The 252,904-nt window shown below is 51.7% G+C and overlaps 10 protein-coding genes across 16 annotated transcripts; 4 read left to right on the top strand and 6 right to left on the bottom strand.

Moving 5' to 3' along the window:
• The first annotated feature begins 14,464 nt into the window (after positions 1 to 14,464).
• Positions 14,465 to 22,370, top strand: TCTE1 (t-complex-associated-testis-expressed 1). The gene is made up of 4 exons (XM_058835523.1): positions 14,465 to 14,716; positions 17,887 to 18,455; positions 19,861 to 20,310; positions 22,185 to 22,370. Exons 1-4 carry the CDS (start codon positions 14,533 to 14,535, stop codon positions 22,335 to 22,337), a joined length of 1,356 nt encoding a protein of 451 aa, XP_058691506.1. The 5' UTR covers positions 14,465 to 14,532; the 3' UTR covers positions 22,338 to 22,370.
• A 999-nt stretch (positions 22,371 to 23,369) lies between these two features.
• Positions 23,370 to 43,773, bottom strand: TMEM151B (transmembrane protein 151B). The gene is made up of 2 exons (XM_058836681.1): positions 43,469 to 43,773; positions 23,370 to 36,208 (listed from the first exon to the last, which is right to left on the bottom strand). The coding sequence occupies exons 1-2, from the start codon at positions 43,559 to 43,561 to the stop codon at positions 34,772 to 34,774; spliced, it is 1,530 nt and encodes a 509-aa protein (XP_058692664.1). The 5' UTR covers positions 43,562 to 43,773; the 3' UTR covers positions 23,370 to 34,771.
• Positions 43,774 to 53,530: 9,757 nt separating this feature from the next.
• On the top strand, positions 53,531 to 66,390 carry NFKBIE (NFKB inhibitor epsilon). Its single transcript, XM_058836687.1, has 6 exons — positions 53,531 to 54,042; positions 64,047 to 64,149; positions 64,606 to 64,837; positions 65,010 to 65,098; positions 65,375 to 65,623; positions 65,923 to 66,390. Exons 1-6 carry the CDS (start codon positions 53,702 to 53,704, stop codon positions 65,986 to 65,988), a joined length of 1,080 nt encoding a protein of 359 aa, XP_058692670.1. The 5' UTR covers positions 53,531 to 53,701; the 3' UTR covers positions 65,989 to 66,390.
• A 1,940-nt stretch (positions 66,391 to 68,330) lies between these two features.
• SLC35B2 (solute carrier family 35 member B2) lies at positions 68,331 to 75,151 on the top strand. 3 transcript variants are annotated; one of them, XM_058836683.1, is made up of 4 exons: positions 68,331 to 68,456; positions 71,156 to 71,349; positions 71,638 to 71,798; positions 73,029 to 75,151. In XM_058836683.1, exons 2-4 carry the CDS (start codon positions 71,193 to 71,195, stop codon positions 73,965 to 73,967), a joined length of 1,257 nt encoding a protein of 418 aa, XP_058692666.1. In that variant the 5' UTR covers positions 68,331 to 68,456; positions 71,156 to 71,192; the 3' UTR covers positions 73,968 to 75,151. The 3 variants fall into 3 exon arrangements, with proteins under 3 accessions (XP_058692666.1, XP_058692668.1, XP_058692667.1); XM_058836685.1 differs by lacking the exons at positions 68,331 to 68,456; positions 71,638 to 71,798 and having other exon boundaries at positions 71,269 to 71,349; XM_058836684.1 differs by lacking the exons at positions 68,331 to 68,456; positions 71,156 to 71,349 and having other exon boundaries at positions 71,788 to 71,910.
• A 1,894-nt stretch (positions 75,152 to 77,045) lies between these two features.
• HSP90AB1 (heat shock protein 90 alpha family class B member 1) lies at positions 77,046 to 85,492 on the bottom strand. Its single transcript, XM_058836689.1, is given in 15 exon segments — positions 77,046 to 77,628; positions 78,961 to 79,294; positions 79,711 to 79,979; positions 80,232 to 80,246; positions 80,249 to 80,315; positions 80,317 to 80,379; positions 80,644 to 80,683; positions 80,685 to 80,832; positions 81,027 to 81,189; positions 81,627 to 81,938; positions 82,419 to 82,552; positions 82,744 to 82,903; positions 83,202 to 83,302; positions 83,305 to 83,407; positions 83,574 to 85,492. Coding segments are annotated over 15 exon segments (2,169 nt in total). The 5' UTR covers positions 83,724 to 85,492; the 3' UTR covers positions 77,046 to 77,518.
• Positions 85,493 to 86,176: 684 nt separating this feature from the next.
• SLC29A1 (solute carrier family 29 member 1 (Augustine blood group)) lies at positions 86,177 to 119,607 on the bottom strand. The gene is made up of 14 exons (XM_058836682.1): positions 119,405 to 119,607; positions 113,378 to 113,542; positions 93,589 to 93,671; positions 93,049 to 93,130; positions 92,639 to 92,811; positions 92,275 to 92,414; positions 91,933 to 92,067; positions 91,685 to 91,782; positions 91,375 to 91,465; positions 91,164 to 91,252; positions 90,914 to 91,022; positions 89,543 to 89,628; positions 87,714 to 87,913; positions 86,177 to 87,142 (listed from the first exon to the last, which is right to left on the bottom strand). The coding sequence occupies exons 3-14, from the start codon at positions 93,615 to 93,617 to the stop codon at positions 87,031 to 87,033; spliced, it is 1,344 nt and encodes a 447-aa protein (XP_058692665.1). The 5' UTR covers positions 93,618 to 93,671; positions 113,378 to 113,542; positions 119,405 to 119,607; the 3' UTR covers positions 86,177 to 87,030.
• Positions 119,608 to 121,143: 1,536 nt separating this feature from the next.
• Positions 121,144 to 144,523, bottom strand: LOC131577681 (uncharacterized). Its single transcript, XM_058835722.1, has 34 exons — positions 144,465 to 144,523; positions 140,168 to 141,407; positions 136,946 to 137,053; positions 135,333 to 135,488; positions 134,545 to 134,676; positions 134,234 to 134,425; positions 134,079 to 134,162; positions 133,844 to 133,962; positions 133,575 to 133,689; positions 133,226 to 133,312; positions 132,798 to 132,913; positions 132,476 to 132,620; positions 132,155 to 132,261; positions 131,955 to 132,033; positions 131,659 to 131,784; positions 131,431 to 131,583; positions 130,936 to 131,192; positions 130,695 to 130,818; positions 130,336 to 130,530; positions 129,887 to 130,042; positions 129,200 to 129,420; positions 128,702 to 128,879; positions 128,233 to 128,379; positions 127,608 to 128,006; positions 127,163 to 127,282; positions 124,544 to 126,049; positions 124,066 to 124,146; positions 123,762 to 123,848; positions 123,543 to 123,634; positions 123,250 to 123,335; positions 122,611 to 122,677; positions 122,324 to 122,487; positions 121,906 to 122,040; positions 121,144 to 121,700 (listed from the first exon to the last, which is right to left on the bottom strand). Exons 1-34 carry the CDS (start codon positions 144,521 to 144,523, stop codon positions 121,465 to 121,467), a joined length of 7,269 nt encoding a protein of 2,422 aa, XP_058691705.1. The 3' UTR covers positions 121,144 to 121,464.
• Positions 144,524 to 147,114: 2,591 nt separating this feature from the next.
• CAPN11 (calpain 11) lies at positions 147,115 to 160,078 on the bottom strand. Of its 3 annotated transcripts, none has more exons than XM_058836678.1 (22): positions 159,928 to 160,078; positions 156,767 to 157,049; positions 156,118 to 156,187; positions 154,718 to 154,836; positions 154,443 to 154,576; positions 154,103 to 154,271; positions 153,471 to 153,554; positions 153,303 to 153,388; positions 153,029 to 153,103; positions 152,452 to 152,612; positions 152,203 to 152,372; positions 151,986 to 151,997; positions 151,503 to 151,714; positions 151,345 to 151,384; positions 151,022 to 151,087; positions 150,616 to 150,673; positions 150,463 to 150,527; positions 149,542 to 149,610; positions 149,337 to 149,415; positions 148,763 to 148,879; positions 148,631 to 148,689; positions 147,115 to 148,407 (listed from the first exon to the last, which is right to left on the bottom strand). In XM_058836678.1, exons 2-22 carry the CDS (start codon positions 157,010 to 157,012, stop codon positions 148,381 to 148,383), a joined length of 2,118 nt encoding a protein of 705 aa, XP_058692661.1. In that variant the 5' UTR covers positions 157,013 to 157,049; positions 159,928 to 160,078; the 3' UTR covers positions 147,115 to 148,380. The 3 variants fall into 3 exon arrangements, with proteins under 3 accessions (XP_058692661.1, XP_058692662.1, XP_058692663.1); XM_058836679.1 differs by lacking the exon at positions 159,928 to 160,078 and adding an exon at positions 158,910 to 159,031; XM_058836680.1 differs by lacking the exon at positions 159,928 to 160,078 and adding an exon at positions 157,481 to 157,664.
• Positions 160,079 to 162,632: 2,554 nt separating this feature from the next.
• On the bottom strand, positions 162,633 to 216,302 carry TMEM63B (transmembrane protein 63B). 3 transcript variants are annotated; one of them, XM_058836674.1, is made up of 24 exons: positions 216,153 to 216,302; positions 181,479 to 181,683; positions 180,479 to 180,558; positions 178,933 to 178,971; positions 175,355 to 175,445; positions 174,552 to 174,589; positions 173,657 to 173,799; positions 173,333 to 173,384; positions 172,941 to 173,049; positions 172,345 to 172,415; positions 171,447 to 171,527; positions 171,190 to 171,313; positions 170,962 to 171,095; positions 170,679 to 170,816; positions 170,256 to 170,409; positions 169,885 to 169,991; positions 169,037 to 169,123; positions 167,538 to 167,603; positions 167,235 to 167,397; positions 166,984 to 167,089; positions 166,682 to 166,849; positions 166,426 to 166,541; positions 166,127 to 166,207; positions 162,633 to 165,102 (listed from the first exon to the last, which is right to left on the bottom strand). In XM_058836674.1, exons 2-24 carry the CDS (start codon positions 181,659 to 181,661, stop codon positions 164,938 to 164,940), a joined length of 2,496 nt encoding a protein of 831 aa, XP_058692657.1. In that variant the 5' UTR covers positions 181,662 to 181,683; positions 216,153 to 216,302; the 3' UTR covers positions 162,633 to 164,937. The 3 variants fall into 3 exon arrangements, with proteins under 3 accessions (XP_058692657.1, XP_058692659.1, XP_058692658.1); XM_058836676.1 differs by lacking the exon at positions 169,037 to 169,123; XM_058836675.1 differs by lacking the exon at positions 178,933 to 178,971.
• Positions 216,303 to 216,325: 23 nt separating this feature from the next.
• MRPL14 (mitochondrial ribosomal protein L14) lies at positions 216,326 to 226,818 on the top strand. Its single transcript, XM_058836688.1, has 3 exons — positions 216,326 to 216,437; positions 223,712 to 223,798; positions 226,157 to 226,818. The coding sequence occupies exons 2-3, from the start codon at positions 223,725 to 223,727 to the stop codon at positions 226,521 to 226,523; spliced, it is 441 nt and encodes a 146-aa protein (XP_058692671.1). The 5' UTR covers positions 216,326 to 216,437; positions 223,712 to 223,724; the 3' UTR covers positions 226,524 to 226,818.
• Positions 226,819 to 252,904: the final 26,086 nt, after the last annotated feature.

Here is a 252,904-nt window from a genome sequence, read left to right as displayed (position 1 = left end):
AAAGCATGCTGAGACATAGGCTCAAAAGCTGTGGGGCTTGGTCCATCAGATCTGATGCTGAGCTATCTCCCAGAGACACTGAACATAATATAGCATGTCCAAGCTGAGCCCCACAGGGAGGGAGAGCACCTCAGGGGCAGGGAACCAGAGGTGACCTTTAAAGGTTCTTCCCAACCCAAACTGTTACAATTCTGTGATTCTACATGCATAGTGACAGTGTGCACTGAACTGGTCACATCACACATGTACCCATGTAATCCAGGAATCCAAGCATCCACATGTCTGGGATTCTGGGTTACAGTTACAGACTCCCACCCTCAGTTTGCCTTTACCACAGGCTCCCTGTTTCTGCAGTAGCTGACACCCATTTGTGGGCAGCTGCTGCACAGCACACACAAGGCTGTGGAGGGGAACCATGGGCTCAGCAGCCATGGTGAGGTGAGACTTCCCATCCCTCAGGAGCAGCTCAGGGCTGTGTCAAGCTGGTGCTGCTGCTCACCTACATCCCAGATGCTTGGGAAAGGAGAGAAATGGTTCTGTGCTGGAGGTTCTGTGCTGGTTCAGCTGTGGGACAGGCAGCATGGGCTGGGTAGGAACCATAGCTGGATCAGCCCTCCAGCTCTGGGTCTTTTTGGGGAACAGAAGTTTCCACTGCAGGAGAATGCTATCCACAGCAGCATGCCAAGCGCCCAAGGAAGCAGGAGAGGCATTTGCTAGGGAATCTCAGCAGTCCACCTTTGCCGAGTGCACTTCACAGCCAGCTGGTTCCTTGTGTGAGAGCACTTGCACTTTTCATTCAGCTCCTCAGCCTGAATTGCAGCTGGCATTTCCACACCGCTTGCAGAGGCGTGACTTCCTCAGCTGCAACCCAAAGCTCCTTTGTCCTCCAGAAAGCATCTGGTGAACCCACAGGGCTGGAAGAATGCTTCTGCTTCCCCTTATATCTCCTCCCCATCACCATCCCAACTGTCTTCAGGAGCACCCTGCTACTGAGCCCACCCTCCTGACTGGGAGCAGCAGTCCATTGAGAGCTGAATTTTGATTGATTGATTGATTGATTGATTGATTGATGTCATTCTGGGTTACTGGAGGGTGGCTGTGGGGTCCAGGGTGTCAGCACAGAGGGAATGCAGTGAGGCTGTCCTGGTGTTACCTAGTCTGCTTCCAGAGAGCCATGTATTACTGCATCCCCCATGCACTGCAAGAGCTGCTCATCCTGCAGGTGTGTAGCCATGGCTTCAGTGGAAAGATGAGCAAAGCTGTGACCAAAGCTATACCCATGACCAGCCCCAGGCACTGGTGTGCTGCTCCCCACCACATGTAGTGGCTCCCTTGAGACTGGGAGGGGATGGAAGATTGACCCTGTAGAGTCTGCTGTAGTGTAGACTAGAAGGAGCTCCATTGTGCCCGAGTCTGTATTGCACCCAGTGCCTTTGTGTTCACTTTTTGTAAGCAAGAGGGCTTCAGACCAAATTGTGAAGCCCTACCATGCACAATCACTTAAGACTCCTGTGGGCTGTCAGTCTCAAAGTAATGGTGTAATTCCAGTCCAAAATCCTAACCCAAAACCTTTCCTATGTTTTCAGCTGGCTGTGGGATCCCTATCCCAGAATAATTGCCATCAGATAATCTGGTTTTTCTGGAACACGCCACCCTGAGCCTGCTACAAAAGTCCCTGAGGCTAAGCAGACACTGGCTTACTATTGCAGTCCCCAACCAAGATCCTTGCATCTCCTAATCCTTGCCCAGCCTCATGTCACGCACTTTGCTCTTGCTTTGCATCAGAGGTTGCCTGGGCTTGAGCTCCAGGAACAGGAAGATGAATCTGAGCCTACGTAGACCTTCTTTTCACATGGTGAAAAATTATTTACACTCGGGTTGGGATTTGCTGCTCTACTAATTTCGTTGTCTCCTCGTTTGCCTGTTTGTCCCACATTCCACACAGTGTTTCCTCCCTCTTCCTCCCTCCCTCCCTCCCTCCCTCCCTCTTCATTCTTTCACTGCCCTCATGTGTGTCTTTCCTCTCTCCTCCTCCTGGCTGGCCAGGTAGGCAGGTGCAAGAAGACGCACAGGGAAGATAATCCACCAACTCAAATATCACCAAGTTTTACAGAAAAAAGGGGAAACAGGCAAAACTAAATGACCTTTAAAACAAACAAGTTCTCAGGTTCCCTCTCCCACACAGAAGTGGCTCCTCTGCTCTCTTATAACTGTCTCCCTGCCCTAGCATTTATTTATAAGCATCATCAATAATTAAGAAGCTGCCTGCCTGCTTGCTTCAGCTGCAGTGTTGACAGAGGCATTTCTGATGTTTCCTGGCTCAGCCTGGCTCCTTTACTCATTTAGGCTTTTAATTTTCTTTCCCTGCCTCATTAGAAACACAGGAATGACCCACCTGGAACAAACCAGATGTCCAGAGAGCCAGGAGAGCTTCCTGCTGGAGCTGGTTGCCCCAAGGGTGACCGAAGAATTGCTGGCTTCACAGCACTGCAGCAGCAGGATGAGCTGGGGTGTCTGGGGTGTCCACGCCACAGGCACCACTCCTCCCTAACAGAGGCAGTATCTGGGAGAAGAGACCTCCCTGTCCACATCTGAGGGCCATGGAGCTCGCACATAGGGATTTCTTCGTAGAAAAGACAGCAAGTGAGGGCTCTGCAGCTGGGGTTCCCTGCCCTGGGGGAGCAGCATCACCCTGGGCACCCAGCCAGGGAGATGGAAGAAGGAGAGACCCACCAAGCACTGCAGCCAAAAATTGCAGCTGAGCAGGATGAACTGGCCCTAAGCAGGCAGAGCCAGAGGCCTTACAGTAGAGGGGGACAGCTGGACTTAGAATCAGGGATGGAAAGCTTTACATGGGTCCAGAGGAAGCACCACAGGGCATAACCCAGGGACAGACCAGGCACAGAGGCAGCAGCTGGGCTTGGCAAATTGCTGGCACTGTAGCAGTCCTTGGCAACACTCCAGGTTGCTACTTGCTGGTTCGAAAGCACCCTGCAGGCATCAGGCAATCTCTGACCCTTGAACAAATCCTCAAGTGTAGGGTTTCCGGACAGCTTGGCTCAGCATCTGCAGGCAGAGCCTGCAGCATGCCAGCCCAGCTCCCCTTGCCAGTGTAATATGGATGCAGCAGTGGGGCATAAGAGGGAAGCCCAGTGTTCTCCTTGAGCTGACCTGTGATGCTGCTGGACACAGAAGAGACTTTCAGGGGGGCAGTGGCACAGAGCTGCAGAGGGGGGCATCTGCCAGCCTGCACCCAGCTCCCCCCAGCACACAGCATGATGCTTTCACCAGCTGAGCTCTGAGAGGGAGCACTAAGGGGACTCTGCCATAGCCCCCATCCCCTGCAGTGAGGCCAGGGAGTGCCCGGGAGCTGGGAGCAGCAGCAGGAAGCAGATCTGTCACAGAGCATGGCACAATAGGGACAGTGATGGCAGCTGGCAGCTCCACAGCTCCACGGTGCTGGGCTCCACTGGGTTGGGAAGAGGGCACCAAAGGACAGTGTCAACTCAGCAGCCCTTGGCACACAAGCTCACAGGCTGTCCTATCCCATCAGTGTCCAACTCCCACCACAGCGACTGCCCCGACATTGTTCTTGCTGTGATGGGGTGAACACGGCTCCCTTCTGCTCCTGCAAGTTGCCCTACACCAGGCCCTGCAGCTCTTGACACAGATATATGGAGCTGCTCCTGGGAAACACCAAGGGTCTGAGAGATTGAAAATGTGCCTCCTTACCCATGTGCCCCTACATCCCCAGCCCAGCTGACCCCCCTCCCACTCCTCTCTATCTGTGGGTCAGGCTCCAGGGAGTGGCATAACAAGGAACATGAACCTCTGAGCTGCTATCTGGTGGCCACATAAGGGAAGCATGAATCCCAGCCTCCTCTGGGATTTTCAAAATCTCACAGTGCACTGCCTATGTTGTAGGACCTGATCCTGCTTCACATCCCTCTAGAGCACCTGCACTGCTGCAAGCACTTGGATTTATGTAAATACAGCACAACAAGGAGAGGTGGAAATAGGGGCAGGGAAGGGAATGACACAGAGTCACAAGCTAAAATGAAAATCATGGACCATCCTGTGGAAAAAAAAGATGCAAAACCAATGGATCATCTCCATGGGAGTGCTGGAAAACAGCCTCCCACTAACTCTCATCCCCAGCCTGGTAAGGGAAAAGCTTCACACCTGCTCTGAATGTCATGAAGTCTGCAACAAGCGCAGACAGGAATAGAAGTCACTAACTAGAAGCTTTCCTTCCTCCAACCAAATATGCAGCCAGCTCTCTTCTCCCACATGGCACCCCAACTTGGCTCACATGCCTACTGCCAGGTTGGTCAAGTGGTGATGCCATATCTCCCTGTCACAGAGCCCTGCAGCCAGGTGGACAGGGCAAGGCAGGGCAGAATGTTACCAGCATGGCCAAGGGAAGCTGGCCACATCTGGCATCCTTGGCAAGGACACAACAGCACTCCATTCACCAAGAATTTAGGAGGAGGGCTAGCAAAATCTTGGTGATCAGCGTTTCTATATGAACTACCTCCCTCATGACCTGGCCTCTTGCAGCAGGATGCATCTCTTATCTTTTGTGCATGTCTCCTCCCAGACTCTACTAAGGGTCATGTCTTCCTCATCTCCTCCAAGGATGAGTGGCAGCAACCTGGCAGTGAGGAGACTATATGCTCCAGGGACAAGACCTGTGGGGATTGCTGTGACACAGTAGTGACAGCAGAGACCTTGGAGCTGAGGCAGTACTAATGGAGATGCCCATCCCTGAGCATCAAGAAGAGCCAGCAAAAAAGTGCCAAGAGTCCCTCCAGGAAAGGAGGCATTACTCAAGGGCACAGCCAGTTCTGAGCCAAAAGCAGCAGGCACTGTGCTAATGCACCTATCTGAAGCAGAAAAGCTGGGAAAATCTGATCACATCCTCCCCAAGTTCCTTTTGCTGTCCAAACACAACCCCATGCTCCCAGCAGGACTGACAAAGAGGATGTTTTTGCTGCCCACAACCTCTGTGACCCACTTTCTGGTAGGGCAATTGCTCTGCTTTTCCCCTCCTCCTCCTCATTTCAATATAGGGTGCCTGGGCACTTGTTCTGCCCAAGAGGAGCTTGCTTCCTTCAGACCTGCAGACCTGTAACTACCTTTGCAGGCAGTTACCCAGTGCTGGTGAGCAACCCTGGACAAGCAAGAAATTTTCCAAAAAGAGAAAAAGGAAGCAGGGCCAGGGGAGCATGGAGGAAGCAGTGGCTGTGTCCTCGGCATTGGTTGTTAATTACAACACAAAGCTGATCACAGAGAGGAACTTCGGAGTAGGTCCTCTCTTCCCTGGCACCCCTTGCTCCAGGGTTGTGCCAATACCTCCCATGTGAATCCCACAGCAACTGGGGCTGAAGACCACAGAAGCTGGTACAAACACGGCAGCCTGAAATCTGGCAGTGCTGGTTCTCTGTCTCTTTTCTGTAGATTGAAGGGTGGAGAGAAAGGGAGGGGAGCCTGGCACAGCTCCTTCTCGAGCCTTGAGTGCCATCTGGCACTTGGAATGCAGCACAAGGAGCTGAGTGGGAGTCAGCAGAGGGACTTGAAACTTCTGGTCTGACGTTGGAGGGATCTTGAAAAGAGGGAAAAAGAGGGCTCCAAAAGCAAGGAGGCAGGGATTTGCAAATGGGAACCAGTAGGTCCGCAGGCATGGATCCTTCCTGCAGGAAGATTTTTTTTTTATTCAATCAAGAAAACTTATGATCTGGAAAAAAATAATTAAAAATTAAGAGGCAAATAAACGGTTTTGCCTGGGAAGTTTCAGCTTGGCAAGATGGGGCAGCCTTTTTCCTCTTGCCCTGCTGCAAGCAGCAAGGGTCAGTGAAGGGAAGGGGTTCCCATGGTGAAAAGAGTTACTAACTGCTAAGCTGAACCAAGAAAGGAAAAATCTAAGTTTTCAGGGAGCAGTAAAGATTCATTGAGGCACTGTGGCTATTCAGGTGGACAGGACAGCACAGAGTTGTGAAATGCAGCCTTAGCAAACATCTTGGGCAAACACTAATGCAGAGGATATCCTGCCCCAGAGTCAGAGTCTGGGATGTACAAGAAAGATTTAACAGCCATCTACATTTGCTTCCATCTACTTGGAGGTGATTCCTAGGAGGCACAGCCTCCTGGTGGATGAAGAAAACCTCCTGTACTACTTATGCAGTATTTTTGAAGTAACCTGAATGAAGGAAACCTTCCTGCTTCAGAGTTCAGGCCAGAGGTGCAGTGGTGTGACAAGAACAAAACCATCCCCCTTGTGCAGGTCATATCCTGATTAACCCTATGACAGCTAGACTGTGCCCTGCGGAAGATATTGGGGAAGTCTAGGAATATTCTGGGACTGGTTTTGCACCAGCAAGAAAGGAAGGGTACCCCGTTTCACAAACCTTGGTATGATGCATGATGATGGGGACACCAATCACAGCAACAGGTCAGATTCCCTGATTATTTGTTCCCCTGTTTTGTTTCTTTAATTAATCTCAAGGAGAGGGCATCCAAGCCACCTGCACCCTCATACTGTGGTGGGATCATTTATCTCATCCCCCATGGGGCTCCTGTGTGCCACTGGAAAGGCCAGGCTGAGGGGAGCTGCAGCCTGTCAGCTGGCAGGCTCTGCCTCCTGCCTTGTGCCCAGCATCCATGAGCAAGGCCTGTGGGATGTCCTGAGGAGATGAGCCTCCACTCCTGCTGTCAAGCTCTGATCCCCACAAAGCCAGTGCAGGAAGCTGGTCTCTCCCTGCCAGCACAGGCAAGGGGGCTGGAAGGTAGGAGGTAGAACCAAATCCAGTCTCATTAAGGGTAATTACCATTCATCCCAGGAAGCAGTAGGAAAAAGAGCCCACGTTCTCCCATCTATTAATAGCTGTCAGCAGCTGCATGGTTCTTGCTGGCACCCAGAGAGAGCAGAAAGCTTTGGGAGAGCAGCAGCACAGAGAGCATCCTGCTCCCCCATCTTTCAGCACTGGCTGTACAGGGGCAGTTTTCCTCCTTCCAGGATGTCATTTGTTTTGCTGCTTCCCTCAGGACCCCAGGAACTGCTGGCTGCTTGTAAGCAATGTTTTCCAGCAAGAGCTGCAGGGAGGCTAGCCAGAGGAGGGTCTGTAAATAGAGCTTTGGAGCCAGTCCCTGCTCCTCAGCATCCTCAATTTTCTGAGTCCAGCCCAGTTTTGGCAACTTTTTGTGCTCCTCATTGAAAGGGTAGAAGCCATTAATGAAAGAGGACTCCACCAGTGCTGAAGACAAACCTTGCTGGCTCCTACCTAATGAATCCTTTTGGTGTGAGGCAGACATCAAACACCAATGTGGTGTTGGCTCCTCTCAAACCTGACCTTCAGCTGTGCCCATGGTTCTTTCCCATGGACAGATGAACCACATCCGACAGAGATTGCCTTGCTGCAGGTGTCAGCTAGAGAGGCTGCCCCACATGGAGTACAGGACTTAAATGATATCCTGGACTGGTGTGGTGACTTCTGGCCATCATGGTGTGATGTGAGGACATGGGGGCTGCACGAGATGCACTAACAAAGCTGACCAGGAGGACACATGCACAGAGAGGGGTTTTCTTTGCTCTTTCTACCTCCAGCTGCCACTGCAAACAGCCTGCTACTTTCTGTGGACAGAAAACTCACCAGATGTATTCATGCAGTGCCTGAAAAGACAGCTGGTGCTGGTGTAACTGGAGAGAAGAAGAGAGGGAGAGGAAGATGAAGAAGCAGAGGGAGAGGAGAAATGCTTGGCTGCAGGATGTGTTGGTGGCTGGGCAAAACCAGGGAGGATAATGTTTCAAGTCCATCATGCTGTGACACTAAAAAAGGTTGTCACCCTACAGCTATAGCTGTTTCCAGAATATCACCTGAATCTTCACATTAGCAGCAGCAGATGGCCCATGGGATGTGTTTCTCCCACACAAGACACTGAAGGCCCTGGCTCCTGTCCAATTTATTTGTTGTGATATGAGGTTTGACTGTTACACTGTCCTCCAACTCCAGGCAAAGCTGGCAGAGCTGATAATGCACAACACCGTCACAGGTGATGTCTGGGGGAAATCTGAGACCTGGTAGCTGGAGGGATACAGAGGGCATATGGGGTCTGCTGGTAGGACAGTGCTTTAGTCACTAGGACCAGGAAGCAGCACCTTCCCTCATCCTCACTTTCAGATGTCAACAGTGGGGATGGGAATGGGAATGGATGCAATGCTTTACCCTGCATCCCTACTCCACAGCATTTAAGGAGCACCTGCCACTGCACACCCCACTGGGAAGAACACTAATGTCTACACTTGTGGAAATAAATGATAAGGTAGAGAAAGAGTTAACATAGCTATTTTTTGACTACCACTATTTCTTTTCAGCATATGATTCAACACGTGATTGCATCCATTTTGACAACTGACCTCAATATTAGGCACTGTTGTCTCTGGGAATCAATGACTGGGTAGACACAGCTGGACTCCGTTGGACTGTGAAGTCTCCAAAACATGACATTTGCATTATATTGGTCATGAAGTGGGCTAAAAACCTCAGTGTTGATGGCTTGCTGAAGACTCAGCTCAGAAATTGATCACTATTATGCAGAGAACTCAGGGGTGCTATTCCTGTGGATCTGGTTTGGCTATCTCCTTTGCAATTCAGGAGTCTGAGTGTGTGCATAGAAATCAGTGCAAGAGAAAATATCTTGTTTTATGTTGCTCTAATTTCTGCTTTTCAAGGTCTCAAAAGCCCTGGAGATGTGTTCCCAGGAGTAACATGGTCAGTGTGAGGCCAGCATTTGTGAAGGGCTTTGCAAGGCTTCTGACTACCCCACTGTGTTAAACACAGGCAGTGTCACTGTCTTCTGGGGAGCTGAGTGACTGAATCAGGCCACACCTAAAAAAGAAGCACATTGCTGCCAAGGACTAACTTTCCATCTTTGAAATTCACAAAGGAAGCCTGAGAGTCTTGATCTTTTTTTTTTTTTTAAATCTATGCATTTTTGCATTTATTGTTTTGTTGCTGAGCCTTTAGGGTGATCTAGCATCATGCTTTTAACATCTTCATGACCAGGAGGTAAATTTTATATGAAAGTCAGCACAGCTTCCTAAAACTGCCAACTATTATCAGACTTGCAGGACTATCATGAGAGCTAGCACCAGTGTTATGTATCTTCCCACAGGGCAGAGGCTGGCTCCTCTTGTGCCTGCTACATCAGCATTCCAAAGGAGTGAAAGAAAAACCTGTTTCAGGCTGGAAATGCCCTGGCAAATACTGCAATGCCTAGGTCTGAGAAATGGGAAAAAGGAGATGCATGTTTTCATCCCCTTGTTTACTCTTTATATTCCACAGCATGATATGCAGCTTGATGAGGATTATGGTCTTTCCCCACCTCTGTAGAGGATGCTTAACAGCAGAATGAAAAACAAACAGGTCAAGAAGAAGAAATGAACATGCAGCAGATGGACCAAGATCTTGCCATCAGTGGAGCTCTCAGATTTGCTCTCCTCCCCCTCAGACCTGTCTGTGATGTCGTTCTGCCCCAAAATATGAGGCCTTGAAACAAGCCCATTTCGGGCACAGACAGTATACCTTTAGCCATATAAACATGCAACAAAACGGGTATCTTGAGGACAGCAACGTATTCACCTTTTGAATACTGGCTGGTACCGAACCATTCGCATTGCACACCTCTCTCCATTCTCTCCATGATGCCACAGCAGCTGCCGCTGCTGCAGGAGTGTCCGGGACTTCGGCAAATGCCCGTCCTCCCTCCCCCGCTACCCAGCACTCGTGGAGCACGATGGCGAGCTCGCACATCTCTGTGCTGGAAGAGGAGGCTCCTACTCACCACGGCACTAACTCTCAGCAGCTGCAGCCAGGCGGGGTGGCGGGGGAGAGCCGTCCCAAATCCCGTCCCTCTGCCTTTCTGCTGCTTCTTGCCGCTCTGCACGCCGTGGCAGTCGGCAGGCCCTGTGACAGCGGCCGCGGAACACCATCGTTCTGCGTGGGCTTGGCTCGGAGCCGGCCGCGAACCCGCAGCGCGACGGGGACCGGCTCTCCACGAGCCCCACGCGTGGCGGGCCGGGGGTCGCAGCCCGCGGCAGCCCCGCCCCGCAACGGCCGCGTCCGTGGAGACAGCGGCGGTGGCGAGGGCGGGGGCAGGGCTGCTCCTGGTTCCGTTCCCTGCCCCGCAGCAGCAGGACACAGCCGGCAGCCTAATCGTACGGTGCCGGGAGGGACCTCGTGCGTTTCACGGCCCGGTGCTCCCGCGGCGTTGTCGGGGCTGGGGACACCCAGCGCCCGTAACCGGGCTCTTCCCCCGGCGGCTCGCAGGTCTGACTCGTAACTCGTAACGAAGCGGCCGCGCTGATTTCCTTCCCTCTCGGGGTCTCTGGAGAGGAGTTTGGCCGGCAGGGGGGAGCGCAGGGCCAGCAGCCCATGGAGCTGGGCTGGTGGAGCTGGCGGGGGCCGCCGCGTTCAGCAGCATCCAGGCGTTCTCCTTGCCCCACTGGGGAAGGGACCCTTCTCCGAGCCTCCGGGGGCTGGAACGGCAGACCCAGCTGCACGCAGTGGCCAGGACTGCGGTGGCCAGTGCTCCAGTCCGAAAGGGCTTTTGTTTTTCTGACATCCCATTGGGGCGGTGGCCCTTCCCAGGTCATGCTGACAGAGATCCAGGACCACAATTTTGGCCCTTCACACTGCCAGGATTACAGCGGTGACATTAACCGTATTCCCAAACGGACAGCTAGCCTCACTCTGCCCAATCTCACATTACAGACAAATTTCGTTATACCTGAAGCTAAATAGATTCCTCATTTGGAAGTTTTGGGGCTTTTTTGTTTGTTTGTTTTGTTTGTTTGTCTTGGTTTTTTGGGTTTTGTTTTGTTTTAACTCACTTAAAGCCCACTGCAGTGTCTCAAACCCTGGATTAGCCTACAACACAGTGTCCTAATGCACACTTAGCATTAGCCTTTGGGAGTGCCACAGAGCATGGCAAGTCCCCACAGATGTCAGTGGGACCAGTGGTGTTAAGCTAGACTCAGGATCACTTGCCTGGACTACAGGTAACAGCATTAAGGTCAGTGTACCTGTAGAAGAACAGCTGCAGTGGCTAAGAGCTTCCTCAATTAATGGGCAACAGAGCTTCAGTGCAAATGCAATCTTGGCTGGGGCATAACCGCCTAAGAAATAATTTATCCTGCTCTTACAAACACTCTAGTAAGCACAGTGATTACAGTTGTTCCATTTCTTGGATTTCTGTAATGCTGGTAGGTGCCTCAGCGAAAGGTCACCAGTTTCCATGCAGTTCTTCTTTTTTTGGTCTCTCTGGGATTTGGTGTGAATGAAAAGAGCAAGATCTTTTATTGCCAGATCAAAACAGGTTCAGCTGAAGAAGGTTTGCTAGGCATGTTATGCTAGCAGCATAATTTGGTTGTGAGAGTAGATTTCTGTCAGTTCCTCCTGGGGAAGTGTGATTTCCTTTAAGAAGTTCTAGCATTATTAACTTTCCAGTCTGATCTGGGTGTTAAATGACAAAAACTGGGAATTCACTACATGGCTCTGTTCATTGTATATTGTCTAATAAAGCCTTTTTAGGATAGGTGACTGATGTATATGTAGAGTGGGTGGGAAGGAGCATGCATTAACAGTGTTGACTTGGTCTATTGATAGTGAATTACAGCACTACCCCTGTGTTTAAATAGGTGCTTAGCAAACCCAGCTCTGGAAAGTGGATTAGAGTCTTAGCTCTGGCTGGGTGAGACTCCCACAGCGGAGGCAGAGAGGGTGAGCAGTGAAAGAGGCCCCTCCCCTGATGTAAGGGCACCTGGCAGGCATGTTCACCATACTGGCATGGTGGGAATGGATGTATTTGGAGCAGTGGCTCAGCGTCAGACTTGGCACCACAGGCATGGGGTTGATTTGGATGCTTTGCAGCCTTGCTCCTATTGGCTTTGTAGTGAATGACAAGTGGGCATGGTGGAAACAGCTGAGCTGACTTGCTCTGGGTCTCAGATCAAGGAAAAGCTGCTCAGCAGCCTGGGCAGCTCTGCCTCAAGGCAGCTGTGTCTCCTGTCTCAACTCTTGGAGCCCACTCAGCAGCCCTGCATGTGCCATGGGTTACCTACCCTCTGAAAATCAATCTGCCATTGGTAAACAGGCAATCAGATCATCTGCTGGAACAGACAGGAAATAATCCAGGCCACCAACGCTGCACTGTCTCTCCCCAACAGCTGGCCTTCAGTGACTGTTCCCAAAAGGTTGGGAAAGCCATCAGAAGCTCCAATCAGCTGTAATTGGCCTGGGGGACAAAATGATATGCATGCTTTTTGAATAGGAGAAAGGACTGAGCAAAGATAAAACAATTTTCCCAGTCACTTCTATTAATGACACCTCACTGCCTTCTAGCTGTGTTTTGCCCTTCAACTGAAGTCCACTGAGCACCAGGAGTTTGGTCTCAGCTGGGTTAGTGTACTGTGGAGAATCATGTCTCTTCTCTTCCCCCTGAAAGGTGGTCCATCATCATAGCACCTTCTTTAGGGCACAAGGACCTTTGCAGGGAAAAGACTCCCTGTACATCCTCACAGCTGCCCACCACTCATTCCTTCTTCTTACACATCCACCCTTCATCAGATCAGACTCCCTTTTTCTACAGCCTTTATCTTTGTCATCTGTACACTACTGCCTCCCAGGAAATACAGCTTCCCTGTCTTTGGCACCCTTCATCCTCCTGCTTTGGGCCAGAGAATGCCTTTCCACTGCCATCTCCACCCTTTCCTGACTGTCACTCTCAGGCCTGCCTCAAATGCATTTGAAGAAGCCTTTGCTGACATATTTGCAGCATGAATCATTTGCTCCTCTGTTCTAGACCTCAGCATTTCACGGATCTCCTCCCTTTCCCTCTTTTGCAACCCTTCCTAGTTGCCTTTTGGAGGGGGAAGAAGTGGAGGGGGAAGGAGCAGAGTGGTTAACACTGGCAAAGCCAGCTCCAAAGCTTTTAGGGAGAGGGCAGTGCTGACAGAAGCAGCACCAGCTGGGAAGGCAGAGGTGAATGGAGCAACCTTGTGCAGGGGAAAGAAGGACTAAGATGGTTTATCTAGGGACCACTGTCTGGGTCATAGCCCTCACAAAGGAGGAGCTGATTGGGACGAAACCACCCTTCAGGTGAGGGATATGGTGGCCAAAGATACAGATGCTTTTTGAATATGGAAGTTATCCTTCCACAGGATCCTTTGACCCTATGGTGATGCAAGGCCACCACTGGCCTGAGATAACCTCTTGGTCTTGCAGGAAGGTGTTCTCACCTCTGACATTGCTATCCACCTCTGCCTCATGCTTCTTTCAGGTGTCCTGCAGCCTGTAACTTCCCAGCCTTGTGCTGCAGCCCTGTTAAATCCAGTTAGCCCTAGTAAGGATCAACATGGGTCTGTATGCCCTGGGGGATGCTCACCAGACCTAGATGCTCTTGTGAAACCTAGAACTCAAGTGGATGATTCCTCCCTGGTGTCTTTTCTGCCTCTTTCAGACTGGCTGGTTAGAGAACCATTAGGACTTCCAGGCAATAACCATACATGTGGAATTCTGAGAGCGCTGGCCTTGAGGTTGGAATAGAAAACAGCAAATGGAAAACTTTGGTCGGGAAAGCTCTGCAATGTTAATAGGACCAGGCATCCTTCCTTCTGCTCTGGGCTGGTTATTTTATCTCTTATCTTCTTAGGCTCAGTGAGGTCTGAACAGGTCTGACTCAGTTAATGGATATTTGGAAGGAGTTCAGTGGGAAAATAATGGAGAAAAGCAGGAAAAGAATACACATATAATGTATTCATCTGTAAAGCATCTGTCTTTATAGAGTCATAAGAACAGGCATACTGGATCAAACCAGGGGATAGCTGGCCAAGAAACCCATCTCTGACAGTGGCTAGAAGCAGACACCTGGAGAAGAGTAGAAAAACCATGCAAGTGCATGTTCTTTCCTCCAGCACTCTCCCCACCTCCAGCTGTGTTCAGCTGCTCACACTGAGCCACATGCCTTCTGTGCATTTCATCATTTTTAAAGGGTTTCTCTTCATGGACTTTTCTTAGAGTCTGCACAGACTCCTAGCATACACAGCATCCTGTGGCAAAGAATTCCCCAGTTCACCTGCAGTCTGTATGAAGAACCCTTTGCTTTAAGCCTAGCTCCTGCCAGCTTTCCCTATTACTTTGATTGGAAAAGATAATAAACAATTCCTGTCTCTCCTCTTCACAAGCACTCTGAATTAACACCACCTTATTATCTCCTTATTGGATGTGGTACCTAGAGATCTCTTTGCACAGGGCAGGATACAAAGATGAGGCTGAGTTATAGTTGTTTGGCTACAATGCTTCCAGTCCAAAGCAGAGGAGGCAGGCAAAGAGCAAGTGCATTACAGGAGAGCTGACCATTAATATTGCTGGCTTCCTTCTAAAGCTGCTGTTCTCTTTTGCAGGTAACCACGTAGTGGTGACTCTCAAGGAGTTTTCCTCTTGCTTCTCCTGAAGGAGAAGTAGGTCTTGAGCAAGGATGCAGCAGCCAGCACCTGGTGACAAGAGCAGAGCCATTCCCTCACCATGTCCACCTCAGGCCAACCTTGCTGATGGCTCATTCTACACACCCCGCTGCATCACTGAGGATCCCAGTTGGTCCCTGGTCACTGTCCCCCACCTCACTGAGCTCTGCCTCCAGCACATCGTTCAGAATTTCGAAAGTAAGTGGGAGCGCATTTACTCTAGGACACATGTAGAGAGGGTCAGTCCCAGAAAGCAGAGGGTCAACAAGGCAGGCAGATGCATCTGAAAGACAGTGTGGCACCCAGCCCTGCCAAAGGAACAGATGGGGAGAAATATCCCCTTGGGCAGCCAGTTAAACAAACTGTTTAGTTACTAAGTGTGTATTATATATACACTCCAGGGATGGCTGCAGTCTTCTGGGCTGCAGTCCAGGATGTGACTCTGTACTGACCTTGTTCTGTCATACCTTCTTCCATCCATGCTCTTCTGGACTCACCTCAACCATGATCGGGGCTGTGCAGTTGCTGTTTCCTGCTCTTGATTCATACAGACATTAGGGTATGGAGGATTGGCTTGAGGATGAAGTCCTGTTGTACTGAGTGCTGTACAAAGAGATTGAGAATTTCTCCCTGCCCAGAGGAACTATCATCTCAGTATTGTACTCACAGGCTCAGCCCTTCTCCATGGCTTCTGGTGGTGATGTGACAAGTTACATCCTCAGGCAGGGAATGTGCTTTTGAAGCAGGTGGACTGATGAAACAAAGCAAAACAGAAGAAGGGTTTCTCATCTGACAGCTGACTGGGAGGAGGAAAAGAAGGGTCTGCCTGTCTTTTTGGCTGACTCAATGAAGTGGTAGCAAAGACCAATGATAGTTTTAAGGCTATGTCTACACTGGGACTGTAAGACAGTACAGAGGTGCTGCCTTATGCCAGGAGCTGATGGTACTTGAGGGTCTGAGCTGGGATAACTTTGCAGTCCTAGCAGCCTGATCTGTCAGTTTGATGACAAATGCTTTGGACCTGCATTGTGCATGCATAAAGGCAGTGTGCTCATTTTCATGGGGAGCCTGTGCTGCTATCTGAGCTGTAAGGCTGTACCTTGCCCACAGCGGGGCCTTGAGTGAGTGTCACATTTTAAAGCAGTAACTAAAAAATTACTTATTTCTTGCTGTGAGATATGGATTAGAACAAGAGCAAAACAGGCTTAAAACTTAAAAGGAATAAATAAAGTTTATTAACAAAACTACAAGAATAAAAACACCAGAATAAACTTCCAGAATACTCTTTTATCCCCCACTACTTGACCATTCTTTTCTACACGTGACAACATAGAGACAGAAAAACTTTAGAACTTTGGTGGTTAAAACAGTCCCAATTCCTGCTAGAGTCTTTTCATCAGCCTTTGTAGAGAAACAGAAGTCTTCTTCTGCTAATCCATGGAGTTTTTCACAAGAAAACTATTTCTGTTATAGTTTTCTATTTTTCTGATGCCAGCTGCCCAGAAATCCTGTCATCAGAGCTCACTCCTCCCATTTCACATCACTCTGAGGTGTGTATGGGCCATGAGTCTAGGGATGTCATTTTAAGGATGAGTTATTCAAAGGCAAAAGTTTTCTTCATCTGTCTCTGTGAGCTTCCCTGGAAACAGTTTTCACATTGCCCTCAAGGCCTCAAATCTTCACTTCACTCTGTTCCAGCACCTCACTGTATCACAATTACTCTCTCTTTGCTCAAAAATCCACACTTTGAACACTCCATTCCTCCCAATATACTTTGTCATGAATTAAAGGAGTTTTTTCAAACTACTATTGTCCATCTCCATAGCTTTAACAGAAAGATATTTCAGCTTATAACGCATCTCCTTATTCTCTCCCCATCTAAAACTTAACTCTTTTCCTCACTGTCATTGGTGGTTTTATGATGTCTTCTTCATGTTGATTGTCTCTCTCTGTGTCTCTCTGGGAAAAAGGAGTAATCTGTACGTTTTATCCAGGTGGTAAAAGAATTAAAGCCTTAGAAAAGCTGCAAGAGTTCATGGTGTCAGGTTTCAGTCCAGCAGCAGAAACTGGAAACTAAGCCCAGCTGGCCAGCTCTGCTTCCCTCTCCCTCCCCTTCTGCAGCCTTGTCTGGGCCTGGAGGCGGGGGGAGGAGGCCAAGACAGAGCCTTGTTACCTTTCCAGAAGCCAGAAACACAAAGAGCACAAGAGGCCTTTGACTTTACATCTTAAGGGGGTGTTCACAAATTGACTTCACTTTTTAATGGTCAAAACTGCTGTCAATTCTTAGAAATGACTGATAATTGGTTAGGAGAAAAGACTCCCATCAGCCACCAACAGCTTCAACTTCCTTAGCTCCCAAAACCACCTTAAAGGTAAAGCCACCCTGTGACAGTGAGCCTGAGTGAAGCTAGCCCAGCCCTGCCCATATGTGTCCCACCTCTCCTTGTGTCATGGGACTTTGCAGAGAAGATCATTGCAGTGTCAGCTGTGGGACACTGACAGGAAGGGGCTGTGCTAAAACTGTCAATGTCCTTAGGAAGCGAATGCCCCAGAAATAGGGGAAATATAAGCTAACCCCACTTAGTATTTGATAATCTGGTTTCCCATGCATAGATAGGTTTCTCCACTGATGATTTATGTTACTCAATACAACTGTGTAAACGTAACTAAATATTTATGATGCGAGTATACGTGGCTTTCCTCTGGCATTTCTTGCCACAAAGAACTTCCACCAGAGAAGACAGCTGAGACTTAGGGCAAGCATTGGGAAAGAGACTCAGGGAAGAGTACCTGGGAAAACAGAACTTTTATTTAAACAAGGTGGACCTAAAAGCTACGAGTGTGCTTCAGCAAAAAGGAAGAGAAATCAATTTGAGGTAAGACCGATTTTGGATTAAGATAAATAGGCATGAGGACCTGCATGAAAAGCACACATGTTCTCAAATACTGTTCTTCAATATGCTTAGAAACCAAAAGGGAGAAAGTTCAGCAAATGGCAAGCCAAACTCTCCCATCACTGTAAGACTGAATTAGTTGTCTTGGGAGCAGAATTCCTTCTCTGAATATAAACTGCATTCAAACTAATGGGGAGCTCAGTTTCTGGTGCAGTTCCCAACTATTATGAGGGCAAACCCAATTACGCTGATGTTTCATTGTAAAAGTTAGAAATTGTATATGGAAATGTATAAATGAATCCTACATGTCTTCTGCCAGCTTAGCTCTCTGCTCCAGCTTCTGGCAGCTGAGGAGAGAGCCAGTATCAGCAGATGGGAGGGCATGGACACACAGCTAGGGGCCCAGGCAGAACCACAGTGCCAGCAATTGTTCCTATGCCCAGACCAACCTCTCATTCTTTTTATCTCTTCCAGAGAACCCTATTTTGAACTATCTTCTGCCTGAGCACCAAAAGAAGGTGGTGGACAGGCTCTCGACCAGCCTTCCACTCACTGTGACTGCCAACATAGTAAGCCATGAGGACTACTGGAAGAGGTGCTGTATGGAGCGCTGGCAAGTGTATGACATCTCCAACTATGGAGACAGCTGGAAACGGATGTTCTTTGAACGTCACCTGGAGAATATTCTGAAGATTTTCATCCCTAACACCACAGACCCCAAACAGGTCCTAGAGCTCATCCCACTCTGCAAAGGCTACGTGCGGAAACTGGAGATTGATCAGTTCCTGCCACCTTTGCTGGTGGATCAAAAGGAGGAGAGCAATGACCTCTCTGACACAGAGGATGATGCCGAACTTGGTGAGGTCTACACACATCACTATGACCTGAAAGATCTCATTACTGCTCTCCCTTACCTTGAAGAGCTTCATCTCACTTACGGTGTGAAGAGCTGTGGTATGAACTTTGAGTGGAGCCTCTTTAACTTCACTGAGCTGGACTGCTCCAATTTGGCTGCTGCCGTGAAGATGTGCCGTAACTTGAAAGTAATATACCCAAACTGAACCTTACTCCCTCAGCTAGATCTTAAAATTGTCTGTGGATAGAAATACAGGGACTGGTTTTTCTTGCTGGTAGCACCCTTCCTTTTGCAAGTTACAGACTGTCAGAATGCAGAGATGTTAACCTGCTGGCCTAGTGCTGAGTATCTTGCTCTGCCACGTCCTTGTTAGAATGGGTTGTCAAAGGATCAGTGAGAAAAATACTTGCTCCCACAAAACTTGTTACCTGTAGTGTAAGGGGCAGAAGCACTCCACTGTTTTAACTCCTCATATGTCGCACTATATTAAAAACGGCGAAGCAGTACGACATGACTCTCTTAGCTGCATTGTCCAAGAGAGCAAAGTTTATTATTCTTGATCTTCATTTATAGATATGTTCGAGAAGGTCCGAGAGGTAAAACTCTCATTGGTCATTAAAGTAACACATCACCAGCATTGGTTAAGTGGAACACCACTCCTTGACTAAACAACACCTGCAAAGATTGTTGTCCTTTACCAAGGACTGTTTGGATTCTTTCTCATGGTTTCCCAGGCCAGAGTGAGAAGCCTGTGTGACTTAGTTTCACACAGGCTCTGTTCCCTGCTTGCATTTTGCATTTAGTATCCACACTCATATAGTTCTGGGAGGGAGGAGAGGAAAAGTCCAGAGGGAGCTTTTCATAAGGAATTTTTGGTAGTTTTGCTCAGTAAATGCATGCCAACCTCTCCCAGAGGAGCAAAGACCCCCAAGAACAGTGTGGGGAAACACTCACACTTGCCTTAGAGCAATGAGGGATTTTCCTCCCAAGCACTAACAGTATCTTCAGCTCTGTGGCAACTGCAATGCAGATACTCAGCCCCTCCAAAACATCAGTGGGCATTGCTATCCAAAGTGGTGCCAGAGTAAGCTGGATGAACTCCTCAGATTGGCATACTTTGGGAAATATGGCTTCCAGAAGAGAAATTACCTCTCTTGTGGCTATTAAGATGCTCTTGCCACACAAGACATTGTGCTGTGGTTACCACTGGTGCGTGTCTTCATTAAGACAGGTTCGACTGTGATCTGGGGCGGATTCCACTGCTTGTTGCTGCAAACATTTGGACAGCTTTATTTTGCTTTAATTTAGCCCCCAGTTAGAGACCTTGTGCAGTCAGAGGAAAGGAACAGGCATTTCCAGGACACAAACCCTTTTTCCCTAGAGTAGGCATGGGACATCAGTGGCATGCCCTGCTTGCTGGAAGTATCAGCCCACTAGGAAAGCAACTACTTGAGCCTGCTAGCTAAAGATGTCTGAAGTGAAGGGAGATAAATCCTGTCTGGTGGACCACAGGTTTAGCTCCATGATGATCTTGTACAAAGTTCAGTCCAAAGCATTGGCTGTTTTAGTGACCCTGATTTCTATGCCCACAGGTTTTCAAGCTGACACGAAGCAAAGTGGATGATGACAAAATCAAGCTCCTGGCCCGTAACTTGCAGGATCACCCTCACTTGTTGGAGCTGGACTTGTCCCACAATCTTATCCGGGACAATGGGGCACAAGCTCTCGGAAAGCTGATCAGCCACAGCCGATTAGAAACCCTCAATCTGTGTAACAACCAGATCTGTCACCTGGGGGCTCAGGCTCTTGCTCAAGGCCTAGCTGAGAGCTCCACCCTGACCTCCCTGAATCTGCGCCTCAACTTCGTAGAGGACAAAGGTGGGGAGGCGATTGGCCGTGCCCTGCTGACCAACACCAGCCTGAAGTCCCTCCATCTGGGAAGTAATAACCTGTCAGAGCCAACTGCGGCAGTGTTCTCCCAGGTCCTGGCTCAGAACACGACTCTGACGAGCATCAACTTCTCATGCAACCACCTGGGGCTGGTAAGAGAAGCCTCTTCTCCCTGCAGTCTGTGAGCCTGTGTGGTGGCCTTGCACAGCAGATGCATCCCTCACTTTGCATTCTTGCTATGATAAAAATCAGTTGTGAGCAGGGAAGAGACTGTAGCAGATGTCAGGAAAGAGAAGGACACCTTCTCTGCATGAACACACATTTACCTCACTTGTTACATTTAGCTCTGTTCATAGGGCTGAATCTGTCTTTGAGGCTTTGGGTTTTTGGGCAGAGAGGGATTTCCCCCAGGAAACTGAAAACAAGGAAGCATGTCTGGGAAGAATCACAGACATTTCGCACACGTGAGTGTAGTTAATGATAGGAAGCATGAGATGAGGGTCTCATGCATATCCTCCGTGCTTCGGATCTGCTGTGCCATCTGTCACTCAGCAGCACACAGAGAGTGTCACCCTTCCCAGAATTTCTCCTGTCCATCATACGCTCAGAGGAGACTATTAGAAAATTGGCTTAGTTGTGGAGCTTTAACTCACCTGCAGCCCTGGAGCAGTGTGGTGGGTCAGGAATGTCATGTCTGTGTGCTTGTAACTGGCTCCTAAAACATAGGCTTACATTTTCTAGACAGAAGAACATCCACAGATCTTACTACCATCCCTAAGAGCTGCAGTATGCAACATGCCCATAAACCAGACTGCTTCTCTTCTGCTGATTAAAAAGAGCTTTAGAAATCTGAAACTAGACAGCTAAAAGCAATCATGCTGGATTTTTAAACTTTCTGCACTGCCTCAATTATTCTCACTGTCAAATAAAGAGGCAGCAAGACCAGTTGTCCCTGCTGGCAGGAATATAGGCATCAATGTATTTGACAAGGGTTTTAAAAGGATTTGACGGCAGAAAACCTTTTCTGAGTTCTGAGTTTTATGGTCCTTGATGTGCAAAACCATTTGAGTTTAATGATAGAAGGGAGCAAAGGCTGGAAAGGATAGAAGGATTTTTGTTTAGTAAATAACAATCTCTGTGCTTAGCATCTTCCTTCTGATGAGGTCTCCTGTCACCCATTTGTGAAGTTCCATGGCAGCCCAAAAGGTGTCTGGTAGCATTATCATTGGGAAAGTTTGGTATTTTGCTAGAGATGCATCCAACTCTGACCTCTGTACCCCATTAAAAAGAGACCTCTTCCCAGTCCTTTTTGCTCTGCCCTTTTAGGCGAAAGAGCTAAGAGGCAGAGTGTTGGGACAAGGGGACCATCTGGATGGAGAAGGGGCAGAAGGCATATTTGGTACCTGAAAGGGAATAGCAACAGCAGAAAAAAAATTCAAATTGTCACATCCCTAAATACAGTGCTTCATGTATGGAGGGAAATTCCTCAGAGTGGGTTGTCTCCCTAAGGCTACATCACATTTTCTGTCTCATGCAGGCTGGTCTTCAGTTTCATGAGATATTCCCCTCAGGAAAGCCAACCCAGCCTGGGAAATGGCATCCAGACAGAAAACCGCCAGTTCAGGGGCTCTCATCACTGCCAAGATGAGGAACAGCCCTCTAATCCATTTGTCCCCAGCCAGCAGTGAGCTGGGAACCAGGGGACAGGAGGGAGCAGACTCCTCTCAGGTTATCATTGCCAGATGTGCTATTAACCAGCATGAGCTTGAGGACTCCTGACATGGTACCCGGAGGGAGTCATTAGCATGTGTCGTATCACAGAAAGCTGCATAAGGTTACACTCTTCCTCTGCACTTCTCCTGTAAGCAACATTTTAGACCTGGGTGGAGGCTTTTATCCCTTTTGGAACCATCTCATGGACCTCCCACTGACAGCAGCAGAAGTTGTCCTGGGGAGGAGGGAAAAGGAGCAATACACTTCTGTTTTGGATGTCCTCCTTTAACCATCCCCTCTCATGCTTTTGCAGGATGGTGGGAAGCAGCTGCTTGAAGGGCTGGCAAACAACAAGACTTTGACTGAGCTTGATCTCCGCCATGCAGAGGTGGAACAGGAGACTGATTTCCTCATTCATGAAATTGTGTGGGCCAATCGGGAAGTGGTGAGGTTGGGATCTTTGTAGCACCCCACTACTGAACCCCTCTGAATAAAGGGCTCCAGGGAGCAATGAACTTTGAGTGTGCAGTCCTGGAAACACTTTACTTCAGGGTCTTGGTTTTATTTGCTCTTCTGAAAAAAACACTTAGCTTGTGGCTGCCACCACAGCCTTTCCCAGACCCCCATCATCCAACCTGTGACTTAACTGGAGACAGACATCACATCTCAAGGCACCGTAGAGGCACCACAGAGAAATCTGCCTCTTAAGCCCTCTCTCTCACTGCTCGCCTCCTGTGATGCTTTTATGTGCTTAACCAGCAAGCTTAGTTCAGGCAACTGAATATCATTTCACCTGTAAAGCAGCTAAGATGAAGTCTCTGCCACCTAAATGATCTAGTCCAGACCTAACTAAGGTTTTGCTGAGGAGGATGTGAGAGGCATGAAGGATTGAGGGAATGTTGTTTCTAGTTCCTTAGCAGCTTTTTCTGGCTATTGCTCTGCTCAATAATCTATTTGTATTTATACTAAAATCTGCCTGCAGTCAGATATGGGTGGTGAAAAGTAAATAGAAATAAATCCAATAAATCAAGACATCTCACCACCATGGTTTCCTGCTTTGGGTTGCTCTGCTTTTGATCAGTGCTAGCCTGCTTTGCAACAGGTGAATTCTTTACAACCAGATGCTTACCTTACCTAGTAGTGCTCTTCCATGCAAATCTGTCCAAAGCAACCTGTGTTTTGCATAACTTCAAGCTAGAGGAGTCCCTTCAGGACTGCTGGCCCACATAGCTCATAAGTTTGAAAACAGTGCAGCTTCCTTGGGCTTGGAGCAAAATGGAGCAGCTTCTTTTTGCTCTACAGGCTGTAGTCACCTGAGGATGGGATAAGGCGCATACTTGAATTAGTTGGTCTGTTGATCACCTTGCTCAGGAGGTGTCAGGTAATTAAGCAAGTGGGTTGAGTTTCATCCCCTCCCACCCTCAGCAATGCAGGAGCCTCCAACACCTCCCAGCCCTGCCCAACACCAGTGATCACAGACCCACTGCTGGCAGCCACCTCAGTGAATCATCTGAAACTTTTATTACACTGATTTGGTTTACAATCTTTGATATTTCCAACAAAAAAGGCAACATTGTGATATACTGTTTGTACATATATAGAGAGACAGACAGAGCTAGATCATATTGACAGATTTGAAAAGTAAAAACCGTTTCCCAGTGTTCACAAAAGAATGTATTCACCATGTACCCGCTTCTGCCTCGCCCTGTCTGACGGATACAGACACTAATGGTGCCACTGGCCCCTGGATGACAGGACCTTTACCTGCACCATGTCATGCCCATATAGATCAGAAAGGATGGAGTGTGAGGCTGCCCTGACAGCAGGGGCCACACAAGGGATGCTGACAGGGTACAGCCCTCACAGGTTTGTGTAGCTCCCTTCCCAAATATTGATGGATGCTACAGGGGCTACGTCCAGAACAATTCCTAACCAGCAGTAGCAGCTGTGAAACCTCCCTACCAGGGCATCTCCCACTACTTGTTTCCCATCCTCGAGACCGAGGTATTGAATATACTTATTTATTTTTATTTGCATTTACAAAATATTTTCACTGGATGACACACCTCAACGAGATGAGAACTCATGTTCAGAAACAGCAGAAAAGTCCCAGATCAGCATCAGGCTGATGAAGCAACAGCTCCAGCAGCGAGGGTGGGGGCTTAATGGGGATGGCCTGGTCCTAGGCAAGCCTGCCTGTAGCTCCAAGGACAGGGCTGCAGCTGGTCAGCCACTTGTGCAATGAAAGCTCATGCTTGGTGGGCAGTGATGAGATCCTGCAGACATGCTAGCAGACACATGAGGAATTGGCCACCAGAGCCAGTGAGGACAAGGGATGGAAAGAAAAGGGCTTGGGAAAATGTCATCACCAGAAAAACTTCTGACTTGCTTTCGAGGATATTCACTACTCATTTTCCTGCTAACTGTTGAGATTGTTAACATCACTCAAGCACCCTTCGAACCCATTCCTGGGCTGCCATGCGCAGCAATACCTGGACATGTGTAATAGCGGCCTCAGGGGAGACAAAGAGTTAACATTGTCCCACCCCAACCCCCTTGTGAAGGGCAGCCCAGGTGTTCTGATTGGGTTTGAGTCCCTGGGGGGGTTCTCCCTTGGTGTGTTTCCACTGGTCCCTGACCCTGAACTCCACCCTCAAAGATGGAAACCCTCAAGAGTTCTGTCCCTCAAAAACCCCTGCTGTGCCTCTGTTCGGGGCTCTCTGTTCTGGACCTGAGTTTGTTCCCATGCTGAATAAATGGTTTCATGAACCAGGAACCTGTATCGTTGGTGTTCCATGCTGGTCCCCAGAATCCTGCGGCTTCCTGGATGAGATCCTGGAGGTTGCGGACTGCAACAGACATGTAGCTGTTGCCTGGAGAACTCTTTGCCCTCTCTCCTATCAGTCTCTTGGCCAAAAGGCAAAGTCCAAACCAAGAAGCCTGCACCACTTGCCAACACCCAAAACCAACAGTCAACTCTCTGCCAGTCTGCAAGGGTTGAAACCATTTCAAATGCCATGCACTCTGGCCAGACAGCAACAGCAGACTGTTGGAGTGTGAACATTCCTGCTGTTGGTGGGTTACTTGTCAGCTCCAGGTCCGGCTACCACAGTGTAGGTAACTAGCTCATCACTCTGTACTGAGTGCAGGGCCAGCATAGATACCTTAACTCTCACATGAGATCTATCTCCAAGATAATGGCAGGCTTTAGTGGGGCGGGATCATTTGTGGGCCTCTCTCTGGAGGAGGGAATGAGCTTGGGCACTGCCACCACCCACCAACACAGCATCAGCAGCATTCAGCAGAATCAAGCCAGGAGCATCCCCTCACCCATGGGTCTGTGCCAGAGATGGTGAGAGAAAAGGGGTGGCTGGCAGGTAAACAAGGGGGAATGACACGAGGGGGAATGCATTTGGGCTGTGCTGGCAGGTATCCCATCAGGCTGGAGCAGGGGCACCCAGCTGGCTCCCTCCCACAGCAGATGGCAAGCCCAGCTTCCACTGCTCTGAGCAGAGCACACATGGCAGCAGGAGACAGTGGCCAGCTTCCCAAGCCTGGCGGTTTCTGTTCACAGAGACCCAGGCATCGATTTGCAAGGTGTCACCCTGGCATATGCCACGAACAGGATGGCAGGTTAATTTTGAGCAGCAAATTAGGGAGGAGGAACAGGCTGCCACAAGGATGAGCAGAGGCTGTGCACAGAAATGGTTGCTGTGTTCTGCCTCCCTTTGCTCCCATGGAGCTGGATTTGTCTAGGCTGAGCTGTCCCTGCCCATTTGGTGTCTGCTGGCCCTCTGCACAGTCAGCCGAGGTGCTGGTGGCTGGGGTTCAACAGCATGGGGGGTCCTGAAAATGGGCGTCCTGTGCACTACCTCTGGGATAGCACAGTGGGCTGAGGAGGAAACAGCACACTTCTAAAACATAGTGCCAAGCACTCCTGGCCTGAAACACACCCCAACAACTAACACAAGCTCTCCCAATCACTGGGCACCCACCACTGCATTCCATCACCCCTACACACCTGTGCCATGTGTCCATCAGCTTCCCTCCAAACTCAATCAGCAGCTAGCCCCATGTACCACCCCGCTGACAGGGCACTTTTGGCTAATCTAGATCCTTCTGTGCTTCTTCAGTTGCAGTGAAGAGGGATGAAGCCTGAGCTCATGTGGTTGGGAAGATGGGAAGTGGCATAGAGCTAAGCCCTGCATCAGCTTCCCTAGGTGGAGGGGATGGCTCAGAAATGAAGCATTCCTCCTCCCTACAGGGTATGCCTGAAATAGCCAGGCTTGTCAGATCCCTGTCTCTGGCTGTGATGGATTAGCCTCTCCAAGGCACAAGGCAATTTATTCATTAGTGACATTTACACCTTGTGGCTGCATTAGCCATTGTGGTTGATGACACGTGCTCAAGCTGTCAGTGCTGGGCTCAGAGGCGACATTGCTGCTCCAAAAATGCAGTGAGACATGGCCTGGGCACCTCAGCTTAGGAATATCTCTTGCCTTTCTCCTCAGCCAGAGCATGCACAGGTTGCTTTGAAAGCCCACTCTACTCCCAAGCCTCTCTATCAAATGCCCTGCTCCATTTCTCCCCCACTCTCCCTGCCTTGCAGCACCGTTGCTCCAGCACCGCATCCTCCTGCCCCATTTTGCCTTGTCTCCTGTAAAAACCACCACCTTTGCAAAGCCTTTTACAGCTGTTCTCAACCAGCTCTCTTCCTCCCATGTCCTGCTTGAGCATTCACATCCTATTCTGTCCTCTGTCAGCTGCCCTCAGCCTCAGCTGAGAAGCAGAGCCCGTATTTGGAGACTTCTCCAGCAAGATATGCTGCTTTCACCATGATGCTGTCCCCTGGTCCTGCACTGCCACAACAGCTGACCTCTTCTCTCCTCCCTAGTCTGGACACCAGGACCAGCAAAACACCAAGGCCTTCTGTTTTCTAACTTAGGACAAGTGCTGTGAAATTCTCTGGGAAAGCACAAAGTGATGCCAAAGTGATGCCAGGATGTGCTGTGGTTGCTCTGCAGCAAGCAAGCAAGCAAGCAGTGGGCATGCCAGGGCAGGGAGCACTGCTGGAAGGCTGTGCACAGGCAGGGTATGGTGAGGTCTGGCGACCAGCATGCCTGTGGTCATCATGCATCTGCTGGTTATTTCATGGCTGGCCCATGGCGCCCAGCAGGGAAGGGACCAAAATGATGTAAATGTACGGCCTCTGCCAAGTTCAAGGGGAATGCTTTGGCTAACTCAGAGGAATGACAGTTTGCACATTGGGTTTGGGAAGAGTGAGAAGAGCTGGAAAGCGTTGTCCAGGGAGCAGATCTGGCAGCTCTCCAGTTTATAGATTAGCTTGTTCTCAAACACAGCTTGCTCCATGCTTTTATCCCTGCTGCCTTCCACTCACTGCAGTAAATGTGACACTTCACACCATCTCCTCACAGAAACCAGGTCAGGAGTTTCCTCTCATGAGGAATAAGCAATGCTCTGTCACCCTGAAAAGCCCTTGCTGCAAGGGTGGATGAGTGTCACCACATCAAAATCCACAAACACATCAACATTCCACAAGGCCACATATTCCAGCTGTGCATGAGCATGCAGAACCCCATCCTGCCACATCTGGGTGGACGGCCATGTCACACCTGCAGGGGCAAAGAAAGATTTTAAAACTCTGGCCTCTACTCCTGATCAACCTACCCCACACCTCCAAGACACAGGGCCACCATCCTGATCTGCCTTGGGCATTCCTTCTCCACCAGCATGGCACATTAATAACAGAGATGGAAGAAGTGGAGTTTAAACCCACATATTTGTCAATTTTTTTTTTTTTAAAGCAAGGCAGAGCAATGTGAAATACTTTTCACAGCTGTTAAGGCCTTCTAGTTGCATTTCAGTTTGAAAAAGCCATTGGCATTTCCAAAGTGAAATCTGGTTTTTTGGGGTCTAGTTGTCACCGCTGTTTCCCCAGTCAGCTGAGCAGTGCTGCTCCATCAGACACAGTGCTACTCTCGCTCCCCTCTGCTCAGCCCCTGGGGACAGGCTCTTCCTGGGGGGCAGGTGCAGCACAGAGCCCACTGGCTTCTGCCAGGGCCAAGCAGGAGGTGATGCCTGCTTTCAGCTGATCCTCCCTCTGCATCCGCTTCTGGAAATGTGCATAGACTCAGGCTTGGGATTTTTCAAACTTTCACCCTGGCTGGTTCATGGGCTGCCATCCAAAGTCTGAATTCATGTCACAGCAGCTGACAGCGCTGCTAATGGACATTGGGACCATGGGACTGATACAAAGTACTACGTCATCTCACCACATTCTAGCTAGGCTTTTTCTTTCACTAATGTGAGTAGCTCGGATTGCAGAAGCAGCTTGTGCTGATGGAGAGTGAAAGAACCTCATGCATCTGTAGGTGAAGTTATTTTGTTCTACAAAATCCACTAAATTATAATCACAGTAGGTGATCCATCCATTCACAGAGTTCCAAGGACTGGGGAAGATGGTTCAGGATGGGCACCAATTTCTCACAAGCTTCATTTCCCCCAAACAAAGTTTACAAAAACCAAACAAACGAACAAACAAAATGGCCCAACAAAAAGAGTCTTCTTGGGGAATGGGGGAGGAATAAAACCCACTTAGCTTTCCAGCAGCCACTGTGCTTATTCTCAGTGCTGGATGGCCATGCTGCACATTGTAATGGGCTCCTGAAAATCTGGCAGCTTTTGGAAGAGTTGCATAGGTGGATGATATACCTGTTTACGAGCTGCAGAAGAGGAGCTTGTTGAACTCCACAGGGAAACTGTCCCGCCCCCAAGACAGACATGAGGTAAGGAGGGAAGGAGGAAGGGCAGGCCACGAGGGCATGGGTCTTGCAGGTTAAGTTCTGTACTTGAGACCTCTTTTATCTTAGAGGCAGAAAGGCTATTGTCCTGTGGGAGAAGGCTCCACTCCCAGTGCTGTGGAGGTGCTGTGGAGGTCAATTTGCTTGTTAGCTTGCTTTTAAGGGAGTTGACAAGATCACATCCATGGCCATAATGGTCCCCTTGGCAGAGCAGCTGTGATAGAGGCAGTAGAGCAGAACAATTCAACCCACTGCTTGTAGAAACTACAGATATTCAACATTCATTCATGTTGGCCAAGTCCCAACACAAAATCTATGCACGAAAGCAACACTGTGACAGATCAGTTTTTCTGGACTCAAGGACAGACCCCTCTGAGGAGCTGCTAAGTCAACCTCACATTAGTATAGTACCAGTGGCTTCAAAGTAAAATCACACTAGAAATGAACATAGCCCATTAATTTCTACCTGAAGTGTGACTATGACCCCTTCCCACTTTTTCCAGAATGCCCACAGGGAAAACAGCCCGAGGCAGGCCCAGCCCCAAGTCCCCACTAGGGTCCCAGGTCCATTGAACCAACCTTTGGTCCCCATGCATACCTGGCTCAGTGGAGAGTGTAGGCCCAAGTGCATCACAGGGGGCAGCAGCACCAGATAGAGCTATCACTGTGTTTCATTTCTGACATTACCTGGATCCAGATCATATTCCTATAGACTTTATTCTAAACACTCAATATGAATGAAACATGGTCAGAAGGACATATCCCAGCTTGAGACTTACAGCTCTTTGGTAACACACCGTCTTGGTGGTGGTGTAGCATTTCAAACCCAGCCCCTACAGGGACTGCAGCAGAGTAGGAGCGCACTGCAGCCAAGTCTGCACCCCGATAATGGCAGCACCCTGGTGACATGAGATAGCAGTGCCGAAGCTGTAGCTGGAAAGGCTGGAAGGAGAGCTTAAAAGGTGTTATTCATCCCACCTGCTAATCAGCAGGTGCTGTTTTACTGGCATCAGATGCTATCTAACTTTCTTAAACTTCCATTTAATAAATCTTTTCCTGCATGGGCATCCATCAGTTGTTAAACAACTCTGCAGCCTCTTGAGTCAAGAGACAACAAAAAGGGACCAGCTGGATCTCTAATGTGCAATTTATGGGAGAAAGGAAGAGGGTGCATTTGTTCGACAATAGATGAACAGATACTTCCCCAGCCTTAATAATGCATATTTGCCTGGAAGGCCTGGCCTTGGCCATAGGCTCAGATTCCCTCTCCCCATCCTAATGAACGCCCCTACAGCTGTTTACCCTGACAGCCCTCTTTGAAACCTCTCTCCTTGGTGTGGAGTGAGACAGAGGGCTCAAAGAAGACACCACTTGGCTCATTGGTGTCATCGACTGGTTCTGCACAAGCGAGGTGCTAGACATTATGTGGGAAGCTTACACTGTGCTGAAAGATAGATAAATGTCTGGTGATGCGTCTTGATGATCAGCTAATCCAGAGCTTCTCACACACTTCTCTCTTTTTCTCCAGTTCAGAAAAGCTGGAGAGCTTTTAAGTACCTGACAAGTACATTGACAGCAATGGGAAACACCAAATAGCCCAAACTAATTCTCCAGCCTTGCAGCAAAAACGACTAGCCCTCTTCTGGGTTGCATTAGCACCATGAAGGGCCACAAAGAGGAGCTGGTAGCATTCCTGCCTCCTTCCTTCTGGTGTATGAGGAAAGTCTGCTGCGAAGTGCAATGCTGAGACTGACTCTCAGCCCATGGAAAACTGCAATGTTTGAATCATGTATGATTAAAACCAAAGCCATCCGACTGCAGAGATCCTCCTAGTTATTGCCCCCATCACACTGACAAGAAGCCAGCTTTGATCTTCCCAGAGGGTGATGTGTACTGTACTGCTTTCCTTGTGTAAGCGGCCAGCTGTATGCTCCGCTCACTTTGAAGAGATCTGCACCAGAAACAAGGACACAGCCACCCTGACAGACCAAGGCACTGTTTGCACCTTTGGCCCTCTTTCCCAGGCTAGGCTTAGAGAGAGAGTGACATACTTGCTACACAGTGAAAACTTCTGCACCACCACTCAAACCAGGGTCTAGCAAGTGAGGTCAAGACTTTGGGATTGGTGGAAGAGAAGGCTACAGAAAACAGGCCTACTTGTGTCAGGAAGGCTATGAGAAAAAAGAACAGAAACAATTAGACTCACCAGTCAACAGAGGAGAAGTAATGGGATTAAGATACAGCAGGGAGACCTCAGGTATAAGGGAGAAGGTTATCCTGAGAGGAGCAGATTGGGCCATCAAATGACCTGCCAAAGGAATCGTCATCACCAACATGAATACGACAGAGAGCAGACACAAGTCTCAGGAAGAGCAGACACCTGACTGCTGCACAGCCCAGAGCTGTGGTGGGTGATGTGTATGTGCCAGGAGATGGGACCACGCCACCATGTTCTGGCCATGTGCCAGAACAGGGACAGGCCATCTCTGGGTATCTGTGCTTGTAATATGAGACATAAGGAGAGTTATAGCAGTTGTCCTTGGCTCAGGGCACTGCGGTCTCTCACCAACACTCAGGAGGAAACCCTCTTTGCTGACAGTGTCCCATGCCAGGAGATGGAAGGAAGAGCCCAGTTTTCTGCGCTTTCCTGCCTGACTAGACATGCCAGGATGAACCCCAGTTCCAGTTTCTCATCTTCAGCTCCACATACTTCTCTGTCAAGCCACCAGGCAGTTCCTGTCCCTGTTGTCCAGTCCTGCTCCCCTACCATGTACAAGTGCACCATCCCCCTTTCCTGAACCTTAGGCATGTCTCCACCCTTGGGAGAATGGAATCGGATGAATGAGGGGGGCAGTTCTACCAGGTGCATTTGGGTAGCAGGGCCAAGAATATGAGGGATGGGATCTGTGAGAAATCCTGGCATGCAGTGGGGAACACTGACTAGAGAGGTCCCACTTCTCAGGGTGCTGTGGGTCTAGACCAGCCACAGACAGTAGCACTGGGACTACAGCTGGGACCTGGCTGCAGCTGGCACCATGTACATGGGGAAGGTGTTCAGCAACAGGAAGACTGTATGGATCCTGTGGGTCAGAAGAGCAGCCATGCCTTGAAGATCACCTGGATAGAAGATCCCCTGTCCACCTGGATAGACCACCTCCAGAATAAGATTTCATAGGTGAAAATGGGGCTAGAGGAAGAATGCAAGGCATTCTCAAGCAAAGGTCCAGAAAGAGCTGAGGACAGGTGCCTGAAACTCTGCTGCAGGTGCTAAAAGCTGGGGGGCACAGAGACTCTACTAATCTGTCCCTGTTGTGAAGACTGTGCCCCAGGAAGCTAAAAGGCCTGCCAAAACTTAGATAAATCCATCTGTCCAAGGCACCTTGGAGGCTGGAGATAGAAATATGAGCCATTACAGCCTAATTTAAGCAATGTGCAGGAGATTTCAAAGAGAACATGTCAGGAAGGACAAGCAGGGATCTCATTCCTCACTAATGACCCATTGCAGCTCCACTGTCTCAATTCACTGCGACATACAAGCACACACCATTATCTCCCTGGAGTCAGGAGGACACTCCACATTGGCCTTGGCTTACATTAGGCCCTTGAAGAGAGAAGCACTAGTGCACAGCAAGCCAAATGTCATTACTAAGCAAGGAAATCCCAAGGCTGCTTTTGCCCAGTCTGAATCTATGCCAAAAATAATGAGAACAAAATGCAGAGGGATGTGCCTATACCAGAGATCTTATGCTTCTCTGTCCTCCAAGGTACTCTCTTCCTTAAGCCAGCATCTAGCTCTGGTAGTCAAAGTAAGGGCAGATGCTAAGACAGAATCATAAACAGAGTGAGATTTAAAGAGATTTCCTGTTCAAAGCACTGTTGTTTGTAGTTTAGCACCCAAGATCCAGGATGACAAGCTGACTCGAAGGGCAAGAGACACTAAACAAGATATGCAGGGCATAAAGAGCAGAACAGATTGCTCTGGGGGAAATGAAATGTCAACAGGTGCTGACCACTCCAGGCTTGCCAGCAGAAGATGACTTTCAAAAGAGGATCAATGTGGTACATGGGTGCATTTGCAGCCTCCTCACGACCTGGGAGGCAAAGCAGTACAGCAGCACAATGAGAGAGACAGACAGACCCCTCATTAATACCTGGCAGGAGGAAGATGGCTGGACTAAATACAATACCTCACTGTTTGACCTTCTGCAGCAGATGGGGAGGCAGACACCAAGCACAAATGCCTAGGTGCCAGTGGATTTGCCCTTGTCACCCAAGATATGCTGTTCTTAGCTTTTTTTCACCACAGCTGATGAGGGAAGGAGGGTGAAACTGAGAAGTAGTGCTGTCTGGACTCAAGTGGACTCATGGAGCCAGAAATCACTGGCTGATTTGGCATGTACTCCCCGAAGGGCTGACTGAAAAGGAGACAGCTTTTTTGAGAACAGACACAAGAGATCTGGGGATGTGTTGCTGGAAGTGGAAAAGGTGGGTGTCTGCATGCTGCAAACACTGTTGCAGCTTCAGTGACATGAAGGATCTTTACCCAGTATCACTGAGATCCTTTCCAGCAGGGTAGAAGGGGTAGCACAAAGCTCAGAGCGACCTGCCTTGACAAGAGCAAGGCAGAAGAGCCCAGTAGCTAATGAGCTACACACAAGTCACCTCACTTCTCACAGCCTGATACCTCCCTCCAAACACCTCTGCCATGCAAAACATTTAGTTTTAATCAGGTTCTCCTCTACGGTATCCCTGGCCTCTGTTCTGCAGAGCATCCCTCCTGGCAGATGTCTCCTGCACTGGTCCAGCATCAATAATGGGGCCCCACAGAAACAGAATCCTTTTGATCTTCCTTTCCCCAGCCGAAGTTCCCAATGCTCCAGCATGCTTTTGGATTTGTCCCTCCTATCCCCTCAGAGCTCTGTGCCTAAATGAGGCTTCCAGGAGCCTGCAGCTCAGAGTCCACAGCCAGAGCCCAGCTGAATCTTATGCAAAATTCACTCGTGCAGACATGCACCAACCTGCTGCTCCATTATCAATAGGTGAACTGCAGCTGAAGCTACCAGAGATTTCCTTGATACTTGGCTGAACCAATCAGGACTCACTTCAAAGCCAGGAAGGGTCCCCAACCACTTGACGTGCCACCTGATACCAAGATGTCTGTCCCAGTGCCATCCTCTTCTCTTTCCCCAGCTCACCAGGGGCCTCCCATTTTCTCTTTCCAGCTGAGCCCTCCTCCAGCAAACACATCAGTAGCGCTGCAGATCTCTGCTCCATCTGGATTTGCACATTCATCCCTTCCTTGGTGCTGCATGCCCAAACAGAAAACTCTTTACCAAGCAGATGCTGACTCACAGCTGGCACACCGAAGCTTCCTAAGGAGCTGAGCCTGGGATCCTCTGGAGGAAATGCCATTCCCAGCAGTGAGAACAAAGTAACAGTCGGAGCATGGTCTAAAAAAAAAGTGGGGAGGGTGGGGAATGGTCAAGGGGGAAGGGGAAGAGGTGGACTCGCGGCTTTCAGCCTTTGCTCTAACCTGCCACTCAGCACTAGAGTACTAGTGTACCCATAACCTTCTGTCACAGGCAGCAACACCCCGCTCCCAGGGGCTTGTTCTCCTCCACCCTGTGAGCGGTCTCACTCCAGTGTCAGAAGCAGGTTGGGCAGAGGTGCAGCAGGGTGCTTTTTGGCTGCTGCTGGTCCCTTGGAGCACATGCCAGCCTGGAGCCAGGCTGGGAGCCAAAGCCACCCCCTGCCTGCATCAGGCCTGTCGTTTTATTCCCCTCTTTGGGTCTCAATACCATGAATTATGGTTTTGCGGTTGGTTTGGTTGAATTTTTTTTTTTTTTTTGCATGTGGTGATTGGTCTAGAGTTCTGTGCCATGTCAGGGGGAGCATCAGTATTCACCCCTCTGGGAGGTCAGAACCACAGCGGGGGAAGATTTTGCTGGCTGCCAGACAAGGATGCCATGCCCACTCCATCCTGATGTCCTCCTAGGCTTTCCCCCTTGTGCTCCTCTCCCCAAATCCTGTGCTGGCTTGGGCCAGGCAACAGACAATGAGATCTCACCGCCTTCTGCTTTCACAGTGAGGTCTCCACGCAGGACCCATTGCGATGGAGGTGACGGTGGTCGTGGTTCAGGCAGCCTTCATTGCGGTGTACAATGAGGACAGGAAAGTAGAGGGCATCCTGATAAGGAGGGGGGTCTTCCTCCTCCACAGTCACCTGGCTGGAGAGGCGTGTCTGCTCAGTAGGGCAGCTCTGCTCGTTCAGGCTGCCACTCCGGCTCTGCCAGAGGCAGCTGCGTCGTGAGCCGTACAAGCGGCCCAAGGAGAAGCGGCTGCTGCTGAAGGGAATCCTGGGACTGCCATTGCAGATGCTCAGAGCACTACGGGAGAAGATGGAGGAGCTGCTTATAGTCCTGTGGCACCGTTCGCAGTTCTGCCGGTAGCCACTGTAGCGGCAAGCAGAGTAGTTGGTGCAGCCGGAGAGCCCCACCAAGTCCATCAGGACTGCTTCCGAGTAGCTGGGCACCAGCTGCTGGTTGGATCGTATGTGCCACTCCAGCTCGGTGCTGTCCACTGTGTTGACACGGGGCATTCTCCGGCAGAAGGAGCGCTCCTCGGCCGGTGTCACTGCCACGTAGTCGAACCCAAAGAGTTTTTCCACATGGTAATGGACATAGGAGGTGCGGTACTCATTTAGTACCCGCAGAGGCCAGGATAGGGTCAGCAAAGCTGCCACCCAGAAGACATAGTGAGATACATACCAAGGCAGGTTGTCTGGGTCGGAAAAGGCCACCATGTATTCCTTGAAGTCCACATTTTTGAGATGCATCCCCTCCCTGGCCTCCATGTAGTCGTCTAGGCCCTCGTTCTCTGTGAAGAAGCGAGCCCGCTGGGTCAGATAGGAGTTCTCAGACTCCACATTGGCAAAGCTGAAACACTTGGTGAAGCGGAGCCGTGTGGCTGGGTAGCTCTCCAGGTCAATGAGGTCCTTGGAGATGTCCTTAACTCCACAGTTGGAATAATCAAACTCAGCCTCTGCCACGTGGGTGTTGACCCGTTCATGGTACACTTGGGTGGTGGTGTAGGCGTCCCCGTTGCGGTAGCGGGTAACTTGCCGGGTCCTGCGGACGTAGTGGTAGCTGATGGCCTTCCACCAGATGCACGGGGTCGCCTGCTGCATCCGCTGCACACGTTCATGCACACTCTCCACATCTACTTTGTACTGCAGCTCGTTGCGTGTGTAGCAGTGCCAGCACTCCACCAGGTACACCACATAGAGCATCACTAGGAAAGCCAAGGGGATGTAGACATAGCCATTGGAACAGGGGCTGTCATGGTACATCATGGACTTGCCCTTGTAAGCGCTGTCGAAGGTCAGCCGGGTCACCTTGGTGACGTGGCACCAGGTCATGGCTCCCATGCAGCCATACATGAGGAGGGACAGCAGCAGGCATTTCCAGTGGGACTCTCGGCACAGGGACTTGCTGAGAGACTGCTTCACTGGCCGCTGCTGCTCCGGGGGACCAGGGAGAAGGAGAGAGAAAACAAGAGAGGAATCAGTAGGCTGCAGTGGCAGGGGAACAGGTACCTATAGCTCTGCGAACAGAGACAAAACAGCAGATGCCATGGGGCTCCTGGCCTCATCAGGCAGAGCAGAGGCTGGGATCTCTTATAGGATGGCAGTCATGCAGCGCAGGCAACTGTCACCCTCACCTCCCTTTGTTACACTCTGCCCCTCCCTGGGAGACAGACAGAGCCCGGCTGAACATGGGGTAGAGTGGGAAAGGACAATTGTCAGCCAAGCATTCCCCTTTTTCAACAGGGAGCAACCCCTACCATTGCCACTTCCCAGGAAGTGCTATTGGAGCATGAAGTAAGAGTCTGGGTGACTTTCTCCACATTCCTCAGCTTTTGCACCCACCCCATCAGCACAGGCAGCTCTGATATCATCCCACCTGAACCCCTCACCACCGCTCATCTCACTGCACACGAGTCTCTCCCCTCTTCCCAGTAACAACCAACAGCAACATTCCAATTTTTCCACCAGGGTGGCACAAGCTGCCTGGTGTGCCTGTAAGATGGAGAAAGAGACCTTCTGCAGCTGGGAAGATCTGTGTTGGGTAATGACAATTCCCACTACAACACCTGGCAGCCTAAGGAGCTCTGAAGTGCTTCTCAAGTGCTTTATAAACCACACCAATGAGAAAGTACTTTTCCACGATTGAAATGTGGCCACCTCTGGTAGGAGAGAAATATGGAGTAACATCCTAAAAAGTGTTCAGGCTGGAAGGGAGGAGCATCCTAGCAACCTGCAGCAGTAAGGAGGGCAAGAGGCCACTCACAGCTGCTGGCAAACATGCCTGCTTGCACTCAGATTCAGCTGTGACAGCCCATATTTCTGAAAAAACTGCTCTTAGGTCTTTCATGGTGAGGAGAAGGCAGAACTTCAGCAACAGAACTTTTTAAAAGGATTGCACTGGGGCCTTTACCATAGAACAGTGCAGGGTTTCACACAAACCCATGAAAAATTTCGGTTAAGGAAACCTCTGTCACTCTGCAGCATTCTGAAGTCTCAAGTATTGATCAAGCTTTGTCATCTGACATCATTCCACCCAAAGAACAGGCAAAGTAACTATTTGCTTTTTTATACAGAAGATTTCAACCAACAATCTCCAAAGGTGCAACCTGATAGAGGGGGCCAAGAACCCCAGCCTTGTGCAGATGCACAAAACTCACTCAGGCTTCAAGCTTTGCTCTCCCTCTGCACCTGCAGGCAGCAGCGAGCTCCTGAGCTCACCTCTACCATGGTAGGGGACAACGCCAGCTGTAATGAAACTGCTCACAGCACTGCAGTCCAAGCCTGGCTTAATTTTTCTCTGCTTCTGAGCATGCTGGGCTGGAGAGATCTCTCATCCAGGAATCCCAAAAACCTGAATGGGTTCACACTTTTGGAAAGCAAGAAGGGCACTTTCACTCTGGCATGAAAAGGAAAATTAAAGCAAGAACCAGAGGTCACAAGGCCACTAGGGTCTAGGGACAGCTCTGGGCTTCTTCTTTCATTTAAGAAATTAATCTTGCTCTACTGAAGAACCCCTTATTCCTGGCTTGGTGCTCTAGAGTCCCACAGGCCAATCTTTCCTACCCGCCCTTGTCACAATCGCCAGGGGGACTTCTGTCACTGCACTCAGCAGGGCTGGATCCTGCCCAAATCTCCAACTGAGGTTTTTCTCCTAGAGGCACGGAGCTCCCCTGCCTGCCCACCCTAACAGCCAGCCCATGATGACCAGAGCAGGTGGCACATTCAAAGAAACCACTGTTGGCAAGGGGAATGGTGGTATATCCCACTGGCAGTCCCAGGTATCAGTAATGCTGAGCTCCCCTCTTTGAAGCCACTAGCTGAGAGACAGGCAGAACCCAGGGATGTCAGGTGGGGTGGTGCTGGTCTGCAGGCAACTCAGAGAGGTGCAGGGTGGCTCTGCTGACAGTGGACATGTGGACAGTGCATGGACACATGTGCAGCCCAGTCTTCCCAGTGCAACTGACCACTGCAGCAGCCTCACAGTCATGAGGCAAGAAGGCAACCCCAGGTAAGAGAAAAAGGAGTGAGAAGAAGGAGGGGCATTTCAGAAGGCAGAGCCACCTGAACTGTGCTCTGCCTCCTGAGGTCAATGCTGCAGCTACAAAAGCCTGCTCAGACCCCTCTGTCTTTGCTTGGTTGCAACACAGCTCTCCCCTGCTGGAATACTCTATCACTACCCAGGCAGCTAAAGGCTTCCTCTCTCACTGCTGCCTTCTGTGTTGCAGGCTTTCCCTGGCAGTGGCAGCTCTGACTGTGAGCATCTAAAGGAGCTGCTAAGCCAAAGGAGGAGCATGGGGAGGGTCTGAAAAGGGCCTTTGGAGTGGTACATGCCAGACCTGGGGTGTCTGTGGGGTGTGAATGCTGAGAAACAGCACCTTGTTTAGGAGGGAGATCTGCAAACAGAACACAAGGAATAAAGCAAAGCATCCAGCTCATTCATTTGCCAGCTGGGGAAGGGGCACCAGAATGACAGGTTTTTGGACACATCTGTCTCAGAAAAGCAAATTCCACCTCATAGTCACTCCCCAGCCCTTCACATTCTGCACTGCCTGTGTCACAGGAGAAGGGAGATGCTGGCTGTCGTCCTGCAGAGATGTAGGCAAGCCCCACTGCAGTTACCCACCCAGGCCAGGGAGCTCGATGCAGCCCGGGCTTGGTTCCAGAAACTGTGTTAGCAGGGCTCTAGTCCATGCATTAGTCTCCTCCTAGGACTACGCAGTATTTAGATACTGCAGCGCTTTTACAGGGTCACACTAACCCCTGCTGTAAACTGTTTACAACCCAGCTTTGTCCTAGGCTTTTGAGGTAAAACACATACACCTCAGCTGCACTGGCGGGGTTTCTGAAAGCTGATCAAGTGCCAGTGACAGGATACAACCACAGCAGAGGAGGAGCCAGATGCAGTCTAATCCCAGTAGGAACTGCAGCATCCCTGCTCCTCTCCCAGGCTGCAAAGGGCTCACAGGAGCAAACAACCAGCTCCACAGATTCCCCTACAGAAGCAGCTGAATAAGGTTGTCTCCTTGAGCTCGTAACCAGCCTTGGATAAGTCCAGCATAGCAAACAAGCAGATGAAAAAGTTGGGGAAAGAGAAATCTGTCTCAGAACAGTGTCATTAGGAGGAGAGCAGACACTGATATAAATGCCATTGTCATCTGCCTGCTGCAGTCTGATGGAACGAGGCAAAAGACTTGCCCTACTTCAGTGCAAACAGGGTTTCCCTCCACCATCGGGAACCTCCCTCAGTGCTCAGGCTCCAGCACTGGACAGTGGTAAGCAAATCTGCTATTGCAGGTGCACTGAAACATCTCTGCAGTGCTAGGGGGCAAGGCTGGCCATAGCTCAGCCGAACCTGCTGTGGGATCCCAACCAGCTCCCTTTTCTGTACTTCAGTTCACCTTGTAGAACGCATGGAGCAACCCTCGGCAGGCGCTAACTGAGACACATCTCGGGAAAGGCAAGGGGTAGGCTGCTGCTTGGGCCTCCCCACCCTCCTGCATGGCTCTGGCCTCTGACATAGCCCCTGAAGTAGGCCCACACTTGCAGTTGCTACTCGGGATGCATGGGGAGGGAGGTGATGACTCACAAGCAGCCGTGAAGGGAAAGGGGATTCCTGTCGCCCTGAGAATCAGACCTTTTGATATTTTTTTCATAATTTCTAGCCACTTTCCCAGGAAAGTAACTATAAACATAGGTGTTTATACATTCTATTAAAGATATGCCTTTTGAAGGACGTCTCTCACGGCCAGTGTGGTTTGGAACGTGGTAACCTGACTATCCAATCCCTGGTCGTGGTCGAAAATCCATAAATATTGAAAGGACAGAATAAACGTGCTTCTTCTGTCATCACACTTCGAGCTGAGTCTGTGTGAATCATTTCGTGGCCGACAGTGACAGACGCCCACAATGCACAGGGCAGAGGCAGTAGAAGAGGGGACCCCCATCACTGATTGCGCTAAACTCCTTTGAGATCTGGGGGAATCCTCTTCTAAAAAAACAGCCTCAATGGGACAAACATGCCCAGCACCTCAGTGGCCAAGCACATGGGTCAAAATCCCTTAATCACCCCTACAACCTTGACCCTGCAGCTTTGAATACTAAAACTCTTCAAGTCCTTCAAGCTACACCCTGTAACAGCCTGGCCCTGGTCCCATCCACTGTCTCCTTCTTTAGTGATTGTTTCCATGCCATTACCTCCCATGCCTCTCACCCGCCTCTTCCTGCAGAGACCTCTGTGAAATCTCCACTTTACCTCCAGAACACTAAACCCTTATTTTCCAAGACGGCCTGGGGTTCAGAGGGTTAGGTGTCCTAGAGACAGCCCTCTAGAGGGCTGAAAAAAACAATCAAAAAAAGGTCCCAGAGAAGCAGCCTGAAGGCCCAGGTAGCTCCTGAGTGTCAGGTGGTGGCAGCAGCTTGCAGGGGATTCCAGAGGGACTCCTGAGCATCAGTTTCCATGGCTCTGCCCCAGGATTCACTTACATCATGCAAGAAATTAATAAACCCTGATCCCTTTAACCTCAAATCCCCAGAAAAAAGGGAGGTAGGAAGGATCCAGTCATTTCTAGGAATTACCACTGTCTTCCAAGGCTCTGGACAAACATTGGCAACTTCTGGCCAGGATGGTCCCAGCAAATACCCACACCACACACCCCATGCCTACAGCCCAGGAACTACCTGCCTACAAGAAAGAGGTGGCTCAGTCCCAGGCTGGCAGTGTTGCCAACTGCAGAGAACAGAAGAAGGCTGAGCATTGACAAGCCAGAGAATCCTGCCAGCAGTCAGCTCCTGCAGTGGTACCATTTTACACAACCTCTTGGAAGAGGACTGGTTCCTTCCATCAGATCCCACCTGAGCATCAGGACAAGGACATGTTTTTGCATGTTCCCAGGCTAAAGAGATTGTCCCTTGGAGTCTCCCATCCTCCAAGCATGCATTGAGTGAAATTCAATTCACCACCACTGAATGTGGGTGTAGGCATGTGATGCCAAGATGGAACAAGGGCTCAGTCAGCTCTGGTTAGTAGCTCTTGCTACTTGCCTTGCTGGGACAAGCTGAGAAGCACATGAAGCCCTCCCTGGCTCCCAGATACAGCAACCTGAGATATCAAGATGAGGCACCTTCAAACAGAACAGGGCATATTTGCCACTTTCCAGACATCTCCTCTGGCTTCCCACTCACCCTGGCCAATGGACCCTGACATGTGGGATTCAGCCACACTGCAGGGGCACTCAGCAATGCTGGCATCAGCAGTTGGTTCTGACGGAAATGAGGACATTGCACAACCTGTATGGTGTTATATAGGCACTAGAGGGGAGGAGGAACATTCTTCCCTGCTGATAGTTCTGAAGACAAGAGGATTGCACTAGGTAGGTTCCATGAATCCAAGCTCGCCACTAAAGTCTCTCCTCATTGCATCAGATGAGACACAAGCAAGTATGGCACCATCACAAGAGGATGCAGCTTTTCTCTCCTCCACCAGTTGTTTCATTCAAGTCTGATAGCTTCTGGCCACAAGGAGGATGCCCTTAGTCTAAACAGAGCAGGTCATGAACTACAGCCTTTCTGCTTGCTCCCATGGAGTATTATATTGACACCCTAATTGCTAGCTACTACTGAAAATCTTATCCACCCAGGCAATCTTACAATTTTATAATCCCTGCAAGCCAGGGGGCACTGTAGGTGACGGAAACTCGTCCGGGCGCTGCCCCTGCTACACTTCTTCCACCCAAACTGGTTCTGAAAATTCTGTGCTGTTTTGAAAGTACAACCAGCACTGCCAGAGCACAGGCAGTAAGAGACCACATCACAGCATGGCACAAGCATATCCTCATGTTAAAAAAGTGCCTCACAGTTTAGCTACCCTCGTCAGGATCTGCTTGAAGAGCTGGGATCAGGTCATCAGGAGCTGTCAAATGCAGGCAGTAGGAGAGGAACAGACAAAGGGCAGAATATACAGTATTTGTACAGCTTCCCAGTCCTTGAACTTCAGCATTCCTCTCCTGCAATTATTTATATCTAAATATAAGTCTGTATATATAGAATAACTGTGCATGGGCACTCATGTTCTGCCCAAGCCAAGGAGACAGAGAATACCAGGATTATACAGCACTCACAAACTACAGCGCCACAACAGCAGAAGGGGAAGTGATGCACCAGCTTCTGAGTACCCCTCCAAGCGGCCCTTTGAGCTGTGGTCTCACCAGACAGGACAGCCCATCACAGCAGGAGAACGCTGCCCTTCCTACACTGCCTGGTTGCTCTCCATGGGTCAGCAGCCCCATGGCATAAAGCGAGTCTCACCAGTCGGTGCAGTTGTCTTCGCTCTTCTTAGGAAGCCCAAAGCTTCAAGCAGGATCTGTGGAGGCAGACAATGGCACACTTGCCTCCCAGTAGTGCTCCCGAGGCACAGGGCACTCCGCTCTTGACCCTTTCTGGCATCTGCTGCCTGGACTCCAGAAAAGTCATCTGCTGAGGGAGACTGCAGCACACCTGGAGGCAAGGCTGTGCTGGTACCTGGCCTGCCCCAGTCTGCACCTTCCACTTTCCCCAGCCAATCTCTAGCTGGGAGCAGCCACCAGCAACAGACCCTGGCTTTGCCATGTCCCCAAGCCCTCTACACTGCTGCCCACCGCGTCTTCCCTCACAGTGACCCAGGCAGCTGTGCCACATCCTGGATGCCCCCAGAAGCCAGCGCACAGCAAGGAAGGGGTCTCCACGTCCACTTCTCCCAGGCATAACAAGCTCAGCCCGTGGCAGTAAGCCCAAACGGTGCCCCGCGCTTCACGTTCGTGATTTTTTTCCCTTCCTCCTCCATCCCGGCCACTCCAGCCCCGGCCCCCGCTCCGGACGGCGCTGGCTGCTGCTTCCCTGCCAGCCCCGGAGGCTCCGCGGCGATCCGCAGGTGACGGACGAGCGCTGGAGAAGAGGTGCGCTGGGGCAGCCCATCGGTGGCGGGGACCGACCAGGGTGGGCATCCTCGCCTTCCCCCTCCCCCCCCCGCCCCGCATCGCATCCCCGGGGCCGGAGGGGGGCGAGAGGGGCTCCCAGCGAGCGGGTCCGTGCCTGCGCGGGCAAAGCCCAGCCCGGCCCGGCCCGCGGCGAGGCGGTCAGTGAACGCGCCATGCAAAGCGGGCGGGGAGGGAGGGGGGTAGGGGGCCGCCCCGGGCGGGGGGCGGCCGCTCTCCTCACCTCCTCTCTGGCCCCCTCCGCCTCCTCCTCCGGAGGCACCGGCGTGCTGCTGCCTCCCTCGCTGGCGGCGGCCGCCGAGGCCGGGGGGGACATGGCGGCGGGGGCGCCCCGCTGGCGGTGCCTGCGGGCCGGGCAGCTGCATTATCCCGCCCGCCGCCGGGCGCTGCCTCGCCGGTCGCCGGGCGGGCGGCGGGGCGGCGCGGCGGGCGGGCGGCGCGGAGGCATCGCCCCCAGCCGCGGCTCGGCGGCAGCGCTGGCCGCCCGCCGGCCCCGGCCCCGGCCCCGCCGCAGCGCAGCGCCGCTACACGCGGCGGAGGGCGGGCAGAGCCACTGTGGGAGGGCCGCGGCGGAGGCGGGGGGAACGGCACGGTGATGGGATGGGGATGGGGGCACGGCAGGATCCGCGGCCGCCCGAGCGGAGCGGTGGGTGACCTTGAGGCGCCGGCCGGCAGTAGAGAGGGAGAGAAGGAGCCCGGTGCAGCCGCCTCTCCCGAGCCCCACTGGGAGCGGAGCGGCCGCCCGGGGCTGTCGGGGAAAGCTCCAGCTCTCAGCCTCGCCGAGGGGTCGTCAGGCTGGCTTCGGTCCCAGCTGGACAGCTGATGGAGAGGTGAGGGATTCCGTGGGTTTTCCTTCCCTCGGGATGAAGCGGAAGAACCAGGAGCACTTTGCATGTGCCCTGTCTGTTTTTTCTAGTCTGTGGGCACCCCGGCTGGTCCGGAGAAGTGGGGTAGTAGTAGACAAGCAGTGCTAATGCTGGCACTCAGGGAATAGCTTAGGTTGGCCAGGATCTTCCCTGCTGTGATCTGCCCCGAGCCCAAAGGTTCTCAGCTAGCTGTTGCAGGGCAAACTGCAGTTTATTTCTCCACAGAGCTAACCTGCTTAGTTACAGGGATGAGTGGAAAAGTCACTTCAGACCCTCGATCTAAACTGGGGACACACACAGAGTTTGGGAAGGGTCCATACTTTTCAGGGTCTGGATATTGCAGGTACAGCCCAGCTTCCTTGATAGTCAGGAAATCAGGTATTTCTGCAGGTGGTTCCCCAGACCCAAAGTGGGGAGAAGCATAAGCTGGAGAATTTGCTGGAAACTTCTCTTTTCCTGAGCTCTGAGGCTCAGCCTTGCAATGGTTGGCATGCTGTTGTCCACTATTGCCTGGGATGAGGAAGGAGCAGTGTATAGGCCTGATGGTCTCACACAAGGAGATGCATCCGAGGGGAATTGCCAACCCCTGCTTCTTATGGGGATAGATGTGATGGCTGGAGGTGCTGCTGAAGAAGCTCATCTTCAAAAGAGGCTGGGGATGTGTTTCCTCTCGCCTTTCCCCTGTTTCCATGGAAACAGCAGCAAGCAGGAGCAGCCTGCTTGGAATTTCACTGCCTACCTCTCAGACACCCCCTGTCCAATCATCCCGGCAGACTTTGGCTCTTGAGGGTTTCAGATCCACCCTCACGTGATTGATCCCATGACTCCAAGGAGGGCTCACCCATGCATGTGTGTCATGGCAGAGCAAGGCAGACAGGCACAAGCCCAGAGCTGCCACAATTCCTGTAGCAGCACTGAATGTTATGCCATGCATACTAATAGACAGTTGTAAATAATTTGCATTCCTATATGGATTTCTGCTTTTTATAGGATGTAAAAAGCTAGACCAAAAAGTGCCTGAGGGATGATTGCCCTCCAGAAACAGCACTGGTTTTATCTCAAATATGTGAATATCACACAAAAAGAGCAAAGCAGAAGAGTGAAGAGGGGTGAAAGGTAGTACAAGTTTATGTCTTTGCATTTAATAGCCAATGGTGTCTTTTTCTCCAAGGAATTTGTCCATTCACTTCTGAATTTGTTTTGGTTTTGGACTTGTAGGTGCTTCATGCATTCTGTGACAAGGAGTTTCACAGCACACCCACAGACTCAAGGAGCTTCTTTTGATATGCCCATTCTGGGCTTTTTATCCACCAGGAGTAACCCTTGAGAACCAGGCTGCTACCACCCTTATGGAGCTACCCACAATGTCATTTATCCTCCACTGGTGAACTTGGTGGCTACTGGTGAGCCAGAGGTAGAGTTTTTTGTGTCAAGCATCCTCGATATTGGTCCTGGCAGCATATCTTGGAGACAACACTGTCAAGCACATCACCAGCTGTGCTATTTTTGAGATGAGGTGGCGCAAAAGAGGTTGTGTGCCCTGCTTTGTCTGAACCGAAGCTGTATAAGTTCTCAGCCGCTTTCTGAGGAAAACGGTCATGTGTTTTTGACCCTTGGGCAGGAACCCAAAGGCATGGCTGATAATGTGTAACAAAGGGCACAGGACTCCCAGGAATGGGAGAAATAAGACTGTGTGATGCTTAGGCCTTTTGGAAACTCAAGCAAGATGGACAGCATCCAAGATTGTGTTCTGTGTCATCAGCAGAGGGAGAGCCCAGAAGTTGTAATTAAAACACACTACCTGATCCACTCAACCCTCCTTCTCTTGGGGGTGAGAGGAAAAAAAATATGTGAGATTTCCCTCCAGTTATTCCTGTAAGTTTCAGGATGCTCTACTGGAAAATCATGTTGGAGAGCAGGACATTTCTGTGATGGAGGCCTTTCTGATGTGACAAAATGGTTGAAAGAAGCAGGGAGACTTTTAAGAAGACACAGCAAATGAAGTAGAGGTGGTGCCCTTACCAATAGGTTTGTTCTCCAGAAACCCTGTATCTGCCACCCTGCAGAGACATTTGTATCTGTTCCAAGCAAGCATAAAGCATGACATCATATTAGGAGGATTTGTTCACTTTCCATAATGCATCAAACTGCAAAAGGTCTCACTCTTCTGTCTCTGGTAGTTACAGAAAATAGCCTTTTAGATCCTTATGTTATTAGCTCTTATTCATGCAGCAAATTTGCATTCAATTTCTAGAAAAAAATTTTGACAGAGGCTGCATTTTAAACCAGATGGCCATAGATAACCTATTCTTGTACTGGTATTTGTAGCCTAAATATAAAAATGGATTTTACAGGATCATATATAAATATATCATTGTGTTTAGCTTTTTTTTTTCCCAATGGACCAAGTGTGATCAAAACTCAGTCTTTTGTTCCAAAGCAATCAGTGATTCCTAGCGTGTGCTGCTTTTTGTCTCTTAAGAACTTGTGTGGCAGAGAATACCCTCGTGTTAGGATGCAGGATTTTCTGTGCTCAGAAATTAATGCCTGCTCAATTTAGAAATTTCAAGGATACTTTGTGCTGGCTGCCTGAGACTTCCAGAATGTGTCACTCCAATTAAATTACTCCTTATTAATGCAACAAGGGGAGTGTGGATGAAGGAACGTGCCTCTTGCTCCAGTTAAACAACATCACTTTGCCCCTGCTGGTCAGTGGTGTTGACTGTCTGGGTGCCATCTATCTCTGCAAGCTTTGTCCTCAAGGAAATGTGTGCCATTAGTTATGTTTTTGTCTGCTACACTCAGACTTCATGTCTGCTGGGAAGAAATCCAGGTGTGCCTTTTTTTATTGTGGGAAGGAAACCCCCAAGGGTCATTAATTGGTGACTGGGGAGCTCATTTCTGTTTAGCATCCCTAACAGGGGTACACATCGCAACTGCAGTCCCCAAACATTCAAAATCTTAAACCTCATGAAGTAGCTGGGTTTGTAGCTGCCGCTCTGGGGCACATTTCACTGAATAGAATTGCTGTCATTGAAAAGTCTTTGACCCCCACTCTGATCTTTTTCCAACAGGCTGCCTGTATACAGTTTGTTTATTTTCCATCCAGCCTCATGAGAGTTTGTCATCATCACAGCTTTTGTGAGGCTCCACAGAGGTTTCTGGGTCAGGTTAAATCACTTTCCTCTCTGCAGTAGCCCAGCAGGATACCCAGGGCCCTCCCCTGTTAGAAATGAAAAGTGCCCAGATGCTGTTTGACAGTCCTCAGGACATTTTGTCTGATATAACTCCAGAGCAGCAGCAACCACCCCTTGTGTCTGGAAACCGAGCCAAATCCTCCCCTGCTAAATGCTTTGTTCTCACTTAAATTTTTGGCCCATCACACCCAGAAAGGAATAAACTACGGAAACTAATGTCTCAGAGAATTTAGTCTATCTCTAGTTATGGTCCTAGGAGTCACCTTCCTAAAAGCAGAAAATAGGTTTCTGTTGCAGTTTGCCTTCCCCATACTGAAGGGTTGGAGTTGACATACCCTGATCTGGAGAGGCATTCCTGCCCCACCAAGCTCTCCTCATGGACCTGGCAGGCAGAAAAGTCACTCTTCTAGGGAAGGGGCTAAAACCCATTGCATGCTTAGGGGTCATTGTATAGGCCAGGGCTGTCAGTCTGGCCAAGGTCCTGGGCAATGGCTGCAACCCTACTTTCTGTGTGCCCCATCACCTGGGCAACACAGACTTGGTCATCACTTTTTCACGGTGTCAGAACTGCTCTGTCCAGTGGGATGGCCACCTGCTCCTGCTCAGCACCTAAATATTTCAAACAGCTCACTCACCCCCACCTCTCCACCCTGCCACCCTGCTCACCCTTCTCTCCCAGCCCCTGCCTGGGGTCCTCACTTGTTTTCAGCAGTGTGACTCTACCAGGCCTGTTCCCAACTCACTCTGATGCAAGTGTGGAGAGACAGAAGCCCCAATTCAGTCTGGGAGGCAGCTGGGAGGTTTAACTGTCCCAGAGTAGAGAGAAGAGCCAAGGTTGCATGAGCAATACCTTGCCACTCAGAGCACTGCTAGGAGACAAGGACTGGGCAAGTGGGTGTGCAAGGCTGCAGCAAGGTGCTGAGGTGACACAGAAAGCAACTCAAGCAGAATAAACTGAAAAATGAAAGTTAACCCATTCTCCCTTCTACCAGCCATCAGGCCCAGTGCAGCAATGCTGAAGCTCAGAACCAGCACTGGCAGCATCTGTCTTGCACTCTCTGGCAAGGTGAGCTGAGGGATGATTAGGTAGGTTGAGGATTTTGTTTTGTCTTGGGTAGTCTCTGCCAGATGAGCTGTACTTAGAGAGTCATGAATAAATGATAGCCCAGCAATGGAGCACTGTCTTCCACAGCTAGTCCTTGGGGAGGGAGGAGTATTCTTCATTATAGTGATGTGACCTGACAAAGGTTATCAGAGCCACCCTTTGAAGTGAGTCTGTCTCGTCACTAGCTATAAAGAGAGCCCCAGGTGACAAGATTTCTCACCTAGGGCACAATTTCACCATCTATTTAAGCATGGTTTTATTATCAGTTCTCCAAGACCATCTGCCACTCCCTCCCCATTCATAACCACATCTGCTATCTCCTTTGGGAGACCTCTGAGCGCACACACACATAAATACATACCAAGGACTACCAGCCATTCATTTGCCTAGACTCAAGCAGAGAGCATTGCTGCTGCAGCCACCAGGCTGACAGGAATTACACAAGAGGGATATTATTTAGAATAAAGTTTTGTTAAAATATCTAGGGGTTTTGTTCATTCACTTTGTAAGGCAAAGGATTTTTATTGCATCTTTATACCAGTCACGTTCTGTTTGTGGAAGTGAATGCCGTGGCTGAGAGTGGAGTGAGTTTGGTGTGATCCCCATTCAAGGAATTAACTAATCCCCTTGTCCAACTTCCTACACATCACACACACACATACACACAGTGAACAACAGAAGGAGGTAGAAACTTCCCTGTTCACTGTGAGACTCTGAGCAACAGTGGGAATCTTCTCAGGAAGGGCGTTAACTGGGCAACTTGCCGACCACCTACCACATGTAAACAAACCTGATCTGCTCTGGGTTGTGTCACCAAATGACACAATGGCTCCCACATATTACAGGAGTGTACAGTGGAAGTATGAGGGGCATCCAACACAAACTGCAAGGAGAAAAATTCTGGCTGGAAATAATCCCTTACTGAAAAAGCTAGCAGATGCCCAAAGCAAGCAGATGCCCAGAGCAGCATCCCTGGAGAGATTCAAAGTGACCCCGCAACTTCAGCCAGACTTACCAGGAGAGGGCAGCCAGTGCTTTCTGGGCTGACTACCCCAGAAAATGGGTACCCAAGGAGGACCTGCTTTGCATTGCTCTGTTGGAAAGCTTGGCCTTGCTTCTGGGCATAGAATCTTGAAAAGTCATGTTCCTCCTTTCCTTTATTGGGGCAGAAAGTGAAGTGACCCAGTTTGGTGTACTACAGAACCAGATTTGCTGTCAGATATATAGAACCAGTCAGAGCAGAGAGTCTGTTGTCTTTCCTGCAACTTTCATCACTCTTCCAAGGCTTCTGCTTCCCTTGAACACCCAGCTCGCAGGCTGAAGCTGGAGCTCCAGACAGAGGTCTAGATTGTTGCTTGGGGTGCCCAGCAACATCTCTGGTGGGGAGAATGCAGAAGGAACTTCCTCAAATGGCAATCTAGCACCTTTCCTATGGACTCAACACTTATGATTCTGGAGATGAGGGAAAAGGGCTGCATCCCCAGGGGATGGGGCAGCTCAGTGCTAATGCGAGATGAAAGCTGTGCAGTGGGCAGTCTGCATGGGGAGAAGGTAGAACCAGCCACATTGCCTGGTGTGAATTATTGTGATAACTGCTTATCCCAATTTCAGGTAACCCATGTTGCTTACAAATTACAGGACAACAGCTGGTAATTAAAGAACCATTATTTTTTCCCAGACCAGACACAGACTGGGTATGATTTCCCTTTCTTCATCTCTCTCAGCTGCATTTCACCTTTTTTACCCAGTTAACAGCTCAAAGAACTGAGAAGATGCTGGTGCCAGGCCAGGCCTTCGTTTCAGTTAGTCAGTCAGAGGGCTGTGCTTGGGGATAGGACATTATCAGGGACAATACCCGGAGTCTGGGTAGCCTAGGGATTCCTTCCCATGTCCACGCTCTGACTTGTTGCTCCTCGCAGCGCAGTGTGGTGGCAGAGCCCTTGTGCCTTGGACTGTGTGTGCTGACACTGACCTCTAGTGGGAACAGATCCCTTCTTCTCTTGATTTTCCCTGCAGTTCTAACCATTTTAAGTGACACGTATTAAAGGGGACTGGAGAGAGCCAAGAATCAGAGCTTCATTTTTAAAACCTTCAAAATTAAATCAGAACATCAAGATTTGCCTCATATTATATTTAATAATTTTTAACCCCCCTACCATTGCCTTCAATACATTACATAAAGATATTTATGCATATGTATAGCTCTCTGTGTTTAAAGCCTCTGAAAAAAATGGAAGTCAAAAACTTGCACAGCCAGGCAGAAAAGTTCTCTTTTAGGAAGACAGCATGAGAAGGAGCCCAAGCCTTGCAGAATAATTAACAGAAGGCAAATAATGGGGCAAAGTGGCCAAATTCCTCTTTCAGACTTTCCATAAAATTGTCCGAAAGGTTAATAGAAGCACACCAAGTCAGAAGAGGGTTGGCAGGAGATGGTACCTGAGCTGGGTGTTAGTTGAAAGGTCAGAGCAGAGAGTGGCTGACCATGGATGCCTGGGGGGCATCATAGCTGATGTTAATGGGGTGTGCCTGGTCTCTCCACTCAGCTGCAGCAGACCATGGCACATCACTAGCCAGCTCAAAAGAGTTCAAGACTCACTTTAACGAAGCTACAAGGTCACAAACTCCAGCTAAAGTCACATCAGCAGCAGAGGAAGGCTACTTCCAGGGGCTACTTGATAGCCAGAGGTGTAGACAACTTGCAATGGACTGGACTGTAGAGTCCCCAGTGGTGGTTCTTGAATTGCCTCTTTGCTAGAGCTGGTCCAGGGCTTACTGCTCCAGGTTCTGTGCTTTGGCTGAACTGTTCCTGGACATGTGCTAGTCCTGTGTGAAAAAAAAGACTCACTTAATAAATTATAAAAAAGTTTAATATAAACAAAAAGACAATTAGGAGACAAAAGAAATAAAGCAAAGGGTTAAAACGGCCGGGTGCCCTGGAGCATTGCCAGGAACACACCTGGTATCTTGGGAACACTCTTTTTATCCCCTCCTGCTGTGAGGGTTTAATGCATATTCAAACTTTTTCAAGAAGTATTTAGCATGTCCCCTCCCTGGTTCCACCTATTTAGAACATGCTCTATATGGTTTTTATTTTTGCTGATCATCATTATTTTTGAGTTTGGTTTCCTTTATTCTGTAAATGGTCAGTGTTGATAACAGTCTGGGCCCCTCGTCCTGCCCTGGTGACAGCTGGCCTTCACATCCGTCCTTCCACTGCTGCCACGGGCCTGGTCCTGGCTGCTGATAACAGCTTGGCCTCTATTGTTCTTCCGCTGATAACAGCTTGGGCCCCACTGTCTTTGCCCTCTGGGGTTTCCTTGCTTTGTACTACGAGATTCCTTTAAGCTTAAAACTGGTTAGCAAGAAAAAAAGTACATACATAGCCAAAAAGTATTTAACATATAATATTCATCCTAATACTTGCGAAAGCCAATATCACAATACAGATTTATAACACCTGGAATCAAGATGCACACCTATTTCCCAACTGGAACAGCACATTGCAATATAATCACGGTGTGACTGATGCTTGATGCAAAGATCAGCTGCAACTGGTTCACAAAAAAAATTCAGTCCTTGTGTATGACCACACAAGTTTGTGTTGATTTGACCCTTTTTTCCATAGGAAGGTGTACAAAGAACCATTCCACAATGGAGCTGCATCTAGCATGTTACTAGAGAAAACAGCAAAAGCATTTAGGAAGGCAATTGATGGATAACCTAGTAGTAGTTGGGTATGGAAAGCTGAAAGAATAGAAATTCTGTGTGAGAAGCAGGAACAGCTACATGTGAAGCTGGGATGGAGCCACCAGCAGGGTGTGAGGGGGACTGACATGGATATGTGGCCCAGATCCCCACACTTCACTGGACAGAGTTGACAGACGTGGGAGAAGCTCCTTTCCCTTAATAATTGTAATCTTGCAGTGACACAGTGCCAGAGATGCAGCTGGAGAGACTGAACCAGGTCCTGAGCATGGGAGGAAAACTTGTGACTGGAAGTCATTGATGCCGAAAGAGACTTATCTGTCTTCTGGCTGCTGCCGTCACACCCCAAAACCTTTCTTCCTACAAACCCAAAGCAACAGCTGCAGTGTGGGATAGGGAAATATTTGTCACTCTGCATGTGGTTCCTGTGAGTCCATCACCACTATCCATCACCAAGCTCTTCCCAAGTAAGCTATCTTGCAGGAGAATGCTCCCCTCCTGCTCAGATGAACTGGAAGAATGGGCATCCTGCAGACAGAAAGTCATCTCAAGCAACAAAAGCAAAAAGTGAAACTGATTTTAAATTGTCAGCTGTGTTCAGAGCTATCTAGTTTGTCTTTTGAAGAAAGCCCACTGCTTGGGACACTGGAAAGTAATTACATGATGTCTATGCAGATCCATAAATGTTTTGGCACTGGAAGGAGAGCACTGAAATACAGTCTTGTCAATCATTCACAGGCAGTGATCTGGGCCTTCAATCGACCTTCTATTTTCAGCTTTGATCTCTACGACTTGGCTGCTCTTGTGTGAGCCCTGGTAGCCACTCTGGGCTTTGAAAGGATTTCTGTTTGCAACACAGAAGGGTGGTGGGAAGCAGATGAACCAAGAGGCTTGTGCAGCCAGCTACAGTGACCTCCTAGCATTTTCTGTAAAGGCAGAACGGATGAGAAGGTGTTTTAGTGGGTGGAACAGTTTAATGTATGCACATGGGAAAAGCAAGCGCCTTGTTTGCACCTCTACTACAAGTGACATCCACCATATTGTTTCCCACAGAGCCTGTATCTTCCTTTAGCACCTGCACACGCAACAGCATCCTCACCCACACACCGCCTGCTTGGACAGAGTCCCTCTCCCTCCCCTGGCAGACCTGCCTGCTATTTAAAGAACCCAAACCAACCGGGTAGGAGAGAAGGCAAGCCCAGGACAGACCGGCATGTCTTGCTCGGCCGAGGGAAGTAGTGTGTAGCCACCTCCCTCCCCTGAGCACCCCGGGTGCCGGCCCTCGCCTACGCTGCCGTGGCCACCGTAATTTTCCTCCCTCTCGGTGCTTCCGTGCTTCCCCCAGACAGAGGGCGGGGAGAGACAGCCCGTCGTAGTGCCGGGGCGGGGCGGCGGCTGGGGAATCCCGAGCAGGCGGGCCGGGCGCGGCTGAGTCAGGGCCGGCGGGGGCAGCAGGAGGAGGTGGCGGAGGCGGAGCCGTGGCGCCTTAGACTCTGCGCTGGCTGCCGCTCTGTGGCTTTCCGGCTATGAGCCCTCCGGGAGCGGGACCCGGGCCGGGGCCGGCGGACGGCAGGCGCTGAGCCATGTCGCGGGCGGCGGGCGGCGACTGCCGCAAGGAAGCGGCGGGCTGGGAGGGCGAGGACGGGCAGTGCGACTCGGGCATCGAGTCGCTGCGCTCGCTGCCGGGCGGCAGGGAGACCCCCGCCGCTCCCGAGGGCCCCCCTGCCGCACTCGAGGGGCTCGCCGAGGCTGCCGCCGCCGAGGAGCGGCTGGATTCCAGCTACGTCTCCGGCGCCCTGCCCGAGGCTCTGGCCGAGCTGCCGGAGGCTCCGGTGGGCCGCCCCGAGGAGCCGCCGCCCCGGCCCGAGGGGCTCAGCCGGCAGCAGCTGGAGGCCCTCACCTACCTTTCGGAGGACGGAGACACGTGAGTGATCCCCGGGGAGTTGCGAGCGATTGCTCCCCCAGCCCCGGGCTGCTCCCCTTGCAGCCGGCCGGCGGTGGGGAGCCGGTGCCTAGAGATAAGCCAGGCTGTGTTTGTCGTGGTCCCCAGCCCTCTCCCGAGGAGCATCCGTTCAGCTGTGTTGTTAAGGACTCCCCGGGCCCCTGTCCTAAGAGCCTCCCGCCTTGCTTTGGTGCGCGTGGATGCTTGGCATCCAGGTTTGGGTGGATGACCCCCTCACCCTGCCTGAGAGGTACCTGAGCCAGGTCCAGTGGAGTGAGAGGGAGGAGATGCACCGCAGGCTACATGGCACAGAATGAACCCACCATAGGAAGCCAGCTTCCGCTTGCCATAGGACTGCTAACAACTAGAAGAAAGGGGGGAGCAAATCAAGCCCCCCTTCCTCCCCACTGTCTCTTTCCCAGAGAACACGTTTCCTCCACAATGGGGAAGGCTTGGCTTCTTGAAATGGCACATAACAAGTCCTGAAACAAGATTGGCCATGCATGGCAAGACCTTATGATGGCTGTGTTAGACGCTGCTCAACCAAGCAGCCCAAGAACTATTTGTTCTCAGGTGGGAATCGCCTTACTTTGCCTGCAGAGCCCTGGCTTTTGGCAGAGTTGTGACGCACACCCCAATATAGGGCTACCCTCCTGAGCTTCTGTGACAGAGACAAGTTTTTCTCTTAATCAGGAGGGCTTCCCACATCTGTAATGCCCTCTTGAGGGCAGAGGCATCATGCCAGAGTTATCTGGTTTGACTTCTGGTAATTACCTTCAGCTAATCACAGCATTTTTTCCTGTTGTACATTCCCTCAATGGAAGGTTTTCATCATGAGTGTACACACAGAGCATGAGCGAAGCATTCTCACAGCTGAGTGCAAAGCTTTGCCCCAAAACCAGGCTAGAGTTTAATTCTGAGTAATGGTGCAAGAGGAAGAGAAACTTAGAGGCACTGACATGATCAAGCAAATGTCTTCAGTAGCAAGAGCTGCATGAAAGCTCTGTCCTTGCCTGGCAGAGCACATTTGGATTGAAGCTGAAGATGAGCTGGGAGACGGCCTGAATGTTTACTTCCCTGTTAGGAAGGAGTCTGTGCATCTGCTAATTAGTTCATTAAGGCTGACTTTGGGATCTCTTCTGAGGATTGGCTGGAAGTCTCATGGCAAGCAAAGTTAGACTAAACCCAGCCTCCCACACTCCCAATACAGGCTTTCTAGTCCTATCCTATCTACAGGTTGATTCTGCGACTCCTCAGAAAGGAGGAGCTTTGCCAGTTTTCCCAGCTGTAACACTAGAGTCAAAGTGTCCATGGAGAAATAGCCAGGCATCTTTTAATCAGAGCTGTGGAAATAATGCTTCCCCCCAGGTTTGTCTGTCATGGCGTGCCCAGGGCTCCTGGCTTATTGTTTTATTACGGAGCCCCATAGATGCAGCTGTTTGGAGATGCTTTTAGTGCTTGAGGCTGTCTTGTTTGGTGGTTGAAGCCCTTTGCCTGTCAGACTTGCTTGGAGAGACCCAACACAAACATCTTATTAACTAGGAAAACATCAGTGGCGCCTTGGTTACTGTAGGCAGAAGAGGCTCTCAGAGAGCTCTCCTAACGGTTGCCTTTGCTCTTCTGTTTTCTCTCACAGTGCATTTCAGAACAGGAAATTGGTAAAGAGTGAGAGAGGGAGCGATAGGTCTCCTGCTTGTACAGCTCTGGGCTCACCATGATCACATAGGTGACAGGCTGGGATCTACTCCCATTGCTGGAAAAAAACCCTATTCTTGTGGTTAGAGTGGTGAGGCTGTGGATTGTTGCCTTTGCTATTCTTGTCTCTCCTCCTGACCCTGTGGCAGAGGTAGGTGGCATTTATATTTAGAAGTGCTGAACATCCACCACTCAGGTCGATGCAAATGTGGACTGTGACCATTAAGCAACTCATTGAATTGCCACCGGTTTTGTATGTGAAAACAAGTCAGGGCTGATAGTAATGCTAAAGTCTATGGTGCAATTTCTCATCCAGTAGCAGAAGGTCCCCAGAGAGAAGGGATCAGATGGCCACAGGCTACATGCCTTTCATCTGGCCAGACAAACCCATCTTCTTTTCATCTCTGTCAGCAGCACATTTCCTCACGTGCCTTTTTTAAATGTCCACCACAAAACAGCTCCAGGCAGAGAATTAAAATCATAGTATCATTATATTTCAGAAGACATGGGCAACTACACTTTTCTGTAATTGCAGTTTTGAAAATACAGAAAGTTCAGGGGTTTTGGCCAAGTAGTTCCTGCTTCCCCAGGTGCCCTGGCTGGTACTGAGCTGAGAGGAGCAAGCTGGGCTTGCACAAAAGGAACTGGAAAAAGTCTTAGCTCTACATCTGAAAAAAATCTTCACTGTCCATAGCTCCCTCAGGCTCACCCACCTGTGCCATCTCAAGGTGTGCCTGTGTTTGTCAGCCTGGCACTTGTGAGGTAAGAACAGGAGGTGGAGGCAGAGATGAAGAGCACATGCTTGGGCGGTTGGAGCATTAGGAGGATCCTCCTTGGATACCTCCCTGCCTGACTCCACAGGAGTGGAGCGTCAGAGCAGGCAGAATGAAGCAATGGGGCTAAAACTGTCTCTCCCTGTGCCCAAAGTTAGGAGTCTCACTTTGGTAGGAAGGAAATTGGCTAACAGGAAGGATGGGGGTATGATGGCCAGTGAAATGCATGGGTGATGTCTTCCAGGAACTATTTGCCCAAATGTCATCCTCTCCCATGGCTCCCTAGTGCCACTGGCAGCCCCTCTGCCTCAGAAAAGTCAGAGCCACAGTAATCAGGCACATTAGTCCCAAAGAGAGTGTGGCTCAGCTGTGAGGGCAGAAGTCATGCATGAGGAGTGGGGTGGCAAGCGGAACATGGTGGGTGCTCTTTGGGCACCGATCTGTGTCCTGCTTATTGTGTAGGCAGGTAGAGAACAAACCCTGTGCAATCAAGCTCAAATAGTCTCCTCCAAGCATCTGTTCTTTCCTTGTGACCCAAAACTCCAAATATCTGTCTCTTCCATGTAAACAAGCTCCTTTTCTGCTGAGTTGGGTCCTGATGGGACTGCTGTGTGTGGAAGTGAAGAGAGGGGCTTTCCAGTTGTAGGCCTGGCTGCCTCTGAGCAGACTGCAGGCAGATTTATTGTTGTGTCCCAGCCTCTAGACCACCTCAGCCTTTGTGAAGATTCATCTAGGAAACCCCATCCTTCTCAGCCACACCTGGCAGATGCACAATGCCAGCATATTCTGCATGTGGGACCAGCTCCTTTGAGGTGAAATGGGGTGTGAAAGGATCACCTGTTTTTGTTCCAGCACCATAGAAAACCTTCCCATTTCCTTTGGCTGATGTTAGACTGCCATCTCCAGAGAGGCAGAGTTGATTCATCAGTGTGTGAAGTGATGCAGAGTTTCCTCTTTCTAGGACTGTATAGTCTATCTTAAACTTGAAAACGTGTTTTCCTTTCTGCCCGTGCTGGTCCTTGGGCCACATAACACTTTCTGCCATTGCACCTAATGCCGTGGTGATGGAAAGGCTGGGGGCTCTGCCTCTGCAGGAGAGTGACTGTCTTCTGCATGGGGCTCCATATGCAAAGCAGTGCAGCACCTCTGCAGGGGTGAAGGCTAAGGGACCCCAGATCAATCACAGAAGGAAGACCTAGACCTCCTTCAGATGGAAAATGGGACTGTGTGGTTTTGGTTGGGTGTGTGTTTCAGGGAGGGAGGGGAGCAGAGGAAGCCTGACTTCCTCCTTCGACCAGAGACAAGTGGTGCCCCATCTGCTGATAAGAAATCACGTGCCAGTGACTTGTGGGCTGAAATGTCTTAACAAGGGCTTGGGGGACAGTTAATCTAGTAGAATCAGGGCCCCATGGGAGCTGATGTTCAGAACTCTTCACATGATGGTAGTGAGGGGGCCTCCCTTGCCAGCATGGGTTGTCGCTAAGCATGAAGGCTCATCTTGAAGGGGCCAAGAGCCACTTCTAACCATTCATTGGCATGGGCCAATTGTAACCCTCTTGAGTCATGTAGTCCTGGGCTGGAGATCTTCCCTGAGCAGGGGAATAGAGGTTGTCCCCATTCAGGCTGTCTGCTCCAGTGAGGCTGCATTCTCACTGCTTGTCCTGCTGTACAAGGGTATTGCTGAACCTCTGTGCCCTGTGTACCTGGGGAAGTGCTCAGAGTGTGACAGCAAAGATAAAAGAAAGCAGAGGACTGGAGAGACTCAGTTTTAGAAGGATTAATGAAGTCTAATGCAGAGAGCACACCTTCTTGCTTTTCAGGCTGGGAGTCCCCCTGCTTTGCTGGGCTGGGCTGTTGCCAGCTGCTCAGCAGTGGGATGGCCACAGTTAAATGGGAGATGCTCTTGGTTTTATCAGAGGGTCTTCAGAAACTTTGCTTGATTGCCAGGATTCAAGTTCATCCCAAGTTACTCCCTAGCATGCTGCCAATTGTGGGGCATTAGAGAAAGTGAGTCCTAACATGGGTCTGTCAGGAGGGAGATTTTCCTGTGTCTAGCTCCCTGTCCCTGAGCTCTCAGCTGTGCCTCTATGTGTGCTCAGGAGTTTGGTAAACAGGAGCTTGGTGTCCCTCTAAGCAAGGCCAGTCACTTTGCACAAGTTGCTTTGGAATGCCCCAGAAGTTGCTGGCTGCTGCAGGGTCACACACACACAGCCTTGGCGTAAAGCGGGTAAATCCTGGCAGCCTTCTGAGATTGCGCATGCAAGAGGTTTTTTTCCATTTGGATGACTTCAGCCTGGCCTGGAGGAAGTTTCTTCAGACTTTCCACCTGCCTAGGTTTGCTTTGGAGCTGGGGACAAACACAGGGAACTTCAGCACAGAGGAAGGGAAAGAATGGCTGGAAATTTCCATTTCCTGGGATGCAGAAGCTTGGCTGTGACAGATCAGCCAAGGTGCGTAGGGCTTCAGGTCCTTGCACTCTGCAGGCAGGCTCGACTGCTGCTGGGAATAGGTTGAGCTCAGATAATTTAACACAAAAAGTCTTATTTATTGGCTTGGGTTTGGGTTTTTTTAGTATAATGTGAAAAAATGAGGAGTCAGACATGACTGTGTAGGAAGAGATGGTGGGGTCTGAGCTGTGAGTGGTTACTGTGTGCCTCCCAATGAGCTATGTGGGATGCTCTCTGTGTCACACAGTTGGGAAGCCCCTCTGACTGGGGCAGATCCAGAGCTGAAGAGGGGCCCCGAGGTATCTTAGACTCACGGCTTGGGCCTCATTAAAAGAAAATCCTGAGACAGTGAGGATACCTCACTGGTATGCAGGAACACAGAACATGGAATAAGGCAGCTGAGATCCACTGCTCCCTTGGAGCTGCCAGAGGGCAGCTGGAACAGCTTTAAGGACCAGGACAGCACTGCATTGCTATGTGGGGAGGAAGGAAGGGAGCCAGGCTGGCCTGGTTCAGGGGTGCAGGGCAGGATTGAGCTGTGCTTGCTAAGCCTGCTGGCAGAGGTTTGTGCTGTCGGCTGAGGAAGCGGTTAGCAGTGCAGGTTACAGGGCTGGAACAGGAGAGTAGGGTAAGTATGGAATTCCCCTGCTGTTTTCCTCCACCCTTGCTCTCCTTTTTATTGCTGCTGGAGCCATTTCCTCCCCTGAACAAGTTTCTCTTGTGTGAATCGTTTGTGTGATTTTGTACTCCTCCACTCAGCCAAAACAAGGAGCTGGGAATGAGATGTTCCTGCTGCAGATAGGCACCTTATCTAGAGAGGGAGAAAAATTTGTCAAAGCAAATTCAATTGAATGCTGGATCACCTGATTAAGCTTCTGGGGTAAGATGGTGAAGGGAGAGGCTGCTTCATGGACAACGTGTCTTGCTGTACAGATGGGGAGACCTGCATGTTCAGCTCCTTTTCTAGAGAGCTGGAACAGGATAGCCAGAGAACTGGTGGGACTTCATCAGTTCTGCTTGTGTGTGAGAGCTGGGTGTCATCCCTTACCCTGTTCTCCTGCCTCCAGTCCTCATGTGTGGAAGCTTTTCCTACTAGACACTTGAAGTCACTCAGAAGTTGGAGATGGGCAGCACTGTGGAAATTGATGCACTCCTGTGCCTAAGCTGGGACCACTTTGGGCATGGCATGTTCATTCCCAGGGATAGCCCCAGACTCCCTACTCTGGGGTTGTTATCTCTCTGATGATGGGGATGATGGGTAGATCACTTTGTGCAGGGGATGTCCTGTGCCTTTGTGATTCAGAGTGCCGAGTCCCCTTTTATGCTGGGGCAGAGCTGGTGAGCAAGTGGAAAAGCTGAGATTGAACCCAGTAGTCCCTACTCCTGCTGTGTTTCCTTTTGTTATAAATGCATATTATATTACTGGCTTTTCACAAATATTATAATGAATGTTATATGTATAAGGTTAGAAAACCTTGTTGTACTAATATAGTTTCTTTTATTTCTGTTATTGATGAAATTTAGAAATAGTGGTATAATACATATATATGTTAGACTATAACATGATATTATAAACAAAAAGTAGTTTGTGCTTTACAGCCCAGAGACTGAAAAGATAGTCAGAGACCCTCCTCTACATATAAGATAATCTTATCCTCCAAGACCTCCAAGAGAAGGATTTATTGCATCCTTATCAGAGGATAGAAAACCCAGTGGCGCCAAGAAGATTGATCTATTGGGAAGGGAGCAAGGTAAAAACTAAACAAAGGAACATCAAGAAACTTAAGAAGAATGTATGAATATGTATGAGAATTTATGGATATGTAGTAGGATTCTGTTTTTAAGGGACAGTCCTTTGTTAGTAAGGTGTGTTCTCTTGGCTGAATGCAGACACCTGGCCATATCTGTATACTTTATTTTTATCTCCTAATTGTCTTTCTATTAAACTTTTAAATTCTATAAAAAATATGTGAACCTCGTTTTTCAGACCTTGCTCACAGCTCCTTCATCCCTTGCCCTTTCCAAAACTCACTGTTGCACTTTCTGACAGTTCCTGCTGGACACCCACCCTGTGTCTGCAGGCAAGATCATAGGGAGGGAGGCAGCCCGGGATGGGCAAGGATCTGGGCATAGCAGGGTGGAGGGCTTGTTCTGGCAAGGGCACACTGCTGTGGCTGGGCAAGGAGAGGTTCTGGCAGAGATCGGGTGTCTCTCCGTTGCCATGCCCTGGCTGCGGCACACGATGTGCCAGCACATAGCAGCCTATCAGCAGCTGGACCGCGTGGCTGCTGTGACACAGAGAGAGGTGTGCTTGTAGCCTTGGTGGAAAAAAGTGGAGACTGGCACGATGCCTGCACCTCAGGTCTCCTTGGTATAAGAGATTTCCTGAGTTAAGAGATAATCCCAGTTCCTGGTTGGCAGCACTGCCGGTAGCACAGAATGCCTCAGTGCACATGTGCTCGTGTAGGGCTCCTCCCAGCCCATTGGCCTTGTGATGGTTCCAAGCAGCTCAGGTTCTTGCAGCCATTTCAGGAAGTTGAGGGCTGGTAATGAGGAAAGGCGAGAATGAATGCAGAAATGAAAGCCCAGGAGGGGGCTGCACCCGGTTGGAGAAGGAAGGGGGAGGAGGGGGGAAGCAATCCTTCAAAGCAGGCACATCTCAGCTGCAAGGTGAAAACCTGAGCTCTGGCCAGGGCAGTGGTCACCCCCATTGCCTCTGCAGCATGGATGCCCAAACTAGCTTAGTGTCAGCCCAGCCCAAAGCGGCTCCACTGTCTTGTTGAGCTGCAAAGGCAGCCAAGCCAGGAAAAGTGAGGTGCTGGTAGTGGCAGAGGGCTGCTTGGGGGTTTCCATCTCCCCTGGGTGACTGGCACGCTCGTTCCCACATGATAGTGTAGTGTAGTGTGGGTAGTGACAAAGGGGCCTGGGGGATTCCTGGGGCACAAGGGCTGTCTGCTATGGGACACAACCCTGAGCAGTGCTCTCTCCCCTGGGAGCCCAGTGTGGCTCTGGAAAGTGAAAGCACCAGCAGTTTAAAGTTCAAGCTGAATTGCCGTGGAAAGTCCCTTATTTGAGCAGTCTTAACTCTGCTGTACCTGAAGAAGGCAGATCTTGGAGCCTCTTCCTGCAAGTGGTTCCTGGGAGCAAGTTTGGAGAAACAGGGGCTGTCCCTGCAAGTGTGCGAGAGACCTCAGTAGAGGTGCTACCACAGGGACTAGGGACCTGATGCAAAACCTAGCAGGGAATCTCCCTGCTCAGATCATACCTAGGCTAGGGTTAGCAAAAGCCTGATGAGAGGAGGGCTATTCTTACAGCTGGTTGCCTTGTTCCTGGGCTGGGCCCCTTGGCTGTGCCTCTGCCCCATGGTACACTGAGGTGGCCAGACCCTGCCCATGGGGCTGCATGGCTCCTGCTTGCAACCCCCTGCCCTGGGAGTGCTGGCAGTGAGGGGGCACCCCATGGCTGTGCAGAGGCAAGCAAATGTGGGTGGCTTCCCCTTCCAGTGGGGAATTCTCTGCTGCAACATAACCTGGGGCTTCCCTGCAGACAAAGTCTCTCCTGTTGGGCACAGCCTCTCCCCTGGCAGCAGGGTGGAGAGGAACTGGCCTTGTTTTGCCTTCAAAATCAGGTTTCAGCTGAAGATGCCTGGAGTCCCAGATGCTGCCTTTGATCTTCAAGCAGAACTTGGGAGGTGGTCAATAACGGACATTCTTGGGAACTGGCCTCTGAGCTTCTCAGCACATTCATGTCCCAGTGCATTGGCAAAAAGGCAGCCCCAGCTCCACTTCTTGTCTGCAATGCTTTAGGGACAGGTGCTGTTCTTCTGCTTGTGGAGAGATGCTCTCTATCCCCCACATTGCAGGTGGCATCCCAAAGCTGGGCTGTCTGGAGAGTGGGGTGTCTTGCCAGGGCTGGCACAACTCTCACCCTCCATCTCTTGGCCCTGTCAGTCTCCATCAAAGCAGCATGGGTGGCAGAGCCCAGCCTTTAGTTTGGAGCTGGTTCCTTCCAGAGATAGAGGCCACCCAGGGCCTCTAGTGCAGTGTTGAGGGACCAGGAAGCTGAGCTTATGCCTGCCTTGCTGTGCAGAGTGGGAGCTGCTGCCTGCTGCTTGCTGCTGACCATGGTGGCCAGGTTTGGCCTGAGGGGGCTTCCCTGTGGTGGGAGGGTGAGGTTTTCAGTGCAGGGGGCCTGGGAGACAGGAGGTTGGCAGGGGGGACTGGAAATTCCCTCTCAGCTCTGCCTCTGTTGTGCTCTCACTTCTCTTCTGACTGTACAGGGGCCATCTGGAAATTAAGCCTGTCCTTGGGCTGGGGCACTCTGGGGTGCCTGGCCACCCCATAGGTGTGGGGACCACAGTCCTGAGGACTAGAGCTCCCTGCTTGCCACCAAACTCTGACAGCTGCATCTCTGGTATCCCTCTGTGCTAGCGGGCTGTGTGCCAACCCTGCCATGACAGTGCTAAAATGGAAGGGTGTGGGGGAGAGAAGAGATAATCAGTGTGGACTGGCAGATCGGCTGGCATAGGGACTGTGTCACCCAGGTGATCTTGGACCAGCCCTGGGCTCCTACCCAGCTTTGACTGTTTGCCTTCATGGAGGGGAAAGCAAAACTAGAGCGTGCTGTTGGAAGTAGGGAACCAGAATTTCCCGGGCAGCTGTCAGAGCTCAGAACTCTCTCCACAGCCATCAAACTCAGGACTCTGGGAAAGACATACCAGGCTCTTTGGACTTGGACCAGTTGGAGGACTGACTTTGGGCAGTGCCAGATTGAAACACTACACATGCTCTGAGGTCTGAGGGAGGACCCTGTGTTCCTTAGCAGGAACAGGAGGGTCTGCTCCCCCTGGGGATCAGAGTAAAGGACTGCCCTGTGAAGCCTCAGACCATATTCCTGCCTTGGCCTTCTGCTGAACTTCCCCAGGGAGAGGGCAAGATGGAGAACCTCTAAGCTGGAGGGAAGGAGACTGGAGGAGGCAGGGAGATTATTCCTTCATGCAGCAGGGAAGGATCTCTGCTCCTGAGCATGGCACTTGGGACTTATTTTTCTTTTTTTTTCTCCCCTGTCACAGGTTGGTTCATCTGGCCATTATCCACTGTGTCCCAGCTGTAGCACTCTGCTGCATCGCTCAGCTACCCAGGGAGGTGCTGGAGATCCAAAATGATCTTTTCCAGGTATGCTGTTGTGATTAGGCAGGAGATGGGAGGAAGAGGAATGCCACCAGCTGTTCCCTGGATAGCTGCTCAATCTGTCTGCCCTTTGCCCAAGACCCCACACCTGTTTCCCCCAGAGAGTGGTGAAGGTCCCATGTGTGCAGCCTCTTTGCAAGGAGGGGAAGAATGGAGGTGGAGATACCCTGAGAGAGAAGTGTGGCAGCTTCCAGCACTGGGGGGTGAAGAGTTTCTTTGCAAGGCCCCAGGACATTGCAGACAGCCGTGGAAGAGGCATGGCTTGAATGAACTTGGGAGAGTGTCTCCATGGTGATCAGTAAGCTGAGGTGTAGGGGAACAGCATGGCAGTGTCCTGCATGGCAGTCAGACTGTGCTGCCAGGCTAGCTTCTGGAAACTGGTGGGGCTCATCACACCTGGTGTCCTGTGGGGCAACTTCCCCTTTCCTAATTTCTCTCCAGACCCCGCTCCACCTTGCTGTGTACCTGGAGCAGCTCAGTGTCATCCAGGCACTGATCCACAAAGGAGTGAACCCTGGGCTGCAGGACCGCAATGGCAACACCCCGCTGCACTTGGCCTGTGAGCAGCAGCACCTGCAATGTGCCCAGCAGCTGCTGGGGGGCCCAGCCACACCGGATGGCATGACTCAGCCCCATGGGCACCACCAGGACCTGCAGCTCCAGAACTGGCAAGGTGAGACATGGGGGCAGTGCAGTGGCAGAGCTAGTGGCCAGATTAGGGCAGAGACCATGATATGTGTATGCAGGGATTCAGAAGCACATCAGAATGGGAATGCAGCTGGGATTGGTGTGCCTCAGAGTAGACTGGACTGACTGTGGCTCTCTCTTCTGCCTCCCCATCACAGGCTTGGCCTGTCTGCACATCAGTACTTTGAAAGGAAACATCCCAATGATGTCTCTGCTGTTGGAGAGTGGCGCCAACATTGATGTTCGGGTAAGACTGGCATGGTGTGATGTTTTGTAAAGGCTGGAATGGTGGGTTTTTCTTTTGGGCACTCCCTTCAGCCCTGGGGCAGGTGCTTCTGTGAGGCTTGGGAGCACTGAGTTTTGAGGGAGCAGAGAGTAAAGGTCCTTGAGAGATTGTTGAATGCTGTGACAGCAGTCAGGATGGGGACTGCCCTCTGTACCCAGTCAACGGGGTGTGGGTGGGTGCTGCAGGACCCAGCTGAGGGGACCCCCTACCCACACCCTTATGATCTGTGGGTTGCAGGAAGGCACGAGTGGGAAGACCCCATTGCACCTGGCTGTGGAGTGCCACAACCATAGGGCTGTCCAGTTTCTGCTGCGCAATGGGGCACATGTGGATGCCCAGATGTACAATGGGTGCACTCCGCTGCACCTGGCCGTGGGTCGCAAGGATGCTGCCATCGCTGCCATCCTCTCACACTCTGGGGCTGACACTCTGCTGAGGAACATGGAGAATGAGACGGCTCAGGACCTGGCTGATGGCAGCGATGATGTGAGTCTCTGTGTGGGGAAGCCTGTGGCTCTGCAAGTGTGTCAGGGGGTGCAGGAACTGGATGATAGAGGGACCCTCCTAGGAGAAGTTTCTAGGTGTTCCTATCCTTGGCTCTGTGGTGTGTGGGATAACTGCTTTTTGCCTCGAGCCCTAGGAAAAACCCAGACAGGGTTTCTTGGCACTTCCCAGGGGATGTGGGAGGCTGGAGGACTGGGTGGAGGGAGGATTTGGGCCCCTAACCCAGCTTGCTGAAGACACAACTCTGGATGCTTACATGTCCATACTCTTGATAATTGCAGCTCCTTGCCTTGCTGCCCTTCGATGACCTGAAGATCTCAGGGAAGCCTGTTGTGTGCTCTGAATGAGTGGATGGACTCCTTTGGCCCATTAGGCTGCCTCCTTCCTCTGTGCTGCTGTCTTGCTGCCCACTAGCATCTTGCCTGCCAGCAGTTCAGTGGGAGCAGAGACATTTTGGGAGACTTATCCCACTGCCCCTCCCCTCTTTGGAAAAGTTTTGTTTGCCTCAGGCTGCCTTCCCAGATGGAAGAAGGTGGCATTATGAGCACTACACAGAGGAGGTTTTTCTTTTAGAATCTGTGCGCTGCAGCAGGACTGAATTTCCCCTCCCTGACATGGGTCTTGTGGGGATCTCCAGCATACACAGAGAAGGAGCAGGAGGGGACTCATTTTCACACTGTAGGCACCCCATCAGAATAAGTGTAGGGTGAGGTGAGTCAACACTCACTCTAATAAATGTTTGTTGTTGCTGTGTGCACCAGAGGTCTCATGATCTAACCCACCCCACACTCCACAGTGTCAGGAGGCTGCGTATCAGCACGGGGGCTTGGGGACATGAGGGCTACAGGGGTTTCCCCAGTCTGCCTGCTCCCTTGGGTCCTTCACAACGCAGAAGGTGAGTGGGAGCACAGGGCCTTCCACACTTGCAGAGCCCTTCTACTGTTCAGGGCTGAGGCTGGGGGATCCCAGCAAGGTGCCCTATTTCCATGCTGTCTTGCCAAGCATCTGGCTGCAGGGCTGGAGAAAGAGCACAGGAGATACTGAAGACCAGGTTGTGGATTCCTGCTTCTGCCATTGTGCCTGATGTCTTGCTGCTTTACTGCGCTGTGGTTTCCTCTCTCAGAGGACAGGAAGATCCTGCCCCCTCTCCTGACTTGGAAGAGGGTTAAAAAACTTTGGGTATGGGTCTTTCCTGGGTTTTAGATTTTCCCAGGCTGGAAGTGGAAGAGGTGGCAGCATTATCTTCCCATCCCTTCTGTTGTTCAGCTCACCACCCTTCCATGCCGCTTACTTCTCCAGCCAGAGGTGCACATGCAATGCATTAGGAAATCAGCCAAAGGTGCTGTGGGAATGGAGGCACAGAGCTGACTTACCCCATCTCAGCCAAGAAAATTTTGCTCTTGTTGCCTGGGAGTAGCTGCTATTGTTTGGGACAAATACTTGATAGTGCAATCGACCAGGATGCTCTGGAGTGAGCTCTTGTCTTCTTCCTCTCTTCTTGTAAGGGAATGCTGCCAGGAAAGCAGTATAAGGACCCAACAGCCTCTGGACTTTGCTGGTTTTGTCAGCAACCCTGGGCTGGATTGCTCTGTTTCTTTTGAATATTTGCCTCTCACCTTCTGGCAGGGCCTGAGCCCTGCTGGAAACCCACGGGGCTGTTTCAAGGATACCTTTCACAAGGGACATCAGGCACTTCCAGGCTGCACAAAGAAGCAATGATAGATGCTGCAGGGCAGTGTGGGATGGTGTGGCCAGCGCTGTAGCTGGGAGAAAAGGGAAAAGGTCAAAACAAGTGATCTAATTTTTTTTTTTGTTTTGCTATTTTAAAATAAAACTATTTGTTTTAAAAAGATGTCTTGTAAAACATTACTGGGTGGCTATATGCTGGTTCCAGCCAGCCCTGAGACCTGGGGCTGGGTTAGGGGATTCAGGACTGGGGCTGGAATAGGTGCCATACTGACCTGCAGCCCCCAGGCAACACGTGCCCCGGGGATCAGCTGTGGCTGTGCCCAGTGCTCACAGGGGGCTACCCTGAGACAGGGGGTCAGGGAGGGGGGGATATCAGGGGTCAGCTTTGAGGGCTTTTAGTCTGAATGAAGAATAGCGTGGCCATCAGGACTAGGGAAGTCATCATTCCTCTGCACTTGTGAGGCTTCCCATCATGTCCTGTGTCCAGTTCTGGGCCCCTCACTTCAAGAGGCTGCTGAAGCATGCCTAGAGAAGGGCAACAGAGCTGGCGAAGGGTTTGGAGCAAAAGCCCTAGGATGAGCTGCTGAGGGAGCTGGGGGTGTTTAGCCTGAGGAAAAGGAGGCTCATGTGAGACCTTGTCACTCTACAACTTCCTGAAAGGTGAGTGTAACCAGGTGAGTATCGGCCTCTTTTCCCAGGCAACCAGCAACATGACAAGAGGACGTAACCTCAAGCTATGCCAGGGGAGATTTAGGTTGGATGGTAGGAGGATTTACTCTACAGAAAGGGTGATTAGACACTGTAATAGACAGGCCAAGGAAGGTGGTGGAGTCACCTTCGCTGGGAGTGTTTAAGGAAAGATTGGTTGTAGCACTCAGTGCCATGGTCTAGTTGACCTGGTGGTGTTCGGTGATAGGTTGGTCTCGATGATCTCGGGTCTCTTCCAGCCTGGTTGACCTTGTGATCCTGTGATCGCGGGCCCGCCCGCCGCGGTCCCTCCGGAGCGGCAGGGGCGCTGTGGGGCGCGGGGCGCGCCCGCCGGGCGGGAGTTCCGCCCGCGCCGCCGCCGCCGCCGGGAGCGGAGCCGAGGGGAGCCGGCCGACATCGGGCCGGGGTCGGGCCGCAGGTGGGTAACGAGGACAGGGCGGCAGCAGAGGGCGGGCCGGACCGCGGGCGGCAGCTGCCCTGCTTGCCGAGGGCGGGCGAAGGCTGCCGCCGCTCTGCCGGCCTGCTCGCTGCAAACGTGGCCGCCGGGCAGGGAGGCGGCGCCGGTGCCACGCTCGCCCTGCACCTGGCCGGGCGCTGTCTGTCCCTCGGGGACACTGGAGCCTCGGGCGTAGAAGCCCTGGAGCTGCAAGCTCTCCTCTCCTGGGAGCCCCGCGCCGTCCCGTTGCGGAGGGCGCCCCACGGGCGCAGGAAGCGGCAGCCGGGTGCCTCTGCTCGTGGCCTCTAGGCAGAGGCGGCGGTCGGCGCTGGGGGGACAATGGCAGGCACCCCCTGTGACCCGTCTGCGTGCAGGGACGGGGACAGGGTCCAGAGATCCGGAGATGTTAGTATGGACTTGTCAGCTCCAAGCTTGCATTTGACCTCAGCCCTTCCAGGTGCTGGAGGCGCGCTCAAGAATATCAGGGATTTTTTTCAGGCGCGGGACGCAAATGGTGCAACCCAGGCAGAGGGCTGGGTGCCAGCCCGGCTCTGAAGCGGTGCGTTTGAGAGCTGCCCTTGCAGTGCCCAGGGGAGCACCGGCTGACTCTGTTGTCTCGGCTCCTGGGCTGCTCCGCAGACTAAGGCTCCTTTCATGCCTCAGCATGTTGCCTGCTCAGCTCCCCCGCTTTCTACCTGTAACACTGGCGTCCCTGTTCCTTCCCAGTCTCGGCAGAGGGCAGGGCCTGCCGCACTGAGTCAGCTGTCGGGGCCTGGGAATTTCTAGCTCAGGCATAGAGAACCATTGTCCCTCCATAGACTCCTCTTCACGGTCGCTGTGGGAGAGCGGAGCTGATTCTCCTCCCATGGCAGCGCTGCAGGAGCTGGCGGGGTAACAGCAGGCGCAGTCGTGCTGAATGGAGCTTGCAGTCCCTGTCAAGTTGCAAATGTGGCAACAGACCCTGTCATTTATATCTGACTTCTGCAAAAGTGAACGGCGTTTCTGTACCCCACCATTAGCCAGGGTTACTTAATACAAACAAACCCAGGAGCACATGGGCAGCTTCAGCCCCAGGTGCCAGCACCCATCCCTGTTTTTGGATCCCACAGCACCGGTACAGCCTGCGATGATGCCCCTGCAGCAAAAGAGATTGAATGGAGGTGTCCAACTGTCTTTTCTAGGGGAGGGAGGAGACAGAGGAGCAGGAAGCAGACAAAGAAATCCCCCCCAGATATTTTCACCTCTCCCTGGGCTGGGAATTTCTATGTCCTTTAAGTCACAGGAGGGAGATTTTTGGGTGAAACACAGCCTCAGCTTTGGTCGGGTTATTGAACTCCAAAGGCCTGGCCACAGTAGCTGCAGATCAGAAAAGTCCCTGAGATCTTTCCCAAGGGGATAAGAGGTTGGTGGGAGTGCTTGCTCATGAAATGACAGGGTACTCTTTTACCTTCAAAGCCCTTAACTTTGTAAATGTCTGAGTTTTGTGTGGGAGCTACTAGAGGTCACAGCTATACAATGTTGCTATACAATGTTGGGGCCAGGTGCACCCTTAAATAGGGCCTAAATTCCTTTGATTAATTTGTTTCTGGGGGAGGAGGAATTAACATCTCTATCCCTTTCAATCACAGTAGCTTTTCTGGTGTGTGTTATGTAGCCAGCCCACAGCACTCTGACCAGGCTCCCCAAGGCAACTGAGGGGCTTTTTCCATTGAGGAAACTGGAGCAGGGATGTAGCATGGACCAGGGAAACCTTCTACCCTGATGCCGGAAGCTGCAGCTTGCTTTGTGAGGGAAGGATGCCAGTGGCCTTGGGTGTAGGAAGTTCTTGCCTGGTTGCTCATTGTGTTGAGTACCTGGTGCCCCTGAATATTGCAGGTTTGCCTCTGTGAGAGAGGACAGTGAAGGGAAGAATGCCTTCAAGGACTATTACAGCTTTTTTCAAGCTTGCTAGATCACTTCCTATAGCTATAGCTGAAGAATATCAGCTATACCTCATTGCATAGTCCTGGTAAAATCCCAACCAGACAGCTTGTAGGAGAGTTCCTTTCCAGTCTTGCTTTCTGGCCGTTTTGCTGAGCAGGTGAGCCCTAGTAATTTCCTCTGAGCTGTGAGGAATGCCTTGATACACTTCCAGGGCTACATGGGGAGGTGGGGGAGGCTGGCAGCCCCAAACCCTGCCTCTCCTCCACTCACCTGTTGTAGTTGGAGGGGAAAGCTGTGAACTGTTTGCTTCCAGAGGAAAGTTGCTCATTGCCACAGGCTTGAAACATGAGCTTCTAGATAGGAGTCAATTTTTCTGTTCAGTGACCTTTTCTGTGTTGAAGTTTAACTTAAAAAGATGAGGTGTGAGGACTGAGGTGCTCCTTGCATTTGGAATAAGAGTGTAGTCAAAACCAGATGGTTAAAACAGTGTTCTCTCTCATCCTTGGAATCCAAGGTTCTAAGTCCACATGTTCTAGAGCAACCACTTTTAACAGAAGCAAACAGGTGTCTGGCCTGTGCTTTTCAGCTCTAGAGGATTTTTTGTACTCTGTGTGCTGCCAGCATCACATGTTGCTGCAGTGAGGTCTGGGTGGCCATATTACAGGTGATGAGGATCAGGCTGGATGGTGGGTATTATAGGCATGTGGAGTGGAGCTGCCCATGTACCAGCAGCCCACCACCTGTCTCTTTCTCCACAGATTTTGCCTTCCCCTCGTGCTGGCTTCCCTCCCTACGATGGCTACAGGTGAAGAGATAGCCCCTGCCCTGCAGGACTCATGGGGGGACTTCTGGCTCTTCCGTTTCTTTGTTAATGCTGCTGGCTATGCGAGTATTGTGGTACCAGGCTTCCTCCTTATCCAGTACTTCAAGAGAAGGAACTACTTGGAGACAGGTAGGAGTGGGAACTTCCCTTCCACATCCTGCATCCCTTGGAGCTCTCTGCCGTGCCTCTCTCTGCTCACTCATATTGTTTCCCCAACCTGCATTGTCAGGCTTGAGCCACTCACAGAGCTGTGTCCCAGTGGTGTCCAGCTGCTATCCTGAAACAAATTTCTCTGAGGCCCCTGTGCCAGGAGATCTGGGGACTAGTGAGGAGGGAGACTTCACCTCTCAAGCTAGTGCAGCATGTGGTGCCCAGGCTTTGGTTACTTGTGTCTCCATCTTCTCTTACCCTGTTCAGGCCGAGGCATTTGCTTCCCTGTCATCAAATCATGTGTGTTTGGCTCTGAGGTGAAGTCTGTACATCAGGACGATGGCTCCCTGCCACCCCGAGCAGAGCCCACAGAGTCCTCCACAGCCCGACAGGTCTTCAAGCTGTTCTGCTGTGCTGCTGGTCTACAGGTAGGGGTCCTGTGCATGTGTGGCTGTCCCATTCTGGAAGGAGAAAGTGGCCAGTGGGCTAGTGGCTGTCAGTTCCTTGAAGACCAAGGATGCAGTGCTGTCCTTGATCAAGGTAGGGTTGGAGGCTGGGACAGGATAGTCTGTGGAGGTCCATTTAGCTCTTGTCATTTGGGTTGGAGTATCCTGTCTGTCTGATCAAATTCCTCCAGAGCCTCTGAAAATTCTGTGATTCAGTAGATTGTTAAGGCTGCTTTTGTTCTGGCCTTGATGTCAGATCAGCAGGTAGTTTGAGCCGTCTTTTTTTCCAGGCTCTCTCATGGGCCACTGTCTGGGGCTGATGCATTCTGCCTTGATGGATTGAATTTGAGTACTGGAGAGAAAATACTTAAATTCAGCTACAGATAAACAGGAATTTAAAATCTTAGATTCTCCAAGTCTCAGCTACATCCTGAGTATCATTAGGAAGGGCAACTTTTTTTGTCTCTGAGGGTAAAAAATAGCAATGTGGGCACTGAGATAGAAAAATCCAGATGTTCTGCAGCCAGGAAACAACACTCTCTGGCCTACTCCCCCAGCCTTTCAGACTTGTGGTGGGCCACCGAATTCTTCCATCTCTCTGTGTCTTAGTTTCCTGGGAGATGTGTGATGAGAGGAAGTCTGTGTTACTTCTGTGAGGGGCTTGGTGTTGTTGCACCAAAATGAGTGGAGATGACAACCAGGACAGTGATCATCCCTTGTGAACAATTTTATCTGCTGGGTTTGAAACTAGAATTGATTTGGATGTAAAAACCAGGCCTAGGGAGCTGGAAGTGAAAACTAATGCAGAGGCCGCTGGGAAAACTGCCAGGACTTGCCGCAGGGAGCTGGCACCAAAACCACAGCTGTGTATCAGTAATGTTCCCTGATTTGGTCAGTCTGGTTTCACAGGCTTAAAGTAGTTCAAAGCCTAACTGCTTGCTCTCACCAGGATGTTTGCATTGTGGGCTTTTCTCCCCTGCACACTGAACAGGTGTGGTTTGGGACAGGATGTTCCTGGGTGTAACCACATGGGACAGCGGGTTCCCTCAGATGTGTGGAGTGGGGGTGTTCCTGTCTCCCAGTGTCTCAGGGAAGCATTGTCATGCAGAGGATGAGGCAACAGTGGGGAAAGCAAGGATCTCCTGGGGTCTGTTCTTCCTGGCAACTGCTGTTGTGGGTCTTGACTCTCCCTGTGCTCCTGCTGCTTTGCAGGCTTCCTACCTCACATGGGGTGTCCTCCAGGAGCGTGTAATGACGAGAACGTATGGTGCCACTGAAACAGACCCTGGTGAGAAGTTCAAGGACTCCCAGTTCCTCGTCTTCATGAACCGCATCCTGGCCTTCACAGTGGCTGGTCTGTACTGTGCCCTGACCAAGCAGCCACGCCATGGGGCTCCTATGTACAAATACTCCTTTGCCTCCCTCTCCAACATCCTCAGCAGCTGGTGTCAGTATGAGGCACTCAAATACATCAGCTTCCCCACCCAAGTGCTGGCCAAGGCCTCCAAAGTGATCCCAGTGATGATGATGGGCAAGTTGGTGTCGCGCAAGAGTTACGAGTACTGGGAGTACCTGACTGCTGCCCTTATCTCCGTGGGGGTCAGCATGTTCCTGCTCTCCAGTGCTCCTAACAGGACGGTGTCCACTGTCACCACTTTCTCTGGCATAGTGCTCCTAGCTGGCTACATAATCTTCGACAGCTTCACCTCCAACTGGCAGGATGCTCTCTTCACCTACAAGATGTCTCCTGTGCAGATGATGTTTGGCGTTAATGTCTTCTCCTGCCTTTTCACCGTGGGCTCGCTCTTGGAGCAGGGTGCCTTGCTGGAGTCGATGCGCTTCATGGCCCGCCACTCGGAATTCACCGCCCATGCTGTGCTGCTCTCTGTGTGCTCTGCCTGCGGCCAGCTCTTCATTTTCTACACCATCAACCAGTTTGGGGCAGCTGTCTTCACCATCATCATGACACTCCGACAGGCCTTTGCCATCCTCCTCTCCTGCCTCATCTATGGGCACACTGTCACTGTTGTGGGTGGGCTGGGCATAGCTGTTGTCTTCATGGCCCTCTTTCTCCGTGTCTATGCCCGCAGCCGCATGAAGAAGCGCAGTAAGAAGCTCCCGCTGGGTGAGACCCCTGTACAAAAGGTCTAAGGAAGCTGAGGCCATGGCATTTAAGCCATGCCCACTGTCTTGCCTCCACTCGAGGGTATTTGCTTGATTTCTCAGAACTCACTGAGAAGAGTGGGGTATGGATAGGCAGGACCAGTGACTCAGTTTTCCTGGGAAAGGGGCTGGAACAAGCCCAGGAAATGCTCTGGGCTGACACAGCTCCAAACCTTTCCATTTGCCTTAATAAGTCAAAGACTTAGAGCCAAGGCACAGGCCTGGGGGCACACCAGCATGGGGCTGCTGGTATTCCAGCCCCACCTCTGTCCTGTGGCTTCTCCCACAAAGTCACTGATGAACAAGGGAATTCTTCCCTGTCACTGTATTAGCCTCTGGCTAATGCTCCTCCATTTCTGTTAGTACTACAGAGCTTGGCAGAAGGAAAGGGCAAGCAAAACACTAGGTTTCTTTTTGAAACACCCCTGAGTGAGGCATGCCAAGCTGGGCCCATCAAAGGGTGGAGAGTGCTCTTCCTGCATTCCAGGAGAGGCTCTGGGTGGTACAGGTACAGCCAAGGGAAGGACTCCCAGCCTGTCCTACCCCAGGCCTGGGATCTGCTCTGGGAGGACACTGCAATGAAAGCCAGTGTCTCCCAGTTTGGTTTTATCAATTCTTTGCCCCTGCTCCAAGACACTTTTCTTTGCTCCCCTCAGCCCAGGCTGATTTCTATGCAGCACCTGAGCTGGACAGTTCCAAGGCTTGCCAAGTCCTTTGAGGTTGCTTTGTGGCTACATCTGCTGCTGTTACAGGCCAAAAGCTGCACTGCCCAGAAGCCCCAGCACCACCTTGGGGTGGACCTTGGGGTCCCTCAGTGCCATGGTTTCTGGGCTTTGTAGTTGTGATTCAGACAAGCACAAACAACCCCTTCTTTTCCCTGTCACCTGGAGACACCAGCCCTGGTTTTCCTAGGGACTGGCCAGAGTCTGTGCCTGGAGGGTCGGGACATGGGGCAGAGCCTGCTTGCAGTGCCTTGTTCCTGCTCCACAGACAGCAGGGGATGGAGCAGTGAAAGCTGGTCTTCCCCAGAAGCCTGGGTTTTATTGGTCAATCCTTTTCTCATCAACACAACCTGACTGACAAACCCCAGCAAGTTTTCGTACTTTTGCAAGGCAACTTTTTTCTCTTTTTATTTTATTAAATTAAAAATATGCTGCATATAGTGCCATGGGCGTAAATGTGGGGTTTTTTCAGTTGGTTGGGGATTTTTTTTCATGTTCCTGGAAGGAGGGAAGAGATTTTCAATTCCTCCTGTGTCCCTAGTCTCTCTCTGGGACAGCAAAGTTGTCTTTCCAAATACAGGTGCCTCTTTCTGTCTTTGTCAAGGCTGGTATCAACCAGGCTTGCACTCAAAGCTGCAAGGCCTGATAGGAGATCCTTGCACACACAACTGGGGAGCACAGCCAGGTTTGGAAGACTGCTTATGCTGGTGGGCAGGTGAAGAAACCATTAGCCTGAGCCTAGTTTGGCTCCTAGGTTCCCTGTATGGTGCAACTTAAGGAATTCCCAGTGGGTGTAGCTACCAAGAGGTGATAACAGAGGCCTACTGTGCACCTGCCAGCCAGGGCCTCTGGTGCTGTAGCACTTTGTAGGATGTACTGCAGCAGCTGGAGCCAGGAAAGGCTTGAGGTGTGCATGGTCTATCCTGGTACATGTGGGAAGCCTGGTGAAAAGCCGTGTAGGCAAGGGTGGGTCTGGCGTCAGACACAGGACTAGGGCATAACACAGCTAGGGAAAGAAAGGGGATACTTGGGTGAGGGTTACAAGAGAAACAGAGGAGAAGATGGACAGTGGTGAGTTATCTGAGCCTGGAGGGATACCAGAGCTGGTGCTGAGCACATCCCAGCCTTCAGAGCACTTTGCACTCCAGCAGTTTTACCTGTGCTCCTTTTCTAGCTCTGAGCTTTTGGAGGTGCCTGTGCAACCTCACAGCTTTTCATCCTGCCCTACAAATTCGCCCAAATGTCTGCACCCACCATCTGCTGACAAACTGAAAATAGAATGTGATTTCCTTTGATTAAAAACAAACAACAAAAACCCACATTGCCAGGTTAGGAATAGGATACAGTGGGATAACCTAATTTAAATGTAGATTTAAACAAAACATTAGTGAAAAAAAAAAACCAGGACATTAACTTGAAAAGTTAATTTTTATTGATTCCATATTTGGCAACACCTTCCTATCCAGAGAGAAATCATACTATTTGCTAGCTCAGCTCCACCACTGCCCTAGCTGCACCCACATAGCTGCCATACTGGCAGCACAGTCAGTGTCTTGGTGTGCAGCAAGGGATTCCAGCAGGCTCTGCCTCCCTGTTAAGATGGATACTGGCTAAAGCCCGTTCTATTTTGTGCCTGTGACAGCTGGCATGTGGGCAGCAAGAGAACTTAATGCTGGTTTCACTTTTCTCTGACAAACCCCAAGGGCCATTGTGGCCAGGGGTGACAAACCTCACAGAGTGTGAGCTCAGTGCAAGGGGCAGCTCAGTGAGAAGTGATGTCCCAGGCTTGTCATCTAGGACACAGATGGAAAGAAGCTAGATACTGCCCAACACCCAATGGCTGCAGAAGAAAAGGCAGGCTGGAGGTGGGAGGAAAGGAGTCTTTGGCCCAACAGCTGAAGAGAGGCAGCTTGACTACAGTCCTGACCTGTCACTCCACACCCTGCTCCACACTGCAGTGGAACAGGCAAATGGCTCCTGCCACTGTCCTGCTCCAGAGCTGCTCAGATCAAACCAGCCAGCAGCAGCCCAGACTCAGACCCTGGCACAGTTCACGCAGCTGACCCACACAGATTGGAAGTTTGCTCCCAGGCTGGGGGGCATGCAGTGCTCCAGGTGGAGAACTACTGCTCATTGGAGATGACCGCACCTGTACAGCAGGTCATGTGTTCCTTCCACCCACTTCATCTTGCCAGGGCATGGAAGAGATAAAGATCACCTAAACCAGGGCTCAGAAAAGCAGTCAGGGCACAGGGGAGAGCAACACAGGAGAGTGCAATACCCTCAAGGCACAGCCTGAGACATTTTCCTCAGCAGAGCAGGCATGAAACACAAGGGACCCTGCCATGTAAATCATCAGTTCTTTAATGCCAGTAGAACAAAAAAAAAACCAAAAATAATCAAACAAAACTCATCCAAAATACATTGTGCTATTCTGGGGCTTCAGGGAGGCAGCAGTTCAGAGGAAGGACTCTCCCACCCCAATGGCATAAGGACAGTATTTGATGCCTACTGGTAACATGGGACACTCCATGAGGGGGTGAGAGGAAGCCTAATGCTTCCTCACTCCTCCATTCCCCATCAGCTGTTCCTACACAAGCGGAAAGACACAGAACAGACAGACCTCAGGCTACCTGAATCACTACTAACAAAAAGGGAATCATGCCCTCCTGCACCCTGCCAAAAACAACCCCAACCAAACACAGCCAAAAGAACAGACACCACCAAGAAGTCAGTAGCAGCTGGTGGGAGCAGACCGTCTTCTAAGCAGACATGACAGAGCAGAGGTCTGGCAGGTGAAGGAAGAACCTTCCTCCTTCAGTCTACCTCTTCCATGTGGGATATATCTTCATCTCCCTCCAGAGGGGGGATTTCCTCAGGGACAGCTGTACTGGGCTCCTCTGCAGTCATCTCATCTTCATCAATGCCTGGGAGAGGGGAGAAAAGGAAGAGATAAGGCCTCCAAATGACACCTGATCTCAGATATACAGCCTCTCCCAGAGTAAACCTGGCTCCTGCCCCCAGCCTGAGGAATGGGGCTATTAGCATCCAGTAGTTCACAGAATCATAAAATAATCTGATTTGGAAGGGAGCCACAAGGATCACTGAAGTCCAGCTGCTGGCTCTACACAGGACAGCCCCAAGAATCACACCATGTGCCTCAGAATGTTGTCCAAACGCTTCTTGAATGCTGGCAGGCTCAGTGCTGTGACCACTTCCCTGGTGAGTCTGTTCCTTGGCCAACCAGTCTCTGAATGAAGAACCTTTTCCTAATATCCAACCTAAACCTCTCCTGACAAAGCTTCATGATGTTCCCTCAGGTCCTGTCACTTGTCACCAGAGAAAAGATATCAAGGCAGGCCTCTCTGCTTCCCCTGGCAAGGAAGCTGTACACTGCAATGAGGTCACCCCTCAGTCTCTTTTCCTCCAGGCTGAAAACTAATAAATGCAAGTCAACATTATTACAAGTTATTGTCAACTCCAGCACTAATCCTGAATCAGTAGCATCCTCCCAGTAGCATCTACACTAGTATATGGATACACCCTATGGCATTAGAGTGCACTCCTTAGCCAGCAGAGATTAACTACAGAAGATTGTCACCCAGCACCACTAAACCTGTAGTTTAAGCCAGGAGAATGTGGTTTAAGACATGAACATTTCTCTAGAGAAAAATGCAGTAAATCCAGTCAAGTCACAACTAAAGCAATTGCAGGATTCTAGAGCTCATCAGTTTCTAACACTGCAGGTTGCTGTTTCAATAGACTCTGAACAGAAAATTGTACTACCATACAGTCCCTTTACCTGCAACTTGACTAACAGAACACCCTAGTCCTACTGAGACTAGGCAGCACAGAGTTACTAACTTAGTTGTGCTAAGCCACAACACCTTCTGATTTACATTTTTAGCTAAATAGTGAATTTGGAGGAAAAGGCTGTGTGCAAGCTGTTTCACCAGATGGGTCACATCACCCATGACAGACTTTTCACGTTTACTCTGAAGGAATAAAAAGCCTCAGTTTGTCATCTGAACATCCTGGTGGTGGCTCCTGGTGTTGTGGAGGACAGGGCAGTCCACCCAGAGTCCTGAGCCCTCCTGAAGTACCTTGTTCCAGGTTTATACTTTCTTCTGGTCATCTTATGTACAGAGCCACTTCAGCACATCATAGCAGCATGGCTCCCTTACTGGCCACCCCTTGCCCCAGGACACTAGCCTGCTTTCAGGCCTGCTGCAGGTTTGAGAAGTTGCATGGATACTCACCAAGCCCAAGTTCGATCATCCTGTAGATGCGGTTGGAGTGGGTCTGGGGATCTTCCAGGGAGAAACCAGAGGACAGAAGAGCAGTCTCAAAGAGTAGCACCATCAGATCTTTAACAGCTTTGTCGTTCTTGTCAGCATCAGTCTTCTGGCGAAGGGTTTCCACAATTGGGTGATCAGGGTTGATCTCCAGGTGCTTCTTGGCCATCATATAGCCCATGGTAGAGTTGTCCCGCAGTGCCTGAGCCTTCATGATGCGTTCCATGTTGGCTGTCCAGCCGTAAGTGCTGGTGACAATGCAGCAGGGAGATGACACCAACCGGTTTGAGACAGTGACCTGCCAACATAGCCAAGAGTTAGCTAAGCAAGGCCCCCATAAGCCCTGGACTGGGCCCAGCCAGAGCACACTACAGCCCAAGTCTTTGCCCCTCGTTCATCTGGGGGCACCCCCCAAAGCAAGCAGAAATGCTCCAAACAGCTCTAGGACTGCTGCATAGACTAATGTGGCCAGCTGCACTGCACATTTCCCACACCTATCCTCTTCCATCAATACACATATTTGGGTCAGTGCCCCTTGCCTGCAGCCTGTCTGCTTAGAGCAAGATAGTGCATGCTGGGACCTCCAGACTCCTTTAGGGGCTCCTCTAAAGGAGATGAGAGGCATGCATTGAGCTGGGACCCTCGCCTGCAGCATGGAGGACCCAGCCCTCCTCCCTCCAGCCCATGGCTAAACTCCCTGCCCGCCCATCTCACCTTCTCCACCTTCTTGTCCAAGATTTCCTTCATAAGTTTGCAGAGGTTCTCAAACTTGGCCTTCCTCTCCTCCATCTTTGTTTTCTCTTCCTCATCTTCAGGCAGCTCCAGCCCCTCTTTGGTGACTGTTACCAGAGTCTTGCCATCAAACTCCTTGAGCTGCTGCACGCAATACTCATCGATGGGCTCTGTCATGTATACCACCTCAAAGCCATGCTTCCGCACACGCTCCACAAAGGCTGAGTTAGCAACCTGCTCCTTACTCTCCCCTGTGTTTGTGGAGGGTAGAAATGAAACATCACCAAGAGGTAATGGATAAACAGTACCAGTCACTTGGGACCCCTAACAAAAAACTGATAGCAGCCAGGGTTCTAGGCCTGGTGGCCTTTCCCAAGCCCCCAGGAATGGGGTGAAATTCAGCAGGGATCATCTGCTGAAGGCAGCAGGAGGTGTTTTAAATTAGGGTTTGTATGCAGGCTACCTGCCTCTACCTTGCTAGGCTCAGAGGACCTCTGGCTCACCTGTGATGTAGTACTACTCTTCTGGTTCTCCTTCATACGGGACATGTACTCAGAAAGTGAAGTCACCTCATTGCCTGAGTGGGATCATCTGGTACCGCAGAAGCTCTGAAAGGCGCTTTCGGTTGGTGGAGTCCTCATGGATGCCCACCTGGGGGCAGAAGAAATGCATGAAGTCTCCAGGATAGGACTTGGATGCTCTTGGCCATCCCTGAGGCACAGGCATCTGCCCAGCTCCTGATCATTTGAGTGTTTGGCCTAGGGCAGCCAGATGCCCACAAAGGCACTCTAAGACATTTGCAAGACCCACTCCTTTTATCCTAACATCCATGCAGAGAAGACACGACATAGGAACAAGATTGCTCCTCAGGCAGATGGGCCCTTCCCTCCTCCAGGTACAGGGTGTCCAACTCACCTTTAGATTCTTGGAAAAAGCCTTGTAAAATTTCTTGTAGCTCTCTGTCTTCTGCCAGCTCTGAAAAGAGCTCCAAGCATTTCTTCACAATGTTTTTGCGAATCACTTTGAGGATCTTGCTCTGCTGGAGCATCTCACGAGAAATATTCAGAGGAAGGTCCTCTGAGTCCACAACACCCCTGATGAAGTCTGCGTAGGAGGAATGAAAACAGGTGTCAGGTTAAGGATTCTGAGCTTCAACACAGAAAGAAAAGAGCTAAAACACTGACTGCTATGCACCCACACCAGCTAGCACCTCATCCAGTCCCTTTGTACTAGAAGCAGTACCACAGGCTGTGGGGATCCCAGCTCTACACTAGGATACTGAGGCAGGGGGCTCTTACTTAGGTATTCAGGAATGAGCTCGTCACAGCTGTCCATGATGAAGACCCGCCTCACATAAAGCTTAATGTTCTTCTTCTTCTTGTTCTCAAAGAGGTCAAAAGGGGCATGGCGTGGAATGAAAAGCAGGGCCCTGAACTCCAGCTGCCCGTCCACAGAGAAATGCTGTGGAACCAGGAAAAAACAGCTGCTGGGGTGCTTCACTTCTCCTTTCCCCAGCTCCCAGTAGCAGTAGCAAGGCTGAACTGCCACTCCTCAGCATTAGGACTGACAAGGGGGCACAGCATCATCTCTAGCATCCAAGCAGCCTGTATTTCCTCCTGCTCAGGCCCACTATCCCCTATGTGTCAAGGTTTTCTGGCATACAGCAGGCTTGGACAGGGAAGTCAGTCTTCTCCAAGACCCTACATCCTCCTGTCTTCCTTATGAACTGGCACTGCCAATCCTTCCATCTGCATAGGAGTCACAGTGCAGGTTGCTCCATCACCAAGTGGTCTAAGAGTGCTCAGTCTCACAGAGGCATAACCATGTGGTGACTCTGGATAATGGCTGGAAAGGGGCCCTCAACCTCACCCTGCAAGGCAGGGTAGCCCAGCACTCACCTTGACAGCCAAGTGGTCCTCCCAGTGGTTGGTGAGGCTCTTGTAGAACTCGCCATATTCTTCCTGGGTGATGTCATCAGGGTTGCGGGTCCAAATTGGTTTGGTCTTGTTCAGCTCCTCCTGGTGAATATATTTCTCCTTGATTTTCTTGGTCTTTTTCTTCTTGCCTTTGTCTCCCTCCTCCTCCTCATCAGAGCCCACATCCTCGATTTTGGGTTTCTCTTCATCTTTGGACACTGACTCTTCTTCCTTCTTATCTTTCTCCTTCTCTACTTCATCATCACTGATCTCTTTCTCACGTTCTTTCTCCAGCTGTGGAGAAACAAACACACAGTAGTCAGGTTTAGCCCCAAGTTACCAAGAATGCTTCTGCTCCAGATGAGAAAAATGGTGTCCTCCAAGGCCAAACAAATGCTTCATCTGGAATCAAAGGTCTTGGAACCAGTCCTCAAAAGCCCCTCATCATGCAACCAAAAACTGTGTCTGAGAAGAGACAAGTGGCAGGAAACCCCTCTTTTTCTACGGCTGATTTAAGATGATCTTAAGCTGCAGAGATCAAAGGCCTTTAGTATGGCTGGATAACCACCTCCTTCACCTCCAGTAAGCTCCCAGCCTTAAATCACCTTTGGCCACAGAAGCTGAGAGCACCACTGATCAGTACCCAGCAGCCAGGAACTACAGAAGGGACCAGAAGAGATTGTACACTGAGCCTTTTCTGTACTCCTGTTTCTAACACCAGCCACCCCTGCCTCCAGCTTTCCAGTTGGTTCCCAGAGTCCTCTCCTTACGTTCATAGAGTGTGATGGGGTAGCCAATGAACTGGGAGTGCTTCTTCACCACCTCTTTCACACGACGCTCCTCCAAGTAGTCAGTCTGGTCCTCCTTCAAGTACAGGATCACTTTGGTGCCACGTCCAATGGGCTCATCTGCAGCATAGGGAAATAAACATTAGTATTTCAGGGCAGAGAGCAAGCGAGACCAGCTCCTCGAGCATAAACCATTATGTGATACCCAGTATTAACCAGTGTGAGTAACAGTGCAGCACAGCTCTAGGGAGCACTAGCAAAAGGAATGCTTTTGCCACGAAAATATGCTTGCTTTTTTGTACAATACGCACCACGGTCAGTTCGGACAGTGAATGAGCCCCCAGCTGATGACTCCCAAGCATACTGCTCATCATCATTGTGCTTGGTAATGACAATCACCTTCTCAGCCACCAGATAGGCAGAATAGAAACCCACACCAAACTGCCCGATCATGGAGATGTCTGCACCAGCCTGTGAAAGCAGAGAGCAACTGCTAAGACCAGTGTGGAGATAGAAAATGTCTGTGACTGATTCACAGCAGCAAAGAACTGGGTCAAGCACACAGAGAAAAACATGCAAGTGCCAACAGGCTACCAGCTACCCTCAGCTCCTCCCTGGCGTCAGAAAGGTGGGGGAAGCATACTTGGGTAGGCCAACAATTCCCATGCCAAACAAGGCATTATTTATTATATATTTATTATAATTTGTACATTCAGTGCCAGCCTGTGACCCAGGTCCCAGGGAACCCATGCAGCCAAAGCCAACCCACCTGCAGGGCTTCCATGAAGGCTTTAGTTCCAGATTTGGCAATGGTGCCCAGGTTGTTGATGAGGTCTGCTTTTGTCATCCCAATGCCAGTGTCCACCAGATCAGTGTGCGGTCCCGGGGGTTGGGGATGATGTCAATTTTCAGGTCTTTCCCACTGTCCAGCTTTGAGGGGTCGGTCAGGCTCTCATACCGGATCTTATCCAAGGCCTAGGGAGAGAGGGATGCTCGACACAGCCTCCCTACTCGACAACCTCTTTCATCCCTCCCCTGCACAAGCCTTACCGGAGAGCCAGGAATCGGCACCCCCCGAAGGACACCAGCCCAACCCTGAGCCCCCTGGCAGAGGAAGGAGCCCACTCCCGCCCCCGCTCAAGTCGGAGGCGTTGGAGATGAGCTCCCGCAGGAAAATCTCCTTACTGGAATAGAAGGTGTTGATAATGAGCGACATGAGCTGGGCGATCTCCGCCTGGAAGGCGAAGGTCTCTGCATCCTCCTCCTCCTTGTGCTGCACCTTCTCGGGCATCTACAAAGCAAGCCTGTTTTCAGAGTATTTTCAGGACATGAGAGCTAGGGAGGAGGCGGTGAGGGCATCAGGCCCAGCCCCATCTCCCAAGCTGTCCCTACCGTCTCCGATGTGAGAGACCGGCGAAAATGCTGCACTCTCCCCCCGGCCGGTTTTTAGAGGCACGGAACGGGAAGGGAGCCTCACGGCATATTGTATCCTTCCGCCTTAAAGCGGTCTTGGTCAGCGAACCACAGCTGGACGGTGTATGGGAGGCATCGGACTCGCCGTTTAGTGGCGGCCATGACAGGGGCTGGCGTGCAATGGGTTCTCGGCTTTGTACAGCTGCTGTGCGGTCGCCAGCCACAGCTCTCCGCCGCCCTTCGACGCGACGCTCGGAGGGCCGCAGGACCGAGACCTCCAAGCGCCGCGACGAGGGGCGGCGGGGAGCCCCGGCGAGGAACTCTTTTCCGCGCCTCGTCGCGGAGGAATACAGACACAGGTTGAACCACATTGCAGAGTGTTCCACAGTGGTTACGGCGGCTTCTTCGACTCCATGGCTGGGGCAGGGAATCGGGAATCCGCGCAGTCCCACCTACATCCTACAGCGCTCCCGGAGGCCGGGAGCTGCGTAGCTGTGCCGGCCTGAGGCTGCATGTGCCGCAGCTTAGCGGTGAGGTGCGGAGACAGAAGGTGTCAGGGCCAGAGTGTATGGCAGGTCCCTGTCGCCGTTGCAAAACAGTGTTTGGAGACGTTGTCTTTTCAGTGTCCAAGGGAATAATAATATAAATTGATATTAAGCCTTACTATTCCCAGTGTCTGCAGTACGTTTTCCAATTCTGAGCTCCCCAGTACAAGAGAGAAATGGAGCCTGGAGCCGGTCCAGCAGAGGGTAAAAAAGATGATTAAGGGACAGGAGCATCTCTCCTAAGAAGAAAGGATGGGGGAGCTGGGCCTATTCAGCCTCGAGATAACTGAGAAGGGAGTTCATCAATGTCTAGAAATATCTCAGGGGAGGGTATTGAGGATACAGCCAGGCTCTGCTTGGTGCTGCCAAGCAGGACAGGAGGCAGAGGCCAGAAAGTGATGCACAGGAAATTCCACCTGAATATGAGGAAGAACTTTACTTCCAGCACTGTAACCGATTGCCCACAGAGATTGTGGAGACTCTATCACTGGAGATGCTCAAGAATTGTCTGGTCACAGTCCTGTGACATGTGCTCTAGGATGACCTTACTTAAGCAGAGAAGTTGGACCAGGTGATCCACTCTGGTCCCTTCCAACCTGACCCATTCTGTGATTCTGTGTTGAAGCTCTGGCTACAAAAGCCCTGATCAACAAAGGCAGCTGGAAGTGGGATGAGGGGACCTGAGTTCCCACATGGGTTTTGGTGCCTGATGGTGCAAGGAGATGATGGCTGTGAATGATGTGGGACAGAGGGAGGGGGATTCCCGCTGGCAGGCTGGTGTACTTCATACCAGGAGCAGGAGGTGGCACTCCGGCTGTTCCCAGGCACAAAGTTAGTTCCCGGGTGCTGTGCTGCAGGTCAGTGCTGCTCAAAATGTGAAGGTGCATCTGCTCTTTATCAGAGGTGTGGGTGGTCCCTTGGTGTACCTCGAGGGCAGCATCCCTGGGGTGCTGGTGGATGAGAGGCTGGCCATGTGCACTCACAGCTTGGAAAGACAGTGGTGTCCTGGGTTGCATCCAAAGCAGAACAGCCATCAGGGTAAGGGACAGTTTTCTGCCCCCGTGCTCTGCCCTGGTGAGAGCCCAGCTGCAGTGATGCATCCAGCACTGGGGTCCTCAGCACAGGAAGGACATGCACCCAGTGGAGATAGTCCATAGGAGGAGCACCAACATGATCAGAGGGATGGAGCACCTCTCCCACAAGGGCAGTCTGAGAGAACTGGGATTGTTTAGCCTGGAGAATGCTTTGGTGTGACCTAATTGTGGCCTTCCAGTACCAGAAAGGGACCTACAATAAAGATGGACAGGGACAAAGAGTATGTAGTTACAGGACAAGGAATAATGGTTTCAGACAGGGAAGGTTTAGATATGGGGCAAGGAATTTATTACTCTGAGGGTGGTGAGGCACTGGAAAAGTTTCCCAGAGAAGCTGTGGATGCCCCATCCCTCAAAGTCCTCAAGGCCAAGCTGAATGGAGCTGCAAGTAACCTGATGTAGTGGAAGTTGTCACGGCCCATGGCAGGGGGTTTGGAACTGGATGGTCTTCAAGGTCCCTTGCAACCTGAACCATTCTGATTTTATGGTTCTACGATCCCCTTCCCACACTGGCTGTGTCCTCATAGCTGGGCCTGACTGTGCAGGGGATGTACACGCATTTCCACATCTGACACTGGTTGCAGGGGACCACAGGATACCAAAGAAATGGCAGTGTCTTCTCACTTCAACCTCTGACCCTCCACAGCCCCTCTCCCCTGTGGTGACAGAGACAAAAACACATACCCAAAGGAGCATTTTGTTCTTTTTATAGAAAATGGCAACTGTATAGACACATTTACACGACAAGGGATAGGAAAGCCAAGGGAGAGGTAAGGCCTTCCCTTGTAGGTGGGTAGGGAAGGCAGCTTTGTTGGGAAGGGAGTTGCTGCCTCTCATCTTGTAGCCCACAGTGGAACCTCCTGTCACACAACCAGGAGACTGAAAAAACACAATATCAGAATCACCAAAAAAAGAAAGGGAACAGAAGCAAGAGGGGGAGAAGGTGGGGTGTGGAGACCTCCTCCTTCCTCAGCCTAGCCATGGTGACTGTCTACACTCTCGGGATACCACTGGGCAGGGGGATGTGCGTCTAGCAGAGAGCAGGGATGGCAAGGCTGGCTGGGGCTCTCCTCCCCATTCACAAGTCTTACCAGCAGGAGGAGGGGTGTGGGATATTTCCAGGCCTCCTAGGAGAGGAGAGAATCTCCTAGGTACTTTGGAGACAAGGGCAAGAGAAGGAGTAACACTGGTTACCAGCCTTTCACTCTGTCAAAGAGGCTGAAAATGGCTTTTGGCCTTGAGCCAGGGAAGTTATGCTGCATCGAAGGCAGCTGGACCTCTTGGAGATCCCAGGGGTCTTACAACACACACAACATGGGGAAGGAGAAGGCACATAGGCCTGAAGGCATCACACAGCCAAGCGTGGCAGGAACCAGGCCAACCCTACAGGAGTGGAACCGTCCCTGGGTGTAATGTCTACTGTGGCAGTGTGATTTGGCAGGGACAGGTGTGAGCTGTTATTTCCCCACAGTGCTGAGGTGTCCAGGGCCTCAGTGGAAGATGCAGAGCCATCTCTTGGTGTCCCTGCACCCTCTGTGTGCCTCTGCTAGATGAGAATTCGGACCAGAAAGGAGACAGCAGCTCCTAAGGCCAAACCCAGTGACAGGAAAAATGCCATGACGGCTCCAGCTGTCTCCGCTTCGTGCGCAAGCACTTTCCTAGGGCAGAAACAGGTGTCAGATGCATCTTTGGGATGTGTGTTCAGTGCCCTGCTGTTCAGCGAGCTGGAAGGTTTGTCTGCAGTAGACGAACAGCAAGAAGAAATCCCCGTTGGCTCCCAGAGCCACAAGAACTCCAAGTCTCCCCAATGTGGGCTCATAAAGTACATCAGGCAGTCCACCCTGAAGCTCCCAGCACCAGGGACATCCCCCTCTGACACCTGTGGGGCTCCTCGTACTGCCTGTGCTGGGCAAGGCTGCTCACCCTGCTGTGGGTGCTGTGCCATGCTTTGCTCCCCTCCAGATCCCTCCTGCATCCAGCCCCATCCCCTGTGTGGCAGGTGGGAAAAATGGAGAGCCCAAATAGCTTCCTTATCCTGAGGATATGGAGGCACAAACCTGGGAGACAGGACACTGTGGGTAGTGACAATTCCCTTGTGTGCCTGCGGCCTCTTCTCCAGATGCCAGAGCTGGGCAGGGCCAGACTCCAGAAGTTATACCAAGCATAACATATGCCACCAGGCATCTCGGGGCATAACCAATCCTTCCCTTGTCCCCAGCTCACACTCACTTTGGCCCGAAGCACATGCAAAGGCTGGCCAGGTAGCCATTGGAGATGGAGAAGAAGATCATGAAGACGATGTACCAGGCATCATGAGAGAAAACAACAGGCAGGTAGTAACGGGGTTTCACATTGCACAGCATGAAGAGAGGGACAAAGATGACACGGAGGACCACCATCACTGGCAGGAGGCAGCTGTCCTTCCCGGGCTGGGAGAAAAAACACACAATGCTGAGCAGCTGAGAACTGGACATTCCCCATCCCATGGCATGCTGGTAGGGGCTCTACAGAGGCTGTCCCTACTGTGCTATGTCTGTGGAGGAGCCACAGAGATGGCAAAGCTGCTGAGAGGCTTTCTTGGCTGCCTTATGACCACCTGCACTCATAAGTAGGTTCTAGCTTTGAAAGCCTTGTCACAGGTGACTTGAAGCAGCACTAGAGCCAAAATACTGAGCTGGGCTTGTGGGCAACTGTTAAGCCCTTGCTGGCAACAGCGGGCAGGCAAGAGAGCTTTGTGCACGCTCATACAGTGAGCCAGTGTGCAGAACAAGGGTGGCTGAGGTAAATTCCCTCTGGCACCTCAGTGCCTGCAAACCAGGCTTAATCCAGCTCTTCAGCGTGCTACGCCATCCTGCAGCCAAGCAGGGCAAGAACCAGCAATCTGGGAAAGGGATTATGCTGGGGCTGTTTTGGAATGTGCTGGGAAAGGCATGGACTGAGTTACAGTCTCCTTGGATCCTACCAGAACTCCTGAGCAACTAAGGCTGGGACAAAGAAGGAGGCACCATCCTCGTGTTGTCCCTGCATCTAGGACAAAGGCAGCCCCTGGAAAGAGACAGGCCTTGTCCCCTCAGCAAGGTGCCAGGTTCACAGATGACAGGGCTTGCTGGTCTGAGGTGAGGAGAGACCCACAGCTACCTTGGCAGCTGCTGGGCTGGCATGGCCACAGGAAACTCCATGAACACAAGAGGAAACTGAGGTTAGGCCATGTCTATGGGGCAAACTGAAGACAGCAGCTGCCTCTCCTTGAGAAGAAAAAGAGTGAGTGAGGCCCCAACCAGGGAAATGTGGCCCAAACCACATGCAGATTTTCCACACAGCTTTGTTTTGGAAACACCTCCTGCTGGGTCATCCCACTATGGAGGCTGTGGCCTGGACACCAAGCAAGGCGGCTCATGGCCAAGACTGAAGGCAACAAGCAGTGATGGCCAGGGGAGAGGCAGCTCCAGGCCATGGGGAAGGCAGGCCCATACAGACCCCTGTGGCATGTGGTCCTGAGGAGCTTCTCTAAAGAGCCTGAACAATACAGGGGGAAACCGTGTTTGTGGGGTGGGTGAAGGGACAGGAAGAGACCCAGACAGGACAACCCCTTTCCTTGCCCATCCTAGGGAGACAAGAGCAAGGGGATGTGGTAGGGGACAGTTCTGTGACCCATATGGCATGGCCCTGCCCAGCTTTCAGGACAAGGGTTTTTGAAGCAGCTGTGTCCTGTGCCGAGGCCAAAGGTTTTATTTTGGGCTGCCCTGTCTTTCACCCTCTTTCCCTGTCGCCATCCTGTCTCATCGTTTGCATAGCTGGAGTGAAGGTTTGTTTACAGAGAGGCTGAAACGGAGGAGGTAGCTTCATCCAAGCCACGTTGAAAGAGAGGTAGGAGGACAGAATAATACTGTGGTTCTCAGCTCTGACCCATAAATCTCTGCTTAGAATTTAAAGCAGGAGTTAGCTCTGCATCTCCTCCCTGCTCCAAGCCATGGATGGCAGCCTCAGTGAGAGCTGTGGCTGAGGACATGGATGAGGGATGGACACTGCCTGGCATTTTCTCCCTGCTTCATACTTACCCATGTGAAGAGGGCAGTGAGACTCCGTCCTGTCCAGTCAAAGACGTTAAAGAGCAGGAAGCAGGAGACAGGAATGAAGTAGAGACCTGAAGAAGGGGATGGTCAGTGACAAGCCCAGTGTGCCCCAGCCCCTCATACCCATTGCACAGAGACTGTCTTTCAGGTCTAGGTCCTACCAGTTTCCAACTAAGGCCTGGAATGGTCTCCCAGCCAGGCTGGTGTCCACATACAAACCATCGTGCACAGTGGTTCCCCCTTCCCTTCCAGCATTCTGGATTGCTTTTGTATGGCAAGGTTTTGATAGTGTGGTGGGCTACAGGGGTGGCCTCTGAGAGAAGCTGCTAGAAGCACCCCCAAGTCTGACAGAGCCAATGTCAGATGGCTCAAAGAAGGACCCACCACTGGCCAAGACCATCAATGACATTGGTAAGGCCTATGGAATGACATATTAAAAAGGGGAAAAAAACCTCAACATGAGCAATTGCACCGGAGAGAGAAGTGAGAACATGTGACAGAAACAACTCTGCAGACACCAAGGCCAGTGGAAACGGAGGGAGAGAAGGCACTCCAGATGTCAGAGCAAAAATCCCCCTGAAGCCTGCAGTGAAGACCATGGTGAGGCAGGCTGTCCCCCTGCAGCCCAAGGAGGTCCACAGTGACTCAATATTAACCTGCTGCCTGTGGAAGACCACCCTACTTTGAAGCAGGTTTTCTGGCAGGACTTGTGACCCTGCAGGGGACCCACACTGGAACAGTCTGTTCCTGAAGGACTGTCCCATGGAAGGGACCCAGGCTGAAGCAGAAGAACTGCCGCCCATGGGAAGCACTCACATTGGACTTCAAGGAGAACTGCCTCCCATGGGAGGGTCCCCATGCTGGAGGAGGGGAAGAGTGGGAGGTGTCCTCTCCCTGAGAAGGAAGCAGTGTCAGAGGAAATGCGTGATGAACTGACTGCAACCATCAATCCCTGTCCCCCTGCACTGCTGCAGAAGGAGGAGATAAAAGAAATTGTAAATAAACTTAAGCCTGGGAAGAAAGGAGGGGTGGGTGGAAGGTGTTTCAAGATTTAGTTTTTATTTCTCATTATACTACTCTGATTTGATTGGTAAATAAATTAAATTAATTTTCCCCAAGTTGAATCTGTTTTGCCTGTGACAGTAATTGGTGAGTAATCTCTCACTGTCCTTATCTCTACCCAAAAGCCTTTTGTCATATTTTCTCTCCCTTGTCCAGCTGGAATAGCTTTGGTATACACCTGGCATCCAGACAGGGTTAGCCCACCACACATACCTTCAAGCCCCACCTTGTTTTCTCCCATTTACCTTGTTCTTATTTTTTTTCCCACCTCACCCCCATCCGTGGCACACTTACCCCATTTGTTTCCTTCTCCGAGGACAGTGGACACTTTAGCTGTGATGGCAGGAAAGACGCCGATGGTGACAGTGAAGACGAAGCAGACAGACAGAGCCAAGACCCAGAGCTAGGCAGATGAAAGAAAAATGCTGGTACCAAACAGAGGGCATGAGACCAGTGCAGGGCTGGTCTCCTCTCCTATGCTCTCCTATAAATGTGCCCGTACTGAAAGGAAGGGCAGGACAAGGCTTGCTGGCAACTCACAGACCTTCTTAAAAATAGCAATGACAGAGGGCTGCTCATCAGGGTTGTGGATAGGGATGATCTTTGAGTTATTCTGCTCCATCCCATTCTCATCTGTAGAGAGAGACACAAGTAGGGCATAGAAGATCCCAGAAAGCTGAGATCTAATTCAGTCCTTCTATCACGTTCTTTCTTTAAGCTCTTTCCCTTTTCTCTTCCTTCTCTCAGCCCCTCACCTTTCTTAATTAAGTCTCTCTTGGTCTCCAGCTCCGCATTGTACACACGGTACTCTGTCTTGTCCTTCATGGAGTAGTATCGGAAGAAATCCTGCAGAGAGACAGCAGGGAGGACTCATTCATGTGTGCAAAAAGAAGACTGCCAGGAGCTGTGTGACAACAGCAGATATGGCCAGTATGGCTGAAGTAGTCCTTCCAATTATGTCCTGTTTACCCAGGGACTCAGATACCCCAAGTATACTGGTGAAGGCTGGTAGGAGCCAAGGCTTCCATGTCCCCAGGCCCTTCCCTACCAGGACAACAGTCTCACCATGTGAGGCAGAACTACGTAGGAGACAATTGCCAGCACGATCGTCACACAGGCCGTGGTGAAGTAACCGATGAAGCTCTCGGGTTGCCGGGCACCAACTGAGAGCACAGGAAGGGAAGAGGAAAGGAAGATGATGACAACTGAGAGGAGCAGGGACCTGCTGCCATCTCCCACACAGCATGACCTCGGCAGATGCTGTGACAGTGGTCTGGGAAGGCCCTGTCACCTGCAAGGCAGGGATTACTCACTGGCAATACTGAAGATCATCGCCAAAGCAGCAAAGGTGCCTGCCAAACCCTGCCCGCTCATGATGGGGGCTGTGTAGCTGGCAGGCAGGAGCCCTGCCAGCCCAAAAAGGCTGCTCTGGAGAATGGCGCCAAAGGCTGCAAAGGGGAAAGATGAGCAGAAATGAGAAACCAAAGGCAAGGATGGACTGCACCTCTGCAGGGAGCCAAGGCCCCTGCCCTGCAAGGGAAGTCAAGTTCCCCTCCCACTTAGCTCTCCCACAGTGAGGTTCATGCTTTTCTCCAAGAGGGATCAGCCCTAGCCATGGGGCTGTGTCCCTCTCCTTCCTCCACTGCTTCACTCACAGTTGATGAAGATAATGCTGATCATGGTAAAGATGAAGAATGGAAGAGGCTCCATATGGATTTTCACCATGACTGCAGTGACTAAAAACACCAGTCCAATGGCCACCAGGCTGCCTGAGATGCGGATCTGCTGGGGAATCCTACAAAAGAGGGTCTCAGTGAGGAAAACCCAACCCCCTAAAATCCTGGGGCTGGGACCGAGCTCTAACTGTGGGAATCCCAGCAAAACCCTGAGACAGGAGACTGGTGATTTGCCTTTGACTTGACCAAACAGCCTGTAGCTTGGCTCAGTGCTGGGACAGAATAGGCCAGGGCTGGGTGGCCCTACGGGGGCTGATAGGGGCATGGACAAAGCAAGGCTCACCGCTGGTGGATGAAGGAGTTGAGGCAGGTGAAGATAAGGAGGGGCACCATGGCACAGAGAGTCATGAAGTTGTCAAACACAGACTGCAGGTAGGAGGGTGTCGAGGTGGCCTCACCAGTCTGGTTCCTGACGCGGCTCTTCTCCTCCGGGTCATCAAGACGATTGATGAAATACTGCAAAGGAAGGAGCCTGGTGGGGCTGAGATTCTGAGTTTCTTTCAATGCCACCCTTATTCTTTGTCCAGATCCATGCCCATCCCTCCTCCTGCCTCAGTGCCACTTGTCACACCCAGATCCCATATGCCTGTGGTCCTATGCATGCTGTGCCATGCTGCCACATCTACACCATGGTCCCTGGACATGACAGGGGACAATTACTGTCATGGACAACAGCAGGAGGGAAGCCCTCACCTCCCTGGCAGTCATGAAGAAATTCCATGGCAGCAGTGTTCCCAGGCCAAGGATGAAGAAGATCAGCCAGACAGCCTTGTACCTGTGAAGGGGACAGAGTGGTTTGGAGGGGAAGCTGGGTATTGCTTCTGACTGTCCTTGACCCTGCAGTGGGAGGCATCAGACAATATTTATTGCCTGCTCCACAGCCCTTGCTAGCCTAGGCTGCCAGAGACGTGGCACTGCAGAGCGGCTGTGGAAGGCCCTCCCCAGGAGGCTATGAAGGCAGGGAGAGGCTGGTTGCTCCTCAGCATGTGGCACCCAGATACACAGCATCCATCACCAGATTTGGGAGGGAGTTAGGCTCCCTAGGAGTGTTTACAGGGGACTGTTTACAGTTTACAGCTCATTTGCTATGGAAAAGCTGAGAAAGAAGGGATAGTTTGCTAGCCCAGTTATCATGCAAGAGAGGGTGTCCCCCAGATGCTGGGTCCCCCTGTCCTCCCTCACCTCCTGGTATCCTGGATGTGCCCCCACAGCTACATCAGAACTCGTCATTACCTATCTTGGGGCCCATCTCTTGCTGTCATCTTGTGTGGCAACAGTCAGCACAGGTCCCAGCAAGTCTTATGGCTGCTCTCCGTCTGGAAAGCAAACAGAGGATTTTATGGGAGAGTGAGAGACACAAGCCAAGCAGGGTGAGCACTGGTTTTAACCCCAACCTATGCTGCCAGTGTTCCAGTGTACTGAGAGTCAAACACCAACCCAGAAAATGACAAGACAGTGCAGAAGCTTTGGAAACCTGCAGCTCAGAGTCCTTAAGCCAAGGGGGTGTGACACACAGGCTTTCTGCTAGCCAGGCACAGAAAGCCCTCCCTCAGAAAGGAAACTGCTTTCCCAGATACCCAGGCTGCTTGTGCTGGCTGCCCAGCTGCTCGCAGCAGGCTCTGAAGGGATTTGAGAGCCTGCAGCTCTCTGTCCCCAATCCTGGGGCTGCTATGAAGCATGTGCGCAGTGGGCTGTGTCTGCCTCCCCTGCCCGCCCCAGCTCCCTCCAACGCCCGGGGCTCGGTGGCATAAAAGACATATTTAATTCAGCAGCCTCTCTGGCCGGAACCAGCAAATTCGCAGTTTTCAATTCCACTTCCCTGGGGCTCTCACAGCCCTTTCCTGGGTCACCCTGAAAAGCCAAGGGCGTCCCTGGCTCTGCTGTCCCCTCCCGGGCATGCACCGCTCCTTTCTTCCCGTCACCACCTGCCCAGGCGCTGCACCGCTCAGGCATCGCCCTGAGAGCCCCAGAGACATGACCCTCAGAGCTCCGAGAAGGGACTTTCCCTCCCCGGTCACCCCCTCTTCCCGGGGCAGAGTGGGATCAGCCACCAGGAGGAACCGCAGGCCTGCCTTATCCTTTTCCAGTCCGGGCGGCGCAGCATGGGGTGCTCCGGCACTTCTCCCAGGGCTTCACCTGCAGCGGAGCTGCCGGCGCCGTGTCCCTGGCCCCGCTGGGACATGCCCCATGGACGCCGGCTCCAATGCCTCCCGCAGCATCCCTGCCTGCGCCCTGCCAGGTAGGGCGGAGGAGGAGGAGGAGGAACAGGCAGGCAGCGGCATGCTGGGATCTGTAGTCCCTTGTCAGTCCCGGCACGCACTGAAGGCGGTGCAGCCCGTCCCTGGCGCAGGTGCCCGTGGGGTTCTGGGCACAGCTCGCCTCCTCCTCCGATGGGATCCTGCAGGCTGGGGAGCCTGAACTACAGTGGAGCTGAAACATAGCCGGTAGGATGTGGAGAGGGGTTTTGGAAACCCCTTGGGCCGCTTGGGAAAGACAGAGCAGGACAACAGGATGTCTGCAAAAGATCGAGGGCTCTGCCAACCCTGCAGGTGCCACCCTGTTGATGTCAGACCATCTGCAGCACCGCTCCCCTGCCTTCCCACACAGAGAGCTGGGGGAATGAAAGCTCCTGCTTTGCCTTTGTGAGCTATCCGGGCTTTCAGAGAAAACATCCCAAAATCCCCTCCTGGCAGCCTGCCGGTATCTCTGTAGTTAGCAGAGGGATCTGCAAACACAACTGCTATTCCCTCGCACACAGCAACCCCACCGGGGCCACTGCTTGTCTCCAACCAAACAGATCTCAACCTAAAATAGGCAAGAGAACCTCATCTTCCCCCATGGGTCCCCAGCAAGCCCTCAACATGCTTCCCCTTGCCAGACAAGGTGCTGGTCCCCCTTGCAGGCCCCACCAGGTCAAATTGCTGTCCATGGAAACAGAGGCAGGGACTGACCCCATAGACATACCTGGGAGAGAGGACTGAGCTGGGGTGAGCCCTGTGTTCAGAGTAACTGAAGGCAGTGTCCCCCTGCTTCCACACCCCCTGCCCTTGGGGGTGAGTAGCAGGCCCTGGCTCAAGTCACTGGGGCTGGAGCCCTGTGGGTCTAGCGGCACCCGCAGAAGAGAAGAGGTATCGGATACCAGAACTGGCACACAGCCCAGGTCCTGCTGCCCAACCATCCAGGGAAGGGAGGAACAGAAAGGTGCTGAGAAGGAGATGGCAGGAGCCAGGGATGTTGGGGAGAAGGTGGGGGATCAGGAGTAGGACTCTGGGGGTGCTGGGGCAGGGCGCTCCACCATGCTGCTTTCCCACCGCCTCCTGCTTCCATCTGGAGAATGCCCGCATCCCTGTGTCAGGAGCACAGCCTCCTTGGCAGGCACTGCCCGGCCGCAGTCTCCTGCCTGCTCTGTTTGTTTTCTGTCTCACTTCACTAAATGCCTCCTAATTTTTTCCAAAGAGACAGTGCCTGCCAAGGGCAGCAGTCATTACAGCAGGAAACACTTCCAGCTGCTGGCTGTTACAGAGAACCCTACAACAAACAGAAAAGGTTACATGAACCAACACCAGCAACAGGTGGCAACCCTGCTCCCACCTGGGGAGAGCTGCCCTATCCGATGGGACATGGGAACAGACGCCACTCTTCAGCAGGCACAGCACAGGTCCAACCACCTCCCCACCCCCCCCCAGCAGTCTGCTGGTGTTTAGCCCAGCCACCAGGTTGGTGGCTGCACATCCTGACGGACACAGAAAAGGAGGAGCAATGTGGGATCCTGGCCCAAGGATATCCGTTTTGTTCCTGGGCACAGAGCAGTCTGTCTTAACCCCATGGAAATGATGTGTAAGCAGAAGAAGCAAGATCACAAAGAGTGGGCTTAACAAACCATAAGCTAGAACATTTGAGCAGGTACAAACAAGAGATGGCAAAATTTTAATTTTCCATTCATGACACACAAAGGCTGTGGCAGATGCTGTGACACCCTTGGTTATGTGCAGCCCCATTGCCAGCCAACCCCTGGGAAGTGACAGCAGGGCCAGCTGTCACCAACTGCCTAACCTCTGTGGAAAAACCCGCACTGCAGGACAGCCACACCTGCAGGCAGCTGTTTGTCACCTGGCTTTGGACACTTCCTTATTCCCTTTCCCCACACCACCTTTTCCTCTGCTCCTGTTGCCTTCGCCAAGGGTGAGCACAGCGAATGCTTAGTTTCTCATTTGAGCTGTTCCCTGGTGCTATGTAGGCATGCTATGGCACCATGGAATTACACCCAGAAACACCAGCTTTTTAAAGAAAAGCCGTTTACACCACACCAAGTGTAGAAGTGTCCTGGCAGTCCATAGACAAGGGATTGACAGCAGATTCACTGGCAAGCACCTCATGTCCTCTTGACACCATTTGTCAGGGGATCTCTTTGCAGGGATGTCAGTACTTCCTCCAAGCATGGCCAAGATGGGACAGGACCAGTTGCCTCACCAGCCTTTCACCCCATTCCCTATGTCCTCTTGCCCACTGGGTGACACCAGAGTTACCCAGTCAGGAAGGCTGATCCAGGGGCCCCTCAAGGTTTATCTGCAGGTATGGAACAAGCCTAGCACAGGTATGCAAGTCACATGAAATCTTGGTGGCCATGACTCAGCTGGAAGATAGGAAACACTTAAAGAGACTGCCTGTTTCATGATATTTCATATGCGTGCCTGAACTCTGACCATGCTGCTTGCGGATCATCCTACCTTGTGCCGGGGTGCAGGGAATTCCATCTCCACCTTCAGTCACCAGCTTGAGGACACACGCTTGTATTTCACAAGACAGATGAGAATGCACAGTTGTGCACCACTGCTGTGGTGCTGGGACAAAAACAAGTCCTCCCAAAACAAAGGTAGGCAGGTGCCTTGAGTCAAAGCAGAGGCTGGTCCAGCTCAAAGGCTGGTCTCCATCAGAGGACAAAAGCAGATGCTAGGAAAGAGTAAATGTGGCACAGCAAATGGGCACTAACTGCCCAACTGTTCCCCCAGCCTCCGAGCTGGAAGGGACATGATGTTTGTGTTTTGTAGCCATGGTGGGTTTCACTTCTGTGAAATCCTGCTTCCCCCTTCAACTCAGAAGCTCCTGAAAGGGGGCAGCAGCTCTCCCCACATGCAGGGCCTCACCAGGGTTCCTTTGCCTTCAACATCAAAGGGTAGATGAACATTGGAGTGGCTGCTTTACAGCCCTAGATTGTATCCACCCAACAGCACATTTTCCAAACAGAAATTCTAGCTCACTTAGTCATTCAGGCATGGCTCCATGCCTTCAGTCCTCCTTGTTGCTTTTCTCCAAATCTTCCCTGGCTTCTCTTGATCCTTCCAGAGATGCTGGTGCTGGGGGCACACAGGGACTGTGTCGGGGTGAGACAATAATTTGAAGAGTGGCACAAGGCTTTCCTGCTTTGTTTCTGCTTTGTAACTGGGAAAGATTACAGTGTGTGTTTTCATATCTGAAATAGCCCCAGGCCTTGCTGTGAGTGGCCGGCTCATGGCTGTCTCAGTGCATAATCTTGTTTGTGGATCTGGGGCTTCTTCCCTTCCCCCATTGTCTGTGACTTGATATTTATCTAAACTGAATTTCAGTTGCCTGGTGTTGTAATGATTGTCAGCACTCCTCCTAGCTGGCACTTGTCCCCATGAACCTGAGTAATCCAATCACCTCAGCAAAGCCCTGTCATCTCATTCTCTTTTCCAGGTCACTCATGAATGTGTTGAAAAAACATGTGACAGATGCAAAGATCTCTTTTCATGGCAAAAACTGACTGCTGACTCCTACACCCTCTTTCCTGTTTTCATACTAATTATGGAGCCAAGTAAGGACTTTCCCTCTTGACCAGCAAGTTCCTTTAAAAACTGGTCTGAAAGCTGACTGGAATTTTTTAGGGGAAGCAGTGTGGGCACTCTGAGCCCAGACTCCCTAGGAAGTGCTGCTTCAGTGGTGGGGGCCCCTCCACAGGAGCCTCCCCGCATGCCCACAGGCCCTGTCCCTGCACAGACAGCAGCAGATTCAGCAGTCGGCTTTTCCCTGAAGTTCCTTCAGCCCTTAGAAAAGGTGGTATCTTTCCCTCCTCCCAGTCCCTGGGGGCTGGAGCAGCTTCGAACGAACGAATGACTATAGAGGCCAAACGTCACAACCAGCTGCTTCACCCTCCCTTTCCTTCTGGGGAACCCAAGACATTTGTTGCTGTTTACCTTTGCTTTCTAGCAGATGCTTTGAGGAGCTCCCCAAAGGAAGGGTGAAGAAACTGCTCAGGCTTTGGTAGAGCTAACAGAGAGGTTAGAGTTAACAGAAAGTTTCATCTATCTTTTCTGCTATGGCATCTCTTCCTCTGATCCTTCATCCCTTCAACATCCTGCAGCAGGTTTCCTAGTCTGGGGTGCTTTGTGAGTAGTTTCCGTCAGCAAGCTGATAGGACTTCCTATTCTTCTTCTTCTCCTCTCTGCCTCTCAGTAAACAGCCTTATGATGCCATCTGCTCTTCCAGCCCTGCTCCATGCCTGCATCCTGAGGAGAGCTTAGCAGGGGAGCAGGAGGGAGCAGGTATTTCTGCCTTCTCCCTTGACTTGCTGTCTGCAGACAAAGTTCTCTGCTTTGCCAGGGCTCGGCCAGCAGAAAAAAAAAACGATCACAAGGTGCTCAGTGAAGCATCCTCACCCCCCAGAATGAGGGTCCCTGGGCAATGTTTCTGATCTGTTTTACCTCACTCCCTCCACTCCTCCATAGACAAAAGGAAAGGCACCTCTAAAGCCCTAGCTTTAAAGCACTACCAGCCAGCACAAATTCCTCACAAAGCAGCAGCTGTGAATATTGACCCTGCTCCCAGCACTTGAGTTATCGCTGATGCCAGGTGGTGCAGGAGGAGCATTCAGCCCTGGGATGTTTTGAACTGCGTAGACCAACTGGCTACGAAGTCCCTTATCTGGAGAGTTCAAGGAGCCCTGAGAGGCGCCCAGGGGGCCCTTGCTTAGGCAGGTGAAGCAATCCAGCTGGGCACCAAATTCCCCAGGGCCTGGTGGGACTTCAGCACTGTACCTGAAGGGCTTCCCACCAGGTAGAGGGCAGAGGACAGCAACAGGGCAGAGCCAGCCTTAAAACTACCCCAGATGGCAAAGCTGGGACTATCCCACCCATTACTGAGTCCCAGGAAGCCCTGGACATCCACCTCTTCAGTGGGGCAGCTAAGTGGGTTCCCAGCCCTGACTATTACTGGTCAAATGCCATCAATGGCACCCCCACAATGAACCCTCACACCTCTCTCCTCAGCACATAGCAAGTGCCTAAGCCCAGGTACAATCTGGTCCCTGGCCAGAGAAAAACCCCCAGGAGCAGAGATGGGTGCTCCTGCCCAGCATCCTATTAAACACTGCAGAGGGACATTGCAGTGTCACAGCAACAAGCTTACCAGAAAAGCAGGGTGGTCCCAGTTCCCTTGCTCCTTGTCACTTCAGGCCACAGGACGATGCAGCGACAATGCAGCCTTGGGAGAGGTAGGAAAAGCCCCACAAATATTTGAGCTGTTGTCTGCTCCAGGGCTGGTGGTTTGGGGATGCAGGAGGAGATACAAGTGCCTGGTGGAGGGCAGGAGCAGGGGGGGAACGGGGAACGTCATTTATGAGCAGGCGTCAGAGGAGGAGAGATAAGCTGATCTCAGGAGACTGCAGAAACAGGATTCTTCCAAGAATCTGGTTTCTCTGAGGGCACCTGCTTAAGCTGCTCTCCCCAGGGAAAAGACTGTCCCCTCCAAGCCACAACCCCAACCTGCTTCTTGGGAGGCTGTGGAAGTAGACTTGTTTTTCCAGGGCTAGCTTCAGTCTCCATTTGTTGGAAATTTAGAAAAATAAAAACCCTTTCTCCCAAGGGCAGAGGGAGGGATTTGCTCAGGGCTTCACTCAGTGCAGCTGCAGAAGCCTCCAAGCTAAGGCAGAAACCATCTCCAGGACCTGGATGGTGCTTCCAGACAGCTTTTGGCACCTCCAGGAGCTGCAAGGAGGTGGGGAGGCGCATGGGCACATGGGCATGTGCAGCTCACGACACCTGACCATGGCTTCTTGAGGGCCCACCATGGGTTTGGGGAGAGCCTGGGTTTGCCTTGCCCCAGACCTTCATCCTCATCCAGCAGTCCTCTGCAGCCAGCAGACCCTTACAGCCCATGTCTGCAGGGCTGGTCCAAGTCCCCAGGGGTGCCAGGATGGCCAATGGAGGTGCTGCCCGGGGGTAACGGGGAGGGGAAATGCTGCAGGAAGGGGTACTTCCCTGGAATCGTTCTGGGGGCTGCAGCAGGAAGAAGCACAATGGCAGGAAACCATGTTTCTGCTTCCAAATGGAGAAAACCTTACAGGACACCTGGGGAGAACAACCAGAAATCATTAATGTAAAATTCAGCTGGGAGCACAAGGAGCAGCCAGAGGCAGCCCCGAGCTGGAAGCAGGTCCTCCTTGCATGGAGGAGCCTGGGTCTTGATGCAGTAGTGGCACAGGCCACCACATGCCACGGCAGCCATGCACAGAGGACAAAGGCAATCCCAACCATGCACAACACAAGGCATAGTTATGGCTCTTGCCTGCCTACTATCTGGCTATCCCACAGGCAGGTCCTTATTTCCACCCAATCACGTGGGAGGAGGGATGCTTCCTGGTGGACTGGGACAGGACTTAGATAAGACCCCTTGGGATGTGGCTCTTTTGCATTAGTAAAATGTGCTCTTTTGCATTAGCAGCATTCCCCGTCCCTGCATTCATGTTTGCTCAAGGGGAATCCCTGTCTTTGTCTGCACCATGGTATCTTGTTTGGCCACACCTTGGGCAGCAGCTAAAGCAGGGCAGAGGGATGGGCTGAGCCTATAGGACCATGTCCCACTTTCCCCTCCTGTCTGCAGCTGAGGGGAGCAAAGGTGAGAGCCCACAGCAAAACAAGATGAGAGCAAAACAGTTCTTAGCCAGACAAGTCTGAAGATAAGGACTCACTGAATGTGTGGGAGGAAACCCAGGGGACAGGATCCCACAGCTGAGGAATGAAAGAGGGCTAAAATTAATTTTTCCATAGCCTTCCATCTCCTGGGCTTGGTAGGGCTATATCTACCAACAACACATGGCTACCCCAAGGTCACTGCTTTGGGAGCAGTACCAGAGGGGAAAAGCAGGACTGCAGGAGGCCATCTGCCACTGGCACCCCCAGGGTGCTGGGATGTAGAGTAGAGATGATTCCTCCTTCATTACTTCATGTTCCTGGCTCCAGGACTGAGCTCAGAGCTGGCAGACCCAGGAAGAAGTCAGGCCAGGAACAACATAAGGGATCTAAGCATGGAGAAACCTGCAGTGAAGGTCTGGAGGAGAAGGATGGGGACAGCTTACATTCCATTTGAGAGGTCCTCAAAACAGTCCTGATGTGAAGGGCAAGGTAAAAGGGGCTTGGAGGGCTCAGCTCAACCACTCTCCTACCCCAAATGCCACCCTGCACTTATACAGTACAGGAACTCCTTTCCCCAAGGAGAGTCTGAGCCCTCACTCACTTGTCCCGAAAACAGGGATGCTTCTAGAAGAGCGGGAAAAGCTGGCAGCCAAACAACAGTCCTGCAGCAATCCCCTGCCCACTGCCACCTCCTGCATCCCATGGCACCCCCACCTCCCAGGAGAGAGGCTGTCCTTCCAGCTTTGGCTCCTTCCTCTGTGGAGCCAGATTCAAAGGTGCAGAGCTGGCAGGACCCTCAGGAGGCAAGAGCTGTACAAACCCAGTGGGAGCTGCTGAACTACTGTCCCCCGAGAAGGTGGAAGAGCATCCCCAGGGATGGACAAAGTGAGCCTTGCCATTGCACCTGGATAGCCCAGCAGAAGGCTGCAAGTCCTGTTTGGGGTACTGGCCCAGGAGCAGAGATCATTTAGCTCCCCCTCAGCAGTTTTTTGGAGGCTGATCTGGGCTGCACAGCTGTTTCCAATTTAGTGGAGGACAGAGAAATGAAACCAGAGCCACTATAACACAATCTTCCCTTGGTGTCACCATCTCCTTAGCTTCCAAAATTTGGACAGGAAATTCCTCCCCACTGAGCAGCAGCCCCCTTGGCAGAGGATGGGACAGACATGCAGGAGCCAGCCACCACTGGCCTGTGGTGAGTCAAGGTTGGCTCTGTTCTCTGCATGTCCCAGTGGCCAGGACAGAAATACATGGGCTATTTTGGGTCCATACAGACCAAAGAGGCCTTTTGCTTGTAGACCAGCTCAGAATAGAGGCCCTGGCTGACTGCTGCTTTTGGCATTAAATGTTTCAGCCCTACTGAGAAAGGGGATGGTGAGCACAGAAGCAGTTTTTGGGACCTCTCAGGATCCTGTGCAGTCTGTCTGTCAGACACCTGTCCTGCCAATATCCTGCTCACTGCCTGGACAGCCATAGCATTTTGCAAATCCCAGACTGGCTTCAGATGCTAAATGCAGTTATTTCACAGTAGGTCTGCTACAAGAGACAGGGAGTGTCTATCACCCCTTCACCTCAAAAACCCATTTTGTCCCAGCTAAGAGGCACCCCCAATCCCAAGAAACAAAAAGGAGAAGGGATGGATGCCCTGTCTGTGTCTGCTTGTGCCAAATCTGCTCACTTCCAAAGCTGCAGCCATTTCCAAAGAGTGGGATAAAGCCATCCCCAGAAGTCCCAGGAGTTGAAGAGACTCGAGGGGCCACCTACGCCTCCACATTTCCCAGCAGGGACGATCTGCCTGCCGAGAGGTGGGTTTGCCATATCCCTGCTCTGTGGCAGACAGAGAAGAGTTGTGTGGGCAACACATGATCTGTGGGCCGAGAGGAAAGCCGAGGAGGCAGCGTGCCATTAGCGATGTGGTGCAAGCAAAGGAGCTGGAGCAAATACACAGGGCACCATCTCTGGCATCCTCTACTCCGAATCACTCAGCTTCCCCAAACAGCCTGGCAGGACTGAGGTCTTGCAGGAGGGGCCAAAGGAAGACTTGAGGCAGACACCTCCTTCGGAGCAAATAAGTCACAGCCCAAACCTCCCACTCTTGGCACTGGCCTTGGCTAAACAGTGGCAAACAGGAAAATCTTTATGCAAGTAGGATCAGGCAGCGAGAGCAAACAGGAGGTGGGGACCACTGTATCTGCCCAAATGCCATCAAAACAGAATCTCACACAGCCAACAATAATAAGCCCAGCCACAAGTTGGGAAAGAGCAATCCTCTCCACATCCCCTCCAAATCCCAGCGTGTGCTGCTACATCCATGCAAACAGCCATGATATTGCAGCCTCTCTGGCACTCTGAGCATCCTCTGGATGTCTCAGGGAAGCACAGAAAACTCTGGATGAGAGCCACCAAATGCTCCACTCTTGTGGAAATGGCACTTTGCAGCCATTGGCTGGCAGGCTCCAGCAGCCCTTCAGACTCCCAGATTAATGTGGGGAGCAGAGGAGATGAAGGCATCTCTAGACCCCCTACTGGGAGACCCAAGGTTACAGCAGCCTCCTCCTGAGGCGAGCTGGCCATCTGGCAAGGTGTCCTGTCAGGGCTTGCCTAGGTAGATGCTGATGTACTTCAACAGTGATGCCAGGTGATAGGGAGCCCAGGGCCTGAGCCTTGCTGAAGCAGTCCCTTCTGACACACTGCATCCACACAGCCACAGGGAAGGAAGGGAGGGACATCAGATTTGTGTGTTGAGTATTGATTGCCAGGCTATTTGCTGATGCTAGGTTTTGTTTCTGATCAAAGGCTCCACTTTTGGAGCAAGCCCAGCTGCAGAGCCCAGGCAGGGGAGTGCAATGTTCTTCAGCACCTTCCTCATCCCCCTGCAAGGCATGGATTCTGACCCATATTACGTGGGCACCCCATAGCCACTGCCTATTCAGGGACATGCTGGCAGATCAATGTCCTGATGTGGTTCACCACACAGACACGACAACCTTGTGTTGCCACAAGGAGTGGGTGTAAAGACGGGAAGGAGAAGCTGCAGGGTAGGGCGGATCACTCCATAATAGCTTGGCTGTGTTGCTGTTGGTCTGTCTCCTCCTGTGGTTAATGGATAACACTCCTGCTCTTGCTGGGAAGCCATGAAGACCCACCCAACCCTACCATCCTCAGCCACAGCCCAGCACCTACAAACCCTGATGGGAAGAAAATACCATGCACCACCTGAAGCAGTGGGCTCCCTGTGGGGGCTAAAGTCCAGTCCAGAGCAAATACCATCAGGGAGCTGAGAGTATAGCACTGAGGGAAGATAAAAAAATGGAATTGCCTCCAACTTGGTCCTAAGGCCAGGAAATTACAATGCCTGTCACGGGCAGAGCAGGCAAGGCAGATGAGGCTGGCACCTCCTTCAACCCTGAGCCTTGGGCAGGACTGAGAAGACACATTTGTCACCAGTCCCTCCTGCTTTCCCTGGGTATTCTCCAAGGGTTATCCCCAAGCTTAAAACAGGGGAGTTTCTCTCATGAGGGTTTAACATGATGGTGAACAAAAAGTCTAGCAAAACTCCAAAGCCCTCACAGGTTTGAGCCAGGTGAACAAGCCCTCAGCCACAGGTGTAAACTGTCTGTGGTTGGACGTGCTAGGCAAAATGAACCAGACAGGGATGAGGACCTTGTTTGGAGCCACAGCTTGGGCAGCAAAAGACACACCAAGCAGGGCAACCCAGGCAGGACACCCTTCTCCCCAGCAGCTTTTCAGGTGGCTGGAGCCACTTCAGTGTCAGTCTGGGGACACAGATACACTTTCAGGTTGATGGCTTGGCCTTGGCACAGCACGGCTGATGACACAACCCTCTAGTCACATCCCTCCCAGCCCTGCTCTTCACCTCCAGCCCCTGCCTATCTCCTCCCTCTGCAGCTTCCTGGTCTGCTCACTCATGAATTTCCAGCTGGAAATTTCACAGCAAGGTGCCTTCCTACCAGTCTAGTCCTAAGGAAATTAAATAAAGCAAGTCTCACTGGCAGTCATGTGGTGGGAAGAAGCAAGAAGGCTCTGCGGAATTCTGCCTGACTTCCTGCTGACAGCTTCTGCACGAGCCACCAGGCAGGCAATAGGTCTCTGCTCCCTTTTGGCCCCAAGAAAAGTTGGTCTCCTGGAGATGAAGCCTGACTGTGCTCACCTATGGCTTTACCAAGAGGTTGGAAGAGAACCTTGAGCACTGCACCCAAAATGCCAGGCTCACCAATTTGTGCCGCAGTTAGTGCATGACAACCACACACAGAGAGCTTTGAGCTTCCCCTTCCTTGGAGACTGGTGAAACCAGGAAGAAGCCTGCTCCAAGCCAGAGCAGGACCAAAAGGTTACAACAGTGATGTTTCTCACACCACTGCCATCAGCAATGAAATTACAAAGGACTTATTAGCGTTATTCCTACACAACAGCTTCCCTTGTCTCATGGGAACAACAATCCTCAGACGCATTCCTCATGCAGCATCACAGCTCCTCTCCCACATGGGGACCCCAGAGCCGATGTGCAACCCCCCCAGCTAGGTCCACAGAATCTGGAGTGGGAGATGGGGTGCAGTACTGTGCTGCAGCCTCAGCTGGGGCACTGAGACCCTCCAGACCACACATCCCGATGTAACCAAACCTACCCAGCCTCTGCCCCTAATCTGCACACTTCTTTCCCCATCCCACATCTTGCACACTCTTAACCTAAGAATTAATTAGTCTTTATAGGACTGCCTAGTCAAATAAAAATAGCTGTGTGGCTAGTAAAACCCTGACTCCTTCCCAGTTGCAAATGTTTGTAGCTCATTTTGTGTAGTGCTTTGGGCCTCATCTTGTTAGCAGCTGTATGAGTTAGCATGGAAATGAGACTGAGAGCTGACAGTCCTGCAGCCCCAAGCAGTGCGGTGCTGGGCTGGCAGGGGTCTCAGGACAGAGCTCTCGATGTTGGGAAGGCTCATGAAGGCACAGGGAGGTAAGCAAGGTTTACACTGTGGGGTCAGTACGCTGCTGGCAAACAAACAGAATTCGGTGGATAACAGAGGGCGTTGCAGCTTCTGTAACACTTGTCAAGGTCCTAGATGTTACACTGAACAAAACCAACCAAGATTTACATGTATCCCATGGAAACCACCAGAAGCTGTTTGCTGGCTTCCTAAAGTCAGTGGCTGGTGCCTTCCCATTTGGACAGGGCACAGGTGATCCTGGGCTCCCTCTATCCCAATGGGCTGGACCCTAAGCCCTGCCTCTGCCAGGAGAACGGGGAATGAAGCTGGGCAGTGAAGAAGGTGCAGCACGGGAGTGGCTGAATGGGTGCCTTGTCCTCTGCAACCTGGCTTACATCCATACCACAACAAGGAATACCACAGGTCAGGCCAGGGCGACAACAAAGCCCATGGCTCATCTTCAAAGAGGAAGAGGCTCATTAACACCTCCCAGCCCAAGATAATGAGAGCAGGGATGCCATGCTGGGGAATTGATGCCAGTAGTTAATTATGCAGCTTGGGGAGGAATGGAGCAGAGGGACAGCTACAGGATGGAGGTGCCATACTGCCCTGTGTGCTGGTGACACATCTGCTGATTTAAGCTGAAGTGAATTTCTTCAGCCTTCTCACTCCAGGTATCTGGTACAGCCTCCACTTCTTGTCTGCACTAATTGTGGAGGGACAAGTCATCCTGCAAAGCATCTTCTGGGGCTGATGTTACAGCCCTTGGTCCCAGAAAGAAAGTGCCTTTGCTCTGTGAAAATCTTTTTGGTGAGCCAAAGAGCGAGCCTACCTGTCTTTTCCAGGAGCAAAAAACAGTGGCAGGAGCAGGAGTGTTTTGGAGGGCATATGTGTGGTGCCAGCACTGGACTGACACTATCAATGGCCCATGAGCTGCATGAAGACAACCAGTGTACCCAAGGAAAAACATCCCTGCACAGTCACATCCTGAGATAGCTTTGTAGAGAAGGTAGGCTCCAGCAGCTTGCAGGTGCTGGTGAGTGGAAACAATGCCACCAAGGTGGGATTCAGTGCAGAAGGAGAGTGGGATTTCTCATGTCAGCACTTACAGAAGTCATTCAACTCTGTCTGCTCACAACAGGCAACTGAGGGGCCATTGGACTGTTTTCTGTTTCAGAGCAGCCGGGAAGTGCATCCAGCTGTGGCAAACAGCTGCACAAATTCCTCCTGCAGCCCCTAGCCCTGGGATCAAGGACACAGGCTTTACTTGTGTGTGATCCCACAGCTCAAGAGCTTAGCCGGCATTGCCTTCCCACACAGTCTGCAATTCCACAGCCCATTCCTGAGAGGCGGATGGGAGTGCTGGAGAGTACAGGCAAGGACTGTGTTGGTCTGGCAGTATTAGCATCTAGCAGGGGTGCGAGGCTCAGATTTAACTACAGGGATAAGGAGGACAGCACAAAAGGGAGCTCTTGACACTTCTGCCTGGACCAGGCTGTCCATTAACGCTGACGGTTTCCTCAGGAATGGAAAGAAACACTCACAGAAATCATCAACATCCCACACCCAGCTGGGAGCATTTTCTTGAGCAGGACCTGGAGCAACCCCGACCCAGCTGTTTTTCTGCCAGCCAAGGGGGCTCTGCCCCATTTCTCGCACAGCAGCACATGGCACCCTGCCCACGCACCTGCCAGCGGGTCCCCACCACACCCGCCAGCTGAGGCATGCCGGCAGACACTGCCGTGCACACGCGCCGCTGCTCGGCAGGGATGTGCACCTCTGCACCGGAGGACCACGGCACAAACTCCTCGGTGAAATCCTGCATCCCAGGTAGCAGAGCATCACTGAGCTTTGCATCCCCAGAGCCACGTGCTGGCCGCTCCGCTTCGCATCCCCAAAACCACACGCTCTGCCCCCGGCAGTAACTACGAAAGTGGAATTATAGCTGCCGTGCAAGGTAGTAAGGAAGACCACTCCCCACCCCCCGCGAAAAGCAGCATCTATGCATCACACCCCCGCCGCCCGGTCCCCCAAGCCGCGACTCGCGCGCCGCCCCTCCCCGCGCTGTGGCGCCGAATTCTGAGCTTGGGGTATCCCACGGCTCCCTCTGGGGGCTCCCCACGCTCCCGGCAGCTTTGAAACGCCGCGCGGAGCTTCGGAAGGAGCCGGGGTGGCCAAAAGCTTGGAGACTTTGAGCCAGTACCTCGAACGCGAGCGCCCACCGCTGCCTGCCGGCTCGGGTTCCTTCTCTCCCCGGTGCGGATGGGAACCCGCCGCCTCCGTCCCGCTCTCTAAACTCCGCCTCTTGCCGCCTTCAGTGCCACGCGGTTCCCGCGTGGGAGAGGCGGCGGGTTTTCCCGCTTCCCGCCCGTTTCCCGTCCCCCCGGGAGAAAAGGGGTAAGAGGAGCTGCCACCCCTCCGCGGGCAGCCGTGCGCACCTCGGGGCAACTCCACCTGCGCCGCGCTCTCCGCGTCGCCCCGCGTCCTGCCGCCGTCCCTTCCCCGGGTGCGCCTGCCCCTGGCTCCCCCCATTTCCGCGCCTACCGCATCTCCACGCCCCGCATCTGGCGGGAAACCCCCCCGGCCCGCGGGCCGCCTACTTCTTGGGGGAAGGAAAGCAAAACAAGCCCTAAAGCCGGAGCCGCACCCAGCGCCGGGTTTCCGTTTATGTCCATGCATTAGTAGATATTATAGCTCTAAAGGGAGCTATGCATTAAATTATGGCTCTAAATGGAGTGTGAACTGGCCCCTAGTTTGATAGGTTCTTCACTTGTCCCCCATGCTGCATTCTAATTCAGACAAAAACACTGCTGGCAGTCACCACATAAGGGTGTAATATATATACATGGATGTACACACAAATATACATATGCATGTGTATACACACATACACACACACACACACATATATAAATATATATATAAAACTTTCTTGAGTTAGTGGACTAGTGGCTGTCATCCCTGCCTATGTCATCCCTTAATGATCCTTAAGGTCCCTTTCAACCCAAACCATTATGATTCTGTAAGTCACAGAGAGGATTAAAGACAGCTTTTTACACTGTGTATTCGTGGTGGTGCTACACAGGATGGCAGGCAATATGCAGAGCCCTGTGAAGCTTAGCAATTCCCCTGTATTCGGAGGATATAAGAACGGTCTGTATTCAGTATCCAAAGGGCAGGCACAAACTCTAAGACTAGCTTTTTCCAGCTGTCACCTCCAGGTTCCTATCTCTCCAGAATTGATATCTGCTCCGCTGTGATAAAAGCCTGTTGCTCAGCTGAAGTGCAAACGTGGAGGAATCCTCAGGTACTTTGTCCCCCAGCAAGGGGGAGTGCACCTGAATTTAACCTTATATCCCTGTGGTTAAACAGTCACAGAAATATTTTTTTATGTAGCTAGGTGTTTAAAGGAAAACAGGGCCCTCCTGGCTTTGTCCATACACTATACTCTGCAGGCACAGGCAGTGGCACCAGAAACTCCCTGCAGCAGCTTTGACCATTAAAACATTTGTTCCATTAATAAACAACCTCAGAAAATTCTCTGCAGATGGTGATCAGTTTGGGTTAGAAATTAAAACCAGAAGTTAAAACACCCCCAAAAGCTCTGGCAGATTCTCATTCTCATGCTCTCTCAGCAAGATGATCTCTAACACACATCTTCCTGCAGAAGCCAACAACCAAGCTTGTGTTTTAAGAGAGACCTACAAAACATTGCCACATAAGCAAAAGTCCTCAAAGCCCAAGAAAAAGGCAGTGGTAACAGGGCTGGGACAGCCACAGGTGCTTTCTAATCTGCAACAATGACACTGCGGAGTGTCACCCTGAGGAAAAGACCTCTTCACTGATCTCCTCACTAGCAGCCTCCGCATCTAGATCTCTCCCTCTGCACTGGCCCTAGATATTCGTCATGGTTATGGGCTTCTGGGGTCAGATAGTAGGGTACACTAACAACATGAGGAGAGCAGCAGACAGTGTTGCCAGATAGTAAGACAGGAGGCTCTTTTCTTAAATTTAAGATCTATATCAGATCAAATTAAATTTAAAAGCTCTCATCTCCAATTAAAGCTCTCAGGCTGCATCTTCCAGGCAATGACAGATCCAAGCCTTTGGCCTGCCTTTCCTCAGCCCCCTTTCTGTAAGCCATTCTAATCTAGAAGGTCTTCTGGGTAAACTGCAACACAGATAATACCTTCCCTCTCCCACTCCCTCTTTGAGATGTGCCATTTTGTCACCCACAGAGCCCCACAAGCCCCTTTAGTAGTCCCTGGAACACGGATGCCACAGCAGCTTGGATGCCATGTTTCTCCTTGTGATACCCACACTTGCTGCTCAGCAGCATGAGCTAAAATTTGAGCATCTCTACAATTTTATTTTTCTAAAAAAAGCTCCAACTTTAGCACAGACTAAAAGCTGTGAGAACCAATTCCCCCAGGAACTTGAGCACAGGGTCCAGACTGGTGCTGCCCACTCAAACTGACACTTTTAGAAGCCAAGACAAGGCTCTCAGCCACAACTATTATAACCTCAGACCCCATCAGGAGGAGAAACACCACAGAATTTACCTTTGAGTGGATATTCCAGGAAGTTTCTCCTTCAGGACAGGGCAGGTGTAGCCCCTGCCTCACCCCAGGCTTTCAGCAGCAGGGTGCATAGCACTTACCATCACAAAAGTACAGGATTAAATGTTCTCTAATTTGCAGCTCTGGTCCTGTCTGCACAGCCACACCACCAATCACTGGAATCAAACATCTCTCAGAGATGAGATGAGAAGCCTGTCACTGGAGATGGGGGGTTTGAAATCCATTAGCGCTGAACAGCGTCCCAGCCACTGGTGACCACAGGCAGACAGGAGGCCAGCAGATAGACCCAAGGGGAGACACAGGGAAAGGCAGCTTCCAGCTCCTCAGCACAGCAATGGCTGCTGGCTGCCTCCTTGCACAGACCTGTGCACCCACCCATCACCAGCTTGCAGGACAGCACACAACAATGTCTTCTCTTGTGCAGGCGGAAGACCTGGAGCAAGCAAGACACCATGGGGTGAAGAAAGCTAAGTCTGGGACAGAGTGAGTGTCCTTTAAAATCCAGCCCTGGCTGCTGCAGGACAGGAGACATTTAGCTCAAAGTTCTGTTCTCTGTAGAGGCACTTCAGCCCCTCAGGGAACATGGCTGCTCCCAAGAGCAATGCAATTCCTTGGGTTGTGTAATGTCAATGGCAGCATGCAGTTTCAGTGGGGTGGCACCTCCTCTATGGTGCATGGGAAGGTAACAAATTGCACAGCCAATAACAACTCATTTATTGCCCCAAACATTAACTTGTATTATTCACAAACACGAACCCTTGCTGCAGGACCAAGTGGCCTTGCTTCATCTTGGCAAAGGTGTTGTGTTCAAAGAACTCTCTCCTCCCAAGTGACTCTCATGTTATCATCTTCACCTCTGCATGTACAATAACAAACCCTCTAGAAAAAGCAAACAGCTATGAAAACAGTCTCTGCCTGAAATGGAAACAGCTGTGCTTTGCCCAGCACTGGTACTGGGCCCACCACTGTATGACCCACAGAGCTAGATGTTTCCCCCCTATGTAACTTGGGCAAAGAGAAAACGCAGCCTTGAGTGGGGCCCAGGGGCTTGCTGCGTTCCCACCCTCTCCATCCCCAAAGCAGCAGCACAGTGCCAAAACACGCTGCTGCTGTTGGCAGATTGCTGCACTCCCCAGAGCAAAAGGGAGAAGGCAAGGGAGGAAGCCAGCAAAGCCTCTGCCTTACATAAGGCTGGGAGTTCCATGGACATGCTTCCCAGAAGATGCTGGTGGAGCTGAAGCTGCCCATCACTTTGAGTTTTCTTTCTGAAAACTCGAACATGCACTGCAGGCATGCCGTCACCTGGAGCCCAATTTGTACGCTCTGCTCATAGCTAGTTTGTAACAGGCAGAACAAACAGGCAAAGTGCTCTCCGTTCAGTTACACTTGCTGCCAAACCTTTCACAAAAGCAGCTTTTTTTCTCCCCCTCCTCTCTTGTAGCAATTCCCTGCTTTAACTAAAGCTGTGAAATCCAAAAGGGGAAAACAAACAAACAGCTGGTTTGGAAAGCAAGAGGAAAATGGGAGATTTATTCCAGGCAGTGGGTAATGCAGCATAGGAGCTAAAGGAATATTTTTGGTGCCTCTTGGGCAATATCTGAGTTTTAGGGCCTGAGGAGCTAGGCAGCATTTGCAGGCAGTTAAGTTAATGCTTCCAGAATCCTTTACGCTTGGCACCCACGTCGATTGTTTTCCTTGGAGATTTGCAAGCACTTTGCATCCATACATTAATTAACCCACCAGCCCTCCTCTGCAATGAGATTTCCCTTTCCCTGTAATGTGCCTGTCCTAGGGACAGGGTAAACTGAGGCATGGCAAGACCATCAGCCTGCAGCAGAGCTGAGGCCAGGGGTCTGCATGCCATCCAGTTCTCCTTTTCATTGCAAAACGACTCTTCCCTTTACAAGCATGACCCACACTGACTGTGTTTCTCTCCATTGGCTGCTGCCTGCCCCATTCCAGAGGAAAGCATGGGCAGGTCAGCTCATAAAGCCTCTGTGCTGGTCCTTTGGTTCTCTACAGAGCAGAGAAACAGAGAGCCAGTATGTCCAAAAGGCAGAGCAGGCAGGCAGGAATAGAATGGCAAGCAGATTAGCAGCTGTATCCAACTGCCTGCATGTGTGACAAGGCAGCTGTATGGGGAAAGCGGGAAAAGGCGACTTTTAATCAGTCGCATGGAGGGAAACACAGAAGATGCTGAACCTCTGTCAAGTGCCAGCAGGTTATTAATCTATTAGTCAGTAGGGGCAAAAAAATCTACTACAGGCTCCTGGGAATCCAGTTATTACAAGACTACAGTGATTGTGGATGCTTTGATAGTCAACAAAGCATCTCAGCCTGTTGCTGAGGTCAGCAAATGGCTGGGGGACCGATGATTTTAGTTTTGCTATTCCCTTGCTGGTCCTGACTCACTCTGGAGTGGGGTCCTGGCTGAAGAGCTGCTGGCAGACTCTTTTTGGGGTGGCAGATCTCCAGTCATTGCTTGCAGGACTCCTGATGGTGATCCCTGGGCTCTTGATGCCCTGCCCTGTATTTTGGGATGAGATGGTAGGGCAGAGATCTTGCTCACCTGATGGCCTGAGCCTTGCTGGGACGAAGTGGGGAAGGAGTGGGCTGCAATATCCTCCTGAACGCCGCCTGTAGCACAGAGATCCAGCTGGCACATCACCACTTGCAGGGAGCTACACAGATCGCCAGCATCCTGCTGTCCCTCTGCTTCCTTGCACAACTCGACCTGCAGGGATAAAGTCAGGCAGCTGCCTGTGACTTCTTCGCTAGTGGGCTGAGCAGCAGCCCTGGGTGAAACCCTGCAAGGAAAGGCAGGGTGAGGGATGCCCTTGCTGCCAATCAGCCCCACCACTTCCCCATGCTAAGCATCCCCCTTTGCTGGTAGCACTGAGATGCAATGTGGTGATACCACTACCCCTGAAGCACTCAAAGCCCTGGTGAGCAAATAGCCTAGAGACATGACAGGGAAGGGCCTCCACACGCCTCCAGCCCAGTGGCAGTGGCAGGCTGTTTTCCAGCTGGGCAAGCAGAAACAAATCCCATTGTCCACTGATTGGTCACAGCTCAGCAAGGGGCCTATGGTGCCCACAGGGCTCATGGGACCTGGGATGGACAGCGGAGTCCAGTCAAGCTCCAGCCCCCTTTCAGGCTGCTGGAGGTGGGTACAGCCTGCCCCAGTGGAACAGCAGCATCTTTGGGACACAGGGCATCTCCTTGCTGTCAGGCTGGGGGACACAAGCCCCTCTGCCCAAACCACTTCTGAGGGTCTCCCATCCTCCCCATCTCCTGGGTACAATCCTTCCATGAGCAATCCCTCCCTCATCCATCCCATCCCTCTGCGTCCCTCCCTGCACTGCTGCTGCCCTCTCCTGAGCTCCAGCTGCCCATTTGCTTTCTCCTACAAGCATTAAGGGAGTAAATATTGACTAATGGCACAAATTAGCAGCTGAGCTGCTGGGTGCTGGTTACTGAGTGACAGCTGTGCTGCCACCAGCCAAGGGTGAAATGTCACTTCACTCTAGGCAGTCAGGTACCTGCCAGGGCCCAAGCTGAGGCTTGGATAAACTCAAGACACACAGTTCAGGCCCCACTTGTACCAGAGGAGACAGGGTTAACCCCTGGCTCAACGGCAGGCAGGAACACCCTGTGGCATTCAGAAAAGTGCCCTGGGGCACAGACCACTCCAAGCACCCAAATGGTGTCACTCCAGGTCTCCTTGGCGGAAGCTGGAGCTGGTGCTGGCAGAGGGAGCCACACTATAGCCAAGGTCATTTGGCCCGTTGAAGCAGTGCCCGAGGCACATCCTCCTCCTTAGCTGGCATCACCAGTCTCCCAGGATGGAGCACAGCCATTAAGGAATAAGTTGGCTGGCACTCAGCCACACTTGTAAAACACCACAGGGGAGCTGTGAGCTGCTGGGAACCAGGGAACCTGGCAAGAGAAAGAGGGTGGCAGCTGCTATGAGGTCCTGTTCCCCCCTCGACAAAGTCCATCCACACCCCAGTGGAGCAAGGTGCCCAGCAACTCCCAGGGTCTCCAAGAACCATCCAAAAGACAGAAGGTGGCTTTCTGTAGGATGGGTGAATGCCAGCTCTGGAGAATAGCCTGAAGCAATGGCTCCCCATCAGCCTTCCCAAGGCACCTTGGTGGCTGCAGACAGGGCCATGCTCCAGCTCTCCAGCTCTCTGGGAGTCTGCTGCAGCCAGTCTGCCCTTCTTGCAGGGCAGGGCCAAGATGCCTACCAGCATGCCAACCCAACCTGCTCCCTGGGCAGTCCCTGTGATCACTGGCACCATGGGGACCATGGCATGAGACCATGCAGAAACACGGGCTCCAAACACGGGTCCAGGAGCTCTCACAGCCACGCCAGTCCTGGTCTGTGCCTGGCCCAACAGTTTCTGGCTGGTGTGGAGGAATTCCACTCTGTGCAAATATCTGGCAAGGCTGACTAAATCCTGTCTGGAAACTAAGTCCATCCAGTCATGCTTTCCCCTTTGGGAAAATCAGCAGCGGAGCTGTGGCTGAATGCTCCTAAACATCCCCCAGGAAGGTCTCCAGGAGAGCCCTTTCCCACAACTTCCAACAGTACAAGCCGTTCATAATTTCTTCTACTTGCCAGTCATGCTTCTGCAGGTTCCGAAGCTGAAACGAGGCCCCCCAGGCCACCCAGTGGAGCACAACCATGGGACATCAAAAGAAGGGGAGGCCAAACCCATGACCATGTCAGCTGCCAGGGCATCACTAGGACTGCCTTCCACCCCTTCCTCAGCCCCCCCGCAAAGCCGAGTCTCCACCGGTGGGCAGAGGATGCTCTAACACGCACCAGGGAGAAGGGAACTCTCGAGGGGTCCTATACCCCTCACACGAGGGGCGCTGGGAGCCTACAGTGCCCCGCGGCCACGCTGCCGGGGGTGCGCGGCGGAGTTCGCCAGTGCCCGGCGGGCAGGCAGTGGCCTGTGGTCGCCTGCCACCCCCTCTGCAGAGCTGCCCGGCCCCGAGGGGCTCCGGGCACGGCCCGGCCCGGCGCACCCAGCTCCTGGGCGGGGCGCGGGCCGGCGCTGCCCCCTGGCGGCCGCGAGGGGCGCAGCGGCAGCCGCGGACCCGGCCCGGCGTCACCGCGAGCACGGGGAGCGCACGGGGAAGGAATTAGCCGGGCGCGGGCTTAAGCGGCTCCGCGGAATGCGGGAGCCAGGGTGGGGAAGCAGCGTGGCGAGCTGGTGGCTGGTGGGAGAGGGTCTGGAATTCCAGGGTGGGGAGTCATCCCCTCGGTAAGGGGGTTTAGGGAAGGGTAGGCAAGGCCCCGGGCACTGGGGTCACCGTGAGGATGAGGAGGCAGTGAGCGGCAGCAGGGAGATGGGGGAATAAACGGCACCGGGAGCCAAGTGCACAAAGTGGGACAGGGCACCCCGAAGCGTGGGCTTGTTGTGCTTGTTGTGTGTTAACCCATTGGAGGACTGGGGATGAGTGGGAGCCAGGAAATCTGGGAGTAAGCAGGGAAGTCTGATGGCAGAAGCAGGAGCTTTTTGTTTGAAGGTGGTTTAAAGAAACAAAATTTGCCTGTAGGTAACACTGCATAAAAGGGCAGGGATAGTGTTAGGAAGAGGATTTCAGGGTCAGGATGGATCACATGAGGACAGAAGACTGGGACAGTCACCCTGAACACGGTAACTGTCTTGTAGGGCTGTGCTTGGTGCTCAGCTGCAGGCCACAGAGGAAGGAGTCTGAGAACCCCAAGGTATACTGGGATGGGATGGGATGGGATGGGATGGGATGGGATGGGATGGGATGGGATGGGATGGGATGGGATGGGAAAAGGCTTGAAGTGCACCTCCTCAGCATAGGTTACTTCTCAAAAGGCAGCTTGCCTGCTTCTCTCCTTAGTCCTGGGCTGTGAGGCCTCCAGAAGCACCCTTGTGCCACACACGCAGTGCCTCAGGGACAAGAGGGGCTCCTGGCATCACCCTCCCAGGGACTCAGACTTATTCTGTACATCCATATATACTCAGCTGATAGGGACTCAATCTCTGGCGAAGCATCCTGCTCTTCTAATACTGCTGCCCAGTGTAGTGGTTTAGGTTTACCAGCACACCTAGACACAGTAAAACTCTTTTCTGGCAAGCCAGATGACAAAAGCAGCCCAGACAACAGTGGTAGCTAGCTTCCCACGATGGGAAGATCACAAAACAAAAATCCCTCTTCTGGGGAGGAGCTGCAGACATCAAAAACCTCATCTTCTCCACTCTCCACACAGGATCTGCCATCTCCAGAGGATGCAAGCAGGTGGGAAAGTGTCACCTGACTTTTGCTAGTGCTGTGTCCTAGGATAGTAGAGCTGGGAAGCCTCACAGCAGAGCTGAGCTGCTATGCAGTGCCCAGCAGTGCTGGTGCTGGCCCTGCTTTGCATCTGCAGTCATGAAGGTGCTGGGTTCCCAGCAAAAAAGCAGGCTTCTCAAGAAGGAAAAGAGCTCCACAAAAATCTAGCTTTCTGGAGAGACCTGGAGGGTCTTGTTGCTGGTAGTAGCTCAGGAGAGGACTGCCTGCTCTGATGGAGCCATTGCTGCTCAGTATCTCCCATCCTGCTGGTCTCAGTGACCTCCAGCTTGCCTTCAGGGATGCTCTGGACATTCCTGGTAGGGCATGGCAGGACCTCTTGCAGAAAACAGGGCAGCACAGCTGGTGCTCCTCCACCACATCCTCCATCACCTTCCCTGCACGAGCCTGAGGACCATGACAGATACATTTCACTATTTCTTACCACCCAGCTGTGCCAGCTTCCCTCACTCCCTACATTTTCTGATCCATTTCAGCCCCTATAGCACCCGCTCCCTTCTCAGGACAGCACCAGGACACTGGAGGGATAAGGACAAAGAGCAGCATTGGGGACCCTGTTTTCTCACCTCTTGTACTAAGACCTTTACTGGAGCAGCAGAGCAGTGCCCTGACCTTGAGAGGCACCACTGACTTGGACTGATTTGGGTCAAGGGCCATGCTACAAACCCTGCTCTGCCTGTACCTTCACCTCTCTTCCGCCTGCACGCGAGGTCAGGCTGGTGCAAACAAGCCTCGGGCCATGCTTTAGACTCAGAATGCAGCCAGGACCTCTGCGCTGGGCCAAATCACACCGAGGGCAGCCAGGGAATGGCGCCTGGGAAAAAAGGACCTGCATGGGGAATGGTGCAAGTGGGAAGGGCAAGCTCCCAGTGGTCAGTCTACAAATAGAAAGGGTCATGGGAGAGTGCCCAGCTACTGGGACAAAGGGCCTGCGAGAGGCGAATGGGGTTGTAGAAGAATTTCTGGCAGGGAAGTGAGTGGTGGCACAGCCCCAGGAACCCCCAGAACTTGGAGGGCTCGCTGGAGGTGTTCCCTGTGGTGCAGGCATCGCCGGGGCCATACAGGAACATGTGACTGGCGGGGTAGGGAGAGAGCCAGCACTCAGAGAAGGCTGGGACTAACACAGGAAGGTGACGGAGCCAGTAAGCGGCGGCCGTGCCAGTGCTCGGGTGACATTCCCGTGGGCAGGGTAACCAAACACCGTTCGCAGCTGGCTGTTCCGGGGGATGGCGAAAGGGGAAGCGTTTCTTGCCCCGTGGTCCCGTGTACCGGGGACAGGCTCCCTGCCCGACCCCGCGGCGGCTGCGTAGAGGGAGGGGAAGGAAAGGCAGCAGCACCCAGCAGGCAGGAGCGGGGCCGAGCGTGCCGGGCTCGGAGCTCCGGTCGGACAGCCGGCAGTCTCCACAGCCCCCGCCGCTCCGCTCGGCCGCAGGACGGCTGCCGGGCTTCCCCGAGCGCTGCCGCCTCCGCTGCCGGGGGCCCCGCTCCGCCCCAGAACCCACCCGCATCCGAGGCAGCCGGGGCACCGCCGCGTCGCTTACACGTTTTCCCGGGGGCTGCCTGCTCCTTCCCGCGGCGCCGCCGCCTGCAGGGCACGGTCCCGTCCCGGAGCGCCCGGTGCCAGCACTGCCGGGCGCGGCAGGCCGGGTCCTAGCGCTTCCCGCCGCGCCAAGGGCAGCGAGCGGGCGGGCTGGGACAGCCCTCGGCTCCGGGGCCGCCGGACTGCAGCCCGGTGCCCCCCCCCTCGCACCCCGCTTTGACCCGGCCCCCCCCGCAGCTGCATCAGCCGCACCTGATGAGCGGGAGGCTGCTGGGGTCGCCCCGCTACCGTAGCTCTGGCACAGGACTGTCCAGTGCTCTGGCTTTTCCCCAGTGTCTCCCCTCTTCCTGGAACAGACGGCTAGCCCTACTGTCCTGGGAGGGGGGCATAGCCGTGCTGTCCTGTTGCCTAGGCAAGGAGGACAGGGTGCCGGCAGCCAGCCCCTCCACTGCTGCTCCTCGCTTTCACTCCCCCCTGCGCCAGGGTCAGGCTCCGAACTCTCCTTGCAGCTCTGGACCCTGGTTGGGGTCCCTCATTGTGTGACGTCCCCAGAGCTCAGCACAGGCTCCCGGCTGCAGGGTGACCTTGCAGCAGGACTGCCGAGCCGCCAAAATGGGGGAGGCTAGAACTAGACCCTCTCCTTGGTGCCCGGCAGAACAAGGCACAGCAGGGACAGTGCTTGCTCTGGTCACCTCCCTGCCAGCACCCTACCCTTACCTTGATAGCTCAGCTCTCCTGGTGCCAGATGACGCTGCCTGGAGACTCCTCGCTGCCTGGTGCCAAGCAGGGTTGGGATTTCCCCACTGCAGCAGGACCCAAGGTGCAAAGGCTTTGCCACCCTACAGGCTCTGCAGGCAGAGTGGGTTTCAGAACCCCGGCGCTGGCTGGGGCTGGCTGAGCACGGCTTCCGCTGGCTCAGCAGGTGGAGGCTGCATGCACGGGCAGATTAGTGGCGGGGGGGGGGGGGAAGGAATTGGCTTCTGCCATAGGAGCTACAGGCGGGATTTGTCAGCGGGTTGCAGCAGGGCCAAGTGCCAGCACAGGGGAGGAGAGAGGGGAGGCTGTGGGTGGGCAGCCGACTCGAGGGGACAGTGAAGACTATACAAGGGGGATACTGAAAGCAGGTGCCAGCATCATCCCTGGGATGGTGTTATCTCTCTAGTGGCACATGTCACCCTGTGCTCCTGTGCTGGACTTGGGCCATGCTGGGACTCTTGTTGAACTCCCACCCTACCATGGGTCAGCATCGAGCCCTGGGGCCAGCAGCGAGGACCTTAGTAAAGCACCCTGCACCCACTGCCCCTCTGCCAGGCCCCACAGCTGCTCAGGAATGAACTGGCACCAGCTCACCAGCTGCTCTCCTGGTATGTGCAGCCGGAGCTGGAATGCTGTGCCTTGGCCTCTTCGCTGGCCTGGACAGGCCTGGCCCCTGCCCAGGGCATCTCCCCTCCCAGTCTTACCATCCTGCTCCTCTTTTCCCATTAAGGAAATGCAGGCAGCTGAGCTTTGGTGCTGGAGGAAAACAGGTGACAGCCAAGAGTGATGAAGCCAAGTGGAGGGTGGTAAGACACAGGGAAAGCTCAGAAAGCACACCCCACCCACACAGCAGCACCTTGCACTGGCATTCCCTCCACCCCTTGCTGGGAATGTGGAGAAAGTCCCTCTGCTGGTGACCCTCGTGTGTCCACCTCCACCTCCCTGGTTGTCTCCAGCCCCAGAAACACTGCAGGAGGGAGACGGGGTGGTGGGAGCATTTCTGCTCTCCCAGCCCTTACTGCAGAGCTGGGCTGCAGCCAGCACTTCTATTTTAAGCCTCACAATGTGTTTGAGGAGGCGAGTGGTGTGCACAGCTGAGCCTCACAGCCCGACAAGGAGAGGCCCTTCTACCCATATCCCTGGAAACTTTCCCTTCTCCCTCTACTGCTGGTACAGGCTCAGGGCAAGTTGGTCCAGCTGCCTTTTCCCCTTGCCAGTACAGGCAGCAATTGGGGCAGTTGAAACTGGCATGGTCTGGTGAAGTTACTGCAAAAATATCTGGGCTGAAGGAATGGGGGTCTAGCCACACACCCCTGCCCCCATCTGTGTCGTGCAGCACTCACCCGCTGTGACCTAGGCTGGCAGCAACCATGTGAAAGAGCAAGGCTGGGCAGAGCTATGCATGCAGGACTATTTACTCTGTAGGTAGTGACTTCCCTGCTAAGCTCCCAGGGCAGGGAAAAGGGGCCCAGATAGCCTGTGGGATTAGCCGGGCTGAGTGCAGACAGAGAGGAAGCGCAGGACAAAGCATCCTTGTAAAAAGGCACCAAATGGCTCAGGCTTCCCCCCAAGCAGGACTGAACCTCACTGCAGGGCCCTCCTCATCTGAAGCTCCCCTTACTCCTCAGCCAGGACCACCTTGCAAAGAGCTCCTTTCCACCTGTGCCAACAGGTGCTGCAGGACAAAAAAGCTCCCACACTAAGTGTCTATTCGTGTTTTAATAAAAACCATCATCCACCACCCTCTGCTTGTGCTGTGTGTCATTAGGATGCCTGGGGAACCAGCAGCACCCAGGGATAGCACTGGGCAGGGGAGGTGCTCAGCGCCAGGCTGAGGCTGGGGACTGCAGTGGCTAGAGCACAGGGCAGCCCCAGGGCTGGCTGAAGCAGAGCCAGGCACATCCTCTTGCCCCTGGGGAGGCAGTGAGCCATGAACTGGTGCTGTGAGTAGAGACCATGCCAGAATGGCCGAAGAGGAGGATAAGAGGCTGGTTAGGGCATTTTATCCCTTTGTCTGGGGTTCACTCTTTCTTCCCAAAGAACTTCTTGAAGACAGATTTGTTCTTGGTGCGAGGGGGGCTGGTGGTCTTCTCCCTTTGTGTGTCCCGAAGGCTCCCTGTTTGGGCCACAAAGGAGTGACAGCGTGCTCGGGGCATGGCTGACACCTGCTCCCCTATGTACAGTGTGACAGAATAACTGCTCCCGGCCTCCGCTGGCTCCTTGTGCACCATCAGTGGGGTGATCTTCTGGTAGGTGGCTGCAAGAAGGAGCAGTCAGTGCAAGGGGAAGGGTGCCAGCAGGTCCTGGCAGCCCTCTAGAACCCTCCCCAAATGGGGGCTGCAGCCAAGGGCACAGGTATGTAGGACCGGGTGCATGCTGGAGCAGCATCCTATCTCGGCTGTGTGTGGGAACAGAGGCAGTGGTGCCACCTCCTGGCGGTGACAGCAAAATCAGGACTATACCTGAGGTGAAGGAGTAGGACCTCCTCTTGCTGGCCACCAGCCCACAGTTTTCTTCTGGGCGGATGTTGTCCCACAGGCCGGGGGACGCCCTGGGTGACCACTGCTGCTCCTTGTGCCCAGTCCCCTGAGCATTCTCTGAAGCAGAATGGAGACATGTCATAAGACAAGACCGTCACAGGACACCCCTGTGTCAGCCCCAAAGAGAAGAGGGAAATATATGACTATCTCAGTATCCTAGGAAGTGAAGTAAATGTTCTTTTCCCCAAGTCCCAACACCTGGGACTCCTAGCCTGGATACCACCAAGTTCAAGGCTGACCGAGAGCCATCAGCCACCCACAGCTGTCTCACATGTACCTCTCTCTGGGCTGGGGAGAGAAGCTGGGGGACAGTGGCAACCCAGCCAGACAGGAAAGTCACCTGCTGCTGCCACAATCCCATCAACTGGGCCATCCTGGCTGCCCAGAGGCCGCTGCAGTACTGTGCTTGCACAGGGTAACACCACAACCTCCTGGCTCTTGGTGGTCATGACCTGATGATGTTCCTGGAGGTGGGAGATCCCAGGGCTGGAGACCTTGCTGAAACTGAAAATAGCAGAGATTTAGCAAACCAGACTGGCCCACCAATGTCCTGCTGGAGCAGCACTCACTGGCAAATGTGGGAGAGAGTCATAACAGGGTTCAGCTGGCCAGCTCCTGGCTACTTACCTGCCAGTACCACTGATGCCCTCGACATGCTGTGCTGCTGCCTGGAAGTAATCCACTTTGGGGAAACCTGGGGGCACAGAAAACATCCTGCTGGATGCTGGCAGAGCACAGGACTGTGACATGACTGCACAGGACTTGTCCCTGTTCCAAGTGCCCATGCTGTATGGCTGGCTCCTCTAACCTCCTCTAGTGCCTGCTCTTGGTCCTGGCAACCAGCCTAGGATTTCATAGCAGGGCTTGAACCCATCAGGTATGGGTACAGCAACAGGAAAACCTCAGTATTACAGGTCTCCTTGCCTCAAGGGCAAGCAAGGCATTTCCAGGCCCAGAGGATATGGAGGAATACCAAGGCACCATTATAATTTTCCTGACACAGGCTTTTTGCTGCCGAGGCACCTCTGACGTCAGTTGTGCTATTCCTGATTTATAGCTGTGTATGTGGTGTGAAAACAAAGCTTCCAAATCCTGCCTGGCAGAGAACTGTTGCTCCCAAGGCAGGCTAGGAGAATGCATAAATCAGAGTAAAATGTTGTGCTGCTTCTCTTCTGACCCCCATGTATCAAAGGGCTCAGCAGTGGCTGAGCAAATATGGTAACCACATAGAGCTGGGCCCCTGCTCTGTCTGCAAGGACTGCTCACCTGAGTTTTGCTGCAGCTTTGAGACCCATTCATTCATGAGGGGCTGGGTGGGGGCCCTCAGGAGGTATTCAGAGCCATCCTGCAGCCTGCAGGGAGAGGGGAAGAACAATGATGTAGGGTGCAGATACGACAACGCCCACCAGACCAGAAAAGAAGAGAAGCAGGTAAGAAAGAAGAAAGGAAATCTTCATCTAAACACTGAGCTGGTCCTGCCTGGTGGTGTTTGTATGTTTCTGCCCCAGCAGGCACACACTGGGGAGGGCTGTGGTTACTGCCCTGGATTGGGGACTCACTGAAGCCTGAAGCAGTTGGTCTTCTTGGTGTACTCAGCATCTGGGGTGCAGACTGCCCCGGAGAGGTTCAAGGGAAGGGCCACCACAGAGCTCTGCAGCACAAAGGAAAGCAAGAGCAACAGTGGGGTTGGATGGCTCTGTCTTCCCTGGCTGTGGGGCCCAGAGCCATCACCCTGCTGCCAGCCCTCTCCCATGCCACCCCAATCTCCCTCACTGCACCTTGAGGCTGTCCCTATGGTCCTGGTAGAAACACAGTGTCTGCCTCATCAACACGGCATGGAAGAGGCCCCAGGCCCGGCAGCTGGCCTGTGAGACACAAACAGGGGACAGCTGTGATACCAACAGCTTTGGAAGAAAACAGCTGGTCTCATGCCATTCAAAATGAAGCCCAGCCCCTCTGAGGCCCTTCCAGAATGGCCAGCAGCACTGCCATGGTAGTTCCAGGAACATCCCTGGCTTCTCTCCGTCCCCTGCTGTGTCCCAGCACCCCTGTCCCAAAGGATCCCCACAGCCATGTCTGTACCTTTCTCCCTCCTGTTTGCAATACGTGCTTTCTTTCCAGTGTCCCCTCCATCATCTGAAACTCCATTTTACCAGGAAGGACCTGCAAAGGCACAGAGGGTGAGCAAAAACTTCTCTGGGGCTGGTGCTGCCAGCTTAGCCTCCATGCACATGAGGTCTATATGACCTGTCCCTGGTGAGCAATGCCAAAGTGGGAGTGGGATGACAATGAGGAACAACTTTCTCACCTGGGCAGGGGCTGGGGCTGTGTGTCAACTTTAGGGGTGAAGTGCCACCTTGCTGAGGCTATGGATTGGTGGGGGGGTGTGTGCTGCAGGGACCCCAAATACCACACCTGGCCCTTCTCCACCAGCTGAAGGGGCCACTGGATTCAGGAAGTCCCCAAATATTTGCTGGAGTGGGTAACCTAGCTGCTGCCTTGGGTGTTCTGTAGCCCCTTATCTGACCCTGAGGGAGAGGCCCTGGCCTGTGGATCTCACCTTGCTGCTCTCTCTCTCTTCTTGCCCGTGCCACCGCTGATCCCAGGTGCTGGAGTTATCCAAGGGGGCTGCAGACACCAGTTCCTCCACGTGGGGGGAATTCCTGAGCCTATTGGGGCTGCCACTGCCACTGTGCATCACCCCGGGGCTCTTCTCTCCCGATGGGCTGTAGAGCAGCTGGGCAGTGGTGGGGAGGGTGAATTTGGCCACTAGCACATTGTTGGCTGATGAGAGGATGAGGGGCCCGCCAGCAGTAGTGCTGGGGCTGGGCAAGCTGCCTTCCCTGCTGCCTATCCGGTGGCTGGCACAGCTGCCTCTAGGTGGGCTCTGTGCCCGTCGCTCGTGTGCACCATCCCAGATGGCCTGCAGCTCCTCCTCTTCTTCCTCAAACTGCCTGTGGGCAGGGTGGCAAACTTCCTTAGTGCCCAGTGCAGGGCTCTGGGGCTGTGGAGACCCCAGTGCCCACTCAAAGATAGAGAGCTGGGTGGGGGCAGCAGGGGAAGCTGGGGGCCCTCTGGGCTGGCTGTTGCTGGCTGGCTGGTGTTTGTAGGCAGGGCTGGAGATGGCTCCAGTCCTGCCTGGAATGCTGGCAGGAGATGATCCAAGCTCTAGCCAAGCAGCTCTGTGAAGCCTGGCCCTGCCAGTGGCAGTGGAGCTGTTGTCATGGCCAAAGTGGGTGGCCAGCTCATCCCCCATACTGACACAGGATGGCTGGCTCGGCCCCAAGTCCAGAAGGTCTTTACTGGTGCTGCTGGGGTGCTGCAGGTTCCAGTGCTCCTTCTCAGCACAGTGTGCCCTTTGCTGGCTGTAGCTGGGGTTGAAGCTCACCTCCTTGAACAACGTTCCTCCCTCACACTTGGGGGACATCCCCAGCCTCTTGCTGGGCCCCTGGGGACTGTGCCCATCTTCCTGCCACCCAACTCCGTATGTGCCTATGGGTTTCCAAGGCCTTAACCCTTGATCCTGCCTCTGCTCCTGCCTCTCTGCCTCCTGCTGCTGTGCTGCAGCCCCTCGGTGGCACCCCAGGACCACTGCATCCCGTGGCAGCTCCAGGCTGAGCACAGAGCCCAGGGAAACACGAGGGCATGTGATTTTTGGGTTAGGGAGGCAAGGGTTCTGAGGGGCTGCCTCGCACTCAGCATCAATATCCTGCACCAGTGGGTTCCTGACATAGAGGAGCAGCTCCCCAAGCTCAGGTCCAGCAGCAGCTGTCCCTGGCCTCCCCTTCCTCCAACCACACTTCTGAGGCCATGTGTTGCTGGGGCCATGGCATTCCTCAGGTGTGGGCTGCAGGGAGCTGTTGCCCATGATGCCCTGGAGAGTAAGCAGCCGGGCCTGCTCTGCCCTGGCCTGCTCCCACCGCTGCAGGCTGTTGAAGAGACAACCAGCCCCGGCCTTAGGCAGGGTGTGGGACACAGCCGGCATCCCACCGCTGGATGCTGGAGGGCGGCGGACAACAACAGGTGTCCACTTTGTGGCACAGGTTTTCCTGGCCTCCACCTGCACCTGAGGAAAGAGAGAAGGAGAGAGGTGTGATCCCCATTGCTGGAGCTTCCACCATCCTCTGACAACTACCCCCTTTCCATGCTGCATCTGGGAAAGCAGGGAGCTGCAAGGGCCGGCAGACAAAAATGCTCGCCAGCAGCACATGCAGTGCTGGGAGTGACAGAGCTTCACCTCAGTCCCCTGAGGGCTGCTCCCACACTGGTGCAGGCAGGGTAGAGACAGACAAGGGAATCTGCCCATGATGGAGTCCCTCAGGTGTGGTACAGCTGGGGCTGACTCTGCCATACAGCTTTTCCCTGGCATTGCTGACCTCCAAGCCATCACTTTTGGGTGGCTACTGAGTCACTGTTGTCCCTGCCTGCCAGCCCTGTATGCTCCAAGCAGTAAAGCAATGAATGCAAGGGTAGGGATTGAGTGCAGACCCTTCCCCTCCTGTTCCTTGCAGACCCTCTCCTGGGTTTCCACAGCTGCAAGAGTCTGCAGGAGCTGGAGCAGCGTCCCCCTGTATCCATTAGGCTGGATGGTGCCTATGACCAAAACCCTCTTGGCAGCCAAGCAGCCCCTCACCCTGCCTCATTGCCCTCCAGCCTCACTGCCCTCCTGCACTTTCCCTTGGGCTACTGAGCCAGGCTGCCCTTGGGGCTCCTCACACACAGACCTTTTTGCATGGGCTTTGGAGCAATGAACAGATCTGAGTCCCAACAAATTCCCAGACTCCCAGCCCCAGGGTTACAAGCCAAGCAGTCTGCAGTGAGACCCCCATCCCTGCAAAATGTGCACCTCAAACAGCCCCAACCACCCCTGTCCCCCTTCAGCTGGTTACACAAGGAACTGCTGCCACCCCCCAGCAATAGACTCTTTGCTAGCCATACCTCCTCTCATGGTCACTGAAACTACTTGAATGGGGAGCCAAACTGCAGCAAGCCCTGCCTGAGCCCCCTCCTCACATATCCCAGAACCCGCACTCTGGACCCCACAGCACCAGAAGGGTTTTCCCTCTCTCAATGGACCACTGCCAAGAGGGCACAATGGCATGGCAAGGAGGGTTGGTGGCAGGCAGGTTCACACCATGCAGCCACTATGCCCAGCATGCAGCCTTCCCCAGGATGTTACCTCTTCCACCAGTTGGCGAGGTGGCTTTCTTTTTCGCTTTAAGCTACCCCAAGTGTTTCCTAAAAGCCCCTGGCAACGCTTCCAAAAGGTTTTACAGCCTGAGTGTTTAGTGGTGAGGAGCTGAGCAAGGGGAGAGAAAGAGACACACAGAGAGGACAGAGTGGGCAAGGAGCTGCAGCAGGAGAGCACAGGCAAAGTGGGTGACGCAAGCCAGCCTTCGTCCTAAGGCATCATGTGGCATCAGCACGGCCAAAGGCCCCTCTCCTGAGATTGACACAGTCCCGGCAGCCCACTTAGAAATGGCCTAGAGGGGTCTCAGCTCTGGGGTTACCCTGCAGCCCTTGCAGCCTCCCAGTTTGCATGGGGCACAGCTCCAGAGAGTTGCCCTGGCTGTGTGGCCGCCTGCCCATGGTTCTGCCAAAGCCGCCCACAATCCGCCCCATACCGTTGGCAGTGCCTCCTCCCCTGGCTGCTCACTGCTGGCCAGCGGCTGTGCCGCCTTCTTCTCGCCCTTCTTGCCAATGCTGAGGATGAGGTTGACTGTCCCCCCAAGACCACAGGGGACCCGTGGTGGCAGCAGCAGCGTGGAGGTCTCAGCAGGATCCCAGGTGGCAGCCTCCTTGGGGGGTTCCACATCATGGGGTGTTTCGCTACTGGACGCCCCAGGGCTCTGCTCCACTCCTGATGGGGCATCTGAGAGGGGTGATGAGGGTGGGGAGATGACTGTTTTCTCTGGAAACTTTGGCTCTAATCTTTGCACAGGCTTGAGGAGGGAGCAGAGCATGAACTTCCCTGGGCTGTGGATGCTTTCCAGGTGGGGTGGAGCATGTGAGGCATGCTGCTCCTGGGGAGCAAGGCAAGAGAGGGAACATGAAGGAAGGGCTGCTGGAGCCAGGCATTTTCTCGGGACAGCCTTCCCTTTGCCCTGCCTGAACCCCAGAGACTCCCAGAGGTATGGGCACACATCCCTCCCCTACTTCTGCACCACCCATTCCATCCAGCACCTCTGCTACCCTCAGCCTCAAGGCTGATCACACTCCCTGACCATCTCAGCATGGCTGAGTACTCACTTGACCAGTGGGGGATGTGCTTGAGAGGCTCTCCAGGTCCCTCCTGTCCTCCTGTCTGCTCCCCAGATCCTGCTGATGCTTCTGTGCTCGCCAGCGCACCAGCACCCAGCCCAGCATGCCCTGCAGCTCTTCTAAGCGCTCCTTTATCTGAGAGGAGGAGAGATGCTGGGCAGCTTGCAAGGACTCCTGGCCCAGGGACACTGGCCCTACCAGGATATCTCACAACAGAGCAGTTGGGAGGTTTATGGGAGTGGGATACAGTCACAGTCACAGTCACATCAGCTCAGATCTCAGGATCCAGTGGATTAAACTTCCTCCTGCCCTGAGCAGCCCCAGGGTTGCCTATCTGTCCCCATCCCACTTACTGGGGCTCTGCACCCACACCTTGCTCTTTCTTTCATGGTCTGTCCCCAGAGGACTTCAGGGAGTGCTAAGAATTTCCCCCCGACCCTGTTTCCCCTGTCCTTACTGTTGCACTCAGGTAGTGCTCCTCAGACACCAGCTGCTGCCCTGCTGCTGCTAGTGCCTCAAACTCCTTGAGTTTCTCTTCGATTCTCCTCTCCAGTTCCTCACATGGAGTCTCTGGGAGACTGGAGCTGCTTGGGCTTTCAGAGAAGATCTGAGCCCGTGTGTCCTCTGTCCAGGAGCTGTGAGCACGTGAAAGACAGGCTGAGGAACGACCCAACCCTTTCTTCAGCCCTACAGGCCCCAGGGAAGCTATTCCCATGCTCAGGGATAGCTGGAAGCAGCTCAGTGGGGTTGTGGCAAGGCTGTTGCGGCAGGACAAGATGTTGCAGGGCTGCCTCACAGCAGACAGCTGTGGTGCAACCCTGCATTCCAGGCTCACCATGGTCACGCCTAGCTGCAGCTTCAGTACTGCCCACATACCTGCCAATGCCATGCTCTCACCAGACCAGTTCCCCCTCAACCACCACAGAAGCAACCCCATAAGCTCACTACCACTTACATCATGGCTAGATAATCCTTGAAGAAGTGCCGGAGCTGGCTGGCCTGCTGCACGCGGAGCCGAGTCTCCCGCAGCAGCTCTCGAAGCCCTGCCCAGACCCACAGAGTCTCCTGCAGCTCCTGGCTGATGGGGCACTGCTGAGCAGGGAACAGCTCTTGCAAGCGGGCAGCCGCTCTCTCCAGCTCCTCCAGCTGCCCTTGCAGGGTCTGTGACACTGCATGCTAAAGATCACAAGGCAGGAAATGTTCGAGATGCATCCAACCCTTCTGAACCCAGGCTGGACTCCCCTATATTCTGGGATGCAGAGGCAGAGGAGAGGATGCTGGTACATGGGCTGCAAAGAGTGGGCAGAGATAACCTCTGTGGGGACGACAGGAAGAGCACAGAACTGCCTGGCTTCCCTGCCCTGTGTGCATGAGTCACTTCCCCGCCAGCAGGAAGATTAGTGAGGTGCTGGCAGGTGGGTGCTGGCACATGGGAGCTGACGCAAGCTCTGTCCCCTTGCCTGGCCCATGCTATCAGAGGGGAGCAGAGCAGGTAGATCTCAGCTCCACTGGAAAATTCCAGCCCGCCCTGCCACAGTGTGCCAAGGCTAACAACACCTGGGCCCCTGGAGGGGGGCCAGTGCCTCACTGGAACAGCCCCAGCCAGCCGGATCACCTCCCTGGCAGTGCTCTTCTGACTCACCTCCATCTCCTGCTGGCAGCTTAGCAAGCCCTGCAGCTCTTGCAGGTCCTTCTCACTCTTCACCATGGTGAAGCCATTCTCTGCTAGGGCAATGTCTTGAGATAGTGCTTTGGCTCTGCACTGAAGTGCCTCCAGCTGTGGGGATACCTTTGCCACCTGGATGGACAGGAGGGGACACAGTGGAAGATTAATCCTGGGGTGGAGGCTCCTGCGCTACCACCTGCCACACAGCCTCAACCCACCCCAGCCACACAGCTGCAAAAGGGCAGGTGCCAGCCATGGGAGAGACAAGGATACCAGCCTCACACAGAGTGGTGCCCATGAATCCAAATGCCCTTGTTTCCCACTGAGGACGGCTGAAGTGCATGCCCTGTCGCAATTAGCTAGCATGTCCAGCTGCAGATGAGCCACCCAGTTGCATCCTCAGGCCCCCTGCCTCCATTCCCTACCAGATGCTCCAGGTTCTCTGTCTCTGCTGCCACCTCCATGACCCGCTCCCGCTCTTTCGCCACATCATTCAGCATCTCCACTGCCTCCTGCAGCTCTCCCAAGGGGCGACTCATGTCTTCACTGCTCGGAGATGTCTCAGCCTGGGCTGAGAGCAGGGGAAAACACCCCTTCGAGCTGCAGTGCCCACTTCCTGGCTGAAGCCAGCAGAAACACCAGACATGAGAGATGGGGAGTGACACCTCAGGCAGCTGGGCTGGAGGGGAGCACCCCATAGGGTCCCCTTGCCAACCACAGATCAGCCCTTGGTTCAGTCCCAGGTGCTGTATGATCCCAGGGGATGCCTGGCCACACTGCTTACCACTGCAGATCCCTGCTGGCTCTGTGCTTCCTCCTCTTGCAGGTCCTGCAGGAACTCAGACAGCACGAGGGAGTCCCGCAGATCTGCTGCCCGGTGCCGCAGGGTTGCCTGCACTTGTGCCAACCTGTGGGGAGAGGTGCTCATCAGAGGTGCTGGCAGCTTCTGCACCTCCTCAGGGACAGCATCCTCCTCCCCACACAACCTGGGGACAAGAGAAGAGGCACCTTCCTCCAGGACTCACTTCTCCTCCACCATCTCCACTTTCCTCTGCATTTTCCTTGCTCCCTCATGCTCAGAGGGCGACTCGCCTGCTGCTTCTTCCCGCAGTGCCTGCAGTTTGAGGCCACACAGCAGGAGCTGCTTCTCCAGCTGGCTCATTTCTTCCAGGTCCTGGCGCAGCTCTGCCGGGCTTCTCATGGTGGCTGGTTCCAAGAGCGACCCAGCCACAGCTTGCAGCCACTGCTCAGCCTGGTCCAGCTCCCCCACCAGCCTCAGTGCCTTCAGGGAGAGCAGGGAACCTATCAGCCTGGCTCTGAGCCACTCAGAGGAGGCAGGAGCCATGCTGGCATCCCACTAGGGGTACATGGGGCGCAGACAGCACAGTGAGAGAAGTGTGCCGTCTGCAAAGCCAACCAGAGATATGGGTGCCAGTGTTGCAGCTCCAGGCCCCACAGGTGCCAGCGTCACTTGGTGATCCCCAGAAAGCTGCTGCAATTGGAGCACACCCTGTGCCCACCCTAGCCCTGACTCCACGTGCCTTATCGATTTCTTGCAGCTCTACACCATTTTCGTGGTGCTTCTTCTGCAGGTCCTCCCACAATTCCCCCAGTTCCTGCAGCATGGCCTCCACCTGAGGGCTCCTGGGAGGCCTCCCTTGTGCTGGCCCCTTCTGGGAGGCAGAGAGGGCAGGTAGAATGGGCTCCACCTGGTGTCCTCCCCCCACCTCACATCCAAGCAGGCTCACCAGGAGCACAGCCCTGGCACTGGAGCTGGGAGCCAGGGGCTCCTGCTGCATCCGTGCTGCCTCCAGGCTCACCACTGGGCATGGGGGCACTCCCACACGTACACGCTCCTTGTATGGGGACAGAGTCTGCTGAGGAGCAGGAGACATGCTGAGTTAGACACACACCAGAGCAGGTGTGTGTACACAAACATGCAAGCTCACAAGCAGCAGGAGGGGGTCAGGGAAGTGAGTCTTTCCCCAACACCGACTCCTCTTGGATGGGCAGGGAGAAAAGGGGACTCTTGGGGAGACATTACCACATTCACCACCTGGCAGACGTCCTGCACTTGGGTTTCCAGCTGCCGCATGCCCCAATCAGCCTCTGCCTCTCTCCTCCTCCAGCAGAGAGAAAAGAGGGACAGTCAGGACTACAAGGTTCCCCCTTGCACAGGGGAACCCCATCCCTGTCCCCTCTGACTCTGTCCCGCTCCCACAGCCACCTCCCCAAAGCTGGTACCTATTGTTGTCCCCTCCGTGAGGGGGCTGTCCCACTGCTGGGGAGCCAGGGTTGCTCTCCTCTCCTTTCTTGTGCTCTGCTATCTTCTCCAGCACATCTTTTGGTACCTGTGGCACAAAGGTTCCCATTCCTCCTTGGCCAGCACAAAGCATACACCTGCTTTGCCCAGGGCCTGGCACTTATCACCTCCCCTAACTGGTGGGACCAAATCCAGAAGTGTTCATCTTGGATTCTGCTCAACACCTGAACCCTTTTCCCATAGGTTCCCTTGTCTTCTTGAAGTAGAGAAGCTGAAGACACCTGGAGGAAGACAGTGCTTACCGTGCTACTGAGTCCTCTTGTCCATTTGGCTGCTGCTTCCTTACCCACAGCCCCATGATTGATATCATCTCCTCGAGGCTCAACATTTGGAGCTGCAGCTTTGCCCCCTGGGGAACTGCTTGCCCGTGCTGGAGCCTTCCCTGTCCTGGGAAAGGAAGGCAAGGAAAGCCCAGGGGAGCAGAGGGTGAAAAGAGACCTTGAGTGGAGCTGGTGCCCTAGAGACAGCCTGCTATGGGCTAACCCAGGTCTTTCCCAAGTCTCTGGCTCCAGTGTTGGGAGGTCAGGGTTGGGACCCTGGTACTCCTGCCCAGCTATGCTCTACCTTAGTGCTTGCTGGAGCTGCGCCCAGCTCTCCTTTACATTTCGATGCTTTGAGGTGACTTGGGCTGCCAGGCTGGGCTGCAAGTTTAGGAGCTGGGACACTGTCACATCCAGCATCTGGAGAAGAGAGAGCGGCTGGGAAGTGATGGAGACAGGGTTCATGAGGGATGAACCACCATGGCCACGGGGAGGGTGTGTGATGATAAGCAGCCCTCTGGGGGCAGAAGAGGCATTGAGTGCCTATCGAATCCTTGGCTGCCCTCAGGGAGACTCCCCCATCCATCACACAGCTTCAGCCACCCACACAGCTGTGGGGTGCCCACAGAACCCACAGCACTGCTCGTGGCAGAGCTGACCTGGGAAGGCTCACGAACCCCCTCTGTCAGGATGCTCCCCAGGCCTCAGAGGACGAGGCAGTCTTGCACTCACCATCACCTGGCTGGCTATGTCCCTGACATCCCGATCCTGGCATGGCTCGCCCTCCCCTGGCTTCCCTGTACTGCAGATGCTGCTCTGCTGTAAGAAGAGGCCACAGTCAGCAGTGGGAGGAGGACAGGGCTCTGCTCCCAGCTCCAGCAGAAAGAAACAGTGCAAAGCTGCACTTGCCAACCTGGCTCCCTTTCTCCATCCCCTGGTTCTCTCCCCAGACCCCAGACTGAGGGTGCTGGGACCACAGGAGCCTCCACACAGGGGACAAGGGCAAGGTGCTGCCCACTGTTTCATTCAGGCCATGCAACAGCCCTGCATACCAGGGTGAACCTGGCTTCAGTGCAGATACCTTTGCATGGATGGCCCCGAGCAGGATATCTGCTTGCTGGAGGAAGGAGGCCACCTCCAGGGCCAGTTGCAGAGCCTCGTGGTGCTCCTTCAGGGTCCCCTGCAGCCGCAGCCACCTGAGCAGGTGGAAGGGTAAAGGTGAATGGCAGTCTGTGCCTGTCTGGAGAGCTGCACAGAGCTAGGCCAGGAAGTCTGGGGGGTCCTGCTTGCCAGTCAATCAGCTTCTGGTGCCTGGCTGAGCCCGGCTCAGCCCGTGTGTCCTCCACTCACATTTTGTTGAGGTGCTTGCGCCGGGCTGAGATGTTTCTGCTCTCACTTTTGCTTTGTTTCTCCAGCTTCTGGGCCAGGCTGTTCAGCTCCTTATGCAGACTCTGGAACTGCTGCTCCTCCTGGCTCAAGCAGAGAGGAAAGACATCACCATCCATCCTCAGAGACCTGTACCAAGCCCCAGCCTCAAGGTACTTGGGGTCCCTGACAGGCCGTCAGCTCCCTGGCAGCCTCTCACCTGCTTCAAGTCAAGGATGCGGCGGGTGAGCTGGATCTTGTCTGGGCTTTCCTGCAGGAGGGCTGCCAGAGAGGGCTTCTCCTCCTGGACCAGGCAAGGGTGTGAGAAGGTGGGGGAATAGCCCTTCCCCAAACCATGCTTCCCATCCTCCAAACCTTGTGCTTGATCCACGCCTCCAGCCATTCAGCTTTCCTGTTAAAGTCCTGCAGACTCCACAGGTCCCCCAGGGCTTTGCTCTGGCTGGCAGCTGTCTGCTTCAGGAGCTGCCACTGGTCCTGTAGGGCCAGCAGCTGCCTCCGTACGGCCTCAGCACTGGGGCTTGCCCTCCACATCAGCTGCTCGCCCATCTGTGGGGCCAAGGGACCCACTCAGCATCAGGGCTTCCTGGGGACCCTCTGCTGCAGAGAACCCAGGAGCACCAGGGCTGTGGGTAACAGGAACCACACCATGCCCTCCCTGGCCTCACCTGATTGAGCTTTATCAGTGTGTTCTCAAAATCCTTCATGTCCCGCTGTAAGGTCTGAGCAACCTCCTCCCAGTCCTGGAGGTCACAGCCATCCTTCAGGTCCCACAGCTTACCTCGCACCCAGCTCTCTGCCTGCAACATACCATGTGGCTGGGGGCCTCCACCAGAGCATCAAGGACATGGTTTTTTGGACCCAAGCCCAAACCTTTCTGAAGCTGTGACGGGGACTGGAGTGCACCCTTTCAGTTGACAGCCCATTTGCTCTGGGAATCAACAGGCCAGCACAGGCACTCAGGACAGCATCTGTGGCAACTGGGCTCACTTCTTTCCAGCATCTGCCTCAGCCCAGCAGGAGAAGCTGGGCTTGCCCAAGCAGGCCAGTCTGCACAGAACATCCCTGCACTCTCCTCGCTGCACCCTGCTCCCCAGCTCAAACATCCATGCATTCTTCCCATCATGGCATGGAAGCAGCCCTCCCACCATCTCGGTTCCCACACTGCTGGGGAGAGACAGGGTCTGGGAGGAGGAGGAGAACGGGGGACGGGAGGAACATGCGCACAGGGAGAGGAAGCAGGGCCCTGGTGTGGGCTGACCCCCTCTCCCTGGGGCTGACAGCCAGGGAGAGGCAGCCAAACATGATCTCATGCCACAACCATGGCTTTGCTCAGGCTGGGAGTTCAGCCCTCCCTACTGCACACCCCACCCCACAGCCCACATGTAAGGCTACCGCTGGCCCTCCATCCTGCTTTCTGTGCAGCCCCTTGGGTGAGTGCCCCAGCTGGCCTTACCTGCAGCATCTCCCGGTTGAAGTGGGCTATCAGAGGACTCAGGTCAAGGAGAGGGGCTGCTCCCACACTACTTTGCCCACTGCATCTTGGTGCTGCAGCAGACTCCTTGCCCTTAGGGCTCTCTTTCTGGGGTGATGACACCGGGGATCCTGCCAGCTAGGGGGAGCAGAGGCAGGGTGTCATTGTGCTGCCCCAGGAAGCTCTCCTCATCACCTCCCAGGAGCGTTTCAGAAACCCAAATGAAGTAGGTCAGCATGCCTTATTCTTCACTGAAGAATACTGCCACTCCTTCACTGACATATTTGGGGTTATCCTTCACGGCACTGAGGTACCACCTTCCCTCTACCAAGGCCACTCTGGTGGCTTTTGCAATGTCAGCAAGGGGTTGCTGGGCTGTCCCTCAGGTGAGTCACTCCCTGGGTCATTCCAGGCTGTTGGGATGGCACCCAGCACCTGGACTGGTCCCAGCACCCACACTGGAGATGGAGTGCTTGCTGCCTCTTCAGCCTGAGGCAGCGCATCCCTGGGAGGAGCATTCATGTCTGTAACATCTGTTTGGTATCACACAGGGGGATGCTACCAGGGCATGGGATGGGATGGCCATGGGGTACGTTCCTGGTAAGCCCCACCACTCTTTTGGTGGCACCGAAGACCCCCCATCCCTGGTGAGTGGTTGGAGGGGGCAGAGAACACAGCATCTCCCTTGGGATTTGGCCTTGTGGGCAGCCGATGATGACAAAACCCTCTGTCAGGGTTCCAGCTCTGCCAGGGGTGACAACAAAGGTCAGCCAATGAAAGTGCTGGCCCTTCTCCAAACTCAGCCCTGGGCCCTGCTGCACGGAGCCCAGGGGACAGCACCATCACTCAGGCACCTCCCACCCCTCTGCCCAGGGATGGGGATCTGACTGCATACTAGCTGGCGGCAAACAGGAAACTGAGCATTTTCAGGAGGAACCCAAAGGTGTAGGGCTTGCTGCCTCCTGTCAGTAGGCAGAAATTGCTCCTGGGGACAGCCCAGGACAGCCCTTCCTCCTTGAGAGGGCAGGGTGCGAGCTGCCCCACGGGGTCTTAGCTACCCCCAAGCCCATCAGGGAGAAGCCTGAAGCCTGTGGAGCAGTGGGGTTCAGGCAACTGTTTCAGGCTCTGTAAGCACTCTGGCATGTGCTGCCATGCTGACAGCATGGGACTCACTTTCCAATGCCTGTTCTACTTAACCACAAGAACTACAGAAATTCTCTGGGTTTTTTTTTTAATTTTGTTTTTGTTTTGGTTTTTTTTGGGGGGTTGTTTTTGGTTTTGTTATTTTTTTTGGGTTGTTTTATTTTCTTTCTAGCAATACAGATTCTCAGGCCCTCCTGCGACTCTGTGACCTTCAGTCACTTGACTCAGCCAGGACTGGAGGAGCCCATAATCTGGCTCCCTTGGAAGCAATAAAACTTCTGGGTGCTGCCTGGGGAGCTGATTCCTTGCCCCATCATGCCCAGCTTGTTCCTGCACTCACTGAAAGAGGCAAGGCTCCATCCACACCTGGGCACACCACCACCTACCAGCCGCATTGCTCAGCTCCAAGCTGCACGTCATGCTCCCCTAATGTTGAGGGCAGGGGGACATACCACATAGAAGGGAGAACATCTGTCCATCGGAGAGCAGAAAACACTGGCCTGAACACTCCCAGGCTTCTGCTGTTTGTCCTCTGTATCCACATCCTTCCTGAGGAAGACCTAGAGGCAGGAAGGCACAGCTGTCAGCCTGGTAGTACTTAACTGTCCGGGAAGCCAAGGGGACAGAGGAGCATTTACCCATCTCCCCCTGCCCTAAGCCAGAGGCTCTGCTGGCAGTACTCAAACGCTGCTTGGCTGTGCTCCTGCCCATTCCTCCTTATGTATCTAGGCCAGGCTCCTCCCAAACAGCATCCACAGCTCCCATCATGTGTTTAGCAAGCAGCAAGAACTCCTAAGCCTGCTTTGCTCAGTGCCTTTTCCATTTTAGCTCCAAGTAACCCAAACATCCTTTTCTCTCCTTGAATTGAATCCAAAGCCAGCAGAAACCCATTTAGTGATCACCACTGGTCCCTGGTCATCTAAGGATGTTCAGAGTGAGACTCCCCTGCCCTATTCCAGGACAGTAAGGCAGAGGCATGAGGACACAGGATGACACTAACTCCAACACCATGAACTTGAATCCTCTCAGCTGCTGATCCCTGATCTCAGCCTAGCTGGGAGACAAGTTAAGGGGGCAGCTGGCTTGCAGGTAGCTCACAGGCAGCAGCTTCCAAAGGACAGGGGTGAGGGTGGAAGCAGGAGAGGCAGAAGGAAGGAAGCCAAGGAACTGCAGCCAGGCACAGAGAGAATGTCCAGGATGAACTCCACATTACCTTATCCTCGATGCAGCACAGCCCTAGGAGGAGAGGTGCGTGGGTTTGTTTGGATCATGCCCAAGGGCATTAAGCCTCATCCTCTACAGATGGATCTTTTCTTGGGATGTTGGATATAACAGCTAATTTAGGGACCTCCTTCCACTTCCTTCCCAGGGCCACCTTGTTGTCTCTGTAACAGCCATCCAAGCAGGCACAGGGCAACAGAAACAGGGTGGTGGACAATGTGTGCTGCCCTGACAATCCCTCCTCTGAGACTGCCACAAATGAGATGCTGGATCAGCCAGAGCCAGTATACTGCTGCTCGGGCCGCTCCAAACTGAGGACACTGTCCAAGGGAAACAAACCTAGGCAAATCAGAACACCCTCCCTGCACAGAACATGGCTTCCCACCATCTGTCCAGGACTGCAGAAGAGTCCTGACATGAATGGCAGCCCCCACCATAGAGCTGCTGCCACCGAAAAGGCTCAGAGCCCTACAAACAGCCCAACAGCTCTATAACCCCATGGAGAACAGCACCACTGGACCTTTCCAAGGGCCTGAAAAGCTTGGCCTTTTGCTGCAGAGAACAGACCACTGCCACATGCCACAGCATCCCATCCCAAGCAGGAGGAACAGTCAGGGTACAAGGCTGAATCACAGCCCAGCAGGCACAGTGAGAACTCATTAGGATGGTATCAGAAGGGGAAGGCACCCCCTTGCCTGACCAGGGGGCTGAGAGATTTGGATGCATATTTAGGGAATGATAGGGAGATAAATGTGAAGTGCTTGTGAGGCATAAGACCCTAGAAAGTTCTTGCAGTAATGTCTCACGCTGGCCCCCAGAGCTCAGCCGTGGGAGACAACCCGGCAGGTGACACGGGAGCTTTATTTAAAGTCCCTGTCTCACGATCTGTCAGCCGCAGGAAAACAGGGCTGCCAGCACAACGATGACTTCATCCTTCCCGCAGAGCTGCTCCACCGGGACTACCCCCCCTCCTCGGTCCCTCTGGCTGGAGCTGGGTCCTTGATCCGGGAAAACAACAAACTCTCAGCAACCGAAGTCTGTGAGAACGAGCTGTGCCTGCCTCAGCATCCATGAGGTGCTTGCTAAATGCTCCCCAGCAGGACCCCAGGCTTTGTGACATGAGCAAAGCCACACGTGAAATGAGTGCAGCAGCCTCAGCTGCCGCTTCTGCTAACACTTCTTTCCCCTTCTAAAAGCAAAATTAATATGGCACATATGCTTGCCGCCTTCCCATAGAAGAGGCACCAGTGACTCCCCACGAACAAGACGAGTGGGGCCAGACCCTCCTAGGCAGCATTGTGCTCATCCCGGAAGAGCCTCTCATTCCTAAGGGACAGGAGTGAAGGGCAAATCTCAGGGCTGTGGGGCACGTTTGGGAAAGCACTACCGTGCTCTTTGTGGGAGATAGTGTCCCTCCTCTCCTCCAGCTGCCATCCCACATGTTTTCCCCTGCCTCTCAACTCCCTCTTCCTCTCCCAAAGCTCCATCTTGCAGCCTGCCCACCTCTTTCAGCTCCACACGCTCATGCTGGACAGGGAGGAGGAGCCGATCTTGGCAGCCTCCCGGGAGTCCCACACCACCGTGCCCAGCCCGTGTCCCTACCTTATATGAAAGAGGGGAGCCCTCATGCCGATGTCCTTTCGGCTGCGCAGACTCCGGCCGCCCAGCGAGGAGCTGCTTGCGTGCCGGAGGAAGCGGCACCTCTTGCGAGGCTGTGCCTGGCCTTTATTGGCAATGAAGATGAGGGTTTTGGCAGTAGGCTGCGCGGCTCTCCCTAGCACTGTCTTGCCGGGAAACCAGCTGTTGCAGGTCAGGGTTAAATCCCGAGGAGCTCCTGCCTGCCCTTGACAGAAACTGTGACGTCTCCGAGATGCCTTCCGCCCCATCCCACCCACAGAGGGGGTCTCCCTGGCTCTGGCACTGTTGAATTCATACCTCTGCGCCTGCTAGCGCTCAGACTTGGAGAGCAGGGTGCCGAGAGTTCTGGGTCCTGATCCTAGCCTTGTCCCAGCTTTGCCTGGCTGTGTGGCCCATCATGAGTCACTTCCCTTCTCCCAGCCTCCGTTTCCCCTCTGGTAAACGAGAGAGTAAGTTCCCAGCTCCCCGCACTCAACTGCATCATCACAGGCAGCTCGAAAGCTGAGACCCCCATAGCCAGGCTCTGGGACAGGGCTTTTCCGGCTCATCTCAGCCCCGGGGGAGCTCATCTCCGCTCACCCGCAAAGGCTTCCTGCCCTCCAGCCTGATGAGACAGAGAAGTGCGTGGGGAGCACATAGGAGGAAAAACAACTACCCCAGGAGCCCTGCAACGACTCCTACCTGGACCGCATGGGGATAAGGCAACAGGGATGGGCGCAGCCTCCCCAGGACCTATCCATCCCTTGATAGCGAGGAATGGGAAACTGCAGGAAGGACGGGGCGAGAGGAGGACACAGAGTAGCGGGATCGCATACCTTGAACTGAGCTTTCCCTGTCCTGCTGTTGTTGTTGTTGTGGTTTCCCTCGTCGCCGGCGCGGACAGGGTCCCCGGGTCGCCCTGCCTCTCCCGTGCCAGCGTCCCCGTACCAATTGGACAGCGTGATCTTCTTAATGGAACGGGCTAGCGAGCTGCGGTTCAGCCGGTCCTCGTCGGTGGCCCCGTCCTCACCGGGGCTGGGGTTGCGGGGCTGCCCCGCGGGGGCGGCGGGGCCGGCCCGGGCGTGGGCCAGGTAGAGGGAGATGCGCTCGTTGATGCTGCGACGGAGGCCGCGGTGGCTGTCCAGCGCGGAGGCGAGGGCGATGCCGGGGCAGGCGTCTCCGGGGAAGTCCGCGGCACACTTAGGCAGTGAGAGCCTGGTGCTGATGGTGAAGGGCTGCATCTTCCTCGCCGTGCTGCCCGACATCCTCGCCCTCCCCGCTGCCCGCTGCGGGAAGCGGGGGTTCCGGTCCGGGCACGGTGGGGAGAAGCAGCAGTGTGGGGCCCCCACCGCTTGGGAGAGCGGGTGATGAAGATCGCCCGTGCAGCGCCGGCTCCTTCCCCGGGGCGGGCGGGGGCGCTCAGCCGCGGGGCGGCCCCGCGCCGGGGGGCAGCGGGGCGGCGGGCGGCCCAGCAACCATGACCGGAGCGGAGAGACGCGGGCAGCCGTCCGGCCTCGGCTGCCTGGGCGGGCCCTCCGCCCCCGCCGGGCGCGTCCCCTCCCCTGCCCGGTCCCTCCTCCCGCGGCGGGCCGGGCAGGCGGGAGGAGGCGTCGCGCTCTGCCGGGTCCGTCCCGTGTCGTCCCTGCCCGTGGCCGGTCGGCTTCAGTCGTCCGCCTTCTTGCGCAGGTTGAGGAGGCAGAGCAGGCAGGTGAGCAGGGCCTGGCGGCTCTCCCGGGAGCACAGCCGGCGCACCAGGCGGCGGAGCGGCGGCAGCAGGCGCCGGCGGGCCAGTGGCAGCAGGCGAACGAGCAGGGCGCGCAGCAGCGGGGCGGCCAGCGGCGGGGCGGGCATGCTGCCCCCGAGCCTGCAGGCACAGCCTCACACCCCCGGCTGACCTGCAGTAGCGGGGGTGCTCGGCAGCTCCTCACGTTTTGGAACGTCTGAGCTAAGCGGGATGTCGGGGTGTCCGCACCCTCCTGAGAGCGGGGAGCTGCTTGGGGCAGGCTCGAGGAAGCACTGGAAGGGGCTCCTTCCCGCCTCTTTCCCGTCTCACTCTTACCCTCTTTGGGATCCTTCCTGCTCCGGGACACCACTCAGCTCTTTCCCTTTCACTCTTTCTCTTTCCCGAAGCGGCCTGGACTGCTCAGCTTCCCCAGTGTGAACCTGCCACCAGCGCAAATGGCAGGAACAGCTCCAGAGCAAGGGACAACAAAAAAAAAACCCCAGCTGTTCATTTAAATGCCCCCTCCTCCCAGACCCGACACACACTCCCTGAAAGTGATACTGCTTCGCAGCCGAGGCCCAATTTGTCGGGGTGGAAGTGTAGAGGAGAGAAGGAGGGCGAGGGAGGATCAACATCTCTCCACCACAGAAATGTGGGCTGGCAGGGTGGGGTTCTGTTCCAGCACAAGGCTTTGCCATAGCTCTTGAGCAGGCAGCTGAGTCCAAACTTGCCTGTTATTCCCTGGCAGTGCCAGCAATTGTCAGCCTGCTCCCATAAGGGCCACGAATGCAGACCAGGTGAGCCAACAAGGAGAGTGGGCAAGGGATGGCCCAAGGTGTAATACACTGAGGAACAGTTGGGTACTCCCCTGAGAAAGAGCTTTGATTTGGCTCCATGAATGGCTCAAGAGCAGGATGGTAAGGAGCGTCCTGCAATTTTCAGCTGTGCTCCAATGTTCCCAAGCTGAGTTAGCTTGGGGCAAGCAGCCAGGGGAGCACAAGCTAGCTAGAGTGAAGGTGCAGGCAGGAAGATCCATGGTCATGTCTGTGTCCTTCCGCTTCCCTCCTGTGCCGAACCTTTGTTTTGTTCTTGGTGGCTGTCTGTCTTTATTTCTTGCCCTTGTTCCCTTCCGAAACCCTGCCAAGGCCCTACTTTTGGCTCTTGCTCAAACAGAATTTAGGAGAATGAACAGACCCAAGGGACCAAAAGCTACTGCTCCGTTTCCCTGCCTGCCTGCTGTAAGCTGTCCCTTGCCCATTAAGTCCCATCCAAAGGTGGTTAGTCCAGCCAGGGTGACCTTTTCCAGCCTCATGGATTCTTCCCAGGGAGCCAGCCATGGATGAGAAAAGCAGGCTGGCCATGCCTCAGCACAAGGACACCATGTGCTGAAAGCAGAAACAGCTCCCTGATGGCCCTGGAGCTTCAAGGATCAAGGATGGTGCTTGACGTCAGCCCCTTGGGACTGGCCTCCTGGAGGCTCCCGAGCTCGGGTCTGCTGTGGTCAGAAGCTGCGGTGCAGGCGTAGGGCTCTGCTGTGCACTGCCGCCAGCTCCGTGCTGGCAGCCTTGCTGGGAGCAGGAAGAGCTCAGATGAAGGAAGACGGAGCAAAGCTTTGCTGCAGCTATCTCAGGGTTTATGTTTTCCCCAGGAGGAAGCATCTCCCCTTCAATCAGGGAGGTCCAGTGCTTTGCCTGTTCTTGAGACTCCTGGGTTCACTGTGCTGCAGCTAATCCCACATAAGCCTTGCTTAGAGCCTCAATTTCCCCAGCAGTACAGCTCCACTGGGAATATCCTCTCCTTGTGCAGAGGGCACTTTACAGCATTCTACCTCTGAGAAGGCTGGGCACTGCTAGGATGAAAATGCAGCATCCCAGGTCAGTGTCAGTGATGACAGTAATGGAGAAGAGTGAACATCTTATTCCTCAGGGAGCCTTTTCCTAGGAAAAACCCTGCCTGAGCTGGGGGAACTGATCATCTTGCCATCCCTACTGGGGGAATCCTGTCCTCCAGTCCCACAGGGAAAGGGAGGTGTAGAGACGCTGCAGCACATTCCAGGGACCATTGCTTCTGAGTGTTACATTGTATCTGAGTGTAATGTTGCCGAGATACACAAAGGAGTGGATGGAAAATGCTTTGGGAACAAAGGGGCTGTAGTGTGTGACCTCTGCAGAAACCTGTTCCTTCCCAGGGAGGGACTGCAGGAGGCTCTCATCCTGCTTTGAGAGCCAGATGCTTGCAACATCCCAGCACTGGGAAGAAGGTGTGGCAGGGCTTAATTGCCAAGCTCTTGGGACTCACAGAAAAGCAGATTTTTGTCTCTTGCCAAAAATGCAGAGATCTTGCCGAGTTGCTTTCCCCATCTGGAAGGTCAGGGTCTTTAGCCTCCAACTGGGCAAAAGTAAAGCCCAGGGAGATGAATGGAGGTAAACTTGCTCCTCTGTTGAGTAATGCCCAGAGCTGGGAAGAGAAGGCAATCTTGAAAGAAAACAAAATCACACCAATATCTACTTCAAAATGCAAGTTTTAGGGCAGTAGAATCCTGCCCATATGTTTCCTAGGCCAAGGCTCATAGATCATTGCTGTAACTTCTCTGATCCATGGAGAACTTTCTGGTCCTGAAATCACTGCTTTGTCTCGATACTTTTTACTTGTCTATGTTTCATCCCTCTCTACCAGGAGGCTTAAAATTCTTCACCACATGGTTGGCTTATGTTTTGCTGGGTATGTATCAAGACCTCTTCCTTTCAGGCATCCATTTTCTGTATTGTATCAACTGCACAACCATGTATCACCTATTAATTGATGGGAATGGCTGAGATCCACTTCTTGAGCCTAAACAGGGACTGTATACCCCTCCACAGTACTTATTTCTCTCAGATGATCACTTAACAGCTGAACATCAGCAAACAAGGAGCAGCAGATGCCCTCAGGCAGCACAAGGATGATGTGGGCCTCTGGTAAGCCAGTGAGTGGAGCATTGATGGTGAGATAGCAGGGCTGGAAGCAACCCCCACAGGGGTCTATCCTCAGGGTGGTGGCAGGACTGTGCAGAACTGTCCTCTTTTCTTCTCCATCCTGCCATCCCAAAGCCCTGAGAATTCAGCTTGTCCAAAGCCCAGTCCCTTCCTTCTTGCTGCTGAGCATGGGTGAGCTCACAGCCCCACATATCCTCTGGGCAGATCCTGGGGTTGGAACCAGCCAGAACCTCCAACTCCCCTGGGAGAGGCCACCTCAGAGGAGGCAGAGCTGGACGGTCATGGGTGTGTGACATGCCAGCCTCTGGGCAGGAGATGGCTGTGCTACCTCCTGATACAGCTCCTCTTGGTTGCTGCCACCCTTCTGTGGAGGGAATGTCTTCTGAGCAGACCCGTGCCCCATCACAGAATAGGCAAATCTGGCACTGGCCTTACCAGCACTCAGCCTGCTCCCGGAACAGCATCTCTGCTCCATGGGAGGGCAAGACCCTCATGCCATCTCAGAGGCAGGCACAGGGGACAGAGCAACCATCGGCACCTGCCAATGCCTAAATAGGCTGTTGTATGATAAAATCTCCATACGATCCAGCAGGGATCCTGGGAAGAAGAGCATTTTCAAAGAGATATGAGGTTTGCTGAAAATTTTGTTCTGGGCAGCACTGGGAGCTCTCAGAAATGGCAGGGGAGGAAGATGAGAGTCAGGAAGGCCATGAGTGTTTTGTTTTAAGAAACCTCACCCTTCTGGCAGGGATCCTAGAGGGTGCTGGTGGTGGGGACAGTAGTGGCACCCAAGCACTGAGCCCCGTGCAGGAGGAGCACAGGCCATTCCTACTGAGGAGGGATACAAGTGCTATAAATAGGTTGTTTAATGCACTGTGGCCAGGCCTTGGAAAGCCCCAGCCCATGCACATTCCCTGCTGCTGGCGCTGAGACAGCAGCTGTTGAAGAAGGCTGAATCCAGCAGCTGCTGGCTGGTGCTCCTGGCCCCTGTCCCAAGTCCCAGCCCTCCTGCTCCCCTTGTGGGGGGGGCCAAGACCTTAGCATCCTTTGGCACAGGTGGTGAAGCTTACTAGTGTGGTGATGCCAGCTCTGTACTGGTGTTGGTGCTGCTTCCTGAGCCAGCAGTGACTGCAGGATGTTGCTGGTGATAGAGGGACAAGAATGAGGAAAGGGCCTTCCTCCCTGATATCCCTTGCAGTACTGGGGAGATGGCTGTGTCTGGGTGGGAGCTGTGGGGCCATGCTGGAGTCAGCTGCTGCCCACCCACGAGCCCTCAGCTATGGCTCTCCCCAGCCACAGCTTAAGATGCTGGGCTGGCCCCCACACCCTGGCTCTGCTCACACAAAGGCCCCTTGTGCCCACGGGAATGACATTTGTGCAGCCGTGGGCCCCAGGCAGAGTGAAGCATAGCCAAGGGGGAGATGCCAGAGCCCAGCTGCTGGGGCAGCTGCTGGGGCCAGGTGGGGATGGGCTGCAGTCCTGCTCCCCTTCCTGTGCCTGGGGGATGGACATGAGCAGCTGGTGGGAGAGGGGGAACCCCCAGGAAGAGCAGGCAGCTCTGGGCTGCAGGAGGCAGGGCCATATGAGGTGCAGGAAATTCGGGGATGTTGTGAAGCAGGAGCAGTGTTGCTGTGCATCCATGGGCACTGCTGGCCGACCCAACACAGACCTTTGGGATAGGTGTGGGAAGTGGGCTGGGCTGGATTTTGCTGGCTAGTGCCTGTCCCAAGACAAACCCAAAGCTAAGAGCAGCTTTGGTCACATCTGGCCCCCTTGCTACTCACCTCACCTCAGCATTTAAGGCCTCTGCTAGGCATCTTCCTTGTCCCCTTTGCAATGAAGGGGATAAGCCAGGCTACTTTTAGTGGCATTGTCTGGCAGCTGGGAAAGCTGACCTGCTGACCCCCTGCTGATACTGGCCTGCCAGCTGCCAGGGCTAGCGAGGGAAGGGATCTGCCAGCTGGCACCCAGAGGGAGGGAGGGGGCTTCTGGTAAGGCTATGGCAGGGGCACCTGTCATCCCAAAGCCAGGGTGTCACGATGGCCCATAATTGGGCCTCTGTGTGTGTGCGATGAGGCCCTGCAGCTGGGACAGCTCTGCCTGCCTGCACCCCTGTTCTGTTGCACCTGAGCCTTGTTTTGCAGGGGATTTGGGATTGCATGGAGAAGCAATCCCAAGTACCCTAGGACTGGTAAGCCCTAAGGTACTCCCACCCCACAGGCAGTCAAGAGACAAGCACAAGTAGTCCACCTCCATCCAGCCCTGGGGAGCCTCTGTAGGAGAGGGCAGCCTTGTGAGGCAGCTGGGGAGCTGCTTCCTCCTGGCAGCACACCTCAGCTCCTGTCTGTGCTCTGAGCTAGGTTGGCTTGCCCCAGAACTGGGTGCTGCCCCACTGTGGGGACGCTGGCCCCAGAGAGCTAAGCTGGTCCAAAGGGCACCCATATAAGGGATATTGAGATTCTGGGATTCATAAAGTATGCAAGGTCTTACAAATGCTGAGCACCTCTGGGCCATCCAGGCTGCAAGGTCCTGGAGTGTAAGCAGGGAGCAGCATGCAAGTCTCTGAGCCATGCTATGAAAAGCCCCACCATCCAGCAGTCCACTGTAATTTTTGTGGAAGGATTCTGCTCCTAGCTGTAAGTGGCATGACCAGGAAGCAGGGGAAAACATTCACTTTCCACAGGCTGTACCCAGGGAAGAAATAAACCTCTTTTAGTCCCCTTCCAGGGTCCAGAGTTCCAGGCTGCCTTCCACTTCCACCAGCTCTATAGTTAACTCCATCCTATCCTCTTTCCCCTCCCCAGCCTCCACAAGACACCTTTCTTTAAGAACAGTGCTCCCTTCCCTCTCTTACATGGTGTCGCCCCATGTGTCAGCATTGAGACACCCATGCAAAGGAAGAGGCGTGTTTTTTAAAGTCCGAGGGAATGTGGACATCTCCAGCCCCACAACAAGACCTGCCTTGATGGTGCTGCTCTGCCTGTGTCCCAGGCTGGGCAAGCAGCATAACCTGGGCTTGGCTCTACACCAGACCACAGTGAGCAGAGGGAGGACACAGACCCCACAACACTTCCCAGACCACACATCTAACAGATCTGTTTATTCCTGGAGAGCACAGTGAGCAGGGTAAGGAAGCAGAGCTGTGGGGCAGGCAGCAGTGGTTATTGCTGCAGGTGCATCCTCCAGTGACAACAGGGGTCTGGGGGAAGCAAACTGCCTGCCTGCCTCTGCAGGGCAGGGGACAGGCCCTCGCCCACTTCCAGGCTGGAGCCACCCCGTTACCCCAGAAGAAGGTGAGGGGAATGGAGTAGCAGAGAAGTGCAAATATATTGGCACTGGAGTCCATCTGCACTGGGCAAAGGAGCCAAATATAAGAGGACAGTGTTACAGTGTGGGAGGATGAGGGACTGGTAGAAAAACCCCAACTTCGTGCCGAAGACCCCCCCTAAACCACCACCCCCTGCTCTCTGGAGGAAGGCACTGCCCCTTGGGTGCTGTACCCCCTAGCCCTGCTGTGGGTCATGGCCAAGGGCAGCAGATGTCACAGGAGCTCCCAGGGATGGGAGGGGAGGCCAGGCTGCTGTGACAGTGATGGCATAGCTGTGCCTATGTGGACAAGAGGAGTTTTAGCTGCTGCACTACAGGGTTGTATGTGTTCATATAATGGAGGAACCCTGAAACATTCACTGCTTGAGTTGTAGGGCTTGACCCAGTGGTGGGCAAAGGCAGGGGCATGGAGGTGGAAGGGATGTGTTGAAGGCCACGCAGAAAAGAGCCAGCAGGCTCCGTGCTTTGGTTGCGCTTAGTGGTGGTAAGTACAGTGCAAGGGCTTCATGATATTGAGTATGGCCATTCCTCCTCCCAGAAGGCCACTCTGGCTCCCTCAGGAACCTGTTGCCTGAGCAAGGCAATACATGCTGATGCTTCCAGGTGCAGAGATAGGCAATGTGTGCTGGAGAGGATAGGTCAGCACTAGAGCAAGTGATACGAATGTCCTCCCCCTCATGCCCCAGCAGCTGCCCCTCCCTGCTTTGCAGCTGTCCCCCAGCCTGCCACCATGCAGGGATTCAAATGTACCCCATGCTGCTTGCCCTCCTCTTGTTCTGGGGTGAAAGAGAGCAAGGGGGAGTGGAAAGAAGCCCCGCCCAGAAAGGGAGAATCCCCTGCCTGCCTTGACCCCTGGTCCACTGGAGAAGATGGTGTGTGGCTTGCTGGGAGGCAGGGCTGGTGGCTCAGCGTGATATGGAGCAAGGGGGGGAAGAGTATCCTGTATCCATGGATCCAAGGGGAGGCACTTGGAGTGGGCCTGGCCCATTGGGGTGTCCCAGCTGCAGCAGATCTGGTGTAACTCCTAGCCACACATCGTCAGCAGCAGCCACTGGGAAGGAGAGGGAGAAGGGATGAGCAGGGTGCATTTCTGGGATGCCTTCCAAGAAACACAGAGCCTGCAGCAGTCCTGTTTACTCATCTTGATCTTTTATGGGTTCTTTTCGTACCCAGGGGGCTGGAGGGCTTTCTACCACCCAGCCCAGGTGCCCCATTCACTCTAATGCTGTGTTCCCTTGTTTCCCACCCCAACTTTCACTGGGCTGAACTCTCACCTCAGAAAGGTTCATGACAGCAGTGCCAGTGCCTTCAGGGTCCATGCTATGGAAGAACCCTGCAGGGACACAAGCAAAGTGAGCAACATATCTCTCTGTTCCTGCCCTCCCTGCCCCAGGGCCATCACTCACTGAACATGGTCTCCAGCTTCAGGAGGCAACAGACAAAGTTGTCAAAGTCCACGCCCATGTCATTGTCTGCATAGCGGGCCACCACCACCTGATGCAGCTTGTTGTTCAGCTTGAAACCTGCAAGGCAGAGTCAAGACAGTCAGCCCCCCAGGGAGGCAGGAGAGCAGGGTGTAGTTGTGAAAGTCCATGCACCCACACAAAAGGTCCACCAACCCACCCAAGGAAGGGCACTGTGTCCAGCCTCAATAGGAAGAGGGGATGCTCTCTCTGCAGCCATATATGACTAGTTAGCTCACTGATCCAGCCCAGGCCTCTGCTTTGCCAGGATGGGATTCTGCACGTCAGAGGAGGACAAGAGGCTGGGACCATCTTGCTTGCATTTCTAACTCTCAGGCTCCAACACTTGGCACAGCTGTGATGCAGAAAGCCTGGTGCATAGATGGGCCACATCTCACTGCAACAGGTTGACTTCAAACATGCACTCTTCTGCTATTTGGGGCAGGACTCTGACAGCAGGAGCCCCCTCCCCAGCCTCCCCAGCCTCCAGCCCAGTCCCATCCTTCTCCAGACCTACCGGCTGACTCTAAAGCCATGCGCATCTCATAGGAGCTCATGGTGCCTGACTTATCCAAGTCGTACTGGCGAAAGATCGTCTGCAAAAACAAAGGACATGAAGGGAAGGCTCCCCTGTGGCCTCCAGGCTGGCTGTTCCCCCTCCTTGCTGCCCCAGGAGGGGTGCTACCCTTGTGCAGTGCACCATGCCCCCTTCTCCTCCTCACCAGCCAGCTCCGGATCTTGTTCCACAGGATCTGGAACTCCACCAGCCCAAGGCGGGCACTGCCATCTTTCTGGGAAGCAGAGAGTCAAGGAGGTCAAAGCAGTGAGGAAAGGGCAGTGGGGGTACAAAGGCAAAGCTACCAGATTCCAGCCACAGGAGGTGAGAAAAGCCTGGATACACTTGGTCTGCCCAATTTTTCCCCCAGCCTTTCCCTCTATCCTGCAGCATCAGCAAAGTAAGAGCCTGCAACCCAGCAAGGAAAGGATAACACTTGAACTAAGAGCCATGCCACTCCCTGGGAGCAGCTGTGCTGCTGCTGTAGGAAGCACATTGCTCTGCTGTCTTTGGACCAAAGCTGGGCTGGCCTGCAGCAAAAAGGAATGCTGTAGGGCCAGGCTGGAGAAGGGCTCAGAGGTGCTCCTTGCATGACCCCCCCAGCTGTGTGTCATTGTACAAGCAGGACATTGGCTATGGCTCCTGTTACTTGACTCATCCACAACAGCTGGACAGGATGGTTTGGAGGAAAGAAGCCCTGTAGTTTGTGTTCCCTTTGAGTAAACCCTCAAAGGCTGGGTGGCACAACAGCACATCAGGCTAGGGAGCCTGTGGGAAATGAAACACCAGAACTTCCTCCTGGAGGTGAAAGTAGAAGGCATGGGGTGGGACCGTGCTGGGCTTTTGGTGGCAGAGCCAGGGCCCAAGCAAGCAGGGGAAATGATGGCCCTTGCAAAAAAACTTCTGCTAAAGTCAAAGAGTGTAGGGCAGGTGGCCCTGAAGCCATAAGGACCCCTTCCTTTCTTCCCCCTGTTAAACAGCTTCAGCACTGCTGGAGAGTCAAGCCCCAGCTCCAAGAGACAAATCTTGTTTCTTGCAGACTGAGCACTACGAAAACTGGCCCCGGCCCACTGCACCAAGAGGATACATCCATCAGGTTCACCATGTTGCGGCAGGAGTCCAGGCTGAACCCATCTGTTTTCAGATCTTTGTCTGAGGAGAAAGGAGGAGGTTGAGCACATGCATCAAAACCCAACCTCCTGGGCTGCAGGGAGCAAGGGGTAGGAAGAGTAGGGCTTACGTCTAGAGATGACTCTGTTCAGAATAGTCCGAAGCTCAAAGATGCTGATTTCCATGTCCTGCAGCAGAAGCAGAGTTTGCATCACCCCTTGCCTCCTCTCCATCCCACTTGTGGTCATTGTCCCCCTCCTGTCTAAACATCTCTGCCTTAGTCACAAAACATGAGGATGCCATTACATTTCTTATACACCCAGAAGAGTTTTGGTCACAGCTGGATGCTCTTCCCCAAATCTGCCCCTGTCACACCATCCCTGTGGCAGCTGGGCTGAGCCACAGCAAAGATGGACTTGTCTGAAGGATGGAACTGAGCGAGCATGAGGTGGGATGGAACTCCCACAGCCAGGGGTTCGGTCCTGTCCCCTCCCTGCCCCAGAGGGCCTTCCAGAGCTTGGCACAGCCATACCCACCTCCCCTGCCAGCTGCTGGAACATGCTCTTGAAGCTGTCCTCTATGTCATCCTCAGTTATTTCTTCCTGGGGTGATGCAAACCAGAAAAAAGAGGTTAGGTCAAAGTACGGCTCTGAACTTCCTTCCAGGCTCAGTAAACACCAACTGGAAAAAAAGCTCTTCTTTGTTCTTCTCATCTTTGTTAATGCCCACATCCCCACACCCCACCTTGCCAGCCCCTCTCCAGCCACAGCGACATCCCAGACTCAGAGAGCGACCTTCTGCCTGTAGCTCCCCCTCCCAAGTGCCAGAACCTCAGCCAATCCGAAGTGGCAGCTCCTACCTCATCTGCCAGATCTGCTGAGATCTCCTCATCCAGCTCCCTGGGGCAGAAAGAGAAAAACAAAGTGATGAGCAGGGTCCCCAGCCAGCAGGCTGCCTGCAGTGGAGAACATTCCATTGGTCACACACACGGGGTGTCCCTCCCAGGTCAGGACTCACTCTGTGTCTGACTGCTTCTCAGTGAAGACCCGCAGGACGAAGTCGGCCTCCTTGTGTGGTTCGAAGGTGGAGGGCACAATGATGTACTCGCCAGGGGGCAGCCGGATCTGGTTGCTCACCTCCCGCAGGTTGATGAAGGTCTCAGACCGTGCCCGGGACTGGTTTCGCAGGAAGAAGTCCTTCTTCAAGTGCACATTCTGCATGCCCTGGGCCTGGGGGAAGGAATGTGCATGTGGACCACAATGGGAAGCGACCACAGAGAGTGACGGGACCAGCACCAGCCCCATCAGGTAGGACAGCCCTGCCCTGCCCATCCAGTAGGAGCCATCCCTCCCTCCCACATGGAGGTGCCCAGCACCCACTAGCACCCTAGCCATGGCCAGGGCTGTGGGAGCTCCCATGCCACTGGATGCATCAACCCATTTTTGCCCAGTCTTGTGCTTCCCTCCAAGGTAGGGTAGGCTCTGACAGCTCCGGACGTACCTCCTCAGGAACCTGCAGATAGGAGGGAAAAGGCGGAAAAAAATCAGAATCCCAGTACCTGCCCCATCCCTTACAGCTGCAGGGAGCACAGGATGGGGGACAGTAGCCCACAGCTGGCCAAAGCTGGTGGAAAATTTTCCTGAGGACTGGGGTTGGAGTGGGACTGGTAGAGCTGAGCCTGTCCCAAGGATGAAGCTTTAGGGTGGGCAGGGGTTACCTCATAGACAGCAAAGCCGATGGTGTGCATGTCACCTCCCACCCGCCGCTCCCGCCGCCGGTGCTTCTGCATCAGAGCCACCAGGAAGCTGCAGGCCACCTCATCATCCCCAGGGTCATCATCTTCTTCCAGCAACTTGATCTTAAACTGGGGGTTGATCCAGAATGTGGCTGGGAGGAAGAGGATATGTGGATGAGACACCTGGCTTCATCAAGCTGCCAAGAGCATAGATGTGGAGGCCAGAGGTACCTGGGTGATTCCTGCAGCCCCCAGCAGTGCTCCCCCGGCGCCACGTGCCCTCAAACACCTGTGTGTGCCATCTGCTGAGCTCATCCTTGGTGAGGGCATCAGGGGTCAGGTTGCAGATCTCGAGCCTGGAGAACTCTCTCATGAAGTCCCGGAAAGACATCCTGTGAGAGGCAAGTAGGGGCTGAAGCCAGGGCACTAGCTGTTGTGGAGAGGGAGGAGAGTGCAAGAAGCTCTGAACCCAGACAACATTTTAGGAGAATTAAGTGACAGTAAAATCTTTTATCCTAAACAGTTATCGCTTATTTAAAGCCTTGTGCTGGGTTTGGGTAAGAAGGGATGTTTACTCTTCCTAGATGTTTATTTTGCATTTAGTTGGCCTGAATTTCCTTCAAGGGAGGAAAATTATTAACTAGATCAGATGAGAAACTGCTGGCAAGCTCTCCAGTTCTGGAAAGCCAGCTCATAAAGGTAGGTCATCCGCTTCAGGTGAATCATGACTGAAGGATCTCTTCCCAGCTCCTCTGCTCCTTCCTGGAATGACTGCTGAAACAGAGCAGCACTTTGCTTCAGCACTCACCAGAACTCTCCATCCTCCATCTTCAGCTGCAGCTCTTCCCTCTCATCAGGGTCAACGTTGTTCCACTCAGAGGAACTGGAATAGCAGGAGCGAGACAATTAGATAGGGACTCTTGAGAGCAATTCAGAGCTGGCTCTCAACTCCTGTCTTTCTGATGCAAAGGGCTCTGCACACTGTGAGCTTCCCCTCAGCACTGCCCCGTGCTTGACTGCTGTGTGGTGCAGCACTTGCTGGCCTGACAGAGCGAGACTGCCATCCCTTCTGTCCTGCTTACCCATCACTCCAGGCTCCAGTCCATTCCACCTGACCCCAGGGGTTCCTGATGCGGATGAGTTGTTCCTGCTGACCCCGGTAGTTCACCTGCCAGAAAGCAGACAGGAGATAGAGCCCATGCCACTGGCCAGGCTGCTATTGCTATTAAAGTGTAATCTAGGTGACTCACATCTCTGAAGGCTGTGACAGAATAGGCATGGCCCTTCACCAGCTTCTTGAAGGTCACTGCTTCCATATCAAAGGCGCTTGTGATCTGAGGAGAACATGTCATGGTCAAGTCAATAGGACTGAATTCATGTAGTCTTATCCCTACCCTCTCCCTCTACAGTGTGGAGAATTCTCCTTGCTTTACACTGCTCCAAGCCAAGAGAAATAGCAGGTAGCAGCCCCCTGTGCTCAAAGGCTGCTGGTTGTGCACAATTCAAAGACAGTTTCCTTAGCAGAAGACCCTGAAGATCCATCAAGGAACCACTCACACTTCAGAATTTAAAAACCCTGCTCCAGGTAATTTCCTGATGCAAAACATGGCCAGAGTTATAGGCAGTCCCTTGACCTGCATTTGAGATGAACAATCCCACTCCATCCAAAGGAGCCCATTCACAGCAACTGGGCTGCAGCACCACGTGTTGTGCTGCAGGGCTGCCACACTGGCTCTGGAAAGGGTGCTGTGGTACAAGAGTGAAGAAGTAACCTCCCACCTGGTGCCCCCGTGAGGGGATACAGCCTTGGGCTGTGAGGCCCCACTTTGGCCAGCACTATGGCATCACTTACATCGATGGCTCATCCCGGCACATCACTTACATCGATGGAGCAGCCCAGCAGGGACCCCCTCTCCAGCGCCTTGCGGATGATGTGGCCCATGTTACGTGGTGGCCGCTTCAGGTCGTACATCTCTGCCACGCCACCCGTGAAGTCCTCGAAGCCCTCGGTGGTGCTGCCCCCCGACAGCGACTCGTAGCAGCCATTCAGCCTGAGGGCCACGTGAGGAGACAAGGAGGTAACATACTGCAACTGCCCAGCTACCCAGCACAAGCAGGGCCAGCAACAGAAGAGACTCCCTTCCCTCCAACCCACACAGTGAGGTGCCCTACCCCATACATGTCCGCCCACCTACCCACATGCCCACCACAGGGATACCCACTTGGCATAGGCCTTCTCTAGCAGAGCACTCCAGAACTCTGTGCACTCCGCCGAGTGGACAAACAGAAGTTCCCCATCCTTGGTGGGCAGCTGGTCATCCACCACCACATCCACCCACTCACCGAACTGCCAGATCTGGGGGGTGAGGAGAGAGTGGAGTGAGCTCAGAGCATCACATGGCTTGCTCATCCTTACCCCAGAGGGATGGCCTCAACCCACCACCCTCGCCTCCACCACAGCCCACCAGCTGTGGAGGGCCAAAAGCTCCCAGCCCACCTGGAAGTGAAAGATGCCAGCATAGTCCTCCTGGAAGCTCTGTCCATGAGGCACCACGCGGTGCAGGAGCTCCTCGTTGAGCGTGAGGGAGCCAATGGCAGCCAGCAGCCAGCAGTCACCTGGGGAAGGAGAGGAAGCTGGTATGAGAACCCATCACCTCCCTAGCTGGGAGGGTAGCTGATGGATGTTTAGAAGCCCATGGTGTGCTCTCCTTGCAAATGTTTGGGGCTACTCAGCTCAAAAAGTCCATGGGACAAACAGAGAAGGTCCAGCAAGCAGAACTCAGGGATTCAGGCTTGCTCAGCCTGCCCACAGAGAGAAGTATTAAGCTCAAGGTAACAGGGAATGTTGCTCCCTACCTGGAGCCTGTATCCAGACCACCACACACAGTCAGCACCAAAAGCTCCCTCCTGCAGCCATATATCTGGACCCTCCTGGAACTCATTCATATGACTGCCGTCCATATTTCAGACAGCAAGTTCTGCAGCATAATTACACTTTACATGTAAAAAGCCATTTTAGCAACAAGCGGTTTCATGCTGTTGCCCCAGCATCTCAAATTGCAAGCAATGCTACCACACTTTTCCTTCCGAGTGATCTTAACCACAAATGCTACCCTAGGCCAGAATTGTGCTTTAAATTCTTTGCCTTGATTGTCTTTTTCTCTTTTGCCTTTTAAAGCCTTTCACACCTCAGCCTTGAGCCTGGATTACCTGTAACTGGGCTGTGGCTTGACAAAAATGCCATTTCTGAGTTTTTAATGACCAAGTGAACACTACCACAGTGCTTTGGGCTGTTATGCACTCCAGTTGCCATCTCAAGTTGTCCTAATTACTAATTACAGTACTCCCAACCAAGTGCCCTATTTGCTCCCAATCAGGACAACACTGTCTGTGGTACCAAGATCTGCTTCTGATGACCACAAAATCCCAGTTGTGGTTCAACTCTGCTAGCCTACCCATTAACACTTCTCTCCTTGCCTCAGTGCCTTCACCTTGGGAGACACCCCTGGCGAAAAGACAAATCATCACCTGTACACCTCTCCATTCCCTTCTGCCACACCACCCACATTGCTTCACAAGCATTTTGTCACCACCACCACCTCAGTTTGTTACTGTCATGCAGCTGCCATCCCTCACCATTTACCAAAGCAGGGAGCTCTTTGGAGCAGCTCCTGGCATTGTTGTCAGCATGTGTCAGGCATGGATGCACCCAGAATCTCCACTGATCTCAGCATGGTCAAGCTGTGCATGCATCAACTTGTTTCTGTGGAGCTTTAACCTAGAGCTAGGATGCCCCCTGACTTGCAGTTTCCACCTCACCAAATGGAAAGGGCCACCCAATCCACCTCAGTCACTACTGTCTGGACCAAGGTCCAGGGACAAAGCTTCAACACTCACCTAGAGCCCCCTGGCAGATGTCTGTCCGGGTTGCACCACCAATGATGAACTGAGGGTCATCCACTAATTCCTGCAGAAGGACAGAATCAGATGCTGGTGCTGGAACTTGGCAGGGCCTGGGCTTTAGCAGGGCTGACACCCACTGCAGCTCTGACTCGAGAGAAATGGTATATGGTCCCTGTGAGAGGTACCCCACTTGCCCTCTGCTAGGGAAGGCTGCTTGACTGCAACCCCAAGGCCACCGTGGTAAGACAAGGCAAGATCTGCTGTGTCCATGGGAGGACAAGGCTGGAGGACATTCCCCTTGCCCTCATGGCACCAGGGGATATGCACTCTCAGAAGCCCCACCTACTGAGGGTAACACATTCATGCCATAACACCTAGAGACAACAATACAACCCATCTGTTTTGGAGCCCACAGTCTGCTGCCCAGAGGAAGCAGGACCTGCTAGACACAATGCTTTTTTGAGCAGACACTCACGAGAAAAGGCCCTGGGCCCTTGGAAAAGTGGCTCTGCAGCACTCCAGGGACTTTGAGCACTGCGAGGTGCCAGCAAGGGCCAATCTGCAGCTCAGCACACCACATCAGTGCAGAAGTGCAGGGTAAGGACACCAGCCCAGCCTGAGAAAAAGCAAGCCCAGCACTTACCGACGGACGCTTCCACTCCACTCCCCGCGTCTTGCTGGAGTGTGGTCCTAGCTCCTTGAATCCAAGGGCAGATGGGCCAGCTGGGAATTGGGGATCCCTGAAGAGGGTGCCACTCTCAATGCACTGCTGCTTGAGGGTCTCATAATCCTGGTTGAGGTACTTGATGGCATTGTTGTGCTGGCCAAGCCCCTCGGCTCTCAGGCGGTCTCTCTGCACACGAGCAGCCATCCCGCCAAAGGGCATCATAGCTTGGCACCAGCACCGCTACCTTCCACTCCACTCCCTGCAACAGAACAGGCAGGGCCACGCTCAGGCAGGGCCCACTACCTTCCTCTCCCCTGGGGATATCAGCCATCACACAGAGCCAAGCTTGGAGGCTGAATCCCCAACTCCCCACTACTCCCACAGCAGGGACCTTCTCCATCAGCACTGGCCTGGTGCAGTGAGCCCAGTGACACGCAGAGCACCCCAGAGTGGGCACACACACCTGGAGAACCTCCCAGACCCCATCCCCAGCAGCAGCCCCGTTCTGATCCCTGTCCTCCAGCCTGGCCGTTGCAGCCCTGCTGTCTTTAGGGGACACCAGGGGGGAAAAGCAGCATTGAGGACTGGCTGGGAGGAGGCAGCCCCCCAGCAGCTACGTCCTGTCCTGTCCTGTCCTGTCCCTGCTACGCCAAAAGGCTGAGCCCGGAGGAATTTCAAACGCTTTCCAACCTCGTTAGCCTCTCCTCCCGGCGCTCCGGGTTCTTCCTTCGTCCCGGCTCCTTCTCGGCCGGGAGGGCGTCAGCCGCCGCCCGCAGCTTCTCCCACCCCCAGGGGCCTCTCTCTCTCCTTTTCCCTCTTCTCCGAAAGCCGGCCCGGCTGCCTGAGCCCTGAGTCAATAGAGTCGGGTAGGGAGGAGCCCAGCGAGGCGCAGATAGCTCTAGCTATGGGGCCAGAGAAGGACAGGGAAGGAAGAGGCGGGACGGCACACACACACAAACACACAGACTCACACACACACAAACACACACACGGATACAGACACAGACACACACACAGACACACACACACGGATACAGACACAGACACACACAGATACACACACACACACAAACACACACACAGAGGGAGGATGACTCATGGCTCGTCGACCGCCAGTGGAGCAGCCTGCTGGGAGATACCGGGAAGGGATTACGGAGTTCAGCGGGGCACTCCGGGGCAGGACAGACCGCAGAGCCCCCGCCCCGTACCTGTCCCTGCCTTGGACATCCTCCCGCGGCTTTGACCAGCTGCTCACGGCCAGGAGCTTCGAACCAGCTTGACACAGCTGCCAGGCATGTCTGGCCCCGTAGCCCTGCCCCACCGCGCCCGCTGCAGTGGGCAAGTCCCAGCTCCCCTCCCGGCGTCCAGCTGCCCTCAGCCTTCTCCAGGCACCATGGCAGCATGGTGCCGAATACTTCAGAGGTTTCTCCATGTGAGAAAGTGGCGTAGTCCTTGGGTAAATAAGCCAAGAGCCAGCAACCCACTCAGAGCAGCAAACTCGAATGCCAGTGCTGGCCTGCTCCCTCCCCAGCACCCTATCCCAGGGGAGCAGGGTGCAGCCTGGCTCCAAAGAGGCAGCTTTCCTTGTCCTAAAGTGCTGTGATAGCTAAAGGGAAGGCAGGCAACAGCGAATAGGGTGCAAGCTCCTGGCACATGCATAGGGCATAAACTTGGCTGCTAACCCATGTGGCTGTCCTAGCCAGAAGCTCTTCAGAAGAAAAATTCTACTCTTCCCCATCACTCTGCCTGCTCTGGGATGCTCTAAACCCACTACCCTTCTCCAGGGCAGCCCCCGCCCTTCTCTCCTCTATGATGGTCCCAAATCTACGGAGCTCCTCCTATGACTCCTGCCTTGCACCCAGCCCCCTGGCAGTCTCTCCCAGTGGCAAGGCATTCGGTGCCTGCAGAGCTGGCAGGATGGTTTCTCCAGTCCCAGACACTGCCCAGAACACAGGGGGCCTGAGGGAGGAGGGATGCCAAGTACAGCCGCCCACACTGCCTCCAGATCCCACCTCACTATCTCCCCAGCATTCACACCACAACCTGCCGCTGGCCAGGAAACTTGCCCTACCCACAGCCCCTGACACAGGTTCCCTACACCCTTTCCCACCCTACCTACCAGCACAGGACATGGCTGCGGACATGGGGAGCTCTGTGCAGACACGGGCACCGTATGAGTTATTCTTAGCTCTGTGGCTCAAAATACTCAGGAAGGCTGTGCTCAGTGGCAGACGGAGGTCACGCAAGCGCAGAGCAAAGAAAAGCATTTCAGACCCCAGAATGGGAGAGGAACAACATGGGTCTTGAAAGCAATGGGGTCAGTTGCTGACAACTCCCTAGGCTTATGCTGACTGACACTGCAGGTCCTCCACGGAGGAGGAAGGGGTGTGATGAGACAAGCCAAACCCGCAGGGCAGCTTTCCACGACAGGTGACATCTAACTATAATATGATGCTTTCCAGTACTCAAGACACCTCTGATCCGTCCCAGGTGGGAGCAAAAAGACACACCGGTTCCTGCAGGGTCCCTGACACCTTGTGCACTTTAGCGCATACTGCAAAACCCTTGGGCAGCATCACTGTTGAAGTCCAGCCAAAAATCTTTGCAGATCTCTAGTTTGCCAGCTGCTCTTGCAAATCAGCGGAAGTGGGGAGTTCCCTTCCTCAAAACCAGCCCTGAAACACGGTATCCTGCCGCATACTCAGCTCGGGGCAAGGCGCCCATGGCATCCCACAGTGCTCAAGCAGCTCTCAGGCCCTTTCCAGCCCTCCGGATGACAAAGATCCTCGTTACCCACAGGCTCCACTTTATGTTACCGCGTCGTTTTGACGGGATGCGGGCTTGGCTTTGGGGTCGGCAGCGCATCGTGGGAGGCTGCCGGTATTCAGTTTAGTCGCCGCCCCGACTGGGAAGCCTCTGGGTCTCTGCGGATGCGTTATCTAGTGCAAAAATCCCCGCAGACAGAAAGGGGATGGAAGGGATAGGCATACCTAGATAAGCTTAGAAAACAGAGGAAGCAGCTGGGGAGGGGGAGACGGACGGGCCCGCAGTCCTGCTCGCCCGGCGGCGCGCTGCCCTCGGTGCTTAACCCCATTTTGGTGATCGGGTAAGGGTGAGGATGGGGGGGATGGACTTACGGAAGCTGCTGCCGCCACCGCCCTGCCTGCTTCACCTCGGCTCGGCCCGGCCCAGCCCAGCCCGGCTCCGTACAGCCCCGCGGAAGGTGGAGTTTCGGCGGGCAGGATGTACGAGCAAAGCCGGGAGGGCAGTGGGAGGGGGAATTAAAGGAGCAGTGACAGTTTACAGACACTGGGAGGGGATTGTTGGTCGAGACTGATGGTTAGGTTCTGTCTGCTGTCACCATCTCCCAGCTCCCAGGGATGGAGGGGTACCACCGGGATGGGCGTGCTCCTTCCACCATTGTTCTGAGGAAAGGGTTGGGTGCACACGGAAACCGGACGTGGAAGGAAAAGAAGCAACTTTGCCGTAGGAATAAATTTGTGGGTTACTGCTCCACACTGTCGGCACCCCAGCGTAGCTGGGTGAAGCTCTGTACTGCACCTTGTCCCGAGGACTTATTGACCTTCTGGTGCCGCGGCTGAGTACGGTGGTTCCACTGGATATCGCACTGTTGTGTCCCTTCTTCCTTCCCTCATGTCTGGAGGGACAGTGCCCGCACCTCCTCAATCGCTAAGCCCAGGTGGTCACGGTTAACAACGCCACCACCAGCTGCCACGGCCTCCCTGAGTGTCGCGGCTGGCAACACCCCACCTCCGCACCAGCTGCTCCTCGCTGCTGGGTGCCAGCAGGGCCCTCTCTGGGCAAGTCCCACTGCCCTGGGGTTTTCCGAAGCCACATCGGGGCTGCCCCTTCGTGCCCTCCATGACTCACGGCACAGCTATGCTGGGTGGTGCTGTTACCAGCGGGCATGGCCACACAGGGCTTGGCATTGTACCGTGGAGCCCTGTGTGGTTCAACATGGCTTTGCCTGGCATAGCATGGATTGGCACAGCTTGGCCTGGTGTGGTTTAGCCCAGCATATCTCACATGGCCTGGCATGAGCAGCTCAGCCCAGCCCCACCTCAGGAAAGAAACCCTGTATTGCCATTCTTTTGGTGCCAGGGCCAAACAGGGTGATCCTAACGGGTGTCACCAACCTTGGAGCTACCTCTCCTTCTCTGGTGCCTGTTTGCGGCTGGGGAGGCTGTGCCCATGCAGACTCACTGCAGTAGCTGGCATCGAGCCTGCAAGAGCCCAGGCCTCACAGGGCAGCTGCTTTCTACCGCACCCCAACTTGCCCCAGGGGGTAAATCCTTCCTAAGCAGGGAGCAGGTTGCACATGGGGCCAGGAGCTATGTTCCTTTCCTGAGGGAAGGGCAACCGGAATACTTAAAGCCAGCTGTAGTGTGGTCCTGCTGCTGCACGCACAAGGGAGCAGTCTGGTCCTGGCTGGCACCCACTAGAGCTGCCCTATCCCTACACAGGGGGTTCCGTTACAGTCAGGTTGTTCTGCCCACCCTGGTGCAGAGGAGGCCTTGGAACCCTGCTCTGGGTTGTTGCAAGGGCTGCTCCGTCTTTTTCCTAGCCAGGCTTGCCACAGGCTGGAAGCCTAAGGAGGTCCCAGCTGGAGACATTATTTAGCTGTGCATGGAGTTGCAGGCAGCACTGTCATTTCAAAGAGCAAGAGGTAGTATCAGGGCTTGTTCCTCTTCTGCGTTTGTGCCCGTCCTTACGACCCTGTTGTCCTGTTCAGCTCCTGCCTTATTACCCTTCAGTGGCCTCCAAAGCTGCTTTCACAGATCCCTCTCCTGGAGACAGCATCTCAACAATCCTGTCACAAAGGCACGTGACATGTCCTTCCTATGCTTGGAAATAAACAGACAACCCTAAAACACCTGCAAAATTCCTGTGCAATTTCCTTGTTTCCTTCCCTCAAGCTTTCCTTTGCAGTGATGGCTGCTGGGACTTGACAGCAGGCATGGTTCCTTCTGTCTTCAGTTCTTTGTTCTCTGGCATTGTCTTTTCCCTTGTCCTTTGGGCTGTGGGCAGCAGGGTCTTTTGGCCCCTGCTGGTGCTGCACTGCTGGCACAGGAAACCATGAGGCCTGATCACAATGAGGCAGGGATGGAGCTGGGATCACTTGTTCATCTCTCAGCAACACACACCAGGCCTTGCCTTTCCATTGTGCCATCCTACAAGCAACAAGCAACAGTCACTGTGCACAATGTAAGGAGCATATAGCATGCAGCAGGCTCCTGGGAAGCATGCCAGATCCAGCCTGTACAGAGAGCAGCAGGGAGCACCCTAGGGCTGCCTGTTTGCTGTCTGCCCCAGCACTCAGGGGATGGCTGACATACGTGCAGCATGTTTCAGGAAAGTGCTCCTCTGTGCTACAGGGGTCGAGCACCTCTCACGCTTTCCCAAAGACTTTAGCTATCCACCCAAACCAGGCGTCCAGAGTTTGAATGGATATGGCAGGAGTGGCTATGTAACTCACTATTACAACAAGTAGAGGTGCGCCGACATGTGGCATGAGGCTACCAGTGAAACTCCTCTACCGCATCATTCTCAAACCTCAGTGCACACAGCTGCCTATCTACTTACTTTTAGCAGCAAAGTCTCTAGCCCCTCTGCAAGTCAGAGGGAACATTCATACTGTGAGAGAGAGCCTGTGAGCCATGGCTGAGTTCCTGGCAGCAGGGCAGAGCTTGTGTTCACACTACTCCCCACTCCTCCTTTTGTACCACGGATGCTCCTGCAGCCCTGCAGCAGCTGAGGTACTCTCCTCCCAGGTCCCAGCCCCCAACCCACTCCACAAAGAAAAGACTGCACAAACAATAGCTCCTTTTTTTCTTTTTTCTTTTGTACACAAATATATACAGGGTATTATACACATCTCTACACAGACAGTGCCATTCAGAACACACAGCTCTCTGTGGGCAGGGCCCTGACAGCTGCAGAGGCAGCCCCAGAGCATGGCCACACCTACAGAGACCACAGCATCCCAGCCCACCTGCTGGACCAGAAGCAAGGGCAGTAGGTGGGTGCAAGAACAGGGAAGCAGGATCACCATCGCTCCTGTCGCCGCCTGCAAGTGGACTGGGAACTCTCAGCTCATATGCTCATTTCATTCCTAGCCACTACCTGGAGGGGATGGGCGACTCTCCTCATGCCCCTTCAGATTCATTTCTCCAGCCCCAGCCAAGCCCTGGAAGCTGGTGTGGCCTGCCCTCCCCATGCACTGAAGACCCACATCTCTTCTGTTCCATCCACCCTTTTCTCCAGGCCTGGGATTCCTATAGAGGTCTTGTACAGGAAAGGCAGCTATGTCCTCTCTGAAGCAGCCCCCCATCTGCTCTCTGTGGGTCTGACTCCTTTCCTCTAGTGGGAGGCACAGGGGAGAAAAGACATGTGACCACCATTCCTGGCAGCTGAGGTGGGCAGGGCTGACACTTCACTTCTGGTTGATTAAAGTGCTTGGAGCTCCAGGGCCACATTGGTGATTCCCCCTTCACCTGCCCTCTCAGGCCCTGGAGAGCACAGCCCCAGGGAGCTGGTGCAGTGCCCACAGATGACAGGCAAAGGGAGGGTGATCGTGTCCGCAATGAGCACCAAACAGGATGGTGGCAGGGTTTGAGGGAAATAAATATAGCTAAATAGCAGAGGGATTTATTATTTTCCTTTACATTTTACACAAGGGGAGGGGGGAAGCAATTGAGGGCAACTGATACTGACCAGAAACCTCCTCACAAAGTGTCTTTAAACAGGGTCAGTCCTTCCATGTGCCAGGGGCTCTAGTCCACCTCTCCCACCCATCCTGTTCCCTGCCTGCCTCTGGGACACAGCTGTCAACAGGGAGGGGGGCAAGGGCAAGAGGTAGGAGAGGAACAACCCCCCTCTCAGGCTGGGTGGTGGCAGGGGAGCCTACATTAGTCAGGGCAGGTGAAGAAAACCAGCATAGCCCCATGAGGTGTTTGTGCTCCTGAAGATGGTGGTCTTGGTTGGAGACGGCTCCTAGGGGCTGCTCTCCCCCAAGGGCTTCCTCCCTGTCTGACCACCTCACCTGGGGTAGACCCTGCAACAGCTCAGGGAAGGAAGCCCATGGGGCCTCATTGCAGCCAGGCAGCGCTGATCTTGCAGGGTGTTGAGGACCTGTACCCTAAGACCCTTTCTCCCATCTCCCTAGCACCCAGGAGACCCCCATACAGCCCCCCCCCCCCCCAAGCCTGACCCTGCTGTGCAGACACAGGGCAGCAAAAGGGGGGCTGCAGTACCACATGAGGGTCAGGTTGATTTGTTTGAAAGGGGAGTAAAATGTGCAAAGTAAAATGCCACTTTAAATGATGCTGCAAACCCCTGCCTGTGCCCCTGGGGGAGAGGCTGCCTGCGCCTCCTCCTGCTCATGAGAAATGCCCTCAGCACCCCTCACCCTGTGAGGGCCTGTCTAGCTCATGCCAACCCAGTGCCCCTTCCCTGGCATGATGCCACCCTTGATCGCGAAGCCAGGCTGTCACTGTCACCATCCCTGTGGTGAGGGAGAAGCCTGTCACCACCCGTGTGCCTGGACCAGCTCCTGGGATGCCACACCAACTGGATGCTGGAAGCAGTTGAGAAAGGGCACACACAGGAACAGAAGGTGCAACAAAAGCCAACCCCTCCCTGGGTGGGGTTTCCAATGGACTGACTGAAGATTTTCATTTATCACCTTCTTGTAAATCTAATAAATTATTAGTGTTTCTCACCAGCAAGACAGGGGATACAGTTGCCTGCTCAGAAGACCCCAAATGTTCCCCTTCTGCCCCTTCCCAAAAAGCACTCAGCTTTCCTCCTCCCTGCAGATCCAGGGCAGCACCGCAGGGGGTTATGGTCCCCCTCCTCCCCAGCCTCTAGGAGTCTGGGGTCCAGATATGTGTTGAAGAAGGTAGCTAGTAAAGAGCATGCCTGCCGAGCAGCCGGGCTGGCGCAGGGGTGGAGGGGCAGGGAGATGGAGAGCTTGCAGCAGGGCCCCTGCCCTCACTGAAGGCAGCGGCCCTGGGGGCGGGAGGGTGAGGGCAGTAGCCAGCACCCTCAGGTGCCTCTTCCCAGGTCTCTGTGCACACAGCCTGCCCTGCTCCTGGGCCTCCTTCCCCTCCCACCCTTTGAGGTCCCTACTGGTGGATCTCATTCTCTATCAGGCTGTCCTCACACGACTGGAAATCTGTGTCATTCATGCCATCTGCGTTGATGAGCTCCTCATCCTGTGATCCCTGCTCCTCCGACTCTGTTGCTTCACCCTCCGGTGAGGAGTCCTGCAGCACTTGGGCGATGTACTTCTGTCAGGGCCAGGCATGGGAGAGAGTAAAAACACACGTGAGTCTAGGAAACTTCTCCAGGAAGCAGAGCACAACACACTAAGCACCATGCATGAGGCTGAGCATGGGGATATGCTAGGAGGGAAAGGAAGCAACCAGACTCCATGGAATATACCAGGAAAGGTGTAAGAGTGGGGCTTGGCCCTGAAACACTGGATGTGTTTCAAACCACAGCATTCTGGGACAGGGCACCTGGGATGGGAAAGAATATGGCTTTTCAGGCTCTTTGAAGCCCCTGTGAACTGGAAGACTGCATTCCTTTTTTTGCTAGTAGATGTGTCCTTGAAGCTCTGTCTGTCTCTTACAGGGATTCTCCTTTTGGCAAAGTGTTGCTGCACTTAGGTGCCTGGAGACTAGGAAGGAGCCTGAATTACATGTGCACACCCCAGCCCTGCTCTCTTATGGAAGCAGGAGGCTCTGCTTTACCCCATCTCTGCAGCCCTGTGTAGATTCCCAATACAAAAACCTTGTGGAAGGAAGCAGTTGGAGTGAGCCAGTTGAGCCAAGGTGAAGTTCTGAGAACTGACTCTGGGGATCTCAGAATGTTGGACAGGGGAGAGAAGAGTCCCCAAAGCACTTCCACAGCCTTCAAGGCCATGTCCACGGAGACATCTTTGTGTTGGCACTAGGACAAGCCTGGTGGGTGGCAGCCTCTGTTGATGTGCAAGCGTGCAAAGAGGTAGAACGAGAAGGGAGACTGACCCAGCTGGATTCACTGTCCCAGCCGAAAGAGAGACGGAAAGTAAATGCACAGCATCTGAGGAGCAGTGGGAAAGAGGTGTGTGTGTGTGGGGGTTACACTTCATCACCCAGAGCAGGTGAGGGGCACAGTGCCCAACAGTTGCCTCCTACCCTCACTGGGAGGATCCAGGTGCTGACTCAGAAAAATGAGAAGTGAGGAGTGAGGTACTCAGGGAGTTACCTCCCCCTTTCCAGACTCAGGTAAGGAGTGTGCCAGGGCCCAGAGGTGGGGATAGTGACTCACAGCTGATTTGGGAGCAGGCAGATTGGTAGCAGGTCTCCCGTTCTGCCTGTTGTCTATGGCATCCACTTCTGTGTGGTCAATCTGGAGAGAAAAGGAGAAATTGAGAGTGCCAGGGCAATGTACTTGTTGTCCCACCTCAGAAGCAGTAGAGACAGCCTCAGGACTACCCCCTCTCTGAAGTCAGGGCTGACAGGCTATGCTGAAGAGCAGGCTGGGACCCCCCCTAGAGCCCCTGCTGTTTTGTGGTTGAGCTGTGCTACCAAGGAGAAGGGTCCCGCACCCAACCCATTCTGCCTCACCTTGTAGTTGTGAGCACTGAGGTATTTGAAATGCCCAAAGCAGACGTGACACAGGCAGATCACAATGGTGATCACGAGGACCACAAAGGTGAACATGGAAGTGGGTGCCAGGAACCCTGGGGCGAAGGAAAACCAAAGTGGCAGTGTCAAAAGGACTGTGACTGTGCTCTGTGGCTGGAGGCTGCCAGGATCAGAGCCTGGCCAGGGAAGTGGCTCAGCAGGAAGTTAAGGGCTGACATCTGAGTGCAGTGCTCACCTGTGCGCACTGTGGAGAAGAAGAGAAGCCAGAAGAGGCAGAGGATGGGGGCTGCCACTACCTGATTCACAGCCCCTGAATGGATCTTCTTGTCCAGCTTGGCAGGCAAGTAAGCATAATATAGGTTGTATCGGTCCACCAGGTGCTTAAGCAGCATGTACATGAGCCCTGGGAGAAGGGGAAGAAAGCCAGATGAGTGGGGCATCAGCCTCTTTGCTAGACTGATAGGGAGTATCTCCCCCACATCACCTTCTTGCCTCCCCTCCACCTCTGGCACAGGGAGGCAGAGGGGTATTGCTTACCAAAAGGGACGATGATGGGGCAGGTGATGCTGTATGTCATGACTACAGTGAAGACACACATCATCCAAGCGTAAGCAGCCCCAAACTGGAACTCATAGGCCTGGTGCTGCAGGAGGGAATGGAGACCCATCAGCAGAAAGACCCTGAGAGCTGAGTGGGTATGTGCAACATACCCAGCTCTATCCACAGCACCGGGCAAGCCCCATCAGGGTCCCATTGCAGCACTCCCCTCCCTCAGCCCCGCTACATACTCGTTTGACGTTCCTCCGCTCGGCCGCCGAGCGGGCCAGGCAGAGGCGTATCATGTACATGAGCAAACCAGGGATGCGCAGCAGGTCCATGGCATTCCCGATGAAGGCAGAGGCGATAACATAGTTGACAAAGAAAGCCCCATTGTCTGGCAGGAACACACACCTGGGGAGATGCAGCAAGAGCAGGCTGCACAGGGCGCTCCCTCCTTGCAGGGCAGTAGCTGTGAGCCCCCACAACCTTTGGATGCTGACAAGAAGCACCTCCCATTGTAAAACAATGCCTTTTTGCTCAACTCCACTTACTCAAATCGCACAGCAGCTTCAGCAAGGAACTTTTTGTCAAACAACCAGCGGAAAAATACATCCAAGCTGTGGGGGAAGAAGGCAAGAAGAAAAGATGAACCATCAGAAGCAGCAGCAGACAGAAAAGCACATATGCTGGAGCTGCTCTAGAAGGATCCAAAGCTCTGACCATAGACTGTTTTGTTCCCTGCTGGAGTGTGTCACCAGCAAGTATGTAAACTGGATATCGGAAAAAACAGAACAAAATAATGCAATACTCAAAAAGGGATGTAAAGCTTCCCTTTCATGTGTGTTTTTATCCCTTTACCCTGATCCTATCAATATTTTTCCTCTCTCCTCTGTTTGGGCATGACATCCATGTAAGGAACAGATGACTGATTCTGCAGAAGAAACTGGTTAGGTACAAGGTACCCTCCAACAAGAGATATAAAAAATCCCTTAGAAGAAACAAATCCCATTTTCCTCAGTTTTGATTTTTTTATATAAAACTATCCAATCCTCTGGCACTGGTGGAATACAGAGTTCAACAGGCAACAGCAGGGGGATCAAGTCCTCAGAAGGAAGTGCGGTCCGTTTTGTGGTCAAAATACAAATTTTCTGAGAGCATTTACCTGCCCAAGACGAAATTTTACATTCAACAAGGCTTTTTAAATGTGTTGCAAGCATGTAGTCACCCAGTGGGATGAAGGACTATTCTTCTGCCACTATCAGAGGGTTTGTCTATTCTCAGGAGCTGCCTGACATCACCACTGAGGGGTTGGATTGTATCTCAAATACAGAATTTAGGTGGGGTATAGACAATAATATCACAGAATGGCTTGGGTTGGAAGAGATCTTAAAGATCCCTGACCCCACAATGTGTAAAGAATGAACTAGCACAGTCAGAGTTCCTTGTCCCCCACCCACTCCTCAGTTTTTCCTTCATCACTTCTCCCCTACTTGGCCCCTGTTCAGTGCTAGAGCCCACACCAATGGCTGGCAGGTGATGCATCAATGTTTCCCACAGGGGAATTCTATAAACTCTGCAGGAAGATTTGAGGCATACACCCAAACAGATGAGCATTTCTGTACCCACACTATCCCACCCAGCCAAGCACCACAATCTATTCAAGTTCTGGCTTAAAGGGGGAATTCACTAGTTTTGTGAAAAATTTGGACTGCACACTGAGCAAAGAGGTGGAGAATGCCTCCTTCATGTCAAGCAGACTTTTCACATATACTCATCTACCATCTAGCCAACCTTTGCTGCATTATTTCTAATACCATGGCACATGTCAATGTGTTTGCAGATTGAATCAATAAAGTCCTAGAGATCCAGTCATGTATGGTCTGGCCTGTTCTCCCTCAACTAAAATTAAACACCAGTCTCCCAAGGGGATGGTGGCCTGGGCAACAGTGCAGTGAGGAAAGAATGCTGTAAAAAGAACATTAAGGGGTGAAACTCAACCCTCCCTGTGCTCCACATCTCTGTATTTGCCTCTCCTTTCCACAACCCCTACCTGCTCAGGCCCAGCGACGGCAGCAGCAAGACCATGAAGATTAGGAAGGTATAACACTTGTGCATGGTTGTCCTATTCTCTCCAGACCTGAGGACAGAGAGGCTGTTAACCTTCCACCCCACCAGCCATGCAAGCTGTCCCCAATGGCTTTCCATCACTAAGAACTTCGCAATGTCTAATCTAAATCCCACCCTGTCTGTTCCTAGTACATGAATACATCCTCTTTCCCTCCAGCGTATTTGAAATCCATTATTGAGTCTCCGTTCTTCTCCTCTTGTCTCACAGGCTCTGTAATCATCTTCCCTGACCTACAATCCTGAGAGCTGATGACACCCTCCCCCACCAGTCTCTGCAACACAGACCAGAAAACAAAGTTTACATTGTGTGTCCTGTGGGGAATGTGCCTCACAAGCAGCATGCTTCTAGTGCTCTGCACTTGAAGTGCTTTCCCTGTGGCCAGGAGCCAGAGCAGCTAAAACAATTTTCCCTTGGAACTGCTTTATCTTACATATGGTACAGGCACACCACACCCCTGCCTGCTCACCTGAGCCAAGACTTCCCTCGCTACTAGCATTTCTCATGGTGACCAGTCCCAACTCCTCCCAGCTTTCTTCTTATTGTAGACCTGTCAAGTTCTACTCAGACAACCATGCTGCACAACAGCAGCTAAAGACTGGCAGAACAACTGTCCACAGCAGTCTCCAGGTGCCCAAAATGTGCAACATAACATAATGCTTGGAGTGGAAGACAGAAGTTCAAGATCCAGCCTGTAGCTTTATGTCAGTGAGAAGTATCTAGTGGCCAATCAGCTCACTGAGAAGGTAAGAACAGGTGCTGGCTGTCCTTACCTGGTCCAATGTGCTTCGAAAAAGGCAGAGTAGTATACAATGGTGGGCAGAAGAGCAGAGAAGCACCACAGCAGCAGTGTGGGGAAGAACTGAGTGATGATTGGGTTCTGAAACAAGGCAGAGAAGAAATCACATTACATGGTGCACCAGCTCTTGTGCCAGCCACAGGTACAGTTGCCTTTGCTGATGCCAAGGCCCCAGCACTGCGACTGCCACTGCATCCTGTCCAGGCTCAGCACCTCCCTCATGGTCAGGCCTCATGACAGGACCTGAAGAACAATCTCTCTCCCTGTCCCCAGCCTTGCAGGGGACATTGTGCCTTGGGGTGGTTCCTGTGTTACCCACCCTGCACCCGTCTCCAAAATCCTTACATTGAGGTACTCCACGGGCTTGGTGACATTGAACTTGTCCATAGTGGTGATGATGATAGCAGGAGTGGTGAGAAAGAAGAGAAGGATGAAGAGGACCACATTAATCACAAAGCAGCGGATCCACCATACAAAGCCCCGGATGGAGAGGTGTTCCCTGGGAGGGAGAAAGAGGGCATCAGGATGGCTGCACAGGGTAGAATACCAGGTGTGGGTATGCACACTACAGCCCAGCCTGGTGAACAGCACTTGGGGTGTCAGCCCAAGGCTTTCCCCCTCCCAGTCAGATCAGACCTCTAGCTCAGCCAGGCCAGACTTCAGCAAGAACAACTCACTCAGTTACTGGAGGAGCAGATGGAGACAGAGAAAGGGAGGGTGCACCCCCTTCCCACTGGCAGGGCCACTGAACCCTACAGAGCTGCTCACCAGTAGATGTTCTGTGGGTCAGGTGCATAACTGACAGTCCAGTTGGAGACATGGAGGGACTCACTGCAGGAGGACGCTCTGGGCTCCCCACGGCATGCACAGCCCTGGCACTTACAAGCGTTGAAATCTTTGAGAATTCTGGACAAGAGAAAGAGGGACATGCTGACACGAAAGGCTAGCAGGCACAAGCCAAGGGGATGCCTTAGTGCTGCTGTTCTTCTGATTTAAGGCAAAGGCTGGGACAAGTCACCTTTTTGGGGAGGGCAGGACCATCTGCACTCACATGGCTGTGATGGTCTCATTGTGGAAGGTGACAAAGGCCATCCCCAGAGGCTTTTCATTAACCTTCTCCTTCTCCCGCTTGTAGTCATCTTTGAGCTTCTCTTCCAGCTTGGTATAATACTCAATAGCCTCCACCTGAGCAGAAGGATAGAAGTCAGAGGAGAGATGATCTGGGGACCCAAGCCATGAGACACCCAACTGCTGCCCAACACCTCCAGCTCTCCCGTACCTCCTCACAGCCCCTGATGACACAGCAGCACAGGTGGCCACAGGGCTTGGGGTTGATCATGGATGGGGTGTTGTCCTTGCTCTGCAGGTTGGTAAAGTAGATACGCCCACGCTCAGCTTTCTTCCTGAAACATGAGAGTGGAAAAGAAGGAAGATAGGAAAGAAAGAGGGTGACTCATAAAAACTCTGTGGCACCAGACTTGAGGGGGTACCAGCAACATCAGCACACTCTGTCTTTTCTCCCAAAATAGAGGTTACCTCTCTGCATCGAGGAACATCAGCCGGGCAACATCATAGCAGGGACGGGCCTCCAGGACAGTGCAATTGGCATAGGCCTCCCTGTGGATGAGAAGCATCAGTTCACCACAACTGGCACCAAAGGTACCCCTCAAGCAAACTACAAGTGTTCAGACTTCTCCCTGGCCCTGAGACGAGTCTCCTGGGCTGAGTAGTGATGCATACCAAGAATTTGCAGGAGAACCTACAGGCTCTGTCCCTTGTAGCAGACACAAAATACAGGGCAAATGCTACATCCTTTAGGTGTTGGCACAAGAACTTTTACCCTATAGCAGCCAGGAGCCTCTCTGACCCCACACTCCCCTCTCTGCCTTCACAGACTTGTGGTCAGAAAGAGGCACAAAGGGTACCTCTTTGTACCAAAGGGTACAAAACCATTTCTTTTCCACCCATGGTGCTTCTAGACATGGTTCTCCTGACAGTGAGGTTCTGAGCGAAGAGGAATTAAATTTTCTCGTTAAAGAGATATACTTTCTAGAAGAACTGTGATCAGAGCAGCAGCACAACATCCCACAGTCATTGCTTGATCACCTCCTGCCTGTATCTCATCTGTGAACTTAACTACATTTCAAGACATGCCCTGTCCATGGGCACATAAGCAGGGGCACTGCTTATCACACTGACCTCCTACGGCTCTGCAAGAGATAGCTGGGCATATCCAAAGGCACAAAACAAAGGATACTTCAAATTCAGATAAAAAGCAGAAAAATAACAGTGAGAGGCACAAAATAAAAGTATTCACCAATTTTGCCTAGCTCTCTGTTCTCAATGTATTATTGCCATTCCAGGTAACACTAGTACTACCCTAATAAAAATGCCCCTGTTACCGGGAAGTCTTCAGGGACACAGTGAGACTTACTCAAAATGCTTCTTGATCTTCTCTGACTCAGCATATTTCGAGATCCCATTGATGAATAGAGTTCGCTTAACCTGGGAAGAAGAGAGAAAGGAGAGGACAGGTAGGTGTGGATGGTGTAAAAGACCAGATTGCAGCAAGCCTCCCTACCAAGACCTGTGCCAGTGATGAAAAAGGGTGGCCCCATCAATTCTAGCTACCAGGGCTCCCCCTCTCCTGTGCTTCTGCTAGTTGTTGTCATCCTGCACTGGGGTGCACTGCAGATTGACAGGCTAGGGACTTACACTGCAGGTGCCTGAACAGAAACAGGGCTACCCTTCAGAAATGAAGAAAGCAAGGGTAGCTGGAACAACCCCTAAGGAAGAATGGGGTCCTTCCATGTGTTTACCCAGTGCAGGCCTCTCCTGCTTCCCCATAGGCAGTCACAACTGCTGCTCTGGAGATGATCTGCCTTTGGCCAGGCTGAATAAAAACAGCCAAAACATGGCAGCTCTAAACTGCTGTGGAAACTGAGGGGCTCAGCATTGTCTCCAATGCTACCTGACTTGACCACAGGGCATAGGAAAACGTGCCTGGGACAGTGGCCAGACCCTGCTCACCAAGTCATCCTCTTTGTAGCGCATCTTTGAAGTATGCCGGCGCATGCTGTACACTGTCAGCAGCAGGTACAGGAAAGCAAAGGTGGTGTGCAGCCACAGCAGGTTATTCCTGTCACAAGGGAGACCACAAAGGTCAATGCAAGGTTGCTACTACAAATCTGTGTAAGGCTGGTCAGGCCCTGAAGGTACTGGGGCCATGAGTGCATTCAGCATAGCACACAGATGCCCTACAACCAAATTCCAGCTCAGCCTGGAAATTAGAGCAGGGACAGTAGCCTCAAAGAAAGGGCAGATATACAGCCTTCAAGGAGTTGAGGCTCTGCAGCAAGTGAACATTTACAAAATACGCCTTGGGGGCTTCAATTATCCATCCCACCCCTGCCCACACATACCCAGACTTCAGGTTAGCGATAGTTGTCCTCCCAAAGCTGTAGGCATTGTTTTCTAGGGAGAAAGAGGCAGACAAAAGCATGTTCAGTTATACTGAATGGGACAGAGCACCACTAGAGTGAGCTACAGCAAGAATTATCACCTGCAAAATACCTAAAACCCCAAGTTACACAGGATGACCCTGTGAATGTACTACACTCAAAGTGAGACAAGAGTTAGGGTTTGTCTGTGTTAGTCCTGTTCTGCCCTCCACTGCTAACCAATAGTCTGGAACATCGTGTTGAAAGGCAGATGCCCCAGCCCAGCCAAAGGCTCCTTGTTCTCACCTAGCAGGTCCCCAGAGAAGTTGACAGGTAACACGATGCCCACAGACAGCACACCCACGACCACGAGCAGCCCAATGATGTGCCTCTGGAAGGACAGGTAGTGCACTGCATCAACCCCGCATTTATCCCGGATCTCATCATCCCTGCCAGGGAGAAAAAGGCTGTCAGGCAATTTTCTACATTTCCTGAAGTGTTGGGGAAAAGTGCAGGGTTGCAGCTGCCCTCTTGATCTGAGCACACAAACCACCCCTTGTTCTGCCCTACAGAGCTGTAGCCAGACTCTGGGCTTGGGAGCCCAGCACTCAGCCTTGAAGTAGCCTGGGCAAAAACCTGCCTGTGCAATGATTACCCAGCCCTGCTTCCCATGGTCCTGCTCTCTGTCCCCCAGAGAAGGCAACTGGACACACCTTATACCCTTCAGGTGGGCCTTGCCTTCCCTGCTAAGATACAGATGCTGATATTATCCCCCACAGCACTCTGAGTAGAAGTGCTTGGGAGACTACTCCTGTGCATCATCTAGCTGAGGGTGTCTCCCTGCATCCTTCTCATAGCCATTCCTGAGACAGCAGTGCCCCTAGCAAGAGTGCCAGGGAGGTGAGTATCTTTGCAGAGCAACAGACAGTGTTTCTGAGATGGGAATGATGGAGGGGCAGCCATGGGCCTGGGTTCTCTCCTCTGTCACAGACTCACTGTGTGACCTTATTTTGTCTTTAGGGCTCCTTGTGTAGTCCTGTCTTTGCTTGTCCTCTCCAGAGGACAAACTTGTGCTTTTCAGAGAGGGGGCTGCAGCAAGGACAGTGACTTCATGAAGCTGTACTGCAGTGGGTGTCCCAACAACCCTGTACTGCCCCTCCTTCCCCATGTGAGTCCCCCATACAGGTTCTGGAGCACTCACTTTATCCGGAAGATGGCTGTCAGCCAGGAGCAGAAACCCTGTGCAAAAAGAAAACAGGACAGTTTCACAACACTCTGTGTTCCTTTATCCCAGCTCCCTCCTTCAAAGGTTCCAGGGACCAGGCTGGTGTCCTTGCACATACTTGGCTTGGGCGGGGGGAAAGACAACAAGCACCCAGATGTGCAGAGCCACAGATGGGCCAAGGTGAAGGCGGTGACAGTGGAGCACAACACAGGTTCGACTTTGCTGTGGGCTGTCCCCTATCAACTGGCAGCTCAACCTTCCAGGCAACCCAGGCTCCTGGCTAATATGGAAGCTCTCCAAAGCCTAGGCAGACCCAGAAAATACAGTATACAGGTACTTTAGCCATCATGCTGGACAAGAGAAGCTCTGCAGGGACTGGGAAGGTAGGCTGGGCCAAGGCAGTGCTCCTCAAAGGACACCTGGGGGAGCTTCACCCCCCATCCATCACACCCATTATCCTCCCCTTCACCGAGGGAAAAAACTGTAGAGGTAGACCACAGTGTGAGGAAGAGCTGGCAAGTAAGTATTGTTTGTAATGCTGAGATTATAGGCTGGACAGGTGTCTGTTAAGCCATAGTGATGTAGAGCCTATTTATTTAAGCACATGTCTGAGAGCTGCATAGTTCCTTGAGCTCTACACAGCACTCATACACTGCAAGATGTAGGACTTAAAGCCCAGGAATGGGCAAAAGTGTTTCTTCTGAAGAGCCCTTGGTTCAGTCAAGCTGTGGGTTCCTGGCCCCTCAAAGGCAAAGCATTTGACTCTTGTGGCTACTCACGTTGTCCCTCTGGTCGAAGTCCACAGAGCTGGATACAGAGGTGAGGCGCTCATAGCGGTCATGGTTGTCAGAATGCAGGGCGGAGGCTATGCTAAAATGACAAGTGGAATGTGAGGGAGAAAGTTAGAAGATGCGAAGAGGCAGCCTGGCCAGGAACCAAGAGCACCCAGGAGACTAGAGGTTAATTCAGGTCAGTTTGCACCCGGTGAGATGGAGAAAGGTAAGATCAGAGGTAGCAGTAAAGAGAGAACCCTCCTCAGATGGCATGCTGAGCCTGGCAAAGCCCATGGGCTCAGCCCATGGATGCTACTTATTAGGCACCTTCTGGAAAGCACCCATACTATGCGGCAGTCACTGCAAGGAGAGGTTGGCAGAAGCTGCCACAGAGGAGAGGTGAGGTCTGTTTAGCACAGGGTTTAGACAGCAGAAAGAAAGAGAGAACTGGAGGCTTCCACAGCCCCTCTGGCTCTGGCATAGCTGGAGAGGCACTGGGAACAGCTGGGAACAGAGTGCAGGACTTCACTCATCTTCAGGAAGAGGAAGGAAGGAGTCTGGTGGGCTGCATCCTGTACACCAGTCCTTCCCACCCTTAGTTCTTCAGTGCTGGAGGAAGAATGCAGCTGACTGGAGCCAGGGTCAGCGTAACCTGCTTCTCAGACTCAGCTGAGCCTCCACCCTGGAAATCCCTTGAGCAGGAACAGGGCAGACAGCTGGAAGTAAATGTCTCCATGGTAAAGGACAGGAAAGCAAATGGGGTGAATATCATGAAACCACTTTACTCCAGCCAGAGGCAGGGACCTAGATGAAGAACCTACAGCAGAAGCATCCAAGGTTGACAATAGCCCCCACTACAAACAGAGGCAGAGGGCAGCTGGAAAAGGAGGTAAGAAAATGGTCCAGAGACCTAAATTAAATAGCACTTGCAAGATGACAACAGCAGGCTGGGATCTCAGAGGTGAAAGAAGAGATATGACTGATCTGAAGGCTAGAAACAAAGGAAAAAAAACGAATGGAAATATGGTCTCCCTGTAGTCAGTACAGGCTCAAGGAGGGTAAGATGGGAAAGAACACAGAAACAGCTGCTGAGAGACAAGTGCTAAAAAGGAGGTGGATGACACTATGGGAAGGAAAATATGCAGAGATCCTCATGGACATTCTGAAGGAAAGTGGATGAGACACATGGCCTCTCTCAGAGCAGAGTAGCACTTGCTGAATCCCCAGTTCCTAGCTGGAAGTAACAGACAGGGGAAAGGAGATTAGCTGAAGGTCAGGGGACTACAGCAGTGCAGATTATACAGTGGCGTGCAGCCTTGCCACTGTGCAGCCCAACACTCTGCTCTGCTGAAGGGACAGAGACAGTTTCGACCCAACTCTCAGACCTTCAGCTCTTAATAATCACAGAGGCCTTGCAGCTGGGCACAGGGAGTGAGGGTGAATTTCTTCTGAAGAGAAATTTCTGCCCTGAGGAAAGCCCAGCATAGTGACACCATGAGCATTTGGATAACCAAGAAACTCAGGTCTGTGCAAGGGGATGCAGTGGCAATAATCAGGATGACCTGAAGTGTTTAGAAGACAGAGGGTGCAAAACCTTGCCAAAGATGGACAGCTGATTAGGGAGCTCCAACAGCACCTCCACCTGGATGGAGACTTTTTAAAGCAAAGCACTGACAAGTTCAAGCAGGTAAAAGCAAGGTTGCCCCAAATCACAAGATTAAGGTGGGACCCTGCAGGATGCAGGTCTGGTGCAGGCCCTGCCAGGGAAGGAGAAGGACAGGGTCTGAGGCACAGCTAGCCTTAGGCCAAAGGGATCACAGGCAAGACAACAGGCCAGACATGCTGCAGAAAGGGCTTGCTGTAGTGTGAAGCTGTAAGTGGCTGCATAGGTGGCAAGCCCCACAGGGCTTTGTGATCACTTCCCTCATATGCAGAAGTGCGAGTGGGCTGCTATGACCTCCCAGTGCAGACTGAGTTGCCAGTTGCAACTGTTGATGGCTACTGCAAGCTCTGACAAGTCACAGGACAAAGGCATTTGGTTCTGAGGGAAAGGGAACACATCAGAGGAGAATGCCTTCTCCTGCAAAGAACAATGTTGATACATTCAGGGGCTGGGAGCATCAGGTGACATATACATGTTCCTAACCCACCACCTGTCACTGCACTCCCCAGCAAAGAACAGGTGGGATGGGAATGTACCATTAGCCTTGAAGGAGCAGAGACAGAGTAAGACTCCCTCACTGAGTTCTGTGGGTTATGGAGGCTTCTGGTTGCTAACACTGTTCCAGCTCATGCAGTAGGTTTAGGGGTGGTATGTGTGGTGTGTATGGAGCAGATGGCTCCAACAAACTCAAAAACAGGAGCAGGAAGAAGTGGCCCCCTGGAGAGAGACAAGCACTTGTGAAGATAAATGATGTGGCCCCCTAAAAAACCCTCAGAGCATGATGGCTCTACTACCTCTGCCTTACTCCTCCCACAAGATGTTAGCGGTGAAAAGTTGCCAGACACACCTGAAGCAGGGACAACCACTAGTGAAGCAGTCAAGCATGAGTGAGAGGTCCCCTCTGTGCCATGTACCACAGCAACCACCAGTTCTCTTTTAACAACTGCTCTTCTCCTGAGGGCAAGGATCAGCTGCAAAAACAGGTACATTCTTGTGCCCCCTTTAAGGCAGTATCAGGCCCCTGCTTTGCAAGTGGGAAAAGGAGGCTGCAGTTTGCTGCCCTGGCCTCAGACACAAATCAGTGTAGCTGGAGTGACCACGGCAGGCTGTGCACTGCCAGCTGATTATCCCCTCTGCAGCACATACCACCCAACCAGTCAGCAAGGCACAGGTGATGATCTTTCCTCAGGCATAAAAGCAGCAAGAAAGAGGTAAAAACAGGGAGGACAGTCCATAGCAGGACTTGATGGGCATCACCAGGCCAAGGTGACAAAGGATGCTTTCAGCAGCACTGAGGCAAAAGGCTTCTTCCACAGGGGAAGAGAGAAAATCAAGGGCACTGCCTTTCTGGGTGTGGGTTTAGGTGGCAAGGGACAAGGACCAAAGGTTACCCTGGTCCCAGCAGCCTCATGGGGTAAAAAGGAAAGACAGTACTCTTGTCAGATCCTCTTTGTCCATCTGCCTACCCTTGCAGATGGTGAGGGAACAGCTCTTGTGGCAACCTGGCAGAAGAAGGACCAGGCAAAGTCACCTCCCCTGCACCTGGGTGACCTGAGTGAACTGTAGGCTCAGGCAAGCAGGTTTGTTTACTTCCATCATAAGACAGGATAGCTGGACACAAGCAGATAGAGCAGGGCATGTGATACAGCACCCTCTGCTTTGGTCAGGACTGAGAGCTCCCTGGCACTGCTGATCTCAAGGAGCATTTAAGGGCTACTGGGGAAATCCAGGGTGCATTCAGCTGTGGTAGTGGATGACACAAAGGGGAGGGAAAGAAGAGCACAAATCCACTGAGAGACACAAATTCATGCCCAAGCTCCCATTTAGATTAGTTCAGAAGCAAGACAGCTGCAAGAAAAAAGAAGAGAGAGGTTGTGAGCAAGAAAGGGAGAAGACATGAGACCCTGAAAAAACAACATACTATTCCCGCTCCTCTCTTTCCGTCTCCCAGCGTCGGCGCCTGGGGGCACAGAAACAGAAAGGGAGAGGTTACAACCACGGGAGTAGGTGCTGAATTCTCCTCTTTTGCAGGGAACTATGCATACAACATGGCTCCCCATCATCCTGAAGAAGAGAAACCTGCCAATGGTCAGGCTGGAGAAGACCTTCCTTCCAGAGCTCAGCAATGCCTCAATTCACAGCAATCTGGAATACCCACTGGTCCAGGGGCAGAATGCTTTGCTCCCAGCTGAAGGGAAGCTGGCTTCACTGGGAAGGTGACTTGGCTTCATACCATGGACATTGCAGGGAGCTCCTGAGTGACAGGGTCAAGTAGGAGAGACTGTAGGAACTGCCTGGCTGCCATCTGAGCTCCCCTCCCATACATCTCCTCCCCAGCCAGGCAACAAACACACATGCACCTCCCTCCTGAAAATCTCATCCTACCCCATGGATGAGCCAAGCAGCATGGACTCCTCCCTGTGTCCACAGTCCTGTTGATCCACAGCTTGATCCACAGTTACCATGTCCCTATCCCTGTGCTTACCAGCTCTCCCTCTCCAAACAGCTGGCACCCCTCTGCCTTTCTGCCTACAGCCACTGCTTGCACTCCCTCACACCCAAGGTGCTCAAGCATTGCCTCAGAGAAAATCCAGCCCTCTCTCCCCACTGGAGGCCAGAGCCGTGCAGCCCCCGTGGCTTCCTGCCAGCACCTGAATCCTGACTGCTTAACCCTGCTGCCTTCTCCCCATTGGCATCTCCTGTGATTATTCCTTTCTCCTTGTTTCCCTTCCACTACCTCTGTACAGTTGATTTCCCCAGCCACACCAGGGAAGGATGGGCAGAGGAACCACAGTGACACAGCTGCTTATCTAACCTTATCCAGGTTATTTAAACCAGGAGAACTCCTTGTTTGATGCTGGATAAAACCAACTCTTCCCACTGTTGTGCAGGGAATGCTCCCTCTGCTGTGGAGCTGCCATCCCCAATGGGCCTCGGCTTTTGCTGACAGACACTGTAGCCCACAAATGCATTGGGCAGGAAGGATCCACACCCAGACCAATTTATCAGCACTTGAGATGTGAGCTAAGCAGCACCACACCTGGAAAAGCAGCATACTACTGCCAAGTGCTCTTAACAAGGACTGCATCCAGCAGTCACAAAGACACCTTCAGATGCTTAACAAAGCCTTTACTGTGGCAGCTCTCACCCTTCCTGTGACCTCTTAGTCCTCTCCTCCCTCCATCTGCTGGTCCTCTGTAAGGGCCCCTGCAATCTCTGTCACTGAAGGGACCATAAGCGATATGGAACCCGTGGGGACCACTCAGTGTGTTGAGAGAAGGATACTGTAACAAAAAAGCCAGTAAGTGGGGACTTCTTCCTATTCCTGGAGCTCAGGGGATGCAACCAGCACATCTGCCTCTCCTCTCTAGCTGCTCAGGCACACAAAATGGGATTTATCCCTTCTGCCTCACAGCAAAAAAGGGCACTAATCATATCTTATTCCCTTGCCACTCTCCCGTGCTTACCTGTCAGCATCAGTCACCAGGGCCAGGCGTCCATAGTCCCAAGCAACTTTACGTAAAATTGAAAAGACAAACAACAGTGCCTGAAAGAGACCAAAAGAGATGCTGTGAGAAAAAGCATTGACCAACTTTGTCCTTGTCCGCTACTGTCACTAGAAGACACAAAATGATTCACACGAACACCTCTCAGTGTCAGAACAGAAAAAACAGTGCCTTTATTCTCTGACTCCAGTATTTATAGATTGTTGACAATGACCAGGGATTGGATAATTAAGTTACCGCCTTCCCAAGCACACCGGTCATGAGAAACATCCATCAGAAGACGTTTCTTAGAAGGAATGTAATAAACAACTTATGTTTGTAGAACTTTCATGGGAAAGTAACTAAAACTATGAAAACATTATCAGAAGGCTTCAGTTTCCAGGGTGACGCTCTACATGCAGGGCCACAGGGACAAGGAGGGTAGGAGGGGTCAGAGTCCTCAATTAAGAGAACACTGAGACCACAGGAGAGCACAAGTTCCCCAGGACTGTTAAATCAGACTATCTGGATAGCTGCGGGAGGCAGAGGTCCAGGATACAACACACAAAGCTAAGGTAGCCCCACAGGATCAAAAGGCCTTGAGGCTCCTAGAAGTCAGAATTATGGCTGTATCATTTGTGGTCCCACAGCTACTAAAGAGGAACACGCAAAGCCATTGGGTAGACAAAGCTGCAGGGACCTGGCAACATAAGGTGGAGTTTTGGGATGCAGGACTGACCCAACATCACCTCCATCCTTATGGCTGCAACACCCTTCCATGGGGTTCATTGTGGTGGTATTGGAGCTAAGTCAATAGTGGCTAAGACCACAGTGTCTAGGAGACATGATCAGGGCCAGAATGCCAGCCAGCAGCAAAGTCAGGGATGGCATTTGGGGCCCTCAACCCTAATCATCTGATCACTGTCCTTGTTTCATGGTTAATTACAGGAGAAGGTGTCAAAGCAACAGTAGGTAGACTTACGAGAAAGCACATAAAGTCAAGGGCTAGGACAGTAGGCACCCCACCAAAGGGCAGCCCCTGCAGCACAGTGCTCCGGATGCGTGCACTGTAGCAGTAGTCCTTGGTAGTGCTGTTGTTGTTGCATGTGGGAGTTTTGCAAGGGGCCCCTACTGAGCCCAGGGTGGCGATGACGTAGGGCAGCATCTCTACAGCTTCATCGTCTTCCCTGGGGAAAGGAGAGAAAGAGCTGGTTAGACACATGCCAGTTTGATGACAATGTAGCCCTGTTGGAGTTGGGGGCCAACCTTGCCTGCCAGATCAGGCTTTTCTGTGCTACAGGATTTTCCTGGGACTAGTGTCCAGGGTCAAGTTCATCTGAGAAGCCTGCTGAGTTTGGTGGTGCCAGAAGAACCCATATGCTTCAGTAGCTATGGTCCCACCATGGAGTCTCAGAACTCCTTTCCTTGTTTTTGTCCACTCTCACACCATTTAGGTGCAGCTGTCTCACAGACTACTTTTCCTGAGAACACTCAAGTGTCCCTGCTCCCCCTCCTCAGCAGGGAAAGCATTTAGGTACAGGAAAAAGTGAAAGGGTGGGGTAGATGGGGCATGAAGTCACTTCTGGATGATAGAAACAAACTGCTATAGGACAGCTCCTGCATCATGATCCCACAATTTCCTTTGCCTGGTTGCATAAAGGCATTAGCTTTATTAGGCTGAATCATCACCCTCTCTTGACTGCAGGCCTCAGCCTCCACCTCCCAGGGCACCCGCAAGAGGCTGGTCATACCTCCTGCTTGTTTTCTCTCCTTCCTCTGACTTGGAGGCCGTTTAAATGCAAGCACACAGGGTAGAAAGGAGGCTTTGGCTCTACTATTTAGCTGGTCAAATATATTTTTTTTTATTTCAGTGCCTTCCCCAAACTGTTACAAGACCCACAGTGGCACGCAGCTCAGCATCACTGCTTGGCCACGGGGAGGTCCTCCTCCTGTGCAGAGCAGATCCATAAGAAACACAGAGCTGATTATAGCAGCAATGGATAAATGCAAACTTAATAACTCAGATTAAGACATGCTGACAGCAGAAACACAACCACTTTTCAGAACAGGGCTGAGAAAATCCCATCAGTTGCAGAAGGAAAGTGAAAATCTATACAGGCTTTTGATCCCTAAACCATTCCTCTTATTACTAACATGAACCACACAGAACAGCTGGATAGCACAGTATCACTTCTGGGCAATACCTGGCCTTTTTTTTTCCCCAGAAATGCCATCCCTACGGGCTGGGCAAAAGAGCCATCGCTTGCCCAAAGAATGAGTAAACTGCCACCACCACTGTCCTTCAAGCTCTGAATTGTTTGGTGACATTAGCAGAGGGGATGCAGGGCTCTTACCTCCAGCTCATGGGTATATTGGCCATCTCCTGCCTGGCTGCAGAGATTTATCAGCATCGAAGCACAACACTAGCTGGATAGTGACCACAAAACAATTCGCTGCGGTGACCTAGAGAGCTCCACTTCAAAGTGATCCCTTCCAGCACAGCTCGAATGGGTGCACAGCTACAAACCAGCTGAAGCACTGATGACAAAGGGCAGCCTGAGAAACAAAAGCCCATCTGGGTACGGGCATTTGGAGGGGGTCATCCGAATTGGAAAAGCCACAAAGCAGCCTGATAAGACATAATTCACAGGTATAGAAGTGGAGCAGGGCTGCCTACAGCAGAAAAAAGGAGCAGAAAAGCAGGAGAAAAACAAGACAAGACATGAGCTGGGAATAAATTGGGAGCACAAAATAACTCACTCTGGCTGAATTAACTAGAGACTCAGAAGCTCTAGGGAAGTGATGGGAAAAAATGATGGGATGAGACTCAAAGGAATACCACATACTTCGGAGTATGAATGGTTACACCCCTCTGTAAATGCAATCTAGATGAACTGAATGAAAAAAGAAATACCTCTCAATCCCCTTTTTGGGAACCTTCTAAGCTTTTAGCAATGAGTTCCAGATTTTGAGTAAAGACTACAATCCTACTGTAACACCATAGCCTTAAGTTCTCCTTGAAAAGAGTAGAAAAAAGGACGAAAAAAAAGCAAATAAGAAAAGCATTTGCTTTTTCTAGACCTACTAAGTTCATGACTAAGTGCTCTCTCCTTCCCAGGACACAAGATGTCTTCTGGCGCTAACCACTCACCCACACATCCCTAACACATTCTCCCTTCTTACCCTATGTAAAAGTAACCAGAACCACATACAACATCCTGGGTAGGGAAATGACCTTGACTGCCAGAACAGCATCCTGATGCTCTCAACATCTCTCCTCACACTACTTCTCACGTAGCTAAGCATTATTTACTTCTCTGATGGCATCTTTGCACATTGAGGAAAAGCACCTCTGTCATCAGCCTGCAATCCCACTGTCCTGAGTAGCCATGGTAAATTAGAAGCCAGCCATGTCCCAGAGCAAATCACTCCTTCCAATACACCTGGCTGCATGCTTCTCATCTGGCAGATTTTAGGTACCTTTTCTGGGCAATTAATAGCAAAGGACCTCATCCTTCTACTCTTGTCACATTAAAATTGCTAGTTCACTCCTTGACTTTGTTTGTGGAACCTCAGCCAACTTTTGAGCCAGAACTCTACATCTCCTCCAGTACGCACAGTTTTCTTAACAGTTTTCTGTGAGAAATTCCAGAAATTTTCTGAACATCCAAGCAAGTTACACAAGTTGGCCAGATGCTGTTATTTTACCATAGTATTGAAAGACTTGCAACAGATCAGGGAACTATGACTTTCCTCTGCAGACACCACATTGTTTACCTCATTCTTGCATGTTTTATAGCCCCATTTTCCAATATGTTTTTCTAAAAAGAAATGAGGCTCATATGCTCACATTGCCCACAAGCCTATCTAAACATTATTTATACAAACTGAAGAAAACTTCTGCAAGTCTACAGGTAATTTAAGACACATTTCAGAGTGACAGGTCCCAGAGATATTTCCCCTGAAGCCTAGAGGATGGACTAGATATAAACCTTCCTAGTCTCTTCAGTAACCCAGCCAGAACACTCAGAAATGCAAAAGATGAGGCATATGCCTAAGGCTTACACCGCCTTTTCACAAGCTGAATCAGGAGGCACAGAAGCAGTCCATACCATCCTTAGTTATGCAACCTTCCAACCAGCTGGTAAGCACAAGGGGCTCCCTCATGGAGGGAGAGGTGCTTCAGGTGCATGGGAAGCTGGGAAAACCTCACAGGAATGTTCAGAGCACTTCTGCCCTTCTAGTTCTCTCAGCTGCAAGAACAACTGGCAGCAGGCTTGAGGAGATCTGCTCAGAGGAGGTCTGACCTAAAGTGATTCTATCACTTTAGGTCAGACCCACCAGGGCTCTCCTAGGGTTACAACACCAATTTATGCAATTAAGAAAAATGCTGACAACCAACTCCACAGTCTTCATTAACAGTGCGTACTTAGTATCCTTCACCAAAGGCCTTTCCCAGGAGTCTTTCAGCTGAGTAGGAGACTGGCTGGAGCCGAGTAGAGACTCTGCTTCCCAGGCAGTCAGTTTTCCCAGGTACAGTGCAACCCATGGGCCTCACAATACCTCTTTCCTTTGTATTTGGTTTGCATCTTGGTCTCAGATGCTCACTCCAGAGGACTCTCTGCCCCCACCCTCAACCAGGCAGGGCATGTTCCAATGTGTCCTGTGCTGCAAAGTGCAGGGCTGGCACCTGTACCTGATGTTAGGTACAGTGTTTCAGTCAAAGCATGGGTAGGGAGGAAAGGTGGTGCTTGCAGCATGCAGTCTTATGGTAGAGAAGCACAGATCCCAATTATGAAAGGAAATCCCTTCCAGCAGTGTGGGAGGGATAAGGGGATTTTTCTAGCAACAGCTGCTCTCCCCAGCTCAAATACACACTAAAGGCAGAGATCGTTTTCCAAAGCTTTCTGTTTTGATCCCAGTGTCTCCCTCTAGGGAAGGACCCTGCATGTTTCCTTATGCTGCCACCACAGGTGAAGGAGCATCTCTGACCACACAAACTGTGCTGCACTGGAACGTGGTTAAAGGTGCCTTTCCTGATCCTACCTTCTGCTTAAAGGCTGTAGGTCAGGGCAAGCTTGGCTCAGCCTGGGCTGAGATGCTAACATCAGCATGAGCTCCTGAGCTTCAAGAGACAAGGTGCAGGGAGTTGGTGGGAAGCTGCTGTGAGTCTGGACTGGTGGGAACCAGCTCAAGGTATCCAAGCCCTTTCCCATCCAAGCATGGCTTGTCACCACAGAATATAGTGGGGGCAAAGACACAGTAAGAGCAGGACATCAAACTAGGTTCCATGCAAGCCCCAGAGGCTTCCCCTCCTGAACTCTGCATAATTAATGCTGACTTCCTCAAAACAGCGAAGACAGACTTGCCAAAAGGCATTTTCCACTCTTATTCAGCAATACTGGACTCCATCCCCTTCTCTATTAACAGTAGGAAGGAGGAAGAGAGGAAGTTCGTCCCAGCCAGAGAGAAGCCTGTTCCTGCCCTGTAGCATAGCCCCTACATCCCCAGCAGGACCAGCATGTCCATAGTGTCCCATGTTTTCACCAACATGCGTCAGGAGCAGAGGCATGCAGCTTTCAACCTGAAGTCCCTAAAGTACATCTCACCTGGTGCTGCAGCCCCAGCATCTGCCTGTTAAGCCCTGTGCAAACACAGCCCTGAGAACTGCTGTTCTTGAGAGCTTGGTGGCCCCAGCAGAGCAGGGCAGGACTTCTCCTCCTCCTTGTCTTCGTTGGCACCCAAATGAGGACCCAAACAGTAGCCAAGCAAGCCTCCACACTCCCAACCATCCATTGCAAAGAGAAGGCAGAATGAGGCAGAATAAGGCTGGGAAGGCCAAGATTTCATGCCTTGGTTCTTCACTGCTGTGACTCTGGCTGCAAAACATAAGCATCAGGATGCTTACGGAGTCATGCCACAGTCTGGCAGGGGGTGACATGCAGCAGAGGTCTGAGGGACTCTTGCAGGCAGGGGATTGGGAGATGCCTGCTGAGGAGGCTGCCTGTTCCGCACTGAATTCTGCTGCAGCACTCTAAGGCCAGGGCAGACAACAAACAGCACTGCAGGTCTTCCCAAACAGAGCATTTCCCATTCTCACCAGCTCACCCTTAAGTCTCTGCCCCTCATACTCGGCACTCACATCCTCTGCCAAACCCCTGGCACCAGGGGGAAAGAAGAAAGAGGAAGCACTGTGCTGGGACTCAGGCAGGAGTGACTCAGGAGCTGGACAGCCAGCTAACTGGACAGATGCATTGACACAGGCAAGTGTCTGTGTTCTTCCAGCCACACCACTGATGCCAGCCAGACACAAGGATGTGACCCGAGAAAAGCCTGCAGAAAAATATAAATCAAAAAAGTGGATGCTTGAACTCACAGATGGAATGATGTAAGCACACAAGCTACGTTCATTTGCTTTCTCACCAGTAAATGTTAACTCCATCTGTAATTAGAACAGCAAGATTGTGCTCTAGTAGAAATACATTTGTTTATGGAAATGTGACAGTCTCACAGCAGGCTGGAGGTGCAGAGATAGGCAACTGGAAACCAGCAAGTCTGGGGCTAGAATACCAAATTTCCAGACTAAAAATAAAGCAATCTAAACCTTGTGAAATCTCTGGGGAATGGCATTCAGGGGAGGTGAGGTGTGCTTTGGTTCTCAGACATGGAGGGTGCTGTGGACATGGCCTTTCAGACCTGCTCCTCTGGGGTTTCCTTGGTTCCCAGTACCACAGGTAACCCACACTGTGATCCCAGAGACCTGAGCCCAGATGATGTGCCACCCTGAGCCTCTGCCTGCCAGGGCAGTACAGACCTGCCTGCACTGGGCACTTGGTAACCCTCACACAGCAGCTGGAACTCAAGATTGATGAAGCCTTCTCACCTGCACCTAAGTGACCTGCACCTAAGTGGCAAAGTCCAGCAGTGCTCCGAGAAAACTGCTTGCAGCCACAAGCAGACCACAGGAAGAACAGTCTGACTCTGGTAAGCAAGTAGGGAATAGCCTCAGGACAGAGGGGAGAAAGGGGCTTAGAAGTTAGCTCAAAACCTTTCCCAGAGTACAACAGTTAAACAGGGAAAATACCACTCTTGATGCAGACACAGCAGTGGGAAAGCTGTCCCGGACCATGCCTCAGACCTGGCACTGAGTATTTAGGCAGCTAAGGGTTGGAGAAGTGCTGACGTGCTTGGTGCAGTGAGGAGGAACGTGAGCTGCAGGCCAAGGGAAAAAGCATCAAGAAGCAAACGTGCTACCGGTCCATTTCCAACAATCCTGGGCAAAGCACTGACAAGCATTCTGGATCAGCAGAAAGGAGGAGGGGCCTGCCAAAGCCCTATATCTCTTTGTCTCCTTTCCATCTCCTTCAGTCAATACAAAGCAGACTTCACCTCTATGAACTAGCCAACTAGACATCAGGTCTACAAAGCTTTGGTCTGGCAGGCTTGGCTTCTTCAAAGCAAAAACTAAGTACACCTTTGCCCTGGGTCGGAAGTCCTCCCAGCTGACTTTGCACCAGACCTCAAATATCTACCACTAAAGGGAATCACACCTTTCTTTACTGCGCATCAGCTCCCAGTCCTGGTGTTGGCAGGTACTGTCACTGTCACAGCCAGCCCCAACCCCACACTGCTCGGAGCACCATTTTGTGGTGGCTTGCACACTGCTGACTGCATACATCCCAATGCTCAAGAACTCCTGGTCTTGCTCCCAGCACAACTGTAAGCACTGCAAATCACACAAGTAACCCTGAGCTGGGACAGTGCCTGGCATAGATGGTAGTAGACTGTAACAGTGGGGACCATTTGGATCCATGTAAAACCTAGGTTTGAGTTTCATGAAGGTCAGGAACCTGTCCACTTCAACTCAGTCCCTTTCAAAATCACCCAGGATAATCACAAAAGCCTTGCATTTGAACATCAGCAAAACATGCTGCCTTCACCCACTGGAAACTCTACCTTGCCAAGTGATATGGATTTAGCTCCAAACAGCTAGGTCTTTTTTATGCCTCTTTTTTACAGGAATTCCCTCCAATCTGGTAGTGCTTTTGAGTCATATGGTACCCTGAACATAATGTACCATGCCAAGAAGGGCTGTACCACAGCTTGAAACCCAGTATGCTGTGGTTCATGCTCTTCACATCAGAGCTGGCTAATCTGTCCTCAGCCTAAGGGCAGTTTAGTTTCTCTGGCTCCTTATTTTGCTCCCATGATGCACGTCCCACAATGCTGTCTTCCTGCCTCAGTTTTCACATCCCTCTGGACCGAGTGCTCCTAGGCAAGGGGTGTCTGTTCTTGTCTGGCCATCAGGGAAGGACTGGTGATGGCTCCTTCCCCTCCAAAGAGGTTTGGTGGAACAGTGACACCCACACAACACCGTGATGCAGTCCTGCTGACAAGGCAGCTCGACTGCCCCCACCTGGCAACAAGGAACAACACAGACGTGGTACCTGGCTTTTCTACACCATGAAGGAGAGGTCCCCAGTCCCATCTTGCTTGTTTACAGACAAACACTATGGAGTCTCAATGCCACACATACACCCTCAATGATATCTTATAGGGTCCTATCCAAGTGTCCCACTCCATGGCAAGGGACTCCTCCTCTGACATCAAGAGAAAGCCCAATCTATCAAATAGTTCTCCTCATCAAGCATATCTCTATTTGCATGGCAGAATCACAGTCACCCTGATTTATAGTAAATTTTGACTGTTTCATTAGTTCCTAAACCAAACACTTAAGTTACAAATATATCTACCTGTCACTTTCCTTTCAAGTTCCTGGGCTATAAATCTCAGAAAGATATCAAGTTTGTTCTGCCAGCTTGTACTTTATAAAGGAATACTGCTTACTGTTTGGCTTCCCTTGTTTCCTGTAGACATACACTGATAGTGATCCAGTAAACAAAATAAACCATTAGAGTGGCAAGACTGACGAGGTACTGGACCTCCTGCAGTATATTCTGCAGAGCAGTGGTGTTGATAAATTTTATATATTAGTAAAGGCCTGTATGCACAAACCAGCCTTTGACATAAGTCGTGATATTAAAGGCTAAAGTCCTTGAAACCTTCATGCAGAAGAGAGAGTAAAGTAAAACAATAGCCTTGTGTGTAGGAGAAAAAATGTAAACTGTGTGTGTTAGCCAATAGTAGCTTGCTCTGCCCACAGACCCTGTAGAACCCTATAAAAGGTGTGCTAAAGATAGAAATAAACAGCGTTCACAATTACTTCTGTGAAGAGTGGTGAACAGCTCGGGGGTCTTTCAACATTTGGCGCTCTGACCAGAGACACCCCTGCGGGCAGAGCGGAGTGGATCTGGGTGTTAGATGTCGCGGGCTTGGATCGGCACCGGATAGGCAGCCCGAGCGCGGTGAGACGTGGAGCGGTTGGACATGGAAAGTCAGGCTGCTGGGGGGGGCCCAGGCAGGCAAGGGCATAGTAGAAGGGTCGCAACCTTCCCCCTTGCAGGTTGCCGTCAGCATGGAGGCAGAGTTTGCGGCGGCGAAAAAACTGCTTCTCAGCATCCTCGTTAAACGAGGCGAAGCAGCCCAGGAAAAGGACCTGGATATGCTCATTATATGGGCTAATTGTCATGGGCATTTGCAGTGCTCACACTGCTTTTTGCGGTGCAAGAACGGACTGATATAAGGGTTCTGATATGGGAAACGGCAATTACGGAAAAGAGCAAGGACACTGGGTCTCTCGGTCGAACTTGGCAGATTGTAATTAATATCTTGAAAAGCAGAAAAGCGAGATATGCTGAGGCTGTGAGCCCCGTAATCCTACCTGCGTCACAGCGGCAGATGCCTTTATCTCCCACTGCTGGGCAAGCTCTCCTATCTATGCTGCCCATGGAGAGAGGGAGGGAGAGTCAAAGAGAAGAAAATAATGAGAAAAAAAAAAAAAGTTCCACAGCGAACGCTGAAACAACGAACAGAATCTGTTCAGTTATGGCAGGATGTGATACATCCAGAAATATTTGCTTCATTTTTGGAGTCACCTTTAACACTACAATCTTATTTAAGTTCCATCTTTACTACCCTGGAAGAAAAGAAGCCAAATTTAGACTGGTTTCCACTCGAACCAGGGGGACATGGGGGAGCACTGAGGTGGGTGCAGAGAACAAAGGCACCCTCGGGGTAGAAGCAGTGCAAGAAAAGTTCCAAGGCCACTCTGAACAATTACAGAAACAGCTGAGCAGAAACAGGTGGCTTAGACAGCTTCAAAGAGAGACAAACTAGTCAAAAAATCTCAAACTATATGGTATCTAGTTCAAAATTCATCACTGTAATTAGAAGCTGATAAGCTGCAATGATCGCCATTGTTAGTACCTGGCTGTGAGACTTTTCGTGTAACATGGCCTGCTTTTGTAAAATCGTGCCCTTTTTTCCTCTATTGGCCAACAAGAGAGATTGAGAGAAAAAACTGCATTTGTTAAAGTTAACTTTGTGAGGTTTTTTTTTCTTTTCTCTCCACTTTTCCTCTCTGCAAGAGTATGTGGAGGATGTGAAGAAAGATAACAGCAGCTGCAGCAGCAGCAGGGCGGGCGGTTCGCCCCCCCTGCTCCCTCTCTGGGGGGGGCGCCAGGATGGTGCCTGGTTTGTTGCAGGGTCATGATTTATTGGGTTTTCCGAGTGTTTTTGTATACCCTTTTGGAGTTAGTTTTGTGTTTTGAGTAGTTATGGGTTTATGCAATTGCAGTTTTTAGGATTTTACTACAGAAATTATTGTGGTTCTTTAAAAGTCAAGAAAGAAAGAAAAAAAAAAAGTGTTTAAGGTGAATATTAACAGAAGTTGCCTTGCAATAATTGGTTTTAGAACCCAAGGTTAAAATATGGTGTGATTTACAGCTTCTAGGAAAACCTTCCAATTAATGTTATCTACAGAAAAGATTTGTGGTTTAAAAAATAATTAGTTAAGAGAACTTTACTGTACAAGACAAAGTTAAGACAGAGCATATATTATCTATTTGCTTGTTTTTTCCACAATTTTAATAAGGTAATTTTAATGTGAGTTCTTTTGTTATGTAAAACACATACAACTGCATATATACCAATTTGGATTTTGGATTTTAGTTTAAAAATTGGACTTGATTTTCTTGAAAAGTGCTACAAAGCTAAATGGCAACCTGCCAAATCCTGTGTTGTGGTTTTCTTTAGAAAAATTGCACTTTAAAAATCCTAACCAATTTAAACATATACTAGGCAAATTCCTGTTATGAATAAGTATTTTTAGTAACATTTGCAGTTATTGTGGGTTATTCTCAAAGCTAGATGACATAGAATTGTGATGGATTTGTTACATTTTTATAATCTCTATAGTGAATCCATGTTATTGTTATATTGTGTTTAAAAGGTATATATCAAACTTTTAGTTGCTTTTTTTGTAGTAACAGAATAAGATTAAGTTATGTTTTTATTTAATATAGATTAAGTGTTAATAGAATTAAGGATAGTCAAGTTTTATAATGTTTAGGCTTGAATGTTTTTAAGTTTTTAAGTTTTCTAACTTAGATATTCTTTTAAGGTTAAGTTTGTTATTTCCTTTTGTCATATATAATTATTGTTGGGTTTAGATATTGTTTGATTGAAATTGTTTTGTGTTTTGTTGGAGACACTTGTTTAAACTGCAAAGTTATAGTTATTTTCCTAGAGATATGAAGACAGCCACAACTGAAGGAGCTGTGATAGAACTTGTTATAGAAAGCTTATGATACATAGCTTGTGATAGAAACTGCTTGTGGATAGAAGTGAATGCAGTCTGTGACACCCTTGACTTCATCAGAAGTTCTACTGGTTGTTGCAATCTCTGCAGTTTTTGTTTGTTATAGCTTTCTTATTTTTCAGTGTTTCCAGAATTTTAAGATGTGCCATTGCTGAGGATCAGCTGCCATGGGAGAGGCTTCAGATTAAACCAACTGCTGCATGGTTTAATTGGTCTGGTACCTAAGGCTCCTGATCATTTGCTTTGTACAAATGCATTTTAACAGTTTGCTGTGCTGTAAGCATCTCATAGCTGCTACTATTGAGAACCTTGTTTTAGAAATATGTTAAGAGGCATCTTTCCAGTTTAAAGCCAGGCCCTGGCCAAGCCTTGACTTTACCTGGACAGAATGTTTGCCAGCAGATCCAGATGTTTTCTGTACCAAAACAGTATTTGAGTCACTTTTTGACTCAACAATTTGACCCTATTAATATGACAGCTGGATCAATTTTGAAGTGGGCTTGGAGAATCATTTCCAGAGGTGATTACCCAATCCTTCACTGATTGTTTTGTTTCTGTTTGTTTGCTAACTATGGGATGCTGGTGCAGTGTTTTAGTAATTAATAGTAGTTTTATATTACATGTCTTATTAATAATGCTTATGATTTAATTGATTTTTAACTGGTATAAGTTCTTATTCATTGTGTATATGGTTTTGGGTTAATGTTGATGTGTATAACAGAAGTACATCTCATTTTTATTTTTTTTAAGAAAACGGGGGAAATGGATGCCCTAAAAGCATTTGATTAGTGTAATTCATTAACTTCAAGGAGAGAAGTGCCTGTGTTTTGTTGGCAGGTTCAAAAAGGTCACCTGTCCATCTGACCAGACTGTGTGCCTCTGAACACACGAGATCCAGTGAACAGAGAAGTCACCACACAGCCTTGGTACTCCAGACATGGATCAGAAGTGGACCTGTCAGGACACAGTTGTGTCTGAACACTACACAGACAGTTGCCAACAGAAATTTTATGTTATTATGATGTTGTGTCTCTACCAATTTTTCAGGTATCCTTTGTTTTAAGATTTAGAAGGATCTGAAGAACAACTTGAACATCAAAGCCCTCAGTCACCAATCAGCTGCCAGCTGACATCATGGGAGCAGTGAACATTCCAGGACTGAATCGTGCTAGAGAAATTCTGTAGAAGACCTAAGAAAAGTGTAGAGACTCCATCTAATTGTATATAAAGCAAAGTGTAGTTGTGTGTTTACCCTTTCAGCAAATTGCTTTCACGCTTAGACTACATATATACCAAAGCACATGTGTTAAAAGTAGTTAGATAATAGTTTAAGATAAAGTGTTTAGCCTGTGTAGTAATTGCTATGTTAGTATAGACTTTTTGCTCTTAGCACAAGGACATGGTTGTGAGGAGTTTGAAGGCATGTGCTGCTTAGATCTTACTGATCATTCAGCTTCCATCCATAAGCAACTACATCAGCTACAGGATGGGTTACATGCCCTGAAGGAGGATAGTGACCCCACTGGAAGTTGGTTCGCCAGCTGGGGCATCACTGGATGGTTGAAGTCTCTTGTGCTAGAAGGGGACTTTACTTATAATGTTAATCAGGATGACAGTCTAGGTTGTATGCTATCTTATTCAAAGCCTGGTTTGTGCAAAAACAGAAAGGGGGAATTGTTGATATATTTTATATATTAGTAAAGGCCTGTGTGCACAAACCAGCCTTTGACATACGTCGCGATATTAAAGGCTAAAGTCCTTGAAACCTTCATGCAGAAGAGAGAGTAAAGTAAAACAATATCCTTGTGTGTAGGAGAAAAAATGTAAACTGTGTGTGCTAGCCAATAGTAGCTTGCTCTGCCCGCAGACCCTGTAGAACCCTATAAAAGGTTTGCTAAAGATAGAAATAAACAGCGTTCACAATTACTTCTGTGAAGAGTGGTGAATAGCTCGGGGGTCTTTCAACACAGTGGCCATATGGCAACCAAGTTATATAGTTGGGAGTAAGTCCCATAAAAAAGGGCTTCCTCACCTATCTGTAGATGCTAACTCTGAAACAGAGAGCATGTGAAACTGCAGGCTACGTAGCTTTCTCAGTCTTGCCTGAGAAAGTGGCCTGGGAATTCATAAGGAGGATTTAAAACAATCCTCAGAGACAGAAAACAGCCTTGCAGGTGCTGTTTGTCTGTTCCTTGTTTTCTCGCAGGAGAAGGTCGAGGGGTGGTGTGCCCCACTGACCAATGATGGTGATGTAGTAGTTTGCTAACCAATAAGAGTTTCCTTTCTGTACTTTCCATGTATCAGTCTCTAAAAAAGACCTGAAGCAATAAACTAAGAGAAATTCTCCTGATTGACTCCTTAGAGAGTCTGTGTCGTTCATAATAGAGCGACACCTATCACTCAACACATGAGCAGTAGCAACTTCACCAACTCCCAGTAGACTTTTAGCAAACAAGGATGGAGACTTCACTACATCACAATACCAGTAGTTTTCAGTTTCTAGTTTACAGATTCCAGTGGCACAATGGCCGTTCTTCATGGGTTGCCTTCTTGATTATCCCCTGCATGTCTATTATAATTTATACTACCTGAATATGACCTGCACTTTCCTAACAACCTATCTGTGGGCCTGCCCCAGGCTAGCTCTCCCATACCTCATTTTTTAAGTGAGAGTGACTATTCATACAGGATCTTTACTGCACAAATACCACTTTGATTTTCAAGCACTGTTAAGGAGAGCTGTTCAGGAGCATGAGATCTGGCTTGGCATAAACACAAACCAGTCTCTCTGGTGGTTTCATATTTACTCTGAATTCTTCCACATCTTCGCCATTTCTCAAGTGACTGAATGCCATCTTGTCCCTTTTGCACAGGGACATATTTTAGCAGGAGCTCTGTAGCTCTTGCAGCTCTCATTCCTTTTTCCTTTGTTTATCCTATTATGTATATTGCTTTTGTTTTGAGGTTTGTAACCTCACCTCATGCTAAAGCTTCTGATCTTAATCCCCTTGTATATAGGGGAGTTCCACATATTTATCTCTCCTCAGACCTCGTATCTGTTTCCTGCCAGTCGCAGACTGGGTATTCTCATCTACACCCAGCTTTTTCCTCTTGAGCGAAACATGTGTCTGTCTCTCATAAAGTCAGGTTTTTATCTAGTCTCTCAAGGTCACATTGACTATTTCCTCCTCCTCACTTCTGCATGACAGAAGTCTTTACCGCCTTGCAGCACAGTATTCAAAGACAGAAGAATTTTGTTCACTGGGTACAATCACTTGCCTATGAAGTATGATCAGCACTTCCCACCAAGGATTTTCCTTGCAAGTCACCAAGTAGTGGCAAGGAGCATCTCCCTGAAGAGTCCAAGCCACCTCCCAGGGCTTCACAGCTGGTTCCTCACCATAGACTGGCAAAACACCCTATTGCATAAGCCCTGATAGTATCCCTGTCCCTTACTCTGCAGCATGACAGCTGCTTGAGCAGCCAGTGGTTATTGGGGGATAAGCTTCTCTCTTGCCTGGTTCTCTTGCCCTAAGCACTGACACCAGCAAACTTGGCATGCACAGGATTGAGGCATTACCTCTCCTGGAAGGTACTTCAGGAAAGCTTCACGGCTGGGCTTGCATGGCCAAGCTTTGGTAGGAAGGGGGGTGGAGGGGCAGGGAGAGGCTGCTACAGGAGTGGCTTCTATAAGAAGCTGCCAGAAGCTTCCACCATGTCCGGCAGAGCAAAGCTCTGGCAACTTCAAAGCTAGTCAAGGCTGGGCCAATTAGAAATGGTGGTAACTCCTCTGAGATAAGGTATGTAAGAAGAAAGAAAGAAAAAAAAAAGTTACTGTGCAGTTGTAATTGCAGCCAAAGAAGAATGGGGTAAGGAAACATGAGAGGAACAAGTATGCAGACACCAAAGCCAGTGGAGAAGGAGGGAGAGGAGATGCTCCAGGCACCAGGGCTAGGATTCCTCTGTAGCCTGTGGTGAAGACCATGGTGAAGCATGTATATCCCTGCAGTCCGTGGAGGACAATGGGGATGTAGAGATCCCCTTCCAGTCCATGGAGGTCACCCACACTGGAGCAGGTGAATGCCTGAGAGGAGGCTGTGAACCTGCAGGAGGTCCATGGAGAGAGGAACCATGCTGGAGCAGCCTGTCGTTGAAGGACTGCACAGCTGTGGACCTGTGCTGCAGCAGCTTGAGGGGTGCTGCTGTCCATAGGATGGACTCACACTGCAGCAGTTTGCAGAGAGCTGTTGCTCATGAGATGGACTCATGTTGGAGAAGTTCACAGAGAACTGTCTCCTGGGAGAGGGACCCCCACAGTGGAGCAGGGGAATGACTCCTCTCCCTAAGCAGCAGGAGAAACAACCCCCATTCCCAGTCTCCCCACATTACTTGGATAGGAAGTAATGCTGGGGGAATGGTGTTTTTAAGGTTTTATTTCATTCTCATTATCCCGCTCCAATTCTGTTAGCAAGAAAATCAAGTAATATCTCTAATTTGAGCCTATTTTGCCTGTGACGGTATTTGATGAGTGCTCTCTTCCAGTCCTCAACTCAGGAACCCTTCGTTATATTCTCTCTCCCCTGACAAGCTGTGGAAGGGAGTCTGAGTGGCTTTGGTGGGTGCCTGGCATTCAGCCAGCATCAACCCACTACACCCTTCTTAAGCAATTGCTCCACAGGGACATGTGAAAACTGAAACCATGCATCAATTCAAGAACAGTGGCAAAATGGGTCCATGCTTAGAGCAGCATCCCTGGAGACTGTGCTTAGTGGCACATAGAAAAAACCCTCCTTCACATACTGGCAAAGAAGCTTGGCACTAGCAGGGAAGGGCCCACCAGCCTGGCTCTCTCATCCATTAGCAAACACCCAGAACGCAAACTGGGAAGCTTAGAGGGAACTCCCTTCCCTTGTGGGCACTGAGGGACAAGCTGCCAGGGTACTGCATGAGCTTCCACAGGAGCAGACTCAATGTTGCTCCTAAAACAGGAACATCTACTTCAAATCCTGGCACTAGCACCTTTCCTGTAACAAAAAAGCTGATTCTTTTCCAGGGTACTTAAGCAGACTGTGGCTTCAAGTGTTTACAGTTTGCAGGCTGGGGATGTTCTCCCCTCTTTCCACCTTCCTTGAAGCATTCCTAAGATAGTGCCTGCCTTGCAGAGTTGGTCTACGAAGGACCCACCGAACAGCTGAACACCAAAGGTCAAGGTAATCACAGCCCTGCGGCAAGCAAAACTGAGCTCCCTTTACGACTTCATGCTGAGTTGTAGAGAGAATTAGCAGCAACAGCAGAAGGAGGAAAGTCTTCAATTGCTCCTCAACAACAGCAGGTATCAGCACAAGGATCTCACAGCAAGAAGTCTGGATGTGGCCAGCAAGCCAGGACAGGTATAGGAGACCATCTAGAAATTTGCTTTCTGCATCTGCTGGGGAAATCTCGGTAGAGTCAGAGCTCCAGCAACAGCAGCACAGCCCAACCCATGGTACCAGGGCTATGCAAAGGGGTGGCAGGGCACCCAGTAAAACAAAGTGAAGCAGAGCAACCTTGGCCATAAACATGTCCAAATTAGGACAACTGTGCCATTGGAAAAACCTTGATGCCTTACAGCATAAGGTTCCCCTTGTGCACTTGTGCAATCTGTCCCAGCAGCTACTGAACTCCAGTAAGAGAGACAGATGTTATGAGAGACCAGTTTTTAGCTCCTGCTGGGCCCTGAATAAATAAAGGTCACAGCAGAGGTAGATGGACATTAAACAGAGCATTGAGACTGTCCTTGCTCCAAAGCCCAAGAGATCTGTTGGACCCTGCATAGCACATCAGGACCCAGAGATGTCCCAGTTCCTCCTCTACCTGATATTTGCTCTGATGCTGCCAGAGAGATCTAACCTGGAGACAGGTGCTCAATTTTGCTGGGAAAAATGAAGGTTGAAGACCTACCTCTTCTCGAGTTTTCAGGGCAGCTCTGCTTGCTTTTGATTGCTGGGGCTGGGGGTCTGCAGGCAGGAGTCACTGGCATGCACCAGGCTGGGCTCTCAGCCAGCCACTAGTACTTGAGAGATGCTGATTGGGCTCTTCTTTTCAATGGTTTGGGCTTGGCCAGAGGAGCTGGGCCTGGCTTGGGAACACAGTGAACAAAGTGCCAGTTGTGTGCTGTGCACTGAGATCCAGCAGAGATCAAGGAACATTGAAGTGGCACTTCAAGGTAAGCAGCCTGGCTCCCAGACCCACTGATAAAGGTGTGCAAGATAAAGTGGCTGTTTGGGCTTGGAGGAGGGCACTGAATTTCTGGTAAGACACGGCAGTGTGAGCCTCATGTCATCCAGGCTCTATCTCAATGTTAGGGCAAACATAGAAATGGCACTTTAACTGGATGAAGTTGCCCTGAGTCACTGTTTATCCATGGAGCACAGCTCCACACAAGCAAATATCAAAGCTTATGAGAGTCCAGTAAAGACTGCAGTCTAGTACCTGGGCTCCTCCTGCTCACAGCCCCAGCTCAAGACAGGATGCTTGCACTTACTAAAACCACCAAAATCCTAACTTGATATGAAGGAAATGGCTTGGAGGTCACCTCAAAAAACAATGTGGAGCACATCAAACACCGACAAAGGCATTCGTGCCTTCACCTCTCTGTTGGAGGTGAAAGCAGGAAGGGCACTCCAGCCCAGGCAGACCAGTATCACACAGAAGGACTAAGACCAGAGACCTGACAGTCCCCTCAGGCACGCCAGCCTGAGGCACAGACTTTCCTGGGCTCTGCTGCTCCAGTCTGTGGCACTGAAAGGAAAACAGACATGGGTGCATTCCATGGGCTTGAGTTTGGAGAACATCCAGGAGCAGCTAAGCATCACAGCCTGGAGCTGCTGTAAGGCAGCTTGCACACCTGGAGGCTGCTTTCCATGGAAAGTACTGCCTTCAAAAGAGTGCAAATCCGTGGTGAACAGCCTGATGGGATCTGTAGCAGTTAGCTCTGAAAGAGACATGCTCGGAAGAGTTGTGCTATTCCCATCACATCTGCTGCCCTGCTAAGCCCTTCCACCTCAATCCTTTTCTTGCCATATTTCCTGAGACCATTTTCCCCTCTTAAAGCCTTTCAATCTCTGTGCTTCCACAGATGACTTCTAATGTCAAAAGAAAACAGTGTGGTGGGTCCAGACCCCAAACCAGAGGTGACACTTATCTCTGACCTCATGTCTCCATCCTTCTGTGAAGTCTTGAAGTTTGATGGTCATCCTATACAACCCTAACCCTCGGCTGGACAGTTACCAGCACACAGCACAACACTGCCAGGATGCACTAAAACATGCCACAGGCTTCTACCAAGAAATCACATTCCTGACTGTTCACCTTCTGTCAAAGGGGAATCTGGCTAGCTGGACTGATGTGAAGTACAGCATCACAGAGGGAGGAGGAGCCGTCAAATAAAAAGGAGCCAGCGGACTCCAAAAGAATCAGGGTACCTAGAGAAAAAAACCCTGTTCTTTGCTGGTTCACAGGGGTGAACATGCTGCTCCATATCTCATTTCTGAATGGGGACAACACACCACATGTATTGCATGAAAAGAAACCATCCAAAGCAGTGTCTAAGGCATTTTCTTCACAGACAAAGTTTGCTTGGCCTTCCCAAACACATCACAGGAGCAGGAGAAAACAAAAATAAATTAGTAGACTGGCATTCTGAAATAAATTACTAAATTAATAACTCAGATGAGATTACCCCTTAGTATTTCTCCTAATGCAAATCTCTGGTAACTGTACAGGATAATGCTCTTTAAGATATTTCTTCAAGAATCTTCACACAAAAGAAATTACCCCTGTTCAGGAAAGCTCCCAAGTACAAACTTATCTTGAAACACTTTTACTGAAGTCATCATAAGTACATGGCTAAATTAAAGTGTTTACCCAAAAATGGACAGACTTGAGTACTGTGCTTTGCTTCAAGCACTAGATGTTTTCCAAGACCATTCTCTGGACTCTGGCTATGTGCAGCAGTTACCAATCTAACCCCAGTTGGGTACCTCAGGGTAGGGGCAGCAAAGACCAAGAAGCTTAAGTAGAATTTTTCTTTAATGATGACAAATAGATTCCTGCAGTACACTTCATAGCAACTGGTTAAATAAATGATCTTAGACCAGAAAGCTTTCTTCTCTTCCACAGGAAATGGTTTTGGCAGGCTTGAGAAAGGCATGCCATTTCTCCCAATTCTGTTTCCAAATTTAATTACTTCTGCTTCTCACTGCTTCTTCAAAAATACTGCTCTCCCTTCTCTGCAAGGGGATTGAAGATCCCTTGCTGACAGAAGACATTGCTTACCTGCCTCCACTTTCCTCAAGTTAAAGTCTGTACACCTGTCATTTTTGCAAGCATACCTTTCCAGTGTGACTGTTTCCACAGCTGATGTCTCTCTGTGTGGTCTCCTAATGTATTGTGCCCAAACACCCCAAGCATAGACAGAGGGAGAGTGGTACTGCAGCCTCCTTGCTCTGCAGCACAACTCCTTTGCCTTCTTAGCCTGAGAGGCCAAAGGGTTCTATTTCAGTCACACTGTGGTCAAATATACATACATCCCAATACTCTGTTATCCTACCTTGTTCTCTCACTTCCCATTTGCTTCCGGCACAACTGCTTCCCGCGGTGCCTGAACTGTCCACAGAAGGAGGGGAAAGTAGGGTTTGTTTTGTTTGTTGTTATATTTTATTTTTTTAAAAAAATTAAATAAACACAGTATTTTGATCAATGTCAACTGTTACAAGGAGAACTCCAGTTTTCCCATTTATATCAACAAACATTAAAACATCCTAGCTGTGCCATTTTTACACAGTAGGAAACACCCGAACCTTGTTACCAGACTTGCTGTGGATCATCAGCATCAGGGCTTGCCAATCAGCTCTTGGCAAACACAAACACACAACCTTTGCTACCTCCACTGATGTTACAGGGTATTTTGAAAAGGTCTCTTGCACTGAAGTATTCAAACTCCCTCAAGAGTAATCCCAAGCAGCTGTATGATCTAGAATTTCCTGCACTCTTACTGGGGCAGGCAACCTACAGATAAAAAGGGCAGAGACAAACTGTTAATGCATAATGGGGCAGAGGCTTCCCAACATTTGTTTTTTTGATTATGGCATGGAAAGACATGTGCTACAGACTACAGATGAGGCAGAAGCCTCTTATGGTAAGTTTTGCTTTATATCAATGGATAAAGTGTAGCCACACTGCTGCATTTCCCATGCCATTCAGGCTGTTCTGGAATGCCTCTTCCAACACACCCCAATCAGCTTTGAGGAGCAAGCCCAGGAAAGCCCTAAGCAGCATTGGGTTTACATGGCTTAAAACACAACCTGGACAATGTAGAATGAGGCCAGACAACACTGCTTATTGAGCAGCAGACCAAGCAAAGCCTCTTCCCCCCAAACTAGAAAGCTTTCAGATTCAGTTTGCACTTTGCAATTCAACACCACCACCCTCCCTAGAGCTCCCAGAGAAGCCTGCTGCTCCTTTCCACAGTCACCCTCACATTTAGTATGTGGGAAGGCTGCAAAGTCAGCTGTCCCCTGCCTAAGATCATCCAGGCATACCTTACAGCTCCTCCTTGAATCACAGCCTCCTGACGGGGGTACATCACGACTCCTCCCTACACTGCTGGTGCTGGGAACATACATCCCAGGCCAGCCTCAAGAGGGGACAGTGCCCACCTGCCCCCAGAGCAAATCTGACAGCCACACTTAGTCCTCCAGGGCCTGAAACGGGAAAGCGCATGAGTGCAGGAGAGCAGCAACTCCTCCAGCCTCCTGTCCTGGGTGTCCCTGCTATTTCTGCCCTGCTCACTTACTTGTTTATGCCCAAGACCGGCCACAGTAATCCTGCCACAGCTCTTTGAGTGAGGAGGCTGGAATTTCACAACTGGTACTCTGCCCTCTGCTTTTGCCATATGACAGGTATCCCAGTTAAAGTCTTCAAGAATCCCCACATACAGAAATCAGATCTCTACTGAGGCTGTGGAGCCAGCCATGGCTGCTGGGGACTGACTGCCAGGTCTGGGTGGCAGGGACATGTCCTGTCAGAGTCAATGCTGGGAGCTCTGGGATCAACTCTGCCACATGTATCTCTGCTGGGCTCCACTTCATGCATTCACACACTGGGCATGGGCATGTGACTCATTTACTGCTGCTCATCAGAAATCCACAGCCCCAGCAATATTTTAGGGTCAACGCTTGCTCTCCAAGTGGCACAGGCACAGGGATGCGTATGTGTGACTCCTCAGCAACCAAAGATACCTTGCTTGGTGTCTTCCACCCAGTAACCCAGTGCACACTGCAAACCATCCCAGGGCAGTTACCGGCTCATCTTAGAGAATCACACAGATCCTGGCTATACACCTTCTCCTGAGTCAGGGACCATCTCAAAAGGAAGCTGACAGCTACCAAGCTCCAAGTTTTACTGCACTGTTGCCAATCAGCAGTACTTTAGTCCCTACATGAAACACCTGCAGACCCTCAGGGCTAAGTGTAGCCCAACACAGCCACTTGCATCTCACTCCTTCCTCCTGAATCCTACAGGCTCTCAAGTCTCCTATCTAATACCAATCTACACATCACAGATTCACAGAATCGTTAATGTTAGGAAAGACCTCCAAGATCATCAAGTCCAACTGTTAACCCAGCACTGCTGTGTCCACCATTAAGCTATGTACCCAGGTGGCACATCCACATGGTTTTTGAATACTTCCAGGGATGGGGATTCCACTGTATCTCTGGACATCTTGTTCCAATGCCTGGCCACTCTTTCAGTGAAGAAATTATTTCTAATATTTAACTTAAACTTCCTCAGGTGCAACTTAAAGACATGTCCCTAAGTCCTATCACTTGTTAGGTGAGAGAAACCAGATGCTCCTCATCTGGCAACAACCTATTTTCAGGTGGGTACATATGTCCCCCCCTTAGCCTCCTTTTCTCCAGGTTAAACATCTCCAGCTCCCTCAGCCACTCTTCATTAGATTTGTGCTCTGGATCTCTCACCACTTCCACTGCCCTTCTCTGGACATGCTCCAGCAGCTCAACATCCTTGTAGTGAGAAACCCAGCAGGGCTGGTAGGGGGAAGGCTCTGGATAGCTTCTCAGGGCCAGGTAAACAAAGCTGGAACTCCGGATGCATCTCCTCAGCCACACCCACAGCTGTCCTCTGATGAGGAGTCACCAATGCCTCTGCATGCCTGAGCTGCACTCACAGCTTCCAGGCCCAGGTCTCACTAAGCCTGTGCTCACCATAGAAAACTCTTCCTAATATAGCATCAGTTGCCTATTTATAACATGATGTTTACTAACACCAAACACACTCCTGTTGGAAGTGGAGGACGAGATGAGTCAAGGGAGCATGAGCAAGGGAACTTTCTTCTGTTGTGGGAAGATGGAGGGATCGTGGGAGGGTTACTTAGGGATGGATGCTGAAACATCGGCTGATCACCTGCAGTTCCCTCACCAAGGCAAGGAGACTCAAGGGCACACTTATTTTTCACATCAGACACTTAAGCTCTGGGAACATTTTCCTGTGAAAGTATGAGATCAGATCCGGCACAAAGGAGTGTGCCAGCATCCCCTTGCAGCCTGCTCCAGGCTTGAGAAGCACCAGATGCCAGCAGGTGTTGAAGAACCAATTTAAAATGAAGGCTCTGAAAACCTCCTGGCAGCTCCTGGGACACTCTTGCAGCAGCTCAATGAAGCGCTGCTGGTTGCTACTGTGCTTTGACAGGGCCTCTTTAGACAGTGCCCATCTCCAGGGGAACCACAATCCCTCTAGCCAGTGGCTAGGGAAGCAGCCCCCACTGTTCACCCTTGCCCAATCTGCTCTGGAGTGACTCTGACTTTGAGTCACTCTGTTACTCCATTTGCTCAGTGCCCCTGGGAAGATTTGTGAGGACATCTCACTGCTGAGGCACTAGTGACACCAATCTTCAGCTGTGGGCAGAGATGAGCATGACAAGGTTCGCTATGGGTCTCAAAGCGGGGGAGGGGAAGGAAAGGGATGACAACCCCAGCTCCCCAAGGGACCATCTCACACCTGGAATACTGTCCAAGAATATGCTCCTGAGCAAGAGAAGGCAAGAAATGAGTGCCTTCTAGGGCTCCTTGAATTTTCAGACTTCCTCCAGTGCCAAACTACATCCCATCCTGGGTGGCTGGAAACAGACCCCACGTGATGTTATTGAACTGCACACCCACATGGTGGAAGGTCAGATTCTTGAAGCCCCTCCAGGCAAAACAATTGGTGCCACTCCATGACTCTTTCTAGAGCCACCACCGCATTTTCCATTTTTCCCTCCCGGCTGTATCCAGCCATCTCCTGATGTCAGGCTAATTTTCAGAGCCTCACATTTTCCTCTCCATCTCTGAGGAAGTTATTGCTTTCCTGCCCTCAAATAGCCAACACCTCTTCCACCCTACCAAACTCATAATGGACCTCCTGGCTCCCTTCCCCAGATTTGTCTTCTATGCCACTGCACTTACCAGCCCCAAATGGGTTGACTAGAATGCATATTTACATTAAGGGGCTGGATTGATTTCTGAGTTTTTAACCCTTCCGAACGGTCAAGGGAGGGTTGGTGTCAGGGCCTTTACCAGAAAGCCTCAGCTGACTTCTGGTGCATGCTCAGCCAAGGCGTAGAGTCCAGAGGCATGACAGGAACATGGGACATTGTCACGTATTAAGGTCCAGGAACTGCTGGACACTGAATAAGTTTGGCTATAAGCTATCCACTCAACTTACCCTTGTATACCATCCCTTCAGCATGGCTCAGCAGGGGTGCAGATTTCTGCACTCCATGCACTGCCAGAGGTAAAGGCACCAGCAACTTTGCCCGTGCTTAGGATAATCCTTTGCCCCCTTCATCCTGTGTCACCCCTGTACCCACTGCTGGGTCCCCATTTTATCATCATGTACATCTTCCTACATGTCCATGTAGCAGCTCCTGGCCATCCTCATCCCTGCCCACGCACTCCTCCCAGCACAGATTCACCCGCCCCAGCACTGACTCACTCCCTGCTGCTCCCAACCATGTATCCAGCCTGCCTCTGGCATCCCCACTACACCCAGACACAGGCTGAGGTGCCAATATTCTGCTTTAGAGAGCAGCAATGAAGCAGCATGGACCCACTGCAGAGGAGAACCTGGCTGTGCTCTGCATCCCACCTGAACAGCTGCATGACTGTAGGTATGCTGCTGCTATATCCCATGCCTCTGTTCATCAGAATCACACACAACTCCTCCCAGGGAGATAACACAGCTGATTTCCAGCTACTGGAAAGACAACTCACTTTCTAGATGATATATACTAGCAGCACACAAGTACTTGTTGCTGCCTGCACTCTCACCTACAGTCAGCTGAAATCCCTGTTGAGTTAGTAGGAGTGAAGGGTATGTCTTGAAGTGATGGACCTCTGCTCCCATTGTTAAGGTCCAGGAAAATACCAGGGAGCTGTCACTGCCCTGCTGTTCCCTATTCTGCCATGGCTTGTAAATTTACTCCCCTCCTGGATGCACAACACCTGTCTTGGAACTAGCCACAGGATTAAAACCAAAGATGTTTTTGGATGGTTTTCTAGCTGCTTGACAGAGTAACTACAAGAGCAAAAGCTTCACGCTGCCCCTGTCAGCTTGCTCAGCTCCAAGCAGACGGAGATGCCCAGGTGGGCAGCAGTGCACCTTATAAAGTTTCGCCACTGCTAGTTTAATTTTCCATCCAAGGTCAATGCTCAGGCTCTCCAGGACCAGGTATGCCCCCTACCCTCCAGGGAGGATGCAGTGGCACCAAGCTCCAAGTTTAACACAAAAAATGAGAAAGAGGGAATAAAACATTCCCCATCCATCTCTAGTATGAGTCATGGGACCCCATGCCAGCCCCTGCACAGCCTCTCCTGCCTGCAGGCAGCATCCACCTTTTGGTGGAGCATAGCTGCGCTGCTCAGTGCCCTCACCTGCCGCCCCCCATCCATGGGCTCTTCATTATACACCTCATGCAGCTATCAAGTGTCTCCTCCTGCTATCTGCCACCTGTCTCCACCGCCACATTTTCTCCTTTACTTCTCCCCTACCTGGAGAGGCAGGGTGCAAGTTTGTGTTAGGGCAAGGCCAGTCCCTGGCCCTCTGGGGGATGTCAACAGATATGGCACATATGCCTGACCATTTTTCTTTTCCCCTGGCATTTACAGTCACCAGATTAGGAGAGTGGAAACCACATCTTGACTATTCCGTCTGGTATTTGCTTTGGTACCACAGTATGCGAAGGAACGGAAGGTTCCTCCCCCAGCACTGCAGGCAGCAGGTCTTCCTCCTGGACTTTTTGCCTACTCACTTACCAGGTGATGCAACAGCTGTTCATGCCCCACCATCTCCAACACACATACTTTAAGAAGTACAGGCAGATAAAAAAACCCAACAAAACAACCCAAGAAACAAAATTTCCAACACCAAATTACTGCTCTCCAACTACATTTGAGTCTCAAACCCTCCTCCATCCTGAAATCCCCCTGCCACAAGACCCCTGCAGGCAAAAAGGGTATGAAAATATTCACCTCTCTATGTGGGAAGGCAGAGCAGGAATAACAAGGCAGCCAAGCTCTGGCACTGGGATAGGAGGAGAGGGTGTTGGCCCAGAGCTCTTGGAGACTCCAGAGCAAGCTCAGAAAGGAGGAGGTATGGAATGGGCAGGTTTCACAATCAGAAATGTTCGTTGCAAGTCAAAGGATGCTCTAAAATGCTGGAATGGGCTTGGAGGCAATTAGAGGATTACCAGGATGACTGATAGGATGGAAACAACCAGAAAGAAAAGAGAGCAACAGAGGGAAGAGCAGGTAGGCATCTTTGCCCCAGGCCAGACAGGCTCACCACCTTGCAGTAGTTTTTCAGGACTAGGCTGGGAGTTTCCAGCCTACACACCTATTCAGCCACAACACGAAGCTTGGAAGAATTGGAATCTACTTTCACTGAAAGGGTTTAAAAATTCCTTTTCTTCTTTCAAGAAATGCAGTGCAAACAAAACAAAACAGAATGTATGTGCTGCCATTCAAATAGCAAAGCCACCTCTGCCTACACTGTCCAAAATCTGCTTTGTTCTCTATTTACAGACAGACACTTCCACTCACCCCCATGCATTCTGAAAAGAGGCTCAACAAAACTGCCCACCTCCCCTACTTAGATTGCCCCATCTCTTCTCTTCCCAGATTTGCATGCTGCATCTAAAGATTCTATTTGATCTTTCACATCCAGCCACCCCCAGAGACATCTGCAAGCACAGCTGTGTCAGACCCAGAGGCAAAGACCCAAGCAATCAACATGTCTCCACAGGCATAAGTCTGCTGATGGAGGTGCAGTTATACTGGCAAAACTGCTTCTCAGTGTTTTAAGGTGGTGGAATAAAACCAGACTTTAGAAGCAGGAGCATTTTTTGCTAAAATAATGTATTGGCAGAGCAATCGAAACAGGCAATTCTAAACATCAACTGTGCCAGAAGCTGCAGGTGTTTTGGAAGAGACACCTACCACACCCCAGAGACATGGCCCAGACCATGCTCATATACTGCCACCATACCATGGTCTTAAACCTTTGATTTGTAAAGGTGTGTCCCTCACTCCATATCCACCAGAGGAAAGCTGAGCTATGGCTCCTACTCCACAAGACTCTACTGGAACAACTTCGGCTGTTCCACCCTGTAGCACTCAATTCCCCAGATGAAAACACAAAGGCTTACTGGCATTATTCCCTATAAAGCAGAGCTCTGCTCTCATCAAATAGAACAAAGCTTTAAAGAAAACAAAATAAAGAAGTGAAATGCTGGGGGTTTTCTCACATTTTTGCTTAAAGCACATCAAGGCATTTGCCTTCCCTGACTTGAAACCATAGTCAGGAGCTATCCAGAGCTTTGAAATTCCCCTCCTACCACAGGCCATAATAAAACATGAAGACAGAGAGCATGAGATTCCAGGAGAACTATGCAGCAGGGATTTACAAGGGATACATCCTGTCAGGCACACTGGATCATTTTTATTTTTAACAGCATTACAGCGTTAGTGGGTGAAAGGGAAATTGTGGATGTAGCAAGATTTTAGTGAGCCATCTGCTGCAGTATCTCAGTCTCCCTTTCAAGGTTTGTTCACTGGACTAAGGAAGAAACATCATCTCATGGACTGAAAACAGGCATAATGACCCTAAATAAACCAGTAGCTCAAAGTGACAAAGCACTGCATTATTTCATGAATCATTTTCACCAGCTAGGGTGCTGAGCTTGGAGAGGTGTTAGGTGCTGACTGCTCCCAAGTACCTGTTTGGCAAAGTAGGAGGGCACCACAGGGGAACGGATGCTATAAATCAGTCAGATGCAGATGACAGGATGGGACAAAGAGGCAGGGAACAATTCCAGAGGCACATGCACAGATAATGGGAGTAGATTTGTCAGGGCATCACCCTATGTAAGCTGGAGCCAGGTGAATGCTTTGATTTACTGGAGCTGTCTCCTCATAAGGTAGAGGAGAATCAACAAAAGAAGCAATAGGCAAAAGGAATAAGAAATTCAGAGAACAGAGGTGCACTGAAAAAGTAACAGGCACAGACCCCCACGCATGTACAAGAGGAGAAGGCAGAGCTGGCTGCACAGCTCTGAAGGTTACTGCAGTCCCAGCATCTCACCACAGTTTTTTTGCCACTCTTCATAGCTTGACATTTCTCCCCTACCAAGCTAATGATGCACAAGTCATATGTTACGCTTATGCAGGATAACCAAGCCTCACCTTATATTTTCCTTCATTTGATAAGCAGATTTATCTCCTTATGTTTCTCACCACAAATCTATCTCTTCAGGCCTCAGACCAACACTGTAATTTTTCTACATTCTCTTCAATTTTTCAGCAGCCTTTTCTGAGCACCAACACTGGATTTAGACAGCATATTTTAGTACTAATCTCCCCAGCATCATCTACTGCAGTAGAATCTCAGGGCTACCTCCATTGCTGCCTTTCCAAGTCTAAAGGTTTCATACAACTGCCAGGCTTGAAGGGGTCTTAATCATCTGTCAAGGCTCTTTACTTGAAGCACAGCCAGTTGCAAGTCATCCAGATCTACAGACTTTTAGGTAATTTCTTCCAAAACTAACATATACACCACAACTCTCCAAAAAGCCCTTCAAGACAGCCTTCATTTCTGCTTCACTATCTCAACTGATATTACAGGAAACCATAAAGTCTGAACTCCCTAATTACAGTGACTTCCTACCCTGTATTCATCCCAACTACAGTCTTCTAAAAACGTACATTGCTGTACATTCTTAAAGACCATGAAGTTCCCTCCTCCACCTTTTCTTACTCAGGCTACACAGCCCTTCTCACAGTTCTTCTTATCCTTCCTCCCACACCATATTTCTAAAGACCTTAATTTCTATTGCTTTGCTGGATAGTCTGTTGTTTGCACACATCCTTCTCCAAGAGCTGCATCTATATCTGAGCCTGGCCCTTCAGCAATACTTCATCTCTGCTCAGGAGAGCACTAATTGTTTCCTGCACCTTAGAGGTGTCATTCCCTACACAACCTGGCTGTACACAAGGCTCTCATTGTGTTTTTCTGCTCCCTAGAAGAATACTAATCCTCAATCCCCAAATTCTGGCAATACCAGTATCTTCCCCTGCCTGCCTACCTAGTGTCTCTTTATTAGATAGAAACTCTTTTGAATACAGCTTTCCCATTAGCTGAGGGTCCACATGGGGCATATCTCCTATCCCTCCCTCATTTGTTTACAAGGCTTACACTTGGGTCATTGACACAGGCTGACTTAAGTCAAGATCTATTACATCCATTGCCCCTGCTCAGCTAAGAGGCAGGTCATCCTCTAAGGCAGGGGTGTTAACCAACTTTGATGCACTACATTCCAGACAAATGTATGCTGGTGATTTTTAACTGGCATATTCTCCCACCTCCCTAACAGAATAAACACTAACTGTTTATTCTACCTTATTAAGACAGGCTGGATGTACTCCCATTCTTTTCCCCTGTATTTCAAGGGATCAAACCTTGACTGTCCCTTCACCAGATGTTTTCTCTGGTGGCTGCTCACCATGCAAAAGTTGCCTTAGTCTGGAAGTACATTCAGGAAAATTTCATAAGGCTTTGCCCATGTGAGCACATCTAATTTACCTAAATAGTCTTGTCACCTGTTCTGATTTGTGCTTGGTTTTGCTTTTTAAAATTAACTCATCACCCTGATCTTCTTCACAGTGCGAAGACAGAGCTCTTACTGTCTCATTTTATTTGTTCTTCTTTTCCATGCCTGCAGGAGCTAAGTCCTTCTATCCAAGAGCTGCATCAGCTCCTTCTGCCCTAGCTGGGAGTTCACACCAAGTTTCGCATCCACTGCAAGCCCATTTCCTTCCTCCCAGATTTATAACTTTGTGACTAATGCCAACTCAAGCTGCCTTTTCTGTGTTGTGAGTAATAGTGAGTCCTTGGGCAGCAACTACAGCTCAGCGGACACACAACAATAATTAATTTCCAGGTCTATGCCTCAAGCATGGAGTTAGAATCCAGGAAAAATAAGTTACACACTTGTGTATGCAGACATCCTCAATATGTCAGCTTTACCAGTATCACCTGAGAGCCTCCAAAACTCAATGGCTTCATATAAAGGGAGTGTAGGCCATAAGCACAGGGAGATGAAGGACAAATCCCTTTTAAGATCTTCCTTGGGACCCAAAGGCACTAAATTTTTGTCTCAAGAGCACAAGTATCCTGAGGCCATCTTCAGAGACCCTCCTAGTCTGTATCGTTGCCAGGTGCTCTCTGCCCTCCAGCAGAAAACATCAGATGTGACAATTACTTCAAGCAGAAGACAAGGCCTGCTGCCATCTGAGTTTCCTCTGAGTAAAAGATCAGGCCAAGATTCTGACTTTGAAGGTACATGAAACAAAATCTACTAAAGGGCACTGATTATCTGGCTAAAGCAGGGCCAGGCCAGCACACAACCCTCCCACCAAATGTACTCTTGTGCAAAATTGCACTTGTAAGAGTGGCACTCTCCTCTGACCCATGTCAGCAACACATCAGGAGACAGCTGGATGATTTAAGGGAGCCCATCAGAAGAGTTCTTCCATGTAGGTCAACAGGAGAAAGCACAACACCTCCCCAGAGGCAACACCACGCAGCGACAGAGCCAGAGGTCACATCACTGGTGGCAGCTAGCTGTCTGCAGAGTGATGCTCTGTGCTAAGCTGGGAACAGAGACCTGCACAGAAACCCGAGAGAGCATTGCTTGGGAAGGGGGTGTCAAAGCAAACACCTTCTCTGCACAAAATATTACAGGGCTGCAGAGGCAATGAGCACACCCAGGGAAGGGATATGGGTAGCTCTGGGGGCATACAGTCCTTCCAGGGAGTGAGAGGGAACAGACAGACAGGAAAGGTCTGCAGCAGTCACTGTTCCAGAGAAAGGAAGGGAGGTTTTTTTCAGCTTGCTGCTCAGAGGTAGAATGGCTGTGATGGTTCAGAAAAGCAATAGCAGAACATACTGAAAACAGGCAGCATGAATCTGTGACTACTTTCTCCTGTGCTGATGCAATGTGTTGCTTTTCTAATACACAGTTCTTTAAGAGATCCAGCCCCCTCTTTAATGCAACAGCACAAACAGCCAACAGAAACGGGAATCTTCAAAACCTTGCTTTAAGGCAGACCTGTACTACCAACAGCCAATTTCTCTGGGGAAAAACAGCATGCATAAAAGAAGAGCTCTCACTCTTCCCAGCACAATAACCATGTGGGCAGAGGCTGCTGGCATAAACAGTTAGACCAAAGCACTGGAGACTTTGCTCAGATTTAGTGGGCTATGCCATCAGGAAGCCTATCTTGCCCATATAAACTGTGTAGCCAGTTCAAGAGTTTGGCCTGATGAGAGCATTGGGATACTGGGAAACTGTTTCCATTCCCCAACCTGGCTTTAAGAAGGAATAAAGGAAGAGAGGTGAAAACACAAGGGAGAGAATGACAGGCAGGCAATTTCAACATGCAAGAGCCCTGGGGAGAAGAGAAGCCTTTCCAGGACTGCTTAGCAATCATGTGCAAGGAATAGGTAGCATGCAAACATAAGCCTGTAAAAATGGCAGTGAGCACTGTGCAGAGAAACACTGTGGAAAGGGTTCTGCATCTCCCATAGCAAGCCAGCCTCAGGCTTCCTGCAGCTAATCTGTATTTGAAGTAGAGGGCAGACACTCAGCTCCATGCTGGAAGGACATGAAGTGAGAAGGCAGTGCCAACCACAGGCCTGCAGGCTCAGAGAAAAGCCATTTTATACTGCAAGCCTTTGCTCCACAAGCTTGGCAGCGACTTCACAAATTTCACCCTCTTTCTGTATGCAGAATGTGTACATACGTATGTATGTCTTTCTCATTCCTTGATTTTTATTTTTCTTCTTTTAACCAACTTTCTAGGAAATGCATCAGGCCTGTCCCCCAACTCACTACCCTAGACAAGCCAGAATGCTTCTGACAGATGAAGGCTGCAGGCAGACAGGTGCCTCCCTGCAAAGGCCATGCTCAAGGCAAGTCCTGCACACATCAACTTGCCTTATGGATAGGAAAGTGTGGAGTCCTTCCCAGCAAGATTTTGAGCTGTACATGGCACAGGAAAGAGGTTGAGGACTGCAGTTCCAGGCAGCAGGCACTCCCACAACAAACACAGAGCTACCTTCAGACAGGCCACCTGCCCCATGGTGCAGCCCATTGAAGCTAGAGCATCAGGACCAGCAACACAGTTACTAAGATCAAAGTGACAGAGGGACGCAGGGACCCCCACCTCTTTCCCTTTCTGGAAACCTGCATTTCAGTTTCCAGCTCCACCTGCAAGCAAGCTTGAAACTCCCCAGGTTCATTTCCAGAGCCAGGAGGAAGAACAGACACGTGTATTGAGATCAGACATAGCAAAACCTTCCTCTGACTCGTTCAGTATCCCAGAGGTCACAGCCCATTCAAGGCTCTGCCATTCCCTGTCTCCACTCCCCAACACCTCCTGAGCCATCAAGAAACACCTGAGACCCTGCAGAGCCAGTTCAGGCAGTAGGAAATCTTCCCCTTTGCTTTGAGGCTCCAAGCAGGGCATCTACCTCCTTGTGATGAGAGCCAGTGTGGAGAACAGGCAGCAGGTTGGCACACTGGCCATTTGCTGCAGGAGCTGCCGGATGATTTGGGGGGGCGGGATTTGTGCATCTTCAGGACTAGACACTGTTGGCTACCCAGTAAGCTCTCAGTGGCAGGAGGAGGCAGGGAAGGAGCAGCCTAGGAGACTTTCACTAAGAATTGCTTGGTTCCCACCCTATGGAATGCAGCTGCTAGACTGAAAAAGCCTTTATGGCCCTGTCATTCAAGGACATGAAGACAAACTCCATTTTCCAAACATTCCCATCATCTTGTCTCATCTGTATACCTCAAAAAGCCCCGGGGAAGATCCAGTCCCAGCCTCCAGGAAGCCTTATCATCTGTGCCCATCCCTGCCCACGGCAGAACTCTCAGATGCTTTGATATGCAAATCAGCCACAGGATCCATAACCAGCGCTGTCTGCAATTAACAGCACACACGGAGTATCCTACACCCAGGGCCTCCTCCCTCCCCAAGAACCACACGGCTGCACAGGCTTCATATCAGATGACACAGGTCCCAACTGTCTTCAGTGGGAGCAGGAAGTACTGCCTGCAGTCCTTGGATTTTCAGCACACGGCCTCACCCTGGCCACCAGGATGGAGATGGGGCACTTACAGAAAGGATGCAGGCTGGGGTAGCACCTCGGTGTGGACGGGCAGATGACAGAGGAGTTGCCGGCAGGATGCCGTGGGGCTCCCAGTGACAGGAGGCTCACACAAAGTGTAATTAGCAACAGAAAAAACAGGGCCTGGGCACTGTCAGCTCTCAGTACGTTTACTGCAAACCTCAGGCTACCTGGGATTTTCTAGAAGTTGTAGTTCCCAGAATGAAGAGATGTTGTGAAGACTTTTTTTCCACGTAAACAATATAAAAACCCCTCCAAACAAGTTCCTAGCCCACTTTATTACTACGGAAAGCTGAAAAATATAACCAAGGATATTTTAAGCCCAGAAAGAGAAAAAAAATTAAACACCTACGCAAACTAAAAGCAAATCACATTCAGGATTTTTTTTTTTTTCTTGGCTCAACTCATGGCTTCAGAACAGTTCAGGACAGTCACACTGCACTCCGTTCAAAGGGCAAGAAAATGGTGCATTGCAAAGCCTCGTGGCAATGTCTTCTTGACATGAAAACTGACTCCCTCAGAAAATACAGTGGCTTCAGTTCCTTCCAAGGTTACCAAAGACAGGAACAGACAAAAATAGGGCAAACTTAGTGCAACAAAACATACTTATGAGTCAAACCAGAGCCTCTTCCCAACCCCCTCAAAGGCATCTTCTTTCATGTTTATTTTGCTCTTATGGTATCCAGGTGAAGACTGCAGAATGGACGTCTCTCCCCGTAAAGATAGAGTATTCCTACTACTAAAAGGCTCAAGATGAAAAAGGCCTTCCTCGTAGATACCAGCTAATTGCAGTCATTAGAAGTAATGCTTTGCTATTTCTGGTTGAATGGAGTCCTCCTGGAGTCAGTTACAAGCTGAGTGGTCAGCTTTGCGCTCTCTCAGAAGCATTAAGAGTAATAAAAGCTATTAGGGACTGTACACTGAGATTGTTTGGAGGGGAGGGATAATGGTCCCTGCCTGGACTTGCAAACGCTCTGTCCCACACTCAGATGGGGCATCGGCAGCACCACCCAAAAGGCACCTGAGCCTTACAACCCTTCAGTAAGTAGCTTTGTGACCGCTGCTAATCAGATGTTCCTGCCCCACAGCCCCATGGCCTTCCGTGTGTGCTTGCCCCAGAGAAGGACACCACGGAGCAGGACATTTTCACAGTAACAGACAAATCCAGGAGAGAGTGGACTCCTTTCGGATTATACACAACTAAATTAGCCACTCTAAGTACACATTGTGATAGGCTTTTTGTTTCTAACTTCTGCTATAGAGAGGAGAGAGAGGGAGGTGCCCAGAACCTCAAATTGCCAAAACAGCTGCTCTCCATCCAGCTGAGAGCTACCAAACCTGCTGAGAACCCCAGGATGACTGCAGCCACATTGCAGATTTTTGACGTGATGCCCCTCTCCAGCAGGTAGCTACATAAAAGGTGCACTCTACGGCAGGAGGAAAAAACATGGTTTGCTGATGTGGAGGAGCTGGCGACCGAGACAAGAGAAAAAAGGGATTGCCTGGCTATCTGGCCACGGACATGAGCTATATCCAATAGCCCTCTGTCAGGTACTACAGGGGAGGAGAAGCAGGGAAATATCAGAAACCTGCTCGCTACTCCCACCACCCTTAGAACATCCCTCCTGCCTCCCTGCTGCTCTCCTTCGCAGCGGTGCCTGCAGGAGCGGCGGGGGGCGGGCAGACGGCTCTCCGAGCCCCAACACGCACAAAAGCGCCGACCGCAGAAGAGACGGGCGCGCCGCGGGCAGGGGTCCAGCGACCCCCGAGGTGCACAAACCCAACAACAGCCGAGTCGAGGGACGGCAAAGGACAGGCGCTCGGGGAACAGAAGGAAACCCTGAGCGGCCTTGGGGCGGCGGGCGGCCCTCCGCGCTCCCCGGGCGCCGCGCCGGGCGCGCCCCCCGCCCCGCTCCGCCCCAAGATGGCAGCAGCGCCCCCGGCCCCGGCCGCCCCCACCGCGGGCTCGGCGCAACGGCCGCGCGCCCGGCCCGGCCCGGCCCGGCCCGGCCCAGCCCGCCCTCAGCACGGCCTGAAGCGCCACCGCAGACCCCTCCCCATCCCCGCCGGCAAAAATCCCTCCGGGCCTAGAGGAGCCGCGGCCGCCGCCACGCCCCAGCTCCCGCCCGCTCACGGACGGCTCCTTACCCCGTGTCAAGCGCAGACGGGCTCCCCCCGGACCGGGCCGGGCCGGGCCAGGCGCTGTAGTACCGCGCCGCTTTCCGCCGCCCTCGGCAGCGAACGGCGGCCGCTGGGCTCGGCTGAGTTCGGCTCGGTTCGGTTGCGCTCGGCAGGGGCGGGGCCCCGGCGGTGGGCGGGGCGCGCAGCCGCCGGCTCCGCACAGAGGCGGGGGGGCGGGGCTGCGGCGCTGCGCGTGCGCACGGGGTCTGCGTTGGGCAGTAGGGCGCGTGCGCTCGGTAGCTCCCCGCGGAGGTGCTTGGCGGGGTCTGGGGACGGGACGGGACGGGACGGGACGGGTCGGGGTGGGGTGGGGTGGGGTGGGGTGCGGTGCGGTGGGGTGCCGTGCCGTGCCGTGCCGCGCCGCGCCGCGCCGCGCCTCGCCTCGCCTCGCCGCCGCGCCGCTGCGCCGCGCAGTGTAGCGTAGCTCAGTACCATAGCGCCCAGCAGGGCCGGTACTCGGTCTTGTCCCGCCGCTGAGCCAGCCTCCTCTCGGCGTGCTTTTTCCCGGGGCCGGCGCCGGGCCCTCACACGGCCCTGTGGCTGACCGGCTCGGGGCGTGGATGGTCCCTCAGCCACCGGGCGCTGGGGCTGTCCCGCTGCCGTGCTCGCCTGTGGGCCCCAGGGCGCTGGGGCTGGCCGGGCCCTCCCTACACTCGGGTCCCGGCCCTACCGCCCGTGCCTTGGAGGGAGCCGCTTGCTGGTGCCCCTGGGACTCTGTGCACTGGGCTTGGAACGTGTTAACCCTGAGCATGAGCTGCTGCTCTAGAGGGACGGAGAAACGCTGTCCCCGAAGATGCGCGGCACGAGTTTGAGCGGTGCTCGAGTGGCACGCAGCGCGGCGGTGGGTGGTGACATTGCACGAAAGGAGCTGGAGTCTATGTCGCTTGCACACTGTCCTCCCACTGGCCTGCAGTCCGTGCCTCTGCAGTATGACCTGGGAGAGAGGGAAAACACTCTTCTGAAGTTCTTGCATGTTCAGAGCGTTTCTTTGCTCAGAATTCGTGTGGGGTTGCGATACTGCAGTTAGGCATTTGTGGGTATGAGTAGTCACGCAGCAAAGTTAGACCAAAATTCCTGTGTCCTGACAAGTGGGGCATTTGCTCGCATGTGTCATGGGGACTCAGGAAGTGTGGGCACTAGTCTTGTGCTTTCCTGGTTATTCTCCAGAAAGCTCTTTTGGAGGTCCAGTGAGTAAGGGAAGGCAACTGGGGGAAATGACAGTATAACATATTTCTTAAAATCATGAATTACTTAATCTTTGTAGTAAAAACAGGTGGACAAGCTAGCCTTTTTAGCAGCAGATGCTCATTTGTTGGCTTCTCTGGTTCCAGAGCTGTCCAGGATTGCCTGAGAGGGTCTTGTTTGGAAGAAGAGAGACTGAGTTAAGGGAAGCTTCTGAGTGAGAAATGAGGCTTATGCCACAAAAGCTGCAGGTAGCTCTGTACTGCCTTGCAATGTGAGCATGCCTGTGTCTCCAGGTCATGTTTCTCTTAAGCCTGAATTCTGACATTAGGCATCCTTTTCTGGTACAGCTTTATCAGGAAGACCTAGAGCCACTATTGTGTTTTTTTCTGTGAACAACTAGCCTAGGTCATTTTCAGTTGTTGTCAAATCAGTTGCTCCTGACTTTTTTTCATGGTCGAGACACAGCTATATGCTTTCTCTTCCTTCTTGTTTATGTTGCTCTCCTTGTCACAGCTCCTCCCAGCGTGGTTACTGCTATTTGGGTTGTGATTACACTTTATTGGTTGGGGCCTGGCCACTCAGGTTGGGGCTGGGAACTAAATCTGGTCTTGTGGCTTCCCACCATTGTCCTGCTCTTGAGACCTCAGTATTTCTAAAACCAGTAAAGCGACATTTAAGAGGTGATAGCAGTATAAAATTATGATAGTGTGGGCAATTCTCTGAATTCTCATGTAATTCCCAAAGGCAGAGACAGGGAGGGACCTTTCTTGGCTTCACCTCAAACCCCACAGGCCCACCAGAGAGACCTTCTGGATCTAATCTAGTACCTGCTCTATTGCTCATTTCCTTTGACTTCACACAGGTAATGGTCCTCTCTGTAGCTTAATTTTCTGTTGGTGCACTGAGAATAACCCCTCCTTATTTTAGTACAGTGATGTGAATATGAAGATATAGGATGATTTTAGGTGTTTGGATATTAGAACAATAAGTACCGTAAGTACTTTAGAGTTGTGACTTCTGGATACTTAAAAAGTCAAAAGTAAGTTTTATTTTAAAGGTATGCAGCTTTTGTTATCTGCCATTCCAGATCGTGGTCTGGAAAATGAGGTTAATGTGTTTTGCTTCGAAGTTGTTAACAGATGTACCTGTAATGAGTTTCTGTTGGTAACTTGGATCAATAATGTCCTGTTTAATAGATAATCCTATTCATAAATAGATTTTAAAAAGACTTAATTCCTCTGTGTGGATCCTGGCCTTTTTGTCTGTCATTAATGTAAAACCAATTATGTCTTGGTAATGAATATCTTGTGTATTTTTAACACGCACATCCCTTAATCACGTTGTTTCCTTTATGAGGAGATATGTGAATGGATTGAGTCCCTTAGTTCACAGTTGGCTCCTGCAGCTCACTGTGGCAGACAGTCTATAAATAGACCTGCAGTGGCAGAGTAGGTGTTTAGGCATTTGTGTTGCGTGTACTCTCTTGGGTTTAGTTCTTATGTTTAAATGGTGGATGACAGATGCAGTTCAAATCTTTATGGTGCCTGGAGCATGTCTGTTTTGATCTTTAAAAAGAATAGAGGTGATGTTGGTTCCCACTGTTTGACTCTGCAGATCAGGTCACTGCTATAGAAGTGAAAAATATTTTTACCTGGTTTCTTTGGCTTTGACAACAGGCTTTGGGTAAGTTGCCTCAGCATGTGCTTTGCAACATCCATTGGTTTTCCATGGGGCCTGTCTGTGTGGATGATTTGCCAACAGAAGTAGGGAAAAGGAATAGCTGAATGATTCTGGAATTGCAAATCTTGGGAATATAGGGAGGAGGGGTTAGTTCCAAAATTTGTGATTAAAAAGGAAAGTAGTACTGGATTTGCAGGTAACAGCATTCTTCAAAGTTACAATTACTCTAGGATATAGGCAAGGTAAGACTGGTGCCTTGACTGTTTTTAGTGTATACACCGCTGATAAGAACTTGGTCAGAGCTGTTGCACTGGCTTCTGGAGTGTTCAGATGCAGACCTTTTCAGTTCCCCCATGGCTGTATTAATAGAGCAGATTCATGCAGACCATTCTTGTGAAGCACACTGGTGTTTTTGCTGAAATGACAAGCGGTCCTTTTCTTGTCCAAATCTGGTGTTTCTTTGGAGATACTGTCACCACAGAGATAAGTCTGGGTTGGCAGTGGAAGAAGTCACAGTCTTGTGTTGTGCCACATTCCATTGCAGCAGTGTTCATGTGCCTTCAGGTTGAGCTGGATCAAGAAACAGAGCTAGCTGAAAACTGTGACTGGTTTACATAAATGCTGAAGCCAGGATAAGGGAGGTGATGGAAGTGTGTGATGGGGAGACATAGGGCTTCCTTTCTTGGTGGTGAAATATTGTTCATTCAAACTGAGTATGTAATCCTGTCTTCCTTGTCTGGCACATGTCCTTGCTCTGTATCAGTTCCCTGATGGTCTACTCATGCATTTGATGAAAATGCTGTACGAGTATTTTTTGTATTTTCCAATTTTATTAGGGGAAAACTTACCAGAATTTCTCCATTCAAGAGCCACTCAAGATTGCAGTAAATATAAGCTGCTTCTTTAATATCAAGGAAAAACCACTGAAGGTAATAGCTAGTGCACTTGAAAATGGTGCAGTGGGTAAGTAACTTTTCTAGATGTTTATAACTGGTGAAGAGTTTCTTTGTTGAGCAGTGTTGGAATTTTGTGTCAGTCTTTTGCATTGAATAGGGTAAGGCAGAAGAGCTCTTGAGAAGAGTATTTGCAGTAGCAGGTTATTGCGTGCTCAAAAGTAATTCAGTGAAGTAGAAATAGGATGTTTTAATGAATATTTGATTAACAAATTCCTCACCCTTTTCTGAATGTTACTTTGAACTCTTTTCTGAGGTCTGTGATAACTTAATGGATATGTGGAGAGGGGCAAAGTATCTCTGTGACTGTGATTTTCATGAGATAGAGCCACTACTAGAAATTAGTGGCAGCAGGGTAGAAACAGCAAGAGATTCCTCTGCATGGTTCTTTATTGCTGCTTTGGTGCAGCTATGAGTGGTCAATGTTATATCAATAGTTGCCTTTGTGTTAGGCCGCTCATTTTAGGATAGTGTCTGTTTAAATACTGCTCTTGCCTAGCATGAAAAACTTGAAAATTAATCCTGCTTGAGCAGGAGATTGGACTAAATGACCTGCAAAAGTCCCTTCAAAAATAAATCCTTGGTCAGGGTGTATCAGTGACTAAGTACTAAGCAAGTGGTGGTGTTTTGCCTGTCCAGGGTATTTTGGAGTGTGCTCCTGCCTGTATCAGTTGGGCAGTACCGATGGCAGACTTCTGGGAATTCCTACAAATTCTCCAGTGCTTCAAGGTTACGGGGTTACTCTTCCCATACACCTATGAGCACTGAAACCTGGTGACCTGGGGAGAGCCACCTTCAAAAGCAAACTTGGATCATATGCATTCCCCGTGCCTTAATGCAGCTTCCTCTGAGCCTTTTTAAGGCCCACTGGTGTGAGGCAACATGTGCTGGGAAGGAGAAAAGTGCTGGGAGCAGTGGGACTGATGGCTGTCATCGATTTATAGCAGCTCTTCAATTTTGGCACCACCTCTGAGTGTTCATGTGCCAGCACCAAGTGTGGCAGAGTCAATGGCTTCTGTGCCCTTCAAATTTGTTTAGTAAATAGCAACTCCACAGGGGGAAACTGAGGGCAGGAGAGATGAAGTTCACAGCCACAGAGGGATCAGACAGGGACTGGATCTGCTTGAGAAGCACCTGGAGACAGACCCAGACTATTGTCTGTTCCTTTCTAGAAAGGAAACTGGCATGTTACAATAGTTGAAGTTGTGATTCACTCTTTGTGAACACTCTTGCACCCTTGAATGCTCTTCTACGTGCCATAGATGCATTCTTCTTTTCCCTCCACCCTGAACCCTCCTGCTAATTGGAAGCATTCCCCCTGTTTACTCAGTTGCTAACAGGATGCTTCATACCAAAGAATCAATCACGCAAAATTTCTTAGCTTGTGACACCTCTTAATGTGCTAAGGAATAATTCTCAGCTAAGAAGAGGGTACTGAGTCATCTGGAAAAATAAACAGTCCTTGGACACTTAATGCTATTGATGCTTCCGCTAGTAGTTTTGTAATTTCAAACCTTCACTGATGTTGCAGGGTAGAAACAAACAGTGACTTCTCCTAGGAGCAATGAGTGAATTTAGACTTGAGCACATTTTAGATGCGCTTTAAGCACATCTGACTTTGCTGGTCCTGACACTGCTGTCTCTTTGACAGCAGACAGAGCCTGCACCTTTGCCTGCCTTGTCATGAGCCCACAGACCTCTCCTATTGATCTTATGTAATGTTGAGAATGAGATGCACCTTCTCCAACCACCAAAGCTACCATACCTGCTAGGAAGTAGAGATGGGGGTGACAGTGGTATCTGAACTCCCCAAGAAGTATCCATGAAAGACAACAGTGAGGCCAAATTACTGCTGCTTGTTTGGGTTTTGTAGAGGGATCCAAAGGCTCTTTGTGATTCTGGAGGAAGTAGGAGCATTATTACCCACTGACTTTGAATTTCATGTGGGGAGACAGCACACCCATGTGCAGAACAGGACACAGGCAGATGGTGGGCTTAAAGCAAGTCAGCGTAGTTGAACTTACTTAGAAACCTGGGCAGCAGCAAAGCCAGTTATTGGACCTTGATTGCCAGTAGCACTCTAAATGCAACAGGACCTTGCTGTCATTAGGATCACACAGTTAGGTAAGGACATGTGGCATAAACACAGCCTTTTTGGAGTCTCATTTCAGAGAGACAGTGCAGGAACTCGTTTGATGATCATCTACCCCAGGGAAAAGTGTTGTGTTTTGTTTTGTCTAGTTTTTTTAGTAAATCAATACAGGCTTTGGCTCTTGCTGTTCTCTTCCAAATCTGCCTGTGTGACAGAATTGATTTGCCACCTGTGCTTTGCTCAGGTGTAGCTCAAAACTGCTGTGGTGCACATGTCCTGTGCTTCTCATTGTGCACTCAGGTAATACTTGCTCTGTAGAACAACTGCAAACCGTAAAATTTACACGCATCCCCAAGTAAGCAAACACATTGGAGAAAAAAAGAAATAAAAGTAGTGAAGATTTAGGCTGGACTTTACTTGGTTGTAGTAAGAGCTGTGGCATTGTCTGTCAGAAGGCTCTGTGGGTATTTTTTTCTCCCTAGAGAAGTTAACTCAGCTTTGTTTTTAAAAGAAAAGTTTAAAAAATGTCTTTACAATGTATTGCTCTAGTTTGCCCAAAACTTATCAGAACTGTCAGAGAGACAGATGAGGTCAATGGATTTTTAGTGTTTGCTTTAGAAAGGAGAGAAAGAGAACACATGTTGGTTACACTGCCAAAGTCACAGCAAGCAGTGTCACATGGTAGTAGTTGCAGTCAAGTGGAAAGTTAGCTGTATCTGAGCTGGCCTGAAAGAGAACTGGCTTTAGGTCTGTGTTGTTTCCTCCCTTCACTTGGATCTGCTGGCATAACCACCTGGGTCATCGCTCCCTAATGATGTTTGGGAAAGTGATCTGGGTTCAGATAAGCCTTTGTGACTGTGCACGCAAGTTGGTCCCTGTCAGTCTGACAGAATGAGGTTAGAGAACCTCCATAGATGTAGGCAGGGGAAGAGGGTATGGTTCTCAGTCGGAGGTTACCCTTGTAACCCAGCTCTGCTGCAGTCAGGGTGGTGTACAGTGTACAGCAGCATTGAACAAGCACTATAAAGGTACAGGGAACTCTTTTCTCTGGGCAGCCTGAACAGGGCAAGACTGGCAGCAGTGTTACTGTGGTCTCTAAACAGGCTGCTTAATACCTTTGTATGCTAAGAGAGAGCATTCCTTCACCAATGGAGCTCTGACTTGTTTCTTGTCTGGAAAATCATTTCCTGAAGCTGTGATGCCAGTCTGTAGGTTATGTGGCCTTTTGCTTGGTTTTGTAGGTAACCTTGGTAGCTTTTACTGGGCCCTGCAGCCTCTAAACCAGTTCACATGTGAAATTCTCAAACCTGCTTCTTGTTACGTGATTCACAGTGCACACAGAAGGGCCCTTACCTCTCTGTGGAGGAAACTGCAATGCAGTGATACTGAATCCTGCTTTGTAGTATATGTGTCTGAATTACACTGCCTCCTGAATTCAGACAGGGGTTGTAGATCTGCTTGCAGTGTGCTGCAGATGCTGCTACCAGTTTGTGTCCTGTGGATTGCAGCATCTAAATAGTTGTTGACGCCCTAGTGTGTGATTGATGTAAAGGAAAGAAAGCAAACCAAATTCTGTCCATTTTCCAGAGTTAATAATTCTTTTGTTTCTTATGCAGGGTTGGTTACCAAATGGCTTTCTTGAATGGACGATTTGGTTTATCTTTAACCCATCTAAGCAGTGCTGTGATCCAGCGACAGTTCAGGTAACTTTCAGATTTTGCTTTTGTCTTCTTCAGAATGTTTCGGGATTGAAACAGAAGCTGTTAAGTAGATCAAGAATAAGATACAGCATTTGTAATTCAAAAAGGTAATATAATTTAAAAAATAACCTCACAGTTTTCCTTTCATAGGTAGAAAAGTGAGCCCAGACACTCCATTTGCAGGTTCCTGGCAGTGTGAACTCTGCCTTTTCATATGTGTGTAAGGAAGCTTTCAGGCCTTTGACAGCATTACATGGGCCTGCAAGTAGAAGTTGAAAGTGTCTGTGTTTCTCATGCAAGTGCAAAAAAACCAACAGCAGGCCCCTGCTGATCCAGAGCCAATTACAGTGCTTAAAGTTATTCCAGAGTTTATAATTTAAGTTATTAGAATAAAAATAATATGAAAAATTACTTTCTTTTACTTTACAGTGCCTATTTGGTTATTTTTCTTTTGTTTCTTATTCCAGACTTTAGGCATTTAAAATTTTAAATTTATGGACTTCATATTTTGCAATGCCTTGCACAAAGTTTAGAGCTTGATCCCACGTTATACTCTGCCAATATGGGGAATCTCTATAACTCTTTTGAAGGGTCAGGGCTTCAGTTTAAAGGATGAGAATAGTCATTCCTAGGACTGTGGCCTAGAGAGGGGATTAAGACAATGCTCAGGGATAGGTTTTGTGATAGTCTTGGGAGCTATCCAGAGGAGGTATCCAGGTCTTTGTGGCTTTCTGTGTAAGTGGGCTGCATGAGAACTTTGGCCAATATACATTTAAAGCATATATAATTGACAGTGAGAGGGAGGTGAAGTCTAGTCCATAAAGGTGGGAAGGACTTAAAAAATCTTAATGGGGAGACCTTTTCTTTGTGAGGTATTGCTCAAAGACTGTGGCAGAAATGAAGAAAAAAGGGAAATAAGTTCTCCCAGTGCAGTTATTCTTGCCTGGTGGTTTCCTGGACAGTCATATTTCTATCTGTTTGCTACTGCTGTGTTGTAACACTTAGTCCCATTGAGGTTGTCCCTGCTCCTTCCTATGACAACACTTTTCTTTTTCAGCCTCCTTCCTTCGGTCTTCCCTGTTGTATGGCCACAGATGGCAGGCAGAGAAGAAACAGTGTGGTGTGCTGCAGTCCCTGCCAGAGGATGGGATGGGAGAGGGTGGCTGCTTGCAGAGATCAGTGACTTCTGAGAGAGAGAGGGGAAAGCTAAAGTAGGCCTCTTTGGGATATTGAAAGGCAGTGCTTGACCTCTGGAGCAGTTGGACTAATGCAGGCTGACTCTGCTGGCCTTCCTTCACCATGTGTAAAAATACCTGCTTCAGCTGATTCCATCCACACCACATTTGGTGTGCATGCTCATCTTTTAGGTAGCTATGCAAATACAGGCCCTTCCTCTTCAAGGAGGGATGATAGTCCCTATTTACTTTACAGGCTTCTGAAAAACAAGATGAATGGTTAGGTTGCTTCTATATGCTGTCACTAAGTAGTTCAGCTGGCAGCAGGTTGGCATTCCTGCAGCTCTGGCCAGAGCTCCGTACCTCACTGCAAAGCAGTTGTTCAGCAGCAGAAAGAATCTTCCTGCTTTTCCAGTGGTCTATGTTTGGGTGTCTTTTGAAGACAAGCAACAAATCACTTGAGTTTGAGCTCACTGAGTAAAAGAATAATGGTTTCTGTAAGGGAGCATGTTCCTGCTGTTCCCAAGTATATTCAGAATCAGACTTAATGACTTACTATTGTACAGTTTATTTATGCTGCTTCTTACTCCCACAAAGCAAGCATACTGAAGATACTGTGTCTCTCTGGATTCCTTCCACTTGGGGAAAGTGGTGATCTCTTAGATTTTAGTTGGGAACAGCTTAGCACAGGCCCAGTAGGACCTCAGGGATCTTACTGAGAGCAAAAATGACAGACTTCACTGAAGGGAAGGCTGGTCACAAAAGTCCTTAGTGCTAGGGACTGTGTGCAAGATTGGAAGAGCCTAACTTGAGCCTTAGCTTCCTGCAGGCTGTTGAAATGGAAGTAGCACTTTTTTTTTTTTGCTTGTAAATTGACGCTAGATCATCTGCAGTTGCTAAAAACCCTATGATATGCAAACCACTCTTCACTCCATCTTTTAGTTGTGTTTTAGAGTAGAAAGGTTGTTTTATGTTTGACACTTAGTAGAGTCTGCAAAGCCCAAAGCAGCATCTGGCTTTCAAAGAGCACATTGAATGGAGTCAGCGTGTCACCCATATGGTATATATTTGTTGCTGGTGCCTTCCAAGTGGCTTATGTAATGACAAGATTCTGTGCTGGGTTTGCCTTTGCTCCCCAAGGATTATTGAGGAGATCTGTCTCTCATTCTCCCTTGTTTTTTGGTAGCACCACTGGAGCATGCCGCGCAATACAAAAACTAACCCGTGTGCGAGTGGTGGACAACAGTGCCGTGGGGAACACGCCGTACCACCGGGCACCAAAATGTATCCATGTGTATAACAAGACTGGGGTTGGCAAAGTCGGAGATAAGATCCTTCTGGCCATCAAAGGAGAAAAGAAGAAGGCTTTAATTGTAGGGCACAAGATGCCTGGCCCCACCATGACGCCTAGATTTGATTCCAACAATGTGGTACTTGTAGAAGATAATGGAAATCCAATAGGGACTAGAATAAAAACACCAATACCCTATACACTGCGAAGAAGAGAAGGCGAGTTCTCCAAAGTATTGGCCATTGCCCGCAACTTCATATGAAAGCTAAGAGAGGTCTTCAGCAATTCTTTTATATCCTTTCATACAGTAGCTGTTCCTTGGTCCTTTTCCAGAAACTGGTGAAACATGAAAAAGCTGATGTTCATCAAGAATCTCTCCTCCCTTTTAAGAATTTCAGGCAACTAATTTAAATATTGAAATAGTTTATTTTTCTCCAAAAGAAGGCTGATTTATTTCACAGAACACCTGCAATATGTTTGGAAAATGGTCCTTCACCCTTACTCCTCCTGTGGTGTTAATCTGGTCTGTCATCATTAAAATGAGAACATGAAAATCCTTGTCCTGTATTGCTTATGTTCTCTTTTCCCTATTTCTGCCTTTCTCAGTTCCTCAGGAGCATGACTCAATCCCTGGCCCAGTGATATTGGGGGTCTACAAAATGTTCTGGGCTCCTCAGGAACCATGTTGAGACACTTGAGCACATCCAGAGGAGGGCAACAAGGCTGGTGAGGAGCTTGGAACACAAGTCCTATGAAGAACAACTGAGGGAGCTGGGGTTGTTTAGCCTGGAGAAAAGGAAACTCAGAGGTGACCATATCACTCTCTACAACTTCCTGAAAGGTGGTTGTGGTCAGGTGGGGGTTGTTCTCTTTCACCAGGCAGCAATTGACAGAACAAGAGGATACAGTCTCAAGCTGCACCAAGGGAAATACAGGTTGGATATTAGGAAAGAGTTATCACGGAAAGAGTGATAAAGTACTGGAATGGTCTGCCTGGGGAGGTGGTAGAGTCACCATCCCTGGATGTGTTTAAAAAAAGACTGCTTGTGGCACTCGTTGCTATGGTTTAGTTGAGGTGTTAGGGCATGGGTTGGACTCGATGATCTTGAAGGTCTCTTCCAACCTAGTCATTCTGTGAAATTCCATGAATTCTGTGAAAATGGTTGACAAGTAATAGAGTAGGAGAGATACATCATGAACTATGAGTGCTTTGGGCACATTCAATAAAAACACTACTTTCTGTCTTTGCCTAAGAGAAGTATTTAGGAACAACTAGAATTAGGAGGGCATGGTGGCTTGCAATGTTAGTGGTGTGTGCTTGAACAGGGCATACCAGGGATTGGGAAGCAGAAGTAGGAAGGGGAGCTGAAGGGGGAGCCAAAGGGTAAGGTGAGATGCAGCCTGGGCTCTCCACCTGACCAGCCCCTGAGAATTGTGTTCTCAGATCAATGCAAGGGCTGGATTCAGATTGAAAGGTCTACATAAAGAAGGTTCCTTTTGGGCTGCTTCTTGGTACCATTGTTGGACATCGTCTTTGGTTGGCTGTTGGTGGGGCTGGCTGTTGTCCAGTTTCATAAGCTTAGGCACAGCAATGGGCAGATGCTACTTTTGCTTTCAGGACTGGTTGGGATCCAGGAGCCAAAGAGCTGCTTTTCTATGGAGCTGAGCAGAGAAACTTGGTGCTCATGCTGGTGAAGGGACATCAGTGCACAGCACTCCTAGACATAGCAATGCTGGGGAAGAAGGTGCAGGGAGTGCAGTCAGCAGGAGTTAGGCCAGTTCCTCAGAGCTCAGGTGGCAGTGGTGGCTGGCTGCTTCTTGCCCTTCTACCTCCTCTTCCTGTTATGCTGGGAAAGCTCCTTACTTTGGCTTTGCATTGCCTCAGTGTGAAGGTCTAAAGAATGCAGTGCTGAGCTATTGCACACTCCAGTTACTCCTTGCAGATGCATCTGCCCCATGGTCCCCACTGTTGTTGCCGCTGAAGATGAATAGATCACACGGACACAGGTCGAGGTGTGGTGAAAGGAAGAGAAAGTTTATTTTTCCTCTCAGTATTTAGAGGTTTCTGACCACAGCCAGGGATTGGATGGTCAGGATAACACTTTCCCACTGCACTGGCCATGAGAGATGTCCATCACAAGACATGTAGCAGAAAGAATGTACACATATCTATGTTTACAGTTACTGTCCTGGGAAAGTCTTTAGAAAACCATGTCAGCAAGCTCCGAAGCTGAGTTTTCAGGGCGACATCTCACCCTTTTTGGTTTTAACAGAAAGAAAAATTAACAAAGAAACTAACAACATTATAAACAATCAAAAGGAAAAACAATAGGAAAATGCAATACTCCATACAATCAGAAGGCTATAATTTCAGGGTGATATCTCACCCTTTCATTATTACAAACAAACAAACAAACAAACAAACAAACAAACAAACCCAAAAAACCCCCCAAAATAATAAATGAAACAAATGTCCAACATCAACACCTCCTTGTGGATGGCTCCCAGTTTGGTCATGGAGGCAGAATCCATGGCCAAATTGAAAGGTGCCTGGGAAAACTTCTGAAATGCTATGACAGCAGCCTGTAATTCCATCAATTGGGCTGATCCAGCCTCATGACTCTCTAAAACCTGCCACTCAGATCCATCCTTCCAGGTAGCAATGGCATTTCGAGTCTTTTCATTGGCCAATGATACCTGTGGAATGCAAATCTGGAGTGGCAATGAAAAAAACCAGCGACATCAATGGAAAGATTAATGTAATAAACTTGAGGAGCAGAAACTGCTCGTGAAACCTCCTCCAGCACCTACTGTGCCTTTGGGGTCAGTGTCAGAGGTGACTTTAAATCAGAGTCCCCCTTTAACAGACCAAACAAGGGAGACAGTTGTGTCGTGGTCAGTCCCATATAGGGATGCAACCATGTAAAAGTCCATTAATATCTGGACATCATTCATGCAGTGTCTGCACTGAATGCAAAAAAAATAATTGCCCCTCCTTTTGCGGGACTGTTCGTCCCAAAATTATTTTGACCCTCAAATAATTTCAAGGAGGTTGTTTCTGGAGTCACTTGCAGCCCCATATCATCGGCAAATGCCGGCAAATTTTCACAAGCCTTACGGCAAAATCTCCGTTGATATCTCTGTGTGGGCTCAGCATTAATGATAGCTGGCACCAGAAAGGCAAATTCAGTCTGTCATTGGGGTGCAAAGGACCTGTAAAGAAACAATCCTTCAGATCCACAATGAGAACTAGCCAATCAGCAGGAAGCATGGCAGGTGAAGGCATGCTAGCCGGCAACATCCCCATGCTTTCCATCATAGCATTAACTTTCTGGAGGTCTTGTAGCAACCTCCATTTCCCAGACTTCTTCTTGATACAGAAAACAGGAATGTCCCAGGGACTGGTCAAAGCTCCAGATCACCGTGATCCAACTGTTCCTGCATCAAGTCACAGAGGGTGACTAGTCTATTATGAGAAAGGACAACAGAATCTGAACAAAGAGTCAGTCTCAATTTCTTCTTTGTGTTGAATGTGTCAGCATCGGGTCCAAGGGTCACTCTGGGGGCCTGTCAGCAAACCTGACTATCGTGATGTCTGTGCTGGTGTCAAAAACCCATGGAAGCTAATCTCTGACAGCATCTCACCAAGGATAGACAGGGTGCAGATCGTTCAGGACGATCCTTGGCTGTCAGAACAGCAGTCCAGTGACCCAGGGAGGTCCAGGGAACCCGAAGGCACCATCTCCCCACAGCTGGTTCTCAGCACTGTGAACACAAGACTCAAAAGGCACAAGGTGAGCAAATCCGGGTCCCGCAGGGATAGGAACAGGAGGGGTGAGTGTGGAACCCATGGCAGAAATGCACCCCAGGAAATCCGAATCAACGTCCTCTAGGTGAGCAATGATGCCCTGAGCAGTGGTATTCAACCACACCACAAGAAGAGCACTCATGCCCTCACCCACTGGACCAGAGCATTCGGAAGCACATGGAATGCCTGATATGCTCAGCTGCATGATCACCTGATAGGAGGACAAAGTCCACAGGCCAACCGAAGAGTCTCCAGCAGCCTGGGACCCTTTGCCTGTGGAGGCCACCGGATTTGCCCCTGCGGCAGCACCACTGGAGCCAATGGTAAACAGCGCAGGACCTTGGTCTGCTGCGGCTGCAGGAGGTGATGGGGGAGGGCCGCCTCCAGCCGCAGGTTTGGGTGATGCCCAGGAACCCGAGGCGGGGTGGGTTGGAGCCAGATTGGCACGGCCTGCCTCCAGCACCGGAGGGGACCGAGGCGCCGGTAGAAGCACAGCCCGCGGAGCCGCGGCACTGTCCCGCTCCACTGCCAGGGGACAACCCGGGCTTGCAGGAGGTGAAACCCGCAGCATGGGGCCAGCAGAACCCGGCCCGGCATCCGCACCACTCGCAGCACTCGTCCCCACACCCCACGAATCCGGCGCAGGGGAATTAGCGCTTGGAATTGCCCCTAACAGCGTTTCTTCAGGGGCAAAAGGTCCAAAAAGCGGCGCCGGCCGCTCTTCCACTGGAACAGTGTGCACGTGCGTGGCCGCTGGCACGGAGCCTGGACCCATCCTGTCCCCCACCGCGGGGTATGGCACAGCCCAGCCGCAGCAGGGACATAGGACTGTCCCTGAGGCATCCCCCAGAGGTGGCAGCACGGCCCCCCGTTCAGGCAGCCCCTCATCGGTCTGTGCCGGGAGGGCACATGAAGGAGGCGACCCCGCCCTGGGCCTACACCGTCAGGGCGCCGGCTGAGGTGGCATTACGCCCCCCGGTTCCGCGGCGCCCCTGTTCAACCTGCTGGGGGCCCCGGTGATCCCGGGGGAGCCGACCTCGGGACCCAAGACACAGCCGGCCCCCGGCTCAGTGCCTCCGGGGTAGAGGGAAAGCCCCGCCCCGCTCCCACAGCCGGAGCCGGAGCCAGAGCCAGACCTCTCACCCAAGGCAGAGGAAGCAGCTCTTGATCTGGCAGAAGAGGACGCGCAGCTCCTCAGAACACCACCCCACCTTCACCAGATCCCCAGCAGCTGGACCAGCCGGGGCTCATAATCGACCAGCAGAGCCTTGATCAGGGAATCGCCTAAAGCGTCCCAAGCCGACTTCAAAAAAATCTCCTCAACCACAGGGAAAAACCCCTCAGTTCTCCCATAGTCACACAATTGCTGAAAGTCAGCATCCAAAACATCAATCCCTTTCTGATTAAACACCGCATGCCATAGTTCCATAACCAGGCCCTCCGCAGGAGAGAGCCCAAAAACAGCCATAGCCAAAGGCTAGACAGTACCCTGTAACCGTCACCTGCAACACACGTCGGGGTTCACCAGATGTTGCTGCTGAAGATGAATAGATCACACGGACACAGGTCGAGGTGTGGTGAAAGGAAGAGAAAGTTTATTTTTCCTCTCAGTATTTAGAGGTTTCTGACCACAGCCAGGGATTGGGTGGTCAGGATAACACTTTCCCACTGCACTGGCCATGAGAGATGTCCATCACAAGACATGTAGCAGAAAGAATGTACACATATCTATGTTTACAGTTACTGTCCTGGGAAAGTCTTTAGAAAACCATGTCAGCAAGCTCCGAAGCTGAGTTTTCAGGGCGACACACTGTGAAATCCACATTGTCCCTGGAAAAAGTGAGCCCTGGATCCCTTCAAAATCCATTACTCCAGGTAACACGCAAAAGATTGTACTATATGTTTAATTTCAACATGATGCTTTAATGGCACTGTCCCACTAAGTAAAACTTCCCTGTGAACTCAGTTCTGTGGGAAAGCAGAATCATGTGCTGCTGGCAGCATTTTCCTTGTTGTCCAGGTGCTAGGGAATGTTGGGTCTGCTGCTCCAAGTCCTTTGTGCCCCATGGCCATTGCCTTTAAGCCCTGGGCTTGCCTCCTCCATAGGTGTCTGCCCAACGGCACAGCAGCAGAGCAGAAGCTTGCCTGGTTGAAGTCAGTGTTTCCAGTCAACCTGACTGCAGTCAGCTTCCAGGAGGAGCTCTGTGTGCTTGGAGATGTTCATGCTGTTTTTCTAAGTGGGACAGTGAGCAAACTGTGTGGCAGTCACAGTGATAAGTGTGATTGGCCTCCCTCCCTTGGGTGGGGTTTGCTTCAGTGCCAGAAGGGCATGGCACAGCCTGTCATCTCAGACATTGTCCATTGCCTTTTTTTCATGTTTAGATTTGTTTCTGGATCATATATGGAGTAGAAAAAGGGTATATGCTTTTATGCACTTTAGGGAAAGTGTTTATGCCACTGAATTGCTCTGTGATCCTGCTTTAGAAAACCTGCAACTTTTGAAATTCCTCCAACCCTGATAAACATGTAAACAAATACTTTTATAATTTTTTAATAAATCATAAGCCAGTTGACAGGTCTGTCCCTGCCTTCCTGCAGACAGGAGCTCATCCTTCCTTAATGTAAATGTGTTTGAGAACAGAAGAGGAAGATGCCTTCCACTAACACAGTCCTGGAGAAGAGAATTTGAAATAGCACTTGTGTCGGGTATTTTGTTTCTATGCACAGTCTGTCGGTGGAGCCGAAGCACGGTTACCCCCAGCTGAATACCTCATTCCTGCCTAGCCTAGTTTATAACTTGTCTGAAGGGACACTTTACTGTGAGATTTTTGCTTGGCAACAACTCCAGCTTCAAAGCATCAACCAGCAGGACCTGGGCGCCTGCAAACAATCCTTGTTTTTCTTGTCCTGACCATAGGGGCTATGAATCTCTCACAGGATGCCAGACCCTGCTGTTTGGATATTAAACATTTCACATAATATTTGCTAATAACTTTCCAGCATTTTGCTGAGGAAGAGGTCATGGGGAGAGGGCACGAGAGGAAGTGGGCAAGACAATGCAGCATGCTTGAGATTAAAATGTGAAGTGATGCTTTAGTTCTAAGTAAACTGATACATGTGGAACTAAATCCTTAATCTCAGGGTTTAATAAACAGACATGCAGACAGCTAAGCTAAGCATATCCCGTAGTGTGTCTCCTGCAGTTTTTACCTTTCTTCCCAGATGAGGAATATAGTCTCAGCAGAGGCCTATGTTGACAGCTCTGTGCTTGGCAAATTCCAGGTGCTGCCTGTAGCAGTATCTCTCGGAGGGGAAAGGGTCAGGCTTGTGGATGAGCCCATAGCCTGCTGCCACCCATCCCACTGATGTGGGCCCTGCCATAGCTGCAGGATGGTTAGCTCCTGCTGTTCTGGCTGCAGAGCTTTTGCAGACGGGCAGATGGATGGCGCCTTGCCCAGGCTGATGTGGGTTCCCCAGGCTCTCTTTTCCTTTGAGCAGACCCTGCTCAAGGATCCTCATTTCCAGGTCCCCTTTTTTGTTTCTGCACAGAGGATAGTACCTACTTGCTCTCAACTTCCAGGCTGCACTCTGCTCTATTCCAGAGCCTTCTGAGCAGTAAGCCAGTGCTGTCTTGGGAGCAGCTAGTGGGTTTCCTGGGCTCTGGCTTGGGGCATCCTTCTTTGTGATCCACTGAGGCTTAATTCTCTCCAAATAGGAGGCTTTTCCTTTTGCATCCATCCATCCTAGTAGGAAAACAGATGTGATTTCCTCTTCTGTAGCAGTTCTTCCTGCAGGTCCTTTTCTTAAAGGATGGCTACAGGCAGGTGGAATTATTCCCTCAGAGGTGAAGTAAAACCAAAATGCTTCCTATCTCGCTGTTGCCAGAAAGTCATTCTCTCCCCTGGTGCCTGTTTATTATTCTGCCATTAACATGACTCTATATCATAAATGAAAAAAAAATTCCAACGTGATACATGCTTAGGAAGACTTCTCTCATCTCCTGTGCAGCTTCTGGGAGAGCTGCCACCTGCTGCAAAGGGAAGGGGAAGCCAAAGGCTTCTTGCCTCATTACAAATGTGCCCCCCCCCCCCCCCCCCCCTTTGGGTTAGTGTACATTCCTGTGTATTTGGATATAGGATTTGCATCAGCTGAAACTCCCAAGAGGGTGCCTATTTGCTGGTTATGGTGGGGACTTTGTGCTCAGACATTCTTCCATGGGAGTTAGAGTAGAGGTGTCTTTTTTTAGGGCATCCTACATGGGTAGGGAGAGATGGCCTTTGGGAAGATGCTTGCCCATGAAAGACATGTGATGACGCTGGGGTCTGCAAAAAGACAGGCAAGCACTGGGGATTTACTGGCTGTGAGAAGAGGTGTCCCTGAAAGGAAGTGGGCGAGACAGATTATCGTGGAAGGATGCAGCAGGGAGCTGATGTCTTCCATCTGCTTGGAGACTGAGGCTGGGAGGCAGGCGGTCCTGTCTCATGGCCCTGTGCCAGCAGGGTGGATGGACCCCAGAGCTCGGGAAGGCAGCTGGTGACTTTGGGGGCTGGGAAGAGGGAGAGAGAGCTGAAACCTCAGCCGAACTGGGAGTGATGCAGCCGGAGACGCCTAGCTGGCTAGCAGGGCTGCGGGCGGTGAGCTGCACATCCCCGAGAGGGAGGCTAGATGGCAATGTGGGCGTGATGGTGTGCCCGGCAGCCTGCCCCGTGCTCCGCGCTCGGCGGGCCCCTAAACCTGAATGACGGCACAAAATCGCCGCACACAAAATCTCCCTTGGTCAGCACGTTCTCCAGCCGCCAGCCCGCAGCAGGGCAGCGCAGCTCCGCTCCGGCGGCTGCGGGAAGGTTCTGGGGGGACCGAGACTGACCTGCTCCCTCGGGAAAAGCCCCGGGGAGAACCAGGGATAGTACCTGACTGCGTTGGAGCCCTGTCTCCACGGAAGGTTGCTGAGTAACCAGAGGCGTCAGGGTCTAGGAAGATCGCTGGGAAGATCGGTCTGCAAAGCAGCATTCTGACTCCTGTGGGGCTGGTAGCTGGTTGGGAAGAGAAGCGACCAGCAGCAGGATGCTGCTCATGGATTACAGGGGTTTGCAAAACAGGAGTCAGAGGTCGGCAGCAGGGAGGCACAGCCTGGCTCTGTTGTGAAGCCCTGAGCTGGGCCATTCTCCCTATGCAAAAGAACCCCTCAGAATGCAGTCACTCCTTGCTAGGGTCTTTCATCTGGAGGCAGATGCTAGATCTCCTTCCCTGAGGGAAAGGCATGCTGAGCCTGAGGTTTGCAGGCTGAGCAGCATTTTCCACCCAGCCACACACAGAAGCAGTGGCAGGACCCTGCTGAGCCCTTCTGATGAGACAAGTGAGGGCTGTCATTTTTTTTTCGTTTCTGCATCTCATCTGAATGTGGCTGTGCTGTTTAGGATTGACATGACCCAGGAGAGCAAGGAGGACAGGGAAACAGCTGGATGCTTGTTTATATCCTGCAGCTACTGTTCAAGATAGACAAGGGCAGGGGAAGAGTGTCCATCAGGGAAAATCAATGGGCTGGACACTGGGAAATGCAGAGGGACTAAAGGGGACAAAGAGTTGGGAGTGAGGGAAGGGGGAATGGGGTTGGCACCACTGCCAGGGCAGAGCCCCAGGCTTAAAGCTTGTGTGGTCCTTACCCAAAGGACTCTCCTCTGAGTGCATTAGCACCAACTACAACCTTACCAACTCATTTTCTGAGTAGTTTCTCCTGTTGTATAGCATAAGAAATGGGGTAGGGAATGACACTGAATCTAGTCTGAATGCTGTTGCAGTGATGGAGCCTCAAGTAAGCATAACAGGCTGGGCAGCTTATTTCAGAACCTGTCAGGAATAGAGGATGGAAATTTTCCTAGGCCTGTTGCAGATGCACCCTCTAACAAGAAAATAGAATTGGAAAGCTCAGGAGTGTCTAGCCTGGAAAGAAGAAAGATTAATGAGGGCTCATGACAGAAGGATAAAAAGAAGGATGTGTAAAAAACACATCAGGCACATCCATTCACCCTCTCTGAGCGTGCAGTAGAGGCAGTGTTCAATCAAATGTGCTGTCAGAGGAAATAAAATTACCTTTTTTCATTTTTTCCTTTCACCCAAAACACAAGATGCCTCATGAAATTCATTGCTCCAGGGCTTCACTGCTTAACAGAGATCAAAATGTGCCTGGATGCTCAGCTCCATGCTGGCTACAGTGAGTGTACTCAGCATGAATAGTACACACACCCTCCCCAGAAGACTGGGAAGTGATGTGCCCAGTTATTGTGGCATAGACACAAAAGACAGGCTGTCCCTTGGGCCTTGGAAATATGAGCTTGCTTTGCAAGTGTCTGAAGGCTGTGAACTCCATGAACCAAATTCAGTTCCTTAAAAATAAACAGGCAAGCCCCAAGATACAACATGGCCTAAGGCAGAGCCTGTGAAAGACATCCAAGGTCTTTTGGTACAAAGCTGTACCCCGTACCCTGCTTGCTCTCTAGCTCAAATGAGCTGCTCTTCATAGCTATGGCTATGGGTGTGGAGTGTGAGGGGCACTGGTGAGTATTCCCTGGGGTCAAGGCCAGGAAACGGACAAAAATGTCTTCCTCTGATGGCCCTCAGTTGTGACTATGGCACCCCAATGTGGTTTACCATATTAGATACATCTCTTGGGATTAAGGGATTTGTTGCTCTAGGTTGTAAGACTGGATGTTGACCCTGGACGAAGTAAATCTTTCTCACATTTCTGGGGCAATATGATGCAGTGTTTGGAAGTCATGGTGGTCGCTTCTTGGCTCCAAAATGAGTAATGTTTTGTGGACTGGGAGAACAGCAGTCAAGCGTTAGGGGTGGCCTGTACTGCTGGAGGGTATGTTTCATCCACTGCGTTCAGGGGATGCAGATGTTCCCTGATGTCCTGGTGCTGCCAATCCTGGTCCTGCTCACTCAAGCAGGCACCACATGTTGGGATGGGGCAGAGAGAGGTCCAGTGGGTGAGTGATGCCCAGTCCACCCTGATGGCCCAGTAGCAGTTCCCTGGAGGCATTGACAGCAGCAGACCACTCTAGGTTCACCAGGGATGGCAAAAGCTGAACAGACCAGAATGTGTTTTTTACTCTTGTGCTTCAGGCCATCCCTAAGGGAGCCTTGCTCAGGGCTCTCAGGTGCTGTTTTGTCCTGACTTTTCACACTTCGCCCCGAGCATCTACCTGGGATGCATGGGAGACTTGGAAAGCTGGTACCCATCTCCAGTGCAGGAGGGCCTATTACTTCTGCAGGACAAACTTTGGGGGTTTTGTATTTGTGCTTAACTGGAGCAAAGACAATGGTTGTGTGCTGTCCAGCCACCTGAGCTTTACTTCTAATCATGTTTACTTTCCTTTTCAGAGCAAGGCTCAAGATTCCCTGTGAGTGTCTGGAGAAGGGTAGGAAAGGCTCCAGTTTACTGGCAGCAGAAAATTCTTTACTTGGAGAAGTAGAAAGTGAGGAGAGGAGATGATAGGATGGTAGATATTATCATTGCCCTTGTTTCCTGAGACTGATGCTTGGCTCTCAGACATTCTTCCAGAAGCTCTAGACAGCTCCAGGAAGCCTCCAATCCGTGTTTCATAATGCTAACATCTGTAAATAGCTGGTTTAACTGTGTCCTGGGGTGACTTTATGATGCTTGTATCCCAAATTTTCTGTTCTGTTTATGGTGGATGTTAAGCTCTGCACCTTTAAGACTGGTTCCAAGAGTGAAGTGGGGGAAGAAGAAGTGCGCAGTTTGTTTTCAGTAACAGCACTCACTCCTCTGCATGCTGCTCTGGACTGTGTTGTCTGCAGCATGGACAGACAGTGGGACAGAGCTCTCCTTTGCTTTTAGTTAGTTTTTAGCTAGCTGAGGCAGAGAACATCCCTGGACTGTGTTTTTTTTTCCTTTTTCCTTGTATCTGTTCAAAGCTGCTCTGGACTGAAAACCCAGGAAAACCCCGTGAGCTCACGCCTGTGGTCCATCGGGGCCTGGGCCTTGGCACTTTCCAGCACCAGAGGGACTGATAAGAGACTGAGCAAGCTGAGCTACACCACATGAAATGAACTTTTCTGGATTTGCCATGTCTTTGAACAGTGAGAGGTTTTATTGTTTAATATTATTCTTTTTTATGCTTGTAGATACTTTGCTTGTTAAATAAACAGTCCAGGTGTCTATAAGGCTGTTCTTGAAATGGGTTTGGTTGTCTGACTCGATTCTCTTAGGGGTGCCATGACTTCACAAGACTTGCTTTTCTAGGCCAAAGATGGTGTTCCAAGAAGTAGCAGGAGGCACAGGGTAGGTCTCCAACTATCTAGTGGTGGCTTTCACCATGGTCAGAACATAGCGCTTGCCTTGGCAGGTTTGAGGCAGTGTGATGTAGTCAGTCTGCCAGGCTTCCTTACATTTGGACTGTTGCCTAACATACCATAGGGGCTTCAACCTCTTGGCCTGCTTGATCTCAGCACATGTCTCACAGTCATGAATAACCTGAGAAATGCTGTCCATGGTTAAACCCACCCCTCGGCCATGTGCCCACTTATAGGTGGCATCTCTGCCCTGATGACCTGAGGCATCATGGGCCCATCAAACTAGGAACAACTCGCCCTTGTGTTGCTAATCTAAGTCTATATTTGACGCCTCTATCTTTGCAGCCTCATCTGCTTGCTCATTGTCTCGGTGCTCTTCATTAGCCCGACTCTTGGGAACATGGGCATCTACATGATGGACTTTCACAGGTAGCTTCTCTACCTGAGTGGTAATGTCTTTCCACTCATTAGCAGTCTAAATTGGTTTTCCCCTACGCTGCCAATTGGCCTTTTTCCATCTTTTCAGCCAACCCCACAGATCATTGGCTACTATTCATGAATCAGTGTTGAGGCAGAGCTTTGGCCACTTCTCTTTTTCAGTAATGGCTAGGGCCAGCTGAACGGCCTTGAGTTCAGCAAGTTGACTTGATCAACCTTCTCCTTCAGTGGCCTCTGCGACCTGTCGTGTGGGGCTCCATACGGCTGCTTTCCACTTCCGGTTCATCCCTACGATACGACAGGAACCATCAGTGAACAGAGTGTAGCGTGTTTCTTCTGCTGGCAGTTGGTTGTACAGTGGAGCTTCTTCAGCCCGTGTCACTTGTTCCTGCGCTTCTTCATCAGTGAGATCAAAGTTTTCATCTTCCAGACAGTTTGTAATTATCTCCAAAATCCCAGGGCGATTTGGGTTTCCAATACATGTGCACTGTGTGATAAGGGCAATCTATTTGCTCCATGTGGCATTGGTGGCATGGTGGGTAGCAGGAACCTTTCCTTTAAACATCTACCTTAATACTGGTAGTTGGAGTGCCAGGAGGAGTTGTGCTTCTGTGCTAATTGTTTCTGAGGCAGCTTGGACTCCTTCATAGATGGCTAAGATTTCTTTCTCTGAGGGAGTGTAGTTGGCTTTGGACCCTCTGTAACCTTGGCTCCAGAATCCCAGTGGTCAGCCTCAAGTCTCCCCAAGCACTTTCTGCCAAAGGCTCTAGGACAGACCATGGCTCCCGGCTGCAGAGTAGAGCACGTTCTTCACATCTGGTCCTGTCCTGACTGGGCCAAGGGCTACTGCATGAGCAATCTCCTGCTTGATCTGGGCAAAGGCTTGTTGCTGTTTAGGGCCTCAGCAGAAATTGTTCTTTTTGCAGGTGACCAGGTAGAGACGGCTCATGATTTGGCTGTACTCAGGAATGTGCATCCTCCAAAAACTTACAGCACCTAGGAAATCTTGTGTTTTCTTTTTGCTGGTCGGTGGAGACATCGCAGTGATCTTATTGATGACCTCAGTGGGAATCTGATGCTGTCTGTCTTGCCACTTTACCTCCAGGAACTGGATCTTTCAGGCAGGTCCCTTGACTTTGCTTTTTTTGATGGCTAAGCCAGTTTCTAGGAGAATCTGGATGATCTTTTTTCTTTTCTCAAATACTTCCGTTGCTGTGTTCCCCCACACAATGATGTCACTGATGTATTGCAGATGTTCTGGAGTTTCACCCTTTTCCAGTGCAGCTTGGATTAGTCTGTGGCAGATGGTGGGGCTGTGACCCTGGGGCAGTCAGTTCCAGGTGTACTGCATGCTCTTTCAGGTGAAAGCAAACTGAGGCCTGCATTCTGCTGCCAGAGAAATGGAGAAAAAAGTGTTAGCAATGTCAATGGTGGTATACCACTTTGCTGGACTCCAGCTCGTACTGGAGCTCCAGCATATCCTGCACGGCAGCGCTCAGCGGTGGAGTCACTTCATTTAATGAACGATAGTCTACAATCAATCTCCATTCTCTGTCAGATTTACGCACAGGCCAAATGGGGCTGTTGAAGGGTGAGTGGGTTTTGCTGACCACCCCTTGACTCTCTAGTTCTCGAATCATCTTGTGGATGGGGATCACAGGATCTCGATTTGTCCTATACTGCCGGCGGTGCACCATCGAGGTGGCAATTGGTACTTGCTGTTCTTCCACCTTCAGGAGTCCTACTGCAGATGGGTTCTCTGATAGTCCAGGCAAGGTGTTCAATTGCTTAATGTCCTCTGCCTCCACAGCAGCTATTCCAAAAGCCCACCTGAGTCCCTTTGGGTCTCTGTAATAGCCATTCTGAAGGAAGTCTATGCCCAGAATACACGGGGCCTCTGGGCCAGTCACAATGGGATGTTTCTGCCACTCTTTCCCAGTCAGGCTCACCTCAGCTTCTAACAGAGTCAATTGCTGCGATCCCCCTGTCACCCCAGCAATGGAAACAGGTTCTGCCCCCACATGTCCTGATGGCATTAGGGTACACTGTGCACCAGTATCAACTAAAGCTTCGTATTTTTGTGGCTCTGATGTGCCAGGCCATCGGATCCACACCGTCCAAAAGACCCAGTTTTCCCGTGCCTCTTCCTGGCTAGAGGCAGGGCCCCTCTAGCACTGGTCATCCTCTCCTCCCTGGGCATACATGCTAGAGGTTCCTTCAAGGGGATCATCCTCTTTTCTGTAATATCTGGCAGTTTGGTCACGGGAGGTTGAGGCTACCTTCACTTTAGTGGAGCTTTTCTGGTTAATGGTTCCCTCCCCGAATTGACGCACTCGTGCTGCCAGGGCAGAAGTGGGTTTCCCATCCCACTTTCCCATGTCTTCCCCATGGTCACGTAGAAAGAACCACAGCTCAGCTCGTGGGGTGTACCCTCTCTCTCTAGCTGGGGGACGTTGGGCTTGGACTTTGGGGCTTGTGACTCACACTGGTGCCATATAGGAACTGCTCTTCCTCATCTCTTCCCTCATTTCCCTCATCTCCTCTTTGAGTTCCTTAATCACAGCAGAGACCTGAGCCTGCAGCGGGCCATGGATCATACTCTCAAAATTTCTAAGCCTGGTGGCAACAGAACCCACTGTCTCTCCGTTGTTATCGGCATTAATCATCACAATAAAGGTGGTGTATTCACGTGGCCCTAGATTTGCCAGATTCCACAACATCTGCCCAGTGCACCTGACTTTGTCGGGGTCATTATCATGCTGTCTGCCCCTCCCAAAAAGGACCTCTAATACCACCACTTCTCTCAGCTGTTGGATCCCTTCCTCGATGGTTTTCCAGCCCCTTCTATGATAGTGCTCTTCCAGTCTCTCTCTGTGGACAAACCTCTCTCTTACATTCATCAAAAGCTGCTCCCAGAGGGAAAGGGGCCCTGGCTCCCTGACGAATACCTGATTCACACCTGAGTCCTGGGTCAAGGGTCCCAAATTCTTTGCCTCACCACCATCCAGCTGCACGCCTGTACCCATAAGGTCCCAGACCCAAAGTAACCAGGTTGTATAAGCCTCACGCCCCCGTCTCACAATGTCTTTTTGCAGATTATGGAGACTCTCATACGTCAGGGACTCAGTGATGATCTCAACTTCTGGCTCCCCTGCAGGTTGTGAGGGCCCTCCTTTCTTTTCTTTTGATTTCATCTTAGTCTTCCTCAATTCCACAGGGGCAACTGCTGCTGGCTGTGACTGCCCTTGTGGTTCAGCTGGAACCTCAATGGTTGTAAAGTCTGTGGGTTCCACTGCTGCACCATTAAACTCTTCTTCTTTGAGGCAGGGGGAGGGTTTCCCAACAGCTAAGGAAATGCACTCCTTTAGCATCTGGCTCATCTTGCGTATTTCTTTTACCAGAACCCCCACTCACTTTGGGTGGTACATTTCTGGGGTGGACTGTGGGGCTGTGTCAGGTTCTGGGGCAGCATGCCTAGTCTCTGGGGTAGGTATCAGGGTGGTTATACAAGTCAATCTCTCCTTATCTCTGAATGCTAAATACAACAGGCATATCAGCAACACCAGCCACTGTATGATATCATTAGCTGTGGACATGATTTCTGAACCTGAGAGAATTTCAAGCTCTCAGGGACTGACTGTTCCCAAGGGAAAGTCTTGGGAATCTTTTCTTGCTCAAGGATTATCTGTGTAAATAAGGAATTACTCTCCCAAAACAAGACACAGATGTTCTGAGAGTGTTTTCTCTCTTGTCCCACCAATGGGATGAAGGAAGTGTTGTTCCTTTTACCAATCAGGGTGACCTATTCGGAACTGCTTATATAAGGGTTCTAAAACCCCACAATAAAGGCTTTTCTTTGCCTCACAAAAAATGGCTGTGTGTGTGATTATCTCAGAACCCTCGCAATACTTCGTGTCCTCTAGCGACAATTAGCATTTAGAGAAGATTTGAACCCCTTGAATATTGGTGGGGTAGACCTAAAGAGCTGGGTGAAGGGTTGCAGTAAATTTCCCCAGCTGTCCTTTCCTCACAGTAGGTACCATTATTAAAATAGCAGCAAAAACATGCAGTTAGTGTGTGATAGCTCTGAATCCATGTGCCCACTTTCCAGAGAAAGTTAAGCATCCATGAATTCCTCACCTTATTAACCCATAAAGTAGACTGGGTAACACCAACAGTAGCCTTAGTTATAGGACTTATGTTTAAATAAGGGCCTGCAGATGGGAGAAATACAGCAATGAACATGTGTCACCCAAACCAGGGTAAGTTAGACCATATGATGCCACTTAACGAGGTTCCTATACAAAAAATTAAATTACTCAAGAACGTTATTCCTTTTTTCATCCTTTTTCTCTTGATGCCCTCGTGCCCCACACTGGCTGCCAAAATTTGTTTTGGTTTGAAAAGACGGGTGTCTGCCAAGGAAGGCAGAAACCTCCCTTGAAATGAAAAAATGTAAACCACCACCCCCAAAATATTATAATTTTGAAATTAAGGGGCTTTCAGGCAAAGATATGGGAATAGGAATAACAGTTCTTTACTAGGAAAATTAAAATAAAAATGCAGTAGTACATAAAAAGAAAACAAACAAAAAAACCTACAAACCTACTGCCAGAGTCAGAATACAACCTGACACCCTCTTGGTCAGGGTGTCAGTAGCAGTCCAATTAAATGGTGTCTGCAGGCCTCCTGGAGTGACACATGTGGTTCTGTTGAAGTAATGATCCCATAGAAGGGTGTAGCTCTCCTCTGAAGGTCTGGTGGTGTAGATGGGTCCGGTCTCTCTCTTTTGGGAATTCAGCAGAGAAAGGCTGCTGTGGTGTTCCCAGTCCCCAAAGATACACAGGTTTAGATGCTTGGCTCCTCCCTGTGTGGAGCATCTCCCAGTGGGATGATGTAATTTTATCAGTCATGCAGTGAGACTCAATGGCCCATTAACAGAAGATATCACCCTGGTTATGAGGGATGGGTCATGAAAGAGATAAAGAAAACTGTCCCACCTGTTTTTAACAAATGGTAATAGAACACATACTTTTGTTTATGTCTTGTCTTGCATTGCAACCCAAGACACAATGGAACCTGGGGGAGTAGGAAGCCATGCTGCCCTCCTGCCTTCAGGGGAGGATCTCCAAACACCCATCAGGCTCTGTGGGGTGGAATCCATCTTTTCCCTACTCCCTGTGCTCCCTTCACTGCTGGTGTCTCCACTTTGCCAGCCTGCCTTGCTTGCAGGAAAACTCAAGGGCAAATACTGCCAGTGCAGAGTGCTGGCTGGCAGGCTGTGGGAAGCTGAACAAATCATAAGGCTTTTAAGAATGGGGAAATGCAGTATTACTGGGCTGTCCTGTGTAAGTTTTGGGTCACCTGAGGCTGAGCTAAACTACTTTCTACAACCTCCAGCTACTCCTTTGTGGGTGGTTGAAGGATGGGGAAGAGCAGCAGATGGCTTCACAAGGCAGGCAGAGGAACTGTAGGGAGAGGGGTTCAAGTTCAGAGCAAAGAGGCTGCATAACCTAGGAGGCATATGCTGAGTTTTTACGGCAGGCATTCCATGCTGCTCTGGTGCTGTGGAAAGGCTGAGTGCTGCTGAGATATAAAGGCACTACCACCCCAAGGGACTCCAGAGTTGGTGCACAAGCTCTGTGTTTCCTGCACTTCAGCAGCCAAGCTTTTGCTGACTGTGGGGACAAAAGATCCCACATGAATTCTGCTTTTTCCTACATGGACTGGGGATGGGGGTGGGGGGGTGGGGGGGTGGGTGGATAGGGGCAGTTTATCATGTCTAGGGATTATAGTTACCTAGTTTATGGTAGGGATGCTATTGTAACCCTTTAAACAATGCTAGGCAGAACTAGACCAACAATTTGTGTGGTCCTTGGGGAATGTCTGAAGTACAGGCATGCTAATAGAGGTACAGACCAAACTCAGGCTGCATTCATGGCTCTAAAATCTGCCGCTTTGTTATGGGTGGTTAGTGGATTTTAACATGCAAGTGAGGCTGGTGTTTGTCTTTCTTTCTCTGTCTGTCAGCCCACCCCTTACCCTAGTTGCTGTCTTGTGCCCATCCTATTCAGTAATGAATACACTCAAACCAGGCCCACGCACTGGTGGGACAAGCCCATTTGAATACCCAGTCCTTCCTGTACATTCCTCTCACCTCTGATTTCGCCAGGCTGTGCCTCAAGCCCACCCTATTCTTTTCCCCTCCATATCACCTGTATTTAACAGGCCATTCAGGCAATGAGCCAAGTCTGATGATTCCTATGCCCTCCTCTTGAGATGCACCAGATTTCAGGACAATCTGAGGAAGGGGTTGCATTGCAGGGCATATACTAATGCATATACTTTAGCCATGGGCCCTCTGGTCCCAGGGAAGGCAACAGGAGTGCTGTGCTGCAGTTGTGTACCCACTGGTGTTGCAGATCCACAGCAAGGTTCCCAGGTCATAGCCGACCCAGTTTCACACACTTGTCACTGAATGTGAGGTGTAATGCAGCAGCACCTCACTGGCAACACAGCCCCCCCAGCTCTGCCCAAGTTCTGCCTCCAAGGACTATTCACTGGCCTGCCTTTTTAATTAAGAGGATCCAGGAGTTTGAATGGGCTTTTGGTTGACTTTCTACCAAGTCTCAGCCTGGCTTGGGTGCTGTCCTCATACGTGCTGAGATCTGTTTTGGCTGTGGCAGCCTGTGGCTCAGCTGCATTGAGCCGAAAGCCCCTGGTGCCATCCAGAAGGGTTAACAGTCTACTTGCTCTCTCTGTGCTTCAGAGAGCTTTGTTCATTGGAGTATTAAATTCCACAGCTGTAAATAATCTGCAGCAAGAGAGATTATCAAGGTCCTGGGAAGAAGCAGCTTTTATTAATAAGATCAGTCTCCCTGCGAAGCATCACGTAGTCACTCTCCACCCTTTCCTTGCTGTCTCACCAGGCATTGCCAAGGTCCAGTGGCAAAACTTCCCCACCTCCATCCTATGCCACCCATCCTCCTGCCATGCTCCCTCTGTCTTGCTATTGCTGATCAGTAAATATGGCTCTTCACAGCAACCAGCAGTACAGTTACCTGAGACGTGATTGTGGTTTGACATGGCCAGGCTGCTGTTAGCCAAGGTGGGAAGGTAGTGGGATACATCCTTGCTGGGATAGGAGTGTGGTGCTTCTTGCCATCATGGCACCTGCCTCTATGCCAGGCTGGAGGCTGCTCCACCTCTGACTCCTCCAGGGGTATGGCTGTGGGGACTTTTCTCAGAGCATCTTTTGTGAAGGCAGGAAGATGCTCAGGGTGGACTAGGCTCTAGCTAGGAAAACCAGCCTAAGAGAGGCTTTTAGGATGCACACCAGGGCTTGGCCCTCTTTCAAGCCTCCCAGTTCCAGGGGATTCCTCACTTCTGTTTGAGGAAGAATCCCCTTGCCTAATTCCTCCTCAAACCCTACTCCTGCTCACAAGAAATTTCTGGTCTTAACATTCCCAGCAGTTATGGATTCCCCTCTGCCACTAGTGCTCAGAACACAGCAGCTGAGTTTGCAGTGGGACATCAGGCCTTGTGGTGTTTCCCACCTACAGAGGGTGGCTGTAGCTGCGGTGGCTCACCACTATGCTGCACTAATCCACCTGGTGTAGGGCTCTGCTGAGCTTTTTGATTTCTTTTCTGGCAGAGCTAGAGAGTTAACATGAGGTCCCTGTAACCCCTAAACATCTGTAAGCAGAGTACACAGCCTCCTTCTCTCCTGGGAAAGAGATTGGTATATGGGGAGCAGCAAATGCTTTGAGTTTGGGGGAGGGCACACCCCAGTTTGCACCAGGCTTTCAGGACACTGTTAAACACTGTTAAGCCATGGTATGACCTCTGAGAATTCAGAGGTGAGCTCAGCCTGCCACTTCCCACTTTCCTAGTTTTCCTGAAAGCTGCTGAATTCAGCGCTAACCCTGACAAGGCACATCTTCCCCCCACCACCATCACTCACACAGCTCACTTTTCCTCCCTATATTCCCAAAGAAGTTTGTACCCCACTGACCAAAGTGTCACTTTTAATTAAAATGGTTCCCCTGCGATGCATCATCTGAATGTCTCTAGTTATTCTTGCTGGGCTCCAGCCAGAGGGATGTGCAGGGGTAGAGTATCAGGTCAAAATCTCTCCAAACTGCAGCCAGAGAAAGTCAGAACAGAGAAAGCAGATGATTGCTTCACTGCCCCAAGAAAAGGCCAGGGAATGAGACACTGCCTTTCTCCCTGCAGAGGCATGTGGAAGAATGGATGCCCAGGGGAGGCTGGGAATGAATACTGTGAGCAGGGATCACCAGCTCCCTGGGCATGGCTGAAATTCCTGTAGGAGAATCAAGCCAGCAGCCATGAACCATGCTTGGTGGGGTTTGGAGGACTCTCTCCAAAGCCCTGAGAGGAGTAAGGGTGGGATCTCTACTGGGGTTTGGAAAGCTGAGAAGGAAGGTAGGTCAATATAGAAAGGATTCCCTCTAAATGGAGACAAGCTTTTCTATCAAAGTTGCAGGGCTTCATTTGGGTTACCTAGGAGATCATCTGGAGCTAGGGCTTCCTGCTCCAAGGTGGCTTAGCTCTCAAGAAAAATACCTTCACTTCCCCCTGCCCCCAGTGTACTGGCAGCTTTTCCAGGGATGAGAAAAGAGGAGACTGCTAAGAATCAGTAACTCCCCTGGAGCACCACATGGATCCATTCTTCCCACTTTCCCTAAGAAGGCTGAGTGCTAGCTCCACCCACAGCTGCTGCAGGAGTTTCGCTGGGTTGAGGTCCTGCAGTGGCATAGCTGCTGCTGGTACCTCAGACATGCTGCAGGCTTAGCGCTGAGCAAAGGGAATTGCCAGGGTGTGGCACCCTTGCACGAGTGTGTCCCCTATCCCAGCCTGGGTGGGACACATGCCACACATGGTCACTGTGACCCTCACACCTCACATGTAGATGCAACAAGTGGACACCCTGTGGGGTTGGTGGTGTGCAAAGAAAGATGTTTTACCCCAGCCCCTGCAGAGACCCTAACCCTTGTTCCTTGGAAAGCAGAAATTCATCCTTCTGGCAGGAGGTGAGTAAAGCCAAGGAGAAGCAGGTAAAAGGCCTTGCTGTGCAGTAGGGAGGACTCTCTGAGGGTCTTGAAACCCATATGGATGTTCTTAGGAGCCTCCCATATGTTGGGGCATTATTATAGCAGCCCCCATGTCACATGCGGCCATAGAGCAAGAGGTCTTGTGCACTCATATGAGCCTGTGGCATCAGCTAGCAGTAAATTGAAATGCTTTTCCTCTTGGACATGCTGGGCTGAATCCATGGGCACTTATGGAAACTGCTGGGACGCGTGTGTTCTGCTTTATTGAAGTATGTAGCATTTCACCCCTGCATGGTGGGTAGCAGGAATCAGGCATGTGCCCAGTCTGTGGCTTCTCCTTGCTCCTGTAAGCTTTGCTCTCCTAAGAGACACTGTGTGCCCCCTCCCATGCAGCATCTCGATCCCCATCCCCATCCCCGCTCCCCGTCCCTGCAAGGCGGGAGGTTGCCACAGGGTGTCAGGCGGGTGCCGGGCTGCCTTCCCACGGAACCGGGCTGCGGGACTTGCCGGCTGCCGCCCGTGGGACCGGGGATCCCGGCGGGCCTGGGGAGCACGCCTCCGAGAACTGCAAATGAGGGGCAGGGTTTGCTGTCACCGACACCCCTGAGCGCGCATCTCTCCAGGGGGAGGATGGCTTCTCTTCCTTTTCCCACGTAGGGAGAGAGATACGTTTTCCAGGTGCTGTGCGAGTTTTGTCTGGTCTTACAGAGGAGGAAGGGGAAAGCTGGTGGTCTCTAGTCTGGAGCACCCCAGGTGAGATGAGTTATGTTGGACCTCAGCGCCTGGCTGCGCAATGCAAAGGAAGGCTGCCTGACGAGGGGAACAAAGGGCCTTGGATAGCAGCACTAGCGAGCAGGGAGTGTTGGCAAATACGGCTGCCATTGCTCAGGGAAGAAAGCAGCTGAGCAGGGGCGTGGGGAGACACTGAGCTCAAGGGGCTGTGGTTTCCTATCCGGAAAAGGGGATCGGGAGATTCGTGGTGCTGAATCTCCCTTGGCAGGCACCTGCTGGACCTTGAATCAAGTTCAGTTGTGCTTCTCCCAGCTCTGCTTTGTGGCTGCACTGAGCGTGGGGGGAAACCCATTTTTCCCACTGCATTTTCGTGGTGGAGGCGGGGGAGCTGGTGCAGAGAGAGAGCAGGCTGGGGAGGATGCATCAGTGAGTGACGTGTGATGGTGGAGCGAGCAGTGGCCCAGCCTCACTCAGGTGCAGTTCTCCGTGCTGCGCCTCACGTACAGAGACGCTGTCTATCTTCCAGCTATTTACCACCAGCTCATCTTGCAAACTGCACTCAAAAGATTTTTTTTTCCCCTCTCTCCCTCCCTACTTCCCTCCCTCCCTCTCTCTGTTCCCTGTAGAGATGCTTAGTGTTTCCCATTCATCCTCAAGCACAAGGTCTTCCATCTGCACAGGCATTGTACATGCTGACCTGCAAGCAGGTTCTTTTTGGCTTGTCCAAATTCACTCCCTTTCCTTTCTCCCACTCCATCGTGGCTTTAGTCCTGGTGGGTGGAACTGTGGTGAACAAAGAGGGAGGCTGGTGTGAGCTGAAATGCTGCCGGGGGGACACCTGGCCAGAGAACCTGCTGCTCCTGCTCACACACCCATAAGCCTGGAGGTCTGGCCCCTGCTGCCCTGCAGGGCTGCTCATTTCCCACTGGGTTGTGGGGTTGCCATCTTTACTGACTGGGGATAACTATCCTTTGTTAGGGGAGAGGAAAGAAGGAAAGGGAGGGAGGAAAGGAGGAAAAGGAAGTCATGCGGGACTGGGGAGAGTCCCCTGATGTGGGAAGGCACAGGAGTTTATTCCTGTGGGGGGCTGGTGAGGGATGTGGAGTAAGACCCAACCAAGGATTTCCCCATTGTGTGTTGAGGAGGGAGAGTAGAATACTACAAGGAGAGGGCAGTGGGAGTCTTGGCCCTCCCCAGTGGGGAATTGGAAAGGGATTGATGAGGAAAAGGGGCTGCCCTCAGTGTCTCTCCCTGGAGGGGGTTACTTGGCCCTGGGGGTTTCTTTCTGAGCAGGGACTATGGCTGACTGCTTCACTCACCCTTCTCCTGGTGGGTACATGCTGCTTTAATATCTTTTTTTTTTTGAAACCTAAGGCCCACAATTTATCTCAGGCTTTTATATCCTGTCTCCCCCGTGCCGAGAGAGGGCTTTGTGGTTTTAAGGAGGTGCTTGAAAACACGAGCTGGGGGTTTCCCTAAGGGTGAGAAAACAGACAGCATAGGTAGGAAACTGCTGTCTCTGTCTTCTGATTTCTGGCAGGTTGGGCGGTGGTGGGGCTGACCGCTCAGCTCTTGGCCGTGCTCACCCCGAGGGTGGCGAGGAGACCACCCCAAATACAGCTGGGGCACACCTGAGGCTGGGGTAAGGGGCTGGAGGGAGAGATCCCAACTTGGTTCTAAGTGCAAGGACAGGACTGCCGTTCTACCCCGTGGGAAGTCTCTTGTGGGCTATGGGGACGCTGCTGGGACGGAGGCTGGCGGTGGGGCCGGGACCCGCGGGCAGAGGTCGGGGGTGCAGCTGGGTGCAGGGGGGCTGGGCTGGGGGCTGCCCGCGGGCCGAGCGGAGCGGAGGGGCGGCCGTCGCACGCTACGGTAGGTGGCAGTGCCGCCCGGATTTTATGAATGGAAGAGGAGGAGGGGAGGCAGATGGATGCGGGGAGGTGGTGATGGAGAAGCGGGGGGCGGAGGGGGGGGGGATTTTCTGGCTGTGCTCCGGCCTCCACCTCCGTCCCCCTCACCCCTGCGCCAGGCACCCTCCCCCCGCCTCTGCCCGGTTTACATGTCGGGCTGCACGTTGCCGCGGCCGGATCCAGCAGCCAGCAGCGCTGGCAGCCGCCCCGAGTCAGCTGCTTCCCCGCGAGGAGCGGCGGGAGCCGAGCGGGGCGGGCGGCGGGAGGTGCCTGCGGGCACCGCCGTTAAGGTGTCCTCAGGGAAATGGGTCCGGCACCGCCGGCCCGGTCCGGCACCGCCGTTAAGGTGTCCTCAGGGAAATGGGTCCGGCACCGCCGGCCCGGTCCGGCACCGCCGTTAAGGTGTCCTCAGGGAAATGGGTCCGGCACCGCCGGCCCGGTCCGGCACCGCCGTTAAGGTGTCCTCAGGGAAATGGGTCCGGCACCGCCGTCTCCCCGCGCCCCCGAGCTGGACTGCCGAGCTGGACTTCGGGCCCCAGCGTGGCCCAGCGATGCTCTCCACGAGCCCCTCGGTGTCCTGTTGGCAGTCTCAGGGTCGAGGTGCTGGCAGCAGGCTGGGCTTTGTGGGGCACAGCCTCCTCGTGCGGTCAACAAACTCCCTGCTGCCCCTTTCCATGCCCGGCCTCACAGGGCAGTGCCGGGGCATCCTCTTCTGCAGCTTCTTTGTGCCCTGGGGCATGTAAACAGCCCCGCATCCTGCTCTCCAATGACCCGTCACTTGCATCAGAATCCCCTTTGGCGGGGAAAGCCAGGAGAAAAAGCCGAGTAACTCCCTATTCGCTATTTGCTGGCAGAGGCAGGAAGTGAGGTCTGTTTGATGCTTTGATATAAAGAGAGGAAAAAGCTCCTTTTTATTGTTTGTTTGTTTCTGGGGCCTCGGAGGCTCACCTGGGACTATGTGTGTTGGTCATTTCCAGCTGGATCTGGGATTTCCCACTGTAGGGACCAGAACAATAGCTTCGCTGGCACAGCTGTGGGACGGGTGACTGAGCGGAAGAAATGACTGCACACAGCCCCACAGCTTCCGTCTCCCCCGGGGTGGGTGTGGATCATGCCTGCCGTGCACCACGAAACGGTCCTCGCTGTTCCCAGGAGGTAATGAGCTGGGGCAATCGCTGCTTTCCTATCCACCCTGCCCATTCTGTCACAATGGAAATAAAATTTCCTTTAGAGGCATATTTGTCTGCCTGCATTGGTGAGGTTTCTTTCTGGGGAGCGTTGGAGGTGCAGAGCTACTCGGGGAGTTCTGGCTGAGACTGAGAGAGGTGCTTTGCCAGGAGAGAAGGTATAACATGGCTCTTCCAAATAGCACACTGACCCAGTTCCTGCTAGGGGTACCTAGCCATGTGCCACCCCCATGCCACTATGCCAGAGCAGAGCTGTCCTGCGGTCAAGGCCAGAGACCCTGCAGAAAGTGCCAGCACAGTGCTTGCAGTTGCTGGGCTCCATTTTTCAGCAGTACCCACTTAGGGGATGGCCAAGGATGGTGCTGCAGCACTGACCCCTTCAGCAAGGCCAGCTCTGTCCCTGGAATGGTGTCATGCAGATCTGGTGGTGCCTTTGGAACTGTTTGGGCACCAGTTCAGGCACATTGGTCCTGCTCTAGCTTGGATGATCCCACTTGCCTGACCTAAATACCACAGTGGTTTCAGCAGGACACAGGGTTTTTCATCACTCCTTGCCTGAACCAGTTAGGTAGGATTTCTGTGTGCTCGGAGGTAGTTACTTTAAAAGGGTCTGCTTCAGCGGCATCCTGGATCCTGCACAATCTTTCATCCAGAGGGCATGCAAGAGGAGAACTCTCCATCTCCATCCAGTGGAGTGAAGTGCCCCTGGGGCTGTGAGGGGATGTGGGAGGAGGACAGGAGAGCCTGTAGTGACATAGGTGCTTCCACATTGTGGTGGCCAGGAGGTCCCTGCCTAGTTTTGCACTTTGCAGCACCTCCAAGCCACTGGCATCCCAGGCCTTGATGGGGCTCAAGGCCAGGGAGGACAAGGCCGCACCTTGCCACCCTGTGTTAGCCTGGCTCAAGGAAAGAAGAGCATCTAAACTCCAGACGAAGCATGAAGCAGAGCCCAGCTACTCAGCTGGGCCTGCAGTTTCTCACCTCCACCCTGTGACCAGCATTAGTTCTCACTGCTTGGCCGCCAGGAGCTCAAACGGTGCCTTGCTTGGACAAGCTGTCAATCCAGGGATTTTTGTTTTCATATTAAACCAGCTAAGTATTCAGAATCAGTTCCAGCTACCACCATGGGGAAAGCTACTCCAAGATACATAAATCCCTGCCAAACCTGCCTGTGCTAC

The sequence above is a fragment of the Poecile atricapillus genome, chromosome 3 (assembly GCF_030490865.1).
Source record: "Poecile atricapillus isolate bPoeAtr1 chromosome 3, bPoeAtr1.hap1, whole genome shotgun sequence".
In the NCBI taxonomy this organism is placed as follows: domain Eukaryota; kingdom Metazoa; phylum Chordata; class Aves; order Passeriformes; family Paridae; genus Poecile; species Poecile atricapillus.
The sequence above is the reverse complement of the archived record's forward strand: the minus strand, read 5'-3'. Positions and strand labels throughout refer to the sequence as shown.

What these genes read in the sequence shown, in the direction of transcription:
- TCTE1 (XM_058835523.1), top strand. Translation starts at nt 14,533, where the DNA reads ATGCAGCAGCCAGCACCTGGTGACAAGAGCAGAGCCATTCCCTCACCA. An exon ending in CATCGTTCAGAATTTCGAAA is followed by an intron (nt 14,717 to 17,886) that starts GTAAGTGGGAGC and finishes TATCTCTTCCAG; the next exon opens with AGAACCCTATTTTGAACTAT. An exon ending in CATGCAACCACCTGGGGCTG is followed by an intron (nt 20,311 to 22,184) that starts GTAAGAGAAGCC and finishes ATGCTTTTGCAG; the next exon opens with GATGGTGGGAAGCAGCTGCT.
- MRPL14 (XM_058836688.1), top strand. Translation starts at nt 223,725, where the DNA reads ATGGCTTTCTTGAATGGACGATTTGGTTTATCTTTAACCCATCTAAGC. An exon ending in GTGATCCAGCGACAGTTCAG is followed by an intron (nt 223,799 to 226,156) that starts GTAACTTTCAGA and finishes GTTTTTTGGTAG; the next exon opens with CACCACTGGAGCATGCCGCG.
- TMEM63B (XM_058836674.1), bottom strand. Translation starts at nt 181,661, where the DNA reads ATGCTGCCCTACGTCATCGCCACCCTGGGCTCAGTAGGGGCCCCTTGC. An exon ending in TTGACTTTATGTGCTTTCTC is followed by an intron (nt 180,559 to 181,478) that starts GTAAGTCTACCT and finishes GGTCTCTTTCAG; the next exon opens with GCACTGTTGTTTGTCTTTTC. An exon ending in TTCGAAGCACATTGGACCAG is followed by an intron (nt 169,124 to 169,884) that starts GTAAGGACAGCC and finishes CTCTGTCCTCAG; the next exon opens with GTCTGGAGAGAATAGGACAA.
- TMEM151B (XM_058836681.1), bottom strand. Translation starts at nt 43,561, where the DNA reads ATGTCCCCCCCGGCCTCGGCGGCCGCCGCCAGCGAGGGAGGCAGCAGC. An exon ending in CGGAGGGGGCCAGAGAGGAG is followed by an intron (nt 36,209 to 43,468) that starts GTGAGGAGAGCG and finishes CCCCCGGAGCAG; the next exon opens with CAGCGGCCAGTGAAGCAGTC.
- NFKBIE (XM_058836687.1), top strand. Translation starts at nt 53,702, where the DNA reads ATGTCGCGGGCGGCGGGCGGCGACTGCCGCAAGGAAGCGGCGGGCTGG. An exon ending in CTTTCGGAGGACGGAGACAC is followed by an intron (nt 54,043 to 64,046) that starts GTGAGTGATCCC and finishes CCCCTGTCACAG; the next exon opens with GTTGGTTCATCTGGCCATTA. An exon ending in GCAGCTCCAGAACTGGCAAG is followed by an intron (nt 64,838 to 65,009) that starts GTGAGACATGGG and finishes TCCCCATCACAG; the next exon opens with GCTTGGCCTGTCTGCACATC.
- CAPN11 (XM_058836678.1), bottom strand. Translation starts at nt 157,012, where the DNA reads ATGATGCCCTTTGGCGGGATGGCTGCTCGTGTGCAGAGAGACCGCCTG. An exon ending in CTGGCATCTTTCACTTCCAG is followed by an intron (nt 154,577 to 154,717) that starts GTGGGCTGGGAG and finishes CTCACCCCCCAG; the next exon opens with ATCTGGCAGTTCGGTGAGTG. An exon ending in ACATGGTGAACCTGATGGAT is followed by an intron (nt 149,611 to 150,462) that starts GTATCCTCTTGG and finishes TCTGCTTCCCAG; the next exon opens with AAAGATGGCAGTGCCCGCCT.
- SLC35B2 (XM_058836683.1), top strand. Translation starts at nt 71,193, where the DNA reads ATGGCTACAGGTGAAGAGATAGCCCCTGCCCTGCAGGACTCATGGGGG. An exon ending in AAGGAACTACTTGGAGACAG is followed by an intron (nt 71,350 to 71,637) that starts GTAGGAGTGGGA and finishes TACCCTGTTCAG; the next exon opens with GCCGAGGCATTTGCTTCCCT. An exon ending in GCTGTGCTGCTGGTCTACAG is followed by an intron (nt 71,799 to 73,028) that starts GTAGGGGTCCTG and finishes GCTGCTTTGCAG; the next exon opens with GCTTCCTACCTCACATGGGG.
- LOC131577681 (XM_058835722.1), bottom strand. Translation starts at nt 144,523, where the DNA reads ATGAGGGTCTTGCCCTCCCATGGAGCAGAGATGCTGTTCCGGGAGCAG. An exon ending in ACATAGCCAGCCAGGTGATG is followed by an intron (nt 132,914 to 133,225) that starts GTGAGTGCAAGA and finishes TCTCTTCTCCAG; the next exon opens with ATGCTGGATGTGACAGTGTC. An exon ending in TCTGCCAGGTGGTGAATGTG is followed by an intron (nt 131,785 to 131,954) that starts GTAATGTCTCCC and finishes GCTCCTCAGCAG; the next exon opens with ACTCTGTCCCCATACAAGGA.
- SLC29A1 (XM_058836682.1), bottom strand. Translation starts at nt 93,617, where the DNA reads ATGACAGCAAGAGATGGGCCCCAAGATAG. An exon ending in AGAGATGGGCCCCAAGATAG is followed by an intron (nt 93,131 to 93,588) that starts GTAATGACGAGT and finishes TCCCCTTCACAG; the next exon opens with GTACAAGGCTGTCTGGCTGA. An exon ending in TGCATGTGCTTCGGGCCAAA is followed by an intron (nt 87,143 to 87,713) that starts GTGAGTGTGAGC and finishes TTTCTGCCCTAG; the next exon opens with GAAAGTGCTTGCGCACGAAG.